Source organism: Dipodomys spectabilis, unplaced genomic scaffold (assembly GCF_019054845.1).
Source record: "Dipodomys spectabilis isolate Male_0828 unplaced genomic scaffold, ASM1905484v1 ptg000422l, whole genome shotgun sequence".
NCBI classification, from domain to species: domain Eukaryota; kingdom Metazoa; phylum Chordata; class Mammalia; order Rodentia; family Heteromyidae; genus Dipodomys; species Dipodomys spectabilis.
Window position 1 is genome coordinate 5889328 of NW_024871099.1, and position 271187 is coordinate 6160514.

General features: G+C 53.5%; 17 protein-coding genes and 1 pseudogene across 26 annotated transcripts in view; 7 read left to right on the forward strand and 11 right to left on the reverse strand.

The window, feature by feature from the left end:
* Positions 1-598: 598 nt before the first annotated feature.
* Positions 599-58339, forward strand: Actn4 (actinin alpha 4). Of its 2 annotated transcripts, none has more exons than XM_042668136.1 (21): positions 599-861; positions 39165-39279; positions 39465-39584; positions 42442-42528; positions 43021-43108; positions 44989-45067; positions 45645-45726; positions 47430-47515; positions 49398-49490; positions 49952-50182; positions 50531-50678; positions 52547-52697; positions 53951-54059; positions 54179-54319; positions 54403-54585; positions 54679-54813; positions 55141-55320; positions 55784-55930; positions 56311-56391; positions 57069-57227; positions 57313-58339. In XM_042668136.1, exons 1-21 carry the CDS (start codon positions 697-699, stop codon positions 57469-57471), a joined length of 2739 nt encoding a protein of 912 aa, XP_042524070.1. In that variant the 5' UTR covers positions 599-696; the 3' UTR covers positions 57472-58339. The 2 variants fall into 2 exon arrangements, with proteins under 2 accessions (XP_042524070.1, XP_042524069.1); XM_042668135.1 differs by lacking the exon at positions 47430-47515 and adding an exon at positions 46431-46516 and having other exon boundaries at positions 600-861.
* On the reverse strand, positions 58039-78729 carry Capn12 (calpain 12). Its single transcript, XM_042667778.1, has 23 exons — positions 78723-78729; positions 78442-78504; positions 70314-70360; positions 67676-67745; positions 67409-67527; positions 67089-67222; positions 66344-66512; positions 63587-63661; positions 63344-63429; positions 63194-63268; positions 62693-62856; positions 62368-62603; positions 61789-61800; positions 61428-61636; positions 61165-61207; positions 61002-61061; positions 60605-60662; positions 60000-60070; positions 59846-59908; positions 59378-59456; positions 58788-58904; positions 58645-58703; positions 58039-58574 (listed from the first exon to the last, which is right to left on the reverse strand). The coding sequence occupies exons 1-23, from the start codon at positions 78727-78729 to the stop codon at positions 58548-58550; spliced, it is 2043 nt and encodes a 680-aa protein (XP_042523712.1). The 3' UTR covers positions 58039-58547.
* A 25-nt stretch (positions 78730-78754) lies between these two features.
* On the forward strand, positions 78755-84792 carry LOC122097558 (delta(3,5)-Delta(2,4)-dienoyl-CoA isomerase, mitochondrial-like). The gene is made up of 8 exons (XM_042668137.1): positions 78755-78840; positions 79213-79417; positions 79570-79658; positions 82482-82606; positions 82881-82945; positions 84070-84141; positions 84354-84450; positions 84694-84792. The coding sequence occupies exons 1-8, from the start codon at positions 78789-78791 to the stop codon at positions 84706-84708; spliced, it is 720 nt and encodes a 239-aa protein (XP_042524071.1). The 5' UTR covers positions 78755-78788; the 3' UTR covers positions 84709-84792.
* Positions 84793-88470: 3678 nt separating this feature from the next.
* Lgals7 (galectin 7) lies at positions 88471-91266 on the reverse strand. Its single transcript, XM_042668164.1, has 4 exons — positions 91189-91266; positions 90480-90568; positions 89649-89850; positions 88471-88629 (listed from the first exon to the last, which is right to left on the reverse strand). Exons 1-4 carry the CDS (start codon positions 91195-91197, stop codon positions 88516-88518), a joined length of 414 nt encoding a protein of 137 aa, XP_042524098.1. The 5' UTR covers positions 91198-91266; the 3' UTR covers positions 88471-88515.
* Positions 91267-98837: 7571 nt separating this feature from the next.
* On the reverse strand, positions 98838-107458 carry Lgals4 (galectin 4). The gene is made up of 10 exons (XM_042668161.1): positions 107392-107458; positions 107025-107113; positions 105585-105789; positions 103044-103202; positions 100349-100375; positions 100170-100220; positions 100017-100046; positions 99765-99853; positions 99178-99343; positions 98838-99032 (listed from the first exon to the last, which is right to left on the reverse strand). Exons 1-10 carry the CDS (start codon positions 107434-107436, stop codon positions 98886-98888), a joined length of 1008 nt encoding a protein of 335 aa, XP_042524095.1. The 5' UTR covers positions 107437-107458; the 3' UTR covers positions 98838-98885.
* Positions 107459-108773: 1315 nt separating this feature from the next.
* Positions 108774-124764, reverse strand: LOC122097406 (delta(3,5)-Delta(2,4)-dienoyl-CoA isomerase, mitochondrial-like). The gene is made up of 11 exons (XM_042667872.1): positions 124745-124764; positions 114465-114506; positions 113887-114091; positions 113646-113734; positions 111063-111187; positions 110935-110983; positions 110694-110758; positions 109869-109939; positions 109703-109774; positions 109284-109434; positions 108774-109042 (listed from the first exon to the last, which is right to left on the reverse strand). The coding sequence occupies exons 2-11, from the start codon at positions 114502-114504 to the stop codon at positions 108938-108940; spliced, it is 972 nt and encodes a 323-aa protein (XP_042523806.1). The 5' UTR covers positions 114505-114506; positions 124745-124764; the 3' UTR covers positions 108774-108937.
* Positions 116747-130014, reverse strand: Hnrnpl (heterogeneous nuclear ribonucleoprotein L). 3 transcript variants are annotated; one of them, XM_042667864.1, is made up of 13 exons: positions 127589-127863; positions 125908-126026; positions 125260-125497; positions 125061-125146; positions 124486-124582; positions 124320-124392; positions 121068-121139; positions 120676-120956; positions 118843-118964; positions 118475-118676; positions 117701-117758; positions 117505-117600; positions 116747-117114 (listed from the first exon to the last, which is right to left on the reverse strand). In XM_042667864.1, the coding sequence occupies exons 1-13, from the start codon at positions 127844-127846 to the stop codon at positions 117056-117058; spliced, it is 1761 nt and encodes a 586-aa protein (XP_042523798.1). In that variant the 5' UTR covers positions 127847-127863; the 3' UTR covers positions 116747-117055. The 3 variants fall into 3 exon arrangements, with proteins under 3 accessions (XP_042523798.1, XP_042523799.1, XP_042523797.1); XM_042667865.1 differs by lacking the exon at positions 127589-127863 and adding an exon at positions 129930-130014 and having other exon boundaries at positions 120676-121139; XM_042667863.1 differs by having other exon boundaries at positions 120676-121139; positions 127589-127865.
* A 3813-nt stretch (positions 130015-133827) lies between these two features.
* Rinl (Ras and Rab interactor like) lies at positions 133828-144705 on the reverse strand. Of its 3 annotated transcripts, none has more exons than XM_042667867.1 (12): positions 144659-144705; positions 143520-143609; positions 143236-143395; positions 139109-139211; positions 138242-138314; positions 138096-138160; positions 136478-136627; positions 135976-136380; positions 135412-135750; positions 135057-135188; positions 134004-134167; positions 133828-133921 (listed from the first exon to the last, which is right to left on the reverse strand). In XM_042667867.1, exons 2-12 carry the CDS (start codon positions 143570-143572, stop codon positions 133859-133861), a joined length of 1707 nt encoding a protein of 568 aa, XP_042523801.1. In that variant the 5' UTR covers positions 143573-143609; positions 144659-144705; the 3' UTR covers positions 133828-133858. The 3 variants fall into 3 exon arrangements, with proteins under 3 accessions (XP_042523801.1, XP_042523800.1, XP_042523802.1); XM_042667866.1 differs by having other exon boundaries at positions 133833-133921; positions 133998-134167; XM_042667868.1 differs by lacking the exon at positions 136478-136627 and having other exon boundaries at positions 133833-133921; positions 133998-134167.
* A 189-nt stretch (positions 144706-144894) lies between these two features.
* Sirt2 (sirtuin 2) lies at positions 144895-159401 on the reverse strand. Of its 2 annotated transcripts, XM_042667870.1 has the most exons (16): positions 159305-159401; positions 158469-158515; positions 154771-154819; positions 154427-154540; positions 151621-151662; positions 151379-151485; positions 151243-151299; positions 150817-150885; positions 149662-149791; positions 147141-147200; positions 146815-146870; positions 146637-146713; positions 146496-146547; positions 145836-145906; positions 145699-145765; positions 144895-145531 (listed from the first exon to the last, which is right to left on the reverse strand). In XM_042667870.1, exons 1-16 carry the CDS (start codon positions 159318-159320, stop codon positions 145379-145381), a joined length of 1167 nt encoding a protein of 388 aa, XP_042523804.1. In that variant the 5' UTR covers positions 159321-159401; the 3' UTR covers positions 144895-145378. The 2 variants fall into 2 exon arrangements, with proteins under 2 accessions (XP_042523804.1, XP_042523805.1); XM_042667871.1 differs by lacking the exon at positions 158469-158515 and having other exon boundaries at positions 159305-159393.
* Positions 159402-159699: 298 nt separating this feature from the next.
* Nfkbib (NFKB inhibitor beta) lies at positions 159700-165672 on the forward strand. Its single transcript, XM_042667903.1, has 6 exons — positions 159700-159964; positions 161853-161958; positions 162044-162335; positions 163419-163507; positions 163585-163851; positions 165522-165672. Exons 1-6 carry the CDS (start codon positions 159786-159788, stop codon positions 165621-165623), a joined length of 1035 nt encoding a protein of 344 aa, XP_042523837.1. The 5' UTR covers positions 159700-159785; the 3' UTR covers positions 165624-165672.
* A 179-nt stretch (positions 165673-165851) lies between these two features.
* Positions 165852-168014, reverse strand: Ccer2 (coiled-coil glutamate rich protein 2). Its single transcript, XM_042667779.1, has 5 exons — positions 167957-168014; positions 167765-167805; positions 167351-167426; positions 166571-167055; positions 165852-166052 (listed from the first exon to the last, which is right to left on the reverse strand). Exons 1-5 carry the CDS (start codon positions 168012-168014, stop codon positions 165963-165965), a joined length of 750 nt encoding a protein of 249 aa, XP_042523713.1. The 3' UTR covers positions 165852-165962.
* A 1504-nt stretch (positions 168015-169518) lies between these two features.
* On the reverse strand, positions 169519-176431 carry Sars2 (seryl-tRNA synthetase 2, mitochondrial). Its single transcript, XM_042667906.1, has 16 exons — positions 176134-176431; positions 175287-175382; positions 174642-174671; positions 173960-174100; positions 173816-173870; positions 173234-173297; positions 172912-173017; positions 172269-172316; positions 171896-172004; positions 171609-171654; positions 171440-171527; positions 171242-171351; positions 170432-170525; positions 170234-170326; positions 170060-170125; positions 169519-169922 (listed from the first exon to the last, which is right to left on the reverse strand). The coding sequence occupies exons 1-16, from the start codon at positions 176398-176400 to the stop codon at positions 169779-169781; spliced, it is 1557 nt and encodes a 518-aa protein (XP_042523840.1). The 5' UTR covers positions 176401-176431; the 3' UTR covers positions 169519-169778.
* A 185-nt stretch (positions 176432-176616) lies between these two features.
* On the forward strand, positions 176617-178658 carry Mrps12 (mitochondrial ribosomal protein S12). Of its 2 annotated transcripts, XM_042667949.1 has the most exons (3): positions 176617-176674; positions 176881-176948; positions 178045-178658. In XM_042667949.1, exons 2-3 carry the CDS (start codon positions 176900-176902, stop codon positions 178413-178415), a joined length of 420 nt encoding a protein of 139 aa, XP_042523883.1. In that variant the 5' UTR covers positions 176617-176674; positions 176881-176899; the 3' UTR covers positions 178416-178658. The 2 variants fall into 2 exon arrangements, with proteins under 2 accessions (XP_042523883.1, XP_042523882.1); XM_042667948.1 differs by lacking the exon at positions 176617-176674 and having other exon boundaries at positions 176681-176948.
* A 1078-nt stretch (positions 178659-179736) lies between these two features.
* LOC122097463 (F-box only protein 17) lies at positions 179737-191864 on the reverse strand. Its single transcript, XM_042667968.1, has 6 exons — positions 191670-191864; positions 184377-184753; positions 183774-183885; positions 182897-182992; positions 181674-181809; positions 179737-180586 (listed from the first exon to the last, which is right to left on the reverse strand). Exons 2-6 carry the CDS (start codon positions 184732-184734, stop codon positions 180443-180445), a joined length of 846 nt encoding a protein of 281 aa, XP_042523902.1. The 5' UTR covers positions 184735-184753; positions 191670-191864; the 3' UTR covers positions 179737-180442.
* A 6517-nt stretch (positions 191865-198381) lies between these two features.
* Positions 198382-200863, reverse strand: LOC122097351 (annotated as a pseudogene).
* Positions 200864-214019: 13156 nt separating this feature from the next.
* Positions 214020-227684, forward strand: Acp7 (acid phosphatase 7, tartrate resistant (putative)). Its single transcript, XM_042668203.1, has 12 exons — positions 214020-214140; positions 221003-221203; positions 222241-222423; positions 222949-223072; positions 223815-223877; positions 223957-224071; positions 224164-224271; positions 224606-224663; positions 224772-224839; positions 224926-224997; positions 225523-225660; positions 227619-227684. Exons 1-12 carry the CDS (start codon positions 214020-214022, stop codon positions 227682-227684), a joined length of 1317 nt encoding a protein of 438 aa, XP_042524137.1.
* Positions 227685-234898: 7214 nt separating this feature from the next.
* Pak4 (p21 (RAC1) activated kinase 4) lies at positions 234899-263262 on the forward strand. 3 transcript variants are annotated; one of them, XM_042668171.1, is made up of 9 exons: positions 234899-235027; positions 256585-256825; positions 258392-258850; positions 259020-259451; positions 260197-260330; positions 260491-260617; positions 261173-261298; positions 262040-262174; positions 262377-263262. In XM_042668171.1, the coding sequence occupies exons 2-9, from the start codon at positions 256622-256624 to the stop codon at positions 262530-262532; spliced, it is 1773 nt and encodes a 590-aa protein (XP_042524105.1). In that variant the 5' UTR covers positions 234899-235027; positions 256585-256621; the 3' UTR covers positions 262533-263262. The 3 variants fall into 3 exon arrangements, with proteins under 3 accessions (XP_042524105.1, XP_042524107.1, XP_042524106.1); XM_042668172.1 differs by lacking the exon at positions 234899-235027 and adding an exon at positions 255341-255393; XM_042668173.1 differs by lacking the exon at positions 258392-258850.
* Positions 263263-269566: 6304 nt separating this feature from the next.
* The window catches only part of Nccrp1 (NCCRP1, F-box associated domain containing), a 4254-nt gene continuing 2633 nt past the window's right edge, over positions 269567-271187 (forward strand). Inside the window, exons 1-3 of the mRNA XM_042667781.1 lie at positions 269567-269909; positions 270808-270870; positions 270950-271001. Coding sequence (XP_042523715.1) covers positions 269567-269909; positions 270808-270870; positions 270950-271001 — 458 coding nt within the window. The remainder of the gene's footprint in view (positions 269910-270807; positions 270871-270949; positions 271002-271187) is intronic.

Genomic DNA, 271187 nt, shown 5'->3' on the forward strand with positions numbered 1-271187 from the left:
TTATTGGCGAGAGCCTTCAGCACCCGGCCCTGAGCACTTTTTGATCGAGGCTGGAGCTCTACCACTTGAGCCACAAGTCTACTTCTGGCTTTTTTGGTGGTTAATCAATGAGCTTTTTTTGCCGGGGTAGGCTTTGAACCTCTAGGATTACAGGCGTGAGCTACAAGCACCTGGCTGGGTCTGTCTTTAGTGTTAATGCATATAGTATGGTTTGGTATACAGTAGGCATTCAATAAACACTTGTTAAATGGGAATGCATTCCACGCAGGGCAGGTTAAGGCCGGAAAGTGAGCCCCACCTTATGAATCATTCAGCTCTCTGGCCCCGCCCACACGCGATGACGTGCAGGTTCTTGCTGGAGAAGAGGCGCGGCTCCTATTGGAGTAGGGCGGGGTCGGGGAGTGGGGGGGGGGAGCGGGGTTTAAAAAAAAAAAAAAAAGAGCAACATGAGTTTTGCGCCGGCGCAGAAGTCCACTGGGCGGTCTCAGTCTGTCAGGTGCGCGGGCGTGTGCGTGCGCGCGCGCGGGCGGGTCGCGGCGGCGCAGTGCGCAGGCGCGGCGAGGGTAGTGCGCAGGCGCGAGCGGAGGGCGGGCTGTAGCAGCTGAAGAGACGGCTGCGGCGGAGTCTCGGAGCACAGGGGCGGGAGCTGCGGCCGGGAGTAGAGCGCCTGGTGGTCGAGCAAGAGGCGTCGGCGGAATGGTGGACTACCACGCGGCGAACCAGGCGTACCAGTACGGCCCCAGCAGCGGCAGCGGCAATGGGGCTGGCGGCGGGGGCAGCATGGGCGACTATATGGCCCAGGAGGACGACTGGGACCGGGACCTGCTGCTGGACCCGGCCTGGGAGAAGCAGCAGCGCAAGGTGCGCGGCCCGCGGGCCGGACGGGGGTGGGGCGGGCCGGGGAGGAGGGCTGCGGATCCTCGCATGAAGGGGTGTGTGTGTGTGTGGGGGGAAATCCTTGATGGGAATTAGGGGGTTCTGGGGACAGGGAAGGAATTTGGAGTCCCGAAAAGAGATTGCAAGAGCTCGAGGAAGGAATTGGGAATCTGAAGGAATTAAATAAATAAATGCAAACAAAAACTGGCGCCCTGGTAGCGAATGTGAGAATCGTGAAAGAGAACCCAGGAAGCCTTAGTGGGTGAAGGAACAGGAGGGGCTGGGCGGGGAGTTATGGGGAATCGAGGAGGTGAATTTTTTTTTTTTTTTTTTTTTTTTTGGTGGAGGGAGTTGGCGCTAAAATGGAATTGAGTCCGAGGGACGGTATTGCAGGGTCTTGAGGATGGGGTGGGAGAAACAAGATCTAGGAAAAGGTAGAGTTCGGGGTTCTGGGGAACCCCGAGTATGGAATGCAGAGCGTCTGGAGAAGATTGGAATTGGGGGAAGCTTTAAGTTGGGAGGGGGTTTGTAAAGCTGGAAGTTTAAATAGAGGTGTGTGTGTGGGGCTGGGGGGGGGGACCCCAGTGTAGAGAGAACAGGCTCAAGGAAAGAGTGGAGAGAAGTTACGGATCTGTAAGAGGTTTGGGAAGGGGGAGAGAATTGTTGGGGTGCCCTGTTGTAAAGGGAAGAGGAGATAGGAAGATAAAGGGAATGAGCAATACATGGGTGGAGAAGCAAAGCATGGTACGGAGGGTGTTGGTGGGGGGGGGAGGGTATTTTAGAAAATGGTGGGAGGTAGAAATGGCTCCATAAAGGGCTTGGAGAGGAGCCTAGGGAAATGTAGTGTGGAAAGGGCTAGAAGGTGGGAGGGAGGACTAGCTGGAATGGCGGGTAATGGGAGGAGGGCTAGTTTGGAAAAGTGAAAATTTCGTTAGAAAGGGCAGGTGTGGCTCATACCTGTTTAACCCTAGTTACTCTGGAAGCTGAAATCTGAGGCTTGTGGTTCAAAGCCAGTCCAGGCAGGAAAGTCCTAGATACTCTGATTTCCTGATTAACCAGCAAAAAAGCTGTGGCTCAAGTGATAGAACGCTAACTTTGAGCAAAAAAAGCTCAGAGACAGCACCCAGGCCCTGTGTTCAAGCCCAAAGGATGGCAGAAAGTGGGGGAGGGATAAATAGACAGAAGGAGGGTGTTAAGTTTGGGGGAGGAAGAGATAGGAGCTCAGGAAGGATTGTGTCTTTGGGTGGTGGTGGGCCAGCCAAGCAGGTGAAGAGGTTTTAAAATGGAGCATACTTTGGGGTGTGAAGGCAATGTAGGGGGCCCTCCTCAGTTGCAGAAGTGAGGTCAGAAGTGGAGCTGGAGGCCAGGAGAGGTGTTGAGGCCTTGGGAGTGATGGTTACCCAGCTTGGTTGGAATGGGAGGGAGGGGGAGGGTGTGGAGTGGGCGGGGGGGGGGGGGCTGATGAAGTGCATGTGGAAGGTGGGAGGTACTTGAAGTTTGAAGTGTTTCTGAAGATCAAGATTTTCTTTCCACATTTGTTACCGATCCTTGGCTCTGTGGTTTCTCGTGGCAGAGCTGTCATCTGTACTATGGGGGGAATGAGAGGCCTTCCATTGGTAATTCTACCAAGGGGCTTTGTGGGAGACGACTCAGGATGGAGTGTGTTCGGTGGAGATTTCTCAGACTCATGTGTTGGGGCCGAAGGGCTGAGTTGGTTGTTGAGGGCTGAGCAAAGGGCAGCCTCTTCCTGAGGGGAGGGGAAGGTGGGAGGAGCTGCTGTACCAGGGCAGCTGAGGTGGGGCTGGCATAACCTTGGCTAGATTACCAACGTCAGCTCGTTGTCCTCATCAGTCATGATGGAGTGGAGGGAGGGGAGCAGTAGTTCCCTGAGCTGGGGGGGTTTGTCTTACTAGCCCGACCACCATGTTGACAGCAGGCATACAACACAAGTGATCTGGAGTCCCAACCATAATTGATTGCCTGTGGCAGTACCAGATTGGAAAAGGGGAAAAGTTGCCAAGAGACCTGGAAAGTTGGGGGGGACCGAAGATGACGGCAGTTTTGAGATAGTCTTGGATCTGTCTTCTCCATCTGTATGTAGGTGCTTGGGAAAAGGAGCTAGCTGCGTCTTTTTTTCTTTCTTTTCCTTCATGTGGTATGAATAAAGGATCTTTCTTGCCCTCCTGCCCACGTGCCTCCTCCTGCTCTTCCTTTGCCTCCCTTCTGAGTCAGGGTGTGTGCCCTTGGTGGTTGGAGTCTTTCTTGCCCACAGGGTGGGGCTGGGCCCTTTCAGGCCCCAGGCAGAAACGCCTGGCCTGTGGGGGGTGGGGAGGGGTGTCATCCTTCCACCCATTGCCAGCCCCCTCCCTCCAGGGCCCGCCTAGGTAGAGGGAATACCAGCTGCTTTAGATGCTCTGGCCAGGTTCTCCTGCAAATATTTACACTTATCTGTTCTCTAGGGGAGAGGATCACTTTACCCTCCCACCCTGGGGGTCCCCGGGGTCCTCTGAATAAGAACAAGAGATGGGAGTAAATACAGCAGTGTATATCCTAAGAACCAGACTCACCCTCCCCATCCAGTCCGCCTGGCATTTTCAGTGTTTCATTGTCACTTCAGCGAATGACAGATTGCCTGTCTTGTCTCAGCGAGGCCAGTTCACGGGGCACCTGGAGAGTGACAGTCCTGTGAATGTCCTGTCCACATGTAATTCACGTAGTCCAAAAACCTGTGTCCACTACAGTGGAAGCAGGTCATGACCCAGATCAGAGGGAGGGGCTTCTTCCCTTTGACCTGGCACCCCTTTGCCCTAACTGGGAGCTCCGGACTTGAGGCATTGTCTAGTAAGTTAGGTAGCACAACAGTTTATTTGAGGAGGAAGGCCTTGGCTGTTGGAGGGGTGGGGGTGAGGGGAATAGAGAAGGACTGGTCTGGTCTTTGAGCAAATTCTTCTTTATAATTTTGAACTGGGACCTTGCTCTGTTTCCAGGCTAGCCTTGAACTTGTGGGACTTGAGGATCTTTCCACCCCATGAGTAGCCGAGACTATAGACATGGCAAATCCTGAACAACTGTAGGGTTTTGTTTGTTTGTTTTGTCCATCATGAGGCTTGAACTCTGGGCCTGGACGCTGTCCCTCAGCTCAAGGCAAGCACTGTACCACTTGAGCCACAGCACCACTTCCAGTTTTCTGAGTGGTTTATTGGAGATGAGAGTCTCATGGACTTTTCCTGCCTGGGCTGGCTTTGAACTGTGATCCCCAGATCTCAGCCTCCTGAGTAACTATGATTACAGATGTGAGCCTCTGGTGTCCGGCTCTGAATAACTGTAGTTTATTGGTCATTTTCCCAGTTTCTAAAAGAGGCCTGGGCAACCTTGTCCCTCCCTACCCCTGTGACACTTAACCTAAAATGTGTGTCACCGCCAGCTCACCCTCACCGCTGGCAGTGGCTCGAGGAGACGCCTGGGTTGGCTTGCTTGCTAAGTCCCAGAACATTCTTGTTTGCTAGGCCTGGGCTTAGACCCTGACCTTTGGCTCAGACTTATTGTGAGTTAATCATTTGAAAGTTCTGATGGTGTTTTGCTTTTCTCCATGAAGGTTTCTTCCCCTTCTCATTTTTCTTCCCCTCCCCCCCCCCACTTTTTTTTAAGTTTTATTGAAGGCTGATGATAGAAGCTTCAAAGTAGCCATCTGTTATTTTGCTCCATTACTCTAATTGCTTGCCTCTTAGGATCTGGCTAAAACTAACAGTTCCTTAGCAGTTTTCAGAAATGAATAATGTACTTTCCAAAAAAACAAAACAAAGCAAAACAACCCCCCCAAAACTTGGAGTTATCCTCTAGAAGTAGAACAATAAAACTAAATCATTTGGGGCACTGGTGAATGGCTCACACCTGTAATCCAATCCTAGCTACTCAGGAGGTTGAGATCTGACAATCTGAGTTTGAAGCCAGCCTGGGCTAGGAAGTCCATGAGACTCTTTATCTCCAGCAATAGCGTTCTGCGCTCTCCCCTCTCTTCTGCCAGAAAATGTGTCTCAACACCTCACTTTTTTTTTCCTGGTCGGTTGTGGGACTTGAACTCTGGGCCTGGGTGCTGTCCCTCAGCTCTTCAGCTCAAGGCTAGCACTCTACCACTTGAGCTACAGTGCCACTTCCGGCTTTTTTTTTTTCTGCTCATGTGGTGCTGAGGAATCGAACCCAGGGCTGCATGCATGCAAGGCAAGCGCTCTACCACTGAGCCACCTTCCCAGCCCCCCTCACTTTTTTAATGACTGAAGAAGTAGCAGTGATCTGGGTGTTGTGGTGCACACCTGTAGTTCTGGAGACTGAGGCAGAAGGGTGGTAAGTTCAAGGCCAGCTGGGGCTACATAGCAAGACATAGTCAATCAGAGGTCCTGGATCCTGGCCTGGGAGCACAGGGGCTGTTCACTGAGCTGCCTGAGAGTTGAGAGCTGGCTGTGGCGAGGTGGCACCTGCCACTCCACTAATCCTAGGTGGTACCAGGCATGGGACTGGAATTACCTTTGGCCTTTTAGAAACACCTTCCCTGCTTCCGTCTTCCCAGACCCGCTGAGAGGCTCCTTTGGCTCACGGGAGCTGACTCACCCTCCAGTTGGACTTGTGGTAAAGGCTTTCATTTAATGGAAGCCAATTGCTTGGCCTCAAAGCGCTGCCTGTGAGGAAAAGTGGGGTGGAGGACCATTCAAGAGAGCTGAGCTGGGCAGGCAGCAAGATCCCCAGTCACCGGCCAGCCTGGACTCCCTAGTAGAGGAGACCTTGTCTCCAAGAAGAAGAAGAAAGAAAAACTACAAGTGAGGGTCATATGGAGGCGAGGGGCAGCCAGCCGGGGCTGCCCAGTGAAAACATTGCAGCAGGCTTAGACTATCAGCCTGTGCTCTGAATCAGGTGGGGGAAGGGCTGGGCAGAGCCGGATGCCCGTGTCAGCCGCTGGGTGTGTGTGGGTGCTACTGTTTCAGCACACTGGAGTCAAGGCAGACTTTGGCCAGACAGCATCAGTGTCCTTTCGCAGTCATTCAGTGTGTGGTACAAGTTATCTGGTGCGGTGAGCAGATGACAGCAAGGAGCCAGGGCCAAAGAGGAGTTGATGTAGGAAGGGCCAAGGCTGAGGTGCTAGGCTTTTGCCATGTCGCTTAATAGTGTGGATCTTAAAAGTTGTCCGTGTGTAGGTGTGTCAGTCCTTGGGCTTGAACTTAGGAACTGGGCGCTGTCTCTGAGCTTCGTAGCTCAAGGCTAGTGCTCTACTACTTGAGCCATACCTCCACTACTGGCTTTTTCGTAGCCGGACTTTCCTACCCTAGTTGGCTTCAAACTGTGATCCTCAGCTCTCAGTCTCCTGAGTAGCTAGGATGACGATGTGTGAGCCGCCTGCACCCAGCTAGGGTTGTCATTTAAGAAATCATCCCTTGTCCTAGCCTTTGAAAGGGAGAAAGGAAGGGAAGGAGGAATTAGAGAACTACTCGTACATATCACTGTGTTGGTCTCCCCTGGATTTAGAGTGTTCTCGGCCAGGGTCACCCCACTCTATCCCTTCCCTGCCACTATGTCTTTAGTGCACAGAATAACAAGAACACTCCTGTTACCTGGTATAAGACGCTTTTTTGTTTTTCCATGGAAATAAGAGTCAAGTGATAGAGGCAATTCAATGGCCAGGGTAACTGAAACACTGGCCTATTAAAGGGGAGACGGAAGTGTGTGAGCCCTACAAGCGTGAAAGAAGCATTTATTTCACAGGTGGCTCAAGAGCTCAAGATTACACTCTTTTAAGACAAGTTTAAACTTTGAAACATCAAAGAAGAGTTATAAAGAAACTTAGTTTTACAGTGTAGTCAGTGCAGGCGCCAGAATTTGTTATAAAGTGTCTGAAAGTGGCACAAGTATCACTCACTTTCCCTGGAGGAGGTTTATGAGTTACATTTTAGTTCCTAGCACAGATAGGCAGGGAGGGTAAGGTTCAGTGAATCAAGGAGCAGCAGACCCTAGACTTCAAATTCCAACCTCCATTTCAAGAATGGCCCTGTGGAGGGAAGCACAGTGCTGGCTGGCTGGGAAGGGGAGGGCTCTTCCTGAGGGGCATTTTGCATACGTTTACTGTTTACCAGGCCTTGGTGTCTGTCTCTTACTTAAACCAGTGCTTGGTGGGAGGCAACTGTCTCCCAGGATTATAAAAAAAATTCCAGCCAGACACTACTAGCCTTGTGCCTGTCATCCTAGCTACTCAGGAGGCTGAGATCTGAGGATCACAGTTCAAAACCAGCCTGCGCAGGAAAATCAATATAACTCTCCAATTAACCACTAAAATGCCGGAAGTGGAGCTGGTGGCTCAAATGATGGACACTACCCTTAAGCAGAAAAGCTCAGGGACCATTCCCAGGCCCTGAGTTCAAGCCCCAGGACTGTCATATTCTTTCTCTTCCCTCCCCCCCACCAGCTGAGACATTTATCTTGGTGTTGTGCCTTTTATGGGTTGTGGTTGTTTTTTTTTTTTCACATCTCCCTCCTTCCTGTAAACAGGCATGGACTTGGAATGCCCATGGAAAATTGCTGTAACTTGCGTGCCTTTCATTTAGTGTGAACCACAGTTTTACTCTGGAAGAGGCCCAGTCCTTTTTCTTAGGTGTGATTTATTGCAGTGTTATCTAAAAACCAGTGGCTTGAATCTGGTCATGATTTTTGCTCTTTGGCACCTGTTGCCGGCTAGCTCCTGTGTTCCCTGAGATTGGCTCCCCCCTTTTCTCCAGTCCCTTTCCCCTAAGAGTTGGGAACCCATCCTAGGTCTCAAGGAAGTACAGTGATTCCCTGAAATATTTCTCACCTCACTTTTACTTTGTTGCATGTAATATTTATAATAGTTATCATTAAGTCAGTTTGAATTTGTTGCCTTAAGTTTTTTGTGTCGGTATTCAACTCTTAAGACTCACATATGCTGGGCATGCTTGAGCTGTATCTCCCCCCCCCCCTCTTTTGTGCTGGACCTAGGGCTTGAGTGCTGCCCCTGAGTTGTTTTTTTTTCCCCCCTCAAGGCTAGTGTTCTACCACTTGAGCCACTTCTGGCTTTTTTGGTGGCTAATTGGAGATGAGAGTCTCACAGACTTTACTGCCCTGGGTGACTTTGAACATGAGCCACTGGAGTCCATCTTTTTTCTGTTGCTGTTTTGTTGTTGTTGTTTTTGAGATGAGGGTCTCACTAACTTTGCTGGGGTTAACCTTGAGCTCTGAATCACAGTGCTGGGTTTATAGGCAAGCTTACCTTAGAATTTTGAAGAGAGCTTGATGTGGTACTTGGAAGACTCAGTTTCCTCAGCTGTAAATAGAAAGGAAACTTCAAAAAATACATAGAGAATGAAACAACCTTCTTAGGTTCTGGCTAAATCCTGTTCCTGCAGTTTCTGGTCTGAGGCCTGATCTCTTGGCGGGGGAGGTGCAAAGGTACTAAGGACCCCCTACCAAGTAGAGACCTTCTCTTTGAAGTTCTTGGATTTCAAAGGTTTAATGTAAGGTGGGGATAATTCTTGGAAAAAGTTTGTTCTCCTGGGGTGGGCCAGGCAATAATATATGTTGAAACCCAGAGCTTTCTGCTCATGATTGGACGATTTATTTATTTTCTGTTGTGGGGCTTGAACTCAGGGCCTGGACACTGTCCCTGAGTCTCTTTGTGCTCAAGGCTATAGCACTCTACCACTTGAACCACAGCGCCACTTCCGTTTTTTGATGAGTGGTTTATTGGAGATGAGTCTCTCGAGGCTTTTACTGCCTGGGTTGGCTTCAAACCATGATCCTCAGATCTCAGCCTCCTGAGTAGCTAGGATTATAGGCATGAACCACCACTGCCCAGTGTTTTGTTTTTTAAGAAACCAGACCAGGGGCTGGGAAGGTGGCTCAGTGGTAGAGCGCTTGCCTTGCATGCTGGAAGCCCTGGGTTCTATTCCTCAGCACCACATAAGCAAAAAGAAAAAAGCCGGAAATGGCGCTGTGGCTCAAGTGGTAGAGCGCTAGCCTTGAGCTGAAGAGCTGAGGGACAGCGCCCAGACCCAGAGTTCAGACCCCACGACCGGACCAAAAAAAAAAAACCAGACCAACCTGTAAATACAAGAATTGTGGACCCTGCACTACTGGCTCACTGAATCCCTAGCAACTCAAGAGGCTGAGATCTGTGGATCCTGATTGGAAGCCAGCAAGCTCCCCTTTTATTTGCCCCCCTCCTATTTCCAATTAACTACCAAAAAGTGCCAAAAGCAGAGGTGTGACTTAAGTAGTAGAATATTAGCCTTGAGCAAAAAACTGCCCAGGACCAGCACAAAACTGTGTGTGTGTGTGTGTGTGTGTGTGTGTGTGTGTGTGTGTGTGTGTGTGTGTGTGTGTGTGTGTGTGTGTGTGTGTGTGTGTGTGTGTGTGTGTGAATAGATACATAGAACAGAGTCGTAGGGTGGCACTGTAGACAGGGCAGCAGTGTTAGAAAGGCTGTGATTGCTCTGAGGAACTGGGTGAGGCAAGCCTGGGAAATAAATACCCTTGTGCCCAGCTTTCTGGGAGTGAATGGGGCTGCTGGGGACACAGCAGCACAATGGCATTGTGTCTTCGGCTCTAGGCAGGAATAAAGACAACATTGTGGTTTGTTTTATGCTTTTGAAAGTTTTCCCCCAAAGGTGTGGGGCTGAGTGACGCTGGTCACTGGCTTTCTAGTGGGTTTTCTTTTCATCTCCTCCTCCCCCCCTCCCTTGCCCGTCCTGCCCCCCTTGCTGATGGCTTCTGGAGAGGGTGGAGGCCATCATCTAGATGGATGGGAGGCCAGGGAACACCTTTCATCTTATAATCTCCAAGTGTTCAAGATAAAGTTTTCATAGCTTACTCCGGACTAGTAATGACTAATGTTAAGAATGTCTTATTTAGCAGCCCTTCAGAGGGCACAGCAGGAATGAAAGTCTCTCTCTGAGTCTGTTTTGTCTGTCTGTCTCTGTGTGTGTATGTCTGTCTCTCGCTCTCTGATGGTGGAGGAAGCCAACTTGAGGCTAGAAGGATCACATGGACGGAAGCTTGCAAATGATTCAGCATCCAGCCATGCTGGATGTTGCTTTTGGGAGTGCCTGTGTGCGCATGTGTGTGCAAGGAGCTGCGTGTGGGTCTGTGGTTCATGGTGGGAACGAAGGCCCTGATTACCAAAGGCGTCAGGCAGTGCTGGAAGCTGACTTCAGCCAGGGCCCTCAGGGTTCAAATGCTGGTGGTCTGGTCTGTCTAAATCGGATATGGAAAAGGTGTTGAGCTGCTGTCACCATAGAAATCCAATCCCCAGCTTACTATTTGAGGGAGTGGCACTGTACCCAGGGGCAGTGCCAATGTGGGCTGTTGGGCCCCTGGGCAGAAAACAAGTCTGCCAGCGCACTCTCACAAGAAAATGCCTACATGTATAGTGGCCAGGCTGCTTTATTGGTAAAGGACATGCGATTGAAGCAGCTGGTGGCTTTGTGGCCTGTCCAGGGCCTTTGTCCTCCAGAGACTGGGAGCTGGAATCTCAGCTATGTGGGGTTTTTTGTTGGTTGTTTTTTTCTTTTTTGGTTTTTTTCCCTTTGTGGTGCTGGGGATTGAACTCCAGGCTTCATGCATGCTAAGCCGGTGTTCTACCCCTGAGCCATATCCCCCAGCCGTTATGCCATGTTTTCCTAGCAGGGCAAAATGTGTCTGCATTCCTCGCTGTTCTCACAAACACACACAAATTAAAAAGAACTCTAAAGTTTCCAGCAAATCCCAAGAGCAAATACATTTTTTTTTAAAAGTGCATCCTTCCAGCTTTGTTAGTAAGCAAGCCTTTTCCTTCCTTCTACGCCCCCTTCTGGGTTAAGATCACGTGAGAAAAATGGTTCCCGTCATATTGTCTGAAACTACAAAATGCTTCCACAACACACTGCAGGGCTATGCCCGACTCAGCTTGTGTTTGGAAGAGCCAGGTTTTCTTTGTTGTGTTGTTGTTTTCTCACTTTAAGACTTCTGTGATCTTCCAATTCTAGCCAAGGAAGTAAACTCAGTTTCAAATTCAAAATGTCTGGAACCGCCGACTTGCTAGGCTGGTTCTTGGGCTGTCTGGTGAATGGACCCTCCTTACAGGCTGTCCGCGGGCCAGTCAAGATTCAGGTCTTCAAGTCTTGGAAGGGAGCCAGACAGTAAACATCACTGGGGTTGTGAGGCAGTTACTTGAGCCATGTGTTGCCAGGACTGTGGTTGGATTTGACTTTCAGTAAAACAGAAAGGCCTGTATCAAGATGTGTTTTTCAGAGATGTTGGCTTTGGTCCCCTGAGCACTCTGTCCCCTGCTGGGGTGAAAGGAAACACCTAGACCATCAAAGGAAGGGTCTTCCCTTTGTAACTTAATTTTTTATGTGTGCTTTGATCCTGGGGCTTGAATTCAGGGCCTGGGTACTGCCCCTAAGTTCCTTTTCTCAAGGCTAGCACTCTACCACTTGGAGCTACAGCACCACATTTGGTTTTCTGGTGGTTAATTGGAGGTAAGAGTCTCACAGACTTTTCTGCCCAGGCCGGCTTTGAACTGCAATTCTTAGATCTCAGCCATCTGAGTATATGTGATTACAGGCGTGAGCCACTAGCTGCTGGCTCCCTGGGTTTTGTTTTGTTTTGTTTTTGCCCAAGGGTAGCACTCTTCCATTTGAGCCATAGCTCCACTTCTGGCTTTTTTTTTTTTAGTGCTTTTTATTTTTTAAATAATTTCAAGTGAGTGCATAGTTTCACAGTATTGTGGGATAGTGATACTTAAAGTCACAAACACATTTTAACCTTCACAAGACAAATTGTCTTTTTAGTGCTTTTTAAATGCTTTATTGGAGATAAGTGTCTCTTGGACTTACCTGCCTGGCTTTGAAACATGATCCTCAGATCTCAGCCTCTTGAGTGGGAAGGATTATAGACCTGAGCAACTAGGGCCCCTGACCCCTTTGTAACTTTCATGGCTCGGTGATGAGGGACCACATAGGAAGAAGAGAATTAGGTCTGTTGAAAACTGTGAACCATTTTAGGGGTCCTCTTTCTTTTTTTAATTTTTATTTTATTTTATTTTTTTTAATTTTTGGGTCCGGTCGTGGGGCCTGAACTCTGGGCCTGGGCGCTGTCCCTCAGCTCTTCAGTTCAAGGCTAGTGCTCTACCACTTGAGCAACAGTGCTACTTCCAGCTTTTTTCTTTTTGCTTATGTGGTGCTGAGGAATCGAACCCAGGGCCTCATGAATGCAAGGCAAAGCGCTCTACCACTAAGCCACCTTCCCAGCCCTAGGGGTCCTCTTTCTTACCTCCCCTCTCCCCATAGGAACTCCCGCTTCCCACTCCACTCCAAAAGGGAATAAGAATAGGCCATAAAAATAGAAGTCTCCAAGTGCACCAAGTTCTCTATAAGCAGCCACCTAGCTTTGAGAAAGTTCTGGGACTCTTTAGTAAACAAGCCCAGAACAACCCTGGCCAAATACGGCCTGCTCCAGGGCCTTAGGGTTAGTGTAGGAGACAGCTTTCTTGCCTAAAAATAAATGTGTGTTCCTATCAAACATTCCAGGCATAGTTAAAACTTGAGGCAACCGAGGAGCCGAGGAGGTCTGTGGGTGCAGTCACGTGGGAGGGCAAGGGTCCTGGGGAACCACAATTGAGGAACCATGCACCAAGTGTCCTGTTTTCACAGGTTGGTGGGGAGACAGGTAGTAAGCTGCAAACCAGCTAGGGGACTTTAACCTCAGGCAGGGTTGGGTGCTGCAGAGTAATGAACAACAACTAGGTGGTGCAAGAAGAAGTTAGAAATAGACCATGGATCAAGAACTTGGGAGGCTTAGGAGGATTGCCGGTTCCAGGTCAGCCTGGGGAGCTACATAAGAAGACCTTGTCTGAAAACAGAACAACAAAAAAAATTCTGTTTCTCTTAAACCATGTAACCAAAAAGACAAAGAAATGTGCCATGGCCGTTGAAGCTGCAGGCCTAAGTAACAGAGCCAGACTTGGGCAGTGGGGAGGAGGAGGACGGGGATGGTTAGGAGCAGGGAAATGGATCTTGGAACTTTTCTGAATGTGTCCAGGTGAGGAATCTCAGAGTTCATTTCCTGACCTCTGACAGGCTCTGGAGTCCTTCCTCCCCGCCCTCTATCCCATCCCCCCCCCCCCCCCCCAGTCCTGATCAGAACTGACTTCTAAAGTGGGAACCCATCACTGCAGAGCATAAGCCAGACAAAAAGCCTCAATTATCTCTGTGATCGTGGCCGCAACAGGCACCTGTGTTTGATTAAAGCCTCAGTCATTCTTGAATCTGGAGTTTTATGGTACTGTGCTCATAAGGTTTTGTAGTGCGACTCTGGAAGCTGGCTTTTACCACGGGAACCAGCTCCAGTGCCTCCCCTGTCTTCCTGATCCCTCCAGAGGCCATTTCTACCTGGTCAGATGCCACCTTGCTTCCAAAGCATCTTTTATTTTTTTAAGTATTGGTTGAGTCTCCCACTTTGAAGCCTGATTTCTACACTGGCCTCTTCTCTGTCCTGGCCCTATCCACCCCTCTCTTTCAGGCCATTCTGCATTTACTCCTTGTCCCTTCGGTCAGGTGGGGGCTAGGACAGTTGGTGCTGGTTCTGCAAATCACACAGACATGCGGCTGTATTCAGTCTGAGGCACTGGGCTTTCTTGTGCCCCACTGGAAGCCAATCCCAGAACGGGTAAATTCATTGAGCCAGGGTTTCCTACTTGGAGTGAGCTTGTCAGACTAGTTGTGTGGCTTTGCTCAGGGAGGGAGGAGCTGAGACAGAGAGCTTGGGGCTATCAATAAGCACACATCACACACAGCCCGGCAAGTTATATCCTGGAAACTATGGCTGGGATCTCCCTGCCCTCCCCCTCACAGATCCGTGGCAGACATCTTCCCTGTCAACAGAATATAAAGCAGTGACGGAGGCCCGGGTGTCTGCAATGGCACAGTCAGCCCCACCCTCCTGCTTCCCCTGGAAAGGAGATGGCGCGCAGTCTCCATGCTCCTGGCAGTCTGCCATGTGAACTTGCTATTTTTTCCCCCTTCTTTTTGTGCTAGTAGTGGGGTTTGAATTCAGAGCCTAGGTGCTGTCCCTGAGAGTTTTTTCCCCCCCCCAAAGCTGGTGCTCTACCACTTGAGTCACAGCTGCATTTCTAACTCTTCAGTGGTTCATTGGAATTAAGATTCTCATAGACTTTCCTGTTCCTTCTGGCTTTGAACTGTGATCCTCAGATCCCAGCCTCCTGAGTAGCTAGAATAACAGGCATGAGCCACTGGCACTGGGCTTGCTAAATCTCTTAAGTGGCTGTATGGGGGGACAGATGAGTGTGTACGTGTCCCCTCACACATAAAAATAAAACTTCCTTTTTATAAAAATCTATTCCGAGTAGACAGAAAGGATGTGGGAAATGGAAAATGTGTCGGATTATATGGAGTCCTAGCTCACGTCTGAGATCCAGCGGTAAGTTTCCATGGTGGGTAGCTTAGTATGCATTTATGCAGAGCTGAACCCGCTCCAAGTGGTTGCTGCAGTGAACAGGCTTTCTTGTGTGTGGGGGGAGTCGCCTCCTGTCACACTGGAAAAGTTGCCCCTTGGGTAGCAGAATGGAGTGAGCGTGGACCAGAGTGGGCCTGCATTTTACAGCCAGCCAGCTAGCTTCTGGTGTAACATGATGAGTTGGGGCTTTGCGGGCCCTGGAATCCAGCGCTCAGGTAGAAACATGACCGCCAGGGCCAGACAACAGCCCTCACTGGGCCCCTGGGCACACCGAGCGAGCTCCGTGCCGAGCCTTTGGGGTATGAGAAACCGGAGCCCCGGCCCCTGCTCTCCTGGAGCTCACTGGGTAGTACTCAAAGCCACAGGAGACTCAAGAGTGCACAGCCCTCTCGCTGTGTCCCGGGACAGGCAAGGGGTACATCAGGCCAGGTGGGGTCAGTCATGGACACGTTCATAAAAGAGGTGAGTGTGCTCTGCCCTAGTTGCCTGCAGGTTTCGGGGGCGGGGGGCAGATGTTAGGAGGCGCCCCCCCCCCATGTGTGACCACACAACACAACCACCCTTCCCTAGCCAGCGGTTTGGGGGCAGCTTTGGGTCTGAGGGGTGAGGTACCTTGCTTGTTCTAGCTTAGAGAGGCTTCTGGGTCCCAGTCCATCTAGGTGCAGAGCCGGTGGCCGGATGACCAGGGTAGGTGTGTACCTCCTGCCTGCTGAGACCCCCCTCCTCAGGAGAAGCACCCTGTTTTTGGGTTGGGAGGGGTGGGTGGATCTGCATGCTGCCTTGCAGTACAGATGATCCCTCAGCCTGGGAACCACTATCCTGTCCTGAGATCACAGAGGTCCGTGGGGCGACAGGAGGCTGGCTGGGTTGGGTGCCATCCCCAGATGAGGATCTGCACGCCTGCCATGCCTAGCTTTTAGGTGCTATGCTTTACATAAAAAGCCCTAGAGCAGGCCTGTGGGCTTGTGGAGCCTAGAATTCCCATCCCAGGCAATACTGTACTCTGCTTTTAAAAAAATAAAACAACAGAAACACCTCATTCGGGAAGCTTATGGACAAATGTGGTGACTCAAATACTGCCGTGCCCAGAACTGACGGCGTACAGTCGCTGTCTGCTTTCGATGTGGGCGAAGGCGCTTTCATTGGTACCTGATGTTGGATGTAGCTCAGCGCAAGAAAATGACGTGGGTCACACCATCCAGTAAAACTTGTTCTCCATCCTTTAGACTGCCTGGGTCTGTGGTTAGCTGTGGAAAGGCTGAGTGGTAGGTATCGCCTGAGCTGGGGCTAGTCTCTCTAGCCTGGTACCCATGGGGAGAGAGGGCAGAAGATGCCTGCAGCACCACTTTCTTTTGCTCTTTCTACCTGTGGAGCCCTCTAGACAGGGCCTGCCTCCCTTGAAAAGGCAGACAAGTTAGGGAGGTAGAGAACCTGGGGCTCTTCACCTTTAGTTGAGGAATATAGTACTTTACCCTTCTCTGGGGAGAATATTTCCTAAGGTAGAATTAGCAGGATTTTCAGGGGCCCATGACCTGGCCATATTGGTACACATGTATAATCCCTGCACTCAAGAGACTGAGGAAGGAGGATCCACTGGTTTGAGATCGTCCTGGACTGCCTAGCAAGACCTTGTCTGGGGATGAAAAAAGTGTCTTGTGTGCTTCCAGGTCTGGAGGTGTCACCTGCTCAGCTGGTAGGTTAGCCGATAGCACCCCACCTCCTCACCAGAGACAGGAGGCAGCTCAGGTGACAACAAGATCCCGGCTGTCTCCTAGCCTGGATAGGCTACATTGGCTCAGGAGGCAGCTTTGAGAGCAGTGAGCCCACGGGAGAGGGCTTGTGGCCCCCCCACACCTGCAGTGAACAGTGTTGGGGGGGGGAATCAGAGCTGGACTCCACCCCACCCCTCCTTAACCTGCATCCTGCCTTGCCCTGCCCTGCCCTGCCCTGCTCTGGGCCGGTCACAGGGGCTGCAGCTTCTCTGGCCTCCTTGGAAAAAGGGCATCACTCTGCCTCCCAGGACGATTCCGAGGATTAAACAGGATAGAGTGTGTGAAGCACTTGGCACAGCGCCTGGCACATTGTAAGTGCTCAGTAATTATTTTAGCAGCTCTCCTCCCCTAGCCAGGTGGGGGCCGCAGCTCCAGCCTCCTCTTCAAAGGGCTTGAAAGTGCTGCCCAAATGTGCAGCACAGTGGAAAACCCAAACATCTATCCTCTTTCCTGAACTCCCCCCACCCCCCCCCCCCCCCCGAACTCTGGAGCTTAGCCCCAGCCAGCAACTTCAAAGAAGCATCCTCCATCCAGTGGCAACCGACACTGGCTGCTAGTGACGCGGCCTGGCCCTCCCAGCCTGCCGGCCTCTGCGTCCATCTGGGCCTCATTATCTGGGAGGTGGCTTCCAGCTTCAGAGTTTCGAGCCCTGAACAGATCTGTGTCTGGATGAGCCATAGGCAGTGCCAGGAAGACTCTTACATGAGCAATTGAACTTCCTAAGTTTTCTGTCAGCTGAGGGGCTCTTTCCCCCAGGTCTCCTCTTTTCCCAGTCCCTCCCCCCAAAAAAATCAAAACCCTATCAACTCAAGTTAGAAACAACCCACAGCCTGTTACACACTATGGAAATAGTAAGGGCTTCCCACTGATCACCCCAAAATAACAGTCCAGAAAGCCTAGTGAAGGGTGCCAAGAGGCCCACAGGAGCACATGGGACTTTCTGGAAGGCCTAGAGGAGCAGAGCCCCCGCTCCAGGAGGCCTTCCCTGCCCTGAGAAGCTTCTCCTGCCGGCTGCTCCATCCTCTTTCCTCCCGCCCCACCCCCCCTTCCCAGGGTCACTTCCTGATGCCATTCCACAACTTAGCCCCTATCCCCCCTAAAAGCAATCAAATCCACAACCTAATAAGGCAAAAGAATGAGGAGAATGTCCGCCTCCCAGCCTCTCCCCTAACAGGCCCGGGCCCACAGCAAATTTGGAAAATGTTACAGCAGAGTGACAACTAACTGACTGACTGGAGGGGGGGGGGGGGCACTGGTGTGGCCATTTTCAGGAGCTCCCATTGTCGGCAGGACCCTGGGGGAGGCCACCCGGCTCGGCTCCTGCTTTCCAAAGCAGGGGAGGGAAAAGTATATGGAAAGTCACTGCCTGAGTCAGCTGCACCTCCAGGGGTAGGTTCGCAGCCCAGAGAACACAGAGTACCAACCAGCAAAGCTTTTGCAGAGTGATCGGCCTCTGTGTGGCCCTGCGCCTGACGCAGTACAGGGATGTGCAGATCCAAATGGGGTTAAATTATCCCCGAGTGTTAATTAAAACTTGTCAACACTTAGAGTGCTGCCCTGATCCTGAAACCTGTCACCCCCTCCTACACCATGATCGTAAGCAAGTCAGCCCTCAGAAGGCATTTGTGATGGGCTGGGGAGAGGAAGGGCCTTGTCTCTGGTGTGAGCCCAGGGGGGAGTTGGAGGGGTCCAGGACCTGGCCCATTTTGTTTTGGAAGGTCAGACTTCAGCATTAGCCTGGGTGCTGGGGGAGGTCGTGAGGGGGGAGAGAAAGAACCAGCCTAGAGATGTGCCAGGGCTTTCAAATTGCTAATTATCAGCAGGCATGAGGTCATCTGTAAATATATCTAATTCTTTAGCTTGTAATTAAGGTGCTCATTAAAAGTGCAGGGGAATTTTTTTTTTTTTTTAAGGGAAAAACACAAAAAGCCTTTGTTTCAACCTGACAGGATGGCTCAGAACCAGCAGGATTGGAGGCACTGGGCTGGTTTCCTGTCTTAAGAGCCTTTGCAGGAAACACTGTGAACAATATTGGTGACCCTGCCAAGGAGACAAACCTGGGGTGATGTCATTGTTTGTGGCCACTTGCCTGGGGTGGGGGGGAGGAGGCTGCTCGGTGGGCTTAAAAAATGTTGTATATTTGGCTATCTTTCCAAGAAGCAAGTCAAGTCGAGAGTGGGAGAGAAGTCTTCAGGGAAGATCTCGGAGATACTCTTAGCTGAGTTCTAAGCTTTACAAAAATAAAATAAAAATCCTGACTCTTCTTGCTCCTCAGAATGCTGCTTTTTTAGGGCAGGCCTTTCCTGAGCCATTCTCACAGGGTGCTCTGCGGAACTGGCTGTTAAGAGTGTGCCAAGAGTTACTTAGGCCCTAGGTAAGCGCATACTCACCCTTAGGAAGTGTGGAACCTGACAGCCAGGATGAGTTTTTGATGTATCTGCTGCTTACACACATACACACACACACACATTTTGGAGAATACCCCAGTGCCAGTGAGCCTGGCATCTATTAGAAGTTGTTAATCTCGCATGTGCCTCCAGGAACTGTCTGGACTATCTCTAAGGGAGAAAAAAAAAAGGACAAGCTTTATATCTATGTCATTTTTCCACTGGCTTGGAAGTCTTTTAACAGTGAGGCATAAACACAGTCTTAAAATGAAAGCAACAAAAATAAACTCAAAACAGCCCTGTGTGGAGACATTAATGCAAACGATGCAAGCTGGCTTGCTATTTCTGTGGCGGAAGGCAGTTCTAAGAAGAGCCAGGCTTGCTTAAGACAAGCTGGGTCTTTGAGGCGTCTGTGCCTCAGATTCCTAATGAACCCCCCCTCCCCAGTCTCTCACCCCCCAGAGAATACTCCGAAGGCAAAGCAGAGTCGTCTCCAATTGCAGTCTCCCTCCCAGCACCCCTCCTAACATCCCTATGGCTTTGGGAGGAAGTTTGGAGACTGAACCAGAGGGCCATGCACATTTCCCGTCGCTCACATCCGGTCATCTGTTAACCCCCCTATCCCTCTACAACTGACATTTAACCTGACACAGTCTTGGAAGAAAGGCAAAAAAGAAAAGTAGTCAACTTCCCCTGTCCTCACAGCGGTTCCATGCTGACAGGAGAGGGGCTATGAATTCAGTGTGGGGGGAGCCCACATCTATTAAAATAGGTGATGCTAGAGACAGATTTCTTGGGTTTGAGAAGGGTCTTCCATCATGGTGTGTATTGTAGTGGGGGAGCTCATATATTCAAGGACCTCCAGATTGTGAGTTCCAGGCCAGCCCAGGCTATATAAGGAGAGCCTGCCTCTGAAATAAAAATACTAAAATAAGTGAAAGGCCCAGTGGAGTTGTGGCTGCTTGGCTCTTGGTGTGTACTTCCATGGGATGGGGGAGGGATCCCCTGGGCTGAAGAGGCCCCCTGTTTATTTGGCTTGGGACCTGCACTTGGAAAGGAACAACAGATGGATCCAGTGAGAAGGATACTGGGAGGAAGCCCCAGATTTCAGGTGTCCCACCTCAGAGGGACAGGATTTGGAGTGGATGGTTCAGGGACCTATCCCAAGGTTGCCGCTTTTACTTAGACTGCACGGGTGGGCAGCTGGTGGAGACCCTGGCAGGTGAGGTGGCAGCCGCCCTTGGGTGGCTTAGCTGACTCTGCAACTGGAGGCATGCGTCTGTGGTGGCTGCCAGGAAGTGTTGCACCCAATGCTCAGCAAGTTGGTGAGGTTAACACCATTTTTGACAGGCTGGTGCCAGTGCCAGGGGCTGACGCCATCATGGCCATAGCCCTGGGGTATAAAGTTCTTGGGGGACCACTTTGGAAATGGATGCTTGGAATACTGCTTGCTAGCACCACAAAAGGGGTAGACTCTGCAGGCAGTTTGAAGCTAGGGTTGGGGGAAGGAGAGAGAAGCAGTTGCAGCCAGCCGAGACTTTCAGCTCTTGGTCTTCAACGGATGGAAATCTTTAGGACTTTTCTGGTCTTCGTGGAAATAACTGTTCACTCTCAGCTCCAGTGGAGGAAGTGTTGGCAGCAAATGTGGGCTGCTCCTCGGGCCTACTGAGCTGGCAGAGCTGGTGTTCCTAGCCGTTTCCCAAAGTGCACCTTCCTTTTTCTTACCTTTGTCCCAGCCCTACAACTTGGATTCAGTGCCACCATTAGGAAAAAGTGTCTCTTGGGTCCTGTAGGAAATGGGACTGGAGGATCACCCAGCCTCCTCCCTGAGAATCCAGGCTCTCTGCAGGAGGCCAGCAGTATGGCCTAGTGGAGTATTGAGGCTAGAAGTTGAGTCGCTGCAACTCTGACCTCAGTTCTCTTTCAGTGACAGTGAGGAGGGGATGGATGGGTCTTGTCACTCCAGGAAATGGCCGGTTCTTCATTTTCCAGAAAGTTAGAAATCCAGTTGTTTGTTTTGTTTTGTTTGTCAGTCCTGGGGCCAGAACTCTGGGCCTGGGCGCTGTCCCTCAGCTCTTCAGCTCAAGGCTAGCGCTCTACCACTTGAGCCACAGTGCCACTTCCCCAGGGCCTCACGCATGTAAGGCAAGCACTCTACCACTAAGCCACCTTCCCAGCCCAGAAATCCAGTTTTATGGGAGAGTAAACTGAACTAAAGCAAACAACAACAAACCCTACTGGCCATACAACATAGGACCTGTTTGGTGCCAAGAGCTCCCCAGCTGGCCTCTGATCTTCTCATGGTGTTCGCCCTGCCTCTGCCTTTTCTTCAGCTTCTTCTTTGCTCTTAACTGAATTGCTGCTGTGTGTCCCTCTTACTGGGAGGAAATCCATTTTTTCTTTTCCTCCTTGGTTGAAATGAATGGTAGGAAAGTGGGTCTGCCTCCCCTTACCTTAGATAATTGATTTGGTTGCTCAGGATGTCTCTCTCCATCTCTATATTTTTAGGATCTGGCAGCTCCATGTTTCTGTGGATAGAAATAGTGGAAAGTTTTTTTTTATTGTTGTTGTTTTTAGAGGCCTAAAGCCACATTTCATTCGAAGGCAGCTATTCTGTACAACAATAACCTAGTGGACAGTGTCAGCCGTCAGAGTAAACTTCCACTCCACCACCTGCATCCGAGTGTCAGATGTGCAGAAATACCTCTTTATGACTGGCTGCTTAAATTTGACTTCTGGAAAATGTTGGTAACTCAGGATTTGTGAAAAGAGACCAGTGCCAAGATTCAGATAGTACCAAAAGTTCAAACACACCTCTTCTTTGGGATCAGAAGGTTGATAGATTTCAGGAGAATAGGATACAAGTAGTGAAGTAATGAATTTGTTGACTTGAGGGTGGGGAGTAGACACATCCTTGAGAAATTCTTTTTCTCCTAAGTGCTAATTGGGTCCCCCTCTAATTGTACCAGTGCCCTACCACCATCTTATCAAGCTATGCTGGGAGCTGTTTGGGAAATGCCAGGAAACCCCATAAAGGCATCGCCCTCTAAACTTTTAACTTTTTTGGACTCTTGTTGCCTTTGCACTGGCTTGAGTATTTCCTGCCTTGATTGTTTTCTCAAGCTGGCCTTGAGTTCTTCAGTGCTTTTTGTGTGCCTAGAAATAGCTGGAGGGAAAATGGTTGCAATGCTTTGCATTGCTCCTTGCTTTCTGTGGACACAAACTCCAGGTCAGGTGGTGGGGGGAGAGGGAAGCTGGGCAGAGGCAGGCCCGTCACATCCTTCTGCCATGCTGCACAATCAGGATGAGAGTGACACTAGCTAGTTCTCATCAGGGTAGAGATCAAAGTGCTTGGAGTGGGCTGCCAGCTGTGCGGAATATTCGATAGTGTTTGCCACGCTAGACTTTTTCTTTTTTCTTTCCGCTTTCCTTTTCTTAAAGCCAGTATTGGGGCTTAAACTCGGGCCCTGGGCACTGTCCCTGAGCTCTTTTGCCAAGGACCTGGTCATTCAGCAAGAAAATGAGTCCGTAAGGCGGAATGCTATGGTCTGAAGTGGCCTGGGTGAAGTGAGATGGGGGAGAAAGAGCTGACTGGAAGAAAAGGACTGTACTGCGGGGTGTGGTCGTCAGCTGGGGCGTGGGGCTGCAGCCAGCAGGTGCCTCTCACTCATGACAGGTTGTAGGCACAAGAACACACACCACCACATGTGGCTTTTGAGGTAGGACAGATCCCTCAACAGCTCATGAGAGTGGGTCGCACTTCATTCCTGTCCTTTAGCCCCACACCGGCATGGCATTTGTTTCTTTAGTTTTGGTCTTTTGAGTCAGGATCTTGAACTGTACCTAGCTCAGTGTGGCATTTGTATCCAGCTTTACAGAAGGAGCTAGCTGAAGTTCAGAGAGACTGCCCACCTTGCCCTAGGCCACTCAGCCTATAACCAACCGGACCAAAGAATCCACTTGAATGGTCCTCTTTACTTATTGGCTATTTCTTCCATGTCAGGACAGCAGCTGGCCTGCCTTTCCTCTCACTTCATAACTTCTGGAGTTGGCACTCAGGGCTTCCTGATGAAGATCCTTGGGATTCAGGCCTGTGATGGCCTGAGGATGGGTGCGGCAAGAGGAACGAGTCTGCTGTAGCTCTGCCTGGGTAGCCCTCCACGTGCGCCAGCCCTGGCACATTGCCCCCTCACCTCGGCGTCTTCGAGGGGAGATGTGCATTTGGCTGAATGACATGTCTGGGAACTTGTCTAAGCAGAGGTGGGAAGTTGAGAGTTGCTCTGGGGCCAGACCTCCTGGGTTCGGCCTGCCTATATATGGCTTGATCTCAGGGACCAGGTGATGGCAGTGGGAGTTGTTTTCTATATTGCTGGGGGAGATGCTCAGCCACATTCCTTTGTAGACAAGCACAAACTAGATATTTCTGAAATTGAAGGTTGAAACCAGCCAAAGAATTAATCCTGGTCTGAGAGCACATGGTGATCGTGTAGGCAGCCAGGCTTGGGTGCAGCTTCCCCAGCCTTGTTGCTTTTTAATAAGCTTCCAAATACCTCTGTGTTCTCAGTGGCTGGCCAGAGGCCTCAGCCATCTAAAGGGTGCCTGGTGCAAGTGCGCACACTTTGATGAGGTGATAGGAAGAGGTTTCCTGGCGGGGGGTCAGCTGGGGAGACCTAGATGATCTTTGCCTCACCATGGGGTGGGGTGGGGTAGAGTGGGGGGGAATAGAAGATGGGGCAGTGATCCCCACTGTGCATATGCTAGGTCAGAGACCCAAAGCAGAACCAGAATGTTGTGGTGGTGGTGGTGGTGTTTGTCTATCATGGGGCTTGAACTCTAGGCCTGGGCGCTGTCCCTTAGCTTTTCAGCTCAAGGCTAGCGCTCTACCACTTGAGCCATAGCACTACTTCCAGCCTTTTCTGAATGGCTGCCAGCCCTGCTTTCCTTCCCTCTGTGTCATGGATCTGGCTTCTCGGGAACCCAGGAACGAAGCTGGTAAGAGCCAGGTTTTCTTCCCTGCCCGGCTCTTGCTCTGTGCTGCCTAAAGGACCAGGGAGCCTCAGTTTCCAAACAAGGCCAAAAACATACCCCCTCAGCCTGGCCAAGACCTGGAGATGGAGTCATTATTAGGTGTCTTGTGTGTTTATACAGATAGACAGACAGACAGACACACACACACACACACACACACACACACGTATGCACATATGCTTTTTGTGGCGGTACTGTGGTTTGAACCCCTCACTTTGCTATGCTGACTGCTAACAATGGAGCCACATCCCAGGCTCTCATTACAGGCTGTAGAGATCCCGCAAGAGGTGTCATCAGAGTAGAAATTCTTTGGGAATTGGGGCTTGGAGCTTGGTGCTGAGGCCATAGAGGCCATAGAGACAGATAGTGCTGGATGAAAAATCCCTGAGTGCCAGCCAATGTCACTGCCCAATAGTAAATGTCAAACATTGAAGGAGTCCTGGAGAAAGTAAGGTTCCCTGAAAGCAGCAGCCATGGCCTACTCATCACCCACCCCACCCCCATCATCTCCAACACAGCAATGGATGGAGCCCCTGGCTGAGGACATGATTCGAGGTGGTAGGTGGTACAGGAAAGCCAAGGCGGGAGAGGCAGGCATCCTACACCACAGCATCCTTTGTGCTGGCTTAGAACTCTCTGAGGGACAGCGGGTCCCACACCTGAGCTTGTGCCTTGTGCCCATTCTGCCTGTCCTGTAGAACATCCCATATGGTAGCCTCCAGGGCCGGATGCAGGAGGTATAAACCAGCCACAGACAGGCCGGAAGGCCCCAGGTGTAGCTTTTCATCTCAGGAAGCCCTGAGGTCTCATTATCCCTTTGCAAGAGCATGACCCGGGGCTGGGGACAGGCTCTTTGGTCCCTGCTCCCTCTCATCTCCCAGGGCTGAGTAGCATCTAGTGAAGGCCCGGACAGTGATCCTCCGGGACCTGCCCCATAGCCTCTGCTCCTTCACCCACAGCCACTGTGCCTCTCTACCCACCTCAGTCTCCACTCTGTTACTCGCCTGCCACCTTCACTGAGGCTTTGCCTGATAACTCCAGCATCCTCTGCTCCCCCTCCCCCATGAGACTGAGGGCCACAAGAATGAGAGCAATGACTTTGTCTACTGCCGGGTCCTTAGCAGCTGAGACAAAGTCTGACAAATACAGGTGCTCTGGGAATAAACATGTATGCTATTTAGTAGATAGACGAGGAGACAGCCCATCAGATGGCACAGATCCGCTGCTCGCTGTCCGTCCACCCCGCTGAATGGTAAGGTTATAGAGACCGATACCCACATTCTGTCCCAAGAAAGAGGGCACTGTGTGTCCAGGACGGGCCGGCATGGCTGCCAGCTGTCCTGCCGAGTCCCACAGCCATGCCTGCCAGTTGGGAGACATAGGACGCTTTGCAAGGTCGCTGTCACCTGGAGAAGTTGGGGACACTGGCGTTAGAGCTAAGAATTCAAGCCATTTGTGTGACTGAGCTGGGGTGAGGGGGGGGGTGAGGGGACGTCTAGACAGCCGGAACCACCTCCATGAGCTACACCAGAGAAGAGACCACCACGAGAAAGAAGTGGCCAAGATGCAAGTGACCTTTTTTCTTTTTTTACCCTCCTCTCTCCCTTTTTTTTTAAACGTTTCCCTTTTTATCCAGAATTGCTACCTCCAGAAAAAATTAACTTACCTAGTGAAAGAGACAATAAAGCGTTTTGTTTCTGGGGATAGCTTAAAAACTTTCAAACATAGCCCTGTGGTTTGGCTGAGTGACTGCCTTCCTGAAACCTGGCCTGCCCGGTGTTGCGGTGCAGCCCACTGGGCTCCGGTTGTTGAGCTGGGCCTGGAAAACATGCAGTACCAGGAAAGGAAGAGCCCTGCCTGCTGTTTGGGAACCATTGTTATTTATGGGGCAGTGGCATGGAAAATCTTAAGAGAAAGATAGAGGCTGCACAGTGCAGCCATGCAGAATCTGATAGCTCCTTGGCTTTCTCCAGGCCATGGGGACCCTGAGTGACATGGCTGGCCACCCTTTCCCTTCCCCGCCGTCTGGCTCAGTCTGGGACTTTGTCTCTCATGTCCCTCCACACCTCCTGTACTGTCCATGGCCATAGATCCCAGGGAGCCAGCCTTTCTGTTCCCTGGAGTCCTTGCCCCTGGAACTTTCTGTGTTGGGAAGACAAAACCTGAGACTGTTCCTCCTTTTAAATGCAGCCTTGTTCCCCAGGAGAGGAGGGAAGAAAGAGATGGCTTGTTCTGTGAGCAAGTGGGTGTGCTCCCATACACCTTTGAAAGGGCTCCAGCCCTGCCCCAGTGGGGCGGCCAGAGGGAAATACAGGGAGCTCGGAATTTGAGGGGAATTTGAGGCCTGGAGTGTAGGGTGGGAAAGTCCAGCTTTCACCTGGAGCAATGGTGTCTTTTCTCTTGTGGAGGAAAAAAAAAGTGGTGCTGTGTGGCCCCCAAGCTGGGTTATATCCTGGTACTTAAAAAAACCATTAAAGCCAACCTGGAGCTGGTGGCTCACGCCTGTCATTCTAGCTGCTCAAGAGGCTGAGATCTGAGGATCATGGTTCAAAGGCAGGAAAGTCTGTGAGACTCTCATCTCCAGTGAACCACCAGAAAACCAGAAGTGGTGCTGTGGTAGAGCACTAGCCTTGAGCAAAAAGAGCTCAGGGACAGCGCCTGAGTTTAAGACCCACAACTGACCCTTCCCCCCCCCAAATAAAAGCCTTTGCTTGGGGGGGGGGGTCCTTCTCTCTTCTGGCCACTCTCCTGTGTGGGAGAGTGTGTGCCAGCTACCTCTTCCCTAGCCTCTGCAGGAGCGAGATACCAGCAGAGTTTTGTGAGGTGTTTGTGAAAATGGAGGTGCTCTTCATGCCACCCCCACCCCCACACTGTGTGCATGTGGATATTTCTCAAATTGATGAGACTCTGCTGTGTGTGTGTGTGTGTGTGTGTGTGTGTGCGCGCGTGTGTGCAGGGGCCAGAATCCTTGAGAAACTGTTGACATATCCTCTAACACTTTCTACAGCATCCTTTCTTCCCGGCCAGAAATGGCTCTGGTCCTGACCCACTCCCCTCCCCTCTTGTCATTGGCAGCCCTGTCCCTCATGAGACATGGGAGAACTGGGCAGCTCTCTCCCAGCGTCCCTAGCACCGGTACCGAGTGGCCCAGTGCAGCAGATGTTCTCATGTTGGACTGCAGATTTCTTTTTCACACGCCAGCCACTACACTGGATTCTGGCTTGTCCAAACCCAGCAATCTCACAGCCCTCTTTGCAGGTTTTCTCCACCCCCAGGCTCGACATTGCTCTTTCCACATTCAGAAACTATGGAAGCACTGAGTCTGCTTTCTTGCTCTCAGACGTCTCAGGCTCCTAGCCTCCTCCTGCTCTTTGTGCAGGGCAGCTCCAGCGTTGCCTCTTCGCGCCATCTGTGCCACCCCCCACCACGACCTCCTACCTACCTGGCCTGGCTCCAGTCTCCTAGTCGTCTGGGCTCCATGAACACTATCTTCCTGAGACGCCTATCTAACCAGGTCACCCCATCCCACCCCCACACTGCCCAGAGAATACATTCTGAGCTCACGATGGGGTGATGTCTGACTCCCGCTGACACCATCCCTGCCACTGCCTCTGGGGCCCCCTAACATTTCCTTGCCCTTTTATGGGGTTTGCCCTGGGTGTGTTGGGAATTGATGGATGACCCTCTTCCCAGGCCACCACCTATCAGAACAGCACTCCCCTTTCAAGGCCCAGATCAGGTATCAGCTGACCTCAGATCGCCCTGCCCGCCATGGCCTCCACCAGGGCAGAGCTGCTGCTTCTCCCTGGAGCCAGGTGTTCATTCGAGTCAGCCTGCCGTTCTCCTTCGGGTGGTCACTTGCTGGTTCTGGACAAGATGGTGCTGTTGGAGGACAGCTCCTAGCCAGGGGCTTGTCCTGTTGTGCTGTAGTCCAGCTGCTCCTCTAGACCCGCCTTCCCCTCGCAGCCCCCCAATAGCATCCGCATATCCTGGGAGTATTCTGGCATTGGTCTCGGGACATTTGGCATCTGTCCCCCCCCCCCTTTTTTTTTTTTTTTGGGTCCAGTTGTGGGGTCTGAACTCTGGGCCTGGGCACTGTCCCTCAGCTCTTCAGCTCAAGGCTAGCGCTCTACCACTTGAGCCACAGCACCACTTCCAGCTTTTTTCTTTTTGCTTATGTGGTGCTGAGGAGTCGAACCCAGGGCCTCATGCATGCAAGGCAAGCGCTCTACCACTGAGCCACTTTCCCAGCCCGGCATCTGTCCTTTTTATCTTCCCTTTTCTGCTCTCAGAACAGCAGGCCTTGGCCACAGCTGGAACTGCAGCATGTGTGGGATGCACCCCCCCCACACACACACTGCCTGTCACCCACAGAGCAGAGTGGTGCCAGGATTTGAACTCAGGGCCTCAAGCTTGGCAGGCTGGCACTCTACCACTTGAACCTTGCTTTACCTTGCTTCTAGTCCCAGAACCTTTTTCTCCTAAGTAGAAGGGCCTCTTCCTGCTTATTCAGGCCAGATGTCACCTCCACCAAGAGGCCTTCCCAGACTTCCCCCCCTTTCCACAGTGTCTCCGTTTTAACTTTGCCATCTCGAATTGCTTTGTATTCAGAATTCTGTGTTGTCTCCTCCTGTAGACTGCAGGCTTCCTGAGGACTGGTACTTGTTGATTTAATCCCAGTGCTCAAACCAGGTAGCATGTGGTAGATTCTCTTACCTGGCCGAGGCTTAGAGTGTTCGGGCTGGCGGGGGGGGGGGGGGGGGGGGGGATTAGGCTGGTGCGATCAGCTGTATGTGGCCAAAGTTGAGGGGCCAGGCTGGGGTGTCTGTGGGGAATCCTTTGAGGCCCAATCCATTTCTTTGGTCCTCATGTAGTATTTTTTGCTATTCCTAGGGCTTGAACTCTGGTCCTGGGCTCTCTACCACTTGAACCATAGCTTCACTTCCAACTTTTTGCTGGTTAATTGGAGATGAGTCTCATGGACTCCTGGGCTGGCCGTAAACCACAGTCCTCAGATCTCAGCCTCCTCTGTGTAAGCTAGGGTTACAGGGGTGAGCCATAGGTGCCCAGCTTGTTCTTAAGATAGGGTCTCTCACCTAAAGCTCAGAATCCTCCTCTCCCAGCAGCCTCCTGAGTGCTAGGATTTCTAAGGCCACGTAAGCCTTGTACTCAGATCTACCCATCCATTTCACCCCTGCTGGTAAAGAAAGGTCTGTGCCTCCAGGGGCGGGCCTCTCCTTTTGCCACTCCTTTGGGAGAAAGCCGGTGGTGGAGGCTCCTAGAACCCAGACAGGCCTAGTGTTCAGCTGTAGCCTCCAATTGAGTTCCTCCAGCCCTACCTTGAGCCAGGCCTCCCTTGCCGCTCTTCCCTGACTACCACCCCTTCCCCCTTTTCTAAAAAGTCGTTGAGCTACACCTTTATGAGTCACTGGCCAGTCATAAATTGCTATTTCCTAGACTTTCAGAGCAGTTTTATCGGGCGTCTCCTGTGCAACCTGGGAATGGATTGATATGGGGTCAGTTAACACGTCCTGTTGAAATCTGTCACTGTGCCCATATAAGGCAAACTCCTTGGGTTACTTTTTACCTTGGCAGAATCACAGGAATGTCAAGGTAGCCGGGCCTGCCGCCTCAGCATAGCTCTGATTCTCACCTGGTCACCTGACTCACCCTTCTCCCATGACTCACCCCAGCCTGCAGCGCTGGAGCTGGCCTCTGGGACAGAGTCCAGCCGCTGTGAAGGGCCTCCTTGGGGGGAAGCTGACAGTGGGCCCCAGAAATGTGAAGACAGCCTTAGGTAGAAGCAAGACTAGTTAAGAGACCTTGAGGGCGCCAGCCCTGCCCTTAGCCATGTGACACGGCCACTGTCAGCCTGCACCGCCATTTAGTCCTCAATATGTAGTAAAGAACTTGTCCCAGTGGCTTGGACATCCAATCATTAAAAGCGCCTCAGCTATGTTTGGGAGATGCCCCCCTCCCTCAGCAACCTTGATGGGGCGGGTTGGGATGGCACCCGGAGGCCCCCCCCACTTCTTCTTCCTCCTTTGTACTCAGGACACTGCGTCCTTCCTGGGAGCCCACATCTGAAGGTGTTTTGCCCCCCCATGTGTGGCAAACCACTCCCCATTGTTCTAAGGTAGCATGTGTTCCGCCCCTTTAGCCTCTGACCTCATACAGTTCCTGGAGACAGGTCACCCGGAGCCTGCAGCCTGGCCAGGCCCGGCCCCGTGTCAGCCCCAGGAAGGCATGTAGGTGCGGCAAGCCTGGGTGAGAGTTCCCTGTTGCCAGGGCAAACGGTTTCACCATCTTTAATGGAGCAATTATGAGTCAGAGGTTTCAGTCTCTCCTTCGCGGTTCCTCCCAATCCTGTAATTACTCTGGGCTATAGAATCTTATTTTGGTTTTTCTTTTTTTAAGTTCTCCCAAAACACTGTTGCTATTGTCCACCTCTATTATTTACCCAACGGGTCTGAGATGGAACGATTTTCTTTTTTTTTTTTTTTTTAAGATACCAAGCTTAGAGTCTTTTCTTCACCCACCCCATCCTGGGGCCAGGGAGTAGGCCAACACCTACTCAATTGAGGCCCAGGGTGAGACCCGAGAACTTCACACCAGTCCTAGCCTCTTGCCAAACTCCAAACTCTTCAGCCTGGAATTTCTGGTCAGAGGTCCCTCCCAGATGGCTGGGCTCCTAAAGCCTCCTGCTGTATTATTCCCTGGGTGCTGGCTCTGGGCCCCCCTGGGCTGTACGCAGGGGGGTACACTTTGAGCCAGGAAATCAGTTATGTAGATACATGCCCTCCATTCTTAGTAGCTGCCCTTGCTAAGCAAGCTGCTCGTCTGTATGTACTGCCCCTAGCCGGATCCACACCCCATGTCACCACCCCACACACCCCTTGTCTGCTTTCTCTCACCTGGCTGGGTGAACTGTTGACTCAAAGCCTCAGAAAAGGAAGAAATCCTAAGGAGGAGTTTCAGGAAGCAGAGGGCAAAAGGGTAGTGTCTGGTCTATGGATGGCCCTTGGAGACTTGGGAGTGGGGGGGGGGGCGGGGGACGGCAGGAGGCAGAGCAAGACAAATGCGTAGAAGCGGTACCCGCCAGCCCCTCTGTGCCCCAGACTTCCTCACCCCCCCCCCTCCCCAAATGCCTGATTTCTTATGTATGGTTGAGGCTGAACAAGTGTCTACATGGACTGGTCCAGTTGAAAGCATTCATTCTGGGCCTTTTCCACCTGTGAGGGCTCCAAGCTACACAGTCTCAAGGTCAGAATTGCCCAATCGAAGTTAAACCAGAAGACCTTTCATCTCCACCCCCACCAGGAAACCTGAGCTCAGCTCTACTCTGGGAAATAAATGGGGTTTTTGTAGTTGCGCACTCCCTGTTCTCCAGGTGGAGGACCCAGGGTGCCAATTGTTTCCCAGCGGAGTGGAGAGGCCCCAGCCCCGGCTGCTGCCCTCATTTTAAAATTGTCTTTTGGGAGTGGAAGTTTCCTCTTTTGAGAGTAGCTATCAAGGTAGACCTCACCCTTCCATCTCCTCTTCCTGCTAGGAAGCTGTTGGAAGGCTGAGCAGCTCTACCCTGTTGGCACTGCTTGCCTTTAATTCAGAGCTGTCTTCAGTGCCAGCAGACATGGTATAGGAAGGCAGGCCCTTCTCTTTGGGTTGCTTGGTTGGGTTCTCTTGGTTGTGGGATGGCTCTTTTAGAAAAGCCTAAGTGAGGAGACAGGCTCAGGTGGGAAATCAGAGTAGGCCACTTGCTCCTGTCTGCCAGATCCCAGGACAAACAGCTGGAAATGTACATCGTCATGACCTTGAATTAGGCCCTGGCTAATTCAATTAAATGAGACTGCAGAAACAAATAAATTAGACTTACTCAAAATCAAAAACTTTTTTCATCAAAGAGCCCTTGAAGTCTGGTTTGGTATTGGGTAGTTTTGGGTTTGGGTGGGGTTTTCTTTTCCCCCCTTGATATCAAGAGTGAAACCCCAGGCCTTGCCCCTCATGCTCTGCAGGCGCTCTGCCATTGATCTGCGTCCCCAGACCAAAGGACAGTATTAGCGTGAGATGGCACCCTACACAGAACATTTGCTAATAGCATTTCTGATAAGGGTCTAGTGCTGAGAATATAAGACATCTTGCACAATTTAGCAATAAAAAGATAAGAATCCCAGTTTTTAAAAAAATGGGATGGGGGCTGGGAAGGTGGCTCAGTGGTAGAGCGCTTGCCTTGCATGCCTGAGGCCCTGGGTTCAATTCCTCAGCACCACATAAGCAGAAAAAAAAAGCCGGAAGTGGCACTGTGGCTCAAGTGGTAGAGCGCTAGCCTTGAGCTGAAGAGCTCAGGGACAGCGCCCAGGCCCAGAGTTCAAGCCCCATGACCGACACCCAAAAAAAAGAGCCAGGCACCAGTGGCTCATGCCTATAATCTCAGCTACTCAGGAGGCTGAGATCTGAGGATTGTGGTTCAAAGCCAGCGGGGCAGGAGAGTCCATGAAACCCTTATCTCCAATTAACTATCAGAAAACTGGAGTGGTGCTGTTGCTCAGTGGTAAAGCACTGTCCTTGAGGGAAAAAACTTGGGGACAGCACCCAGGCCCTGAATTCAAGCCCTACAACCAACAATACAACAACAACAAAAAAGTACTTTTGACATGACTCAACACAATGAACCTTGAAACTGGGCTAAGGGAAAAAAGCTAGATGAGTACTATATTTGCACAGGCACTAGGCAAATCCACAGAGAGGAAGTGGAAGTACAGAGTGACTGCTGAGACTTAAGGTGATGGAAAAGACCTGGAACTGGGGGATCCTCCTGCCCCAGCCTCCAGGTGCCTTTGCCAATGCTACCACCAAGCTATGCCCTCTTTCTCTGAAGGATCTTTGGAATCAAGAAGAATCAGACCGTGAATTGTAATGGCTTTCACTATTTGCGTTTTATTTATTTCCTTTATTCATTTGCTAGTTGGGAGGCTTGGGGACAGCTGCTTTATATCAGCTGCCAAAGTGCAGAAAGAACTTAGCAGCTGCTAGAGGGGCCGGCTGCACACATACACGTACACACGCCACACACGCATGCAACCACTGTGCTCTGTGACATGGTATGGAGGCTTCTCTGTTACGTGTGGAACACAACATGTCTCCTATCACCCTTTTCCAAGCTAGAAAGCAAGAGACCAGAGTGAGGTTTGTGGTAGACTCAGCCCTGGCCAGTGACTGTGCCACACTTTCCCCTCTGGGCTGATCAGCAAACAAGATATATGGGCGCCACCTCTGCCTTGCCTTGCTGCGCCTACCCCAGAGTCTGTTGCCGGAGGCCTGCTGGGGGCTGGGAGCTGGGGGCTGGGGCTCGGGCTCTTCACCACAACCATAGACCCAGAGCAGTTTCCCCCCAGCTTGCTTTACAGAATGTCACTGGTCGCGGGGTTTTTGTGGCCAACTGGAAATGAGCAGTGTCACTCTAAGTGGGAACATCTTGGGGACATAAGATGCCCAAGCCCGATTCCATTTCTTCTAGGGTATCCTCAGTGTCCACTACACTTGGGCTGTTCCCACTCCTGGGCTCTGGGCAGGTGAGCAGGGCCCCCTCTCGTGGACCTTATGTGACAAGTGCAAGGGGTAAGGGCAGAGTTGAGTGACAGCCTTGGTGGAAGTGACAAAGAAGGGCTCCTGGGAAGATGCATTTGGAGGGAATCGTAAAGAGCGAGGCGCTGGTGGCTCATGCCTGTAATCCTAGCTACTAAGGAGGCTGAGATCTGAGTATCACAGTTCAAAGCCAGCCCAGGCAGGAAAGTCCTGGAGACTTTGATCTCCAATAGACCACTCAGAAAGCCGGAAGTGGCGCAGTGACTCAAGTGGCAGAGCACTAGCCTTGAGCTGAAGAGCTGGGGGACAGCGCCCAGGCCCAGAGTTCAAGCCCCATGACCGACAGTGAATGAATGAATATAAACAGGCAGCTGGCACGCTGTGGCTTCACAAGGGACTGGCCAGGCTATGCGGAGCTGCTTTCTGGATGGCCACGCAGGGCCTCTGGAATGTTCACGACTGCGCTCCATGGTGTTTATACCGCTCCTACAACTGGAAAGTCAGCGCCTTCTCATGTAGACCCAGAAAACTCCGAATAAGGCAACTTCAGCCCCAGACATGTTTCCCTGTAATGTTTTCACTTGGGGCTGTCTCATCATGGGGCAGGTACACGCAGCATGCAGGTGCAGAGTGAGTGACCCGGGTCCTGTGTGACCGCCGTGGCCATAACATGAGCGGCTCCCCTGCCCCTCAGCCTGGTTCATCTCCTTCGGCATCTGATCCTTTGGCAATTGGTCTTCTAAAAAGTACTCACAGGTCCAGCCTCAGACTGTTCCAAAGGCCCCGTGGGCCCCGGGTAACCTACATTCCAGAAGGCCAAGGGGCCAGGGCCTTGAAAGCGCCTTTAAGAGTTGGTGGTGAGGTCCAGGGCCCCAGGAGCAGTGTCTGCTTTCAGGAACTGAAAAGATGCCCCACCAGGGCTGGCCTTGCCCGAGGCCTGGCAGTGGCCTGGCAGATGGATGATAAGAAGGGTGGCAAGAAATAAATAGCTGCTCCTGCCCCGTGTGCAAGCCCTGGGCGCGATTCTTGGGGACCCGTGGAGGCAGGAGCTATGGGCAGCGGCCGGGGCCACCGCAGGCCAGGTGGGAATTCAGGAGGCGGCATGGCGGCCGCCCCCTCTGAGCAGCCAGAATCCGAGCGGAGCCACAGACCCAACACGGTATTTCAGAGATGGGTTTAAGACTCCCGACCCCACGGAGACTTGCCCAGCCTCCCTGGTTTCCTGGGGGAGCTAGATGTGAGATGTGGCCACGTGCAGTCAGCCCTGGGCTGGCGGTAGGTGGTGGTGTCTTGCTAAGCGGGTGGCCTGTAGGCATGGGGGTGGGGGGAGTGGGGTGTGGCGGGAGGGGCCCACAGCTGCTCCTCCCATCTTGTCCAGGAGTCAGTCTGGGGGAAGCGCCTGCCAGGCAGTTTGAAGCCCAAATTGACTTTGGTAAGAGGGGGCCCCCTCCTACCCCCCTCTACTTCCTCCCCCACCCCATCCAGGCCTAGTGGATCCCAGCTTTCAGTGACCTCGGCGCCCCCCCCCCCCATTTCCCCTTCCAGCCACGGCTGGCCTACATGCCGCCCAGTTAGCCACCTCCACCACCCCGCTTTCCTCCTCGGCCAGGGCCCTCTTGAGTTGGGGGAGGGCCTAGCCAGCCCAGCCATGAATGGCTCATTAAAGCCCACTGTGACCACATTCCTGACTGCTTAGGTCACCTCCCAGACAATATCCATCATTCATTCACCCGGCTGCCCCACATCCTGGCGGCTGGGAGGGGTCCCTGTGACACAGGAAGGACTTTATGACCAGTGGTGCCCTGCCCCACCTCTCTCTCAACACCCAGTGACAAAGTAGAAACAGCTCCAGCTGGGGCCCAGCACCAGCCCACCGCACCGCGAGGGTGCCAGCCCCTCTCTGCACCCTCCCCCCAGTACCCAGAGAAGCCAGCAGATAGCCCTCTATAGGACAGGCTTTGAGGTGCTTTCCAAAACACCCTGCCTGCCTGCACGCACAGGGCCAGGGCTGAGTGAAGCCCCCTTCCAGGGGCGGCCTCGGGGTGCGGGCCTCCTTGGCTGACCCAACCTGACATCGTGGAGTGCCCCCACCTGGGTTCCTGTTTATTAGCACAGTCTTAAGCACGTTGCCTCTGGTTCTGCTCTGGCCAGTGGCAGCCCAGAGCAAGAGGTGGTACGGAGTGCATGGGCTTGGCTGTGGGCATGCATGGAGCACCTTAGGTGACACAAGCGAAGGCAGGAAGGGGGGCTCTGACTCAGGTACCGAGGTGGCCTCTGCGCACTTCCTGTTACTAGCCGGAAGTCTCTGTGGTTCTCCCCCTCCCTCCTGTTCATCATCACTTACTGACCTTTGCCCCTTGGACTCTCCCCAGCCTCCCTCTTCTACATTCTTCCTTCCTGCAGCACGTGCAGTACCATAGCTCCCGTGTTCTTGTCCTGATAAGAGCTTGAGAATGAAGTCTGCAGGCAAACTTCCCCACCCCAGGATCAGATTGACCTCTGCTGCTGCTCCCCACTCTCTCCCCCCTCTCTTTTTTCCCCTATGAGGCAGGAGACAGATGAAGCCAGATGCCCGCGTTGCTTGGCTGTGTGAATCTAGCTCTATAAATCTAGGTGTCCACCCAGCCCTGGGGGTGCTCCACCAATGCCATGGCCACCTGGCTCACACAGATGGAGAATTGTGCCCATAGAAGAGGCATGGTGGGCCCACGAGGCTGCAGCTATAGAAAGCATGACATGAGCTACCCACACATCCTCTGCTAACCAGGAGAGAGGAAGGAGCTGAGCCCACTGTTATTTTTGTAGCCAAGTAGCACACGCTATGCATTTTTAATGTCCCTTCTGAGCCCCAGCTCCTCCTCCCCAGTATCACTGTGGGGAGCAATGGCGTCCTCAGTGGCTCTTGGCCAGGCAAGTCTCTTGGGCACAGGCTGTCTGTACCCAGAGCTTTTAGGGTCCTCACCTTCTAGGAGGTAAAGAGGCAGCAGGCCAGAGGTCTTCGTTCTGCCTGAGAACCAGGCTTCTAGGAAGACAGATGCTCTGTCTAGGAAGACAGATGCTCATGGTACAGCCATTGCTTACTTAAAAAGAGACCCTTCTCTGCCATGTATAACACCACACCAGCCCAGTGCTGATGGTGCACATGCACCTGTTTGTTTAATCTCTTAAGAGGAGAGTACATCCATTCACTCATCAACCAGGAAGCCACAGTTCTTTGCTTGCCAAGGTGGTTATTATATAAGGCAGCTCGCCTCCATGGCCACTTGGAGGCAGGTCTGTGCCACCTCTGAGCCAAGAGCTCTGGTTCACCGCCTAGAGGAGGAGAGCAGGGTGGAGTGTATTGGAGGGCAGGTAGAGCAGCAGCCCCTGTGAGAACAGGTGGCCTGGGCCTGTGGTGGTAAAGTTTGCTCAGTGTCTCCAAAGGTTGGACTGGGGACCATCTGCCCTTTGAGTTTCCCCCCTTTTTCCGCCATGTCTCATCTGCAGGAGGGCTGAGGGCCTTTGCAGAAAACCAGATTCTGTCCTTCCACAGCGAGGCAGGGTGTGTGATTCATCTGGCCCACACTTTATGCCAGGGACTGTGACAGATGCTCTAGATGCATTTCCTCCACTGGAATCATTAGAGCATCTGCCGGAGGTAACTTCTGATAAATCTGCCTGGCAGGGAAGGAAACTGGTTGAAGGGAAAAGTGAAGTCAAAGTCATTTGATGGGGCTCAGGTTAGATGAAGAGTTGGTGTGCAACCTCAGTCTGTAGGTAGTGCCAGCTGTCCCTGCAGGCTCAATGCCACCTGGTGGGCTGGAGAGTTGACTGGCCACTTTGTTGTCCAACAGAGGTCTAGCATCCCCACCTGCTTGGTGCCTGGCTTTGTCTGCTGCTACCCTCTTTTGTTGTAGAGTGTGTGTGTGTGTGTGTGTGTGTGTGTGTGTGTGTGTGTGTGTGTGTGTGTGTGTTGTGGGTCTTGAACTCTGGCCTTGGGCGCTGTCCCTGAGCTCTTCAGCTCAAGGCAAGCATTCTACCACTTAAGCCACAGCACCACTTCAGTTTTCTGGTGATTTATTGGAGATAAGAGTCTCACTGACTTTTCTGCCCGGGCCAGCTTTGAACTGTGATCCTCAGATCCAGCCTCCTGAGTAGCTAGGATTACAAGCGTGAGCCACCAACGCACACCATATATATGTATGTGTGTGTGTGTGTGTATAAATTTTTTTTTGTATGTATATCGGGACATAGCTTCTGTGCTCAAGACTACCACTCTACCACTTGAGCCACAGTTCTAATTCTGGCTTTTGAGAGAAGTTGCACAGATTTCTCGGCCTGGGCTGGTTCAGATTACCCTCAGATCTCAGCCTCCTGAGTAAGCCAGGAGTTGGAGCCATGCCTCCTGCCTGTGCCTGCCCTAGAGGCCTGCTGTGCCCTGGGCATGTGAGGGACACGGGCAGGGCAGCCAGGGTATGAGGCATGTACTCTGAGGGGTGGCAGGACTTGAGACCAGAGCAGGCTTGGCATGTGAGCTTCACAGATATAAGCACCTGGAATCCTTGTAATAGCCTTGACCCAGTGCTTCTGCCTGGCTACATTCCAGAAGAGGAAACTGATGTTAGTATGGGTGGAAGCAAAGGACCTGGGGCTGGGAGGGTGAATGGATGGATCCGTGGGTCTCTTCCTAATGAGAACATGCCCTGTGGGGAGACAGAAGGGACAGCTGGTGGAGACCAAGTAGGGGATCTGTGGCTCGGACTGCAGAACAAGATCGGATCTGTTGGGAGTCAGAACTGGGTGGAAGCTGAGTCTGGAAGTTATGTGGTGTGGTAGAGTTGTACTCTGGGCCACAAGTTGGGTTTTGTTTTTGCACTCTGTAGACCAGGCTGGCCTCGAAACTTGTGCTCTTCCTGTCTCAGCCTCCTGACTGCCGGGATTAGGGCGTGCATGATCGTGCCCAGCTGGGCATGTGTTTTGAGGGGTAGGTTTAGCTGGTTAGGTATCCTAGCTGAGCAGCAGCAACTGGAGAAGGGTCTCTTGTCTTCCAGGCAGCTGCGGGGCGGGGCACAGGGGTCTGCTGCCTTTTCTTGCCCTCTCTGGTTTGGAGGGAATTCCCTTGCTGGTCCGCCCTGTGGGGTGGCGTATTAATGAGGTGCTGTCATTGTCCCAGAGGCGCCTGGTGTTGGCTCTGAATGAGCAGACCCGATGACACTTGTCAAAACACATGGTGCTTGGCCAGAGGCTCCTTAGAAGCCCCTGGTGTCCCACGTGGGCTCCGCCTGCACCCTGGGCATGGAATGTGCTCTTGCCTGTTCCTGGCGGCCTGCCCACTTCAGCGGTGGCCCCTGCAGATGGAGGAAGAAGATGGAAGGGGCGGGCAGGGGGGCGGGGCACAGAGACTCCCAGGAGAAGCCCGTGCTTGGGTTTTTCCCAGCAGGCGTCTGGGCAAGTGGGCATTAACTGATGGGAGCCTCTGTGTACGCTGACGTCTTCTAGTATGCCCCAGCTGCGGGGCTGAGTGGCACGCACTCGGGTGTCCTGCCATGGGCGTTGGGACTCCAGCTGCGTGCTGAGGACCGTCCATACAGGGAAAGGCCCCAGGAAATTTGCCAGTAGTACCTGCTGCTCGCCTTCAGCATCCTGAGGGGTAGCGGAGCCCAAGACAGAGGAGGCCTGGGAAGCCAGCTCTGTGGGGATGGGTACAGGGCTGGCCCAGGCCTGTGTTTCCAGGCCACGGGGCCTCCTCCTGCTTGGCCAGTGACACCAGACGCTGGCACTTCATCCATGTGTGTATGGATTGTGGAAAGCCCAGAGGATCAGGTTCAAATCCACCACCCCTAAGGATCCCGGTCTGTTCACCACCCTGACCTCATTGCCCTCAGATCTCTCTGCCTGGCCCACCATAAGGGTCAGGCACAGTTAGTGAGGGCGGCGCCAGGCTCACAGTGGCTGCTGTGGCCCGCAGTGAGGGCTGTGGTAGGTACCCCTGCAGCTAGCTGACCTCAGCCTGCCACACTTTCCTCTCCAGACCTTCACAGCCTGGTGCAACTCCCACCTGCGGAAGGCGGGCACACAGATCGAGAACATCGACGAGGACTTCCGAGATGGGCTCAAGCTCATGCTGCTCCTGGAGGTCATCTCAGGTGAGGACCCGCCCAGGCCTGCCCTGCCTTGTATGGCCCATTCAGCCCTCTTGCTGCTGGGGAGATGCCCAGGGTGTGCGCCCTTCACAGCGGCAGTAGCCTCAGCCTGGGGGTAGGGCCTGGATATGGAGATCGGGACACACGCTAAAGCTCCTGTCTCCCTCTCCTCTCCATGTGCATCTCAGGGGAGCGGTTACCCAAGCCAGAGCGAGGCAAGATGAGAGTGCACAAGATCAACAACGTGAACAAAGCGCTGGACTTCATCGCCAGCAAGGGGGTCAAACTGGTCTCCATTGGGGCTGAAGGTGAGCCGATGCCTCAGCAGGGCTTCCTCTGTTCTCCAAACCCATCCACCATGATTACTACCCTTGAGAAGACACTGAGCCCACTCCGAAAAATGTAGGCCGAACTACCTGGGGCTTACACCTGCCATCCTAGCTACTCCTAAAGGCTGAGCTATAGAGGCTATGGTTTTGAAGCCAGCCCAGACAGAAAAATCGATGCAACTCCATCATCAACCCCTCACACACACCCAAAAAAATACTGGCCAGAGGCTAAACTGGAAGTTTGGTTCAGGTGGTTCAAGCACCAGTCAAGCAAGCCCAGTAAGTATGAGGCCCTAGATTCAAACCCTGGTACCACAAAAACAAAAACTCTAGGTGGAGCTAGAACTCCACCTAGATAGAACACGTAGATGGTACAGACCTGTGATCTCAGCTCTTTGAAGGCTGTGCATTCATGCCTGGCCTGTGCTGCATAGTAAGATACTGCTTCAAAAATCAAAACAGAGGGGGCTAGGAAGGTGGCTCAGTGGTAGAGTGCTTGCTTTGCATGCTTGAGGCCCTGGGTTCAATTCCTCAGCACCACATAAGCAAAAAGAAAAAAGTAGGAAGTGGTGCTGTGGCTCAAGTGGTAGAGTGCTAGCCTTGAGCAAAAGAAGCTCAGGGACAGTGCCCAGGCCCTGAGTTCAAGCCCCAGAACTGGGGGGAAAAAAATCAAAGCAGAAAAAAGGAAACATGCTAACCATGAGTATAGTCCCAGTCTAGGAGGTACTATCATGGGGGCTGGAAGAAAAAGGCTTTGACTTGTCCTCCTCATACTGTGCTGGACTCTTGTGTACACCAAGGGCCCCTGTGCTGTTCTCCTGCCTCTTGGTGGGCTGGAGGGGGACCACAGCCCCCAGCAGGGCTTAGGGGACAGGACACGTAAAGCTTCAGGTCAGCACTGGGACTTTGCCTGGGGCGCACAGGCCCCGGATGGCTCCAAATCCTTGATCCTGAGTGGACACTCAAGGTCCTCCAGCCCTGAGCTCTCCTCAGAGCCCTGGTTGAATTCTCAGGCGCTTTTGGCAGGGCGAGGCCTGATGGAGCCCAGAAGCGCGGGCAGCTGGCTCGCTGCTCTGCTCATTAGTCAGCATAGAGTTTTTGCCCTGACATCCGTGTTGTCCCCACTTTTAGAAAAACAAAGAAAACTAATTGCTGCTAATGACAGGGCCCCAAGAATTGGGCCAGGACTGAGTTCCAAGGCCTTGCCCCAGCCCGGGACCTCTCCGAGGAGGAGTGCCAAGCCTCGCAGCCCCGGTCGAGGTGCCTGGTGTTTGAACAGTCAGGCCCAGAGGTTTCCTGTCCCTGCCCGCGTCCCTCCTCTGGGCTCTGTTCCAGCCTTCTGCTTCTCACAGCCACGTTTGTTTTGTCCAGTGCTAGTCTGTAAATATGAAAGGGTCAGAGGACAGACCCAGGGCAGGCCCAGCTTCATTAGAGAAAAACTCAAGTCCGAAAATGTTCCCCGTTCATGCCTAAATTGATTCCGTCCCAATCCCTGAGCCCGCCAGGCCCTGGCACAAAGCTGGCGCATGGCAGCCTGACCACAGCTCCCTGCCCTTCTGCACGCCCTGACAGAGATGAGGGTACAGCTACCAAGAGTGCTGAGAGCCACCTTCTTCTCCTCCTCCTCCTCCTCTCCCGCCTGTGCCTGGGGTTGTGGTATGGAGCAAGAATCAGGGGGCTGTGCTCAGGTCTGGGGCCCTGGATCTTGGGACAGGACCAGGGCAGATCTGGGTCCCCCCGTGCCCCTGGGCTGCAGGCTGAGACTACTTCCAAACCAAGCCTGACCTTGAGCTCCGTTCTCTAATGTCAGGGAACCTAGAACTCGTCTTTTCACCCGACCGCTCTGGTCATCTTCCACACTTTCCTCCAATGTCCTTGGTTGGGGTGCTCATCTCAGGGCAGCCTGCCATCGGAGGACCTGGATAGGGTAGCAGATTGATTCTGAGGAAGCTGAGACTCGAAAAGAAGGCTCAGCCATTGGAGGGAAGGAGGCAAGCTACCCTTTGTGGGTAGAAGTAAAGGTCTCAAAGTAAGGAAGATCCTGGCTTAGCCAGGCTTATTGCCTGCATGTCTGTAATCCCAGTGCTTCATGGGAGTTTGAGGCATCCGAGTTCAGGCCAGCCTGGACCACAGAGCAATACTTTATCCAAAAGAAAGCTGGAAGTAGTTGTCCATGCCTTTAATTCTAGCTGCTCAGGAGGCTGAGATACGAGGATCGAGGTTTGAAACTAGCCTGAGCAGACAAATTCAAGACTCTGAACTCCTGTTAGCCAGCAGAAAGCCAAAAATGGAGGATTGGTTCAAGTTATAGAGGGCAAGACCTTAAGTTCAAGCCCCAGTGCTGGTACATAGCGCACAAAAAAGAACAAATAGCCTGCTTTGCCCAGAGGCTGCAGCGAAACGATGGAAGGAGGTTGGCAGGGCCAGATCACCTGGGGCAGGTCTCAGGCCTCGGAAGCCTTTAATGGGGGGGGGGGGTGCTGTGTAGCTGTGGTGAGCCGTGGGAAGGCCGCAGGGGCAGAGGGTAAGTGTCAGGAGGAAGTGGCAGATCTCCAAACTGCAGGGTGGCCTGCACACTGACCGGTCAGAGACAAGAGGCCATCTTTACCCAGAAGGTGGCACTGCTCACACTGGAGCAGAACCGCGCCCCAGCGGCGGTGCCACCACAAACAAAGGTGAGCTGAAGGCCAGCTGGTCGCGGGCCTGCGGGTGTGTGGCAAGCACTTGGCAGCCCATCAGGCGGGTCCGCAGGTGCGGCCCCAGGCTGCGATCGGGACTGCAGAGCCTTGGCATGGCTGACCGCCTTCCCTTCCAACTCCCTTCCCCACGTGTGCAGAGATTGTGGACGGCAACGCAAAGATGACCCTGGGCATGATCTGGACCATCATCCTTCGCTTCGCCATTCAGGACATCTCTGTGGAAGGTGAGACTCACGCGCCCGCGGCCTTCTGCTCTCAGCCGCATTTCTTCTCTTTCTTGGGGCTGCCTGATCAGTGGCCCCTCACGCCAGCGGCCCACCTCTCCCGCAGCCATTTCTGGCCGCTGGGTGGAGGAGGCAGTCTGGTGGTCCACCCAAAGCCCCTTGAGCTGCCAGCTGCCAGTTTACGGACCCTTCAATCCGCTCATGAAGCACCCTGGGCTGCTCGTTCTGTGCTCAGGGGCTCCTAGGACCCACGTCTGCAAGGAGGCGAGGCCAGGACTCGTGTCCAGGGCTCTGTTGCCAGTGCAGTGGTGGCTAATGGCGGGCTCTGTGGTCAGCTCCTGACCTGCCGCTTCCTCCGGTGGCCTTGGGGCTGGGCCTATGTGTTACGTTGTGTCGTTGGGAGATGCAGCCCCTTCTCCCTGGGCTTAGCACAGGCCAAGTTCTACAGTTTGTGGTCGAGCCAGCCTCACCGGCCTTGTGTGTGCATTGCAGAGACCTCGGCCAAGGAGGGGCTCCTGCTGTGGTGCCAGAGGAAGACGGCCCCGTACAAGAACGTCAACGTGCAGAACTTCCACATCAGGTAGCGACACCCCCCACTGCGTTCCCGCCCGTCTCTGCTCTTTCTCCCAGCCCTCCATGAGTCCCTTGCCTTAGCAGCCTTTATATGGTGTCGGGCCCACACTTGTCAAGATGAGCAGGACTCGTCCAGCCATGAGACCTGCTTCCTTCCAGGACACACAGGACACACCTCATGAGATCTGCAGATCTCTCGATCCCTGCCGTATGCTCGGACTCCGCAGGGCCCACGCTGAATGCTCAAGACCTTTACCTTAGGAGCCTCCCCAGTCCCCTTGGGTTGATTGCTAGCGTCCTACCACTTGAGCCACAGCGTCACTTGCCGCTTTTTTCTGCTTATGTGGTGCTGAGGAATCAAACCCAGGACCTCATGCATGTGAGGCAAGCACTCCACCACTGAGGCACTTTCCCAGCCCCAGCTTCAAGAAACTTACCTCTTCGCTGTTTTATGGTATTAGATTGAACTCGGGGCCTCCTGGGCAAAGCACTCTACCACCTGAGTCATTCCCCCATTCCCTTTGCTTTAAGTTTTTCAGCTAGGATGGGAGCTTTGGACCAGAGTGGGGCTGCAATCCTCCCACTTCTACCTCCTGAATAGTTGGGATTACAGGCACACACCACTGTGTCCAGCTTATGTTTGAAATCCGATTTCTCTAACTTTTGCCCGGATTGGCCTTAGACTGATCCTTTATCTGCCTCTTGAGTCGCTGAGCTGCCACTCCTGGCTCAGTCTTTTATTGTTTGTGTTGTTTGAGTAGCCACTGGTGCAAGTATGTATACCTGAGCCATCGTAAGGTTTGAGCTCCGGGCCTTGTACTTACTGGGCAAGCAGTCTACTACTTGGCCCTGTGGGCTGTCCCGAGCCTCTCTCTTCAGATGGTAAGGAAACATTTGCAGATGCTGAGGAAGGGAAGGCTTTCAGGTGCCCTTTGCTGGGGTGGGTGTAGTGCAGGAGTGACAGACAGTGCCCTTCATCATCCGGGTCTCTGGGTCAGGAGGCGTGGTGAGGGTGGGTATCTGCACCGCGCTCTGTGTCTCTTTCCTGCCGCAGTGGCTCATCTCATTTGAATTTTTTTTTTTTCCCCTTTTGGTGCCTGTCCTGGGTGCATGAACTCAGGGCCTGGGTACTGCCTTTCATCTTTTGAGCTCAAAGCTCGCGCTCTACCACTTGAGCCACAGCTCCGCTTCAGGCTTTTTGCTAGTTAATTGGAGATGAGAGTCTTATAGACTTTTCCTGTTCTGGCTGGTTTTGAACCATAATCCTCAGATCTCAGCCTCCTGAGTAGCCACTGGTGCCTGGCCACTCATTTGCTTGTTTATTGAGTCTGGGGCCCTGTGGACTGCCTGCTGCTTCCACGAGGTGGGGGGTTGCAGCCCCTCCCTACCCCCGATCCCGCTGTAAGGAGTTTGCCTACAGAGCTGCCATGCACAGCTGACAGAACAGAGCTGGGTGGGAACCAACTAAGCCAGCGCCTCAGGTCAGCGGGGCCTTTGTCCCTCCCTGCAGCTCACGAGGAAGGTGTGACATGGTGGGGCCATTTTCTTCCTGACACCCTCCGGCCGCACCACATCCGGAACCCTTTATAGCCTAAGGACTGGCCCTCGGGTGCGGTCAGCGAGGCCCTGGCGTCACCGGGCAGGCCATGTGCGTCCAGCAGCCTCACAGCACCGGGGCTGTCACAGCCTCGGTCTCGATGCTTACTCATAGCGGCCCTGCGGAGTAGCTAACTGCCCCCATTTTGCAGTCCTGGACATTGAGGCAGCCAGGGATTATGGGAGCTGGCCCCAGGCTAGGTGGCATCAGCTGATCCAGCAGTGCCTGCCACCTGCCACGTGCTGAACTCTCCATAAATGGTCCTCGTCACCTGTGCCTTTCCTCTCCAGCTGGAAGGATGGCCTGGCCTTCAACGCCCTCATCCACCGGCACAGACCCGAGCTTATCGAATACGACAAGCTGAGAAAGGTACACGTCTCCACGCCCCCCCCCCCCCCCCCCCCGCCTTCACCCCAGTGTCTACTGCCTGCCCTCTTGGAGCTCCTGGCCTTGTAGCAAAGGCAGGGGACTGTGTCTAAAGTGATCAGTTACCTTAGGTCAGGCATCTTGTCCAGGCCACAGTGGGGTGGTGCCCCTGGACTGGCGTGGTCAGAAAGGGCCCTGGCAGGGGTGGCGAGAGTGCGCCTGGCCCCGTGGGAGGGGGATGTGGCTCTGGCTGGAAGTTGATGGGAATAGTGGGGAGCCCACGAGGGAACTGGCTCTGGTCTCCACGGTGGAATGAGAGTGCTGCCGGGGTTCCAGGGCAAGGGGGTTCCTCTGAAGTCTGTGGGTGACTAGAAATTCTGCATTTTCTTGAGAAGAAAAGGTCCATGGCTTGCCCTACTCGGGGTAGCAATTGCCCTCCTCCCGGCACCCCCCTCCCCTTCCTGCCCAGTGCACACATGGTGGCTGAGAATTCCTAAGAATGTGTCCCAGGCCAGCCCTGTGCCCTCTGCCCCCTGCGTCCTGCTGATGGAGTTCTTCTCTTTCCCCATCCGCCTCCCAGGACGACCCAGTCACCAACCTGAACAATGCCTTTGAAGTGGCCGAGAAGTACCTGGACATCCCTAAGATGCTGGATGCGGAGGGTGAGTCCATCTCTTCCATTGCATCACACGCGTCGCCTGAGGGCCTCCTCGTCTCTTCCGCCTGGCTTTGGGCAAGGGCGCGTGGACCGGCCTGAGATCAGGGGTCACTGCAAGGAGCCAACAGAGCCACCAAGATGAGCCGCGTGGCCTGGGTGCACAGGACAGGCAGGCAGGCCTGTCATCCTGGGAGCCGTGGCGGGGGACCACCCAAGCCCACACTGGCCAGATGCAGTCGGGGATGGAGTCGGGCATGGACGGGAGTGCCTGAAGGATCAGTTCTCTGGGATGTGTGGCCCGGGCGGGCTGGCTCCCAGCTCTCGCCACCCTGCCTGCCAGAGTGGAATGTTGTGTTTTTTTCCTTTTCTGGATTTGCTCCATTTCCCAGCCAGCACCCCTTCCTTCCCCCCCCCCCCCCCCCCCAAAGCCATGACCTGTGGCTCTGGCCTCCTGTGGCCTCGGGAGTTCACAACACAGAGCCCCTGGAGGCCATGCTCAGCGAAAGGAAGCGGCCATTCCCACAGCCCCTGCTGTCGGAGACCGGCGGGGGGGGTGGGGGGGAGTGCAGGGGAGGAAAAGAGGAAGGGAGGGGCAGCCGAGCCCCTGCCACACAGGTGCCACCGAGGTCCTTCCCCCGAGGCCTGGCCGAGCCTGCGCCCGCCCCACCCCCCTGCTCGGGCGGTTTAACCCTTGTTGTTCACTTGCAGACATCGTGAACACGGCCCGGCCCGACGAGAAGGCCATAATGACCTATGTGTCCAGCTTCTACCATGCCTTTTCGGGAGCGCAGAAGGTACCGGGCACGGAGGCAGGCCCTCCTCGCCGCCACTGCCCCATGCCGCCGCTGCGCTCGCCTCCCAGCTCACCTCATTTCTCTTGCAGACGGCAGTGGCTCTCTCTGACTGGAAGCCACTCCCACTCACTCCTGGGCAGAGCACTGGTCACCTCCGCAGCCCGTGCCCACAGAGCCCCTACTCAGTAGTGCCAGGCTGTGGGCCAGGGAGTGGGCACATGGTTAGGCCCAAGGCAGGCAAGCTCATGGCTAATCCCGTGGAGTAACAAAGCAGTGGAGGACAGGGGAGGTTGCCAGATGAAGATTAGGGCAAGTGCAAAGACCCTGAGGTAGGAATACGCTCGGCTTCAGAATCAGTAGAGGGTAAGGACGCAGGCAGCTCACTGGCCGGGAAGTAAACAGATGGCGTCACACCCAGAGGGCCTCAATACCTTCAGATTTGGGGGAGGGGGGGGAGTCTGGAGTTGATAATTGTTTGAGGCAGTCGTACTATGTAGGTAGTGCAGGTTTCCTTAAACTTAGAGTTCTCCTGCCTCAGTCACCTGAGTGCTGGGATTACAGGTGTGAGCTCCATGCCTGGCATTATTATGGGGTTCTCTCTGAAGGTGGGAGATACACATGAAGTGATCCTACTTAGATTTTCGGTCCTCACTTTGAGTCTGACTCCCCTAGCCCATGTACAGAGGCAAACCCAGGCCTGATAGACGAGGAGGCCCCTCGCTCACAACCTCGTCCCTCGTTCGCTGCAGGTGGGCAGGGAAGGTCGCGGCCGCCCAGGCTTGAGCTGGGGCTGGCTTCCAGTCCCGAGCAAGCGCTATCCTCCTGCATGAGCCTCGGGCCCGCCGCCCGCCCGCCATCCTGCGTCTTTCACTCTCTCTTGCCTCTCTCTCTTTCTCTCTCTCTCTCTGCACAGATATTGTGGGCACTCTGAGGCCAGATGAGAAGGCCATCATGACTTACGTGTCCTGCTTCTACCACGCTTTCTCGGGGGCCCAGAAGGTGAGCTGGGGCAGCGGACCCCACACTGCTGTGCCTTGCGCACTTGCCCGCTGTCACCTGGCATCACACCATCTGTCTGTCTGGCTGTCTGTCAGTCCGTCCATCCCTCCCTCCCTCCCTGTGCGCTCACAGTCCTGGTTCTCTTCTGAGAGTAGAGCTGCCTAGTGAAGCAGGGGTGTGCCCCAGGGTCTGCATGTGACAGCCCTGCCCCTCTGGGGAGCCCCCCCCCCATATCTGTGTGGAGGCCCCCCCCTGCTGGCCAGATTTCCTGTTGGACAGTGGGTGGAGGAAGCATTGAATCTGTGAGCCCAGCAGGGCTCCTTAGCCCCCTTGGAGAAAGGAAAGGAAATTCAAGTTCTTAAAATTATACTGTGGCCAGCCAGTCACCCCGTGTGGTCACTCTACATGGCCTGGCTTGGCCTGCTCTGCTGTCTCTTGGGGTGTGACCAGGCCCTGGGGTGGTGGAGGGGGGTAGGGTCCTATCAGCCCCTGGTTCAGAATTGTTCTCCAGTCGTGGGGCTGCCAGCAGAGGGCGCTGTCCAGCCAGGCCAGGGGCTGTCTGGTTCTGGGCCACATCACCACTTCACCATGTCATTAGCTGGTGGCTAATGAGTTTTGCTTAAAGAACAGGCAGGGAGCAGGGAAGACCTGTGTCCATGCAGGGAGGAAGGCTGAGTGGAGACTGGCTCTTGGGAGGTTCCTTGCCACAACCCCTGACTAGCAGCGAGGCCATGTTATGTTGCGCTCACTCCCTTCAGGCCCCTTCTCACACTGATTGCTTTCCTGCCTGAAATGCCCCCTTTGCTTGGGCTGAACTTGGGAATGGAGGCCTCTAGGACCTCCATAGGGGATTTGTGGGAGCAGGAAAGCCCAGGTCAGAGTGTGGGAAGATTTTTGAAGTGGCTGGGCCCGGCAAGCTTGTTGCTGGCCATCCTGCAGGAAGCTCAGGGCCCCTCGGGGAGCAGAGTGCTATGACTTTGCCTCGGAGGGCAGCCTTGCTCTGTCCATTCCTCAGTGACTTCAGAGGGGGCTTTTTGTTTCTGGTGGAGTGAACCCCAAGTTTCTGCCCTTAGCTGGTTTCTAGTTGTTAAAGGAACCACTCTGAGCTCTGATCCAGAGGCCTGTGGCTTTTAGTATACACACAGATCTGGGGGCGTCTGTGCAGTTGGGGGTCAGGAGCTGACCCCTGGGATGCCCCCGCCTCCGCATCCTGCCTGCCTCACGGCCCCGCGTGTGGCCTGCAGCATGGTGCCGCCTGCGCCTCGGCCGCGGGGCCTCCCTCCCCGCTTGCCCCCGTGTGGTGCGTGGACGGTGGCGGGCAGTGCCAGCTCCCGAGCCTCTGGTTTTCCTCTCCGTCGCTGTAGACCCTCCTCACTATTTCTGTTCCTGTTCTGTTGCCGTTCCAACTCCTCTGGGACCCTTTCTGTGCTTCCTAAAAGGTACCTGGTCTCCTGTGTGACCCTCCACACCTCACCCTCCTGCAGGCTGCACCCCTGTAGTTGTGGACAGGGCCGCCTCTCCCGCCTCTCCCACTTGCCCCTCCCCCCAGTCCTGAGGGCGCAGACCCGCCTGTGAGGGCTGAGGAAGGGGGCTGAGCGCGCTCAGGGCACCAGCACCCCTTCTGCCTCCCTCCCCACCCCCTCCAGCTGCCTTTCCACCCAGGACATGGGACTGACCACCTCACCTAGCCGTGAGAGGTCTCCCCATCTTTCCTCTGTGCCCAGCTCTGTTCACGGGCTGCTCAGCCATCTTGCAGCTGCACTTCCTCTCCGTCCCCTCCTTGGGGAGTTGGTGTGGGCTATGGACTGTGCTTTCGAGGGGCGTGCTGGTCAGGAGGGAGGGGCTCCAGCCCCAGGCAGCCCTGACTTTGCCCCTGCTCCAGGCTGAGACCGCCGCCAACCGGATCTGCAAGGTGCTGGCTGTCAACCAGGAGAACGAGCACCTGATGGAAGACTACGAGCGGCTGGCCAGCGACGTGAGTGCTGCCCCCCCCCCCTCACCCACAGCCACCCCGGAGTTGGACCCAGTCCCTGGGTGGCCTGTCATGTTTGGCTTCAGAAGGCAGAGGGTCAGACTGGCAGTCACCATACCAGTGGGCTCTGGGTCACACACTGGAGATAGGACGATCGTTTCCCCTTGTGAACCACCAGCTCCTAGGCTAAGACTTGGTGAATCCCAGACATTTTGTGGCGTGCTGTGGGCCTGTCCCGGTGTCACTCATAGTCCCTGAGCCTCTGGGTTCTTGAACAGCCAAACCTCGAGGAGCCAACAGCCCCAAGTCATGTGACTGCCTGAGGAGTGGGGTGGGGGACATATCTCCAGAAGTCTATGGGATCCCAATGGGGTAGGGAGCAGGGTGCCCTTGGGCAGTGGGCAGCCCTAGCAGTGCACTGAGCACCGGTGCCAACGCCGCCCTGGCTTCTCGGGTGCCCACAGCTGCTGGAATGGATCCGCCGCACCATCCCCTGGCTGGAGGACCGCGTGCCCCAGAAGACCATCCAGGAGATGCAGCAGAAGCTGGAGGACTTCCGTGACTACCGGCGCGTGCACAAGCCGCCCAAGGTGCAGGAGAAGTGCCAGCTGGAGATCAACTTCAACACGCTGCAGACCAAGCTGCGCCTCAGCAACCGGCCGGCCTTCATGCCCTCCGAGGGCAGAATGGTGTCGGTGAGCGCTCCCCAGGGCTGGGGGCCGGGCAGCACCCATCCAGTGGTGGGGCTGGGTGCTCACAGCACGGTGATCATGAGGCCCCACGGCCTGCGAGGCCGGGCCTTCCTCTCCCCCACTCCCTCCACACACAAGGACACCCAGAGCTTATCTTGGCTTGTGTGGCCGTTGGAGTTTGGGCCCCTCGCTTACCAGGAAGGAGCTGTGTGACCTGGATAAGGGTCCCTAACACCGGGAGCCTCCTCTGCGCCATCTCTCCATCCGCTTAGTGTCAGGACTCTGTGGCGCTGCACAGGCCTCCTGCCGGCTGCCTCCCCTGAGAGCCCCGTGTGCCTCTCCACCCCCCAGGACATCAACAATGGCTGGCAGCACCTGGAACAGGCCGAGAAGGGCTACGAGGAATGGCTCCTGAACGAGATCCGCAGGCTGGAGCGGCTCGACCACCTGGCAGAGAAGTTCCGGCAGAAGGCCTCAATCCACGAAGCCTGGACTGATGGTGCGCCCCTCCTGCCCGCTCCGCGCCCGGCCCTGCCCAGCCAGGAGCGCCACCGATGCCTGGCTCCTCCCAGCCAGCCCCGGGCAGCCAGGCGAACTGGGGGCCTGCTCTGCCCAATGGCCCAATGTGCTCAAGCCTCAGAGGCCACTGGCAGCAGGGCTTTCCTAGGACACAGCCCATCCCTTCTGTGTGGCCTCTCTGAGGACAGCTCCCATCCTTAGTGGCTGTCTGCCTCCAGCGCCCTACCTGCAGGTGGCGCTCTCCGGCCACCTGCTTGTCCTGAAAGGGTAGCATTGCCTGAGGAAGCTAGCGCCATCTCCAGGCGGATGTGGCTTAGCGGAGGCCTGGGTTCAAACCCTGAGCTGGCTGCGTGCGTGACTCCTCCTTGTGCTTGCGGCAGCCTCCCCCCCCGCCTCCTGCCACCGCTTCCCAGCTGACAGCGCTTCCTTGCCTACTCCCTGTGACCCCCACCCCCCAAACCCCCTCACGTGGACAGGCCGCCCCACCCCTGCCCAGGGGAAGTGGGCAACGGCACAGGCCCAGGTGGCGCCCACATCACCTGATTCCCTGGCTCTACCCAGAGCAGCCCTCAGCTGTGGGAAAACAGGGCCAGGCAAGGGCCTGTGCCAGGACGTGTGTTGGCAGTGGTGCCATCTTGGGGAGCAGGCTGGCCTTTAGTTACTTCACTTGACATCGCTCCCGGAGGTCCCTGGCCAGGGAGCGTCAGGTGGCAGATTTTTGCCTTTTTTCCTCAGAGCCCTGGGGCACATAAGGGCATGATTGTGCCCGTGCCCATCTCAGACTAAGATGAACCTTCTGTCCTTTCCCACTCCCTTAGGGAGTTGCCCCCTGGGGAAGCTCTGTGCCCAGGCCCCATGAGGCCCCAGGAAGACACTTCCAGAAGGCAGCCAGACAGCTGCTGAGTCTAGGGCCCTGACCTGCCACAATCCAGAGCCCCTGGGTGGTCTCCCTGCTCCAGCAGGGTCCTGGGTTCTAGAGCAGTCCTGGATCACTCGTCCTGAAGGTGGCTAAGTTAAGGAGGGTACTGGTTCCGTGCCCACCTTCCTTAAACACCCCGGTGACAGCCCAGTGCCACATGGACACCATTGCCCGCCTCGTCTTAGGGACGGGGGACTGGGGCTCTGGGCACAGCTGAGGAAGATCAGAGGCCCTTGAGGAGCTTGAGTCCTGCTGGCCATCAGCCTGGCATTCCCTTGTTCCCTGCAGGGCAGCGGGAGCTTTTGTTCTGGTGTGTAATTAGCATGGCTCCAGGACTAATGACAGTGTGTGTGCCTTCAAAGGGCCCGGCCTGCCCCACCCACAGCTCAGAGAAAGCCCAGGGACTACATGGCGCTGCTGCCCACCGTGCTGGGAACAGACGTCCACTGCCGCCCCTCTCCTGGCCCTCTGGGGCCGCCCTGCCTCCATCACAGCCCCCCAGAAACCTGTGTCTTAACTTTCTTGCCACAGTGCCAAAGTCCAGTTCTGATGGCCTACTGATAAAGCACGCTGTTTAGAAGCAGGAGCTGAGTTCAGGCTTGCCAACTCCAATGTGTCTTCTAGCCCCATTCAAAACAGTTGGTCCAGACCAGCCCAGGCAGGCAAGGCTGGGAGACTCAACATGAAGTACCAAAAAGCTGGAAGTGGAGCTGTGACTCAAGTGGTAGAGCAGCACTGGACTTGAGCAGGAAAGGACAGCATCCAGGCCCTGAGTTCAAGTCCTAGGACCAGTACACACACCCATAGTTGGGCTTAGAGATTTCCTGGAGGGAAAGAAGGAAGGTTCCAGAATTGTTTAGGATGCCCCTGGTTGGACAGCCCCATGAGTGCTGTGCTGTTGTCCAAGTGCCCTCTGCCCCTCTCCCCAGGGAAGGAGGCGATGCTGAAGCACCGCGACTACGAGACGGCCACTCTGTCTGACATCAAAGCTCTCATCCGCAAGCACGAGGCATTCGAGAGCGACCTGGCTGCACACCAGGACCGTGTGGAGCAGATCGCCGCCATCGCCCAGGAGCTCAAGTGCGTGTGGGCATGGGGCCCTTCCCTTTACCTCCCGCCAGACCCCCTGGCTCCCCCACACCTCATGGCCAACCCCTCTCAGCCCCCTGTGGAGGAGCTGCTTCGCTTCTACAGCGACACAGGCCACCCTTTGTTCTGCTGGCCCTTCCCCGGGCAGATAAACTTGGGCACAGTTAGTACACGGCGCCCTGGAGCCATGAATGGGGCCTCAGTCCTGCAGCAGCCCGTGGCAGGGAGGGCCCAAGGCAAAGGATGCCCCGGCCATTACTTCATGGAAAATGCACCAGCCTCCCAAAAATAGCCATCCGCTCCAAAATAGGATCCTTGGCTGGAGCTGCCCTTTCCACAGACATGCCCAGTGTTCTGCCCTCTGCAAGGCAAGGGCAGGGCCAGCTTCCGTCTGCAGATGCCCCCCCCCCCCCAGGCTGTGGGCATTAGGACTGGGTGCACTAGATCCCACTATAGACTCCATGGGACACTTGCTGGGGGTGGGGGGCTGCACAGGAGAGCATGGTACAGGTGCCCAAGACTACAAGGATATGAGACTGGCAGGATGCCCCCCACACACACACACCTAGGGGAGCCCCTGGAATTTGGGCCAGCCAGCCACATGAAACCCACTCACGTGAAGCTAAAGCCGGCTCTGGGCGCTTGCCTGGAAGGAAGGTTGTTGAGGTGTCACATGCACCTCTGGGATGAGCCTGCTGGGCTCATTTAATCCCCACAACAACCTGTGTCACATGGGGAAACTGAGGCATGGAGAGACCACAGGCCTGGTGAAAGATGACCCAGTTAGAGTAGAAGCTGGGTGTGAAAGCATTTTCCTCCCAGTCCCTGCCTGCTCCGCTCCTCTGCCCTGTCCCATCCACTGGTCTGGCTGCTCGCCCTCTCCGCCCTGCAGCCACTCCCTCCCAAACCTGCAAGGCTCAGAGCCTGCTGCACCAGGCTTCCAGAAGAGACACCCTCATGGGCAGGAGGGCCCAAGCCTCATTTACTGTTATTTCCAATATAGTAGTAAAGTAGTGCAGGCATAGCATCCTGGTCTCAGAATTAAAAAAAAGAGGAGGATCCTAGAGTAGCACCCTGGGCTGCAGGCCTGGGCACGTGCTGCCCCCGCTAGGCCTTCTGCTCTGAGTCTTGAGTAGACCTGCCACAAACGTCCCCTTTAGGCTGGGTGCTACCAAGCCTGGGACCCCCCCCCCCCCAGGGTGTTGGGTGCCACCAGGGCTCACTGCTGTCCATCTGTCCTGCAGCGAGCTGGATTACTATGACTCCCACAACGTCAATGCCCGCTGCCAGAAGATCTGCGACCAGTGGGACGCCCTGGGCTCCCTCACCCACAGTCGCAGAGAAGCGTTGGAGGTGAGGGGGGAGGGGCAGGGCGACGCCCAGACCCAGGAGCTTCTCCCAGGGGCTGGGTAACTCCTCAGCACCTTGGCCTCTCCCCACTGGCAAGCTGATCTGCCTTCCCGCCTTCTCAGAAAACAGAGAAGCAGTTAGAGACCATTGACCAGCTGCACCTGGAGTATGCCAAGCGGGCCGCCCCCTTCAACAACTGGATGGAGAGCGCCATGGAGGACCTGCAGGACATGTTCATTGTCCACACCATTGAGGAGATCGAGGTCTGCCCCCCTTCCCCCCTGCCCCACGCCAGATCCCTGGGGAGCCAGACCGCCCCTTCATGCCCGCTCTTCTTCCCCACCAGGGCCTCATTTCGGCCCATGACCAGTTCAAATCCACCCTGCCGGATGCTGACCGCGAGCGGGAAGCCATCCTTGCCATCCACAAGGAGGCGCAGAGGATCGCTGAGAGCAACCACATCAAGCTGTCAGGCAGCAACCCCTACACCACCGTCACCCCCCAGATCATCAACTCCAAGTGGGAAAAGGTGAGTCGGGCCCCCACCCCCACCCGAGGCAACGCTGGGCCCAGCCGTGTGGGGAAGGGGCCCATCTTCACGCCCCCTGCTGGTGTCTCCCAGGTGCAGCAGCTGGTGCCCAAGCGGGACCACGCGCTCCTGGAAGAGCAGAGTAAGCAGCAGTCCAACGAGCACCTGCGCCGCCAGTTTGCCAGCCAGGCCAACGTGGTGGGGCCCTGGATCCAGACCAAGATGGAGGTGAGGGCCCAGCAGACTGGTGTGCGTGAGATTGGCTGTGCCAGGCAGAAAGCTGCTGGGGGCTTGGTGGACTCAAATGGTCCTCCAGGGTGCTGTGCCGGGACTGTCACGGCTGCCGTGGGAGGGTTTACAGCAGGTGCTGGAGAGCGCTCTGTGCGCCAGGCCTCATAGGCCTCCATCTCCTCGTCTGTCTGTCCACTCCGGACACGGCCCCACTACGGCTGCTCTTGCTCAGGTTGGCGGGGCTCAGTGACGGCACAGGCCTTGCACGTCAGCACCCCACGGGGCCGCCCCTCCCCAGCCCATGTGTGCCTCCCCTCCCCACAGGAGATTGGCCGCATCTCCATCGAGATGAACGGGACGCTGGAGGACCAGCTGAGCCACCTGAAGCAGTACGAGCGCAGCATCGTGGACTACAAGCCCAACCTAGACCTGCTCGAGCAGCAGCACCAGCTCATCCAGGAGGCCCTCATCTTCGACAACAAGCACACCAACTACACAATGGAGGTGCACAGCCTGCCCCGCCCTGGCACCCTGGAAAACATTCTAGACTATGTGCACATTTGTAAAATGCTCACTCCCCCCGCCACCCCCAGCCTTGCAGGGCAATCGCCATGACTACGCCCACCTTGGGCTACGTGTCTCTGGGGACCCAGAAGGGCCACATTTCTCACCCTGGGGTGGGAGCCAGGGACTCTGCAGCGGGTCCTGTTGGTAGCTGGATCTAAGCTGCGCCACAGACCGCCAGCCTGGCCTGCCCCCTAGAGAGCCATTGTTGAGCAGGCCGCGCATGTGCACAGAGCGCCTACATGAATCTTGGCCGCTCATGCACACTGGTTGGCAGGGGCAGCCGGGTGCCGCAGTCCATCCCATGGATTAGGGGTGTAGGATAGCAAGGAGCTGTAGCCCTACACACACTGTGGGCACCCCATGGCAGCCTCAGCCCATGGCCACGCCTGTTCCTCCACAGCACATCCGTGTGGGCTGGGAGCAGCTGCTCACCACCATTGCCCGCACCATCAATGAGGTGGAGAACCAGATCCTCACCCGCGACGCCAAGGGCATCAGCCAGGAGCAGATGCAGGAGTTCCGGGCCTCCTTCAACCACTTCGACAAGGTGAGCCGCCCTCCTCTTTCCTGCCCTGCCCTCCCTCCGTGTTGTCTCTGTCCTCCCTCCCTGTTCCGGCCGTGTGTGTAGTCTCGTGTTAGGGTCTGGGTGCAGCTATAGAGACCCTAAACAACATTGTGACCCCTGCTCTGCTGGCCCCTCGTCCCGAGTCCCCAGGCCTCCGTCCTCAGTGCCTCCACCCTGTGTACCAGACACAGGCAGGACTAGGGTCCACACCAGCTCCTGGCCACCACCCCGTGTCTGTGATCGCCTCTAATTCTGTGTTTCCCTCCCCCGTGTCCTCCGCCCTCTGCATGCGGCCCGGCCCCTTCCCCACTCCACGGCCTGGTGGCATCGCCCCGCACACCTGCCTTCGATGGCCCCGGCAGGACCATGGTGGGGCTCTGGGGCCCGAGGAGTTCAAGGCCTGCCTCATCAGCCTGGGCTACGACGTGGAGAACGACCGGCAGGTACGCGCACGGGTCCCTGGACGTGGCATTAACCGCTCTTCTTTCTCTCCTCTCCTCCCGGCCATCCTGCCCATCTCGCCGGCTCTCGCCTCCTCCCTGCCCTCCTGTCTCTCACCTGTCCCCTTACCTCATCTCTCCCGGGGCCTCCCGTGTCCCTGCTCTGCACTGTCCTGTCTCCCCGCTGCGCGCACGGGGCGCCCCTCTGCCTCCTCTGCTATGGCTGCGTCCATCCGGGAGCAGAAGCAGACAGGCAGCATGGACTCCGATGACTTCAGGGCTCTGCTTATCTCCACAGGATACAGCCTGGTATGCAGCTCCCGCCCGCCTCCGCCTCCGCCCCACTCGCCTCCCTCCCGCCCCTCACCTCCTCCTCCTCCACTCTCCAGGGCCCACTTCCTCCTCCTCCTGTCCTCCCCCGGGACGCTCCTGCCTGCCTTGCCAACTCCTCTTCCTGCAAGCCTCGGGGCAGTGCCCCCCTCTCCATCTTTTCTCTCTCTCCCCCGCCCACCAGAGCTGACTCAAGTCTGGGGGCAGTGCACCCCAACTTCCCATCTCCTGAGACTGGCGGGGGTGTGGCAGGCGGACCACTCAGCCCTATTCTGCCACTTGCGTTCCCGAGAGCAAGCCACTGGCACTGCCCGGCTAAGCCCCATCTGCCTGCCCGCCCCGCCCCGCAGGGTGACGCCGAGTTCAACCGCATCATGAGCGTGGTGGACCCCAACCACAGCGGCCTCGTGACCTTCCAAGCCTTCATCGACTTCATGTCACGGGAGACCACCGACACGGACACGGCTGACCAGGTCATCGCCTCCTTCAAGGTCCTGGCAGGGGACAAGGTAAGCAAGAGCCCACCGAGGCATTGGGACTGGGTAGGCCAGGTCGGCGCAGGGGTGTCGTGACTCCGTCCTGCCTGTACTCCAGAACTTCATCACAGCCGAGGAGCTGCGGAGAGAGCTGCCCCCCGACCAGGCCGAGTACTGCATCGCCCGCATGGCGCCCTACCAGGGCCCCGATGCTGTGCCCGGCGCCCTGGACTACAAGTCCTTCTCTACGGCCCTCTATGGCGAGAGCGACCTGTGAGGGCTCCTGACTCCCGGACCAAAGCCCCTCGGCCTCCCGGCGGGGCTGGGGGTACCCTGCCCCACCCCGACTCTTGTATCTATGCAAAGCCCTCTCTGTCGGTCCCTGGGGGCAGTGGGCAGAGAGGAGCTGGCAGGCTCTCTCCTCTCTCTGGCAGTCGGCCAGGGGCTCCCCCCCACACCTGGAAGGGGGACGGAGGCCGGGGTCAGCACCTCTGGTCTGGTAAATACGTACATTTTTTTAAATCTTACGTGGAGGGGACAGAGGCTCCATGCCTCCCACACCCAGGCCAAAGCCCCACGTGCCTTGTCCAGGAACCGCCCCGCAAGGTCCAGCAGAGGGCGCTGCTGCTCCGCTGAACCAGACCCCGCCAGCTCCCTCTCCCTTCCCCGGCGGGACTCCATGGTGAGTGCCAGGCGCCCAGGACCCTGCCATCACCCCTTACTTGTCTGGACTCGAGGTCTCAATTGTTTTTTTTTCTAAGGACCAAAACCAACAAAATCATACAAAAAAAAAAAAAATGAAGAAAAAAAAACCTATTAAAAAAAACCCTTCAGAGAATTCCTATTTACTTTATTAACTTACGGATTTATTATATAAATATATATTCACCTAGCAACGTATCTTCGCCTCTCTTGCTCTCTAATGAAGACATAGCTGATTGGCTGCCCGCCCGCACTCATCTTCCTCAGTGTCTGTGCTGGGCAGGGTCTGGGGGGACCTCCGGGGTGGAGGGGGCTGCTGGCCTGGCTGCCTGCTAGTTGATGGTTTTGCCCTCCTCTCCCCTCTTGAGTTTATTCTGATTTTCTTGGTTTCTGGATAAACCACTCTTCTGGGGACAGGATAATAAAACATGTAATATTTTTAAGGTGGATTCCTAGCGTCCTCTTTCTGTGACGTCCATGCAAGGCCCAGGTCCCTGCGCCCCTCAAGGGTGTGGTCTCAGCAGAGTGGGGGCTCTCACGTAGGTGGCAACAGGAGGTGGGGGGGCGCAGGATGATGTGGAGGTGGCCCTAGACGATAGGTGATGGGCAGGTGCATGCGTGCTCAGCTGCAGTGCTGGGTTGAGGGCGCCCTTAGGAGAAGGAGGCCACCTCCGACCACTGGGGAGAAAGTGGGGCGTGAGCTCCGGCCAGCGCCCGCCCCAGCCACCCAGCCCACCGCCCAGCTCACCTGTCTGTGGGTCAGGCACACGACCCCTTCGCCCCCAGCTAGGTGCTGGCTGCAGTGTCCTGTGCAGAGAGGAGCAGGGTAGCTGCTGGCCCTCAGCCGAGGGTGCCCCCCCTGCACCCCTCCACATCGGGATGGGCACTCACGGAAGATGCACGTGAGCTGGGCCGCGCAGGACACGAAGCGCTCCAAGTCCACCCGCAGGCGGCTGTCCCGGTAGCGGCTGGTGAGGGCCTGGGTCAGCTGGTTGTTCAAGTGGAAGCCTGGGGGCCACCGCCCTGTGAGCCCCACGCCAGCAAGGTACCCCCCCCATCTGTGTAGGGGCCCTTGAACACGGTCTGCACCTGTTCCCTCCTGCTGGTTGGGGGCCATCCTGTTGAGTGCCAGCAACCCTGTCTCCAAAGCTGCCGGACTCTCCCTCCCCACGGCTCCGCCTGGACACGTCGCTGCCGCCACCCCATGTTGCAGCAGCAGCTCACCTCTGCCATCGTGTCCATGGACTCCCAAAAGCCCCAAGCCCTGCGCCCCTCAAACTCAAGGCTGGGACGCAGCACCCGGAGGAAAGGCGCCTGAGGATTCCACCAACACTCACCAGAATCCAGAACGTTCTACTGAATAAGCCTGAGCCTCAAGGCAGCAGCTCCCAATGCTCCTTCCTGGAGCCCCTCCCTCCCTCCCCTTCCCAGTCCTCTGCGCCCCTTCACCCTCTCTCCATCCTCCTGGCCGCCGGGCACACCTGCAGCGTTCAGCGCCAGCCTCAGCTCATAGGAGTTCATGGTTCCTGATGCGTCCTCATCGAACTTGTCAAATGTGCCCTGTGTGGGGAGACAAGGGTCAGCCCCTTGGCCCTGCAGGGGTGCTCGCTACCCTGAGTGGGAACCTCAGGGCCAGCTCCCCTTCCTCCAAGTGGGGATTATGGGCCACAGCACCTCTGCTTGCTCTTCCCTGGCCAAATGGCCATCTGACCACCACATAAAGCCTCAATGTGGCCGCTTACTGCTGTTTCTAGAACTTTCCTTTGTTTCCTCCTTCCATGGTTCTAAGTATCCTTTGTAGCCAAGGAAAAAGATCCCCTCGGAGGGAGGTGATATGCTTCAGGTCCTCCACCCAGACCCAGAGGCTGTGGGATCAATTCTTGAGGGGCCTGATGACCTAAAGGGGGTCTTGGTCCAGAAAACAGTTCAGGCGAGTCACCCCTCCTTACCTGCCACAACAGGAGGTGGCCCCAGAGCTCCTGGAAGTGGTGCAGAGACAGGTGGCCGCCGCGCTGTGCACAGGGACATCTGGTTAGGAACGAGGCTCACGGAAGAGGAGACCCCACATCCTTATTCCTCCTTTCCAGCACTGCCTCCACGTACCCCAAAACACTGCAGCAGCTGCTCACAGGTCCTCAGCCCGATCTCTCCCTGGGTCCTCGTGTTGGCCCTGCCTACAAGAAAACACCCAAGCCCAGCACTGGCTCACACTTGTCATCCTAGCTGCTCAGGAGGCTGAGATCTGAGGATCACAGTTCAAAGCTAGCCTGGGCAGGACAGTGAGAGTTTGGTCTCCAATTAATCACCAAAAAGCCAGAGGTGAAACATGGCTCAAATGGTAGTGATAGTAAAAGCTAAGAACCAGGTCCTGAGTTCAAGCCCCAGTCATGACGTACACGTGAGCACACAGGCTTGTGTGCATATGCACCATGCATGCATACAACACATGAAAACACCCAGCACTTGCTCCTTGGAGGCTGCACACCACTGGAAGAACTTTGCAGGCCAGACTCACTGGGGGGGCCTTTAATAGGCATCGAGCTGGGATCAAGCCAACCTGGAGGGAGGAGTTTCCCAAGCCTGTGCCCACAACAGCTATCCACCCTGCCTCCCAGAACAAAGGCTGCTGAGAAAGCCCACCACAGGCCACATGCAGGGAGATGCCACTGAGCCCAGGCTCCATGGCCATCAGCGCCCACCCGACTCACCAGGCTCAAGGGCAATGCTTAGTAAGGTGTGCAGCTGATAAGCATCCAATTCCTCCTCCTGGAAGAGAGAGCAGCTGGTGAGACCCTGTGCAGGCCAGAGCTGGGGACCTGGCTCTCAGGGTTCACTTGGGTCAGGGCAGTTAATGGGGGAGGTGCGGGCTGCAGGAGCCCATGGATGGCAGCTTCCAGATAAAGCCACTTTGGAAACAGCCTGGAAAGGAAGAAAGGGGCACCAAGGCAGGGAACAGCACCGAGGCAGGGAACAGCTGCAGTCCAAGAAAAGCAACTAAGGGCGTGTAAGCATGGAGGCTGAGGAAGGGAGCACCAACCAAGAGGGCTGGGCTCTGGGGTCAGGACAGACACACACAGACACACACACACAGCATTCTTTTCTCACCCCTCCAGCCAACTCCAGAAACAGCTGCACCAGCTCCAGCTCCAGGGGCTCATAGGGGACCTGCGCAAGTGAGGAAAGTTGAGTCCTGACCCAAAGCCCTATCTGGCCCTGACCTCCGGGCCGGTGCACCCGCTTGCTGCCCCCTCCCAGAGCAGCCCCGCACCGTCAGGGCCTCCAGGTCCGCGCTGATGACGTCATCGATCTCCCTGCAAATACAGACCAGACTTGGAGCCGGCGTCGGCCAGGAGCCGAGGGGCCCTGGGGGCGGGGCCCAGATCGGGCGGCGCCAGGGGCTAAGGCTACCCTGTGGAGTGTAGAGCCGGGGGTGGGGGTGACCGGAGGTGGGGTCTGGGGCGAGGTGGAGGTGGGCTCTTGCACACTTGCACGCACACACACCCCCCACCCCGTCCGGGGTCCCGGGCTCACACCGCCGTGTGGCCACGCTCGGAGAAGATGCGCAGCGTGAAGTCGGCCTCCTCGCCGGCGCGGGCGGCGCTGGGCACCACCAAGTAGTGTCCGGGCGGCAGGCGGCAGCGGCGGCTCACGTCGCGGCGGGCGCAGAACACCGAGCGGTCGGCGCGCAGCAGGGTGGGCAGGAGCGCGCGGCTGCGCGGCGAGTCCCAGGCGCCCAGCAGCTGCGGGCGGGCGGCGGCAGCGGCATGGCCTCCACGCGCCCGGCGCCCCGCTCCGGCCCGCCGCCCCCCGCGCCCCCCCACACCGCCTTCGGGGCAGGGGCACCGCGCCCCGCCCGGGGCCGAGCCCGGCCTGGGCCCCGTCTGATACCCACCTCCTCTGGAATCTGCAAGACAGAAGAGGCAGGGCGCGTCAGGGGCGGGCAGGTGCCGCCGCTCAGAGCCCCTGCTCTCCCTCAGCAATAAGCGTCTCCGTTTCTTTTCTTTGGTACGGGTCCTGGGGCTTGAACTCAGGGCCTGGGCTCTATCGCTGAGCTCTTTGGCTCAAGACTAGCTAGCGCTCTACCACAGCGCCACTTGCAGTTTCCTGGTGGTTTATTGGAGATGAGAGTCTCAGGGACTTTAGTGCTCGGGCTGGCTTCGAACCGCCATCCTCAGGTCTCAGCCTCTTGAGTAGCTAGGATGCCAGGGTGAGTCAGTGTCTAACGGTCTTCCTGACCATCACCGTCCCCTGTCCCGTCCCGTCCCCCCCCCACCCCCCTGCCCCCAGTGGCTGGCCTAGGACCCTCTGACCGGCCTTCTCCTCCCCATCTGTGCCCTCAGTCCCTTTGCCGCCTGTTTGGTCACCTCTCCACCCAGCCTTTTATCTGTCCCCATCTCTCGTGCCCTTCAGCTGACCTTGACCTCCCGTCCCCCTGCCTCCTCTGCTCTCTGACCCGAACCCCAGGCTCTACCTGGAACACGTGGAATCCCACAGTGAGGTAAGTGAGACCCTTGGCCCGCAGACGCCGCCGGTTGCGCTGGATGAGTGACAGGAGGACGGTGCACTTGGGCATGCGGCCCCCCCTGGCTGGGCCCCGTGCCCCTGCTGCCCCCCAGCCTCCCCAGGGCCCCTCCTCATCGTCATCATCTTCCTCCTCATCCGGCTCCAGCAGCGTCAGCCGGAACTGAGGATTGGTCCAGAAGGTTTCTGATGGAGGAGAAGGACATGGGGTCCACAGCCCATGGTAGCCCGCAGCCCACCTCACCCCTCACCCCTCAGGGGCCCCCAGGGCTCACCAGCACCAGGCTGGCTCCCGCCAGAGTTGAAGCCACGCACCCAGCGGCCCTGGAAAGTGTGGATGTGCCAGCCACCCCCCGCTGGACTGGGCCCCAGCACCTCCGGGCTCAGCGAGCAGATCTGCACCGTGTTGAAGTGACTCAGGAAGTCCTGCAGCTCCATCCTGCAAGGGACAGTCAGCCCACGTGCCCCTCAACCCAGATCCCCCAGCCTCTGGGTCCCCAAATGGGTTCTAGGCCCCACAGCTGTGAAAAGCCACAGAACCCCACTCCCCAATGTCCAAGCCCTGAGCTCAAGCCTAGTACTGCACACACACACACACACATGAAAGACAAGAACGGAGGGAGGGAGGGAGGGAACTGACCTGCAAGTTACAAGTTACAGCTGGTATAGCTTCTCCCCAATACGCTTCACCCCACAAATTTTTGCCAGCAACCCTCTTCTCCAGGCATCCTGGCCTTGCTGCGCCCCCGGAGGCGGATGGGCCCCTGGGAACTCACCAGAACTCACCATCCTCCTTCTTCACCATCAGGGCATCTCGCCACTCGGTGGGGATGGCGTCCCAGCGTGGGCAGCTGGGGAGATGGACGTGAGGGCCAGGCAGGGGGGGACCCAGCCCCCAGCCCCCACCCCCCAGGGGCCCAGCTCACCTGTCACTCCAGGCCCCAGTCCACTCCACACGGCCCCAAGGATTCCGCAGCCGCAGGAGCCTCACTTTGGTGAAGCCCAGAGACACCTGAAGACAGCATGGTTGGGGGGGGGGGGGAGCAGTGGAGGTAGGGCGGTCAGCAGGGGGCACCTGGAGACTCACACACACGCACACACACACACGCACACGCACACACACACACACACACACACACGCACACACGGGGTCCTCCCAGGGAGCTCACCTTGTGTGTGCCTGTGACTGAGTATGCGTGTCCCTTTACCAGCCCCTCTTCCGTGCGGATCTCGCCCCGATCACTCTGGGTAGAGACAGCAGGGTGAGACGCGGTAGACAGCAGCCACTCTTCCCAGCCCCCCAACCTTGGGCCACTGAAGCAGGAGTCAATCATCAAGCACAGGCAGGCAAGAAAGTCTGTGAGATTCTCATCTCCAAGGAACCAGCAAAAAAACCTGAAATAGAACTGTGGCTCAAGTGGTAGAGGACCATTCTGAGTGAAAAAGCTAAGGGACAGTGCTCACGCCCTAAGTTCAAGCACCAGGATGGACACAAAGAAAAACTGTGAATCCGTGTTTGTTTGGTTCACAGCTCTCTCTCACACACACACACACACAGCCCTTCCAGCTTTCCTGTCATGCGTGGCATAGTCTTCGCTTGGCCCTCGGAATAAAAGCAGCACCTTCTCCCCACCCCCACCCCCACACACTCTGTCCCAGGCCCCTCATTTTCTCTGCACGGAGGGCTGGGGCCTCCTCATCCTGTCATTCAGATGCCCGTCAGACAGGGGTGGGGCACCTAATCCAAGAAGGCCCCTCATGCTATCCTGTCACTTAGTTTTCTTTCTGGAGACTGTAATTTTACTTTTGCCAATCTTGGGGCTTGAACTCAGGGCCTGAACACTACTACCCCTGAGCCTCTTTGTACTCAAGGCTAATGCTCTACTACTTGAGCAACAACGACACTGGCTTTTCCTGAGTAGTTTATTGGAGATAAGAGTCTCACAGACTTTCCTTCCCAGGCTGGCTTCCAGCTGTGATCCTCAGATCTCAGCCCCCTGAGTAGCTAGGATTATAGGCCTGAGTCTCTAGCATCCAGCTTTCTGGCAAATTTATCATCCTATGAAATGATCCATGACTATTTTCTGCCTAGCTTCTCACCAGGCCTCTCTGTGATCTAATGTGTGCTGTGCACACAGTGGGCATTTGTACAATGACAGTGCCCCCTGGTGGCTATATCTATGCACAACAGTTTTCCCTGTAACCTAAAACACAAAAGCTCAGGAAAAATGCCCAGGCTCTGAGTTCAAACCCCAGGATGGACAGACAGATGCACACAACCCATCTAGGGGGGTTGGAGGCATGACTCAGTTGGTAGAGCATCAGTTAATGAGCAAATCCTAAGGTACTGAGTCCAAGTCCCAGTCTCACAACAATAACAACAACAACAAAACTATCTGAAAAAATAACCTAAAGCAAAAGGACTAGAGAGGTGTGGTTCTAGTCGTAGAGCTCCTGCCCAGAATCTCAAGACACTGAATTCAATGTCCAGTACCATCAGAAGAAGATTTAAAAAGAATAGAGTCAGGTTGGGAAAGTGGCTTAGTGGTAGAGTACTTGCCTAGCATGCATGAAGCCCTCAGTTCAATACCTCAATACCACATAAGCAGAAAAAGCCAGAAGTGGTGCTGTGGTAAAGTACTAGCCTTGAGCAAAAGAGGCTAAGGGAAGGTGCCTAGGCTTTGAGTTCAAGCCCCAGGACTGGTAGAAAAAAAGAAAAAGAAAAAAGAATAGAGTCATAGAGATAAAGATACAGATTAAAAGGACAGGCAGAGAGATTTTTTTTTTTTTGGTCAGTTGTCGGGCTTGAACTCTGGACCTGGGTGCTGTCATTCAGCTCTTCAGTTCAAGTCTAGTGCTCTACCACTTGAGCTACAGCGACACTTCCAGTTTTCTGAGTGGTTTATTGGAGGTAAGAGTCTCACAGACTTTCCTGCTAGAGCTGGCTTTGAACTGCGATCCTCAGATCTCAGCCTCCTGAGTAGCTAGGATTATAGGCATGAGCCATGAGAGATTTTTTTTAATTAAGTAAGCAGGTAGATAAGTGGATGAGTTAAAGACCAACTTAATGAGTGAGTCATTGATTTTATGACAAGGTCACAGGCAGGCAAAGCCCATGGGAATCAGTGGGGCACTGACTGAAAATCCCAAAACGGGTGCTTTTTTTTACTTGAACTCAGCCTCATGCTCTCATTCAGCTTTCTCTGCCTACAGTTTATGCTCTACCAATTAAATCATATCTCAAATCTAGCTTTTCTTTTTTCCTAGCTGACAGAGCAGAAATACCTTAAAAGACTCTTATTGACCAGGGCATCAGTGGCTTACGCTTGTAATCCTAGCTACGCAAGAGGCTGAGATCTGAGGATCAAGGTTCAAAGCCAGCCTGGGCAGAAAAGTCCATAAGATTCTTATTTCTAATTAACCACCAGAAAACTCTGACGCTGTGGCTCAAGTGGTAGAGCGCTCGCCTTGAGCTGAAGAGCTGAGGGACAGCGCCCAGACCCAGAATTCAAGCCCCATGACTGAAGAGAAAAAAAAAAAAGAAAAAGACTTCTGGCTTCAAATTGTGATCCCTATATCTCAGCCTCTGAGCAGCTAGTATTACAGACGTGACCCCCAGCGCCTACCTATGATCTTTTGTCCCTTGGGTGGTGGAACAGCCCTGCAGCTGTGGGAGCCCCTTGTATCCGTGAAGGGGAGAGCTTGCCCCGGAGTGAGGCTCATCCAGAACTAGACTAGCATAAACACTTTTGCAACACCTGGATCCAGCTGGGTCTGAAGCTTGTCTTAAAAACAAATAAATTCCTTCTAGCTTACTAATTTGATTTGTGAGAGGGCAGCAGGCAGCAGGAGACGCTGGTGGAAGGACACGGGAAGCTCCCACCCCACGCTGACTGTGGCCGGTCACAGTGGGGTCCGGCTCTCACCAGGGCAGTGGCGCCCACGAGGGACTCCTTGGCCAGTGCGTGGCGAAGGGCGGGGAAGAGGCCCGGCGTGTTTTGCCTCAGGTAGAGCACCTCGCCCACGCCCCCCGTGAAGTCCACAAAGGCCTCGTTCATGTGGCCGCCTCGCATGGTCTCGTAGGAGCCGTGGAGCCTGTGGGGATATGGGGGAGGGGTGTGAGGCGTGGGGGAGCGAGGCGTGGGGGAGCTGGGCGCCTCTATCCCTGCAAAGGACACAATCAAGGAGGGGGTGGTTGAGAGAGGGGTGCTAGAAGGCCCCGGAATCTGGACCTGTGGTGCCTGGAGCCTCCAGGACTGCACATTTTGGGGGAACTTGGGGAGCTCTTGGGGAGCTTGCTGTAGAGGTGACTTCTAGGGAGCTTGTCAGGCATTCCAGAGCCCCATGATGGGGAAGGACAGATTGGGGGTCCCAGGGATACTAGGATTTTAGGGTGGCTATGGACATGTCAGTGGGTCAGGAGAGATGCTGAGCTTACAGGTTTCCCAGGAGAGAAAGCTTCGACCTCGGTGACGGGTATGTGGGCTTTGGGGGGATCCTTGGGAATAATTATGGGTAATTGGTAGGGTTGTGGGAAGGCGCCACAGGGGCGTGTGGACAGTCTGGAGGGTTTGCAGGGTGCACTGTGGTTTTAGGGCTCGTGGGGTGGTGACTCAGCTTGAGGGTCCTTGGTGAGGTGCCTGGAAGAACTCAGAAGTCAGGGGTCCTCACTTGGCGTAGGCTTTCTCCAGGAGGGGTGCCCAGAACTCGTTCCTCTGCTCCGAGTGCACGAACATCAGCTTGCCCTCCTGGACCGGCAGCTTGTCATCCACCACAACATCCACCCAGCGGCCAAACTGCCAGAGCTGGCGGGAGAGAGGCTTGGCTGCCACCCCAGCCCACCCTGGAGCCCGACTTCTGACCTCAACCCTGCTTACCCAGTCCTTGAGTTCTAGAATGAGTACCACAAGGGGACAGTGTCCATTACGAAATCTATGGCACCCTGCCACCAGAGGGGAAACTGAGGTACAGAGAGACAAATTAAACTCTACCCGGAAGTGGAAGACGCCTGCGTAGCCATCTTGGAAGCTCTGTCCTGGGGGGACCACCCGGTACAGGAGTCGGGGGTACAGTGTGAGTGAGGCAGCGGCAGCCAGAAACCAGCAATTTCCTGGAAGACAGGCTCAGTGAGGGGGGGGCGGAGGCACACAGGGGGAGGGAGAGGAAGAATGGGGGGAGGGAAGGAGAGCCAGGACTTCCATCAGGGCTACCATCCCCACATGGATATTTGGGGGCTCAGACCGCCCCGGGCTTCTCACCTAGTCTCCCCTGGCACACATCTGTCCTGCTCATGTCTTCACAGATGAACTGAGGCTTCTCACAAAACTCCTGGGCAGGAAGGGGTCCAGTCAGAAAAGCCAAGGCAAGCCGGGCACCTCAGATCACACCTAGGCACTCAGGAGATCTGAGGATCGCGGTTCAAAGCCAGCCCAGACAGGAAAGTCTGTGAAACTGTTCTCTTCAATGAACCACCAGAAAACTGGAAGTGGCACCCTGGCTAACAGTGGTAGAACACTAGCCTGGAGCAGAAAAGCTCACCCCAGGTCCTGAGTTCAAGCCCCACAATGGACAAAGCAAACAAACGGCAAGAGCAACTAGGAACTCAGGTGCCCCCCAGTGCTACCACATCAGCGAATGGGGCCTCCAACCCCCGAAACCTGTGGAGCTCCTGCAGTCTAGTCCAGACTACTGTCTGTAGGTCAGGCCCTGCCTCCTCCCTCAGACCCAGAAGCCCAGGCCCCAGCCCTCCTCCCTCAGACCCAGAAGCCCAGGCCCCAGCCCTCCTCCCTCAGACTCAGGGGCCCAGGCCCCAGTCCTTTCTCTCCCTCAGAACCAGTCTCCTCTCTCGGCCTAAGGAGTACAGTACCCAGCCTTCCTCCATTAGACCCAGCCTCCTCCCTCCGGCCCAGCCCCACTTTACATGGGGTCTCTTCCACTCCACCCCTTTGGCCTTCTCCGAGTCTGGCCCCAGGGTGTCATAGCCAAGGGCATCTGGGCCGGCAGGGAAACAGGGGTCGCGGAAGAGGATCCCCGATTCCAGACAGGCTGCTCGGATAGCCTGGTAGTTCTGGCCCCGAAAGAGCTGTGGGCCCCCGGCCCCAGCGCTGGAGCCGTCATCCACCAGCTGGATGGTGACCCGCCTGCCGCTGCCTGCCATCGGACACTCGGGCTCCGGAGGGCCCCGGGCCCTTTAACCTCCTGAGTCATGAGGCGGGGCCTGCGCCCTCAGAGCCCCGTTGGGGGTCTTTAGGAGCCGCCCTTGTTAATATTAATTGACGGTTTGGGGTGCCAGGGAGCAAGGACGCCTCATCAGTGGTTTCCTCCCTGGGGCGTGGAGCCTTCAGTTGTGGCCAGGGTGGCAGCTTAATGGGCTTGACCAGCAGCAGGAGGGAAGGTGGGCAGAGCTGAGGGGAGACTGGCCAAGAAGGAGGTCAACCTGGGGATGTGTTTCTGCTTGTTGCTGGGGGATGGGGAGGGAGGCGCAGCTATCTGTTTTTCTCTGCACTTCTCTTCGGTTGGCCTCTGCTGCCAGCATTTCTCCTCTGACCTCTCCATTTTCTCTAAGCCATGATTACCCCTTGACCACCGAGCCAGCACCCCTCTTCTGCTCAGGCTCACACTGCTAAGCCCCTGGGATATTCGCAGGGTCCCTCAGGCAGGGCTGATTGGGCCAGCAGCCCAGGGCTCACCTGAGCCCACATAGCCCAGTCTTATACAGGGGCACCTCAGGGTCTGAAGGCAGAAGGCTTGATCCCAAGAGGACCCTGGAGCCCTTAGAAGAACGGCACTCAGCTGTGCCTCAAACCTTCTGGCAGACAGCCTCTAATTCCCGGCTGCCTGGCCACCAAAAGGAATCACAAAACAGGATGCCTTAGGCCAGGCTCAGTGACACATGCTTGTAATCCCAGCTACTCTACCCCAAAGTCTGAAGTAGGAGGATGGAGCAAAAATGGGAGACCCCATCTGAAAACGAAACTATAACAGAAAGGGCTGGACCCCGTGGCTCAGGTGATAGATCGCCTGCCTAGCAAGCACAAAGCCTCGAGTTCAAACCCCAGTACTGCCAAAAGCAGCCTCCAAATAATTCCTATGCATTTGGCCCAACCTACCCCACACCTCTCCCACCAGGGTCAGAAAGACGGCCGGCAGCAGGCACCAGGATTAGAAACATAGCACATGGGTTCAAGCCCAGCTCTGCTACTTATGTCGCTGGACAAAGTCACTCCACCTCTCTGGGACTCAATTTTTCATTCCTACAGTGGGGGGTGAATATGGGCTCTACTTACAGAGGAGCTGTGGTGAGCGTGAGTGTGAGTGTGAGTATGTGTGTGTGCTCGGAGTGGGGGTTAGACACCATGATGATAAATTAGCTGAAAAACATCCGATCAGGGATTAACAATCTACACAATTTAGAGGTGCAGGATCAGCTGATAAAACCTTCCAGACAATGAACTGGAGGCAGGGGGGCGACCGAAGAATGAGGAAATAAGGACAGAGTGCTCAAGCTTTGGTACCACAACCATGTAGAGAAGAGAAGGAAAAAAAGGCTCACCAAGGCTGGGAATGTGGCTGAGTGGTAGAGCGCTTGCCTAACATACATGAAGCTCTGGGTTCCATTCCTCAGTACCACATACACAGAAAAAGCCAGGAGTGGCACTGTGGTTCAAGTGGTAGAGTGCTAGCCCTGAGCACAGGCCCTGAGTTCAAGCCCCAGGACAAGCAAAAAAGAAAAAAAAAAAAAAGAAAGAAAGAAAGAAAAGAAAAAGACTCCTCAGCAAGGACTTCAATTCTCACTATTTATCCAGAGGCCAAAGTGGCAATGAAGACAGCAACCAAGATGGCTGAGATGGGCTCAGGTTCACATGTTTCGTTTTGCCACAGGAAGGCAAAACTTACCTTCTGCGCAGAAGGAAACACCAGCAAGCATCGGCATAATTTCTTGTCTCATAAACTTCCATATTGCTGATAGCTCATGCCTGAGATCCCAGTTGCTCAAGAGACTGAACTCTGAGCACAGTAGCTGAAATCAAGCCCAGGCAGAAAATCCATGAGACTCTTTTCTCCACAATTAACCTCCCCCCCACCCCCACCCCCCAAAAAAAGAAGTGGAGGTGTGATTCTAGCCTTCAATGGAAAAAGCAAGAGAGCATGAGGCCTTGATTTCAAACCCCAGTACTGGAGCACACACACACACAAACACACACACACACAGGATTTTCCTATTACTTTACTTACATTCCTGCCTTGTGGGAATTCTTGTTATTCACTTGGGAAATGAAGGATTACCTATGTCTTTTTAGCACTTGGATTCACAAAAAGGTGACAATGAGCCTGAGGGTCCATGCCCCAGGCTGACTCTGGCTGCTTTCCAGTGCCTTCCTCAGCCGCCTCTGTCATCTCTCTACCAACTTTCTTTTCTCTCACTATGTAGGCTGGGCTGGGCTGGAGGAATTCATGATCCTCTGGCCTGCATCTCCCCAGTGCCACGAGAGAGGGTTCTTCTCCTCTGTCTTCCCACCCCTGCAGTTACATACAGCTGACTCCTCTTTACTCCAATCACCACCCACATGGGTGACACCTTGCAGTGACCAGGAGTGACCACTCTTGTGATGAGTGGATCCTGAGGCCTTGGGGAAGGGGGGCTGGTTGCTAGATGTCCCCTATCACTGAGCGGGGTCCTGCTGGCTGGCTAAAAGGCAGGCTCCTACTATACCATTTTTGTTGTTTTGTTGTTTTTTGCCAGTCCTGGGGCTTGAACTCAGAGTCTGGGCACTGTCCCTGAGCTTCTTTTGCTCAAGGCTAGCACTCTACCACTTGAGCCACAGCACCACTTCTGGCATTTTCTGTGTATGTGGTACTGAGGAATTGAACCCAGGTCTTCATGCATGCTAGGTAATCACTCTACCACTAAGCCACATTCCCAGCCATCCACAGCTGTTTTGTTGTTGTTATTGTCCATGGTGGGGCTTGTACTCATGGCCTGGGCACTGTCCTGAGCTCTTTTGCTCAAGGCTAGTGCTCTACTGCTTTGAGCCACAGCTCCACTTCCAGTTTTCTGGTGGTTAATTGGAGGAAAAGAGTATCACAAGCTGGCTTTGAACTGTGATCCTCAGATGGCAGCCTTGGAGTAGCTAGGATTACAGGTGTGAGCCACAGGCACCAACTCCACAAGTGTTCTCTATCACAACCGCTTCACACCCAGGGGCCCTGCCATGCCTCTCCAGAAAAACTGTACGGATGATACAGAAATCCACATCTGCCTGGGGTGCTTTTCTGTTTGTGGGGCTGCAGATGAAGTCAGGGCTTGGAACAGGTGTAGGTTGCTTTAAGAGCCCAACTGTTTATCAGGAATCAGCCCCTTCTGTAGGCTTAAACAATCCATTGACTCAAGTTTTCTAGACTCTCTGGTAAAGCTAGCCAGGCCTCCTCGGCTAAAGATAGCCATGTGACCAAGGCCTGCCAATCAGAGCCCAGCAGCCATTAGCCAACATGGTGCCCCTCCCTCCCCAGGCCTACAGATCACAAGGTACTAAGCTGTTCTGGGGCAGATGAGACTCCAGAGTGGTCTGTGTCTATCTTGGCCTGTAAATGAGGCCGAACTGATGGGAAGACAGACAGATGAATGAGATTCCCCCTGAGCATGAATCCAGATGTGTTTTATTTACTTATTTTGAGACAGAGCCTCATTATATAGCCTAAGCTGACCTAGAATTTAAGATCCTCTTTCCTGGCCTTCTAGAATCCTCTTTAACCCCAGATAGGCATGCACTATCAGGCTGGGTTCCCAGATGTGCTTGAAACCACACTTGGACATTCAAGGAGCCAAGCAGTGCTGCTGCTCTTCTATTTTTCCATTTTCTCACTAGCAACCAAAGGGATGCCCTCTCCACCCTCCTCTTCAGTTAGCATGATTTTTGCAAAGGTGTCCCAGCCCAAAGGCTGAACACCAGTCCTGTGTAACTGTGACACAATCTGCAGCCAAGGATTTTGTGCCTGTTCATCCCAGTTCCCACACATACCTTCTTACTATTGGCCAGAGCCACCAGAAAGACAGGCACTGGTGGTTCATGCCTGTAATCCTAGCTACTCAGGAGGCTGAGATCTGAGGAACCCGGTTCAAAGCCAGCCTGGGGAAGGAAAGTCTGTGAGACTCTTATCTCCAGTAAACCACCAGAAAATCAGAAGTGGTGTTGTGGCTCAAGTGGTAGAGCACTCCTCTTGAGCTGAAGAGCTCAGGGATAGTGCCCAGGCCCAGAGTTCAGGCCCCACGACCACCAACAACAAAAAGCACCAGAAAGAGACTATGCTTGAGTCAATAAAACAAATCTATGTAAAACACTATCCTTCTGGTGGCTCACATCTGTGATCCTAGCTACTCAGGAGGCTGAGATCTGAGGATCCTATTCCAAAGCCAGTCTGGGCAGACAAATCCAGGAAACTCTTATTTCCAACAACAACAAAAAAGCCAGAAGCAGAGCTGTGGCTCAAGTGGCAGAGTGCCAGCCTTGAGCAAAAAAGCTAGGAGAAAGCATCTAGGTCCTGAGTTCAAGCCCTACTACCAGCACCAAAAAGAAAACGAAAGCCCTCTAAATTCTTCCTTCAGCTCCTGGTACCCCTGTTCTTGGTCCTACGACCCTTATGATGATCCTGGTAAAATTTAATACACACTGTCCAGTCACTCTAATAAATTGGGTCTTAGATCTCCATGTTTCCATAGATCTGAGACCAATTTTTGGGGGGGGAGGTCCGGTCGTGGGGCCTGAACTCGGCCTGGGCACTGTCCCTCAGCTCTTCAGCTCAAGGCTAGCACTCTACCACTTGAGTCACAGTGCCACTTCTGGCTTTTTTTTTCCTGCTTATGTGGTGCTGAGGAATTGAACCCAGGGCCTTAAGCATACAAGGCGAGCACTCTACCACTGAGCCACCTTCCCAGCCCAGATGAAAGTAATTTTTTGTTTTTGTTTTTTTGGACAGTCCTGGGCTTCTTTTTGCTCAAGGCCGGCACTGTATCTCTTGAGCCACAGCGCCACTTCTGGTTTTTTCTGTGGATGTGGTACTGAGGAATTGAACCCAGGGCTTCAGGCATGCTAAGCAAGCACTCTACCACTAAGCTACATTCCCAGCCCCTGAGACTGATTTTTTAAGGGTTTGTTTTCTATTAGGAAGACAGAGCTGTCTGGCTGCCTCTGCTCTATGATGTCAGCAGGAGGTGCTCTATACCTACATCAAATTGATGCAAGCTACAGAATACAATGCTTAGACTCTGCTGGGCTTGGAGGTACATACATATAATCCCAACTCTTTGAGAGGTGGAGAGACAGAAGGGTCACAAGTTGGAAGCCATCCTTAGCAAAGTTAGTAGGCAACTCCATCTCAAAATCAAAATCAGACTGGGAGCTAGTGGTTCATGCGTATATTCATAGCTAATCAGGAGGTTGGGATCTGAAGATCACACTTCAAAGTCAGCCAGGGCAGGAAAAAAAATCCATGAGAATTTTATCTGCAATTAATCACAAAAAGCTGGAAGTGTAGCTATCGTTCAAGTGCTAGCCTTGAGCAAAAGAACTCAGGGACAGCCGGGTGCCGGTGGCTCACGCCTGTAATCCTAGCTAACTCAGGAGGCTGAGATCTGAGGATCACGGTTCAAAGCCAGCCCAGGCAGGAAAGTCCATGAGACTCTTATCTCCGATAAATCACTAGAAAACTGGAAGTGGCGCTGTGGCTCAGGTGGTAGAGCACTTGCCTTGAGCTGAAGAGCTGAGGGACAGCGCTCAGGCCCAGAGTTCAAGCAACCGACAAAAAAAAAAAAAGAACTCAGGGACAGAGCCTAGGCATGGAGTTCAAGCTCTATTACTAGTATACACATGTGCATGAGCACACACACCCACACCTACACACACCAATAAGACAAAAAGATGGAGGAAGGTGTACAGCTTACCTAGATAGGTACTCTTACCACTCTTGAGCTACATTCCCAACCATGTTTGCCTTTGTTATTTTCTTCAATTACATCTTCTGTGTTTCCCTGGAGACAGCCTAGACCTCCATCCTCCATTTACAATTCCTACATAAGTATGATGACAGGTGTGTGCCAATTTGCCCGGCTATTGGTTGAGATGGGGTCTCATGTGTATGCTTTGGCTAGTCTCAGATCATGTTTGTTCTATCACAGAGTCTCAAGCAGATATGATTACAGGTGTGAGCCCTGTGAAAAATTACCAATGTTCAGAGCAACACTTGTGTATCATATATACAAATTTAGTGTCAGAATTCCTTCACAGAACTTTCATTTGAATTAACTACCCAGTAGTGCAGCTATGTGGCCTATCTCCAATTCTTTTTTTTTGGGGGGGGGGTCAGTCGTGGGGCTTGAACTCTGGGCCTGGGCGCTGTCCTTCAGCTCTTCAGCTCAAGGCAAGCACTCTACCCTTGAGCCACAGCGCCACTTCCGGTTTTCTGAGTGTTTATTGAAGAGTCTCACGGCCTTTCCTGCCCCAGCTGGCTTTGAACCTCGATCCTCAGATCTTAGCCTTAAGAGTAGCTAGGATTACAGGTGTGAGCCACCAGCGCCCAGTTTTACCTCCAATTCTTAGCAGCCATCAATATCTATCTACCAAACAGAACTGAACTTGAATGTGACTAATATTTAGACTAAAGTCATAGCATCAAAATCAGGCTTGAAAGTAAAGCCTGCTCAGAAGTAAGCCAAGCTGAGATCTGGGCAGCTGAGACCAGCCCGAGTAGTAATAGAGGCAGGTACAATATGGACATACAACCTGTTCTGTCGGGCTGTCATAGATGTCCTGAGCTCACCTTTCATAAAAGTTTCCTTTAAGGTGAACCTAACAACACCCTTGGGAGGCCTGGTTTCCTAGAGCTGGCCAAGAGGGTAGGGGGAGGAGGGAAAGGATAGACACAGGATCTTTTATAATGTAGACATTGAGAAGGGTGAGGAAAAATCTCAAATATTCCCCCTGACACTGCATGGTACCAATTTCACCAATACGAGCGCACATTTCTTCTTTCTTTCTTATTTATTTTTTTGCCAGTCCTGGGGCCTGAACTCAGGGCCTGGGCACTGTCCCTGAGCCTCTCTGTGCTCCAGGCTAGCACTCTACCACTTGAGCCACAGCGCCACTTCTGCCTTTTTCTGTTTATGTGGTACTGAGGAATGGAACCCAGGGCTTCATGCATGCTAGGCAAGCACTCTATCGCTAAGCCACATTCCCAGCTCCCCACTGCATTTTTTTGTCAGTTGTGGGGCATGAACTCAGGGCACGGGCACTGTTCCTGAGCTCTTCTGCTCAAGGCTAACGCTCTACCACCTGAGCCACAACCTGATTAATTGGAGCTAGGAGTCTCACAGACTTTCCTACTTGAGGTGGCTTCTAAGATCCTCAGATCTCAGCCTCTTGAACAGCTAGGATTACAGGCATGAGCCACCAGCTTTGAAGTCAAGGCCTAGGTGCTGTCCCCTAGCTTTTTCAGTCAAGGCTGGCTCTCTCCTATTTAAGCCATAGCTCCAATTCCAGCTTTTTTGGTGATTAATTGGAGATAACCACCAAAAAGGGAGTGTGTATGGCTCAAGTGACAAGGTACCTACCTCACATGTGCAAGGGCCTGAGTTCAAACTCCTATACTGGAGAAGAAAAAAAAAAGCCAGGCACTGGTGGCTCACACCTGTAATCCTAGCTACTCAGGAGGCTGAGATGTGGGGATCCCAGTTCAAAGCCAGCCTAGCAGGAAAGTCCATGAGACTCGATTATCTCCAATAGACCACCAGGAAACCCGAAGTGGCCTTGAGCCACTGGACAGTGCCCAGGCCCAGAGTTCAAGCCCCACAACCGACAAACAACAAGGTCTTGCTGGCCTGCAGTCCCATCACCTGGTCTGACCACCCAAGTCCAAGCCCTACTAGATATATAGGAAAAGTTGATGACACACAGCGCAGTCTCCGGAAATTAGTGACTCATTAACCTAGTTTTCCAAAATTGACCATCCATGTCCACATACCCCAATAAAACTTGAGGTCTTGGGGTGTGTAGTTCAGCACTCCCACCTGAACATGCCTGACCTCCCATCTGGAGCGGTTACATTAGCTTTGCTGTCGCTTTGCTTTGCATCCATAAACCTGCTCCTGATTAAGCCACTTCTGTTTGTCTTTAAATTCCTTCTCCTAACTAGGTGTCTCCCCTCTGCAATCCTAGCTACTCAGGAGGCTGAGGTCTTAAGGATCACAATTCAAAGCTAATCCTGGGCAAGAAGGTCTGTGAGATTCTCATCTCCAATTAACTACCAAAAAACAGGAAGTATGGTATCAGCCTTGAGTGATAATGCCCAGGGACAGTGCCCAGAAAACTAAGTGGTGGTAAGAGCTAGGCCAAGTGTGTGAGACACCTGTAATTGCTCAGGAGATAGGCAGAAGGATGTTTGTAGCTCAGGATTTCGAGGTCCCATTTAAAAAAAAAAAAAAGCCAGGGCTGGGAAGGTGGCTCAGTGGTAGAGTGCTTGCCTTGCGTGCCTGAGGCCCTGGGTTCCATTCCTCAGCACCACATAAGCAAAAAGAAAAAAGCTGGAAGTGGCGCTATGACTCAAGTGGTAGAGCGCTAGCCTTGAGCTGAAGAGCTGAGGGACAGTGCCCAGGTCCAGAGTTTGGGCCCCAGGACTGGACCAAAAAAAAAAAAAAAAGCCAGATGCTATGGCTTATACCTTTAATCCTAGCTATCAGGAGGCTGGATCTGAGAATCATGGCTCAAAGGTAGCTCAGGCAAGAAAGTCCAGGAGACTGTTTATCTTGTATTAATCACAGAAAAAGCTGTAAGTGGTGCTGTAGGTTAAGTGGTAGAGTGCTAGCCTTGAGAAAAGGAGTTTAGGGGCAGTACCCAGGTCCAGGTTCAAGGCTGAGGACTGAGGGGCAGCATCCAAGTTCAAGCCCCACAATGGATGAAACAAATAAACAAAGAAAACTGAGATTTTAAGAGATACTCCAAAATGGCCTTATTTCTTCAAAGTAATGCTCCCCCTCTTTTTTTTTTGTCAGTTGTGAGGCTTTAACTCAGGGACTGGGCAGTGTCCCTGAGCTCTTTTTTCAAGGCTACCACTCTACCACTTTGAGCCACAGTGACACTTCCAGTTTTCTGGTGGTTAATTGGAATTACAAGTCTCACTGATTTTCCCACCGGGCTGGCTTTGAGCCAAGATCCTCAGATCTCAGCTTCCTGAGTAGCTAGGATTACAGTCATGCACCACAGGTGCCCAGACTTGGTACCATGTTCTTCTGCCTCTTGCCATATTCTGTGGGCTGCTGTAACTCCGCCACCCAAAACCCAGTATCATTGTCTGGGTGTGCCGTAATTTACTCAACCTGGGACTAAAGGCAATTTCCAGCTCTTCTCTCCTACTGCAAACAACTACTGCAATTTGTACACTAATTCCTTAATGAATACCTAAACCAACTTTTCTGCTGCTAACTGCCCCGCTACCCAAGCCAATTGTCATGGGAGTCAGTAAAGAATGTCAGGCAGAACCTGGAAGAGCCTGCAGAAGAACAAATCCCTGGGACTTAAACAAGCCACACTTGGGAGGAACGGCTGTGTGCTTGAAATCCCACTTGGAGAATTAGCTGTGAAGATGTTAAGCAATGTCTACTAGTCAAATGACATTATTTGACAGCTAGGCCACCATACACCTGGGAGAGTACTGAATTGGGGTTAGTTTTAAACCAAGAAGCTTTACAGAGTGATTATGAGCAGCAGTCACCTGCAGTCTATCAGACTCCCTTGCAGCTTGGGTTTCCTTCTGGGCATCCTTGGAGTCCAGGGTCTACATCCGGGTACTACGATATCTTTACATCAGCCATGTAAAGAACAGAGGTCTAGCCCAAGCTGCGACCTTCCTGGAGTCGGTTTCTCGACTTGGGGTGCTGTGGGGAGTTGGCACAGTCCTGAGGCTGGCGACCAGCACCTCCTCGCAGCACAGCTCGTCCCTGCTCTTCTTAGTTGAACTTGCGCGAGGATAAACTCACTTAGCAGCAACTGCGCTGTGACCTTCACGTCCTTGCTCAGTCCAGCTGTGAGCACTTTGCCCGCTGTCACGAAACAGCGCAGCGCTGAACTTTATGCGGAATTGGCCCCCTGGCGGTGAGATACGGGCCCAGGCCAGGTGCCCAGTGGGGCAAAGGGTTCCTTCCTGAGCTGCCTTCCGAGCACGCCAGAGAACTCCCAACGCCACTTCCGGTTGCCCTTAGTTAAGATGGCGGGCGCAGAGGCGTCACTGAGGGTTGGGCTGCGGCTTCTAGGCCCTTGCTCAACATGGCGGATTTCGTCCCGCCCCTCGGCTTCCGCCCCTCAGGTTAGTGTGTTGACAGTCCTGATGACCGCAGCGATGGCGGTTTCTCGCGCGCTCCGCGACCTGTGGCTGAGGCGTAAGTCACCCCCTGTCCTCTGGGGGGTCCACCGAGGAGAGGCCTATGCGGAGGCAGCAAAAGGGTCCGTGCGCTGCCTAACGCAGGGGTCTGCAGAGGCTCCCAACCCGAGAGAACTCCCCAACTCCATGAGACTGTGTCTTTGCAATCTGGGGTCCCCGACAGCTCGTCGCCCCCGGGCCTGGCTCAGCCCACCGTCCACGGTCTCAAGTATTCTCAGACTCAGCCCACTGCCAAGTGCACCCCAGTCCTCAACCCCAGTCCCCCTCGACCCTGGGCTCTGAGGACTTCGTGTTCTCCAGGCCAGGCTCCCCGAGACACGTGCATCCCCATCCTGGCGTCTCCAGGGCTCTTCTTCCCCTCTGTCCGCAGGACTGGCAGCGCCCACCCAGCTGGGCTTCCACCTCAGCCCTCGCCCCCTGAGCTCCTCCGCACACCAGGCCTCCAAGGCAGCCCCCTCGGAAGCCTCGGACCACAGCTATGAGTCCCTGCAGGTGACCTCGGCTGGGACACACGTCCTCCACGTGCAGCTGAACAGGCCTGACAAGAGGAATGCCATGAACAAGGCCTTCTGGAGGTGCGGGCTGCACATCCTGGAGGCCTTCCTGCAGGTGGAGGCGGGGCTGGGGCACCAGGCCTGGCTGGCCTTGGAGGACAGACAGATGGACTTGAGGGTGGGGCAGTCCCACTGCTGTGCTTACTGGCTCTTCCCTCCTTGCTCCTCCACAGGGAGATGGTGGAATGCTTCAACAAGATAGCCAGGGACTCCAACTGCAGGGCTGTGGTGGTCTCGGGTGCAGGAAAAATGTTCACTTCAGGTACCTTCTCCTCCCCAGGCGCTCCTGGTCCTGGTGGTATGGCAGTGCTTCTAATTGAGGATTTTAGGCAGCTCTAACTTATGATTTGAACCTCTTGCTCTTTTGTCACAAGACCTCATTTCAAGCATCCAATCGGGCTGTGGTGTGGCTCAGACAGAGCACTGGCCTCGCATGCTAGAGGACCTGAGTCATCCCCAGCATCCTCTCCCCAGAGGGCCAATCGAGAAATGAGTGCAGAACACACTATCTGAGCCCTTGAACCAGACAGTTGAACCAGACTGTTGGCCTCTCAGAGTCCAGAGCAGGGTCAGCCAAGTGTGTCACCATAGCGGGGCCTTGCCCACGTAGTCAGCAGGCACATGCTAGTCTCTGGGTGTCTGTGGCCCTATGCTCTGCTCTCCAGAGGGTGTCATCGACCATCAAAGTCCCTCAGTGTTCTGACTTCAGATACTGTAGGTTTTCTTCTCACATATCCATTTGCAGCTAGCACAGTGGCTGGCACCTTTAATACCAGCCACTCCAGAGGCACAGATGGAGAGGATTGTCGATTGAGGCCAACCTTATCAAAAAGTTACGGAGACATCTCCCACCTCCACCCCTATGTCAACTGATAGCAGGACATGGTGGCTCACACCTGTCATGCAGCTACTCAGAAGGTATAAAAAGGATTGAGGCAACAATCATTAAACAAACAGAAGGGAGGACCTAGCTAGGCCAGGGCCTCTCAGTGGCAGACAACAGACACAAGAAGCAATCCCAAGCCAGGAGTCACTGGCTCATGCCTATAATCCTAGCTACTCAGAAGGCTGAGACCTGAAGATCATGGTTTGAAGCCAGCTTTGGCAGGAAAGTCTGTGAGACTCTTGTCTGCAATAAGTTACCAAAAAAGAGAGAAGTGGAGGGCTGGGAAGGTGGCTCAGTGGTAGAGCACTTGCCTTGCATGCCAGAGGCCCTGGGTTTGATTCCTTAGCACCACATAAGCAAAAAGAAAAAAGCCGGAAGTGGTGCTGTGGCTTAAGTGGTAGAGCGCTAGCCTTGAGCTGAAGAGCTGAGGGACAGCGCCCAGGCCCAGAGTTCAGGCACCATGACCGACAAAAAAAAAAAAGACAGAAGTGGAGCTGCGGCTCAAAGTGGTAGAATGTTAGCCTTAAGTTAAAAAAGCTCAGGGACAGTGGCTAGGCCCTGAGTTCAAGCTCCCACATGGGGGAAAAAAGCAATCCCTATGAAAATGCCTCCATTTCTATGTGACCTCCATTTTTAGCACCTAACAATTATGGCCCTTAAGATCTGTATTCTGTAACATGAGCCCAAGGACCATAGAGAAGACAGGCAGCTTCTCCCAGTGACCCTATGAAGAGATGAAATTACAGATAAAAGAAAAACATGAAGTTGGGCATTGTAGCACACAACTGTAATCCCAATTATTCAGGAGGAAGAGGCAGGCAAATCCTCCTTTTCCCTCCCTGACCCTGGCCTTCATCTCTATCATGCTCACTCTATTCTAGCTCTGCAGACCATCTTGTCAGGGGCATTCCAATCCAACCACTGGGCCTTTGCACTGGCTGTTCCCATCATCTGTTCACCACAGTCTAGATATATTCATGTCCCTTCCCTTCATCTCCTTCAGGTCTCTCACTGAGGTCATTAGACAAAGCAACAGCCTCCCTGCTGACTCCCAACACAGATATATGTCATGCTTTTCATATAGTTGAGATGGAGTCTCAAGGAGATGTATTGTAGGCTAGCCTCCAACTCCGATCCTCCTGCCTCCACCAAGTGCTGGGATTACAGCCCTGTGTCACATTGTTCCAGTCTAATTTTACGTGTGTGTGTGTGTGTGTGTGTGTGTGTGTGTGTGTGTGTGTGTGTGTGTGTGTGTGTGGCTGGTCCTGGGCTTAAACTCACGATCTAATCTGGTTTATCTTTCTTGCCTATGGCAGCATGGAGCCTGGACCTCTTTGGCCATCAGATAGTCATAGTTGCACGCTGGAACTCAGGGTTGTGTACATCCTGGGCAGATTCTCTACCACTGAGCCACACTATAGCTGGGACAGTCATGAACAGCAGTCCAGGCCTCGAATCTGAGCATTCAGGAGCCAGAGGTGGAGGGTCAGGAGTTCCAGGCCAGCCAGGGCTACCTAGCGAACTCTGTTTCCAAAACAAAACAAAGACTGCATACCAGTGACTCACAGGCTGAGATCTGAGAATCATGCTTCAAAGCCAGCCCGACACTAAAGTCGGTCAGACTCTTATCTCCAATGAACTACCAGAAAACCAGAAGTAAATCTATGGCTCAAAGTGATAGTGCTAGCCTTGAGCAAAAGAGCTTAGGGACAGTGCCCACGCCCTGAGTATAAGCCCTATAAAACAAAGCATGAAAGAAAAACAGGAAAGCTGGGCACCAGTAGCTCACTCCTGTAATCCTAGCTACTTGGGAGGCTGACAGCTGAGGATCATGGTTCAAAGATAGCCTGGGCAGGAAAGTCTGAGAGAGACTCTTCTCTTCAATAAACTACTCAGAAAACGGTGGAAGTGGCCCTGTGGCTCAAGTGGTAAAGCACTAGCCTTGAGCAAAAAACAGCCGGGGACAATGCCTAGGCCCAGAGTTCAAGCCCCAGGACTGGCAAAAAAGAAAAGAAAACCAGAGGAAGAAAAGTCAGAAGAAGGAAGATAGAGGTGCAAGTTCACTCCATCCCAAACCCCAATATCAGGAGACAACTTGCTGTGGCTAGTGACCATGGGACCATTTTGGATCTGAGGCCTGGCTAGGTTCTGGAGTGCTGGAAGACTATGTGAGTGCCTCCTCCCCCCTTTCCTAGCCAGGAATCGACCTCATGGATATGGCTTCAGAACTGCTGCAGCCCGAGGGAGACGACGTGGCCCGCATCAGCTGGTACCTCCATGACCTCATCACCCAGTACCAGAAGACCTTCAGCGTCATTGAGAAGGTGACTCTGGGCACAGCAGGGCAGCAGCTCCTCTGCCCACTGCCCTCAGCCCTGACCCCAGCCCTGCCTTCCCTTCCAGTGCCCCAAACCTGTGATCGCTGCCATCCACGGCGGGTGCATTGGTGGAGGAGGGGGTGCTGAGGCCTCCCCTCCCTCAGCCAGGGCTTCCACTCTCAGCTCTCTGCTGCTGAGCCTGGGGCCCTGCATGCGGCCATGACTGGGGAGCAGGGCCAGGCTCTTTCCCTCTGCATTGTCCCTGGCCTCTTCCTTCCAGGTGTGGACCTCGTCACTGCCTGTGACATCCGCTACTGTGCCCAGGATGCTTTCTTCCAGGTCAAGGTGAGTCTCCCTGAGCTCCTGCCTTCCGGGACCCCCACAGTGCTAACTAGAGAGTGGCACACCTGTCAGAGCAGGGACCATGTGTGTGGAGAGAGCAAGCCCTGAGGGCTTCACGGCAGAGGAGTCAGAGTGACCCTTCCATAGCTCAGGAGACAGGTAAGGTAGCACACAGCTGTCATCCTGGCACTTGGGAGGTGGAGGCAGAAAGACTGGAGTTCTAGGTTAATCTGGACCACATGCAGGACCTTGCCTCTCCAAACCAAGAGCTGGGGATTTGGCTTGGTAGACTGCTTATCTGGCACATGGAGGATCTTGTTCCTGGCTCTAGTACCATGGAGAACATCTCCTGGCAGGCATCTAGGGAAGTGAGGCGTGATTGGGGGGAGGTGGCACAGACAGTGTGGCTGTCAAGCCACGCTGGAGACCCAGAGACACAGGATGAAGCCAGCTGCAGGTGGGATCTGGAGGGAGAGAGGGAGAGGAGGGGAGGGAAAGGGAAGGAGTGCCTCCTGAGAGGTGAGGCCGCCATGAAGAACCCACTGTAAAGAACCAGGAAGTTGCTGGGTGCTCATGCCTGTCATCATAGATACTCAGGAGGTTGAAATACGAGGATCAAGGTTCAAAACCAGCCTGGGCAGGAAAGTCCATAAGTCTCTTATCTACAATTAACCACCAGAAAACCAGGAGTGGTGCTGTGACTTGAAGTGGTAGAGTGCTAGCCTTGAGCAAAAAAGAGCTCAAGGATAGCACCCAGGCCCGGAGTTCAAGCCTCAGGACTAACAAAAATAAGAACCAGTAGGTCTCCTAGGGAGGAACTATCTAGGGTTAGCATTGTAGGGGAGTAGGAGGTGTTTGGGGGTGAGGGTACAGAACTGGTGGGAAGTGGGGAACAGCTCTGGAGAATGGCACCAAGTCCTGGCCTTGAGTGTTGGAAAGCAAATGATGACAGTCCCACTGCACACTAAGAGGTGAACATAGGCCTGGCCCCTGATTTTGGGGCGCTGCAGCGGCTGCCCAAAGTCATTGGGCATTAGAGGTGAGTGGGGGGCGGAGGGGAGGACTGTGGGGTCTCCCCCACCCCAGACCACAGGGAGTCCTGATGCGCCCTCCCTCCATTCCCACAGCCTGGTCAACGAGCTGGCCTTCACTGCCCGAAAGATGATGGCGAACGAGGCGCTGAGCAGTGGACTGGTCAGGTAGTGGGGGCTGAGGACGGGGACAGGGCCACGGATGGGGGCGGAGGGCAACCAGGGGTTCGCGGGGACCTTCTGTCCCCTCTCCAGGTCACGGGCGGTGCCTTCTTGGGAGTGGCTGTGGCTGGCAGCTGGTGGTGAGGGGTCAGCACCTGGAAGATAGGTCCTCTCCTGGGCTCTGCCAGGCTTCCTATTCCTTTTATCCCCTCCTGAAGCCGCGTGTTCGTGGACAAGGAGGCCGTGCTGGACGCAGCCTTCGCGCTGGCGGCTGAGGTGTCGAGCAAGAGCCCAGTGGCCGTTCAGAGCACCAAGGTCAATCTGCTCTACTCGCGGTGGACATGGCGCTGGACTATCACCACGCTTCCTGCAGGATCTCTGCCAATCACTGCTCACGCTGCATGGCCTCCACCAATCACCACACTCCCAGTCCCGGCACGGCCTCCACCAATCACCTCACATCCTGCTACTCTTGCATCCAATAGGGACTCGTGGGTAGGGGGCCTGCACCTCGCTCTCGGATTGGTGCCCACTAGCATCGCCCCGCCCCCTCCGCAGGCCTCTGGAACATGAGCATGCTGCAGACCCAGGACATCGTGAAGTCGGTGCAGGCGGCCATGGAAAAGAAGGACCTGAAGAGCATCACCTTCTCCAAACTCTGAGCACCAAGCCCGGCCTGCTCCGGGATCTGCCTGCCCACCTCTCTGCTGACCTCCTCCTCTGTAGTAGGAAGATTCAAGACAGACCTCTAGAGCCTTCTCAGTGCTCTCAAGCCTTATAACTTTATGATGATCATTTCTTCCACCCAGGTTTTTTTTCTCTTTTCTGAGAACAATTAAAAAGCAAAAAATGTTCTGGAGAGAACTTGGCCCATTACTGGAGGGGAGGGAGACCTCGAGTCCCGGGGGACTCCCAGAAGGCAGCTGTGAAGTTGGGGATAAGGTTCTTTTGCTCTTCTGAAACAAGTTGTCATTTTGTAGCCTAGGCTGCCCTGAGTCATTTGATCCTCCCGTCTTAAGTCACCCTTGTGGTCAAGGGGAAAGATCTGAATGGTCAAAGATGATCACACAGGGTCAACAGGAAAGGTGGGAGAGATAGATCAGAGGTTACATGAACATTCTGAAACTTGATTGTCACGTGGTCCTTCTGGCTATATTCAGAGTCACCAATAGATGTTATTTTTATCTTCACTTTTTTTTTTTGGTCAGTTGTGGGGCTTGAACTCTGGGCCTGGGCACTGTTCCTCATCTCTTCAGCTCAGGGCTAGTGCTCTACCGCTGAGCCACAACATCACTTCTGGTTTTCTGGTGGTTTATTGGAGATAAGAATCTCACCAACTTTCCTATCCAGGCTGGCTTTGAACCTCGAGCCTCAGATCTTAGCCTTCTGAGTAGCTAGGATTACAGGTGTGAGCTGCTGGCACCCAGCTTATCTTTACTTTTTGTTATGCTGAAGAGCAACTGCAGGATTTCAAACATACTTCCAGAAACAGTTTAATACAAATTTTGGTGTTTAGACCGAGATTTTAACTAAGGGCCTGATGGTATGAACTAACAATCCAGTCCAGGTTTTTTTGGTCATTGATTACAGATGGAATCTATTGAACTATTGAACTTTTCTCAAACCTCTATCCTCCTCCTCTAAGCTTCCTGTAGTAGCTACTCTGTCTCTGTGTGTGTGTGTGTGTAATATACATTATAAAATCTACTATGTATATTTGCATTTCCCTACTGAATTGCTAAGTCACTCACATGCTTCTTTATCACTCATAAATACCTGTGTAATTTCTGCTCTGGGAGCACTCCACACCCACATAGTATATGGGGGGAAGATGGGAAGTTTCCATGCCACATGGCATGAGGCCCCACCTATATTCCCAGATATATACACTGTGACAGATTATTTCCTATCAATCATGGGGCTTGAACTCAGGGTCTGGGTCTGTTCCTGAGCTCTTTTGCTCAAGGCTGGCACTCTATCACTATGAGATACAGCTCCACTTCTGGTTTTCTGGTGGTTGTGGAGACTAGAGTCTCAAGGACTTTCCCACCCGGCTGGCTTTGAACTTTGATCCATAGATCTTAGCCTTCTGAGTAGCTAGGATTGCAGTTGTGAGTTGCCAACACCTGACTTCTAAGAATGTCTTTACAAACACCCTGGAAAAAGCTTGGCTCTGGCAACTCACTCCTGTAATGCTAGCTACTCAGAAGCTCAAATCTGAGGATTGAGGTTCGAAGTCAGCCAGGGCAGTAAAGTCCCTGAGACTATTATCTTCAATAAACTCAGAAAAAGGGGAAGAAAATGAAGTTGTGGTTCAATTGGTAGAGTGCTAGCCTTGGGCAAAACAAGCTCAGGGACAATGCCCAGACCAGAGTTCAAGCCCCGGGATGGGCAAAAGAAAACAACAGGGCTGGGGATGTGCCTTAGTGGTAGAGTGCTTGTCTAACATGCATGAAGCCCTGGGTTTGATTCCTCAGAACCACATAAACAGAAAAAGCTGGAAGTGACGCTGGGGCTCAAGTGGTAGAGCACAGAGAGGCAAAGTGCTGAGGCCCTGATTTCAAACCCCAGGAGTGGCAAAAACAAAAACCTGGACAGCTACAAGGCCAGTGCCTCAAGCCTGTAATTCTAGCTACTCAGGAGGCTGAAATCTGAGGACTGCAGTTCAAAATCAGTGGAGTAGGAAAGTCAGTGGAATCTTATCTTCAATTAATCACCATAAAAGACAGGAATGGAGCTGTGGCTCAAAGTAGTAGAGTGCTAGCCTTGAGCACAAATACTCAGGGATAATGCTCAGCCCTGAGTTCATGCATTAGAACTGGCACAAAAATAAACACCTAGAAAGTTACTGTAAGTACTTGACACTGCAAAACACCAGCTTCTTCGCCAGGGCTTGCAGACTTTCTCAGAGCTCCATGAAATAGGTGTCCCATCCTAACCACCACTTCTACTAAGGGAAGGGACAAGCAGGGGGGCACAGGGGCCCAAAACTAACAAATCAGAAAAGGCGGGAGTTGCTGGGCGCCAGTGATTCACACCTGCAATCCTAGCTACTGGGGAGACTGAGATCTGAGGATCAAGGTTCAAAGCCAGCCTGGGCAGGAAAGTCAGTGAGATTCTTTTTTTTTGGTCAGTCATGGGTCTGAACTCTGAGCCTGGGTGTTGTCCCTCAGCTCTTCAACTCAAGGCTAGCACTCTTCCACTTGAGCCACAGCACCACTTCTGTTTTTTTCTGCGTATGTAGTGCTGAGGAATCAAACCCAGGTCCTCATGCATGCAAGGCAAGCACTCTACCACTGAGCCACCTTCCCAGCCCCTGTGAGATTCTTATCTCCACTTAACCACCAGAAAATGGGAAGTGACGCTGTGGCTCAAGTGGTAGAGCCTTAAGCTGAAGAGCTAAGGGACAGCGCCCAGGCCCAGAGTTCAAGCCCCACAACCAACCAAAAAATGAAAAAAAGAAAAGGTAAGAGCCCAGTCATGGCTCACCTAGTCACCAAGGATGTTTTCTTGGCCATGATGGTCAAAGTGGATACATGGACAATGGTCGCCAGGGAGGACATCATCCTGTGGTTTGGAGCCTGGGCAGAAACCAGGCTCACCCCTTCATGGGTTGGGCAGTGGGGGACTCCAGGAAGACTCTCCAAATGCAACCTGACCCTATGGTAGCACAGGAGCAGAATCTCTACCCCCCGTGGTGATGCCCAAGGCCACTGCCCTTAGTCACCCCAGGCAGTGGGGCTGTGCTGCAGAGCGCCTTCATCACTATGAAGGGTTGGGGGAAGTGCTGGGTGTTCCTAAGAATCCAGGGGACAGCTGCCTGTTGCACAATGCACACCCCGTTGATGGCATCTTTCAAAGCTACCCGTCTGCCCCGGGGCTGTGCATGCAAAGACCTGTCCGCATGGCGGGGTGCAGTTCCAGGAGATGACGCCCCATCCCAAGTCAACTCACCCAATCCACCCCTTCTTGGGGCTAGGGAGAAAGAAAAAAAAAGGGGGGTGGGGAGCTGAAGTAGGTGGGAGGGGCAGAGAGCTTTGAGATGTTTATTTTCGCTCCCAGCTCAAGTTTGAGGTGTCCAGTGATCAGGATCACACGGACTCAGTTTCCCTTGTTCAAATACACATATTAGTCGCCATTGACCTAGACACTCCCGCCCCACTCCCACCGGATGACAATCCCTGGGATCTGAGGACCAAACCTGCCCATCAAGGGACACAAGTTTGAATCGGGCGGCAGCCCCTGAGTGTCTGTCCTCAGCTCCCTGGTCCTCAGGTGCCCTCCTTCCATACAAAGGCCATGCGGACGCAGTCAGGCACCAAGGCTACACTTTATTGGGCTCCCCGCCCCCCCTCCCTGAACCCCGCCCGCGGCTCGGGCTCAGAAGATCCTCACGGAATCCAGCAGCACGTCGCCGCTCACTTCTACTGCGCGCACGCGCGTTAGCGGCATCCGGTGGCGGAAGTTATGGTAGGGGGTGTCCCCTACCACGGCCTGCGGGGCAAAAGTCACAGTCAGAGACCCTCACCCCCACCCCGGGGGCTACAGTAGGTCCAGCCAGAGCCCATCCAAGGGGATGCAGCTTGGGGAGCTGCGTGTCCGGCTGCGCCCCGGGGGCTCCCCGCTGCAGACATGGGGCACAGGCCCATTTCTGGGGTCAAATGACTTGAGAGTGGGACAGAACCTGAGCAGAAGTGTTTGGGGGGTTGCTGATTCGTGGGGCGCTGGGTCCTGAGTTGGAACGGTGGGGTGGGAGGAAAGGGGGAGAAAAGTTTCTTAGAAAGAGTTGGGAATGGTTGCTACATTGGGGAGTCCGTGGTCACTATTGAAACTCTAATTTAAAGTGATGATTGTGGCTGGGCGCTGGTGGCTCACGCCTGTCACCTCAGTGTACTGAGGAGGCTGAGGTGCGAGGAACAGGGTTCGAAGCCAGCCTGGGCAAGAAAGTCCATGAGATTGTGATCTCCAATGAACCAGCAAAGAGCCGGGACTGGAGCTGTGGCTCAAGTGATAGAGCTTCAGGGACAGGCCCTGAGTTCAAACCCAAGTACTAGCACAAAAATGAATAAAGTGGGGACGGTCTCAGCCACCCTGGCCCGCCAGGATGAGGTCCTGGGCTCTCACTGCCACTCCACGCCGTCCTCACCCCTCCTGATCTCGGGCACTAAGGACAGAGAGGAAGGCGGGCGGGAGGCTGCGGCCCACCCCACCAGGGCACCCCACCCCGGATCCTGCCCCGCCCTACTGCCCCTCTAGTGGGGTGGAGGTGCGCACAGGCCAGGGGATGGTCCACGGACGCCCCGGCCGGCGGACCTAACCATTGCACCGCGTGCTCCACCCTGCTCACAGCATCAAACCACGCCCACAGCACCCTGCCACGCCCACAGCTCTACACGCAACACCCACGCCCCGCCCCGCGATCGATGCCCCGCCCATCGCATATCGCCCCGCCCACCGCGCCACGCCCAGCGTTCAGCGTCCCGCCCTGCAGGGCCCCAGGGCCCCAGCCACACCTTGAAGCCGTCCTCCGCGGTGATGAGCAGCACCTCGAAGGGCTGGCCCCGCTGGAAGGGGACGCCTGCGCCGCGCTCCTCCGTGCCCCATTTGCCCTGCTCCATGCTGTTGAAGACCACTTCCGACGTGTCCAGCCGCGGGTTGAAATGCAGGGCGGCGTCGGCGCCCTGGTCCTCGCTGCACAGCAGGTTCACGTGGAACCTGCGGAGGGAGAGAGGATCGAGACTCGGTCATCACCACTGGGAGGACTCAGGCCAAGCACCCAAGGACCCAAGACTCTCTGTTCAGAGCCTGGGGACTTGGCAACTCACAGGGCCCAGCGTGAGGGAGTCGGGTAGGGTGGACAAGGGCAGGGAATCACAGATTGGAGGCCCTAACGATGATGGGGACTCTGAGCACAGATCTACCCAGAACAGCCTGCGTGTTCGTGGCCATGGTATAAGTTCCCCAGGCCTGACAGGGCCTCAGAGCACCAGGGGCAGTACAAGGGATCCCAAATCCCCACAAGCCCCCCCCCCCACGAAGAAAACATACACTAACTGGCAGGTCCTAGAGCTCGAGGCCCACTTAGGGCTATACAAAGGTGGCCCTCGAACCCCAGATTATTTAGGGAGACCTCAGAACTCCATACAGGATGTCATGAGGAAATTAGTGAACATATCTGATTTCATAGCAGTTTTCATAAAGGTTCCAAAACTCTGATGTGCAGAGAAGGTTCCAGGCCTTCCATCTCTGGGCTGTCATGGAGGATCCCCTAAACCTGAAGATCACCCTCTCACCCAGTACTTTTGCCCTGGTTACTTGGGGGCCCAGAGGGAGGGTTTTCTTACCTGCTGGCCTTGTCAGGAACAATGCCTCGAATCCTCATCACAGTGCCTGTACGGAGGCCATCAGGCAGGGAGGTCTTGTGGGGGACCGTCTGCAAGATTCAGGGTAGAGGAAGTATGTGAACAGGGGAAACACAGGGAGAGCTGGCAGGTAGGTGAGCCTCTCTAAAAAGAGCTCCAGTCCAGCGCCGGTGGCTCACACCCGTAATCCTAGCTACTCAGGAGGCTGAGTTCTGAGGAATGTGAGTCAAAGCCTGCCAGGCAGGCAACTCTGTGAGACTCTTATCTCCAATAAACCACTCAGAAAATAGGAAGTGGCGCTGTGGCTCCAGTGGTAGAGCGCTCACCTTGAACTGAAGAGCTCAGGGACAGCACCCAGGCCCAGAGTTCAAGCCCCATAACCAACCAAATAAAAGGAGCTCCAGAAGGTAGAGACAAGTGACCCCAGAATAGGAGAGATCCAGAAAGGCACCAGGAATGGGGACAGAAAGACAAGAGAAACTGGCAGTAAAAATGTGAGGTGAGATGCAGCAGAGGAGAGAGATGGAGACCTTGGCGAAGTCTGGGTGACACTAAGTCCACCCTTGGGCAATTCTCCGCAGGCCCAGGCCCCCACTTTCTCCCTGGAGCAGGACTTCCAAGCCAGGCCCAGCCCCCACACCTGCACAGGCCGTGGGGGCTGAGCTTGACCCTGGGCTCCTAAAGCACTCACCGAGCTCATGGCTGGCACAGTGGGAAGGCAGCACTGTGGCAGTGAACCCCGCAGGGACCTTAAATAGAGGCAAGATAGGGCTGGCCTTGGTGACTCACCCCTGCCTTCCACCCACCGCCCACAGCTGGCACAGACCCTGGCCCTGGGGCACAACTGGCAAGGCTGGGCCTGGCCCTCCTCCCCCTCCTCCTCCTGCCCTCCTCCCATGCTCCCTGGGGTCCCAGACACATTGCCCCTTACCCAGGCCAGGACCCCACAGAAGGCTGCCCCTGGGTCCCCAGCCAGCCTGGCACATGAGACTCCCAGACACCCATCCACTGGTCCTCACAGGTCCCGCTGGGCTCAGCCTCAGCCTCAGCCTCCTGCCCAGGGCTGAGGACAGCACTGACAGCCCTGGTCACCACTGCCCTCTGCTCACAGACTCAGGAAGCACCATCCACAAACTGCCTCCCATGGACACCATTTGGCCTGGCTGGGCCAGGGCTGGATCCCAGGCCCCAGCTGTGCCAGGAAGGTGGGAGGTGAGGGCTCAGTGACCCCGGGGGTGATGGGGACTCAGGGACAGCTGCCCTTCCCCAGGTCCTGGCTGGTTGGCTCCAGGCATGCATGCTCTAGCAGACATGGTAGGGAGCAGCAGGAGGGGCACACACAGGCCTGGGGCGGGGCGGGAAGCAGTTGGTCCTAGGTGCAACCTGCACAGCTGTGCTGCCCTGCTTCCTGCCCGCTCAGCTCCACATGCCTGTCCTCCCTCTGCTGTCCTCCCTCCCTCCCTGCCTCAGTCCCTGGACCACCCCCCACCATCCTGCCAGCTGCCCCCATGTTCCTGCTCAGTGATGATGGCGTACAAAGGGACATGGGTTAGGGTGTCCTAGACACCCAGACTAGGAACGGGACACAGGGAACTCTGCCCCAGCCTTCATCTCCTCTTCTTTGCCTCCCAGACTCCACAAGAAGAACCAAGGAGAGGGGAAATCAGGGAGAAGGATGAAAGAAGTTTCTGGAAGCAGGCACAGGAAAGGGGGCAAGTTGAGCAATTCCCCCCCACTCCCACCAAAGACACACACACACACACACACACACACACACACACACACACACACACACACACAGACACACAGACACACACACACACACACACAGAGAAGATTTCCCATCCCCCACCCCTCTCCTGTGCTCCCGCCCCACCCAGCAGGTGGCAAAGAGCCTGGGGCAGCTGCAGGCTGGGAGTGGAAAGTTGGGGTGGAGTCAGGAGACTTAGAGCAGGATCCATCTCTCTTCTCCCTAATTCTAGGCCTCCTAGTCCATCCCCTCCTTCCCCACCTTGCTCCCAGGTCTCCCAAGGGGAGGTTCAACTCAGAGGAGAAGAGCTCTAAACAGGAGCCTGGATCACTGCGTTGCTTTGGGGGTTGTAAGACCCCTCTGTTTTGGCAAGTTGAACACTGGGGTTCAGAGAGGGTAGTCTCTGAGCCAAGGCCACACAGCAAGCAGGAAAGACGCCAGATCCTGAGAGTGATCTGGAGCTAATCTACTTAGGGCATCCCAAAACTAAATAGAAAAACTTTTCTCTTCCAATAGCAACAGTTGGGCTGGGCTATGGTCAGGAATAGTGGATCTCATTCCTCTATCACTTCCCTCTGGGAAGTCAGATTCTCCTAGCCTGTTTGTTTGTTTTGATGTGAATCCTGTCTCTGTGTTGTTTCCCATGACTTCTCTCTCGTTTCTTCACCCAGTCTGGATATAAGTTCATGCAGTTTCCCTGCACGTCTGAACTTGCCTGTCTTTGAAGAGTGACCCCAAGTTTGTTATCAGTTCATAAATCTCATTTCTTGGAACTGAGATTCCCTGAATAAGTCTCCTTGATTGATTCTCTTTGGTCACTATGGTAAATCTTGGATTTTTTTTTTTTGGCCGGTTGTGGGGCTTGAACTCTGGGCCTGGGCACTGTCCCTCAGCTCTTCAGCTCAAGGCGAGCGCTCTACCACTTGAGCCACAGCGGCACTTCCAGTCTTGTGGTGATTGATTAGAGATAAGAGTTTCATGGACTTTCCTGCCCAGGCTGGCTCTGAACCATGATCCTCAGATCTCAGCCTCCTGAGTAGCTAAGATTATAGGTGTGAGACACCAGTTCCTGGCAAAAAAAAAAAAAAAAAGATATATATTTTTAAATCATCAGGTTTTCTCCAACTTTATTAGCCATTTCAAATGTTACAATTCTGTTTTATAGGAATATAGTAAGCCTGTGGCACACACATGTAATCCTAGCTACTCAGGAGACTGAGATCTTGAGGATCTATTTCAAAGCCAGAGCAAGCAGGAAAGTCTGCCAGATTTTTTTTTTTTTGGGGGGGGGGGGTCCGGTCGTGGGGCCTGAACTCTGGGCCTGGACACTGTCCTTCAGCTCTTCAGCTCAAGGCTAGCGCTCTACCACTTGAGCCACAGCGCCACTTCCGGCTTTTTTTTTCTGCTGATGTGGTGCTGAGGAATCGAACCGAGGGCCTCATGCATGCTAGGCAAGCGCTCTACCGCTGAGCTACCTTCCTAGCCCCCTCTGCCAGATTTTTTTTTTAATCTCCAATAAAAAGTATAGGGGGAAAAGACTGGAAATGGAGTTGTGGCTCAAGTGGTAGAGTGCTAGTCTTGAGCACAAAAGGTCCAGAATAGTGTCCAGACACTAGACCACTAAACCACCTTCCCAGCCCAGTCCATGAGATTCTTATCTCCAGTGAACTGCCAAAAAGCCAAAAGTGGGCTAGGAAGGTGGCTTAATGGTAGGGTGCTCGTCAAGCATACATGAAGCCCTGGGTTCAATTCGTTAGTACCACATAAACAGAAAGAGCCAGAAGTGGCACTGTGGCTTAAGTGGTAGAGTGCTAGCCTTGAGCAGAAGAAGCTCAGGGACAGTGCCCAGGCCTGAGGTCAAGCCCCAGGACTGGCAGGAAAAACCAAAAGCTAAAGGTGGAGCTGTGACTCAAGTGGTAGAGTGCCAGCCTTGAGCAAAAAAACTAAGTACTAGTACCCAGGCCCTGAATTCAAGCTCCAGGACTAGTATTCTCTCTCTCTCTCTCTCTCTCTCTCTCTCTCTCTCTCTCTCTCTCTCTCTCTCTCGTTCTGATCTAAGCCCACGAGTTAAACTTGGAGCAGAGCAAAAGCTTGGCCTTCCCACCTGCAGTCTCCCTGGAAGAAGAACAGGACTGATGAATAACATCTTCCTGACAAGAGCCCACAACCAGCCCCCAGGAGCAGCAGAGGCTTGCAGAACAGAACACCCCCAAATATGGATATGGGCCTATGCTGATGAGGCTGCACCCTGGAGGCCAGGAAGTTATCTCCTGGAAATCAGATTGCTAGCCACCCTCCAGTGACAGGACACCCCGAAGTGATGCCGTGATAACGGCCAAGAACTGGAACCCAGATAATCATCTGCAAGACTCTGCTCAATTATACAGATCACGTTGATCTTACAGATCACGTTGATCTTTTGTTTGTTTGTTTGTTTGGTGTGCCTGTACTAAAGCTTGAGTTCAGGGCCTGGGCAATGTCTCTGAGCTTTTGTGCTTAAGGCTGCTGCTTTACCACTTGAGCCACACCTCTACTTCCAGTGTTTTGGTGGTTGGTTGGAGATAAGCGTCCCATTGACTTTGCTGACTGGCCTGGCTTTGAACTGCAATACTCAGATCTTGGCTAAGCAGCTAAGATTACAGGCCTGAGCCATCAATGCCCACCTGGCATCTTCCTTCCTTCCTTCCTTCCTTCCTTCCTTCCTTCCTTCCTTCCTTCCTTCCTTCCGTCCTTCCTTCCTTCTTCCCTCCCTCCTTCTCTCTCTCTCTCTCCCTCCTTCTCTCTGTCTCTCTCTCTCTCTCCTTTTCTTTCTTTCTTTCCTTCTTTCTTGTCCTAGGGCTTGAACTCAGGGCCTGGGCATTGTAATCGGAGCTTCTTTAATTCAAATTTAGCACTCATCACTTGAGCCACAGCTCCACTTCCTGCCTCTTGGTGGTTAATTGGAGATAAGAGTCCCATAGACTTTCCTGCCTGGGCTGGCTTTGAACCACAATCCTCAGACCTCAGCTTCCTGAGTAATTAGGATTATAGGTCTGAGCTACCCTGTTCCCAGTTTGCATCTTTTTGCTCTGAGCCATTATCTCCCGCATCTCCCCTTGGATTCCTGGAACCACAGGGCTGACGGAAATGACATCTTCTGATAAGGGTCCAACGTGGCAGGCAGTGGCCAGGCTTGTTTTCTGATGACCAGGCCAACCGCCTGGCCACACCTTGACCAGAACTGCTTAACAATGCATACTTCTCAAACCCTGCCCCAATTCTTCCGCAGTTTTTCCTCTATTGAAACCTAAACTTCATGGTGTCAGTGCCCTAAAGATGGGTTGAAGGACCTACTCTTCCTCTTCCTGAAGCAACCTTACCCTGATTAATCATCTTTTTGTTGTTGTTGTTGTTGCTCATGGGTCTTGAACTCTGGGCCTGGGCGCTGTTCCTCAGCTCTTCTGATCAAGGTGAGCACCACTTGAGCCATAGTGCCACTTCCGGATTTCTGGTGGTTAGCTGGAGATAAGAGTCTCACGGACTTTCCTTCCCGGCTGGCTTTGAACCGAAATCCTCAGATCTCAGCCTTTTTAGTAGCTAAGATTACAGGCTTGAGCCCCCAGCCACCAGCAAAGGATGAATTCTTTAGTTGACATGTTGAGCAAGTAGTTGAACCTAATATGTTGGAATGTCCAGGGACTGTCCTCAACTAGGACTCTGGTTAGATCCAGAGTGCTGGTATTATAGGTATGTACTACCATACCAGCTCAGTTCTATTGATAAAACATTCAATAAAAAAGATCCTTAATGGTTGAAGCTGTGATCCTTTATTGTATTGTGGCTTTGTGTGAAAGACCATCAGTCTCTGAACCTCCATTTTCTCCTCTGTAGAATGAGGTGCAATCCCCAAAAGAAATACAACCACCTTACCTCCTGTTCAGAGCTCTTCTCCTCTGAGTTGAACCTCCCCTTGGGAGACCTGGGAGCAAGGTGGGGAAGGAAGGGATGGGCTAGGAGGCCTAGAATTAGGGAGAAGAGAGATAGATCCTGCTCTAAGTCTCCTGACTCCACCCCAACTTTCCACTCCCAGCCTGCAGCTGCCCCAGGCTCTTTGCCACCTGCTGGGTGGGGCGGGAGCACAGGAGAGGGGTGGGGGATGGGAAATCTTCTCCTGTGTGTGTGTGTGTGTGTGTGTGTGTGTGTGTCTGTGTGTGTGTGTGTGTCTGTGTGTGTCTGTGTGTGTCTGTGTGTCTGTGTGTGTGTGTGTCTGTGTGTGTGTGTGTGTGTCTGTGTGTGTGTCTTTGGTGGGAGTGGGGGGGAATTGCTCAACTTGCCCCCTTTCCTGTGCCTGCTTCCAGAAACTTCTTTCATCCTTCTTCCTGATTTCCCCTCTCCTTGGTTCTTCTTGTGGAGTCCGGGAGGCAAAGAAGAGGAGATGGAGGCTGGGGCAGAGTTCCCTGTGTCCCGTTCCTAGTCTGGGTGTTTAGGACACCCTAACCCATGTCCCTTTGTACGCCATCATCACTGAGCAGGAACATGGGGGCAGCTGGCAGGATGGTGGGGGGTGGTCCAGGGACTGAGGCAGGGAGGGAGGGAGGACAGCAGAGGGAGGACAGGCATGTGGAGCTGAGCGGGCAGGAAGCAGGGCAGCACAGCTGTGCAGGTTGCACCTAGGACCAACTGCTTCCCGCCCCGCCCCAGGCCTGTGTGTGCCCCTCCTGCTGCTCCCTACCATGTCTGCTAGAGCATGCATGCCTGGAGCCAACCAGCCAGGACCTGGGGAAGGGCAGCTGTCCCTGAGTCCCCATCACCCCCGGGGTCACTGAGCCCTCACCTCCCCCTTCCTGGCACAGCTGGGGCCTGGGATCCAGCCCTGGCCCAGCCAGGCCAAATGGTGTCCATGGGAGGCAGTTTGTGGATGGTGCTTCCTGAGTCTGTGAGCAGAGGGCAGTGGTGACCAGGGCTGTCAGTGCTGTCCTCAGCCCTGGGCAGGAGGCTGAGGCTGAGCCTAGCGGGACCTGTGAGGACCAGTGGATGGGTGTCTGGGAGTCTCATGTGCCAGGCTGGCTGGGGACCCAGGGGAGGCCTTCTGTGGGGCCCTAGCCTGAGTGAGGGGCAATGTGTCTGGGACCCCAGGGAGCATGGGAGGAGGGCAGGAGGAGGAGGGGGAGGAGGGTCAGGCCCAGCCTTGCCAGTTGTGCCCCAGGGTCAGGGTCTGTGCCAGCTGTGGGCGGTGGGTGGAAGGCAGGGGTGAGTCACCTAGGCCAGCTGGGTCCCTGCCCCTCCCATCTGCTTTACCACTTTTTTCTTTTGTTCTGGTCCCCAAATTGGGGAGTTTGTCATGGCAGATGTAGGGGTGGAGACTGGATCTGGGGCTCATTGTGATGTCCCCCTGTTTGCAATCTTGAGGTTTTCTACCTTGGGGCACAGCTGGCCATCAGTGGCTCATGCCTGTCATCCTAGCTATGAGGAGGCTGAGATCTGAGGATGGATGTTTGAAGTCAGCTTGGGGAAGGAAAATTGATGAGACTCTGGGCTCTAATTAATCAGCAAATCCTGGAAGTGGAGCTGAGCTTCAAGAGGTAGAATGTCAGCCTTGAGTGGAAAAAAAAAAGAAGCCACATTTGGGTACCAAAAAGTCTGTCCTGGCACCAAAATAAAAGTTTTTGTCTTTTGTTTTTGCCAGACCTGGGGCTTAAACTCAGAGCCTGGATACTGTCCCTGAGCTTCTTTTGCTCAAGGCTAGCACTCTACCACTTGAGCCACAGCACTACTTTTGGCTTTTTCTGTATATGTGGTACTGAAGAATTGAACCCAGGGCTTCATGCATACTAGGCAAGCACTCTATCATGAAGCCACATTCCCAGCCCCCCAAAATAAAAGTTAAAAATTATATTTATAACTAGAGATGAGATTGTCTGCTTGGTCTGGCATTGAACCTCAATTCTCAGATCTCAGCCTCCTAAGTAGTGAGAATTACAGGTGTGAGCCATCAGTGTCTGGCTTTGTTTTGCGGGGGCAGAGAGGGTAGGGATAGGGTCTTGCTTTTTCCCTGAGATGGCCTGCAATTCATTATGTAGGAAGAGGACTGGGTTCAAGTCTAGGTTGGTCTTGAACTTTTTGTGTGTGTGCTGTTCCTGGGACTTGAACTAAAGACCTTGTCTTTCCATTTGGGTTTTTCACTCAAGGCTAATACTCTACCACTTGGACCACAGCTCCACTTCTGGCTTTTTGGTGGTTAAGTGGAGATGAGAATCTCTAGAACTTTTTTGCCTGGACTGGCTTTAAACCCAATTTCATTCTTAGATTTCAGCCTCCTAAATGGCTAGGATTACAGGTGTGGGCCACAGGCACCCCCAGCCAAATCCTAAATTTTTAATCCTTCTTCCTCAGTCTGGCTGGTGCAGGGATTACAGGCATGGACCAGTAATACAGGATTGTAAGTAGATTTACTGTGATGGACAGATAGCTGGCTGGAAGAATGATGGAATATGAATGACCCCTGAGGAAGGAAGGAATATTGAGGGAGGAGAATGGACACACACACACACACACACACACACACACACACACAGAGATGCCCTCAGACATTTTATTAGGGCCCAGAAACATGTCCTGGGGATCTTTCTGTTTTCCCAGGAGTTGTGCCCAGGAATGATTTAGATCTGGACATAAGACAAGGTGACATCACCTTGAACTTCCACCATGTCCACCCTCTGGAAGGAGGTGAACCTATGCGAGAAGTCGAAGAGGTGCTGTCCATTGGCATAAACCTTGAAGCGATCCAGGCCGCAGCGAATGGACAGCTGTGGGAGGGAGTGGAGGAGGGGTGAGCCTGCTGGACAGGGCTGGGGGAGGGGAGGGCCCACTGGACAGAGGTGGGGGAGGGGAGGGCCCACTGGACAAGGGCTCTTGCAAGAGCAGGAAGAAGGGCAGGGATTCCGGACTCACATCAAAGAACTGGCCAGCACCAAAGGGGTTGTAGGAAAGCTTCCTCTCCTCAGAGCCCCAGGAGCCATTGAGGAAGCTGTTGCGGACCACAGCATTCTCGCCCAAGCGGGGGTTAATGTGCAGGGCCAGGTCCCCAGAAGAGCTCACCTTCAGGTTGATGGCAAAGCTGAAACCAAGGGGAGAGTCCAGTGGGAATCCAGCACCTGCAGCCCGGGAAGGATTGCTGGGGTCTGGACCCCTGGGTCTGAGGGAGAAGGTCTGGGGTCTGGACCCCTGGGTCTGAGGGAGAAGGTCTGGGGTCTGGACCCCTGGGTCTGAGGGAGAAGGCCTGGGGTCTGGACCCCTGGGTCTGAGGGAGGAGGACTGGGTTTGAGTCTGCAGGAGACCTGGGGTCTGGATTCCTGAGTCCTAGGCAGGAGGTCTTGGTTTGGATGTTTAGCTCTGAGGGAGGTGGACTTGGTTTGAACCCTGGGTCTGAGGAAGGAGATCTTCAGCCTGGACTCCTAGAGGAGGCTGGGACCTGGATCCCTGGGTCTGAGGGAGGAGGGCTAGAAATTTCCCTCTGTCTAGGTTCTGTGCTGACATACCTCTTGCTATGAGGAGGTACGTAGCCTTTGATGATGATGGTTTTTCGTGCCGTAAGTCCCCCCTGCAGTCTCCCCGTGTAAGGCACAGGCTATGGAAGAGAATAAGGAGCCATTGATCCCTGGACACAAATCCAACCAGTCTCCACCCTCACTCCTGCCCAGCCTGCCCCCCACATCTCTACTCCCACCACCCTGCAGAGTCTTACCAGCTCCCCAAACTACTACCGCCCCACCCCCTTCAGGATGCCATACCGGGTTGAAGGTTGGGGGTCCCTGCATGATCTGCGGAGTGGTGAAAAGAGGAATCATTCAATAATTGATCACAAATCGTTGGCCTCAGCTCCCCCATTCTCCCCAATTTTAGACTAGCTCCCCCCAAAATGGCCACCCAATTGTGCCACTTACAGGTAAACTGCTCATTGGTGGGGGACCATATCCGGGACCAAATCCAGAACCCTACAGAGATGGGCAGAAAAAAAGCAGGGGTGGTGAAGGGTTCTAGGGGGAGGTCCTCTAAGCCCTCCATGACCCCTTGGACCACTGATCCCCCAACTTAGGGACATTCCTCATCCTCAAGTACTTACTGGATAAGCTGGTATGGTCACAGGTCTCTGTGGGCACAGAGAGAGAACATGGACATGAGTGAAACGCCCCCAAATTCAGGACCGGAAGGTGTGGTGGAAGCTCTGCCCCAGATGCCACCCTGATTCTTGGAAGGGACCCTGACTTTTTTTTTTTTTGGTCCGGTCGTGGGGCCTGAACTCTGGGTCTGGGCACTGTCCCTCAGCTCTTCAGCTCAAGGCTAGCGTTCTACCACTTGAGCCACAGCCCCACTTCCAGCTTTTTTCTTTTTGCTTATGTGGTGCTGAGGAATTGAACCCAGGGCCTCAGGCATGCAAGACAAGCGCTCTACCACTGAGCCACCTTCCCAGCCCCAAAAGGCAGATTCTTTTTTTTTTTTTTTGTCTTTTCTTTTTTGGTACTGGGGATCGAACCCAGGACATTGCACTTGCTAGGCAAGCGCTTTTGCCACTGAGCTACATCCCAGCCCGACCCTGACTTCTTTAAGGATCACCAGTGCCTGTGAGCCCCAAGCTTTTAGGACAAAGCCTAGTATGTTCTTTTCTTTGTTCCCTCTTTCTGATCTTCTGGTCCCTCATTCTTCCCCTCTGTCCCATCAGAAGTGCACCTAGCCCATGTTGGGACTACTCCTGTAGTCCCAGTCACTCAGTAAATTGAGATCTTTTTTGTTTTTGTTTTTTGCCAGCCCTGGAGATGAACTCAGGGCCTGGACACTGTCCCTGAGCTTCTTTTTGCTCAAGGCTAACACTCTACCACTTGAGCCACAGCACCATTTCCAGCCTTTTTCCGTTTATATGGTACTGAGGCTTCATGCATACTAGGCAAGCACTCTACCACTAAGCCAGATTCCCAGCCCAGTAAGCTGAGATCTGAGGATCAAGGTGTAAAGCCAGCCCAGGCAGGAAAATTGACCTCTGAGCTTACACGTTCTTTTTTTTTTTTGGTCGGTCGTGGGGCCTGAACTCTGAGCCTAGGCGCTGTCCCTCAGCTCTTCAGCTCAAGACTAGTGCTCTACCACTTGAGCCACAGCGCCAGTTCCGGCTTTTTTCTTTTTGCTCATGTGGTGCTGAGGAATTGAACCCAGGGCCTCACGCATGCAAGGCAAGCGCTCTACCACTGAGCCACCTTCCCAGCCCCTGAGCTTACATGTTCTGATATCCATGTGTGTACTTATTCAACTGTGGACAAATAAGCAAAGTTTTTTGGGTTTTTTTTTGCTGGTCCTGGGGCTTGAACTCTGAGTGCTATCCCTGAGCTGCTGCTGCTGCTGCTGCTGCTGCTGCTTCTTCCTCCTCCTTCTCTTCCTCCTCCTCCTCCTCCTCCTCCTCCTCCTCCTCCTCCTCCTCCTCCTCCTCCTCCTTCTCCTCCTCCTCCTCTTCTTCTTCTTCTTCTTCTTCTGTCATGGGGCTTGAACTCTGGGCTTGGGCACTATCCCTCAGCTCTTCAGCTCAAGGCAAGTGCTCTACCGCTTGAGCCACAGCACCATTTCTGGTTTTCTAGTGGTTTATTGGAGATAAGAGTCCCACAGACTTTCCTGCTCAGGCTGGCTCCATACTGCTGCTGGTGGCAGGAGCCACCAACGCCAGGCTTAAGCATATACTTTGAACTTTGCCACTCTGTTCATTTGTACAATGCTGAGGGTGGAATCCCAGGCCTTTTGCCTGCTCTACCACTCTATACCGCTGCTCTACCACACCCCCAAGGCTTCTGGACATGGTGATATTGGAGTGTCTAAGTTGGAGGCTCTTTGTTGTCTCTGTACCTGGGGTACAGTTTCAAGACCACTGGAGTTCACTGTGGCTCAGCTGTCAGATGACTCTGCCATCTACACTACCTGATGGGTGGGGTCCCCAGTGTACCTTGCCAGCCTCTGATACCGAGGATTGGCTTCTCCACTAGGGCTCTTAAAGGCGTGTCCTGACAATTCACTGTGACATTGTGTCCCTAGTGACTAAGGTCATTTCGTAATATGCTCTTCACAATTCCGTGTGTGTGTGTGTGTGTGTGTGTGTGTGTGTGTGTGTGTATCTGTGTGGGTGTACTGGGACTTGAACTCAGGGCTTGGGCACCATCCCTTAGCTCTTTGTGCTCAAGGTTAGTGCTCTACTAGTTGAGCCACAGCTCTACTTTCAGGCTTTTCTGGGTAGTTTATTGGAGATGAGAGTTTTATGGATTTTCCTGCCTGGGCTGGCTTCAAACCACCATCCTCAGATCTGAGCCTTCTGAGTAGCTAGGATGATAGGCATGAGCCACTCTCAGATCCCTGTGTCCCTGAGCTTTTTTTGCTCAAGGATCGTGTTCTATCACTTGAACCACAGCACCACTTCTGGCCTTTTCTGAAGAGTTCACTGGAGATAAGAATCTCACAGATTTTCTTGTCAGGACTGGCTTCAAATCACAATCCTCAGATCTGAGCCTCCTGAGTAGCTAGGATGATATCACCAGTACCCTGCTGTTCAGGAATTTTTTACTACTTACCTTCAGTTCTCACTCAGATTGCACACCTCCTGTGCCTCAGGCTCCATCTGCCTCTCCCCAACTCACCCCTAACTCTCCCCACCCTGCTCCTGACTTCTGGGGCTATGACTAATTTGAGGATATGTCTGTCTTCCAGGTGAACCCCTTTAGCCACCATGGGGCTCCTTGGGAAGCCCCCAGAAAGACAATGGCACAGAGTAGGCATGGGCAATGGATGACAGGGTGGATGGATTGAGGAAGGGTGGGAACAGCACATACCTGCCCTCCAAGGAAGTTGATGGACTGGAGCTCCAAATCCCCATCCACCTGCAGGTGGGTGACCATCTGCAGGGGCAGCCGGTGCCTGTACTCGTAGAAGGGTGTCCCATTGACCACTACCTGCAGGGCAGAGGCAAAGTGTGGAGAGTCAGTGCCAACATCCCAGGGAAGGGAGACGTGCTCTTTTGTTTTGTTTTTGTGTCCTGGGGCTTGAACTCAGGTCCTGAGCACTATCTCTGAGTATTTGTGCCCAAGGCTAGCACTCTACCACTTTGAGCCACAGCTCCACTTCTGGTTTTCTGGTGGTTCATTAGAGATAAGAGTCTCACACACTTTCCCACCCAGACTGGTTCTGAACTGTGATCCTCAGATCTCAGCCTCCTGAGTAGCTAGGATGACAGGTGTGATCCACAGTGTCCAGCTTTGAGCCTTCCCCTCCCTGCATTTGTGAGCTGAGGGAAGGGCCTGGGGAGGATGAGAAACTGCCAGGCATATGAGAGTGTAAAGCTCAGCCTTGTGTCCCCAGCATGACTGTGCCACCAGGCCTCCAGTGATAGTGATGAGACTTGGGCACTTGTGACTCTGAAGTCAGGCATGGTGACCTTGAAACTACCATCTTGGTAATGGGGAGGTGAAGCAGGAGAATGGAAAGTTCAAGGTCAGCCTGGGCTATATAGCCAGACCTTGTCTCATTAAAACAAAGAAAACAAAGCAAACTGGGCAGTGGTGGTGCATGCCTGTCATTCTAGCTATTCAGGAGGCTGAGATCTGAGGATCACAATTCAAAGCCAGCCCTGGGCAGAAAAGTCTGTGAGACTCTTATCTCCAATTAACCAGCAAAAAGCTGAAAGTGGACAAATGGCTCAAGTCGTAAGAGCATTAGCCTTGAGTCAAAAAGTTAAGGGACAGCACAGGTCCTGAGTTCAAGCCCCAGGAGTGGTGGAGAAAAATAAACAACAATTAATTAATTAATGGAGATATTTATGGATGCAATGATGTTTGTGTGAGATTTGTTTTTTTTTTTTTTTTGTCGGTCGTGGGGCTTGAACTCTGGGCCTGGGCGCTGTCCCTCAGCTCTTCAGCTCAAGGCGAGCGCTCTACCACTTGAGCTACAGCGCCACTTCTGGTTTTCTGGTGGTTTATTGGAGATAGGAGTCTCACGGTCTCTCCTGCCCGGGCTGGCTTTGAACCATGATCCTCAGATCTCAGCCTCCTGAGTAGCTAGGATTACAGGCTTGAGCCACCAGAGCCCGGCTGAGATTTGTTTTTGTTTTTTTTTTTTGGTCCTGGGACTTGAACTCAGGGCCTGGGCACTGTCCCAAAGCTCTTTAGTTCAAGGCCAGCCCTCTATCAAGCCACCGCACCACTTCCAGTTTTCTAGTGGTTTATTGGAGGTAAGAGTCTCATGGACTTTCCTGCCTGGGCTGGCTTTGAACCATGATTCTCAGATCTCAGCCTCCTGAGTAGCTAGGATTACAGGCATGAGCCACCAGTGCCCAGCTAAGATCTGCTTTTAGATAACATGAGAGAGGTGTGTGTGGGAGAGATGAAGGGGAGGAATCTTGAGGGCCCCCAAATCTCAGTATGTGGGAGACCCTAGTTCTTCATGCTTCCCTTGTGTGTCCAGAGTTCTGATAGCACACAGCAAAATTCCACATTTTCTCAGTACCCTCAGGGATGGCATGATTATATGCATCACATGAATTAGACACCTCAGGAGACAGATGGAGGATCCAGGTTGGAAGCTAACCCCAGGCAGGAAAGTCCTTGAGATTCTTATTTCCAATGAACCAGCAAAAAGCCAGAAGTGGAGTGTGGTACAAGTTGGTAGAGCGTTGGCCTTGCTTGAAAAAGTCAAGAGACAATGCCTAGGCCCTCAGTTCAAGTTCCAGTACCAATTCACAAGCACACACACAAAAAGAAAAGAAAAGCCAGGTACTGGTGGCTCACACCTGTCATCCTAGCTACCCAGAAAGCTGAGATCTAAGGATCACGGTTCAAAGCCTGCTTGGGGGAGGGGGGGGGGCAGGACAGTCTATGAGATTCTCTCTTTTTTTTTTTTTTTGGTCCAGTCGTGGGGCCTGAACTCTGGGCCTGGGCGCTGTCCCTCAGCTCTTCATCTCAAGGCTAGCGCTCTACCACTTGAGCCACAGCGCCACTTCTGGATTTTCTGCTTATGTGGTGCTGAGGAATTGAACCCAGGGTCTCATGCATGCTAGGCAAACACTCTACCACTGAGCCACCTTCCCAGCCCCGTATGAGACTCTTGTCCAATGAACGACCAGAAAACTGGAAGTGGAGCTGTGGTTCAACGTGGTAGAGTGCTAGCCTGGAAGAAAAAGACCTCCAGGACATTGCCTAGATCCCGAGTTCAAACCCATGGCTGACAAAAAATAAAGAAAAGAAAGGAAGGGAGGGAGGGAAGAGGGAGGGAGGGAGGGAAGGCTGGAAGTAAAGACAGAGGGCACAGAGGAAGAAAGAGGGGAGTCCCAAGGGACAGACCTTGTAGTGTTCATCCAGCACCATGAACACCAGCTCGAAGTGGGTGCCCTTGCTAAAGGGCATGCTCCTTTTCTTCTCCTCGTTGCCCCATTGGCCAGCCTGCTTCGTGTTGAACACCACCTTGTCCCAGCCATCGAAGCGGGGGTTGAAGTGGAAGGCAATATCAGCCCCCGAGTCCTGCCCCACCATGAAGTTCACCTGGAATCTGATGGACATAAAGGGCTGGTTCCTGGGGGGTCACCTCCCCCTGCCTCAGCCTGCCCCATAGTTTCCTGACCTGGACTTTCGTGCCCTGTGTGGAGGGGAGGTGCTGGCCCAGTACTGTTTTGTATTCTTTTGCACATTGAATCCTAACAATTGTCTCATTTACAGTTGGAAAACAGAAGCACAGAGAAGAACAGTAGTCCTCTGAATCTGGGTGACAGAGCTGGGGATTTGGACACAGCACTTGCATCAATCTAGATTCATGTTTTCAAAGCTCTCACTTCCAAGTTAGGTGCTGGTGACTCATGCCTGTAATCCCAGCTACTAGGGAAGCTGAGATCTAAAGAATGTCCATTAGACGCGTATCTCCAATTAACCAGCAAAAAAAAAAAGCTGGATATCTGCTAGTTGTGGGTGGTTCATGACTGTAATCCTAGCTACTCAGGAGGCTGAGATCTGAGGACAGGAGTTCAAAGCTAGCCGAGTAGGAGAGTCCCTGAGACTCTTATATCCAATTAACTACTGAAAAGCTGGAAGTGGAGATGTAGCTCAAGTGGTAGAGCACTATCTTTGAGCAGAAAACCTCAGAGACAGCACCCAAGTCCTGAGTTCAAGGCTCAAGGATCAGCACAAATAAATTTCTTTTAGAAAGCCGGAAGTGAATCTGTGGCTCAAGTGGTAGAGCACCAGCATTGCACCAATGCAAGTGCATAAGGCCTTTGAGTTCAAACCCCAGTACCAGCACAAAACCACAATAGCAGGAAAAAAATCTCATTTCACGTCCAACATCCTCTGTCTTTCTAGCTCTGTCTCTTTTCTCTTGAGATAGTGTCTCACTATGTAGCATAGGCTGGCTTGAAACTCTCAATCCTCCAGCATCAGCCTCCTGAGTGCTGGAATTACAAGCATGCATCACTATACCTGTAATCTCTTGGGTGAGCCCTCCAGGCCCCTGAAGTCTCAAAGCATACACCTGCACACAGCTGATCTGACTACCAAGCTGCCTGGTACCTCCCCCCCTTCCCCATTAACCCTTCTTCCATCTTTTCCTTCCTGGACTCTTAGGCCTTGCAGGCCACCATCACACAAAGCCTAAGGGTAGCATGAGGATGGCCAAGTTCCAGTGCATTCTACACATCCATCCCACCAGCCCTGGTAACCAGGAAGGAAAAAGGTGGCATCATGCAAATGGCCTGTGGTGCCCTGGCTGGCCCCGGTCCTCTGAGAGAGTCTCACCGTTTCATGTTCTCTTTTGCTACTCCCTGGATATACACGGACATGCCAGCGCTGAGCCCACCTGGGATGGGCTGGTTGTAGGGCAGCGTCTGTAGAGAGGGATATCAAGGGACCTCAGAGACAGCTTGCCTGCTACAACCCCTCTCCCTCTTTGAGAAGCCCCTCCCACCCCACCCCAGTGTCCCCCTAAACAAGGGAGAGGAAGCATGAGGATGAGATGGGGACCCAAAATGGCCTGAATACCACTGTGGGTGGAAATCAAACCTTAGCCTCAGTTCAGGGTGAATCAGGCCTGAGGAAGTCTTGGGATACTTCTCCCACACACCAAGGGTGAATGTGGGGTGAATTGGTGGGGAGGGGGGCTTACCGGGTTGTAGGTGGGCTGGTAGCCCGGTGCCGGGACAAAGGCCATCTCAAGAGGCTAGGCTGGTGGCTGCTCCTAGGAGGAGTGTTGTTGCAGGAATGGGAAGCAGTGAACTGTGGCTGCTGACCCTTATAGCACAGTGAAGGGAGTGGCTGGTAGGGAAGGGGTCACCAGGTCCCTAGGTTGGAATCCTGAGGGTGCACCTCACTTCCTAGCCCTTACTGCCACATTGGGGCCTCATGCAAAGAGGGCCAATGATGGACTTTGGCCTTGCCAGAGCCTTATCAGAGACCATAAAGCCCTGCCCGAAGTCTGTTGGCAGAGGGAGGGGACAGCAGGTGGGCAGGGCGGGGCTGCAGGAGTGACTGCACAGGTGGGTAATGGAAGGAAATAAGAGCTGGAGACACAGCAAAGTACCCACATTCACCTCCAGCTCTCACATTATGACCTAGGGACAGGGGTTTAGAGCACATGGGTGGCTGGAGTGAAAAGATCTGGGTTCTTTTTTTTTTTTTTTTCCAGTCGTGGGGCTTGAACTCTGGGCCTGGGCACTGTCCCTCAGCACTTCAGCTCCAGGCTAACACTCTACCTCTTGAGCCACAACGCCACTTCCAGTTTTCTGGTGGTTCATTGGAGATAAGAGTCTCACGGAGGGTCTGGGAAGGTATCTCAGCGGTAGAGTGCATGCCTTGTAAGCATGAGGCCCTGGGTTCGATTCCTCAGCACCACATAAACAGAAAAAGCCGGAAGTGGCATTGTGGCTCCAATGGTAGAGCGCTAGCCTTGAGCTGAAGAGCTGAGGGACAGCGCCCAGACCCAGAGTTCAGGCCTCATGACCAGCAAAAAAAAAAAAAAAAGAGTCTCACGGAGACTTTCCTGCCTGGACTGGCTTTGAACATCAATCCTCAGATCTCAGCCTCCTAAATAGCTAGGATGACAGGCGTGAGCCACTGGCACCTGGCTGCCTCTGCTACTTTCTACCTGGGTATGCCCAGCAGACTCCAGCACTGGACTGACTACAAATAGGACAGGTGCCAGGTGGGTTGGGCACTGTCAGTCCAAGAATAGGGGGAGCAAGGATGGCCTTCCACACCCAGAAGGATGCCAGCCAAGGACTCCACCTCTTAAGACTTCCTGCTCTTCCTAAACAGTCTTCAATTGGTCAGATCTCATCATTGGCTGTGTATGGTGGTTCATCTCTGTAATCTCAGCACTCAGGAGGCTAAGGCAAGGGGATCTTGAGTTCCAGGCTACCTTATGTTATATATAATGAGACCTTGTCTCAGAAGAGCAAAAGAACCTCTATCCTCAATTTCACAGCTGCCTTCCTGGGAGACCCCTGGGCCTCCAACTCCCCCCCCCCCCACTCCAGTAATGAAGCCAGGTTCTCTCCAGAACTTTATTGTTCTTAGTGAAGATAAGGGCCTGGGTAGAAATGAGGGTTATAAAGATAAGGCTTGAGAGTGCTCAGAAGGCACTAGAGGCCTGTCCTGAATCCTCCCATTATAGAGGAGGAGGCAGGCACTGGGTCTGGAGACGGGCTTGGTGCTCAGAGTTTGGAGAAGGTGATGCTCTTCAGGTCCTTCTTCTCCATGGCCGCCTGCACCGACTTCACGATGTCCTGGGTCTGCAGCATGCTCATGTTCCAGGAGGCCTGCAGAAGGGGAAGGTGACACTTAGTGAACACCAATCTGAGGGTGAGGCATTCACCAGCCCGCCCCTGAGCCCCAATTGGCCAGGCAGGGACGCCGTGATTGGAGGAGGGCTGGGCGGGGGCGGGGTAAGGAACAGGGAGTGCATTGATTGGTGGAGCAGCACCAGGAGTGGGAAGTGAGGTGATTGGTGGAGGCCTCGTGGGGCTAGGAGCACAGCGATTGGCTGAAGCCGAAGCTCACCACGTAGTCCAGCGCCATGTCCACCGGGTGATCCCGCGAGTAGAGCAGGTTGACCTTGGTGCTCTGAACGGCCACTGGGCTCTTGCTCGACACCTCAGCCGCCAGCGCGAAGGCTGCATCCAGCATGGCCTCCTTGTCCGAGAACACGCGGCTTCGAGAGGAATCAGAAGGGCAGGTGAGGCTCTCAGTGTGGACCCCCATCCCACCAGGCGTGGACTTTCCCCTCCCTCCCCTGCCACACTCGCAGGGAGACGCCCTTGATCTCGGATGGGAAGAGAGGGACTCGCCCCCCCCCTCCCCCCCCCCCGCCATGGCATGGCTGCACACCCCCATGCTCCGCCCCTGCCCTCCTTGTCCTCAGCCCCCGCCCCCAGCTCCATCCTTGGTCCTTGCCTTCTTCCGTCCTCAGCCCCCATTACCTGACCAGGCCACTGCTCAGCGCCTCGTCTGCCATCATCTTGCGGGCGGTGAAGGCCAGCTCGTTGACCAGGCTGTGGAAACGGAGGGCACATCAGGCTATCCTGTAGCCTGGGGCGGGGGCGGGGGGGGGGGACCCCACAGTCCTCCCCTCCGCCCCCCTCTCACCTCTGATTCCCAATGACTTTGGGCAGCCGCTGCAGCGTCCCCACATCAGCGGCCAGGCCTATGTCCACCTCCTGGTGAGCAGTGGGATTGTCATTATTTGCTCCCAACACAAGCTCAAGGCCAGAACTGAAGAGCCGTCCGTCCCCCCAACACGCCATTTCTGCACCCCCTAAATACCTCCAACTCCTCTAAAATGTTGACCCCAGCCTGTTCCTGGAGCCTCCTTTTCCCAGGAGACCTCCTGGTTCTTTACAGTGAGCTCTTCAGGTTGACCCCACTTTTCGGGAGACACTGCTTTCCCTCTCCCTCCCTCCCCTCTTCTCTCTCTCCTTCACTCCTTCCTGGTCCCACCCTGCACCTGGCTTCCTCCTGTCTCTCTGGGCCTCCAGTGTGGCCTGTGCCCCCTGCCCCCTGTCACTCCTCACCTCCCTGAACGCTTGCCAGATTTTCTCCATGGCAGTCTCACACACACACCCCCTCCAAGGTGCTGAGGACAGACTTCAGGGTCCTGCACATGCTAGCCAAGTGCTCTACCACTAAACCAAATCCCCAGCTCTTGGTTTGGAGAGGCAAGGTCCTGCCATGTGGTCCAGATTAACCTAGAACTCCAGTCTTTCTGCCTCCACCTCCCAAGTGCCAGGATGACAGCTGTGTGCTACCCTGCCTGTCTCCTGAGCCTCACTTTGGAAGGGTCACTCTGACTCCTCTGCTGTGAAGCCCTCAGGGCTTGCTCCCTCCACACACATGGTCCCTGCTCTGACAGGTGTGCCACTCTCTAGTCAGCACTGTGGGGGTCCCGGAAGGCAGGAGCTCAGGGAGACTCACCTTGACCTGGAAGAAAGCATCCTGGGCACAGTAGCGGATGTCACAGGCAGTGACGAGGTCCACACCTGGAAGGAAGAGGCCAGGGACAATGCAGAGGGAAAGAGCCTGGCCCTGCTCCCCAGTCATGGCCGCATGCAGGGCCCCAGGCTCAGCAGCAGAGAGCTGAGAGTGGAGGCCCTGGCTGAGGGAGGGGAGGCCTCAGCCCTACCCCTGCCCAGGGGAGTGGGGGAGACACACTCACCTCCACCAATGCACCCGCCGTGGATGGCAGCGATCACAGGTTTGGGGCACTGGAAGGGAAGGCAGGGCTGGGGTCAGGGCTGAGGGCAGTGGGCAGAGGAGCTGCTGCCCTGCTGTGCCCAGAGTCACCTTCTCAATGACGCTGAAGGTCTTCTGGTACTGGGTGATGAGGTCACGGAGGTACCAGCTGATGCGGGCCACGTCGTCTCCCTCGGGCTGCAGCAGTTCTGAAGCCATATCCATGAGGTCGATTCCTGGCCAGGAGTGAGGGGGGGTTAGGGAAGAGGAGGTGCTCACATAGCCTCCCAGCACCCCCACACCCCGCCAGGACTCAGATCCAAGCAAAATGATTGTACCAGCCACAGCAGAAAACAACTTGCTTAGAGATTAGGGAGACATGGCATGGAGAGATAAAGAGGACTGCTCCTACTGAGCCTTTGCTCTGTCTTCACAGAATCTTGGCAGGTCCTACAAGTGGTTTCAGTTCACCCGCAGGGAAACTGAGGCATGGAGAGGTTATACACTGGCCTGAGGTCACACAGGTGGTCTAGGAAGCAGGTGAGGGCAGAGACACTGAGTCTGCAAAGTTGTTTCCTGAGATGGGCATTCTGGATATGGAGCAAATGCTGTGCCTCTAACTTCCAGATAATCACGATAATCATGAATCTGACTTTTCTTCTGTTTTTCTTTCTTGCTTAATTATGTGGTTTTGTTTTATTGTCAGTTGTGGGGCTTGAACTCAGGGCCTGAACGCTGTCCCTCAGCTCTTCAGCTCAAGGCAAGCGCTCTACCACTTGGGCCACAGCGTCACTTCCATTTTTCTGGTGGTTAATTGAAGATGAGTCTCACGGACTTTCCTGCCCAGGCTGGCTTTGAACCATGATCTTCAGATCTCAGCCTCCTGAGTAGCTAGGATTAAAGGCGGCATGAGCCACCAGCACCTGGCTCAGTTATGTTTTTATCTTTCGAGACAGGGTTCACTAGGGTTCAGGCCTAGAACTCTTGACCCTCTACCTCTGGCTCCTGAGTGCTCAGATTCAAGGCCTGGACTGCTCTGTTTGACTGGAGTGTGGCTCAGTGGTGGAGAAGCTGCCCAGTGTGGGCAAGACCTTGAGTTCCAGCCAGGTCCTGGAGGTCCTGGCTCCACACTGCTCTACACTAGAAAGCTGAGCCATAGTAGAGGTCTCTGTTTAAGCCAGGACCAATACACACACACACACACACACATACACACACACACACACACACACACACATTTTGACTAGAGCAATGTGACATAGGCCTGTAATCCCAGCCCTAGAGGGAGGCGGAGGCAGGAGGAGGATCCAGAGTTAGAGGCTACCCTAGGTTACATCTCTCTGAGTCCCCATTTCAACAACAAGAAAAGCATAATATCGTGCCTGTGTGTGAGAGTCAGCGGGGAGGCTGTTGCCCTGTCTAATGTCCTCAGTGAGAGACCTGAAGGACATGAAGGGAGCATGGACTCATCAGGATTGAGAATGGAAAATGCCAGAAACAGCCAGTGCAAAGGCCCTGTGGTTGGAATGCTCCTGGCCTGGGTAAGCAGCCTCACAGAAAGGCCTACAGGGCTGGACCTATAAGGCAGACATGAAAGTCAGGTCAGGGAGGGGATGGAAGGAGATCATGTGTATCTCTTCTCTCCTCTTCATCCTTTCCTTGACCCCTAACATGTCACTGCCAGCTTAAGAAGTCTCTCCCACTCTGAGCCAGTCCTGATCCACAGGCTTCGCTGTCTGTGGAGGCAGGTTCAGAAGACAGCTGGTTTGTGCAAGTGACAGGTGGGTATGCCAGACTCCCTGCGCCACCTTGACTGGGCCTGAATCTGGACCAGGGGTAGCTTCTCTACACCAGGCTATTGAAACACTCCAGGGAGCAACTGGGCTGCAGGATGGAGGAGTTGCATCTGGGCAGCACGAGACAGGGTCCAGGCATGCAATGACTTCACAGAGCATCCATTAGCAAGTCCTCTGTTCAGCACGACCGGGGTAGCCTGCCCCAGCATGCTGGCAGCTCTTGGCACCCACAACAAGTCTAAGAAACCCTGGTGACTCATTGGCCTGGTTCCCAGGACCAGCCTCATGGGCAACTTCCTAAGCCTACCCTGGCTGGCTTTTCTGGTTCTCCTTGAACACCCACAATTGCAACTCCCTGAAACGCAGAGCCCCAGTGCGCAGGCCCCACAGTCAGATGAGATCGGTGCAGAAAACCGGCCCCAGCTTGTTCTCCTGGGAACCTCTAAATTTCATCCTTAATCAGATCGTTGCTATTGTCTCACAGCCACAAAACAAACCGTTTGTCTAGATTAAGGTGGGTGCTGAATACTGACGTCACACAAGTATCACCTCCTTCCATTCACCCCACAGCATCCTGCTGAGCAGGTGTTCAGCTTCTCTCCATTCTCTTCACATCAGGGCCCCACAAGGTAGGGGGACAAGGACAGGTACAGAGATGGGGTCTGCCTGAGCCCTCAGCCTTCATGCCTTTTCCTTTTTCCTGGAGTGCTGGGGATGGAACCGCGGGCCACAGCTATTAGGCAAGTATTTTCCACTAAGCACTGAGTTTTACCCAGCAAGCCTTTGATTTGGATGCTTGAACAAGAGGTTCAAATCACAAGTTAGAGCTGCCTAAAATCCTCAATTAGAAGCACTGCCATACCACCAGGACCAGGAGCGCCTGGGGAGGAGAAGGTACCTGAAGTGAACATTTTTCCTGCACCCGAGACCACCACAGCCCTGCAGTTGGAGTCCCTGGCTATCTTGTTGAAGCATTCCACCATCTCCCTGTGGAGGAGCAAGGAGGGAAGAGCCAGTAAGCACAGCAGTGGGACTGCCCCACCCTCAAGTCCATCTGTCTGTCCTCCAAGGCCAGCCAGGCCTAGTACCCCAGCCCCGCCTCCACCTGCAGGAAGGCCTCCAGGATGTGCAGCCCACACCTCCAGAAGGCCTTGTTCATGGCATTCCTCTTGTCAGGCCTGTTCAGCTGCACGTGGAGGACGTGTGTCCCAGCCGAGGTCACCTGCAGGGACTCATAGCTGTGGTCCGAGGCTTCCGAGGGGGCTGCCTTGGAGGCCTGGTGTGCGGAGGAGCTCAGGGGGCGAGGGCTGAGGTGGAAGCCCAGCTGGGTGGGCGCTGCCAGTCCTGCGGACAGAGGGGAAGAAGAGCCCTGGAGACGCCAGGATGGGGATGCACGTGTCTCGGGGAGCCTGGCCTGGAGAACACGAAGTCCTCAGAGCCCAGGGTCGAGGGGGACTGGGGTTTGAGGACTGGGGTGCACTTGGCAGTGGGCTGAGTCTGAGAATACTTGAGACCGTGGACGGTGGGCTGAGCCAGGCCCGGGGGCGACGAGCTGTCGGGGACCCCAGATTGCAAAGACACAGTCTCATGGAGTTGGGGAGTTCTCTCGGGTTGGGAGCCTCTGCAGACCCCTGCGTTAGGCAGCGCACGGACCCTTTTGCTGCCTCCGCATAGGCCTCTCCTCGGTGGACCCCCCAGAGGACAGGGGGTGACTTACGCCTCAGCCACAGGTCGCGGAGTGCGCGAGAAACCGCCATCGCTGCGGTCATCAGGACTGTCAACACACTAACCTGAGGGGCGGAAGCCGAGGGGCGGGACGAAATCCGCCATGTTGGGCAAGGGCCTAGAAGCCGCAGCCCAACCCTCAGTGACGCCTCTGCGCCCGCCATCTTAACTAAGGGCAACCGGAAGTGGCGTTGGGAGTTCTCTGGCGTGCTCGGAAGGCAGCTCAGGAAGGAACCCTTTGCCCCACTGGGCACCTGGCCTGGGCCCGTATCTCACCGCCAGGGGGCCAATTCCGCATAAAGTTCAGCGCTGCGCTGTTTCGTGACAGCGGGCAAAGTGCTCACAGCTGGACTGAGCAAGGACGTGAAGGTCACAGCGCAGTTGCTGCTAAGTGAGTTTATCCTCGCGCAAGTTCAACTAAGAAGAGCAGGGACGAGCTGTGCTGCGAGGAGGTGCTGGTCGCCAGCCTCAGGACTGTGCCAACTCCCCACAGCATTCCAGTGCCTAGTTCAAGGCTGCTGGTTGCAGGAGGCGTTGTGTGTGTGTGTGTGTGTGTGTGTGTGTGTGTGTGTGTGTGTGTGTGTGTGTGTGTGTGTGTGTGTGTGTGTGTGTGTGTGTGTGTGTGTGTGTGTGTGTGTGTGTGTGTGTCGCTTAAGAGTACGGCCCAAGGGGCTGGGAAGATGGCTCAGTGGTAGAGTGCTTGTCTTGCATGCATGAGGCCCTGGGTTCGATTCCTCAGCACCATATAAGCAGAAAAAACCTGAAGTGTAGCTCTAGCTCAAGTGGTAGAGCACTAGCCTTGAGCTGACGGTGCTGAGGGACAGCACCCAGGCCAAGTCCAGGTAGAGCACTAGCCTTGAGCTGACGGTGCTGAGGGACAGCACCCAGGCCAAGTCCAGGCCCCACGACCCAAAAATAAATAAAAAATAAATTAGGAACTCTGCTATGGGACCACTCTCTGCTTTTTTGAATACTAAGTTCAGGAAGTGAATGCTTTTGGAAGAAAGTATTACCCAAGAGCAGAAGAAACCTTTTTTTTTTTTTTTTCTGTCATGGGCCTTCAACTCTGGGTCTGGGTGCTATCCCTGGGCTCTTCAGCTCAAGGTAAGCATGCTATCACTTGAGCTATAGCACCATTTTCTGTTTTCTGGTGGTTTTATTGGAGGTAAATCTCATGGATTTTCCTGCCTGGGCTGGCTTTGAACAATCCTCAGATCTCAAGCCATCTGAGTAGCTAGGTCTACAGGCATAAATCACTGGGTGAAAGCTTCAACAAGGGGAACACAGCTTGCTTTAATGAATGAATGGCTCTTTTGAAGACAGAACCAGCCACTCGTAAGAAATTATCCATGCCACAGAAAACTGTAGGGTTAAGCCAGCAGCCAGGGAAAAATTGGGGAGCCAAGTAATGTTTAGTGGGACCCTTCTAGCAGGATGTCTTATGTATCCAGATGTGGAAGGACTAAATAAGAGCCCAGAAGGAAACTTCATCTGGTAGATGGGATGTCAAAGTGGCTTAGATATTTGCATTAAGGAGTGTGTGCATTGCAATGTTTGCCGTAGAAGAGCTGGAAATGGCCTTCAGTCTTGAGTTAAGTAAATCATGACACTCAGCTAATGATAGGGTGGGGAGGAAGCAGCAATAGGGCAGCAGTTAGTGAATGGGAGAAGGAAAAACATGGTACAGGAAATTTTTCCTGGAATCTTCCAACTTTAAATGAAATGTAGGGTTTTGTTTTTTTTTTGCCAGTCATGGTGCCTGAACTCTGGGCCTGAGCACTGTCCCTCAGCTCTTCAGCTCAAGGCTAGTGCTCTACCACTTGAGCCGCAGCGCCACTTCCAGCTTTTTCTGCTTATGGTGCTGAGGAATCGAACCCAGGGCCTCATGCATATGAGACAAGTGCTCTACCACTGAGCCACCTTCCCAGCCCCAGAAATGGTTTTTAGGACTCATTTTATGGTGTCTCTTGAAAATTCCCTGAACTTTTTTTGGATAATGCCTGAACATCCTGGGCTACAGGTTTTTCTTCTACATACATGGCCCAGCTCTTAATTACCACTTGAAGTGACTCTAGACAAGTCAGCTTGCCTGCAGAGCCCTCTAAGAACACCTCCAGTCCTGTGGGATTTTCCTAAAAGGCCTCCTACATTCCTAGCATGGCTCCCATGTGCTATGGTCCCTGCTTGCAGGGCTGCGCCTGTGTGCTGGCCTGCCTGCATACTGCAGGGATTGACAGAAAGCAGTTACAACCAGAAATTCCAGTAAATCCTCCATTTATTTTCCAAACAATTTTATTGAAATGTGCCAAGAGTACATGGGCAGCACAAATGAACAGAAAAAAAAAAAATCACATGGACAATAATTTTTAAAAAGTGAAGGTTAATCTTGGGAGACATCAGTTCCCCTCTCCCTCCCCCTCCAGACTTCCAGCAATTCCATTATGGTTAAGCTTCTACTAACCTAGCATTTAAAAAAGGAATACAGGAACTTTTGCAAAAACGAAACAAAACCAAACAAAAACCCAAGGGCATAAAGGGAAAAGAAAGGCTTTCTTGCTCAGGTGGTTCTTCGTGGGCATCTAATTAGGAGGCGTGCTGAGCGGTGGAGAAGCACAACTTCAGGGTGTACGGGTATGGGCCATCTGTGGACAAGAGGGCAGAGGTGTGGTCAGCCCTTCTGGAGGCTCCAGCCTGGACCCCCATTCTGCACCTGCTCTTGCCAGGACAGCCCTGCGCCTCTTCCCTTCCATGGAGGAGCCCGCTCCTAGACACTCCTGGGGCCAAGGCTGACAGAGTGGCAGCTCCCAGAAGGGGACACCTAAACAAGTCCCAAACCGAGAGCAGGCAGCCAGGCTGGCCTCCCAGGAGAAACATCATCAGACAGCTCTCCTGGCGACCAGCTTGCCTGCCTGCTCCTGCGACAGAAAGGAAATCTCTCGGGTCCTATCCTGAGGGCAAAGACGGCCTTGGACTGAAGCCAGCCAACCAGGCTGGCCACCAGGGGGGTGACTGCAGGACACACAGATACTCACTCGGGTTTTTCATCTGGTAATGGTTCAGGAAGCCCAGAGTCTCCAGGGCATCACTCTTGGATTCCCACTCGAGCAGCCCAGAAGAGCTGCGCTCACCTGAGTAGATAGGAAGGATACACAAGGTGTGAGGCTGAACAGCAGGGACCAGGCGGCTGCCTCTGGTCACTAAGAACAGGAGAACAGGGCAGTGACTCACTTTTGCCTGAGAATACTTTCACAGAAGTTGGCCGCTTCACTCCCAGCTCATCGCATATCTGCAGCAGAAATAGATGAAGGAATTCAGAAACAAGCACCACTGCACAAGGAGAAATCAGGCAGGCCTGGCCTGCATGGTCAAATGCTGGCTTTAATCACATGCTAGAAAGTTTCCACATGGCATCAGGTTAAGAACAGGGATTGGGCTGGGAAGGTGGCTCAGTGGTAGAGCGCTTGCCTTGCATGCATGAGACTCTGGGTTCGATTCCTCAGCACCACATAAGCAAAAAAGAAAAAAGCCGGAAGTGGTGCTGTGGCTCAAGTGGTAGAGTGCTAGCCTTGAGCTGAAGAGCTGAGGGACAGCGCCCAGACCCAGAGTTCAGGCCCCACAACCAGACACCCCCCCCCTCCTAAAAAAAAAAAAAAAAAAGAACAGGGATCATATGATCCACACCAACCTTCCATCCTTAGCAACCCCACATATATGTGATAGGAAGTGTGTGCTCAACTTCAGGGCAAATCAGAGGGGGGAGCCAGGAAAGCACACCCCTGCCTGTCCCTCCCAACTGCCTACTTCCCAGACTGCACTGGTTCCTAAGCTTCTATAGCCAAGAACCCAACCCTGTACTGATGTTCAACTTCACTGTGGCTCTCAACCTGACTCCAGTGTAAAGACCCTGGTATCCCTGGTCTCTGTCCCCCAGTACCCAACTGGGAAGGGGGTCCAAGATGTACCTTAGTTACTAAACACAATGAGACCCACTGGCATACCCACCTCAAAGAAGTTCTCCTCGGTCACCTCCAGGGGGGCGTTGAAGAAGTGTAGCACGTTGCTAGGGTGCTGGATTCGGTTCTTGGCTGCCTGCTCTGGGGTGGAGAAGCGATTGTTTCTTGACTCACTAAAGTCTTTGTAACTGGATGACCCATCTTCTAGCCCATAGGACTGGCCGGGCATAATGGCTGGCTGCTTGGAGACACTGTGGAAAGTAAGGGGCACCTTGATCAGATCCCAGGTTGTCCCCAAGGCTTGGAGGACAAGAGAACCATCCCACTATTCCAGCCTGGGTATCTCTAGCCATACCCACACGCCGCCCCTCTCCAGAGCTGCCTCCAACCCTCCCTTGCCCACAGCACAGCACCCACCAGACGTTCATCTTCTGCCCAAACATGAAGTTGTTGTTGAGGTGAGTTATAGCCCGGTCCACAGCGTAGCCATCAGCCATCTCCACCATGGCGGCCCCCGGCTTGCTTTTCATGAATTTTACCTGGGGAATGCAGCTGCCCTCAGCACCACTGCCCAGCTGCCAGGCTGTTCCTGCTCTGGCTCTGGGCTGCACCTTCTCCCATCAACATGGAATCAGAACCACCCCAAAGACCTGCGGGCCCAGGCTTTCGCACAATCTTACTGTACCCCAATGTGATGGCCAGGCCCTCACTCTCACTTAGCCCTAAGGCAATAGCTCTGTACCTGTCATACAAACGTCCACCAGACCTGAGTGCACCTCTGAGCACTGTGTTAAGAAAATGACCCGAGTTTCTATGTGTATGTAAAGTGCCTTTAACAGAGCTTTGCTCATGTAGATACATTCCACAAGTACTGCAAGACCAGAGAGAGATGGAAGCAGAACCCCACCCAGCCAGTGGGAACCAAATGTCCCATAAGGAACACAGAAGGCTACACTGAGCGCCCCCCTCCCCCACTACTCACGCCTATACACCCATGCCTCTGCTAACCTGGAGCCAGAGATCAGGACTGAGATTCGTTCAAAGCTGAGAAGGGGATTCCATTTCAACAAATCAGCTTGGGAGGGGGAAGAGCAAGGTGATATCTACACTGATAATCCCAGCTTTATAAAAAGTGGATCATGATCTGAGACAGAAGAAAGAATAAGCAGCTCTATCTGACCAGGCATTGGTGGCTCACACCTGTAATCCTATCTATTCAGGAGGCCGAGATCTGAAGACCACGGTTCAAAGCTAGCCCGGGCAAGAAAGTCCATGAGAGGGCTGGGAAGGTGGCTCAGTGGTAGAGCGCTTGCCTTGCATGCATGAAGCCCTGGGTTCGATTCCTCAGCACCACATAAGCAAAAAAAAAAAAAAAAGCCAGAAGTGGCGCTATGGCTCAAGGGGTAGAGTGCTAGCCTTGAGCTGAAGAGCTGAGGGACAGCGCCCAGGCCCAGAGTTCAGGCCCCACGACTGGACCCAAAAAAAAAAAAAAAAGAAAGTCCATGAGACTCTTATCTCCAACTAACCAACAGAAAACCGTAAGTGGCACAATGGCTCAAAGAGGTAGAGAGCTCATCCTGAGCTGAAGCTAGGGACAATGCCCAGGCCCAGAGTTCAAGGCCCACAACTAATATATACATACGTACGTACATACGTGCACGCGCGCGCACACACACATGTACGTATGGAAGTATGGCTCAATGGTTCAAAAGGTAGATCCCACATGCCTACAAGCACAAGTCCCTAAGTTAATACCCCAGCACCTCCAAAAGGAAAGGAGAAAAGATGCCCATGACTGCCTGGAGCTTCCTTATACAACAGTCTCTCTAAGAAGACTGTTTCTGGTCTGGGAAGGTGGCTCAGTGGTAGAGTGCTTGCCTTGCATACATGAGGCCCTAGGTTCAATTCCTCAGCACCACATAAGCAGAAAAAAAAAGCCGGAAGTGGTGTTGTGGCTCAAGTAGTAGAACACTAGCCTTGAGCTGAAGAGCTGAGGGACGGCACCCAGGCTGAGTTCAGGCCCCATGACCAACAAAAAACAATAACAACAACAACAAAAAAAACTGTTTCTATGCCCTATGAGGACTTTTAACTCATGTAGTGCTAAGTCTTCATATTTGAAACTGTAGTTCACAAAATGATCAACCGCTCACTGGGGACCCACCCCTACCTGTTTGTCTGTAGCCGGCTCTCCTGCCTCCCCCCTGCCTGCCTCCCTGTGTGGACAGCCCCAACCCAGCGGCAGCTCACCTTCTCCACATTGCCATACAAGCAGAAGACATTGAAGACTCGATCACAGTTCATCTTAGATTGGTCCAAGCCATAGACCATGAGCACAGGGCTGTCGGCGTGGGGGCCATACTCGGGTGGTGGGGGAGGGGGTGGGGGGTGCCCATACTGGGGGCCGTAGCGACTTGGGCCCCGACGGTGACCCCCCACAGGTGGGCCCATCCTTCTCCCTTCGTAGTGAGGTGGGGGGGGCCCGTAGCCCTCATCATGGTAATGGCTGTGGTACCCACCGTGGGGCCCTCCTGGGGGGTGGGAAGGAAAGAGAGGGAGGGCGGGTGAGAATTTGCGCGGTGGGCGGCGGGCAGGGGCACAGGCGCCGCGGGAGTCCACGGAGGGGAACCCCCTGCCCTCACCATATTCTGCGGGGTGATCTCCCAGGAGAGGGGGCTGCCTCTGGCGTTTGTTGGGGTTACTGCCAGGGTCACCTGTGGACACAGAGAAGAGTTAGGGGTGATCGTGAGGAAGAGCCCCTCCCTCCTGACTGCGGAGGCCATGGCGGTCACTCACTCCCGGAGCGGTTGCAGACTTTCTTACAAGCAAGTGAGGGCTGTGGGGATGGGGCCCCCTCACACCTGCGGGGGTGGGCGTGAAGCCCAGGCTCCTCTCCTGAGCCCACGCCTGCGAAAGCCAGCTTCCATGTGGGCAGAGGGCGCCCAGCAGCAGCCGGCCTCTGGAGACTGGCAATCTGCCACTGAGCGGACCTGCCACGTCAGTTCCCGGTGTAGGGAGAGGAGGTTCAGAGCAGAGACTTAAGCCAAGACAGGCAGATAACAGGGTCAAGGGCGGCCTCCAAAGCTCTGGATTGGGAGCTCTATCTACCCCCTACTCAGGGCCCAGACGGTTCCCCCTCCCCACCCCCAGTCCCATCCAGCCTGAGACAGGAGGAGGATGAGCAGGCTACAGCGGTCAGTGAGGACAGCGATCACATGAGGCACCAGAGTTCTCAAACCCAACAATGGCGCGGCGCCCCCACCCCAGCCCCCCGCCAGCTCAGGAGGCAGACGTGGGGACACACATTACAGACAGCGGCTTCCAAATTCCTCACAACAACCCTATGAGGTAGGTAGCAAGTACCGTGCGTTCAGCCCATTGTACAGAGAGGAAAACTTGAGAAGTTACCTTTTAACTGAGCAGTTAAAAGACACTTTGACCCAACGTCAGAAAGCAAAGTCAGCAGCTGGGCCAGGACTTAAACCCAGGTCTGGCTGACTCGAAAACCCAGGGCTCACAACCTCAGCCCTTGCTTGGGTTGGTTTTTCACCAATCTGTCATTACAAAGATGGAAAAGGGCTACTTACAGCAGAAGTACAGAGTACAATGTCCATTTGTCACAAAAAAGCAAATCTTATTTTCTCTTACCATTGGACGCTTCAACAGTGAGTTAGCACAGTTCTGAAAGATGGCGTCCCATCAAACATACACTGCGACCCTGCACACATGGTTTTACAGTCATAAATACAAGTTACAGTATACATCCGCTACATTTTTTTTTTTTAAGAATTGCTTTAAAAGTCAATGCTGTGATTAAATCAAAATTGATTGGCTCACAGATGTTCTGTCCTCGGAAGATGGGAAGATGTCAGAAAGTGCAAATAAAGGTGTATGCAGTGGGTTGTGTCCCTCCGTGTTGTCACCTCCTCACGTGTGTGCTGCAGTGCGGTGGTGCTTCTGGCTGTGTAGGCTCCGTGTGCGTGTCTCCTGGTATGAAGTGTGCCAGTGGCCCCACCAGGCGCGCACTTTTGGCCTTGGGAGCGCGCCGGGTTGCCCGCCAGCAGGTAACTGTGTGCCTCTGAGCTGTTTTGGCTGTCTGGTTTTTTTAGATCTGTTTTTAGTTTTTGTTGTTGCTGTTGTGGTTTAAGGTTTTTGTTTCTGATCTCCAGTTGGTGCAGATTGTGTTGGCAGCCGGTGACTGCAGAAAAAATAAAAATAGCAAAAGGCCCTCCCCAAACCAAAGGACTTAAAAAACAAACCCACGTGGCGAGGAATGGAGAGGATCCTATTGTCTTGGAGGCCCATGGAATCTACTGCAGTCTATGAATCGTTCTCCGAAAACAGCACCGCTGGCTGGCTGGCTGGGAGAGCTGTTCTGTGTTTCCTACTTCTGTGTACATTCTCGGGCTCGAGTCTGCTTGGATTTTGACTTTAATGTTTAGTAAAAAGCAGTGTCTGCTGCCATGTTGCGTCTCTTTCTTTGTCTCTGTCTGCCTCTGTCTCTGTGCTTGGAGCTGTTCGTTGGAGCGCGGTGTGGTGTTCTTGATGTAGTGAGCTCAAGGCTGCGGCTGTTTCTGGGGTCGTGGTGCGGCTGCGTGTCCTGCTGTCCAGGAAGCGCTAGTGGTTTTCTACCCTGTGTGTTGGTGAGCGTGTGCAGAGGCAGAGCCGCTGAAGTCTGGTTCCTGAGGGCGGCGAAGCACTGCCCTCACTCCAGGTTACCTCACCAGCCCTTGTTTGGGGGCCCCAGCGTTGGGGCAGCCAAAGCTGAGAGGCATGAAAACCAATGCACAGCCAGCCCCTGCCACTAGCCCCTGCCGCTCTGCACATCTTCTACTTATGTTCCTTGGAGAAGAAATGGTTGCTTGCCGTGTTTCTGTTAGCAGTCATGTAATGCCATTGCCCGCTCTGGTACATTCACTTGATCAATTTGCCTCTGGCCTCTGCAGGGAGCGAGCCAGGCCCACAGGGCTCCACTTTGAGGGTCCTGGGACAGAGTCTAGCCCACCCTGCCCACTGCTTCCCAGCTTCAAAGGCGAGCAAGCCAGGTCTGCCCAGCCTGAGGGCCTCTGGCCTCCCAGAGCCTCTGCGATGTCAACGACCAGCCTCCTCCCCCAGCCCCTGGCCTAGTCGACGTATCAGACCGAGGGATGGGCAGTCTTGCTGATTTTCAGAGGAGTTGCCGCTGCTTTTTTAAAACCAACCTCCCCCTCGTCCACCATTCCTGACAGACACTAGGGAAGGGCTGTCCATTGGGCTCCTGCAGAGACGCTGAATATCCTCTACAGATTAGGTGAGACATGGCCACGTGGCCCAGTCCCAGCACCTGCCTCTACCAGGCCAGCCTGCTCTAAGATCCCAGTAGCCCTCATCACCTCCCTCCACCAGCAGAAAGTGAGGTCTATTTCTGGCCCAATGGGGATGAAGAGCCAGTGGCCTGGCCCTGACCAGAGGCCATTTAAAGGTCCCAATGGTTAATACCTGCAATCCTAGCTACTCAGGAGGCTGAGATCTGAGGATCATGGTTTGAAGCCAGTCCAGGCAAAACAATGAGACTCTAATTTTCAATTAACCACTAAAAAGCCAGAAGAGCCACAGCAAAACCCAGTTGGGAGCTGCTACTGATTTCTAAGCCCAGGCCGCGCCTTGTCTTCAGCGAGACCTCTTCCCACCCTACCCAGGCCTCAGCCTCACTCTGGACACTCAGCAACTTCGCAGGTCCCCAAGCTGCAGGACGCACAGAGGTCCCTCATTCACCCACTTTTTCTAGGAACTGACCCAAGATCCTCCCGGGTCCACAGGAGTCCAATGGCATTACATAACCCACAGTTATGAGGTGCGCTAGTCAGGTGAAGGCGAGGCGCTTGTGTTTAAAACAAAGTGGCCAACAGGATTACCTTGTCCACTGAGGTTGGGGTTTGTGTAGTCCCAAGTATCCTGATCGTTCTTGAACACGTTCAAGCGTGTTGGCTGCAAGACAAGGCACAGCTTGAGATCAGCCATTCATCAACGTCTCACGGTGAGGCCAACTAAGGCAGAAGGGCAGTCAGTCCCCAGACTTACCTTCGCATATTCGATCTTGAGAGTGCAACAGCCAGAATAGATGTCAGCCCCATTGAGGGAGGCCTTAGCCCGCTGAGCACTCTGCACAGAGTCGAATGTAAACCAAGTTAAGGACTATCCATCCCACCATAGTTCTTTGGGGAGGGATTCAAGGTGCCTCCAAAAGGATTATAAGAACATCCCAGACTGTGGCACATGTGGCTTTGGGGGCACAGGCTGGTGATCTGCATTCCCACCCCAGCCACCAGCTGAGTTGCACCAACAACCTTCTTAGCCACCACCCCAAGACAAGCTACCTTCTTCAAGTCCAGTTGTCTCAGATGCCATTCTGGGTAAAACCTGGAAACCAGCCAGCTCCACCCCTGCATGGCAACAGGATGGCACCTCCTTGGAGAACTGCCCAGACCCCCTTTCACACTCTTTTCCCAGAACCTCTCCTTATGCCATCTTCACAACTATACACAATGCACACCTGCTGCCCTATGCCCATTTCTGCACCATTTCTTGCTTGCTCCAAGAAATGTCCACTGCTCTGGGAGCCTCGCCCCAAGAACATATTCCCCAGTAAAGGATATTCCACCATAGCCTGGACTCCATTCTTCCGGAAGATAACAATTCGCTGGACTGGGCCACAAGGATTACAGATAGTGTAAAGAACATCCTGTAGAAGGAAAGACAGGCAAGATGAGGGGGCCTCAGAAGGTCAGCCTGGCTTGAGGAAGGATAAGGGAAGAAAGCTCAGAGGAGCCTCTAGGAGTGCCCAGTAGCACTCACCGTGGTTATGGAATAGATGGGATTCAGGATGGTAAATAAAAGAACGCTGTTAACGCTCCGGGAATCATCTGAGTCCCCAGGGCGGGAAATCTTCTGGCTTGTAGAGTAATTGACAAAAGCTGGATGACCAGCAATGTAGATCTGGTTGTCAGCTGCGTAGTTCACTGCATTGCAAGCCCCCAACACGTCTTCAAATTCCACCAGTGCTTGTCTCTTCTTAGGCATCACCACCACATAGCTGACAGAGAGAACATAGGCTCAATCCCCTCTCAGATATAAGGGAATGCCCCTTGTTTCTGGTGCAAAGCCTCCTCCCCAGACTCTGAATTCCTCTCATGTCCTCCCAGATGTCTCCTACAGACCCTTGGGCTCACCTATCACAGCTCTAATCTGTTCTTTCTGGGAGAGGCAGTTTTGCTCACTTTTGTACTCCCCATATTTAGTACATGCCATATACTTAACAAGTATTTGCTATAAGAATGAAACCTAACTATGAGACAAAGGAATACAGAACCAAAGTTCAATGACCATGTGTAGGAGCCAAAGGAAGGCCTGCAGACCCAAATAGCCTAACTTCCAACCACAATCCAGTGCCACATAAAAATGCCCAAGTTGACTTTTGGGGATCCAATCCCTCTAAGCCAGTACCTGATGGGTCCAAATTCCTGCAAGGCCTCCACAAGGTCAGCTTCAACCACACCGTCAATCAGGCCCCTGATGTGGACAACTGGGGAGGCAGGGGTTTTGTGGGGGTCATCGTAGTTCTCCTGAGAAAGGAAAGCAACAAGATCTCATGTCCTGCTTCATAAGATGCCAGCCAGTAGCCTCAAATATTGGAGGAGGGCAGTCAAGTCACCACAGGGGTGACCCAGGAGGATGCAGAGGGCAGAGAGGGCCAGCCAATCAAGCAATTCCACCCAAAAGGCTTCTTTCTGCAAAGGCAAAATGGAGTATCAAAGTGTAGGTGTCTCTTATATTCCATCAAGGTAACATGGGCAAGAGTGACATAGAAAGGGAAACATGCGAAAGAAGGGACCACACATGCATTATGTATATGCCCCAACTTCCTTGCCTTTTCTCTGCTTGAGCAAGCCAACACCCTCCATTTAGGCAAGGCTCCCCTCTGATCACCCCCAAGGATAATCAGGTCAAAACAACATGTACCTCAGAAACTACGGCAGACAGGTGATCTCCCATCATTACTATTACTAGTTTTTAAACATACGCAAATCTTTCAGAAACACAAACTCCAAAACATACCACTTAGAGACAAGACAGCTCCTTCTCAGGGGTAGTATCTTTCCACCCACAGACAGAAACCTCAGGGACTCAGGAAGAAAATAACTTTTTCCTCCATCTCTTCTGGACTCTGGGGGCCTCCTGTTTAAGAAGCAGTGGGAGTGGGAAGGAACCCACTGGATTCTATTTCAGGAATGAGCCACACAAACCACGGAAGAATGCTAATTACCAGCTCTGCAATTCAGCTTCCAAAACCCGAATTCTAACCCTAGCCCTCTTGCCCCTTTAGCGACATGACTTAAAATTTACCTAACCTCTGTGTCCTATTCCGTAAGTCAGAAATCCTAACACCTCCCCTGAAACCTCAGATAGGATTCACTTAAGCTGTCATTTAACCACATGGCCAAGTTCTTCTAATAAGTGAATCCGCAATCAGGAAACTCTCATACCGGGAAATCCTAAGCAATGGCCTGATGGCCTCAACCCTTGTCTCAATTCCCAAACAGCAAAATCGTTTTCCCCGTTGCAAGGCCCACGGAAACAGGGATGTATGGATTTGTGGGGAGTAGGAGGGGGAAAGGAGGAGGGTGGATATCTCAGCGAAATTAGTATCTTTTATGAAATCGAGACTTGACACTATGGAGATTAAATTGCAACTCAACAGAAATCCCAAATTTGCAAGGCCACCCTCTTAACTCGTTCCGGCTCACGCGGTGACCTTCCCCAACCATGGGCCCACGAGGCCAGACCAGAGGACCGCGCCTGCGCACGCGGTCAACGCCAAAGAAAATGATAAAGGGGGGTGGGGGAGGCCCGGCCCCCAAGTCAGCCCGCTGCGCCTGCGCAATGAGATTCCAGCAGCGCGAACCGTTTCCTCCGCCCCCTCCACCCCCAGCTCAGGATTGCGCGCATGCGCAGGCGCCTGTCCTCGCGCAAACCCGGCCGTTTGCCCAACGCCTGCCCCTCCCCCAACCCCGTCCAAGGCGCGAGGCCTAGGCGCGTGCGCAGAGGCCCCCTAAAAAAAGATAAATACCAAAGTACGAGATTTTTCTTTTTCCTCCCTCCCCAGCACCTACAGCTCTGGCCTTACCCCGCCGCCGCCGCCCGCTCCCCCAGCTCCACCGCCACCACCGCCTCCGTGCTGGTCACCGGCGTTTTCAGTCTTAAGCCGTTTAGGGGCTCGGCCGCCCTCACTGCCGCCGCCGTAGTAGCGGCCTCCGCCGCCTCCGCCACCCGCCGCCGCCATCTTCACCATCGCTCCCGACCGTCTCAGCTGCTCGTCCGGCTGCTGCCTCTGCTCCAACCGCCGACGCCGCTTCTCCGCCCGGGGCAGCAGCCTCCGCGACATGGCGGCGCAGAACCCGCCTCCCCCCGCCTCTCATTGGGGGAGGGACACGCCCGTCACTCGCCGCCCCCACCCGATAGGGGGAGCCACTAACCCTGCCGTGGGGGGAGGGGAAGCCTCTGCACGCCTTGCGCGCCTATTGGATGCTGCTCATGCCCTTCTGCGCAAGGGCCCGCCCTCGTTTGTCTGACACACTTCTTATAGGTGAGCGCTTCCTGCCAGTCATTTGACCAATCCCGGGTCTTAAAATAAACTCCAATTTGATAGGTCACATTTCTGCCCTTGCCCAGCCTCCCTAGGAGCATCTAATAGAACCGGCGCTCCCAAAATCCCGCCAGGCTCCGCCTTCTTCCCACTTTCGTTGGTTTTCTCGCTAATCCGTCAAATTGGAAGTCTTCAGTCCCCCAGTCAGAACACTACCTTCCCGCGCCACTTCGCGACGAGACAAGAAAGGCCTTCCCTTCTCTCTCTTTCCGCAGTGGTCACCGCAGACGCCCATCTTCTGCGTCACCTCCGGGTTGTCCAATGGAGAGTGGAAAGAGTATCCACTCTCCAGAGGGTGGGACTAATGATGGCCTCTAATTGGGTAAAAGGAACCGACGGCGCCCTTTGGAATGGGATCGGTGGGAGGACGCATGCTCCAATCCCTTTTTTTTTTTTTTTAAGGGTCCTCCGGAGGCGGGACAAACATACAAGAGCAGATTGCTCCCTCTCCCCCGGGAAGGGGCGGGGGGATCCATCGCGTCATCGAGTGCTGGCGGTTCGCATCGCCGGAAGTCTACACTAAGACTGGTCACTTTCCGGAGCAGCTGTGTCCCCCCCATCCGAGTACCCCGTACTTCACCTCCAAGTTTTCCAAGGCCGGAAGCTCTCCACCACCACCACACCCACCCACAAATCCGACCCTTGCCATTCGTGTCTGCCGACTGTCTTCCAACCCTGTGCACCCTACCTCAACCTTTCAGCTACAATAAATCATTTCAGTATATTTTAGAGCTAACTTTCCTTAACCGTGAGGAGTCACTTCCCAGGTCCCCTACCGATCCAGATCCCTGGGCTAGTCCTCTCCCCGCGCCCGAAACTCAGGCCTGCGTTCCTGGCGTGCCCGCCCTAGCCTCCGTGGGTCATCACGGACCCCACGTGGACAGGGGAGCGGAGGGCAGGACCCCAGGAATGCTTCGCAGGGGGGCGGAATCTCTCAGACAGTCCAGCCCTGCCCTACTAGGGGCGGGGATAAGAGGTCCCGACCCCAGATCTAGTCCTTGGGAGCTGCCTGGGCGGGGCGGGGTGGAGAGGATAACGCAGAAGGTCTGCCTGGTTTGCTCCAAGGCCCTGGGTTCCATCCCATCCCAAGGAACTCACAAAGAAAAACATAAAAAGGCAAGAAAGCCGTCTCGAACCGTGGGAAAGGCGGAGGACACCCCTGAAGGGTGATCAACGACCTTTCCCACGGGGTGAACTCGGAATTCCCGTAGTGGGGGGTCCACCCAGCAACTAAGTTTGGAATGGAGCGAACAAGCCCAGCGCCGATCAGGGACTGGGGAAAGGTCGGGGGGGGGGGGGGGGGGGGGGTGGAGAGAAAAGTTTTGCAGAAGTGTCTGCTGGGAACCCGAAAGAACACACCCACTGAACGCAGGGGCTTCTATCCCGCCCCCACTTCCACCCCAAAAGCCGACATACAGCGGGAAGCGGAGGGGGGGGGAGAAAAGGAGCGATGAGGCTCGGCCTTGCGTCACGTGACGCGATCCGGGGGCGGGGCCCCGGGTCCTGACGTCAGCGGAATGCGGTGGGGGGAGGGGAGGAGGAAAGGGGGCCCCTCCCCTCCCCGCCCCCGCGCCCAGCCCGGACGCCCCTCGCGCCGGCGCGCGCGGACGGAGCGCGGCGGGACCCGCCCGGCGCCGCACGCAGCAGCAGGCCGCACCCCTCCACCGCGCGCGCCCCCGCCGGTGGCCGTCCGCGCCCCGCGCCCGCCGCCCCCCCCCCCCCCCGCCGCCGGCGCCCGTCCTGGGGGGGGCCCTCTCTGGAGACACCCACCCCTTGGCGCCCCTCCCCATCCCACTTCCCCACTCCCCTCCCCGTCCCTTACCAGCTCGGCGGCGAGCCTGGCCGGGCGTCCGGGATCCGAAAGAACAGACACTGGGAAGTTTTGGGGGAGGGAGGGGCGGGCCTTAAAGGGACCACGACCTCTTTTCAGCCCCGAGGGTGGGGGGTGGAGGAACGAACGGAATCAGACAGCTAGGGGGTGGGGGGCGGGGTGGAGGGGGAGGCCACACGGCCGGTAAAGAACGGGAAGAGCGTGTAAGCCTCTGCGTTTAGGGGCTCTGCATCCTCTTCCCCTGGGCTCCCCCCCCCAACCTCCCACCCCTGGCCTGCAGAAAGTTGTACATATGTTTGGGGTTCTGGCGTCCTTCTCCCTTGGGTCGCCAAGTGCTGTGTATGGGTTGAAGTATGTGGGGTTTTTATTTTGGAGGGGGGGTGTATACGTTGTACTGTTGGGGAATTGGGTTCAAGATAGACAAGTCATAAAAGGGGGGGAGGCACGGAAATGGAGGGACAGAGGGTGAACAAATGCACCGGACACTGGAAAATACACTCAACCATTGTGGGCGGGGGGTGGGAGGAAAAAACTGGAAGAGAACAAGGGAAGGGGTGCTCATCCAAAAGGAAATAGACTCTTTTCCTGACTTACCGACCTGTAACCGGTCTGTACGTCACCTTTAGAATAATAAAAAACCAAAGCTATGCAGGTGACCAGCCCAGGATGCCACCGCTTGGTAAGGGGCAGGGCGGGGTTTGTCTGCAGTCAGAACTGATTCAGCACATCCGGGACTGGGCAGGGCCTGCGTTGGTCAAGGGGCTGCAGCTTAGAATGGGGGTGCAGCTATGAAGCCCTTAGCCAGCCTCTGATAACTCATTAGCGGAGATCAGTAGCGTTCCAGGACAGTCATGAGAGGTCCCCTCCCCTGGGGGGGGGGGCAATTCACAGAGTGGAAAGGACAGCTGGGAATTCTTACAGCAGAGCAGCCTGTAAAAGAGCCGGTTGCACTGGTCCTTATCATCTTAGGAGGCATTAGCTGACTCACCCCTTCGCCTCCATTGCCCAGCTAAACATTTTGCTACTTTTCATCTGATCGTTTAGTTCAAATGTTACCTCCTGACGAGCCTAACTACTTTACCTCCTTACAGTTTTAAATCCTGGGCTCTTTAGAAGCTGGTGCTAAGCAGAGTCCTGTCAACAATGGTTTGCCTAAGTCACTGGGGCCCAATAAAATGATCTTTCCAGGATCATTTTGTTGACCCAGAAAACATGGGTGTGTAAAAGTAATGGAACATGTCTGTAGGGGTTACCTGGAAATGAAGCAACTTGAGCACCAAAGTGGATGAATTATTACCTGATAAAATTAGAACCCATAAGCTGATGCTTTTTTTGGGGGGGTGCACTGGGTTTTGAAATTAGGGCCTCATACTCTTGCTTAGCCTTTTAACTCAAGGCTGGTACTCACTTCCAGCAACAAGTTCCTCTTTTTATCTTTTTGGAGATAGAATTTCACAGACTTTCCTGCCCAGGCTGACTTCAAACCTAAATCCTTAGATCTCAGCCTCCTAAGTAGGTAAGATTACAGGCTTGAGCCACTTGTGCTCCTATAATTTATTTACTTATTTATTTTTGCCAGTCCTGGGGCTTGAACTCAGGGCCTGAGTGCGTCCCTGAGGAATTGAAACCCGGGCGTCATGCATGCTAGGCAAGCACTTTACCACTAAGCCACAACATTCCCAGCTCCCCTGCAATTTTTTTTTTTTTTTTTTGCCAGTCATGGGGCCTGAACTCTGGATCTGGGCGCTGTCCCTCAGCTCTTCAGCTCAAGGCTAGTGCTCTATCACTGGAGCCACAGCACCACTTCCGGCTTTTTCTGTTTATGTGGTGCTGAGGAATCGAACCCAGGGCCTCATGCTTGCAAGGCATGCACTCTACCGCTGAGCTACCTTCCCATCCCCTCCCCTGCAATTTTTGAAAGTACACATGCTGTGTAATGTTTGCAAAGGAACAGTCCGGTTTTTTGTTTGTTTTTTTTTGGTCAGGGTCATGGGGCCTGAACTCTGGGCCTGGGCACTGTTCCTCAGCTCTTCAGCGTAAAGCTAGCACTCTACCCCTTGAGCCGCAGCACCACTTATGGCCTTTTCTGCTTATATGGTGCTGAGGAATTGAATCCTGGGCCTCATGCATACAAGGCAAGCACTCTATCACTGAGCCACCTTCTGAGCCCCAGGCTTCTCCTTGCAGTTTTTGAACTTAACATTGCATTAGTGGTTAGTTGATTCAAAGCACAGACTGTTTTTACATTCTTTGCTCTAAGATTCCCACTCTCCCAGTAAGCTGCAACATTTAGTAAAAATGACAGTTTTTTTTTTTCTTTTGACCTTGTTGGCAGGCCCAAATCATTTACTATTCTAAGAACCCAAAAGATCATTTTGCTCTGGGGGCTGAGCACAGATAGCTTAAAGAAAGACACTTGTCCTGGAAAAGGAAACATGGTAAAATGACTCTCTGACTGCAGAAATGTTTGCAAAGAAGAAATGATCTTCAAGGACACCTGGCTTAAAAGGAATATGGAGGGGTTGGAGGCGTGACTTAGTTGGTAGAGCATCAGCCAATGATAGGAAGCATCAGGTACTGAGTTTGAGTTCCAGTCTTGGGCCTAAAAAAATTACTAAAATTAAAAAAAAAAGATCTAGTAAAACCCAGCCTGTGATTCAAGGATTTCGTGTCACAGCGACACCCACATTTAACAAAGTGACCAGATCTGGGTTCTATTGATGATGTCAAAAGCTTTATCTCAGCTTTTACAACTCAAGGCCAGCACTCGACCACTTGAACCACTTTCTGCTGGTTCATTGGAAATAAGTCTCATGGATTTGTCTGCCCTGGCTGGCTTTGAATCATAATCCTCAGAACTCAGCCTCTTGAGTATGTAGGATTACAGGTGTGAGCCACTGGTACCTGGTTCTATTTTATATATTAAACTCTTACTTCCCTTCAGCTGCTGTAACAAATGAAAACAATTGGGGAGGGAGGTATTAAAACAGTAGAAATTTATTCTCTCACAATTCAGGAGGCCAGAGATCAGAAATCAGAATCTTGGAACCAGAACAGAAATTAAGAATGTCTACAGTGTCCTGAGCGCCCCCTGGAGGGCTTGAAGAAAATCCTCTACTTGATTCTTCCAATATCTGGTGCCTACAGCATTCCATGGCTTGTGGTCCCACCACTGCAGTCTTCAAAATCAGCATGTTTGAAACCCTCTCTGCTCCATCTTCAGGTCTCTGCTCCATCTTCAGGTGGCCTTAGCTTTATGTTTCCCTCTGCTTCCCTCTATTTTATTTTTTCTAGTTACCTGGGTTGGAACTCAGAGCCTCACCTTGCTTGGCTTTTTTGTTGAAATTCTACCACTTGAGCCAAGCCTCCATTCCAGCATTTTGCTGATTCATTGGAAATAGAGTCTTTCAGACTTTTCTGCTCAGCTTGGCTTTGAACCACATTCCTCTAGATAACAACTTCCTGAATAGGATTACAGGTGTGAGCCACAGGCACCTGCTCTTTTTATTTGTTGAGACAGGATTCTGCTATGTTGTTAGGTTGGACTAAAACTCTGGTGTTCAAGTGATCTTCTTTCCTCTACCTGGGACCTGACAGCTGATACTGCCACTGATTTCTAGCACTGTCCCCTGTGATTACACAGGGATGTGGACATCCTTGGGGACATTCTGATTGTCATAAAAGAGTCCATGGGGGGGGGTGTGGTTTTAGACAGGGGTCTCTGGAAGAATCTCACTAAGGACTGAAACCTGAAGGAGAGGCAGGAAGGTTCACTGTGGATATTAGCAAAGCATAAGCCAGGATGCAGGGCAGCCCATGCAAAGGCCTGAAAGTGGGTTGTTCTTTTTTTTTGAGGGGGGTGGGGACCTGTTCTTCCCAGCAGCCTCCTGCACTTGGTCTACTGTGAGCGTTTTGAGCTGTCAATCATCATTGGTCCCTGGCACAGTCCCCACTGCCCAGGGTTCCTCAAAAGGCAAGTCAGCCTGTGGGGAGAGGTGAGAGGCAGAGTCAGATGGCCAATAGCATCCACCCTCTCTTCTACCTGTACCCCAGACTTACAGTCACCTGAGCCCCAGGCCGATCCTGGTGGTGCAGTGTCCGCCTGCGGTGCCATTGACGCAAGGAAGCATGCACCTCAGAGCTGAGTCCCTGGGGTGCTTGGCCGGCCTCAGGCTGGTAGTGGGCAATGTGGTACAGTGCCCCAAACCACGAGGTCAGGTAGTACCCAGCTGGGGGCGAGAACAGGAGGTCAGCTTCTCTGAGCACCTAAAGTCCCCTCCAGTTGGCCCACCTTCCCTTCTGGGGCTTAGAGAAGCTTTTGAGGGTTTCCCTGTTTTGTGTGGGGAGGGAGGGGGCATCTTGGGGCTTGAACTCAGGGTCTGGGCACTACCCATGAGCCTTTTATTTCATTTTTGCTAAAGGCAAGGACTCTACCATTTAAGCTACAGCTCCACTTCCAGTTTCTTGCTGGTTCATTGGAGATAAGCCTCTCTGGTGGCTCACACCTATCATCCTAGCTACTCAGGAAGCTGAGATCTGAGGATCTGAGTTCAAAGCCAGCTCAGGCAGGAAAGCCCATTAGACTCTTATTTTCAATTAACCACCAGAAAGCCTGAAGCGGTGTTGTGGCTCAAGTGGTAGAGCACTAGCCTTGAGCTGAAGAGCTGAGGGACACCACCCAAGCCCAGAGTTCAAGCTCCATGACTGACAGAAATTCATGGATCTGGGCATCTGTGGCTCACGCCTGTAATCCTAGCTACTCAGAAGGCTGAGATCTGAGGATCATGGTTCAAAGCCATCCTGGGCAGGAAAGGCAGGAAAGGACATGAGACATATATCTTCACTAAACCACTCAGAAAACTAGAAGTGGCGCTGTGGCTCAAGTGGTAGAGCCCTGGCCTTGAGCTGAAGAGCTGAGAGACAGTGCCCAGGCCCAGAGTTCAAGTCTCATAAAACAAAACCACAAACAAAACACCTCATGGACCTTCCTATGTAGGATGGATTCAAACTGCGAACCTGGGATCTCAGCCTCTTGAGTAACAAGGATTAGCAGGTGTCAGCACCAGCGCCTGCCTGGCTCCCTGTTGGGTTTTGGGTTTCTGGGAGGTGGAGGCTCACCCTCTCCCCGCAGCTCATCAGGATCCAAGAGTTCCATCAGGTACTCCACGTCCAGCTGCGTCTCCCCAATGTGGGGACTCCAGATCAGCTCCTCGGTTAGGGCAGGCAGAAAGGCGTCGGCTCCCAGGGGCTCTAGGTGAAACCCAAAGACAGCTTTATTTGGGTGGGGGGGTGGGAGGGGTACCCACCTTCCACCAGATCCTCAAGATCGCACAGACGCCTGCACACACACCCCCCCCTCCCCGACGTGAGCCCAGGAGCTTCTTCTCTGGCTTTCCCGCTCACACCCATCCCAAATCCATAAGCCATTGCACACCCAGGTAACACGCGTCCTCCCCTCCCCCAGTCCTTTTACCTGGGCTCTCCTGCCCGGCCCTCTCCAAGCCCGCGTAGATGTCACCGCACACGGCCAGCAGCAGCGCCACCTTGCGGCGCGGGGCGCACGCGGCGTGCAAGCTGTGCAGGCGGGCGTGGATGTGGTTCCGCAGGGCGCGGGCGGGGCGCGGCCGCTCAAGCCCCGCCCCCGGAGGCCCCGCCCCCTGTGCGCCCGGAGGCCCCGCCCCCGCCCTCAAGGCGATTTGTCTCCGCCGCAGTCTCCGCAGTTCCTGGGCCCGCAAAGTGCGGAGTCGCGTCCACAGGGCGGGTTTGAGGGGAGCCAGCACTGCGCGGCACACGGCTGCTTCCACAGCGGAGCCTTCAGGGAATGAGGAGGGGCAGGTGAGGACAGAGCCATCAAGGTGACACCCCGACCCTCCCTGACAGTCCCTCTCCCCTCCATCACACCTGCAGGCCAGGGGTAGAAGGAAACAGGTGTGCAGTGCTGTCCACGTGGGACAAAGACATATGTGGGACCCGGAGATGTCACACCTGAACCCACCAGGAAAGAGATGGGGTCCTCCCTTGCCATCCTCCCCATTACCAAGGTTCTCCTCCTTCTGGGTCACCCCAGATCCCCTGTTCTCAAAGACAGCTCTGACGTCAGGATCCTTGGCCAAGTACTCCTGGAGGTCAGTCAGGAAGTGGCGTACATCCTGAAGCAACTCAGTGGCTGGGTCTCCAGGCCTGTGGGGCCCGCCCGAAACTGAGGTGAGTCGCTCTTGAAGGCCCTGGTACTGCTTGGCCACATAGCTGCTCCTGACTCTGGCAAGAGCTCGGATGTGAGCAGTGAGAAGGTCATCATCCTCATCATCTCTGTAGACATCGCTGTCCTCCTCTTCCTCCTTCTCCTCCACCAGACTGGCCAGAACTGGGCCACGATGGCACACTTCAGGGCTGAGTGGGCCTTCCACCCAGGAGACCCGGTGGGGGGCTGGCTTCATGGTCTCTACATAGAGGAAGAAGTTGCTGAGATTCCTGGATCCCATCTAACAGCCACAGCCACTCCCTCAAACCTTCAGGGCCCAAGGCTCTGCCCAACTAACTTGGCCCTTGTGTCTGAGCAGTGTTGGTCTCTGGCTCTTGGGAGACCTTCTCCATCTTCCAGGCTCCATGGGTCTCCAGGTAGAGCTGATTTACCACACACAATGTCCTCCGTGACACGTCAAGTCGCACCCCACCAACCAGCAGTGGATCTAGGACCCAGTGCAAGTGAGAATGTATCCCAGGTGTTCAAGAGGCACAGGGAGAATTTGTTCCCAGCTGTCTCTCAGGTCCAGGACTAGATTCTTTTTTTTTTTTGGGTCCAGCAGTGGGGCCTGAACTCTGGGCCTGGGCGCTGTTCCTTCAGCTCTTCAGCTCAAGGCTAGTGCTCTACCACTTGAGCCACAGCGCCACTTCCGGCTTTTTTCTTTTTGCTTATGTGGTGCTGAGGAATCGAACCCAGGGCCTCATGAGTGCAAGGCAAGCGCTCTACCACTGAGCCAACTTCCCAGCCCTCCAGGACTAGATTCTAACTCCTTCTTCATCTAGCACTCTCCACTATTAGGACACAAGGGTCTAGGCTCCTATCTTCTCTTATCAAGTGGCCCCAAAATCTAGGTCCTCAGCTCTCACCTTTAAGCTTTACTCTCCTTCAAATCTAATAATAGGTGAGCACCAATGGCTCATGCTTGTAACTCTAGCTACTCAGGAGGCTGAGATCTGAGGATAACATTTCAAAAGCTATCCCTGGAAGCCGGGCGCTGGTGGCTCACGCCTGTAATCCTAGCTACTCAGGAGGCTGAGATCTGAGGATCGTGGTTCAAAGCCAGCCCGGGCAGGAGAGACCGTGCGACTCTTATCTCCAATAAACCACCAGAAAACCGGAAGTGGCGCTGTAGCTCAAGTGGTAGAGCGCTCGCCTTGAGCTGAAGAGCTGAGGGACAGCGCCCAGGCCCAGAGTTCAAGCCCCACGACCGACAAAAAAAAAAAAAAAAAAAAGCCATCCCTGGGCAGAAAAATCTGTGAGACTCTGATCTTCAATGAACCACAAAAAAAAAAAAAAAAAAAAAAGTTGGAAGTGGAGCCGTTGCTCAATGTGACAGTCTTTTTTTTTTTTTTTTGCCAGTTGTGGGGCCTGAACTCTGGGCTTGGGCGCTGCACCGGCGCCAAGCTTAACATAATAGTCTTGAGTGGAAAAGCTAAGGGAGCTGAGTGCTGGGGGCTCACATCTGTAATCCTAGCTACTCAGGAGGCTGAGATCTGAGGATCGTGGTTCAAAGCCAGCTTAGGCAGGAAAGTCTGTGAGACTTTTTTTTTTTTTTTTTTGGTTGTGGGGCTTGAACTCTGGGCTTGACTGTCCCTCAGCTCTTCAGCTCAAGGCTAGCACTCTACAACTTGAGCTACCACTTCCCTCTGTGAGACTCTTATCTCCAGTGAACCACCAGAAAACCAGAAATGGCGCTGTGGCTCAAGTGGTAGAGCACTTGCCTTGAGCTGAAGAGCACAGGGACAGCGCCCAAACCCAGAGTTCAAGCCCCATGACCAACATAAAAAAAGTTAAGGGACACATCCAGGCCCTGAACTCAAACCCCAGTACTGGTACAAAAGCAAAGCAAAACAAAACAACAATAAACCCTCAAATAATCCCTGTAGACTTCTTTCCTGAGGACCTGGGCTCACCTGGGTGTTTGTGTCCAGGACCCAGAGCTGCAGAAGGCAAGAGCAATGTTCTGGGCAAGATATCCCTGAGAAAAGATAAAAGGGCACAACCATGTGGTTGGGGTGTCTTAGGGTCCCCATGAATGACTTTGATGGGTGGCCTGTACCTGCTGGCTGAGAGGAAGGCCAGGAGATGAGGCAAGTCTGGCATACAGATGTTGGAGGAATCCAGAGACACACCTGGAGTGAGGGAAAGAGGCAAGAAGGGATGAGAAAGAAAACTGAAAGGGTGGCCTAAACCTAAGAAGATTGTAAAATCTCTGCATGGACTGAGACAGGCAGGGGTGCCAAATTTGTGCCTGCTGTATAAAAATGCCAGCTAGGTCGCTGTGCCCGTGGGGATTGCAGGAAGGAAGGGTTGTAGCAGGAAGAGCAGATAAGAGGTTACTGTAGGGCTGGGAAGGTGGCTCAGTGGTAGAGCACTTGTCTTGCATGCCTGAGGCCCTGGGTTCAATTCCTCAGCACCACATAAGCAAAAAGAAAAAAGCCGGAAATGGCGCTGTGGCTCAAGTGGTAGAGCGTTAGCCTTGAGCTGAAGAGCTGAGGGATAGCACCCAGGCCCAGAGTTCAGGCTCCACAACCGGACCCCCCCCCCAAAAAAAAAGAGGTTATTGCAGGGGTCTGAGCAAGAGGGGGAGGCATGCGGGACTGGGTAGATGCAGATCTTTCAGGATTAAAGCTGATCATTGGTGACTGACACCTGTATTCCTAGCTACTCAGGAGTCTTAAGGATTGCAGTCCAAAGCCAGCCCAGGCAGGAAAGTCCCTGAAACGCACATCTCCAATGAATCACCAAAAAACCGGAAGTGACATTGTGGCTTAAAGTGGTAAAGCACTAACCCCAAGCAAAAGAGCTCAGGGACAGCCCCCAGGCCTTGCGATCAAGCCCTAAGACCAACAACAACAGAAAAAGCTCATGATGGGCTTTAGTGATAAATTTGAGGTGCACTGGAAACCTAGGGTGAGTGCCTCACCTCCGGGAAACTTCTGGATTTGGTAGGTGTTAACTTCTCCAGGTGAAGGTCCTGTCCTCAGTACCAGGACCTGGTTGGGATCATGTCCGACGACCAGGAAACTCTATGGGATGGGGTGGAGGCAAGGGTCAGCTGGAGGGAGATGTGAGTGAATATTGGTTATTTTGCCCGTTTCCCTTAGGAAAACCCTCTTCCTACTCTCAGCCCATGTGAGTGGTTTTCATGTCCCCAAGCTCTGAGGGGTGAGGGCACAGGCCCTGACTTAAACAGAATAGAAATGATCTCTTTCCACTGTTTAGCTATGGGCTGGATGTGTGACCAAGCTCAGCCAATGAACATGTTCCATGAGATATATGGGCGCTGTCCCTCAGCTCTTCAGCTCAAGGCCAGACTCTACCACTCGAGCCACAACGCCACTTCAGGTATTCTGGTGGTTTATTGGAGATAAGAGTCTCACAGACTTTTCTGCCTGGGCTGGCTTTGAACTGTGATCTCAGCCTCCTGAGTGGATGGGATTACAGGATTGAGCCACCAGGGCTCAGCTGTTCCATGAGATTTTTGCTAGAGGTTGTTGAATGTCTTCTTCCCTTTCCCTCCTTTCTTTTCTCTTCCCCTTCTCTTTTTTTCTTTTCTTTTTCTTTTTTGGTGCCAGTCCTAGGGCTTGAACTCAGTGCCCATAGCTCTACTTCCAGCTTTTTGCTGAATCATTGGAGTTATTAAGGGTCTCATTGATTTTCATGCCTAAGCTGGCTTCAAACCACAATCATCTTGGGATCTCAGCCTCACCTCCTGAGTAGCTAGGATTACAGGCTTGAACCACTGGCACTGGCTCCTTTCTTCCCTCCTCTCCTCTCCCTGCCCTCCTCTCCTATTTTCTCCCTTCCTTTCTCTTTCCCCTCTCCTCTTCCTCGTCCTCTTTCTTTTCTCCCTCCACTTTCTCCTGAAGATTTAATCCCAGGACCTTGTGGAAGAATATGACCCCTGAGCTCAAGACCCCAAAGGTCTCTTTTTTTCCTTCCTTTCTTCCTTTCTTTCTTTCTTTCTTTCTTTCTTTCTTTCTTTCTTCCTTTCTTTCTTTCTTTCGTCATGGGGCTTGAACTCTGGGCCTGGGCGCTGTCCTTGAGCTCTTCAGCTCAAGGCTAGCGCTCTACCACTTAAGCCACAGCGCCATTTCCATCTTTTTCTGTTTATGTGGTACTGAAGAATTGAACTCAGGGCCTCATGCATGCAAGGCAAGTATTCTACCACTGAGCTGCCTTTCCAGCCCCATCTCTTTTCTCTTTTTCTTTTTTTTTTGCCAGTCCTGGGGCTTGAACTCAGGGCTTGGGCAATGTCCCTGAGCTGCTTTTGTTCAAGGCTAGCACTTTACCACTTGAGCCACAGCACTACTTCTGGCTTTTCCTGTTTATGTGGTACTGAGGAATGGAACCCAGGGCTTCATGCATGCTAGGCAAGCACTCTACCACTGAGCCACCTTCCCAGCCCTCTTTCTTTCTTTCTTTCTTTCGTCGGTTGCGGGGCCTGTACTCTGGGCCTGGGTGCTGTCCCTGAGCTCTTCAGCTCAAGGCTAGCAGTCTACTACTTGAGCCGCAGTACCACTTCTGGCTTTTCCTGGTTATGTGGTGCTGAGGAATGGAACCCAGGGCCTCATGCATGCAAGGCAAGCACTCTACCACTGAGCCACCTTCCCAGCCCCCTCTTTTTCTTTTTATTGTCAGTCCTGGGCTTAAACTCAGGACCTGGGCACTGTTCTTGAGCTCCTTTTGCCTAAGGCTAGTACTCAAACACTTTGAGCCACAGCTCCACTTCCAGTTTTCTAATGGTTAGCTGGCGACAAGAATCTCACAGAGCTGGGTGCTGGTGGCTCACACCTATAATCCTAACTATTCAGGAGGCTGAGATCTGAGGATCATGGTTCAAAGCCAGCCTGGGGGCTGGGAAGGTGGCTCAGTGATTGAGCGCTTGCTTTGCATGCATGAGGCTCTGGGTTCGATTTCTCAGCACCATATAAGCAGAAAAAGCTGGAAGTGGTGGTGTAACTCAAGTGTTAGAGCGCTAGCCTTGAGCTGAAGAGCTGAGGAACAGCACCCAGGCCCAGAGTTCAGGCCCCATGACTGACAAAATAAATAAATAGAAGGATGATTTATATTAAAAAAGAAAGAGAGAGAGAGAATATCACACAAGACTTTTCTGCCTTGTCTGGCTTTGAACCTTGATCCTCTATCTCAGCCCTCTGAGTAGTTAGAATTACAGGCATGAACCACCAGCACCTGGCTTGTGAGACTCTTATCTCCAATGAACCACCAGAAAACTGGAAAGTGGCTCTGTCTCTCAAAGTGGTAAGCATGCTAGCTTTGAGTGAAAAATGCTCAGGGACAGTGCCCAGACCCAGAGTTCAGGCCCCACGACTGGACCCCCCAAAAAAAACAAAATGAAAGAAAGGAAGGAAGGAAGGAAGGAAGGAAGAAAGAAAGGCCAAATGTGTAAGGTCTGCTCCTGGGTGGCGAGAAGACTCCACCCTCCTCGCAGAAAAGTCTCCACCCAGTACCTGCATTACCTAGGCAACTGGTACACCTAGAAGAGGTCACATCTGCATCCTCTGAGGTCACATCTGAATTTGATGTGGCCACACCTTTCTCCGCCCATACCCTAGATAAGGCCTCGCCCAGACACAGACGCTCTCTCTGCTCTTTCCTTCTCAGCAGCTCTTTCCCAACTCTCTTAGCTCTTTTTCCCAGCTCTCTCTTTCCCTGCTCTCTTTCCCAGCTCTCTCTCTTTCCCACCTCTTTCCCAGCTCTTTCCCACCTCTTTTCCCAGCTCTCTGTCTTTCTCAGGTCTTTCCCAGGCCTTTCTCAGCCGCGTGGAGTGCCAACCTGCCCTGGTCCCAGCAGGTCTACTGAATAAACCTACCCCTTACCTGAATACCACGTGCGGGTGCTGTTCTTACTTGACTACCTCTTTTTTTAAAAAAAAAAACCTAACAAAATGAATTTGGAATAAAAATCTTGGGCTGGGAATGTGGCTTAGTGGTAGGTGCTTGTCTAGCATGCACGAAGCCCTGGGTTTGAGCCCCCAGTACTACATAAACAGAAAAAGCTGGAAGTGGTTCTGTGGCTCAAGTGGTAGAGTATTATTAACCTTAAGCAAAAGAAGCTCAGGGACAGGCCCTGAGTTCAAGCCCCAGGCAAATGTAAAATCAAATAAAATAAAATTTTTTCTAGGTGCTGGTAGTTCAGGTCTGTAATCCTGGCTACTGGGTAGGCTGAGAACTGAGGATCAAGATTCAAAGTGAGCACAGGTAGAGAAGTACCTGTGAGACTCTTACCTCCAATTAAATAGAAGTAGATAAATAACTAGAAGTAGAGCTGTGGCTCCAAGTGGTAGAATGCTCAGCTCAGGGACAGTGCCCAGGACCTGAGTTTAAGCCTGATAACCACCAAACAAATAAATAAGTTTAATTAAAAAAGAAATCTTGCTTCCCAGGATCCACTTATACTCAAGAGGTGGAAAAACCAAAAACAAAACTTAGCCGGGCATCGGTAGCTCACGCCTGTAATCCTAGTCAGGAGGCTGAGATCTGAGGATCACAGTTCAAAGCCAGCCCAGACAGGAAAGTCCGTGAGACTATTTCCAACTAACCACCAGAAAACCAGAAGGGGTACTATGGCTCAAGTGGTAGAGCGCTGGCCTTGAGCTGAAGATCTGAGAGACAATGCCCAGGCCCAGAGTTCAGGCCTCACAACTGACAAAACCAACAAACAAAAAACCTAGAGGTACATGGGGGCCTCCCTTTGTCCTGCCTGGTGTGTATTTGTAGGCCCTGGGAAATGCAAGGGAAATGGAAGAATTGCTGGGCAGCTGGCCAGGAGGTCATGGGGCTGCTGCCCAGGCCACTGCCTTTCTGTCTACACCAGCAAGACAAATGGCTCGACATCAAACACTGAAAGACAAATCCAAGAAATTGAATCAAGAGAAATTTCCAAGTTGTCTAAGGTTCAGGACCTTGACTTCTGGGGATTTCTTTTACTTGAATGAATATTTTTAGGGGCATTTCCCAGTTGGTGGTATGTTGTTGATACAAGGTGATATGAGGCTGTGAGCATGGTTCCCGAGTTGTATGTACTCACCCCTGGTGGCCACAGCTGCACAAGGTCCTCAGCTCTCTGGACATCCAGATCTGGGACTTGCCACACCCCCCATCCCCTCTGCAGGTGCAGAAGTGGCACTGGGATGCCCAGGGTCCCCCGAGGGGTCTTGCCTGCTCCATTTGTCTGTAGAGGAAACAGCCTGGGACGTGCAGGGCCCGGATGAGGAATCAGAGTAGACAGGGGCTGGGAAGCCCAGGGACAGAGGCTGGGGGGGGGGGGGGGGGTGGAAGTGGGGTGGCGGGTTTGGGGGCAGGAGCCCTCACCTCTGCCCCCTGGTGGGGCCCTGTCCTCCAGCTGGGCCATCTGGCTCAGCCATCCTCAGGGTACCAGAAGCCAGGGAGACATGGTGTGGCCTGTGGCAAGGAGGAAGGTAAAACGCAAGGCTGCTCATAGGCAGAAAGCCTGGCCAATCAAAATGGGCCTAGAGGCCCCCAGTTTTTCCAAGGGTGGATCTCTACTTGTTGGATGTAAGGACACGAAGATCCAGGAGGTAAGGTTGAGATAAGGCAGGAACCCCATAGCTCCTTACCATGCTTGACATCTTGTTCTTTCTTTCCTTCTTTTTCTTTTTCTTTCTTTCCTTTATCCCTCTCCCTCGCCCTCTCCATTTCCCTCCCCCCCCTTTTTTGGTATTGAACTCAGAGGAGTCTGGGCACTGTTCCTGAGCTTTTTCTGCTCAAGACTAGCACTCTACCACTTGAGCTACAGCTCCACTTCTGGCTTTTTGGACATTCATTAGAAATGAAAAGTTCAAGGACTTTCCTCCTGCAACTAGTGTTGAACCTCAATCCTCAGATCTCAGCCTCCGGAGTAGCTAGGATTACAGGCATGAGCCACTGGTGCCTGGCCATTTATTCATTTTTAACTCTCATCCACCTATCCATCCATAGGATGGATTACCATCCATCCATCCATCCATCATCCATCCATCCATCCATCCATCATCCATCCATCATCCATCCATCCATTCATCCATCCATCCATCCATTCATCCATCCATCCATCCATCATCATTCCCCCATCCAGTATTATTGAACATAGGCCCTGGTGGCAGTGTCCTGGGTGGAGGCTGGAAAACAGAGTGGGCCCCTGTTCTGTGGGATCCCAGCCCACAGCCTCCCTGTGGAAGATTGATAATAAACAGCTAAACAAATCAGCCTGCTGGCCAGCAGTCTGGGAGGGTTGAGAGGGCAGAGGGCAGGGGCAGGTGTGCCATACAGGGGAGAGCAGGAAGGAGGGGGTGGGGAGGAGGAAGATGTCCACCTAAGCCCTTGGGCAGGGGGGGAAGGAGGGGGGACGACGATGGATGGACATGGGTTGTGCCAGGCAAGGCTGAATGGAACAGCTGCCTGTCACCAGAAGCCAGCTGAGTATGCCAGATGCTGGGTCCCTGGGGGCCTACCTGTTCCGGGCAGGGTAGCAGGAAATGAAAGCACTCCCTAGAGAGGAAGCGAGGTGCAAGGGGAAGAGGCGGGGCAGGGGGGGGGAATTTGTACCCAGCCTTCCTGAGGAGGCCCCACCCACTAGTAGGGGGCCTTGCTGGCTCTTCTCCCAGCCTGGAGATAGTCAGGGTCCAGGCCAGCCCCTGCTCAAATGTCTTAGGTACCCACAGAAAGGAAGAGGCCACACATCTTAGGCTTAGTTCTTTCACTTTTTAATTTATCTCCAATAAGCAGTATCTTCTGCCCATCCCCACTTGGCAATTGGGTCCCAAGGGAGAAGGGGGGCCCAGCACCCACTTTGAGAACTGGAGGCAGCCACTGGGGAGCCCTTCAGGCTCAGAGCCCCCCACCCCTGAGAAAACTGGGGTAAATTTGCATTGGTTTACTTGGCTACCAGTCCCTGGGAAGAGTAGAGTGGGGGGATTCTTCAGCCCTCTGTCCTGGAACAGTTAGAAGTTGGGGGGGTCCCCCTGACCCCTGGAAATGGTTAGAGATTAAGGGAGGCTGTTTTTTATGGGGGTGGTTAGCGATTGTGGGTGTTAGAGACTGGCCAGGATAAAGTGGAGACAGCTGGGAACCCCAGTTTTGAGTGGTGGTTAAGAGACTAAGCGTGTGTGCTGAGTCCTGCAGACCTAAGCTGCAGGTTGGAGGGGCTGTGCTGGTTTGGGGGCTGGTGTCCATCACTGGGGCCCCTCCTTCTCTGTGGTCTTGTCCCCATCCTTGGCAGGAAGTGGTGACTTCCTGGGAGAAGTAGGGTTGGGGTTGGAGGTCCCTGACCCCGACTGGGCATCTATGCTGGCATGTTCCCTCCGGACCAGGTCTTCTAGATCCTTCTGTAAGTGGGGGGGGGGGGGGGGGGAGGGAGGATGAGGAGAGATTTCGCAGAGGTCATAGGTCACCACACATTTGGGGACCACAGGACACACAGGCTGGGGTCCTGGGACCTCCAGTGGATGGGCTGGGGCGTGGGGGGCTGGGCTGGGATCACTGGACTCCTCACCTTCCATCCCAGGAGGTCAGCGAGCGCCAGGCAGCCCTGGTCACAGTCACCCAGCCAGGCCACATCCCTGCATTGTGACAGGAGTAAGCTCTGGGGTGACCTCTCCCCTCCTCCTCCCCCAAGCCCCGCCCTCTTACCTGTAGGCTTTCTTGGAGTCAAAATCCATGCCTCCGCCCAGGCCCATCATCATCCCTAGGAAGGGGTCTGTCTGCATGGGAGGTAAGAGGAGGCCAGCTAAGGGTCAGGGCCCTGTCTTGAGTGTACCCTGCTTCCTTTCTTTCTGTGTATAGAGGGGACAACTGGGGAACCCAGACAGGGTGTGTTGCCCACAGTGGATCACTGAGCATTTTCTCTTTCTGGTTTCCCACATAAAAGAGATGGGTTGTATGTATGTGTGTGTGCATGTGTGCATGTGCGTGTGTGTGTGCACTGGTCCTGGGACTTGAACTCAGGGCCTGGATGCTGTCCTTTAAGCATTGCTGCTTGAGACTAGTGGTCTACTACCCGAACCACAGCTTCACTTCCAGCTTTTTGGTAGTTAATTGGAGATAAGAGTCTCATGGACTTTACTTCCCTGGGCTAGCTTTGAACCTCAATCCTCAGATCTCAGGCTCCTGAGCAGCTAGGATGACAGGCATGAGTCACCTCTACCCTTCATCGCAGGTTTGCAGTGGGACAGTCACTTGATCAAAAGGTTCCAGAATGACCAAAGGTGACCTGGACCCCTGATGGGTGGAAGGGATGGGACGCAGGAGGCAGAGGGTTGGCGAGGGCAGCCCCCTCCCCTCCGGACTCACCTGGCCCGTCTTTTCTTTGTTGATGAGCAGGCGTGGGGTGGAGAGCGATGCCCTGGGGTGGGGAGCTGGGGGTCAGGCTTTGTCCTGGCTCCCCGATCCCTAGGCACCCCCCCCCACTTCCAGCTCAGAGCCCCAACCTACTTGCCAATGAGGGAGGCGAAGGGCTGCACCTGCAGGGAGGTGCCCATGATGATGAGAAGATCAGCCTTCATGAAGTCCTGTGGGGAGTGGCCGGTGAGGGCTCAGGAGCCAGGGCCACAGAAGGAGGAAGGGAAGCCTGCCTTGCCCGAGGCACTGCAGGGCTCTGGGGGCCACTTACCGACTGCATGCAGGAGAAGAAGCGTGCTGGGAGGTTCTCACCAAAAAATATGATGTCTGAGGTAGAGACCGACAGACCAATGGACAGACATGGAGACAGTTGGACACAATCAATGGAGAGGTAGAGAGAGGACAGGCGGGAGGGGAGGCAGACCCCAGGCACCGTGGTGGGAGTTGAGGGGCAGTGGGAGCCAGTGGGGAAGACAGAACTCTCCTCTCCCCAGGAGAGTTGAAGAGCAGGATCAGTGGGGGAGGGATGGGGGGGATCCCAACCCTAAACCCCATCCCCACACCACCCCCAGGCCTGTCCCTGGCCGGACAGCTCACCAGGCTTGACCACACTTTGACATTTCTCGCATTTGGGGATTTCTTCTGAGAAGATCTTTTCTGGCAAGGGTGAGGGACAGATGGAAGGTGTGAGGGGCCTGGGGTGGGTGTAGCCATTTCTACCCTTCTCGTACATCAACCCACCATCGAGGAACTCATGGGGTAGGTATCCCTTTTGCTTGGGGAAGACTTCCCCTGTGTGTGTGTGTGCGCATGCGCGCGCACATGCCCACCAATACTGGGACTTGAATTTAGAACCTACACTCTGTCCCTGAGCATTTTTTTGCTCGTCTGGTACTCTACCGCTTGGGCCACAGCTCCACTTCTGGCTTTTTGGTGGTTTATTGGAGGTAAGAATCTCATAGAGGGGCTAGGAAGGTGGCTCAGTGGTAGAGCGCTTGCCTTGCATGCCTGAGGCCCTGGGTTCGATTCCCCAGCACCACATAAGCAAAAAGAAAAAAGCCGGAAGTGGAGCTATGGCTCAAGTGGTAGAGCGCTAGCCTTGAGCTGAAGAGCTGAGGGACAGTGCCCAGGCTGAGTTCAGGCCCCACGACTGGACCCCAAAAAAAAAAAAAGAATCTCATAGAAAGTCATACCCCAGTGGCTCATGGCTGTAATCCTGGCAATTCAGGAGGTTGAGATCTAAGGATCAAGGTTCAAAGTCTTGGAAGGAAAATCCATGAGACTCTGATCTCCAAGGAACTACAAAAAGCCAGAAGTAGAACTGTGGCTCAAATGGTAGAGTGCTAGCCTTGAGCAAAAGAAGCTCAGGGACAGTGTCCAGGCCCTGAGTTCAAGCCCTTGGACCAGCACCAAAAATAAATAAATTAGTTAAATAAAATAAAAGAATCTCATGGACTTTCCTGCCCAAGCTGGCCTCCAACTTAGATCTTCAGATCTCAGGCTCCTGAGTAGCTAGGATTACAGGTGTAAGCCACCGGCCCTGAGCAAGACCTCCCTTCTTTTACAGCTGCCCCTTTATTCTTTGCCACCCCCAGATATCCAGGGGTGGCTTTTGATATGACTGTGAGAAGCCTACAAATGCACAGAGACACCCTGAGAAAGACAGCCCCTGCCAGGCCTCCGGGGTCCCCCCTGCTCACCCTGGGTCAGGAAAGGACACACAGATGATTCTGAGAAGGGACAAAACCTTTGTCCCAGCTGCTTCCCAGCCTTGGGGCTGTGACAGCGCCAGCCTCACTGGGTCTTTAGGACAATGGCCTCCTCCTTTCCATTCAACAAGTGTGCACAGAGCGTCTACTCTGTGCGTGTGAGGACGGCCATGACACACAATGGGGTGTTCTCTGTATGTCACCCCAGCTGTGCGGTGTGCCGCTCAAGGATCCTCAGCCCAGGGTGCTGGCTGGGGGCGGTCGGCGAGGCCCTCCTCCAGAGAACCTCCTATAAATGCCACAGCTGGCCTTGTCTCCAGGGGACACCAGTGGCTTTGTCCAGACACATAAAGAGAGTCAGAGAAGGCTCTTTGCTGGGCAATAGTGGGCTTTGCACCCAGCACCATGGCTGTGGGATCAGGCTCTCGCTGCCATGACACCCGTGGGCACTGGCTGGTTGTTGCTCCTGATGCTCTGTGAACAGGGATGACAACTCTGAGCCCTGCTGCTGGTCTTCATCCCTCACCTGGCCTGTGTCCAGCTCCCTCACCATAGACTTGGCTGGTACTGTTCAAAATGTGACTTCACAACTGAAGTCCATACAAATTCAATCAAACTCCCAATTTATAGCTGGCATCAGTGGCTCATGCCTGTGATCCTAACTGCTCAGGAGGCTGAGCTCTGGAGGATCAGGGTTCAAGGCTAGCCTGAGGAGGTAGTCGTGGTGGGGTGAGAAGTCCTTAAGACTTCAACAAATAAAAGCTGGGGTGAGGCAGTGCATGTCTGTGATCCCAGCTAAGGAGGGGGCTATAGGAAGAAGGATCACAGTCTCAGGCCAGGAAAAATCGCAATCTATTTGAAAAAGGACAGGGGGCATGGCTCAAGTGCTAGAGCATCTGGCGAGCAAGTATGACCCTATGAGCTCAAATCTCAGTATCATCAAAAATCAAAGTTGGAGCTGGGAGCTGGTGGCTTACACCTGTCATCCTAGCTACTCAGGAGGCTGAGAGCTGAGGATCTCGGTTCAAAGCCAGCTCAGGTAGGAAAGTCTGTGAGATTCTGATCTCCAATGAACCACCAGAAAACTGAAAGCGGTACTGTTGGTCAAAGTGGTATAGTTCTAGCCTTAGGCAAAAGACCTCAGGGACAGGGCCCAGGCCAAGCCCCATGACCAACAAACAAAATAAAACAAAAACGAAGCTGGAGTCAGAGCATATAAAAGGACACAGAGCTAGGGGCCTGGCCCTCGAGATGGCTGAGCTTGGCAGGGAGCTGATGGAGATGATAACCAGGCCTCCACTGCCACCTTGCACCTGCCAGCTCCCAAGCTACAGAGTGAGGAGGACACAGGGAGCCCCAACTCTGTGGGACCCAGCCTGCAGGCCTCACGATGACCTCCAGCCCCTCACCTTTCATCCAGCTCAGCCCATACTCCTGCCGGCAGACGGCGTTGACGCAGTGTGATGTATGGAAAGTACCATGGGCCTCCACCAGGTCCTCGGGCTCCAACCCGGCTACTCGCTCCAGGGTGTCAATGTTCTGGAGGGAGAGCGGAGGGAGAATCAGAGAGAGCCACTGTTCTTACGGGCCACAAGAGAGCAGAGGCCTCAAGAAGCAAGAGCAGGGGAGAGAGGACAGAAGGAAAGCAAGTGACAAGTGTCTGGACACATCCTATGGTGTGAAGGGTTGGTTACTGGTAGACGTCTAAAGGCCTGGGCCTCCCAGCCCTCCACCAGGCCCTGAGTTAAAGTCCCAGTACTGAGGGAAATGGCTAATTCTGAGACAGTGGGCTGTCAGACCACCTGACCACTGGACAGGCCCAGGACTGTGGGGGTTTAACTACACATGGCTAGTTCCCCTAACCCCAGATCTTTGTGTATTTAAACCTGCAGCTCATGTCTGTACTGTGAAGTGTATCTTCACTTCCTGCCCCTGTCACTGGCTTTTGTCAGCTCAAGTCACCATTAGGAAATCTGGGTCATGCTCAACCACTGTGTCACACACTGTGAGCACCAATAGGAAATGGGGACCGTCTTAGGGTTCCCATGGCATTCCCCTCAGATTCGGGGTCCTGTCACAATTTGCTTGGGACAAGCTGAGATGATCCCATGGTGAAGCTGTCCAGGTCTCTGTTTTACAGAAATGGAAACCAAGGGGCTGGGAAGGTGGCTCAGTGGTAGAGTGCTTGCCTTGCATGCATGAGGCCCTGGGTTCGATTCCTCAGCACCATATAAGCAAAAAGAAAAAAGCCGGAAGTGGCGCTGTGGCTCAAGTGGTAGAGTGCTAGCCTTGAGCTGAAGAGCTGAGGGACAGCACCCAGGCCCAGAGTTCAGGCCCCGTGACCGGACCCACCCCCCCAAAAAAAAAAAATGAAACCAAGGCCGAGAAGGTGTGGCTCAGTGCAGGCACAGGCATGGGGGGGCGTGGCGGTAGGCAGGGCATGGCCGGGAGGCGTGGCTGTAAGTATGGGGTGTGGCTGCTGGAGGTGTGGCGAGGACCCGAGGTGAGAAGGGGGGTGGGCGTGTCCTGCACGTGGGCATGGCCAGATGCAGGGGGGGGCCTACCTGCGTGTAGCAGCGCAGGAGCTGTCCCTTCTCCTTCAGCAGGCGGATGAAGTAGTGGCAGATGGTCGGCTGTGGGGAGAAAGCCACGTGGGTACTCTCTTGGTCATGCCACCATAACTGTGGCCTGGTGGGGGGGAGGAGGAAGCAGCGCCCCAATACCGGTAAGGGGCAGAGTTGGTTTCATAGCGGGGCAGCGTCTGAGCTCCAAACTGCAGCCTGAGCTCACTTGTGCCTTGTTAACAAGCCTGAGATTGTCAAAAGCTTGACAAATGAGGAAAGTGAGGCTTGCAGGCCATGTTGAACCAGGAAGGAGTGCAGGTGGGGCAACCTGAAGCATGCATTGAATGACTCAGAGTGGGGTTTCCCATTTCTCTTTCTGCCTGCCCTCTCCCTCCCCCCCAACTACCCTGTCTGAAAGCTCCTTACCTTGAACTGCCCTGGATATAGCTCCTTGGTGAGGGCAAAGAAGGGTTCTGGATGTTTCTGTAGAAGACAGTCAGAGGAGGTGAGAGGAGGCCTGGGGCAGGATAACCCCCGACCCCTCCCCTTCTTACAGACGCACCTTGAAGTAGCCAATTTCAAAGATGGCCTCCGGGTAAGGAAGATGGTACTTCTCCAGGTTGGCATACAGGCCCGTGGTTGGAGAACGGAAGTCGGGGATGCCCGCGGCTGGGGGTGTGAAGGGCCAAGAGACAACCCCTCAGTAATGTGGCCCCCATTTGTACCTCCATGACCCTCCCAGCTGGACCCCTGGGAACGGCTTCCCCATTCCTCGGTGTGGCTGCAGGAAAAGGGGACACTTACATGTGGAGATTCCTGCTCCCACCAAACAGATGACCTTGCGACCTGGAGGAAAGGCTGTCGTCACTGGAGGTGGTCTCCCAACCACACAGGGAGAGATTGATCTCCATGTCACACAAGAGGAAGCCAAGGCTCAGATCAGGGGACGCTGGCAACTAGGAGATCCAGCCAAGGGGATCAAGGATGCCAGAAATATCACTTGCAAAGGATGACCCAAGGGATGTACCAGTTCAAGCTCCAGTACTGGCACACACATACCAAAACAAAAAACAAAAAAAAAAAGACAGAGTACTTGGTCCCCTGACCATGTGATCCTGTGGGTCTTCCTCCCACACAAATATTCAGGACCTCATAAGAGATCAGAGTAAGTGTGAAGTACACAGCAGGGCAGAGAGCCCTGTGGTGGCTTCAGCTGCTGCCTCTCATGCAGCCCTGCCACACAGCCCTGGCATCTGCCCCTCCTGCTGATGGACTGACACAAGTGTGCCATTCCAGGACATGGTGCCCTGGGATAACCTGTGCCACTGACGGCAAAGATGAACAAGAGCCTTGGATTCCACTCTGGTGTCACCAGGCCTGGCTAGTGGGAGCATGCGCTCTGAATTCAGGCGACCTGGAACCAAGTCGTGATTCTGCCTCTTCTCTTTATTACTATTATTTTTGGTGGACTTGAACTTGGCCTTGTACTCTCCCTTATCTTTTTCTACTCAAGTCTGACACTGTACCATTTGAGCCACAGCTCCACTGCCACCAACACTTGATTCTAATTCTGCCTCTTTATTTATTTTATTTTGGGTCCAGTCGTGGGGCCTGAACTCTGGGCCTGGGCGCTGTCCCTCAGCTCTTCAGCTCAAGGCTAGCACTCTACCACTCGAGCCACAGCGCCACTTCTGGCTTTTTTCTTTTTGCTTATGTGGTGCTGAGGAATTGCCCAGGGACTCATGCATGCAAGGCAAGCGCTCTGCCACTGAGCCACCTTCCCAGCCCAATTCTGCCTCTTTTAAAGTAGTTGGACAACTCTGTGCCTCAGTTTACTCCTCTGCTCAATCACTCCCATACCGGCCTATTAGCTATTCTGTGAAGATCAAGTTAGAGGACAACTACACTAACTTGCACTGAAAACAGAGCAAGGCCAACACTGAAGGCTCAGTTTATGATCATGATCATCATCATCATCACCATTGTCATCAATCATGTTGTATCAGTGATGAAATCTAGGGCCTTGTACTTGCTAGGTAGGTGCTCTACTGCTTGAGCCATGGCAACTCCCTTTTGTTTATATTTTGCTTTTGAGGCAGCATCTCACTAACTTGACCCAGAGTGGTGTCTCTCTCTCTCTCTCTTTCTCTTTGCTGGTCCTGGGGCTTGAACTCTGGGCCCTGGGAGCTATCCCTAGGTTCCTTTTACTCAAGGCTAGTACTTATCACTTGAGTCACAGTGCCACTTTTGGCTTGTGTGTGTGTGTGTGTGTGTGTGTGTGTGTGTGATTAATTGGAGAGTCTCACAGGCCTTCCTGCCCAGGCTGGCTTTGAACTGCAATCCTCAGATCCCAGCCTCCTGAGTAGATAGGATTACAGGTGTGAGCCACCAGTGCCTGGCCAAAGTAGGCTTAAATTCATCATCCTATGTTTGCAGCTCAGGTAGTTGGGACTACAGGCATGTACCACCGCGCCCAACTAATTGTTGTAGTTTATTATTAATCCCTCCCTCATGGGTACCCTCATGTGCCAAAGACCCAAGATCCAGACATAGAAGGCTCGAAAGAACAAGTACTTTGTTGCCACTGTCTGGGTTCTCCAGTGACATACCAGGCCCAAGACTGGCCACAAGCAGCTGGCTGGCCTGCTGCAGAAGGAGGTTCAGGGCAATGGACCTATGGCCCAGGAGGAGGGAGGTAGAGCAGAAGACATCCTTAACAAAAAGCCCTTTAAGACCCTCAAAGGTCCATTGTCCCTTCAAGGACTGCCCAGGGCTTGATTTCTCAAACTTGAGTGACTCCATTTGCAGCCCAAAATCTAAATCTCATGGTGCCCCAGCCAGCAGACCTCTGCCCACCACAGATAATACAAGTTTCCCATAACCATAGCCCACAGTCCCATGAAGTTCTGGGCATGCTCTAAGCATGCATGTTGTATGTCTGTCTTAAGGTATTCACACTGTCTGTAAGTCCATAAGTTGCTGTGTGTTTATGATACTAAGGTTTATAATCAAGCCAGGGGCTGGTGGCTCACGCTTATAATCATAGCTACTCAGGAGGCTGAGACCTTGAGGATCGCAGTTTAAAGCCAGCCCAGGTTTAAAATCAGAGCTTTGTAGCTGGGCACTGGTGGCTCACACCTGTAATGTTAGCTACTCAGATGGCTGAGATCTGAGGATCATGGTTTAAAGTCAGCCTGGGTAGGAAGGTCCGTGAGACTCTTATCTCCAATTAACCACCAGAAAACCGGAAGTGAAGTTGTAGCACAAGTGGTAGAGTACTAGCCTTGAACAAAAGAAGCTCAGGGATCCCTGAGCTTAGGCCCCTGAGTTCAAACACTAGGGCTGGTATACCCATGTATATACACGTATACACACACACACACACACACACACACACACACACACACACACACACACACACACACACACACACACACACACACTAAGCAGATATATAGGGAACCAGTGAGAGGTAAGGAAAGTTGTAACTGTTGAGAATGCAGATGGAGCCATGCTTAAAGCTGGGGTTTAGCATGGACACACGCCTTAGCTCATTGCTTGTAATCCGGAAGTATAAAGTCCCTTGGGGGCCGAGCAGCGGGGGACTCACAGCGCTCGCTCTGCATGTAGCGAGCCACCCCTTCCAGGGTGAGCTCATCCAGCAGACGCTCCTTCTTGGAGCCCAGGCCCAGGGTCTGGGAGAAGAGATTCCGCAGGAAGTCCACTGAGTGAAAACGACAGAGACACCTGTCAGGTGAGCCATGGGCCTGTGGGTGGCCCAGGGCCCCTGCACCAGTGCTGCGATCTGCTCCCCCCGCCCCCCAAAGGTGCGAATTCTGGTCCAGCCAGGAGCCCCCAGGACCCTGCTCTGGCATAAACACTCCTGATGGCGTTGATAGCATATCCTCAGCCCCCCCCCCCACTCCCACCCCTGTCTCCCAAGAGATTACTCACTCTCTTCCTCTCCACCGGCTGCTCCTCCCTCAGTGTCTGAGTCCGAGTCCTGGAAGGGTGGGGTGGGGTGGCCAAGCCCGAGAAGTGGGGTTAGGGGTGCAAGAAGGGGGGGGGGGTTGGAGTGACTCCAAGCCAGAGAGGCTGGCTCTGGCTGCAAGGGGCTTGAAGGGCAGTAGAGGGCAGCACTTGGGCCAGGATGAGGACTGGACGTGGCTATCTGGGTCCAACCAGGAGCCTACTGCTCCAGGCAGCCCTTGGCCTCAGTGTGCCTCATCTTGGAGAAATGGGCATAAGAGATGCTGGGGGAATGAGCCAGAGTTGGCAAATATGAGGGCCTGGGACCAGTGCCCAGTGGCAGGGGAATGTTGGCTATGGTTCTTACAACCTGCCTAGTGTCCGTGTCCTCCCCCGTCTCCCTGTCCTGTGGAATGGGCCCTGTCACTGGAGTCACCCCATGAATGATGCCCTGTGCTCTCCTGCCTGGAGCCTCTCTGAATGGCAGCTCTCTGGGACTCTCAGCTTTCCAGCTCCATGTCCCCTGGGCCACCAGCCACACCTATTTGCCAGTGGCCTCGGCCTAGCTCCTGGATGCTCCCTCTCTGGCCCCAGACACAGGTCACTTCATCCTAGGTGACCTAGACCTCATCTCACTGTGGTCTCACTGTCTGAGTCTGTCTCTGCCTGCCTTAGTCCCTAGCATAGCCCCTCAGTCCCCTGAGAGTATCTCCTCTCTGCTGTTCCTTCTCCCTCTGTTCCCCACCCTTACCCCATTCCCAGGGCTTCACCTCTTCTAGCCAGTTCTCTCCCTAGGGGTCCTGCCCTAGCCTGCTCCCCGGGTTCCTGGGTTCAGTTTCTACCTCTCATCACTTTACTGCCAAGGGAGATTAAAGGATTGAGGATCTAGGCCAGCTGGGATAAAAGTTGTCCAGACCTTCTCTTAAAACAAGCCAGGCCTGGTGGTATACATCCGTAATCCTTGCTACTCAGGAGGTGGAAGTAGAAAGCTCTTGGTCTGAGGTCAGTCTAGGCAAAGTTAGCAGCGGCCCTATCTGAAAAACAAACTAAAAGAAAAGGGCTGGGGGTGTGACTCAAGTAGTAGAATGCTCCGTAGGCCCTGACTTTGTGTCCCTTCTCTTTGTGGTTTCTCTGGTGCTATCCGTCAATCACAAACATCTCCACGAGGGCAGGGACTTCATCTGTGTTCACCATTGGATGCCCAACCTTAGGAACAGAGCCAATGTATGCCAGCTACAAACTGGAAAGACCAGGGCTGGCCCCAATTCAATGTCCTAGTTAAAAGCACACAGAGGCCAGGTGTTGGTGGCTCACGCTTGTAATCCTAGCTACTTAGGAGGTTGAGATCTGAGGATCACAATTCAAAGCCAACCCAGGCAGGAAAGTCTGTACGACTTTTTATCTCCAATAAACTAAAAAAGCCAGAAGTAGAGCAGAATGCTAGTCTTGAGCAAATGAAGCTCAGGTTAGAGTGCCCAGACCCTCAGTTCAAGCCCAAGATTGGCACCAAAAGAAAAAAAAAAAAAGCCAGAGAAAGAGAAAGAATATGGTCTTAATATAAGGCTAGTAGAGAACTTGACATATACATTAAAGCTTTGACTTTTTTTTTTTTTTGGTCATGGGACTTGAACTCAGGACCTGGGTGCTGTCCCTGAACTTTTGTGTTCAAGGTTAGGGCTCTACCAATTTGAGCCACAGCATCACTTCCTGAAGTTTTAATTTTAATATTACTCTCCAGCTAGACTTATTTACAAAGACAGGGGAAAAAATGGCCCCAAATTCTCTATGTCCAGCTTTTTCTGATGACAGAAATGTCCCATTGCAAGGAAAAATCCAGCTAAGCACTCTTAACAATTCAATACGGATCACTCGAGAACTTTTCTCTGCATAAAAACACATGTGATTAAAAAAAAAACAAAAACAGAAATGGGTAGTGCTTGCATTGTACCCTGTACAATATGTCACTTTTTTTTTTTTTTTTGTGGTACTGGAGATCAAATACAAGGCCTTGCACTTACTTGCTAGACAGATGCTCTAACCCCTGGAACTATGTCCCCCACCCCTTTGGATTGCAGTTTGTTTTTCAGATAGGGTATCATGCTTTTGCCTGGGCTGGTCTTGGACCCTAGCTATTGCTTCCTGGCTATCTAACCCAGCTAGAGTTTCAAGCTAGAAATGGGATCACAGATAACCATTTTGCCTGGGTTGGCCTCGAACTGCCTATCTCTGCCTCCTTCTCTGAAGCAACTACATAGTATGGCATTGTACAAGCACACAGTTCATTTAACCTATCTGCTGACAGCCATTTGGGCTGTTTCCAGTGTCCCTCTATTACAGACAATGCTACAGTTTATCAGCTGCTTCTCTTAGGGACTGAGGGTCTCTCTCTCTTTTTTAAACCCAGGAAACCTTCTCTGCTAGCAGGGATGCTTTAGGAGGCAGACAGTGACAAGAGGCTGTGACATCCTTAGCATGGCTTTGCTGTGCATTGTGGGGGGTATTGCTACCCCAGCTTCCACACTGCCTCCACTTGAAGAGGGATGGGCAGGCTGGTATTCTCGGGGTTGCAGACAGTAAGGCACTGTAAGTGACTTGTAGGGAATCTGTCCAGCCCATGGCATAGAGCCAGCTTCAGGGAGAGCTGTGAGAGTCTGTCTATCTCTTCCTGCAGTATCTCTAGGACCCTGTGCCTCCAGCCCTGAGCTTATGCCTATGGTCCTAGCTACTCAGGAGGCTGAGATCTGAGGATCACAGTTCCAAGCTAGCCCAGGCAGGAAAGTCCATGAGACTCTTATCTCCAATTAACCACCAGAAAACCAGAAGTGGTGCTGTGGCTCAAGTGGTAGAGCACTAGCCTTGAGCTGAAGAGCTGCGGGACAGTGCCCAGGCCAAGTTCAAGCCCCACAATGGACCAAAAACCAAAACAAAACCAAATGACAACAGGCCTGACCCTTCACAGGGATGCATTAATGAGATGTCACACTCTTCCCCATGCTCCCCATGTCTCCAACCTCCATTTTCAGACTTCCCTGCCTCTTCTATTTTTAACCACTACTCCTGTCCCCAGTACCAGCACTAGCAGAGTCTGTGGCTGGAGTAAAGAGCCAATAAACGCTAACTATACCTACACCATCTCCAGTCACCCTGCTAGTCAACACATACATTACATTCTTTTCTGTCACCAGGCCTTTGCATAAGCTGGACCCTCCATGTGCAACATCATGTCTTACCCTGTCTGCAACCATTCCCCAGGTCAATTCACTGATTACACTATAACTATATCTTAGCCAGTAGGGTTCCTCCTATAAGAAGGGCCTGACCCATAAAGCTTGCTCCCATAGAGCTCCAAGCTACTTTTATAATCATCTTGTCAGATTATTTGCTTGTCACCTACCCCTGAGATCTGTTAGTTCAGGAACCAGATTGGATCCCTGTCTCCTTCCAGTCCCAATCAAAAGAGGTTCAAAAGGGATTAGGGTTAGGGTAGGCAGCATCAAGTCTGTCTTTGACAGTCTTCCAAAGCCCTCAGGCCCAAGGAGGCTGCACCAGGTGGGGTTAAGGATTAGGGTAATGAGCTGAGGGCCCTAGGGGTAACTCTCCCCTCTGCCACCTCCCCTCCATGCAGTGTGAAATATGGGAGCAAGTCCAGCTCTGTCCTTCCCTCCACCCATTCCCCATCTCACCTGGGCCTCCTGCACCTTCCCTGCCTGGGTCTCCAGAGGGTCAGAGGCTGGGGAGGAGGGGAGCAGACTTGGTTATAGTGGGGGGAATGGTTAAGGGGTTCAAAGTGGTGGGGCAGTGGGCAAGAAGACCCATCAATCTAGTTATACTGGGGTGAAGGATGTTGGTAAAAATTAAGTAGGAGGGAGGGGAAGGGGGAAATGTAAAGTTGGAGTACAGGACTGGCTGGAGAGGCAGAGGAGATTGAGGAGGAGAGGGAGGAGAAAGTCGGGTTGTCAAAGCTGAAGGAAGACTTGGGAGTTGGGAAGGATTCAGTAGTGTGTGTGGCGGAAAGGTGAGGTTTGCAAGGCAGAGTGAAGTGTGTGTGTGTGGGGGGGGGCGGTTCCTAGGGCTGAGAGGAGGTGTGAGAGGAGGTGCAGTGGGGGTGACAGCTTAAGACAGGTATTGGAATTAGAGAGAAGAGACATCACCGGGCCGGGGGCGGGAGGGACGGGGAGTGTAGTACCCCACTGATGCTCAGGACACCATGTATCCTTAGCAACTGGGACCACGCCAACTTAGGTCCTTAGTAACCAGGGACCTCAGCCACCAAGGAGCGGGAAATACACGATCATACATTAGTCACTTAGCAAACGGACCTTGGTTTTGAAACCCACCAACCTAGTAATTGGGACCCTTTAGCGAGAGCGCCCCGAATTCCACCCACTCCGTGCGGCCCCCACCCCCCCATCTCGCGTCCCACCGAATCTGCAGCCCCCACTACGCCGGACCCCGGGGCCTGCACCCCGCAGCTAGGCCCCGGCGCGGCCCGATCCTCCCACCCAGACCCCCAACTCACGGTCCGGTTCGGCCATGGGCGCCCGGCACGGGGCCCTCGGGGCTGTCACCGACTGCTCGGTCCCGTGACGGCACCGGAAACCAGAGAGGCATGGGAGGGCGGGTGGAGTGGGGGAGGAGAGGGGAGGAGGGAAGCAGGGAACTACAACTCCCAGTAATCTTCACGACTTCGCTTAGCTCAAGGCATCTCACGAGAGGGACTACGAATCCCAGAAGGCCAGGCGGCCACAGCCATTTTGGTAAAGGGCATTCGGAAAATGTGGGAACAACTAGATTGCGCTAGTTCATCCAAACACTGTGATTGGTTCTTGTGCAGCACGGGGGCGGGGAATAAGCAAGGCATACAGCTCTGATTGGATAAACTAGGGGGGCGTGACTCTTTCTTCGGGAATTCCCAGCAGGGCGGAAGCTCCGGAGTTAAGGCAGAGCCCAGCCACTGACGGGCAGGTGGGGACCCCCACCGAGGTGGTAGTGGGGGGGCCATGGCTGGGGTCGCGTGCTTGGGAAAAGCTGCGGATGCGGATGAATGGTGTGACAGCGGCCTGGGTTCTCTGGGTCCCGACGCAGCGGCTCCTGGAGGACCAGGGCTGGGTGCCGAGCTGGGCCCGGGGCTATCGTGGGCGCCCCTCGTCTTTGGCTACGTCACTGAGGATGGGGACACGTGAGTGATCCTTAGACTGATCCAGGGGATTCCTGGGATCCGACGGTTGATTTTCCCATCCTGGTCCCTTTGGCCTCCTGACCTTTTCATTCCTAAATCTAACTTCCCATCCTTAACCCATCTAAGTTCTAAATGGTAGGAAAACTATAGACTCCTATCTTCTCCATCCCAAACCTGTGATTTCTGCCCTTTCTTTCCTTGAACTTGGATTTCTAGATCCTGGAATCCACATCCTCCAAAACTTCTTTGAACCTCCTGATCCCAATCCCCAGATCTTTGTAAGAACTCTGCCCGCCCGCGCCGCGCCGCCCCCGCCCCCTCCCGCCGCGCTCCTCCTACCTCCCTCTCCCCCTCCCCCCTTCCCCTCCCCCCCGCCCGGTCCCCCCCTCCCCCAGCTCCATCCTCTGGACCATACAAATACCATCTTGGGTTCGACTGATTTATAAGTTCCAGGCTTTGATTTTCAGAATCAGAATTTTCAGTACTTGACCCAACACTGATCTTGACATCTTAAATTCAGAGAGAACTTAATTACCTGAGAGTGGTGGAGATTCATTTGTTACTGCAATACTTGTGTGGCACTGCCAGGTTCCAGGCCCTATTTTAGGTGCTAAGTGGTGAGGGATGGAAGGAAACAAATCTGGATCCTCAGATCTCAGCCTCCTGAGTAATTGGGATTACAGTCATGAAACACTGCCCTGGTTTGTGTCTTAAGGTCATTGATGTAGGCATTTCCTTCATTTCTGATATGTGTTTAAACTTCCCTTCTGAACACTGCTTCAGCAAAAATATGTCTTCTGATACGTTTTTATTTTCATTTAATTAAGTAGTATACTTTTTTAAAAAAAAACTCAGATTTGACCAAGAAGTTATATAGAAATCTGTTACTTGATTGTCACATGTTTGGAAACTTTCTGTTGCTGATTTTTAATCTAATATCATTGTGGGAAGAGAAGATAGTTTGTATGTTTTTTTTTTTTTTTGGTCTCTCCTGGGGCCTGAACTCTGGGCCTGGGCACTGTCCCTGAACTCTTCAGCTCAAGGCTAGTACTCTACCACTTGAGCCACAGCGCCACTTCCAGCTTCTTCTGAGTATGTGGTGCTGAGAAGTCGAACCCAGGGCCTCATGCATGCAAGGAAAGTACTCTACCACTGAGCCACCTTCCCAGCCCAGTTTGTATGATTTGAATTCCTCAATTTTCTTTCTTCCTTTTTTCTTTTTTTTTCAGTATTTAGAATGGAACCTAGGGCCACTCAATTGCTAGGCAAGCACTCTACTACTGAGCTACTTAGCCCCCAACTCCTTTAAATTATATAGAGGAGTAGACCTATGGCTCAAGTGGTAGAGCACCAGCCAGAGGAGCCAGAGGCACTGAGTTCAAGCCCCAGTCCCCCCCCTCCTCTCTCTCTCACACACACACACACACACACACACGAAGTATAATTCTGTGTTTGTGCTTGTAGTTCTCAGGTTTTGCTTGTTGTAATTTGAAGGTCAATTATTAGAGCCACAGATATTTCACATTGTTACATTTTTGTTTTTGAAACAGAGTCTTGCTATGTACCCAGACTGGTCTTCAACTTGTCCTCCCACAGCCTCCAACTGCAGGATTTACAAGCGTATGCCACAATGCCTACTAAATTTGCCTTTGAATTTGAAATTTGTTTGTGATACTGGGATTTGAACTCAGTCTTATGCTTGCTAGACAGGTGGCTCTACCACTTTTTTCCTTTAGTAAGAAAAGTTCTTTTTTTTTTTTTTTTTTTGCCGGGCTGAGTCTAGACCAAGATTCTCCTATTTACACCTCCCACGTGGCTGGGATGACAGGTGTCCACCACCACACTGGATCTTCATGTGTGTTGACTTCTGTCCCATCTCTACCCCTAGGGCATTGCACTTAGCCGTGATCCATCAGCACGAGCCCTTCCTGGATTTCCTCCTAGGCTTTGCCGCTGGTACTGAGTATCTAGACCTGCAGAATGATCTCGGCCAGGTGAGCCCTCAGGAATTGTTGGTGTAAGGGCTCAGGGGTCCCAGGTTTTCAATGTGACCTTGAGCCCTGCCCTGCTTTCCTGCAGACCGCCCTGCATCTGGCAGCCATCCTGGGAGAGGTGTCCACCGTGGAAAAGCTGTACACAGCGGGTGCCAGCTTGCTGGTGGCAGAGCGTGGGGGCCACACGGCACTGCATCTGGCCTGCCGTGTGCGGGCACACGCCTGCGCATGCGCACTGCTCCAGCCCCGCCCCCGGGACCATACCCCTGACCCCAGCCCCACCCCCGAGCCCGAGTATCCCGAACCCTCAAGAGAGAAGGAAGAGGAGCAAAGAGAGGAAGACTGGAAATTGCAGCTGGAGACTGAAAACTATGAGGGTGAGCGGACCAGGCAGGGTGGGCATGGGTTCAGGGCCTGGGTTCAAAGGCATGGGTTCTGGCCCCATGGGCAGACCTCAGGTATGGAAAATTAGGTATATGGAGTCCAGTACACCCCAGACCTGCCATCCCCCAGACCCACAGCTATCAGGATCTAGTTCCCCAACCTACAAAGTGTGGCCCACCTCTAAGCCACAGGCTCAGCTGGGGAGAAATTGAGGGCTTTCAAAACTAAGGCTTCATAAAACTGGCATCTAGGTACACAGCCCTGGAGGGCAGCTGGAGGACCTGCCTCATCTGAGACTTGTATAAAAGGTGCTGTCTTAAGAAGTAGAGCTGTGGCTCAAGTGGTAGAATGCTAAATCTTGAGCACAAAAGCTCAAGGCTAGCACCCAAGTCCTGAGTTCAAGCCCCAGGGGGGGGGGCATAAAAAAAGTCAACCTTCCTGCTTTAGGGGCTGGGAGGATGGCTCAGTGGCAGAGTGCTTGCCTTGCATGTCTGAGGCCCTGGGTTCGATTCCTCAGCACCACAAAAACAGAAAAGGCTAGAAGTGGCACTGTGGCTCAAGTGGTAGAACACTAGTCTTGATCTGAAGAGGCTAAAGCACAGCGCCCAGGCCTAGAGTTCAAGTCCCACAACCAACCAAAACAAAACAAAAGGTGCTGTCTTAACTGTGATCCCAGCATCTGAGTCTGTAAGCACCCACCTGTAAGCCCAGCTTCCCCAGGTCCAGGCCTTCCACAGATACACTGAGATCACCTGCAACCCGGTGTTCAGAGACAACCTTGAAACCCTGGTCACCATCTTTGTGTGAAGTCAGACCAGAGCCTCTGGTCCCCAGATCCAAGGCTGCCATCTAAAGACCCCCAGCTCTTCATCCATAGTCCCTCCAGGCACCCCAACACTCAGCCCCCTCAGACACCTTACCTACAACTTAGCCAGTCAGGACCCAGATGTATTTTGACATATCAGAATTCAGGAGCCAGACCCCAAACCTGGTCACCCTCAGGGGCCCCGGGATCATGGTGCTGGGGGCCTGGGTCCCTCACCCTTCCCTCTTGACACCTGTCACTCTGTCCCCAGGCCATACTCCACTCCATGTGGCCATCATCCACAAAGATGCAGAAATGGTCCGACTGCTCTGGCATGCTGGGGCTGATCTCAACAAACCGGTGAGCCACTTGAGGGGGGCAGGTGTGTGTGGGGTGTCCCCTCCCGTGCCTGCTGACCTCTTGGCCGCACCCCACAGGAGCCCACATGCGGCCGGAGCCCCCTACACTTAGCAGTAGAGGCACAAGCTGCTGATGTACTGGAACTTCTCCTGAGGGCAGGGGCCGACCCCGCTGCCCGAATGTATGGGGGCCGCACCCCATTGGGAAGTGCCCTGCTCCGGCCCAATGCCAGCCTCGCCAGCCTGCTCCGTGCTCACGGAGCCCCTGAGCCTGAGGATGAGGATGACAAGCCTGGATCCAGCAGCAGTAGTGACGACAGTGACAGTGACAGCAAAGATGAAGGCGTGAGTCAGTAGGGAAACTGCAGTGACTGACTAGGGGTCTGGCTGAACCAGCAGCCAGAAAGGGAGGAGATGATAGGGACTCCCTTGAGCCTGACCTAGCATGTCTGCTATTAATGAACTCAGGTGGGACCCTGTGTCAGTCAGAAGCTCACACCTGTAATCCTAGCTCCTTAGGAGGCTAACATCTGTAGGACTCAGATTTGAGACTAGCCTGGTTAGAAAAGTCTTTGAGGCCAGCCACTGGTGGCTCTCACCTGTAATCCTAGCTAGTCAAGAGGCTGAGATCTGAGGATCGAGGTTTGAAGCCAGCCCGAGCAGACAAGGCCCTATGAGACTCTTATCTCCAATTAACTGCTGAAAAACCAGAAGTGGTGCTGTGGCTCAAGTGGTAGAGCACTAGCCTTGAGCACACAGAAGCTCAGGGACAGTGCCCAGGCCCTGAGTTAAAGCTCCCCCCCCCCACCAAAAAAAAGGATGAACAGCAATAAGCCTGGCTGAAAACGTGGCTCAAGTGGTAGAGAGCCACTTGATGGAGTGTGAGGTCCTGAGTTCAAACTCCAGTGCTGCCAAAAAAAAAGTTAAAAACTCGGGGCTGGGAAGGTGGCTCAACGGTAGAGTGCTTGCATTGCAAGCACAAGGCCCTGGGTTCAATTCCTCAGCACCCCATAAGCAGAAGCTGGAAATGGTGCCATGGCTCAAGTGGTAGAGCGCTCTCCTTGAGCTGAAATGCTGAGGGACAGCGCCCAGGCCCAGAATTCAGGCCCACAACTGACAAATAAAAACAACAACAACAACAAACAGCCACACAGTGGCGTGAGCAGCAGTCAGGAGAGACCTGGGCAGCAGTGGCGAGAAGCAGCAAGACCTTGGTCACCAAAACCATGGTTGAAAAGTTAAGGCAGTGCAGGAGGAGACTGGGCGGAGGTGGTAGAAAGATTTTAGTGGTGGGGGCAGTGAACACAGGCTGTATGGCTGGCGGTGGGCTGAGTGGTCTTGGCAGCAGGATTTGGAGAGGTGGGGCTGTGGGCAGGGATCTTGGGTGGCAGCCACTGGCAGACACCTCGGGGAAGGGTGAGGATGGACGCAGGTGTGGGGTGCTGCCCTGGGCACCCCAGGTGGCATTGAATGTTCTGAGTCATGAGGGTAAAGAATGTGGGTAGAGGCAGAGGGGAGATGCTGCTTGCTGGGGAGTTGGAGGCATGACCTCAAAACTGGGACTTTTTATATGTGTGCTGGCCTGGGCTTAAACTCTTGTCCCTGGGCACTATCCTTGAGTTTTTTGTTTTTTTTTTTTCTCAAGGTTAACTCTTTACCACTTGAACCACAGCTCCACTTCTGGCTTTATGCTGATTCATTGGAAGTAAGAGTCTTAAGGATTTTCCTGCCTGGGCTGGCTTTGAATGGTGATCCTCAGATCTCAGCCTCCTGAGAAGCTAGGATTCCAGATGCTCATCTCCAATTAACCACCAGAAAACCAGAAGTGGCGCTGTGGCTCAAGTGGTAGAGTGCAAAGAGCTGAGGGACAGCACCCAGGTCCAGAGCAGGCTGGAGGAGGAAGGGACCTGGGGCTTTGAGACAAGACCCCAGAAGTTAGAGGTGACTTGGGTAACTTGGGTCATGGGCATGGTGGCAGCCACCTGAGCCCCTGTGCCACCCCCTTCTGTCCCCAGGACGAATACGACGACATTGTGGTTCACAGAGGCCAGACTCCAAACTCGTCACCTCCTACCCCAGCATCCAGACCTTTTCCCGAAGACCCTGACCCCGCCTGATTTCCATGTTAATAGAATTTCTCATTTAATAAAGCCTCAGTTCTGATGAGCAGAGCCCTCTCTTTGCTCCTGGGTCCCCAAAGCCAAGGGCATAGTCCGGCCATGGTGGTTTGCTATTTCTTTATTCTCTCAGAGGGTAGGCTGGGGGGTGGGTGGAAAGGTATTGGGGGATCCTGAGCCCCCCCCACCAACTCAATTCTAAGGTATACCTTCCTCTTTACCCTGCAGGTCAGGGTGAGTGGGTGTCGGGTAAAGTGTGTGGGGGTGGGGTGGGGAGCTGGTATCAACAGTCCTGAAGCAGAGGGGTACGTGAGTGGGGGGGGACGCATGGGGCCGGGGTCAGCCCTCCCTCCTCAGCTCTTCCCCTAGCATGGCTGTGGCCTTCTTCAGTTCGTCCCGCACGCGTTCCAGCCGCTCCTCCTCCCGCTCCTGGCATCAGAAATGGGTGGCCAATGGCGGTGATCATGGCACTAGCAACTGACCCCCCCATGAGGACACCTTAGTTTCCACAACCCAGCCATGGTGCCTCTATCTAGTCTCCCAAACAGAATGGCGGCCCCCTTGTCACATAGTGGCAATGGTGGCCAACTGGGGTACTTGATATTCATGGTGACCCTAATCCCAGAGGGAAGTCCCCATGGCCAGGCAGCGTCCTCATTTGGATGCTGCTGCTGCTGTGTGCGTATGTGTATGTATGAGCTGGCCCTGGCTTGAGCCACAGCTTCGCTTCTGGCTTTTTGCTAATAGGAGATTGAGTCTTATGGACTTTCCTGCCTGGGCTGGCTTTGAACCATGATCCTCAGAGCTCAGCCTCCTGAGTAGCTGGGGTGACAGGCGTGAGCCACCATGGGTGCTCGGCTATCCGGATGCAGTCATGGCGGATCCTGCTGTGTGGGAGCTTTGGGTTCAGTTCCCCACTGAACATCAGGTGGCCCCACCCCACTCACCTCCTGTTCTGAGGCCTCTTCCTCCTCCTCTTCCTCCTGGTGGTGATGAAGGTGGGGGGTGTCCTCAGGCCTCTCCCCCTCACCCCTCTGACCCTGCTGCCACAAGCTGTGGTCGCCGCCTTGCATCTTCGTGCTCTTCTCTGCCTGGAACTGGGCAGACTGCTCATGGCTGGCTTTCTCTGCCACCCGCTTTTGGGGGCCCCCAGCACCCTCCAGCCGCTGCTTCCACAGCTCTTCAAAGGTCTCCCCAGGCTGTCTCTTCTTTTCCTCCTCTTCTTTCTCCTGATGGAGCCGGCCATGCTGTTCATGGAGTATCTCTTCCTGGACTTCAGATTTGTGTGTCCTCTCTGCCGCCTCCTCTTCCTCATCCCTCACCTCCTGGTCCGACTTGATCTTCCCAGTCTCCTCCTCTTCCTCCTTCAAGTCCCCACTCACCCCTTTCTCCTCTTGGGACCCACAGCCATGGGGCTCCTTCTCGCATATCTCTGGCAGAAAGAGACAATAATCTATGCAGGAAAGAGACCAGGAAGGGATGGATCGGGGTCGTGTCTCATGGCGGCCCTCCAGAGCTGGGAGAGGAAGGAGGGACTGACAGGGCTAGGATCACCCTTCTGCCACCAAAATGGAAGCTATGGCCAGGCAGTCAGGCAACAGACAGGACAGTGCCATCCAGGGCACAGGGCTGTGGATGGGGCAGGAGGGCAGGTTGGGGGGGCGTCATAGCAGGCAAAGCCCTGGGTGGGGTGGGCTGGAATTGTGGGAGAGTGCCAGCCTGCTTACCTTTGTAGAGAAGAGCCGTGCATGGCCCCCTGTGCACCCAGCCCAGGCTCAGGACCTCTGCCAGACAGCGGGCCAGCTGGGGACAAGAAATAAAGGGTCAGAGAAGAATTGAGGGGAGCCGGCTGCTGGTGGCTCACGCCTGTCATCCTAGCTACTCAGGAGGCTGAGATCTGAGGATTGTGGTTCAAAGCTAGCCCGGGCAGGAAAGGCAGTGAGACCCTTTATATCCAATAAACCACCAGAAAACCCAAGTGGCATTGTGGCTCAATAGTAGAGTACTAACCTTGAGCCGAAGAGCTCAGGGACAGTGCCCAGGCCCAGAGTCAAGCCAAATAAAAAAGAATTGAGGGGAGATAGGGAGAGGGTGCTAGAGGAGATAGGGTGAGACAGATAAGGGGGTACACTCACTCTCACCTCCCTTTTGGAGGGACTGCTGGCCAGGGGAGCCGTGGTAGCTGTGGAGAAAACAGACGGGTGCTGTCCTCAGTACTGATCAGAGTTCCTGGAGTCCTGGGTCCCCGTGGAACACCCCCTGTTGGGTGAACCCCCTCCAGGCCCGAACCCCTGCTCTGCATACTGGCATCTAGGCCTCTCCCCACCACTCACCAGTCCCCAGCAGCAACAGTGGCAGCAGCAACAAAAAGTGGGATGTGGGGTGCGGCATGGTGGGGAGCTGGGCCCCCTGATCCTGGGCTGGGCTGACTTACCAGCACCTTTATAACCCTCACAGTGGCCCACAGGGGAGCAGTGACAGCTGTGTGGCGGCCTGAGATGCTTAATTATTCATGAGGACCGGGCTCTGCACGCATCCCCTCAGGGGCTTCCTGCCAGGGGCTGAGGAATGAGCAAGTGCCCTTTCCCAGACAGGACCTGGGTTCAAGTCTAACAGGGTGCCATTCCCCATGCCCCGCCCACAGCTCTCTCCTTAGGCCTGTTTCCTTACCTGAAGAGGCTGTGCAAACTGACCTCCTCAATGAGTCCTGGCTAGGCGTTCCAGTCCTGCTACCCGCACAGCCTGGAGCATTTCCCTACTTTGTTTTTTTGGTGCTGGTGCTAGTACTTGAACTCAGGACCGGGCACTGTCCCTTAGCTTTTTCACTTAAGGCTGGTGCTCTACCACTTGAGCCACAACTCCATTTCCAGCTTTTTGCTGCTTCATGGGAGATAAAGAGTTTCATGGACTTTCCTGCCTGGAACTGGCATTGAACCAGGATTCTCAAATCTCAGCATCCTAAGACGTTAGGATTATAGGCATGAGCCACGGGCGTCTGCCTCTAAAGTCTCTTAAGATGCTTTCTGCACTAACGAAATGGGTTTGATGAAGATGCAGTCGTGCAGGAATGGTGCTGGGAGTGGTCAGCACTGCCAACTGCACAGGGCTGAGCACCATTACAATAACTTGTTTTGGGACAAGTTCTCACTGTGTAATCCAGGCTGGTTTTGGACTTAATTCTCCTGCCTCAGCTGGGATTACAGGCATGTCCTACCATACCAGCTCTAGTAAAAATTCAACACTGACAAGCGCACTTCTGAGTCTGCAGCCACACCAGTGAATGCACTGGCTAAAACCAGTCCTCTTGGGGTACACACTGGATAAGGAAGAGGGTGCAGGCAACAAACACATGTTACACAAGGGAATGACTATAGTGAATCCAACAGAACAGACATAGATGTCGTGACTTTGTCCTTTACTTTGAGATGTAGTCACCAGAGGGCCTGGCCAGGTAGTTTCAGGTCTTCCCAGGGAGACCAACTGGGTGGCTCCTGCAACTATCTCAATGGGAAAAGTGGTGGACAGGACCAGTACAGGGAACGGGGGAGGAGAGCATGATGGGAAGGTTCTGGAATATTCTTTTTTTTTTTTTTTTCTGGTCCTGAGGCTTGAATTCAGGGCCTGGGCACTGTCCCTGAGCTCCTTTTGCTCAAGGCTAGTACTTTACCACTTTGACCCGTGGCGCTACTTCTGGTTTTCTGGTGGTTCCTTGGAACTAAGTCTCACAGACTTCCCTGCCTGGGCTGGCTTTGAACCACAATCCTCAGATCTCATAGCCTCCCAAGTAGCTAGGATTACAGACATGAGCTACCAGTGCCTGGCCATGGTCACTGATTTTTGGACTCCAGGCAGTCAGGCAGTGTACTTCCTGTGCTCCCAGATAGATTCACAGGCCTTTGTTTTGACCATTTATTAGGGGACCTTCAACTTCCCACCCCTGGATATCCTGCCTCCTTGTGCAGGCTGGGCTGCAGTGCTCAGCGCTGCTGTCTGGTTCTGAGGGCTGAGGAAGAAGAGGAGGAAGGAAGATCTTGAAGTCCAGGCACTCAAGATGCTGAGGTTGGAATGGGCTCAGGGATGCAGGTCCCCAGGTATCCTGGCCTCTGGAGTCCCAGGAATTGGTGACAAGCCCCACTGGCTGGGCTCAGCCAGTCCTCAGCTGGACGCCGGCTGGCCGGGGAGCCGGGGCTTCTGGGGCTGATTGGGGCCGATGTACAGGAGTGGTGCGTGCGTGGGGGCTGTAATCCGATCGCTGCCCACATAGGGCTGGAGGGCAGGGGGCACGAGGACCGACCCGTCCTGGGGACAGAACAGGCCTCATGACCATGCTGACTTGGCCCCAGCCCCTCTCCCCTCCACTGTCTGATCCCCCTCCCTCCCCACCTCCCACCCTCCCTCCCCCCCCCCCCCCCCGCCTGCCCCCACCAAGTCCACACCTTTTGCTGGTTGTTCTCTAGGAGGGCAATAAGGAGTCGGGGAACAGCACAGGCCGTGGCATTCACCTGGAAGTGGGGCACACTCAGGATGCACAGGACCTTGTGGTGGTCTTGGGAGGGCAGGGTGGGGGGGTGGGGGTGGGGAGGAAGGGGCAGAGAGGGCCTGAGCCTCACCGTGTGGGCGAACTGTAGCTCTCCAGCCTCGGTCTGGAACATGATATGCAGCCGGCGACTTTGGAAATCCGTGCAGTTGGAGGCGCTGGTGACCTGGAGGGATGGGGTGGGGGGCAGTGGAGAGGCTCAGCCATGGGGGGGGAGGGTATGGGGTGTCTCCCTCCCCTCCCCCCGCCCCGGGGGGGGGGTGGAGCTCACCTCTCCAAAGCAGTCTCGGCCTGGCATCCAAGCCTCAATATCAAACTTCCGGTAGGCAGGAAGGCCCAGTTCCTGGGTGGGCATGTCCAAGACCCTATGTCAGGGACAGGGCGTGGCCAATGTTAGGCAGTGGAGAAGGAAGAGGATGTGATGGAAGAGAGGAGGCCAAAACAAGAGGGAAGTATTAGTAAAAGGGAGGGAATTATTAACAATAGGATAGCAGGCCCTGTGTGGTAGCTCCTGTCTATAAACCTGGCTAAGTGGGAGGTGGAGGAAGTAGGATCAGTCTGTAGCCAGCCAGGGCAAGAGTGTGAGATTTCCCCCCTTTCCTCCCCCAGTAATGGGGTTTGAACTCAGGGCCTGGGTGCTGTCCCTGAGCTTGTTCAAGCTAGCACTCTACCACTTGAGCCACAGCGCCACTTCCGAGTCTCATGGACTTTCCTGCCTGGGCTGGCTTTGAACCATGATCCTCAGATCTCAGCCTCCTGAGTAGCTAGGATGACAGGCATGAGCCTGTGCCCCACAAATGCATGGAATTCTATCTGTAAACAAAACAAAAAAAACCCCACTACAGCCAAAAGTCTTGGGGCTGTGACTCAAGGGGTAGCACAAGGCTCTGAGTTCAAATCCCAATACTACTCTCCCCACTGCCCCTCCCAGCCAATGCAAAAGTGGTAGAGGTGGGACTGGGGCCAGGGGAAGGCGGCACAGGGGAGAGGAGGCAGAGGAGAAGGCACTGGTGGGAGGGGAGAAGAGGCACTCGCTGGGGTGCACAGGCCGCCCACTGTGCCATTCCCTGCTTCTCCGCACCGGAAGTGCAGGCCCAGCTCAGTCAGCAGTTCCACCTGCAGGGCCAGGAACTCATCAAGCAGCTGCGAGCTCTGCTCCAGCCCGGGGCCTGTCACCCCAAACATCTCCACCTGGGCCAAGGGTAAAGACACACAATCAGGAAGTCCCGGATGGTGAGGTGACCCCCGACTTGCCCCCTTCTGGTTGGGTTTCACTCACTTTGGTGAAATGGTGGACCCGGTACAGCCCCCAGGGCTCCTTCCCTGTGTCTGTCTCGGCCCGGTAGCAGGTACTGGAGCATGCCATCCTGCAGGGGACCAGGTGAGGTCGGTTAGAGAGGACAGAGAGGGCACAGGATGGGACCAGGCCTTAAGACACTGGGTATCACCTGATTGGCAGGTCCCTGAAGGCCACGGCGTGGTCCATGAAGTAGCCTGGGAGGAGGAAGGGAGGGGATGAGGGTCAGCCAGGGCTGCCTCACTTTACCAAAAGCTTTGGTCCCTGCTAGACGTGACCGGGCGCCAGACATGTCACGTGACTTGTGCAGTTAACAACCCACACACTGGTGCTGGCAGGCCCCGGAGTGGTTGTGCTGTGTCCCAGGCAGGAAGCCGCCCCCTCTCTTCCACCTGTCTCCCTCCACAATGCCACCTGCTCCTTACTCCGGGTGCTCACCTGCCAGACCCACCTCTGCCGTCCCGGCCAGGTTGAGGTCTGGGAAGCGCGCGGGGTCGATGTTGTAGATTTGAGAGGGGTTGGCATTGGGGGTCATCCCGCAGCCTTCCTGGGGGGAACCACAGAGGTTGGCCGCGGGGGGGGGGGGGGGCGCCAGGGCGGGGGGAGATAGGTAAACTCGGCGGGTCCCATTTTGTACGGGCAACCCTAGTTCTCCCTTACAAGTATCTGGAATTTCCCACCCTCCCAGCCCTGCCACTTACAGCTTGGGGCCCTCCACTTGGCCCCAAGATATCTCCTTAGGGGAACAAACTGGTCCCTCTCCTGGCAGGGGAACCCCAAAACAGAACTTGCCACCCAAAGCCTCACTCACAAACACGGCTCCCCGCAGGAGGTCTGGCACCGTCATGGGAATGAAGCCCTGTGGGGGTTGGGGGGTGGGTGAGGGGGGGCAGGGCAGGACCCCCCAACTTTCATCCCAAAGGAGAGTGGGCAAAGCCTGAGCCATGGTCCAGGTCCTGGGGTCTTCGCTGCTGTGTGTTACTGACTCTCCTAGCTCCAGTTCCTTCGTTCACCCCATCCCACACAGGGTGTCAGGACGTGTTGCTCCCTTGCTTGAGGCCTCCCATGGCTCCCTAGTGTCCTCTGGCAATGTCCGTCTACTGGCCAGCACCCATGCCTAGCCAGCTGACTCCCTGTTCCAATGGGCACCACATGTGTCCCAGTCCTGTCTCCTGTGGCAGGCTCAGAGGGGCAGGGTTACAAGTGTAGGCTCTGAGGTAGGTCCACTTAAAGTCTCTTTTCCGGGCCTCAGGTTCCCCATCTGGAAAGTGGGCAGAGTAATAACCCATTTCATAAAGCTGGCACCTTTGAATTAAACATGTCCTCAGTAGAGGAAGACTCGGGTAGGAAAGTGTGATGAAAGTGGGAGTTGCCCTCCTGTCCCTTCCTGGAGCCCTCTGAGCTTGGTGGCAATGCCTCCCCCTTCCAGGCAGCCCTCCTCTCCTGCCCCATACCCGGCGCACGAGCTTGCTGAGAGTGAAGCTGACCAGCCCATGCTGCAGGAGGGCCCCAGCGCCTCGCAGGTAGTAGGAGCGATGGCCCGACACGTGGGACAGGCGCCTGGAAGCACACAGGGCACAAACGGTGCTTATGGGTGATGGATGACAGGAGGACTCCTGCACGGAGGGGGAGGGGAGGGGGAGAGAGGCCCAGCTGCCAGGCAGGGGTGGGGCTGGCATCAAACATTCATGCCGGCTGGGGGTGCCTCTGGCTGCCAGCTGCTAGGGCGGGGATGGCGTGTAGGAGGGTGGGAGGGAGAACAAGAGGCAGACTCACCTTTGGCGGATGATGTTAAGTTTCTCGCCAATTTCCAGGTGGCCCCGGGGTCGGAAGGAGAAAGCTGGGGGTAGGTAAAGAACAAAGGGGGTAAGAGGGGAAGAGAGACACAAAGAAAGAGCCAGGAAGAGGATTAGACACCGTGGGGAGGAGACAGCCATAAAGAAACAGCAGGAAGAGAAAGGAAGGGAAAAGATAAGGAGGGAAAGGAAGAAAGAGACAGAGAAAGAGGGGGGAAGAGGATGGAGGCAGAGATGGGAATGAGGGAAAAAAATAAAGAAGTTATCAGAGCCAGGGGCCGGTGGCTCACAACTGGAGCCTAACTACTCAGGAGGTTGAGATCTGAGGATCACAGTTTGAAGCCAGACGGGGAAGGAAGTCAGTTGCACTCTTATTTCCAATGAACAAGCAAAAGGCTGGAAGTGGAGCTATGGCTCAAGTGGTACAGCAAAAAGCTCAGGGATAGTGCCCAGGCCCTGAGTTCAAGCCCAAGTACTGGCACATATGCACACAGGCACGAGACAATCCAAATCTGGTGAGGCAGCTCCAGCTGTGCCCCCGCTGTCTGCTGGTGTGGCCCACCTGGTTTGTCTCCGACCACACGGAGCACTCGGGCATGGCTCTCATCCCCGACGGGCTGCAGGCAAGACAGGGGCATCACAGAGAGGTGGTGGCGGACAGTCCCCTCTCCTTTCCCCTTCCTCCCTGGCCGCCCAGTGCTCTCACCACATCTGGGTGAGTCTGGTTGGGCAGCTTCAAGGCCTGCAGGTAGAACTGCTCTTCCAGCTGGGTCTCTCTGGGGTAGAGGAGTGAGAGCTGCATCCGGATTTCCCGGCCCTGTGTCCTCAGACCTAAGTACTGGGGGTCCTGGAGCAGGATGTAGGAGTCAGCCCAGAGCAGCGTCATGAGTCCCTCAGCCAGCCTGACCTCCTAATGGAAAGCCACCCACAGGCTCCTCCTTTGGTCCAGAACCCTAGGATTTCCTTTCTAGGGACCTCCAGTCCACCTGGGGCAGGTTCAAGCTTGGCCAGCTGGGGCAATCCATGGATCTTCCCCTCTATGAAAACCCCTACCCCCACCCCCGAGCCCCTGGGCACAGCTGACCACTCAAGGATTTACCCCAGGACTCTGGCTATCAAAAGCTATCAGGAAAGTGTGACCCTGCCTTCCCTTTCCACAAGGGGAGAAAGCTGGGGGCTAAACATGACAGGGAACTGGATCCAAGCATTGGGCCAGGACCTGGATCCAACTGTACCTAAAGCCAGTTTTGGTTTCATGAACTAAGAAAGCCTGGTTTTTCTTTCCCCTTAAATTTGAGTTGTACTTTGAGTCATTTAGGGTGGAAAGAATCATGACCAATTCTCCCTGCCCTCGTCAGCTGGGGACAAGATACCAACTCTCTGAGTACCTTCTGCACTTGGCTGCTGTTGTTGTTTACCTGGTTGGAAAGAAAAAGGAGGAGAGAGTCAGGATGATAAACTGAGGATGGGGAGGAGCAAAGGGAAGGGCAAAGGGCAAATGGGGTCAGGAGATCTGAATCTCCTAGTACTATGAATGTGGTAGTCAGCCTTCCATCTACCACATCGTGCCTCAGTTTCTCTGCTGGGCAAGCTAGGAGGCCAGGTAACCTAAAAAGAGTAACATTCACAGTGTGTGTTCAGTGCTACCTCCATGCTGAGAGAGGGGCTCTTGCATCATATCATTTCTTTTTTTTCTTTGTCAGTCTTGGGGCTTGAACTGGGGGCCAGGGTGTTGTCCCTGAGCTTTTTTTGCTCAAGGTGAGCGCTCTACCACATTGAGCTACAGCGCCACTTGTGGTTTTCTAGTGGTTTATTGGAGGTAAGAGTCTCACAGATTTTCCTGCCAGGGCTGGCTCCAAAAAGTGATCCTCAGATCTCAGCTTCCTGAGTAGCTAGGATTACAGGCATGAGCCACCGGTGGCCAGCTTCTTCTCACTTTTTTTTAAATTTATGATCCTCCTTCTTAGGTCTCCCCGTGTCACTGGGGATGACAGGCAAACACTACCACACCTAGCCTTTAGCACTGAGCTCACCAGCAGGCTCCGCACAGCCTCAGCCACAGCCTCCTTCTCTGCCTCCAGTCTCCGGATCTGCTTCTGCAGCTGCTGCAGCTCTTGCCATGTGGAAATCTATATGTACAAAGGAGGGAAAAGTAAGAACAGGTGGAGTTGCTCCTGCTGGCCCCTGGATGGGTCCCTGGACTTTCCAGCCCCCAATCCTCAAATCTTAAGTCTCCTGAACAGCTAGAATTACAGGGGTGGACCAACGGTGCCCGGCCTTGCTCCCCAATTTTCTTTGCCGTCTTAGGATGAGCCTGGCAAATCTTTGAGATTTGTGGTCTTCGGGTGTGTCTGGAGCTTGGAGGGCTCCTGGTACCTGATAAGTTCCCAGAGCACCCAGCATACATTATGAAAGATGCAAAAATGGGTGTTTAAGATACACAACACAGGGCTGGGAATGCGGCTTCGTGGAAGAGTGCTGGCCTGGCATGCATGAAGCCCTGGGTTCGATTCCTCAGCACCACATACACAGAAAAACCTTGAAGTGGCGCTGTGGCTCAAGTGGTAGAGTGCTAGCCTTGAGCACAGAGAGGCTCAGGGACAGTGCCCAGGCCCTGAGTTCAAGTCCCAGGACTGGCAAAAAAGAAAAGAAAAAGGAAAGAATGAAAAATGATACACAAGACACCTAGGAGGCCTTTAACGGACCACTGGCACATAAACGGGTGCCATGCACTTAAGAAAACTAGGAAAACTTGGGGAAAAACACTAAAACTCTTCCGAATACTTTTCTCTCCCTGGACCCCTGGCCCCAAGCCAGTGTGCGAGGGGCAAACTCCGTTGGATCAACTTCAGCGTCTCCGCCTGGCGCATGCGCACTCACGATCGCGGGTAGGTCGGCCGGTCGCAGCTCCCCCTTGCGGAGCTCCAGTAAGCGCGCCGCCTCTTCTGGGCATGCGCACAGAGGCTCCATGTCCAGGTGAGGCAGAGCGCTGTACCCCTCGCGCGCGTGCTCGTACAAGAGGTTCCGTTGCCGTTTCTCCGTAGCAAAACTTCTCTTTGGATTCGGAATGCACATGCAACTTCCCCCGGGCCGGAACTCTCGACGAACTAAGAGAAGCCATAAACGCCGAGCCATGGACGCAGCCATCTTGCATCGGGAATTCAGTCACACACTTTTATCCCGCCCACGCTTCCTTTAGACCAATTGCAAAGCAGCCTGGGTTTTTTGGAGGGATGAACCAATCCGATCACGGAAAAGAGACAAGTTGTCCGAAATAGACTCTTTTGCTGCCCAATGGTTGACTGCGTCCCGCCTCATCAGTGACGCAGATAAAGAAATAGCCAATCCGTATCCAGAGAACTCCCGGAAGGGACCTGACACAGGAATCAGCGTGTCTGTAGATCCTGCTGGGGTGGTAGAGGTCGGTGGGGCTTCCCTCCGGCTCCCGCGTTTCTTTTACTTCCTTCCTGGGGGCAGGGACAGTCGGGACCTGTGTACCCCAGAGCATCGATTGAGGCTTGCAATTAGACTCCTACAAGAAAGTTCCTTAGCTTTCACCAGAAATCTGAGAGTGGGACGGGGAGGATTTGACCTCTCTTCCTTTCTGAGTTTGTTGTCCCCTAACAGAGACGCCCCAGGTAGCGGGATGTCCTGGCCTGGTCTTCTCCGTGGTCTCCACACGTCCCTAACTCATGGTAAGTGGGTTTGGGCTGCCGAAACGATTCGGTACCTTCACTGAGTATGAGATACCTCCCTGGCTGAGATTTCCCCAAGCAAAGGTGTTTTAGTCACCCATTCGAGTGGTATTTTCCATCTATGTGCCAGGCACTTCTGGAGTAGCTTGACTTCTTTCACTTAACTTAGATATCAGATATTTCTCCTGGACTGAGCAATAGTGGTGCATGGCTGTAATCACAGCTATTAGGGGAAGGCAAAAAAAGGCCAACCTTGGCTAAGTTAACACTGTCTCAAAAACAATACAAATAGGGTCTGGGAAGGTGGCTCAGTGGTAGAGTGCTTGCCTTGCATGCATGAGGCCCTGGTTTCGATTCCCCAGCACCACATAAACAAAAAGAAGAAAAGCCGGAAGCGGCGCTTTGGCTCAAGTGGTAGAGCTTTAGCCTTGAACTGAAGAGCTGAGGGACAGCACCCAGGCCCAGAGTTCAGGCCCCACAACCGGACCCCCCAAAAAAAAAAGAGCTGGAGCATGACTCAAAGGGCTAGAGGGTCTGCCTAACAATGAAGAGATCTTGGGTTTGATCCCCAATCCCTTGGAGAGGGGAGGGGTCTGTTTCTGTGTGTGCACGCGTGAACGCTGGAGCGCATGTGTGCAGACTAGTGGTAAGTCTTGGACTCTACCACTTGAGCCACAGCTCCAGGTTTTTGCTGGCTAACTAGAGATAAGAATTTCAGGGACTGGGCTGGGAAGGTGGCTCAGTGGTAGAGCGCTTGCCTTGCATGCTCGAGGCCCTGGGTTCGATTCCTCAGCACCACATAAGCAAAAAGAAAAAAGCTGGAAGTGGTGCTGTAACTCAAGTGGTAGCGCGCTAGCCCTGAGCTGAAGAGCTGAGGGACAGCGCCCAGGCCCAGAGTTCAGGCCCCACGACTGGAACCAAAAAAAAAAAAAAAAGAATTTCAGGGACTTTCCTGCCTGGGCTGGGTTGGAACAGTGATCCTCAGATCCCAGGCTTCTGATGACTGGCATGAGCCATTGTCACATAGCCACTGCAAATGCTCTTATTTGTGCCTGGAATAATCACCTTGTTCTGCCCTTCCATTGTGTCTCTCCAGGCCTGGTCCTGGTTCCCCGGTTCTGGGTCACACGCTGCATGGCTACCCTGAACCAGATGCACCGTCTGGGGCCCCCTAAGAGGCCACCTCAGCGACTTGGCCCCACAGAGGGACGGCCACAGGTGAAAGGTGTGGTTTTGCGCACTTTCATCCGCAAGCCCAAGAAACCCAATTCAGCCAACCGCAAGTGCTGTCGAGTCCGACTCAGCACTGGCCAAGAGGCTGTCTGCTTCATCCCCGGGGAGGGCCACACCCTGCAGGAACACCAGGTGGTCCTGGTGGAAGGTGGCCGCACCCAGGACCTGCCGGGAGTCAAGCTCAAAGTGGTGCGGGGCAAGTACGACTGTGGCCATGTGCAGAAGAAGAAGTAATGCGGGCAACGTGTTGGTTTGCGTGACCAATCTTACTCATGGGTTCATACTCCATTGGTGATTCATTATCAGGACTGGCATTAGCCTGCTGAGACTCTGGGGGTGAATTGGAAAAGAAGCCCCCACTTCCAACAGCCACAGCTTCTGTGTTGAGGGCATGGACAATTTCTTTTTCTGCGACAGGCCACTGTTCTGCCAGCATCTGAGCCCAGGGTCTAATAAACATGTCACCAGAACTGTCAATTCCCTGTGCAGTATTCTTGTGACCTCTGCTGTTTCTTCCAAAAAAGTTCCACTGGCAGTGGCTGTAGGGTTTGGTGAAAAGTATTTCCCTGCCTTGTGGCCTGGACCCATCCCACAGGTGAAGGGCGGGGCCAAATAAAGCCCCACCCCAAAGCCATGGCCATCTGGAAAATTGTAACTAACCTAGAGGGGGTTATTGAAAGGATGGGGGGGGGGGTGTCTGATTTATGCCTGAGGGCTTTGCATGTATGTTTTTTGTTTGGTGTGTATTGGTCCTGGGGCTTGAACTTAGAGCCTGGGGGTGCTATCTCTGAACTTTTCCTCCCAAGGCTCTGCCACTTAAGCCACAGCTCTACCTCTGTCTTTTTAGTGGTTAATTGGAGGTAAAAGTCTCACACTTTCTTGCCTGGGGCTGACTTGGAACCATGATCCTCAGATCTCAAGCCTCTTGAATAGTGAGGCTTACAGACCTGAGCCACAGGCACCCAGTGTCTGGTGAGGCAGGGTTTTTAGTTGTAACCCAAGGTGATCTTGAACTTCATATCTTCCTGTCTCAGCCTCTGGAGTGCAGAGATTATGGGTATATACCATCATGGCTGGCCCTGTTCATGGCTATTATCACACACAACTAGGTTCAAGTCTCAGCTCTGCTCCCCTGATTGCCTTATAATTGGGCTGTATGCTTCCCCTTGTGAGCTGGTTTCTCCCCAGGAAAATAGCTTCCATAGTAATCCTGGCCTCTTGTAATCCTGGACTTGACCACATTGTAAGAAACTGTAGGAGTTGTGCATCTGGCACTGAGTTCTGCTGCCCACTGTGGTCCTCTGCTTACTGGCTGGTGACCTGGGGGAGGAGGGGAGTCTGGATGACATGGTACAGGAAGACCCCTAAGGACTGGCCTTGCAGTCCCTTTGTGTATCATAGCCATCATTGTGTTTGGGGAGCTTGCCTCCATCTCTCCCAGATCAGCATGAAGCCTGACTTCCTGATTGTAAACTTGAGAACTATCTGGTCTTGGAGGACAATCACCTGGGCTGGAGGCAAAGCACACTAATTACAGATAAAAGCTGGCCGTTGCTTCATATTTAGCACCAATTTTATTAAGCTAGTTGCTTGGCCATGCCCAGCTGGGCAGAAAGGAGGGGAGGGGAGCTTCCCCTAACAGCACACCTTGCTCTGGGAGGATGGGATACAGGGCAAAAAAGAGATGGTATTATTTCCTGGCAGGAGGTGAGGGAGAATCTGGTCTCTGAGACACAGTACCAATCTGGCCAAGGAGGAGGTACTGGGGCAGTGAATGCAGACATTGCCCAGAGGTGGCCAGGTACTAGACCCCACAGCTAAATCCCAAAGACTTTGCACTATGTAATCCAACTTGGCCTCAAAGCTCCCAGATCCTCCTACCTAGCCTCAAGTGCTGGGCCTCCAGGCATGCATCACCAGGCCCAGCTAGCCTTGATTTCTTGCCTCAACTTACCCCCACTGACCCCTAGGAAACAACTTCCAGGCCCAGGAATCAAAGAAATGTCCCAGTCATATGACTTTCCTTCCTCTGGGAAGAGGAGGAAGCTACCCATTGCTGGTTGGTCCTTGTTTGTCACACAACACGAAGGTCACCATGCTGAAGCAGCAGCAAATGGGGTACATGGGACCCCCATTTTCCCTGTAGAATGTCATGTTCTGGGCGTACCCCATTTTCCCTGTAGAATGTCATGTTCTGGGCTGTAAAGCCATGCTTGATTCTGAAGATGGCCCATCAGGGTGGGACAGTGGGTCCCAAAAGGCTAAGACAAACGGATCCTGACCCTGACACTGGAATGGGTCACTAGGGTTCCATAATGCCCCACCCAGGAGCGTGTGTCTCTGCCGTACTGCTCGAAAGACACGTAGCGGATGCCCTTGCCAAAGTTGGTAAAGACGTGAGAGACCTGTGGGAGAGGGAGAACCTGTGAAATTCTCTTCATTGTAACAGAGATCAGCAGCAAAAGCCCCTTTATTTCCCCTGTGGTTGCATAACAGGTGGTGATGAGAAAGTTGTAAGGTTTTGTTATTTGGGCAGTGCAAGTATTTGAACTCAAGGCCTTGCACTTCCTAGGCAGATTCTTTATCACTTGAACCATGACCCTCCCTCCCCCAGCCCTTGCTTATTTACATTTTTTTTTTTTTTTTTGGCAGTTGTGGGGCTTAAACTCTGGGCCTGGGCACTGTCCCTGAGCTCTTCAGCTCAAGGCTAGTGCTCTACCATTTGAGCCACAGCGCCACTTCTGATTTTCTGGTGGTTTATTGGAGATAAAAGTCTCAAGGACTTTCTTGCCTGGGTTGGCTTTGAACTGTGATCATCAGATCTCAGCCTCCTGAGTAGCTAGGATTACAGGCATGAGCCACCAGTGCCTGGCAAGGATTTTACTTTTGCCTAGAACAGCTTCAGACTATGATCTTCCTTCCTCCACACTCAAGTAGCTGGAATTATAGACAGGAGCCATCATGCCCAGCCCCACATGATACTGTGGCCTTTTTGTTTTTTAAATGGGATCTTTTGGATGCTGTATCTGTGTTTTGGGGGTAGTGAGCGAAGGAGAGCAAGAGTGGAAACAAGAAGCCATGGAAAAGTTTATCTCAAGTAGTCATGACAACAACAAGCTTGGGAGCCAGCCTGGACTTGGATGGAGCCCTGTGCACCTAAGTGTGACCTTAGTCATTTGCTGCCCTCTGTTTCTTCAACTTAAGAATGGAGATAGGCTTTAGTTTACCAATGCATTCCAACACTTTTAGCAGTGTTCTGCATACACAGCAGTTAATAAATGTTAAACACCTGGGTTGTTTTAGTAAAACAATGAATCTGTCATGCAATTAAAGACTGGATAATCAGCAGAGCTATTACTACAGATATCCAGCACTGATGAGAGCCAGGCTCTGGGCCCGGAGGAAAGGTGACAGGATGGGAGGGGGCCTGAGGAGCGGGTCAGGGATGAGCAAGCGGGCCAGGGATAAGCAAGCAAGGCTCTCCAGACCCACCTGTCTGCAGCTCCTCTCAGTCCACTGGAGGACGGGGTTGGGTGAGGCCGAGAACTTGACCACTTCGTTTTCATACATGTCCAGGAGGCGGACGCGAAGTCGGTAGATGCAGCCGCAGTTCTCTCGGGCACCCCACCTGCCAGGCGGCAGTGAGCCTGGGTGCCCCTGCCACCCAGCCAGCTTTCTGGGTTGGGAGGAGGTAGGCTGAGGGTTGGGCTTTTCTGAATGAGAATGAAGGCCCTACCTAACTATATTTGGTGAGTTCTAAGTACCTCTGAGGTGCAGACCTTGGTCCTAGGAGGTGGGGCAGAGTGGGGAGATAAGCCTGGGAAGCTTGATTAGGGGACAGCTCCTGCTGTGGGGCAGAGCTGTCTCTCAGGGGAGGAATCTGGGGGCACTGGATGGCTATGTCTGGGCTCGTGGCTGTGGCGCTATGGGGTGGGGCCACGCCCAAGGGAGGAGCCTGACAGGCATGGGATTGCTAGACCCTTGAGTGGCTATGGTGCTCTGGGTGAGGCCGCCCTCAGGGGAGGAGCCTTGTAGACATTGGATGACTAGATTAAGGGGCGTGACTTTGGGTGGAGCCACACCCAGCGGAGAGGCCTCAGACATTGGATGGCTGCCAGGGGGCGTGGCTATAGCATGGGGGGGCACACCCAGGGGAGGAGCCTCACAGATTCTTGACCACTAACTCAGGGGACAGTCCATAAGGCCCTCTCGAGCAGGACCTCATACTCATGGAGTGGGGTAGGGAAGCTTGGTGATCTGCAGAAGTAACCACAGTTCAAGGAAAAAAATGCTTTGGGGATGCTCCTGCAGGCACTGGAAGAAGGGAGCTTGTTGGAAGCTCATCCTAAGCTCTGAAGCCACTCCTCCACACCAGCTGTGCCCCTTGGAGCGTCAATTTTCAGGGCATAGTGGTTTTGACCTTTTAGAAGTCTTGGAATCCTCAAGCCTTCACAGTCTCTGCTGAGCCTAGGTAATAACTATCAAGACAGTGAGTAGCCCTGTGGACAATGGGAGAGGGGGGACACTTTGCCTGCTGGGAAGGGGTGAAGAGGAGTGTGGGGTGGGGCTCTGGGGTTACCAAGGTTCCTCCCCTCCCTGGCTGGGCACTCACCAGCACTTCCCCCATAAAAGGTGCTCAGTATTAGTTCAGTACCAAGATGCTGGTAGGGGCTGGAGCCGAGCCCCCACAGCAACGCACTGCTGTTGCTTCTCACCAGTCAGCCACGCAGATTTCGATTTGGGCGCTATCCAGCAGCTCCTGCCATACCCCTTCCATCACTAGGTCTACAAGCTGCCTCTTGAAACACCATCTGGGAAGAGAGCTGTGCTTAATCCAGGTATTCATTCACCGCCAAAAATCACCTCCTCCAGAAGCCTTCCCTGATCACTCAGTCTAAAGGAGCCACTCAGGACTTGCTGTGTAGGACAAGAACACGGTGCATCTCCCCTTGGCTTCTTGGATCCCCTTTCCTATCCCTGCTCTCACTCCTAGAGGCCGACTTCCATGTTTACCTGCCTCTGATGTATGTGGGGACCCAGATGTGAATACAGATAGAGGAGGACACAGTGAGCAGAGAGTTTAGAAAGCTTCCAAAGCACAGGCATGGCCTAAATGACCTGGTCTCCCTTCCCTCTGTTTCCTGATAGGTCAGCCAATGGCAAACTCTGGTAGAGATGAGAGGGAGGAAAGAGAGGAAAATCTATGTATTAATTTTCTTCTTGGTCTGTTCCAAGGGATTGCTGTATCCCTCAAAATAAAAGGACACAGGATTGGGGACTTCATCAAATTAAAAAGCTTCTGCATAGCAAAATTAAACAAAAAATTGCCAGGGGCCAGAAGCATGAGTCAAGTAGTTCAGCACTCTGAGTTCAATTGACAGTACCAGAGAGGAAAGGAAAAAAACCACAGAAATAAGCTGTCAATCTTCCCTTGTACCTCTGGCATACAACGGTGCCAAGATCCAGATGTCTGACAGACCCTCGACAAGTATTTGCTGAATAACGGAGGAAGGTGAAAGGAAGGGAGGTAAAAGCAAATATTTGAACCCAAAAGTAGGACCCTTACCCCAGGCATGAGGATAGGACACTCACTCGAAGGAAGTCACAAAGCAGGTCTGAGAAGGAGCCCCTGGTACGAGTGTCAGGTTCTTTTCCACGGCCCAGCCATTCCCACCGTGCTCCACCTCCCAGCCTCTGAAGCCCTCTGAAAACACAAGAAGCTTGAAGATAAGACAAACGCCGCCTGCCAAACTCCCTCAACAGCGCTCCCCATCTGCCTCACCCACAGGCTTCTCCCCAATCCTCCTCCAGGCTTCCTAGCATCCTGTGTACCTGATAACCGAGACCAGATCCTGGACCCAGTAGTTCCATCCGGCCCCAGGCTCCACCCCCTGCAGTGCCCCGCCCACTCTGCTTGCTCACCCATTGGCTCCTCCCACTGGTTCTCTCTCTAGGGCTGGCCACGCCTACTCATTCAACCTGATCTCCCATCTTTCTAGGAGTCCGCTACGCTCACACATACAGCTTGCACCCCTGGCCCTTCCCATTGCTTATCTCTACAGGGATGGACACGCCCACTCCACTAGGCTGAGCCCCCGACTCCTCCTATTGGTCACATCGCTCCAAGAGTTGACCACGCCCATCCACCGCCCCTCATCGCCCTCCCCAGCCCCGCCCCCCCTCCCCAGGCTCCACCCTCGCCGCAGGAATTGAAGATGAGGTTGCGGCCCAGCGGCGCGCGCAGGCAGAAGCGCGCCAGGGCGCCGAGCGGGAACTCCTCCAGGTCCTCGCCGTGGGACGGGCAGCGCTGGGCCAGGGCGTAGAACGCGCGGCCCTCGGCGCTGCGGTCTCGAGCAAGCTGCAGCAGCCACACGGAGGGGCCGTCCACCACATCGCGCCAGGCTCGGCACACCAGGCGGCAGCGGGTCACCAGGGCGCGAGGCGGCACGTGGCTCAGCACCTGCACCAGCAGCTCTGGGGGCAGCGAGTCCAGGGCCACCGGCGGCTCCATGGACGGCCGCTGCTGCCGCCGCAGCGAGGGCCCGGCGCCCATCGTCCCGGCCGCCGGGGTCCTGCAGAATGGAGAAGGGTGGGCGGGTCAGCGCGGGCTGCCCATGGTCACTTGGCCTTCCAGCAGGTTCTCGGGCCACCGGACGGGGTGCTGTGGTCGCTAGAGACACGGACCTGACTCCCATCATCTGGCCGTGAGCAGTGGTTGAGAGAGAGGGGAGAGAGCGATCGATCTTCTGCTTCTCCCCTTCTACTGGCAAAAGCCTCCTCTCCAATGTCTCTCTGTCCCCAGCAAGCCAATCAGTTTCTATCTGAGCACTTTACTGACCATGAACATCTGAAGATTGGTAAGAAGCAACTTAAAAGATACTTTTACTGGCCTCACGGCTATTATCCTACTTAGGAGGCTGGATGTGAGAATGGAAGAAAAGTCCATGAGAGTCTTATATGTATCTCCAATTACCCACCAAAAAAGCTGGAAATGGAGCTGTGGCTCAAGTGGTAATGCCAGCCTTGAGAGAAAAAGCTCAGGGACAGTGCACAGCCCCGAGCTCATGCTCCAGAACCTGAACAATAAATACATAAATATAAACATACGTACAAACATACACCCTTTAGTGACTAGCTACCACAAAGCATACTGAGATACTCATCCCATCTTAATTCTCCGAGGCAGAACAATCAAGTAAGAAAAGCATGGAGCTGGTCCCACTGGGCCTGTCTGGACCAATAAGATGTGCACATGTGGACTGGGAATGTGGCTCAGTGGTAGAGTACTTGTCTTGTATGCATGAGGCCCTGGGTTCCATTCCTCAGACCACATAAGCAGAAAAAGCTGGAAGTGGTGCTGTGGCTCAAGTGGTAGAACACTAGCCTTGCTGAAGAGCTGAGGGACAGTGCCCAGACCCAGAGTTCAGGCCCCACAACGGACAAAAAAATAGATGTGCACATGTACAATGAGTACAATGAGATGTGTACAATGAGTTATAATCTCTCAAGACATGGACATTACCTTTCCTCCAAAAGCTTCTCCGCTTCCTAGTCAGCCCAAGGCAACCACTGATTTGCTTTCTGCTCCTATAAATTCAATATCCTTAAACAGTCTCAGCTGGGTGTCAGTGGGCATGCCTATAATCCTAGCTACTCAGGAGGCTGAGATCTGAGGATCACAGTTTGAAGCCAACCCTGGCAGGAAAGTCTGTGAGACTCTTTTTTTTGGGGGGGGGAGGGGTGTCCGTTGTGGTCCCTGAACTCTGGGCTTGGGCACTATCCCTCAGCTCTTCAGCTCAAGGCTAGCACTCTACCACTTGAGCCACAGTGCCACTTCTGGCTTTTTTTTTTTGCTTATGTGGTGCTGAGGAATGGAACCCAGGGCCTCATGCATGCAAGGCAAGCACTCTACCACTGAGCCACCTTCCCAGCCCCTCTGTGAGACTCTTATCTCTAATTAACCACCAAAAAAGACAGAAGTGGAGGAGTGGCTTTAGTGGCTGGATACCAGCTTTGAGTGAAAAAGCTAGGAGACAGCTCACAGGCCCTGAGTTCAAGCCCCAGGAACAGAACAAGGAGAAAAAAAAAAAAGAGGGGGGGGTAGGGGTGCTGGGAATGTGACTTAGTGGTAGAGTGCTTGCCTTGCATGCATGAAGCATGAAGCCCTGGGTTCAATTCCCCAGTACCACATAAACCAAAAGCTGGAAGTGGAGCTGTAGCTCAAGTGGTAGAGTGCTAGCTTTGAGCAAAAGAAGCTCAGAAGTTCAGGGACAGTGCCCAGGCCCTGAGTTCAAATTCCAGGACTGGCAAAAACAACTAACAACAATAATAACAAAATCTAACCAAGCTCTTGCTATACATCTCAGGCTGGTTTTGAGCTCCTGATCCTCTTGTCTCAGTCTCCCCCTCAGTGCTGAGATTACAAGTATGATTCACTATGCTTGGCTCTAAGTGTAATTATTAGAGTTGTGCAAGTCATCACTTTATAACTTCACTGTTAAAAAAAAAAAAAAAAAAGCCCTGGAAATTGGAGTAGGGCCCTTTAAGTGTTTTTCCTCTGCAAGCTGTCGCAGTACTATTTTTATACAGTAGAGGGAGCCAGAGGCAGGGACTGGGTTTCTGGGCAGTTGTTTCCCCAGCCTAGATCCAACCATAATCCAAACTGCTTCAGGCTGAGGTTTCTGTAGCATGGACAAGTTTCTCCAGCACCTGGCTTCTGCAATAAGTAGCAGGCGGCAGCAGCACATCACAGCTGCAACATTTTTCCTGACCTCCTCTTAGAGAGCAGGCTTCTAGCATATTCCATCACGTGGTTTCCTTGGTCCTTTGGTGCAGTTGCCTAAGCCTTCTCTAGCAAAGTCAGGATCTCAGCCTGATTCTGTCCTTTGCAATCTCAGAACAAGGAACGGTGTAATTGCTTTTTCTTTTGGGGTTTATGTTTTCTAGATTGGCCCCAAACTCTTTGCTCCTGTCTTGATCTCCCAAGTAGCCAAGACTGCAGGCAGCTGCCACCACACTCAGCATTATACCTGATGCGCTCATTATTTTGTAGCAGCCAGTCCCTTTCCTCAAATCCTCTTAAATTAGTTACTTTATTTCAACATTCTAATTTCAGATGACTGTATGCTTTCAGTTTCCTGATTGGGCCCTGAATGACAAACTAGAGCATGTATTTTCCCAACCTCACTTCCTTCCTTCTGCATAATGTCTGCGTGATTCATCCGCATTGTTAGATGTATCTTTCAGAAGTTCATTCCTTTCTTTTTTTCCTTGCTGAGTAGTATTCCATCCAACAGCTAAATTACAATGTGTTCATTCACTTCTCATGATGAGTATTCGGTTTGTTCCCAGTTTGGAGCTATTATGAATAAAGAATTATGATCGGTCTTGTACAAATGTGTATGTGGACATAGGTCTACATTTCTCTTGAGTGAGCATATAGGAGTGGAATTCTTGGGTCACAGGAAATGGCCCACAGTTTTTATCCTGGTCAATCCAGTTGTGTTCCAACAGGAATGAATGAGAGTCATGCTTGGCATTGACAATCTTTCAAGGATTGTACACAGAAGCCGGGTGCCAGTGGTTTACATCTGTAATGCTAGCTGATCAGGAGGCTGAGATCTGAGGATCACTAACTCAAAGCCAGCCCAGGTGGGAAAGTCCGTGAGACTCTCTTACTGCCAATTGACCAGGAAAAGGCCAGAAGTGAAACTGTGGCTCAAATGACAGAAGGCCAACCTTGAAAAAGTTAAGGGACAAAATGGGCATCGGTGGCTCATGCCTGTAATCTTAGCTACTCAGGAGGGTGAGATCTGAGGATTGCAGTTCAAAGCTAGCCCGGGCAGGAAAGTCCATGAAACTCTTACCTCCAATAAACCACCATAAAACTGGAAGTGGTGCTGTAGCTCAAATGGTAGAGCTCTAGCTTTGAGCTGAAGAAGTGAGGGACAGTGCCTAGGCCCAGAGTTCAAGCCCCATAAACAAACAAACAAACAAAAAAAGTTAAGGGACAGTGCCCAGTTCCTAGGTTCAAGCACCAGGACTAACACAAATAAACAGAAAAACCCTAGGAGTGGGGCACCAGTAGTTTATGCCTGTAACCATAGCATTGTTTCTCAAAGCCAGCCCCAGCAAGAAAGTCTGTGAGACTCTAATCTCCAATGAAGGACCAGAAAACCGGAAGTGGTGCTGCACCTCAAAGTGGTAGAGTACTAGCCTTCAGCGAAAAAGTTAGGGGCAAGCACCAGGTCCTGAGTTCAAGCTCCACCACTGACAAAAAAAAAAAAAAAGCCTAGTACTAAGAGAGAGAGGTGGGAGGGGAGAGAGAGATTATGGACATGTAGCAACTCCAGTATTCACAGTGTTGGTAAAATTTGGTGAGGGCCCATGGCAAACCTTAACTGTCTTTAGGAGCCCATGGCTATGATTAGCAGCAGCTCTGGCTCATGTGGGGCCTCCATTTGGGTGCCAGGAAACCCTGAAGTATGAGAAGAATGTGGGGAGGGGAGAAGGCCAGATAAAGCAGTGTAGGAACAAAAGCTGTTCCTAAGGCACCCATGGAAGCCATATAAATAATTTGAAAAAACAAAAACATGGGCTGGAAATGGGGCTGAGTGGTAGAGTGCTTTCCTAGCACGCATGAAGTTCGATTCCTCAGTACCACATACACAGTAAAAGCCGGAAGTGGCGCTGTGGCTCAAGTGTTAGAGCACTAGCCTTGAGCACAAAGAGGCTTAGAGACAGTGCCCAGGCCTTGAGTTCAAGCCCTACAACTAGCAAAAAAGAAAAAGAAAAGAAAGAAAGAAAAAAAAATTCTTACTTTGAAAATTTACCCACGGTAGAGGTAGAGTAGAAAGAAGACCCCAATAACAGGGAATACTCTTAAGGTGATGAAAAGAGTTCCTTCAGGCCTTCACTGGTGATTCATGCCTGTAATCTTAGCTATTCAGAAGGCTGGACTCTGAGGATCGCAGTTCAGAGCCAGCCCAGGCAGAAGTCTTTGAGAGACTCTTATCTCAATGAACCACTCAAAAACCAGAAGTGGTGTTGTAGCTCAAAGTGGTAGAGTGCTAGCCTTGAACACAAAGAAGCTCAGGGACAGCACACAGGCCCTGAGTTCAAGCTCTACAACCAATTACAACCACCAAAAGTCTCACAGACTTCCCTGCTCGGGTTGGCTTTGAACAGTGATCCTTTGATCACAGCTTCGTGAGTAGCTAGTATTACAGGTGTGAGCCTAAGTGCCTGGCTCTCAAGCAACTCATCGTCTTAATTTCTTTTCATTTAAAACATGGTCCCTAAGGGGCTGGGAAGGTGGCTCAGTGGTAGAGCGCTTGCCTTGCATGCCTGAGGCCCTGGGTTCGATTCCTCAGCACCACATAGGCAAAAAGAAAAAAGCCGGAAGTGGTGCTGTGTCTCAAGTGGTAGAGCGCTAGCCTTGAGCTGAAGAGCTTAGGGACAGAGCCCAGGCCCAGAGTTCAGGCCCCAGGACGGACCCAAAAAAAAAAAAAAAAAAAAAAAAAAAAAAAAAAAATATATATATATATATATATATATGGTCCCCAAGCTGGGCGCCCGGCGCCGCTGGCTCACACCTGTAATCCTAGCTACTCAGGAGGCTGACATCTGAGGATCGAGGTTCAAAGCTAGCCCAGGCAGGAAAGTTCGTGAGACTCTTATCTCCAATAAACCGCTAGAAAACTGGAAGTGGTGCTGTGGCTCAAGCAGTAGAGTGCTCGCCTTGAGCTGAAGAGCACAAGAACAGCGCCCAAGCCCAGAGTTCAAGCCTCACAATCGACAAAAACAAAACAAAACAAAACAAAAAACCATGGTCCCTGCCCTTCCCATTTTTTTCTTATAGATATGCATTTAATATATATATTTCTCTCTCCTCTCTCTCTCTCTCTCTCTCTCTCACACAGACACACACACACACACACACACACACACACACACACAGAGCTTTGTGCATGCCAGAAAAGCTCTACCACTGAGCTATGTCCACACCCCTTGTGGGTATTTTTCCATTTATTTATGTATTTATTAATATACACTGGTGGTATGGGCTCACACTCTGGGTCTGATGTTTACTAGACAGGCACTGTACCACTTGAGCCACACCCCTCACCCTTTAGGCTTTAGTTACTTTTCCAAAAGGGTCTCCCACCTCCTCCTCCACAGCTAGGATCACAGACTTGCACCACTATATCTGGGGCATTGATTGAGAAGGAGGTCTCCCTAACTTTTTGCCCAGTGTGGCCTCAATCTCTACCTCCAGAGTAAATGGGATAGCTGGGATTACAGGCATGTACCACCCTGCCTTCCCAGCTAAGAGGTTTTATATTATTTTTAATCATGGGGGGGTCAAGGCAGGCTCATCTCTACTGATTTAACAACCACATGATTGGATAATAATATGTTGTTTATATACTTAGGAGTTTTATTCATTTTTTATTTAATTATTTTTGTCAGTCGTGGGGCCTGAACTCAGCCTGGGTGCTGTCCCTCAGCTCTTCAGCTCAAGGCTAGCACTCTACAACTTGAGCCACAGTACAACTTGTGGCTTTTTCTGCTTATATAGTGCTGAGGAATTGAACCCCTGGCCTCATGCATGCAAGGCAAGCACTCTACCACTGAGCCATCTTCCCAGCCCCAAGGGTTTTATTTTTAAAGTATATCCTTAAGCCAGTGGGTTCTGGTGACTCATACCTGTCATTCTAGCAACTCAGGAGGCTGAGATCTGGGAATTGTGGTTCTAAGCCAGCCCAGGCAAGAAAGTCCTTGAGAGTCTTATCTTCAATTAACCACCAAAAAGCTGTTAGTGGAGCTGTGGTTAAGTTGTAGAGTGCCAGCCTTGAGAGAAAAAGCTCAGGGACAGAGCCCAGGCCCTGAGGTCAAGGCCAGCACCAGCACGCACATGCACATGCACACACACGCGCGCGCGCGCGCGCGCGCGCGCACACACACACACACACACACACACACGTTTATTTTTAGTTTTTCAAATTCCAGATCTGACGTGGAAGGAACAAGCCGGAAAACATTTTAAAACATTTTCCTGAATGTTACAATGGTGACTTTGAAAAACAGAATTTAAATGGAGAGTTGTGGCCACAGTTGTTAAACCCAGATGAGGCCCCCCACCCCACCCTCCACACACACTCCCGCCCTTCTTCCTTTCCTCCCTCCCTCTTTCCCTCTTGGGAGGGAAGATTTTTGCAACTTGCCTGCCAGAAGAAATACACAAAGCAGCTCCGGGTTGAACACGTGTTGTTTGGGGCATTTGGATTTGTGTGTTTTGGGGTTCCCTCCCACACACACATACACCCCAGGACCTGGAAAAGGGGGCCGGTGGCTTTAGAAAACACGTTTTGCTTTTAGCAAAGCCCTTTGAATGACACTTGAGGTTTTCCAAAGGGCTTTAGAGAGCTCTGGGTTGTGGAAGGACCTGGGAAGGGGTGCTGGGGTACCCGGGGACTCGAGGCTCACCTGGAGGCCTGCTCGGAGGTGGTGGCGGATTCAGATCCTTTCCCCCAATGGTACTCTGAGGGGGGCAATCGCAGGGCTCCCCGGAATCGGCCCGGGCCCCAGGGAGCCCCGAGATCCGGGATTGGTGGGGGACTCCGAGTATCCGGGCCTCTCTCGGGGACTTGGCGGCTTCAGGACCGCGCTAGGGGGGGTGGAGGCTGCGGGACGCGGTGGGAGGGTGGAGGCCTGGCAGGCTCCGGGCGGGCGGCGGTGGGCGTGTTGTGGGCGTGGTCTCCAAGCGCCACGCCCACTTCCCCATCCTTCGCGTTCTTCCTGCGGCTCCCACCACCCTGGGGCACAGGCTTGGCCACCACCTCTGGTGAGGCCCACCTTCCCCTAACGTCCCTCCCCTTGCCCTGGGCCGGTCCCCCGCCCCCCTACACCTCCCTCCCTCAAGTCTCTCTTTGTCACCTCCAAATTGACTAACTTCAATCAGTGGCTCAGCTGTGAGTCCTCCCTAGGTCTGCTTTGAAAGAATTGTATAAAGGGCCCTGCTAGTACTGGGATTTGAACTCAGGGCCTGGGCACTGTCCCTGCGTTATTTTTGTTGTTGTTGAAGTTGTTCAAGGCTGGTGCTCTGCCACTTGAGCCACAGCTCTGCTTCTGTTTTTTTGTTTTGTTTCGGGTTTTTTGTTTTGTTTTTGCTGGTTAATTGGAAGGTAACGATCTCACACAGTTTCCTGTTCTGGCTGGCTTTGAACCCTAGAGGTCCTCAGATCTCAAGCTCCCCCTGAGTAGCTGGGATTACAGGTGTGAGCCACTTGGCTCCCTGACTAATAATAGTAATCATTTTTCTTTTAAAACTACCTGGGACAACATTGTACTCTATTCTTTCAGGTTCTGCTTCTAAGTATTAATTCTATTAATAAACCTAGGAAATTTCAGCAGCTACTTTCAGGGGATTCTTTGATTAATGTTCAGCCAACTCCAGTTTCAACAGCTTTAAGTCTCACTTCGCGGCTTAATTAATTAAACTCCCTGAAATGTTCTGCTTTCACAAAATTGAAACTTCAATTTTCTTCCGGAAGCGCCTCAGAAATTTCTCCCAAGCAAAAACCAGCCTAAGCACTTAACGTTTACGATAAATTAAACCACTCACAGTCTTTTAAACATTTACTCAGTGAAAACCTCTTTTATTCATGTTTCAAGTCCAAAGTAATGAATGACTCAATTACACAATTTATATTGGAAGATGTTCATTTATAGAACTCATTTGTAACATTGTCCATGATAGATCCTTAGTCTTTTTTTTTTTTTTTTTGCTGGTCGTGGAGCTTGAACTCTGGGCCTAAGCACTGTTCTGACCTCTTCAGCTCAAGGCTAGCGCTACCACTTGAGCCATAGCACCCACTTCCAGCTTTTTCAGTGTATGTGGTGCTGAGGAATGGAACCCAGGGCCTCATGCATGCAAGGCAAGCACTCTACCACTGAGCCACCTTCCCAGCCCCAGATCCTCTTAATCTTAAAGTGACTTTAATACCAATGATTCCTGATTGTTCTTTTATTTTTTCCCCTTTGCTTCAGGGATTGAATTGCACTTGAACCACACTCCCAGCCCTTGTTTCTCAGATAGGCTCTCATCTTTTTATGGCCTGGGCCATCTTCAGACAGAGATCCTCCTACTGCTGCCGCTGGTTGAGTAGAGATACTCAACCAGTCCCACTCACAGACTTTCCTGCCCAGGCTGGCTTTGAACTGTGATCCTCAGATCTTAGCCTCTGATTTCCTAGGATAGCAGGCTTGGCTGGCTTAAGGGAGCAATATCATTTTTTTTGGGGGGGGGGGGGTCCGGTCGTGGGGCCTGAACTCTGGGCCTGGGCACTGTCCCTCAGCTCTTCAGCTCAAAGCTAGCACTCTACCACTTGAGCCACAGCGCCACTTCCAGCTTTTTTCTTTTTGCTTATGTGGTGCTGAGGAATTGAACCCAGGGCCTCATGGAATGCAAGGCAAGCGCTCTACCACTGAGCCACCTTCCCAGCCCTGGAGCAATATCATTAACAAGAGTAATAGTACTCGGAAGATGAGGATATTTGTGACTAGGGATTTGGGGTTAGGAAGGAAACCTAATCCCAAACCTCTAGTTATGAAAAACATTTTAATTATGAAACAAAACCAAGCAACCCTGCTGAACCCTTTTTTCAGTAGTACAAACATGGGACCTGGAATGGCATGGGCTGGTCTGTCCCTTACACTCTTTTTTTTTTTTTTTGTCAGTCATGGGACTTGAACTCGGCCTGGGCGCTGTCCCTCAGTTCTTCAGCTCAAGGCAGACTCTCTACTACTTGAGCCACATTACCACTTCTGATTTTCTGGTGGCTTTTATTGGAGAGATAAGAGTCTCATGGACTTTCCTGCCTAGGCTGGCTTTGAACCACGATTCTCAGATCTCAGCCTCCTGAGTAGCTAGGATTACAGGCATGAGCCACCGGCGCCCGGCTGTCCCTTACATTCTTTCTGTATTCCATCTCCAGGCTAGAGCCAAATCCCCTGAGGACTATCAAATGTCACCCAGAGTGCTCCTGCCTACTTCATTCCAAGTCCCCTAGCCAGGCTAGCATGAGCAGGGACAGCAACAACAATTCTTTGAGGGTTTTGGGGGGATGGTAATGGTCCTGCCCTAATCCACTGCCAGACTGATTTAAAAAAAAATTATGTTTCCATTGCTAGCTATGAAATCCAAGGCCTAAGTATGTACTAGGCATGAGCTCAGTCCCCTCCCAGGAAGGGCAGGAAGATCGGATGTCAAGCTCCCAAGATGGCTGGAGGGAGACAGAGCAAGGCCTGCCTGCCCATCCATACATCAGCCCCAGGGAGTAGCAGCTGCCACCTATAGTACATGGGGAGGGCAGGTCTTGCAGGTAAATGAGCTCTAACTCAGCCCTCCTTCCATAGCTAGAGGGTAGATTGGGCTGCACAAATTCTATCCAGGAGCCGGGCGCTGGTGGCTCACGCCTGTAATCCTAGCTACTCAGGAGGCTGAGATCTGAGGATCGAGGTTCAAAGCCAGCCCGGGCAGGAAAGACCGTGAGACTCCTATCTCCAATAAACCACCAGAAAACCGGAAGTGGCGCTGTAGCTCAAGTGGTAGAGCGCTCGCCTTGAGCTGAAGAGCTGAGGGACAGCGCCCAGGCCCAGAGTTCAAGCCCCATGACCGACAAAAAAAAAAAAAAAAACAAATTCCAACCAGGAACATGGATAATATATTCCTTAGGGGCTAGGAATGTGTCTCAGTGGTAGAGTGCTTGCCTAGCATGCATAAAGCCCTGGGTTTGATTCCTCAGTACCACATACACAGAAAAAGCCGGAAGTGGTGCTGTGGCTCAAGTGGTAGAGTGCTAGCCTTGAGCAAAAGAAACTCAGGGATTGTGTCCAGCCCCTGAGTTCAAGCCCTAGGACTAGCAAATATATTCCTTAGCTGGGTGCTGGTGGCTCACGCCTGTAATCCTAGCTTCTCAGGAAGCTGAGATCTGATGATCACAGTTCAAAGCCAGCTCAGGCAGGAAAGTCCATGAGACCCTTATCTCCAATTAACCACCAGAAAACTGGAAGTGGCTATGTGGGTCAATGTGGTAGAGTGCTTGCCTTGAGCTGAAGAGCTCAGGAACAGCACCCAGGCCAGAGTTCAAGCACCATTACTCTCTCTCTATATATATACATATATTTTTTACATATAATATGATATATATATGATATATATATATATATTATATATATATATATATATATATATATATATATATATATATATATTACTTAGCTGGGCGCCTGGTGTCCTCACCTGTAATCCAAGCTACTCTGGATTCTGAGATCTGAGAATCACGATTCAAAGCCAGCATGGGTAAATGTATTCCCTAGTTGGGCAATGGTGCTCCTGGCCTATAATCCTAGCTAGTCAGGAAGCTGAGAATTAGGATTTAAATCCAGCCTGGGTAGAAAAATCCATAAGTCTTCATAAAGCTCTCTCTCTTTTTTTTTTGTTAGTCATGGGGTTTGAACCCAGGGCCCGGGTGCTATCTCAGAGCTCTTTTGCTCAAGTCTAGCTCTCTATCACTTAGAGCCACAGTGCCACTTGTTTTTTTTGTTTTTTTTTTGGGGGTCCGGTCGTGGGGCCTGAACTCTGGGCCTGGGCGCTGTCCCTCAGCTCTTCAGCTCAAGGCTAGTGCTCTACCACTTGAGCCACAGCGCCACTTCCGGCTTTTTTTCTTTTTGCTTATGTGGTGCTAAGGAATTGAACCCAGGGCCTCTGGCATGCAAGGCATGCGCTCTACCACTGAGCCACCTTCCCAGCCCAGTACCACTTGTTTTTGAGTGGCTAATTGGAGATGAGACTCATGGGGACTTTTCTTCCCTGGGCTGGCTTTGAACCATGATCCTCAGATCTCAGGCTCCTCACTAGCTAGGATTACAGGCATGAGCCACCTGCGCCTGACTTATCCATGAGACTCTTAACTCCAATTAACCACCTCCCCCCCAAAAAAAGCAGGAAGTGGAGGCATGGCTCAAGTGGGAGAGCACCAACCTTGCATGAAAAAAACAAGCAAAAACACAAAGCCTTAAGTTTAAGATCCAGTAATGGTGCACATGTCAACATGCGCGCGCATGTGCGTGCACACACACACGCACACACTCAAAGGTCTGAAGCAGTTTTGGCAAAATATTCAGTTTAGCTGGGAAATTGGCTCAGTGGTAGAGCGCTTGCCTTGCATGCCTGAGGCCCTGGGTCCGATTTCTCAGCACCACATAAGCAAAAAGAAAAAAGCTGGAAGTGGCGCTGTGGCTCAAGTGGTAGAGTGCTAGCCTTGAGCTGAAGAGCTGAGGGACAGCGCCCAGGCCCAGAGTTCAGGCCCCACGACCAGACCCAAAAATAAATAAAAATAAAAATGAAATAAACAAGAATCAGTGTTTCTTAAGGATGGGGGTGTGGCTCCAGGTACCATCCTATTTTTTTTTTCCAATGTCCACGTGGATAATTTTATCTTCACATCTCTAGTTGGTCCTCAGGAGCAGGACTTGATCCCAGCTCTGAAGCTGAGGATCAGATCAGAAATTTCCCCCAGGAGCAACAGCTGATAGAAAAATATCCAGAATGTGCCAGGCACTGGTGGCTAATGACTGTCATGCTAGCTACTCAGGAGGCTGAGATCTGAGGATCATGGTTTGAAGCTAGCCTAGGCAGGAAAGTCTATGAGACTCTTACATCCAATAAACTACTCAGAAAAAAGCCAGAAGTGATACTGTAGCTCAAGTGGTAAAGTGCTAGCCTTGAGCAAAAAAGAAGCTCAGGGACAGCACCCAGGCCCTGAGTTCAAGCCCCAGGACTGGGGGGAAAAATTAATAAAAATGGCTGCTGCTGTTTGTAAACCCCTAAATTTTGGAAGGAATCTGAGATCACCACCACATTCCTTTCTCCAATTCCTTTTCACTCCATCAGAGACTTACCTGGTGGTAGATATTGCTGTTATACCATTCAGTGGGCTTGGGCAAAACAAAGGATTTGTCTGTAATAATCCGGTGGGCGTTTAGAAGCTTGAAAAGGAGTTGGAACATACAATTACTGTGTATTGAGCTCCTCACCTGTGGGAAGAGGAAGCCTGAGCTCAACACTTGTCTTTTGAGGTATCTGCCCTTTTCCTGAATGTCTTCCTACAAGAGCTTTCTGAGAGGGATCTCTAGACCCTTGGAATCCCATCTGACAGTGTACATCACTGATTGGTTCCCCACATGTTTTGTGTTATTTCATAAATAACTAAATTTTTAAAAACTAAGACATTTTATTAGGGCCAGGCACAGTGGCCCATGCCTGTAATCACAGCTTCTAAGGACATGGGAAAGATGTTAAATTGAGGCCTTTGTGGGGAAAAAGTTATCAGATTCTCAAGGTACAGGCAGAAGGACTGCAGCCTCAATCTGGTCCCAGGCAAAAATTCAAGATCCTATCTGAAAAATAAAAGAAATGAGAGCGCTGTGTGTGTGTGTGTGTGTGTGTGTTTGTGCACACGCACATGTGTGTGCATGTGTGTGTGGTTAAAGTGGTAGGCACCAGCCTAACAAGGGCAAGGTCTTGAGTTCAAGCTCTATCACTGAAAAAAAAAAAAAAGAATATAGATCTCAGCCTCCTAAGTAGCTAGGATTAGAGGTGTCAACCATCAGTGCCCAACTTTATTATTGTTTTGAGACAGAGGCTCATTATGCAGCCCAAGCCTGTTTGTCAACTCACAATCCTCTTGCCTTACCCTCCTAAATGCTAGAATTATATACACAACAGAGCTCAGCAAAGCTTGACCTAATACCAGGTTCAGCATATCACCTCTCCTTTCTGAATCTCTTTTCTATGAGGTCCAGAACCATTGAAGAAACTGAATTATGTACTCCCAGGGGATGTGCTTGACTTGTAACAAGTGCTCACAACTACACCTTTGCAGGTGCCAAAGGCCACCAGGCTGCAGAGGCGAGACTTGAACTTGAGCGGTTTGACTCCAGCAGGAAAGTTCTTAGCCAATCCTGTGTATTGCCACCTAAGGCAGGAAGCATGTAATCAGACAAGACTAAGTTGGGCCCAAGGCCAGTGTGGTGGACTTGAGCTCTAACAGATTTCTTAGGAGATGAGTAAAGGGCTTGAGGTGTGTCTCCTGGTAATCACGATGGCTTCCGTCCTGACCTTCAGTTTCTCTCTTCAAAGGGTTGCAGGACTGCCAACGCTCACCACTCTGCCACTCTCAGGTAGTTCTGGCCATAAACACCCTCCTTCCTCCTCTGGGTCCAGGATCTGCCTCTTGAGGAGGTAGGAGGGTTTGTGGCTGGCTCTTCTGAACCCAGGACTTGGCCCTTGGAGAGTGCGGGGGAGCGGGGCGGGGGTGGGGGGGGGGTGGGGGTGGGGTGGGAGGGCTTCACCTGAAGGAGATCATGAAGCAGGTTTGGGAAGGAGCCCTAGGCATAGCTATGATGTTTTCCTCCACCAACCAGCCATCTCCCTTATGCAGATCTAGCCATATCTGGAGGCCTTCTGTTAAATGAAAAGCTACTGGTTCGCTCTGGGGGGTCCACGCAAAAGATCCTAGTAAATTCACTCTGCCCAACCGACCAGTTCCTTTGAGGGTCTCTGCCCAAGCCAGCCCAACAGCTTCAGTGAGGTCCCAGCCCTCCACCCAGAACGTGAGCCCTGCCCACAGCCTCTCCTATTGGCTCCCTACAGTCCCACCTATAGCCACACACACTTAATTCCTTGTGGTTGTCCCTAAACCCTCCACAGGCTTCCTTCTAGCCCCTCCTAAACCCCAGTTCCTCTAGGCCTCATCCTGGCCCCTTTCACCCATAACTTGAATGCGTGCCCACATTGGCTTTTTTTTTTGTCGGTCATGAGCTCTGGGCCTGGGCACTATTCCTCAGCTCTTCAGCTATCAGCTACCACATTGCCCCTTCCGGTTTTCTGAGTGGTTTATTGGAGATAAGACTTTCACGGACTTTCCTGCCCTGGCTGGCTTTGAACTGCGATCCTCATTTCTCAGCCTCCTGAGTAGCTAGGATTATAGGCGTGAGCCACCGACGCCCGACCACATTGGCTTTTTGTAACCCCATCCCCTGAACCCCACCCACTTACTCCATTGCACCTCTGCCCCAACCGATCCCAATAGCTTTTTATTTTTTTTGTCTGTCCTGGGGCTTGAACTCTGGGCCTGGGCGCTGTCTCTGGGCTCTTCAGCTCAAGGCCAGAGCTCTACCACTTGAGCCACAGCACCACTTTACTGCCCGAGCTGGCTTTGAACCGCAGTCCTCAGATCTCAGCCTCCTGAGCAGCTAGAATTACAATCTCCCCGGCACCAACAGCTTTCTTTTCATCTCTTTCTACGACTCCACCCACCGGGTCTCCTCAGATTCAGCAGCTAGCCCCTACCTCAAGCTCCTGCAGGCCCCGCCCATAGCTCCTCCCATGTTATTCCTCGCCCCTATAGCTACAACCCCTGCCTCTCAGCTCTTTCCCTAGCCCCTCCCACCAGCTCCCTTTTGCCACACCCACACCTTTCCTGGAGGCCCTACCTCTAGCCCCGCCCACCAGCTTCTGTCTATCACTCCCCTAACCTTCCCTTCGGCACCTTTAACCACGCCCCCTTAACGCCCCATCCACCGCTCCTGCAGGCCCCGCCTCCAACTCCAACCGTCGTTCCCCTCTTTAATCCTCGCCCCTGTAGCTGCTCTCCTAGGCTTCTTTTAGCTACATCTCTTCAATACCCCACCCACCGACCCTCTGACACCTTGGTCTTGGTCCCTGCTACAGGCTCCACAAATCGTGCCCCTTTAATAACCCACCCCACCCAAGGCCACGCCCACACTCTTCCTTCAACTCCGTCCACTCACCACCCCACCCACCGGCTCCTGGAGCCACACCCCTGATCACGCCCCTAATTTATTCAAACCACGCCCCTCCACAGTCCTATCCCTTCCGAGGATCTGCCCATAACCACACCCACGTTTTAACCACCCCCACAAACCACGCCACCCACCAGCTCGCTGGCGCCCCGCCCCAGGCGCACCCAACCACGCCCCCTAGACAAGCCACCCTCCAATGGCATAAGATTACGCCAAAGGGGCGGGTCTCTTTAATCACGCTCCTTCAACACCCCACCCACCGGCTCCCTGGTGCCCCGCCCACAGGCTCAGCGCCCTTGGCTCCCGCAGCCCCACCTTGGCCGCACGAGTTGCGGTTGAGGTTCTGCTGAGTGGGTTGCAGCTGGCAGAAGCGGCCTAGAGGACCGGGCCTGGCGTCGCGGGCGGGGCGCAGGCGGCTGCGGACGAGCGGCCGCAAGGCGCGACGGGTGGCGCTGGGGTCTGGGGCCAAGATAGCAGCCAGAGCGCCTGGCCGTCCACCAGGGCGCGCCAGTCTCGGCACACCAGGTGGCATCTAGCCATCAGCGTTTTGGGGGGGGACACGTGGCAGGAGCAGCTCTGGGGGAAACTGGCTCAGTCTGAACGTCTTTTTGGAGTTGGGGTCCGGCGTGGGATTCCGAGTGGCCCGACCACAGTAGGCAGAGATGTCCATGGTGGGCGCGCCTAGACGCCGACTGGGGCTGCAGGTCAGCAAGGATCAAGGCTTCAGGGAACCTGAGAGCCTGCCGGCCACTCGAACCCCGAAGCTGTCAGCTGTCTCCGCACCTCTCCATCACCGGTCTGTCCTCAGATCGGCACCCCCAGCCCACCTTCAGCTCCATACCTGGCAGACCTCCCCAAGTCCTACCCCCAGACCCCGGGCGTGTTTCTAGGGTGTCCACTGTCCTAGCCTCTTCCAGGTCTCCACTCCCCTTACTGTCCAGCCCCTCACCCTGGTTCCCTTCTTCTCCTCTCCACACCCCACCTCCTCTTTCTGTCTTGGGATATCCAGCCCAACCTGACACCACTTGATGACTCAGGGTCCAGGGTGAGTTCCCCTTGGTCCACACCAGCCGACCCCTGGGAGTGTTCCACATTCTGTTTAAGAAGCCTGGTGCCCAGCAACCACAGTTATTTTGATTAGGCATCCCAGTGGAAGGCCTCCCGGTTAACTCATTTAAACTTTCATCTTGGGCCGGGAGCCAGTGGCTGACACCGGTCATTTTAGCTACTCATGAGACTGAGATCTGAGGATCATCATTTTAAATCAACCCAGGCAGGAAAAGTCCATGAGATTCTTATCTCCAATGAACCACCAACAAGCCTTAAATAGAGGTGTGTGGTAGAGAGCTCTAGCCTTGAGGGAAGAGATCCCTGATTCGGCGATCTTTCTTCCTCAGCCTCCTGAGTGCTAGAAATGGAACCAGAATTTTAGATGCCAGATCCAAACTCCTGGGGTTTCCATGTGGCAGATCTAGCACTTGCCTGGATGCAAATAAATACATAATAATGATGAAGGGCAGAGAAAGATTTCTTACATGGCATGGGAAGACAGCACTTCAGTACATCTTCAGCCATCTTTGGGGTACAGAAACAAGCTTTAGATTTAAATAGACAAAGAATTAGAGCAGAGGATGAAAGGATGAAACAGACTCAGTCACTGACTGGTAGCTGGGCTGATTCTCCTGGGACTATTTTGGTTTAACAACTTTTTTGTGTGGGGGGGAGTGGGGGAGGTAGGTCGTGGGGCCTGCACTCGGCCTGGGCGCTGTCCCTCAGCTCTTCAGCTCAAGGCTAGCACTCTACCACTTGAGCCACAGCGCCACTTCCCACTTATTTTGCTTATGTGGTGCTGCGGAATTGAATCTAGGGCCTCATACATGCAAGGCAAGCACTCTACCACTGAGCCACCTTCTCAGCCCCGGTTTAACAACATTTTGATGGCTAATCATCATTTGTGAGATATTAAGAGATAGGAATCAGCTGGCCACTGGTGGCTTATGCCTATCATCCTAGCTAATCAAAAGCCTGAGATCTGAAGATTGTGGTTTGAAGCCAGCCTGGGCAGGAAACTCCATGTGACTTATCTCCAATTAAGCACCTAAAAACCAGAAGTGGTGCTGGTGGCTCAAGGTGGTGGGAGGTCAGCCTTGAGAAAAAGAACTCAGGGGTAGTGACCACGTGTGAGTTCAAGCCCCATAACTGATGAGAGGGAGAGAGAGAGAGAGATCTTATTCTCTCAGGGTTTAGAGGTGAGGAATAAGAATACCTGTCTGGGTAGATTCCCTGTGATGAAATGGGTAGCTTTATGAAACAATAGACGAGAAGACAAACACAGCTGCACAGCCCACCTCTTGATGTGCCAACTTAAGCTGCTGTCGGCAAAACCAACACTGGATATGCCCTCTGCCTGACCTTGGACATCCAGAACCTGTGAGCCAAATTAAACTACTTATCTTTATCAAATTATCCAGCCTCCAGTATTTCCTCATAGTAACAGAAAACAGACACATTCTCTAGTTAAAAAAAACCAGAGGCCTGGGAATGTGTAGTGGTAGAGTGGGAATGCTTAGTGGTAGAGTGCTTGCCTAGCATGTATGAAGCCCTAGGTTCCATTCCTCAGTTCCATATAAACAGAAAAAGCAAGAAGTAAGGCTATGGCTCGAGTGGTAGAGTATTAGTCTTGAGCAAAAGAAGCTCAGGGACAGTGCTCAGGCCTTGAGTTCAAGCTCCAGAACTGGCAAAGAAGAAGCAGGAGGAGGAAGAGGAGGAGGGCAGCAGCAGTGGCGGCGACCAGAAAAGGGAGCTCTGGGGACTTGGCTAAAAAATTAGAGCATCTGCCAGGCACCGGTGGCTCACACCTGTAATCCTAGCTAATCAGGAGACTGAGATCTGAGGATCAAGGTTCAAAGCCAGCCCAGGCAGGAAAGTCCGTGAAACTCTTATCTCCAATAAACCAGCAGAAAATAGGAAGTGGCTCAAGTGGTAGAGTGCTAACCTTGAGCTGAAGAGCTGAGGGACAGCGTTCAGGCCCAGAGTTCAAGCCCCATGACTGACAAAAAAGAAAGAAAAAAGAAATAGAGTATCTGATTAATAAGGCAAGGTTGTGGTTTTAAACTTCAGTACTGCCTGAAGGGTGGAGGAGAAAGAAAAGAAAGCCAGAAAAGGGCTTTAGGAAGTGCCAGCTGGTTTTTGTTTTATTTATTTATTTGTGTGTGCCAGTACTAGGGCTTGCACTCAGGGTCTGGAAATTGCCCCTTAGCTTTTTTTTTTTTTTTGGTCCGGTCGTGGGGCCTGAACTCTGGACCTGGTAGCTGTCTCTCAGCACTTCAACTCAAGGCTAGCGCTCTACCACTTGAGCCACAGCGCCACGTCCGGCTTTTTCTTTTTGCTTATGTGGTGCTGAGGAATTGGACCCAGGGCCTTAGGCATGCAAGGCAAGCACTCTACCACTGAGCCACCTTCCCAGCCCGCCCCCCCCTTAGCTTTTTTTGCACAAGGCTGGTGCTCTCCACCTGAGCCACAACTCTACCTCCAGCTTTTGGTGGTTTATTAGAGAAAAGAGGCTCACAGATTTTCTTGCCAGGACTGGCTTTAAACCTCAATCTTCAGATATCAGTTTCCTGAGTAGCAAGATGACAGACATGAACCACTCAGCCTGAAACACATTATAAAATTTGTTGACACAAGCATGGAGCCGGTAATGATGAATGAAGATTTGGAATCATGGGTAAGAAGAGGTATTTAGGTACCTAGTTAGAGTGATACTCATGATATTCTGGAGTGGCCAGAGTCTACCCTTTCATTTCTGTGTCATCCAAGCTATCATTTCTGGCTGATTAAGTATCCCTCAGCCCTGTAGCAGTGCTGTTAGTCAAATTTCTTATCTGTTCATCTCTGCTGCCATTGTTTGTGCCAGTGTCCTTGTTTCTTCCAACATTGCTCCTCCACTGTGCCAGCACAAGTGACAGCTTTCGATGGCTTCTCTAGGCTTACTTGATGACTATCACAAATATTTGACCAATATCCAGCACCAGTGGCTCACACCTGTCATCCTAGCTACTCAGAAGACTGAGATCAGAGAATCACAGTTCCAAGTCAGCCTGAGCAGGAAAGTCCATGAGACTCTTTTTTTTTTTTTTTTGCTGATATTTCTTTTCTTTTCTTTTCTTTTTTTGCCAGTCATGGTGTCTGAACTCTGCGCCTGGGCACTGTCCCTCAGCTCTTCAGCCCAAGGCTAGTGCTCTACCACTTGAGCCACAGCACCACTTCCAGCTTTTTCTGCTTATGTGGTGCTGAGGAATCGAACCCAGGGCCTCATGCATGCAAAGCAAGCGCTCTACCACTGAGCCACCTTCCCTCCATGAGACTCTTATCTCCAATGAACCAGCAGAAATATGGAAGTAGAGTTGTGGCTCAAAGTGGTAGAACACCAGCCCTGAGTGAAAAAGCTCAGGGACAGCACTCAGACCCTGAGTTCAGGCCCTAGGCCTGGCACACATTCAAAAAAGAATTTTTTTTTTTTTTAGGTCTGAGAGCAGCACTCTAATTTGGTACCTACTACTTTCACTCACTGGCTGGTGCTCTACCAACTGAGCCATGCCTCCAGCCCCAAGAACTTGGTTATTATGACCGAAGCCCAGGCATGAACTCCATTTTACACAAAAACAGTTTGTAACTTTCTTAATTTATTTACTGAGTAAAACAAGGGAAGTTTGTTCACTGGTCACCATTTTGGTATTTGAGTAACAAAGACAATGACACTTATGTCTGACTCCATTATGGCAAATTCAGTTAACATTCTGGAAGATTCTTACCATCTCCCTCTCCCACCTCTGCCCCACTCAGATTCCTAAAGCCTATTGTAATGTCTCCTAGCTTAATGAGGCCTGAGACTTGGCTTTATTTTTCTAGAAATGACTTTCCTGTGATTCTTCGTAGCTGACGGTAGAGTTCAAAGCTTGCTCAGCATGTACAGGCCCTGGCTCTGTGCCCCAACATCACACTAAGTTGTTTTAGTTTCCCTTTATTGCAATAAGGGGTATTGTCCTGATTTAACACAAATCTGTATGTGAGTGGGTTATATTATCCATCAATTTCATTTCAGGGTGATAAAAGAAGCATGTGCAAATATTCATTAGGACACAAATCAAAAGTCAAGACAGAGCCAGATGCCAGCATCTCCTACCTGTCATCCTAGCTACTCAGAAGCCTGAGAGCCGAAGATTGTGGTTCAAACCCAACCTGGGCAGGGACAGTGCCCAGACTCTGAGTTCAAGCCCCCAAACTGGCACACACTCACACACAAACCCACATAAAACTAACCATAAGTCTGTTGCAAAGATAAACATTCTCTTTTCATATAACCCAGTAATTATAATTATTGATATTTACTTTAAGAATTGAACACTTAGCCAGGTGCTGGTGGCTCATGCCTATCAGCCTAGCTCTACCCAGGAGACTGAGATCTGAGGATCATGGTTTGAAGCCAGCCTGAGCAGGAAAGTCAATGAGACTCTTATCTCCAATAAACTACTCAGAAAAAGCCCAAAGTGGTGCTGTGGCTCAAGTGGTAGAGTGCTAACCTTGATCACAAAGGGGCTTAGGGACACTGCCTGAGTTCAAGCCCCACAACTGGCAAAAAAAAAAAAAAAAGAACTAGACATTTAAGGACACAAGCAAATAAAAACCTATACATTCAGGGCTGGGAAGGTGGCTCAGTGGTAGAGTGCTTGCCCCGCATGCATGAGTCCTTGGGTTCGATTCCTCAGCACCAAGTAAACAGAAAAAGTCAGAAGTGGCTCTGTGGTTCAAGTAGTAGAGCATTAGTCTTGAGCTAAAGCACTCAGGGACAGTGCCCACGCCTAGAGTTCAAGCCACACGACCGACAAAAAAAAAAAAACAATAAAACAAACCAAAAAAACCCTATCCATTAACATTTTGAATAAGTTTATTCCTAATTGTCAAATCTTGGAAGCAGCCAGGTGTAATGGTGCACACCTGTAATCTGAGGATCTCAGTTTGAAGCCAGCCTGGGCAGGAAAATGTGAGACTCTTTTTTTTTTTTTTGGTCGGTCGTGGGACCTGAACTCTGGGCCTGGGCGCTGTCCCTCAGCTCTTCAGCTCAAGGTTAACACTCTACCAATTGAGCTACAGCGCCACTTTCGGCTTTTTCTGCTTATGTGGTGCTGAGGAATTGAACCCAGGGCCTCATGCATGCAAGGCAAGCACTCTACCACTGAGCCACCTTCCCAGCCCCCATTTTATGTTTTTTATAGAGATCCATTCGTTAATAGTTTAAAGAATGAACTGCCTAACTTGTAAAGTGTTAAAATTCTATTTTAGGGAAAAAAAAAAAGCCAGAAGTGGAGCTGTAGCTCAAAATGGTAGAACACTAGCCTTGAGCAGAAAAACCTCAGGGAGGGTACCCAGGCCTAGAGTTCAAGCCCCAGGACTGACAAAAACAAAAAACAAAACTGTATGGGGTGGCAGGGATCCCCAGCTCTGTTCCTGGCAGTGCGATCTCAGAGTAAGTGAGCTTCCTTCTTTGAGCCTCAGTTTCCTCATCTGGAAAATGGGGGTATGAGGAGACTGCCTCATGGTGCATGACACATGTTGAGAGGCCAGCTGCCTGCACCCATGACTGTGACAATGAGCCACAGATGAGCGGCACGGGGGCTGTCCCAGCATCTTCTTGCAGTTGAGACCTTTGAGTCACTGTCCCTTCCCTGATGCAATCCACGCAGGGTGGCACGTGCCCTGGGCACGCCCCTTCGACGTGGCAGTTTACACGTCTGCTGGTGCATGACGGCACATGCAGTCAGGATGCAATCACAAGGCTGCTTCCCTCCGGTCAGTCTCAAATTTGTGCCCTCCTCTACCCCCACCCCTGGCCAGGTGTTCTAGCTACTGAGGATTGCAGTTCTAGGCCAGCCAGAGCAGAAATGTTCCATAAGACTCAGTAAACATGGAAAGAAGCTGAATGCAGTGGTACAGGCTTGGGAGCCCAGCAATGACAGAATAGGGAAACACAGGCAGAAAGCAAAGACACGAATCCTAGAAATCATCAGCAAAAAGCAGAGTGGTTCAGTCTATGCAACTATAAATGCCCTGAGTTCAAATCCCTAGTAGGACAAAGAGACCGAGGGGTACTTGGGCATGCACAATATCCATTGGGGAGGATATTCCACTGGAAAACATCTATTTATTAAAATATCATTTAGCTACTTGTGTGCGCACCAGTAGCCAGCTTGAACTCAAGGCCTCGTGCTGGCTAGGCCAGGATTCTACCAGTTGAGTGATGCTTCCAGTCCCCTCTTCTTTTCTTCATTAGTTATTTTCCATATAGGGTCTCACTTTATGCCAGATCTGGACTGTGATCCCCGTATTTGTGCATCCCCCAAGTCTCTGGAGATAACAAGCATGTCCACCACATCTAGCCATTGTGCTTCTCCTGGTGCTGGAACAATGGGAGCCCTGTTATACCTAGCCAGTAGTTGAGATGAGTCTTGAGAGAATTTTCTTGTCTGGGATGGCCTCAAGCCATGATACCCCTGATCGTGGCTTCAAAATGACAAGCTTGAGCCACCATGCCAGGCTGATTACATAAGATCTTTGGTGCATAACTGCAGGTATTATGTCCTGAGTTCTTGGCGCCACACCCTGTCTTACACATGCTGTACCTTTCCAAGCACTCCTAGGTCAGCTCTGACACCCCTATTGTCCACACCAGGACACTTGGGGGCGGGGGGAAACACTTGCCAAGGTCACTAGGGCAAGAAGAGATAAAACAGGATTCAAGCCTTAAGGTTATCATCAGTACCCTGGGCCTTAAAATCTCCTCAGCTCTGCCTACCTTCTGATTTTTCTGAGTTGGGACAATATTCCTTTCCTACTAGGAAACAGATTTAACAAGGGAAAGACTGCTTAAGAATGTGACTCATAGCCAGACATCAGTGGCTTACCCCTGTCATCCTAGCTACTCAGGAGGCTGAGATCTGAGGATCGTGGCTTGAAGCCATCCCAGGCAGGAAAGTCCATGAGACTCATCTTCAGTTAATCACAGAAAAAGCAGGAAATGGTGCTGTGGCTAAAGTGGTAGAGCACTAGCCTTGAGCAACAGAAACTTAGGGACAGTGCCCAGGCCCAGAGTTCAAGCTCCAGGAGTGACAAAAAGAAAAAGAATGCGGCTTATGAATCTTTATTAGCTGGGTACATTACTCTGAGAAAAATCAAATCCTTGCCTCACACCATACAGAACGCAAAATGAGAAAGCAACTAGAAAGAAACTAAGACAGTATCTTTCTGGAGGTACAGAACGATTTCTCTCTCTCTCTCTCTCTCTCTCTCTCTCTCTCTCTCTCTCCCCTCCATTTCTAGCCCAGTCACTAAAAGTTGGAGGAAATTTTTAAAAATCCAATTGAAATTCAAAGCCAGCCCAGGCAGGAAAGCCCATGAGACTCTTATTTCCAATAAACCACCAGAAAACGGGAAGTGACATTGTGGCTCAAGTGCTAGAGCACTCGCCTTGAGCTGAAGAGCTGAAGGACAGAGCCCAGGCCCAGAGTTCAAGCCCCATGACCAACAACAACAACAACAAAAACAAAAATCAGGCCAGCAGGAGGCCAGTGGCTCACATCTGTAATTGTAGCGACTCAAGAGACTGAGATCTGAGGACTGGGGTTCAAAGCCACCCAGGGCAGGAAAGTCTGTGAGACTTTTATCTCCAATGAACCACCAAAACACCATAAGTGAGGCTGTGGCTCAAGAAGTAGAGTTCCAGCTTTGAACACAAAAAGTGCCCAGATGGTACCCAGGCCCTGAGTTCAACCTAGGACAGGCCCCAGAAGGACACCACAGGAAAAGGCCTATATGCAAATGAGCTGATAGATTTTACTCCTCAGGGAAATGCAAATTCAAATTACAATGAGCTATTGTCACATATGCACCAGAGTGAAGGAAAAACCAACTGCTTGTGCAGGCTCAGTGCTGGTGAGGAGCTGGAAACTTGCCAACTTGGCTGGTGGAAGGGGAAATCACCACAGCTGTCTTGGAAAACTCTTTGGTGATATCTACTAAAGACAAATACATAGCTGAGTGTGGTGGCTCACACCTGTCATCCTGTTGACTCAGGAATTGGAGATCAGGAGAATTGAGATTCCGGGATAGCCTGGGCAAACAATTCTTTTTTTTTTTTTTGGTCCAGTCGTGGGGTCTGAACTCTGGGTTTGGGCGCTGTCCCTCAGCTCTTCAGCTCAAGGCTAACGCTCTACCTCTTGAGCCACAGCACTACTTCCGGCTTTTTTCTTTTTGCTTATGTGGTGCTGAGGAATCGAACCCAGGACCTCAGGCATGCAAGACAAGTGCTCTACTACTGAGCCACCTTCCCAACCCATGGGCAAAACAATTCTTGAGACTTCATTTCAACCAATGAAAAGCTGGGTTTGGAGCTCAGTCAGTTATGGTGGGAAGCCTAAAATAGGCAGATGGTGGTCTAGATGCAAATATTGGCTGAAAGCAAGACCCCATCTCAAAAACTAACCAGTACAAGCTGGGTGCTAGTGGCTCAGGCCTATAATCCCAGTTACTCAGGAGGAGTAGGATCTAAAGATAAAGGTTTGAAGCCAGCCCAGACAGGAAAGTTGGTGAGACTCTTATCTCCAATTAACCACTAAAAAGCCAGAAGTGGAGTTGTGGCTCAAGTGGCAGAGCACCAGCCTTGACTGAAAAAGCTAAGGGACAATACCCAGGCTCTGAGTTCAAGTCCTAAAGCCAGCACACAGGTGCATACGCATGTGTACATAGACAAGCATACACATACACACACACACACACATACACACACACACACACACACACACACACACACACTGCATACGTGTAACTCAATAGCATTGGTTTCTTTTGTATTTATGTACTTATTTATTTATTTATGTTGTGTGTGTGTGTGTGTGTGTGTGTGTGTGTGTATGCTGGTCCTGGGGCTTGAACTCAGGGTCTGGGCACTGTCCCTGAGTTTTATGCACTGTACCACTTTGAGTTACACCACCATTTCCAGCTTTTTAGTGGTTAATTGGAGATAAGAGCCTCACAGGCGGCTGGGAAGGTGGCTCAGTGGTAGAGCACTTGCCTTGCATGCTTGAGGCCCTGGGTTCGATTCCTCAGCACCACATAAGCAAAAAGAAAAAAGCCAGAAGTGGCGCTGTGGCTCAAGTGGTAGAGCGCTAGCCTTGAGCTGAAGAGCTGAGGGACAGTGCCCAGGCCCAGAGTTCAGGCCCCACGACCGGACCCAAAAAAAGAAAAAAAAGAGCCTCACAGACTTATCTGTTTGGGCTGGCTTTGAACTATGATCCTCAGCTCTCAGCCTTCTGAGTGGCTAGTAGGACAGGCATGAGCCACTGGCACCTGGCTATGTATATTTATTTTATTTTATTTTTTATTTTTTTATTTGTTTTTGGGGGTCCAGTCATGGGGCCTGAACTCTGGGCCTAGGCACTGTCCCTCAGCTCTTCAGCTCAAGGCTAGCGCTCTACCACTTGAGCCACAGCGCCACTTCTGGCTTTTTTCTTTTTTCTTATGTGGTGCTGAGGAATCGAACCCAGGGCCTCATGCATGCAAGGCAAGCGCTCTAACACTGAGCCACCTTCCCAACTCCTGTATATTTATTTTATGTGTGCAAAAACAGAATCTAGGGAAGCTCTTCCCCCAACCTGCCAATGGCTCAGAACCCTCTGGAACCCCAGAACTTGACTGCTGCTTTTCTCTGGGTGTGTGGGTGGGAAGGGGGGAGGTTAGTTGATTGTTTTTTTCTGTTGGCTTGGGGCTTGAACTGAGTACCTGAAAGCTATCCCTGAGCTCTTTTGCTCCAAACTAGCACTCTACCACGTTGAACCACAACTCCACTTCCAGTTTTCCAGTGGTTCATTGGAGATAAAAGTCTGCCTGGGCTGGCTTCAAACCATTATCCTCAGATCTCAGCCTCCTGAGTAGCTAGGACAACAAACATGAGCACCAGTGCCTGGCTTGTTGTGTGTGTGTGTGTGTGTGTGTGTGTGTGTGTGTGTGTGTGTGTGTGTGTGTGTGTGTGTGTTGTGGGGTTTGAACTCTGGGCCTAGGTGCTGTCCCTCAGCTCTTCAGCTCAAGGTGAGCACTCTACCACTTGAGCCACGGCACCACTTCCAGTTTTCTGGTGGTCTACTGGAGATAAGTCTCACGGCCTTGCCTGCCTGGGCTGGCTTTGAACTGTGATCCTAAGATCTCAGCCTCCTGAGTGGCTAGGATTACAGGCATAAGCCACCAGTGCCCGGCTCTGTGTGTGTGTGTGTGTGTGGCTAGGATTATAGGCATAAGCCACCAGTGCCTGGCTCTATGTGTGTGTGTGTGTGTGTGTGTGAGATTCGTAGGGCCTGAACTCTGGGCCTAGGCACTGTCCCTCAGCTCCTCAGCTCAAGGCTAGCACTCTACCACTTGAGCCATAGTGCCACTTCTGGCTTTTTCTGCTTATGTGGGGCTGAGGAATCGAACCCAGGGCCTCATGCATGCAAGCAAGCACTCTACCACTGAGCCACCTTCCCAGCTCTGTGTGTGTGTGTGTGTGTGTGTGTGTGTTTGTGTGTGTGTTTTAAGGGAGATTTCTTCACATACACAAAGCCTCAAACTCAAGATCCTCTTCCCTCAGCCTTCCTGAGTTCTGAGATTACAGAAGTGTACTACTATACATTGCTATTTTTTGTTTTTGTGTTTTGCTTTAAATAGAGACCCTGGAAGATGGGGGGGGGGGGAATCCAAACCTGACAAAAACTTCATTTTAGTCCCTCCCACTCCAAGTGAGGTTGGGATGGATGGGGAGGAGGTCTCTGAAATTAGTGTCTTCAACAAGCAGAATCCCATACTCTGAACTTACAAAGGCGCATCAGGGAAACTTGATGCTCAGAGTGTCCCATAACATGTGTGTGTGTGTGTGTGTGTGTGTGAGAGAGAGAGAGAGAGAGAGAGAGAGGAGCTACCTCCACTTAAAAATAGCTCATCGAGATTTGGCAACCATTTCCCCCATTTGCTCCTTCATTAGAACCCCCACCCCAGGCCTAGGCAGAGTTCTGAACTAACGATCAAAAAAAATCCCAGCAGAGTTAGGTGCTGGTGTGCATCCTCAGGGGGCTGAGATCTGAGGATTGCCGTTCAAAGCCAGCCCAGGCAGGAAAGTCTGTGAGACTCTTATCTCCAACGAGCCACAAAGAAAAAAAAAAAAGCCAGAAGTGGAGCTGTGGCTAGAACACTAGCCTTGATAACAAAAGTTCAGAGACAGCACCCAGGCTCTGAGTTCAAGCCCCAGAAGTGGCACCCCTCCAAAAAAAAAATAAAACTAAAAAATATCCCAGCAGATCAGTACCTGGTCTTGTTCCAGGAGAGGCTTGTCCTCCATTACAAAATATCATTCCTCAACTGCTTGTCTCATTGTCCTGGAAGCCCATGGGGTATGAACTATCATCGCCTCCTTTTTTTTTGGTTTGTTTTTAAACAGGTGAGAAAACAGAAGTGGAAAGAAATTGAGAACCTGCCTAGGGCACTGATTCCAAAGCCTCTTTGTCTGGGGAAGTTTGTTTGAAAGATGCCGGGTGGGGGGAACTCAGCTGGGGAGAGTTTGTTGGTTGGAAGGAATGAGGGAAGATGCTAAGGCTGGGACTTCCCCTCCCAGCTGCACACCTGGGTACCTGGGATGAGGGTGTCGGTGGCCTTGAGGGGGCCTCTCCCACTGGGAGTGGGGAATAAACATGGCCTTACCTGTTCTGGCGTTCATCTGTGGTCCAGCTCAGAGACGGTGACAGCGAGAGCCTCTCATGCCTTTCTGGGTCCCCCAGTCCTTGTGCCCCACCCTGGGGGAGGCAGGTGGTGGGCGTAGGGTGACAGGGACCGGATTGACCTGTGGGACCCGGGGCCCAAGCTATCGGGGAACCTGTCACCCCAAAGAAGCCTGCTTTTCCGGGGTTGGGACAGCCTGTGGGCGGAGGGAGCCTTGGGTTCTTCCAACGCATAAATACTGAGGTGACATTGGTGGCACAAACCAGCGTGTATGTGTGTGTGTGTATGTGTGTGTGAACAGGGTGAGTCCAGGTCCCAGGGGTTCTCCTGGCCACAGCTCCTGGATTTTGGGGAGCTAGGAAGGAAGTGGGGGGGATGGTTCCAGCCTGGAACCATCCAGTGAAACTCTCAGGGGAGAGGGGGATAAGCCTGCATCCCCCGAAGAAGAGGGAGGGATAGGGAGAAATAGGGGTGCCCATGCAGGTGCAGAATGGGGTGCCAGGGAGGGCGGAGGTAGGCCAGGATTAGAGTGACTTCAGGCAGGTTGCAATTCTGAGATCTGGGAGTACAATGTGAGGTGATGGTGATCCAGACCTAATGAGGGGTGCTGGGGATCATCCCCCAGGGCATGACCAATGTCATGTGGGGAAGCAAAGAATGTGGGGAAGCAAACAGCAAGAGACTGAGGCTGGAAAGCTGAGGGCGGAGGTTTCCCAAGAGAACCACCTCCATCCCCCCCTCCCCTGCCTCAGCCCTCTATCTTCCCAAATGTCTTTGGTAGGAAGTAAGCCAGGCTGCCATGATGGGATGGGAAGTTCGAATCCCAGCCCAATCACAGGCTAGCTGTACCCCTAAGCCACCTGGTGACACAGTTTCTCACCCATGACTGATGCTGATGCCAGTCATCGGGCCCCGCCTCCTCCTAGGAATGTGGAGAGACTCCTGCAGTTAATGTATGCGAGGCACAGGGCAGGCCGCAGCCTCCAGCTGGCTGTCCATCTTGACTCGCTTCTCTTAGCCCTCCAGACCATCCTGCTCGCCCCCCCCCCCCCCACCCAGCCGGACAGACCACCCGACAGCCTGACAGATCCTGGACTCCCATCCTTCTTCACCTTCCTTGCTGGTCTCTGAAAGTCCCCTGACCTGGCAGCCATGTGCCCACGTTTTGGCCGCTGGGTCTGTTGCTGTCTGCTTCTCCTTGCAACCAGGAAAGTCCAAGGGACCCCAGGAGACCCCAGTGCCATGCCAGAACAAATCCATCTGTCTTATCCAGGTAAGTGGCTGGGACTTCTCCTGAAACTTCTCCCAGAATCCTCCACAGAGGGCTGAGCCTCCCACTGGGGTCCACCTCTTTGAGATTCCCCCCAAGCAGTCCTATGGGAGATGCCGGATTGGAAGTGCTCTGTGGCTTTCCCCACTCATCCCGTCACACGTGTGAGTGCACAGGGCTCTGAGGACAAGGGCTGAGGGAGGACTCTCAACCCTCGGATCCAGCCTGGGTGCATTTGAAGTCCAAGAAACAGGACTCAGTTTCCTCCTCCTCCAAACAATGGGTTCACTCCTGTGGGGTCACAATACTGAGCTTGGTGTGGGTAGTGGTGATTCTTGTCTGACTTGTTCTTGGTGGTAGTGGTGGTCATGGGGCTTGAACTCAGAGCTTGGGCACTGTCCCTGGGCTTTTTTTGCTCAAGGTTAGTGTTCTACCACTTGAGCCACAGCCCACTTCCAGTTTTCTGGTGGTTCATTGGAGGTAAGGGTCTTACAGACTTTCCTGACTGGGTTGGCTTTGAACCCCAATTCTTAGATCTCAATCTCCTGAGTAGCTAGGATTATGGGCCTAAGTCACTGGTGCCCGGTTCAGAACTCTTTATGCTATAGACTGGGAATGTGGCTTAGTGGTAGAGTGCTTGCCTAACATGCTGGGTTCGATTTCTCAGTACCATATACACAGAAAAAGCCGGAAGTGGTGCCATGGTTTAAGTGGTAGGGTGCTAGCCTTGAGCAAAAGAAGCTCAAAAGGGACAGTGCCCAGGTCTGAGTTCAAGCTCCAGGACTGGCAAAGAAAGAAAGGAAGGAAGGAAGGAAGAAAGAAACCTTTGTGCCACTGAAAACTGAACCCCAAAGGGCTGTAGTTTATACAAGTTATATCTGTTGATATTTTCCATATTAAAAATGAAAGCTGACAACTGGAACTTAGTGGGGGAAACACCTGTGTCGTATTGGTGACTCCCTGAGTTACATCCCCAGCACAGCACCCCAAATGCTTCCAACACCCAGACATTTATAGTATTTATTTATTAAGTCATTTCCTTCTTATGCCAGTATTGGGACTTGACCTCAGGGCTTGGGCCTGGTCCTTTAGCTTTCTTACTTAAGGTTGATGCTCTACCACTTGAGTCACAACACCACATGTGGCCTTTGGGTAGTTAATTGTAGATAAGAGTCTCATGAGAACTGGGAATGTAGCTTAGTGGTAGAGCACTTGCCTAGCATGCATGAAGCCCTGGGTTTGATTCTTCAGTACCATAGAAACAGAAAAGGCTGGAAGTGGCGCTATGGCTCATGTGGTAGAGTGCTAGCCTTGAGCACAGAAAGGCTCAAGGGCAGAGCCCACATCTCTGAGTTCAAGCCCCAGGACTGGCAAAAAAAAAAAAAAGTCTCATGGACTTTCCAGCTGGGGCTAGCTTTGAACCACGATCCTCAGATCTCAGCCTCCTGAGTAGCTGGATTACAGGTGTGAGCCTGTAATGGCCAGCTACCTTGACATTTTATTTTTTTTGGTCAGTGGTGGGGCTTGAACTCAGGACCTGGACACTGTCCCTGATATTTTTTTTTTGCTCAAGGCTAGCACTCTACCACTTTGAGTCACAGGATCACTTCCAGTTTTCTGGTGGTTAATTGGAGAACACACTCTCATGGACTTGCTTGCTTGGGCTGGCTATGAACTGTGATCCTTAGATATTAGCCTCCTGAGTAGCTAGGATGACAGGCGTGAGCTACCAATGCCCAGACTGACTTTTTCTTCTTTTGCTGCTGATCCTAGAATTTGAACTCAGGGCCTGAGCTTTTGTGCTCAAAGCTAGGCTCTACCACTTTGAGCTACAGGGTCATTTTGGCTTTTTGATGGTTCATTGGAAATAAGAGTCTCATGAACTTTCCTGCCAGGGGCTGGCTTTGAGATTCTCAGAATTCAGTCCCCTGAGTAACTTAAGATTACAGGCGGGACCCACTGACATTCAGTTTCCCTTGATGTCTTTTAAGAAGGTAGTTTCTTAGCTCAGTGTGATAGTGCCTGCCTGTAATGCTAGCTACTGAGTAAGCAGATAGTAGGAGGACTGAAACCCCATCTCAATCCATTAGAAAAACAAAACAAAACTGGGCTTGGTGTCATGAGTGCCAGTCATCCCAGCTACTCATAAAACATCAATAGAGAGATCGAGAGCCAAGTTAGTCTGGGCATAAAGTTGAGACTATTCAACAAATAATGAAAGTAGAAAAGTTGAGGGCTCAAGTAGTAGAATACCTGCTTAGCAAGCTCAGGGTCCTGGGTTCAAACCACAGTACCACCAAAACCCAAAGAAAGAAAGAAAAAAAGAGGAAGGGAAGTAGGGAGGGATATATGAGGGCTGGCATTTGTTGGCCAAGTAGCCTACCTCTTCCTGGTGCTCCTGTGAAACCCACTGACTGCCAGCTGGCTTTGTATTTGTGTCAGTCCTGGGGCTTGAACTCAGAGCCTGGGTGCTGTCCCTGAGCTTTGGTGTTCAAGGTTAGAGCTTTACCACTTGAGCCACAGCTCTAGTTCTAGTTAGTTGGTGGATAATTGGAGATAAGCATTTCATAGACTAGGGCTGGGAAGGTGGCTCAGTGGTAGAGTGCTTGCCTTGCATGCCTGAGGCCCTGGGTTCGATTCCTCAGCACCACATAAGCAAAAAGCCGGAAGTGGCGCTGTGGCTCAAGTGGTAGAGCGCTAGCCTTGAGCTGAAGAGCTGAGGGACAGCGCCCAAGCCCAGAGTTCAAGCCCCATGGCCAACCAAAAAAAAAAAAAGAGTTTCATAGACTTTGTTGCCTGGGCTACCTTTGAACTACAATCCTCAGATCTCAGCCCCCAAAGAAGCTAGCCAATTGGCTCAATTGTCTTTTTTAGATGACTCAATAATAAACTAGCAGCAATTATATTCTTTCTACAAGCTTTAGGTGAGTAATTCACTTAATCTCAAGCCCACCTGATGCTATAAGTACTGTGGTTACTTCATTTTACAAGTGTAAACTGAATCAGAAGTGGTGGTGCATGAAAGTCAGGACCAGGAATTAAATTTATTTTAAAATGATTACTATAAAGGTGATGTACAGAGGGGTTACAGTTACATACATCAGGTAAAGAGGACACTTCTTTTTCTTTTGTTTTTGTTTTTGGGTTTTGTTTTGTTTTGGTTTGGTTGTGCGGTTTGAACTCAGGACCTGTGCACTATCCCTGTGCTTTTTATTTTTTTGGCTCAAGGTTAGTGGTCTACCACTTTGAGCCACAGCTCCACTTCCGATTTTTCTGGTGGTTAATTGAAGAGTCTCATGGACTTTTCTGCCCAGGCTGGCTTTGAACTGCGATCCTCAGATCTCAATGTCTTAAGTAGCTAGGATTATAGATGTGAGTCTATCCCAAGAATAGATTTCTTTTTGGACAATGTTCCCCCTTCTCCCACACTCTCCCAGTTTTTCCCTACCATCACCATCCATAAATAGGACCTGGAAATTAAGTGAAATGAGAAACGCTTAATTTTATACTAATTTTCTTTCTTTTCCATCTTTTTGTAGTGTCTCCAGGGATTTTTGTTTTGCACCTGGATCTCACTGTGTAGCACAGACAGACCTTGAAGTCCAGATCCATTGCTTTTAGTTGCCCTGAGTGATGGGATTACAGGTGTGAACCACCACACTTGGGTTTTGCTTTCATTGTTTATCTTTTTTTTGGGGGGGGGGTTCGGTCGTGGGGCCTGAACTCTGGGCTTGGGCGCTGTCCCTCAGCTCTTCAGCTTAAGGCTAGCTCTCTACCACTTGAGCCACAGCGCCACTTCCGGCTGTTTTTCTTTTTGTTTATGTGGTGCTGAGGAATTGAACCCAGGGCCTCATGCATGCAAGGCAAGCGCTCTACCACTGAGCCACCTTCCCAGCCCCTCATTCTTTATCTTTTATGAGTTTTTTTTTTTCTTTTTTTCTTTGTCAGTTGTGGCGCTTGAACTCAGAGCCTGGTCACTGTCCATGAGCTCTTTTGCTCAAGACTAGTGCTCTACCACCTTGAACCACAGCTCCACTTCCAGTTTTCCAGTGGATCATTGGAAATAAGAGTCTCACAGACTCAGCCTCAGCTGGCTTCCAACAATGATTCCCAGATCTCAGCTTCCTGAGTAGCTAGGATGACAGGTGTGAACTAGGCACCCAGCTTCTTATGAGTTTATTTTCAAATATTTCTTTTTTTAAATTTAGTTTTAGTTTTTAAAAATTTTTTGGGGGGGTCTGGTTGTGGGGCCTGAACTCTGGGCCTGGGCGCTGTCCCTCAGCTCTTCAGCTCAAGGCTAGCATTCTGCCACTTGAGCCACAGCGCCACTTCTGGCTTTTTTTTTTTTTTTTCTGCTTATGTGGTTCTGAGGAATCGAACCCAGGGCCTCATGCATGCAAGGCAAGCGCTCTACCACTGAGCCACCTTCTCAGCCCCGTTTTTTGTTTTCTTAAACATCCTTCATCTTGAGTTTGTGGGGCATGTCATAATTAGAAATAAGTCTGTGTTTGGGCAAAACTGTCAGATGTGTTCCTGTGTCCTTCTCTGTGTGTGATATCAGAGGGTCGACAATACTACTCAGTTGGTGCTGCTCCTGAGGCTAATGACTGTTGCTAATTGGTGGAAGGAGAGTCCTGCTGAGTGTTGATTGGTTGGTGAAAGTGAGGCCTGCTGAACATTGATTGGCTAGTGGAGAGGCCTGCTGGATGTTGACTGGTTGGTAAGGGAGAGGCCTGCTGCATGTTGATTGGTCAGTGGAGAGGCCTGCTGGACGTTGATTGGTTGGCCAGGAAGAAGCCTGTTGGGTTTCTCCACTGAAATTATTGTTTCCTCTGCAGTTAATAGTTGGGAGGCCTTGCTCAACACAGTACAAATCCTGTTTTTCCACAAATGTTTACCCTCTAATTTTACCATCCATCAATGGAGCTTGCCTGTGATAATTATTAGTGTAGTGTTTGCCTAGTTGTGATTTTCTAATTTTCTCCTTCCCTCTTTTGGTCTAATTGAAATGTCAGGGTAAGGAAGCTCTCCCTCATCTGCTCTTTGTTTATCCAATCTTCTGTTACGTCACAGACTTGTGTGAGTCTCTTTAAGTACACAGGTCAAAGCTCAATACTATCATTGCTTACTCTGTGGCTCATTCTTTCCCAGACTGGGTTTCTTGGAATTTCTTCAAATTGGTTTCCTTGCTCGGTCAACAAGTCCTTCACATTTTGTAAGCCTTTTCTCACTTTATGAACTTTTAGATTAGTTCCCACTCTAACACTGGAATTACTGACTATCCCTGTATAGTAGTGTAAGCCTGTAAATCCAGCTTCTCCAGAGGCAGATGTAGGAAGATCACGGTCCAAGGCTGGCCTGGGCAAAGCGAATCCCAGACTTTAACTAAACAAACTACCACAAAACAAAAAAGGGTAAGGGTGTGGCTCAAGAAGTAGAGCAGAGCTGGGCGCCAGTGGCCCACGCCTGTAATCCAAGATATTCAGGAAACTGAGATATGAGGAGCCCAGTTCGAAGCCAGCCCAGGCAGGAAAGTCTGTGAGACTCTTATCTCCAATAAACTACCAGAAATCAGAAGGGGAGCTGTGGCTCAAGTGGTAAAATGTTTGTCTAGAGTTGAAGAGCTGAGGGACAGCACCCAGGCCCTGAATTCAAGCCCCATGACCAACCGAAGAAGAAGGAGAAGGAGAAGGAGAAGGAGAAGGAGAAGGAGAAGGAGAAGGAGAAGAAGAAGAAGAAGAAGAAGAAGAAGAAGAAGAAGAAGAAGAAGAAGAAGAAGAAGAAGAAGAAGAAGAAGAAGAGCACTTGTTTAGCAAGCATGAGATCTTGAGTTCAAATTACAATATTCCCCACTCCCCACCAATCTTTATTTTCTTTCTTATGTCTACTGTACCTGCTTTTGGGACAATAAAGCCACTGGACAGACTGAGTTTAGAAGCCCGTAGGCCTGATGGCCCTGATCCAAATTCCTGCCCAGCAACCATCACCTGAGCTGTCTCCTTTAGGGAGGGCATGTTCCATAATTTGCACCTGGCTCCACAGCTTCCTGTCAGCTGATCTGGCCCCCAGTCTCTATGTATTAACTAGCTGGATATCTGTGTTAGTGTGATAAAGTGATCCTGAGATCCTGTGGTTGGCACGGGTCACATTCAGTGAGGCAGGCTGTGAATAATGATGTCCACTGGTACAATCAGACTGACTGACTGTTCAAGCGTCTCACTACAGTCGTCTCCCATCATCTGCCAAGTACTGTTCCTCTGGAGAAATTCCCCAACCTCAAGGTCCTCAAGTTCTCCTGGCCTCCAATCTAAGGATTGTAGTACACACACACACACACACACACACACACACACACACACACACACACACACACACAGAAAAGAAAGCTGATTATGTGTTTTGTTTTTTGTTTTTGTTTATTGTCAGTTGTGGGTCTTGAACTCTGAATCTGAGCGCTATCCTTGAGTAATTCAGCTTAAGAATAGTGCTCTACCATTTTGAGACACTTCTGGTTTTCTGGTGATTAATTGGAGATAAGAGTATCGTGGACTTTTCTGCCCAGGCTGGCTTTGAACTCTGATCCTCAGATCTCAGCCTCCTGAATAGCTAGGATTATAGGCATGAGCCACCAGCACCTGGCTGATTATGTATTTCTCATTCATGGAAGCTTCTTAACAACCCGATAAGGGGGAAGAACATTGAGACTCCGTTTTACAGATGGGGAAACTGAGGCTCAGAGAGGCAAAGTGATTCACCCAAGCAAAGCACAGCTTAGAATGGTGGTACTGGGGTTGATCTTGGACCCCTAACTTTCCAGGTCATCCCTCCTTACCCCCAACCCCCTCTCTTGTGCCTTGTCCTCCAGGTGTGCCTGGCTCCATGACGGTTACCTGGACCACGTGGGTGCCCACGCGCTCCGAGGTGCAGTTTGGCATGCAGCTGTCAGGGCCGCTGCCACTGCGGGCCCAAGGCACTGCCAGGGCCTTTGTGGATGGCGGCATCCTGCGGCGGAAGCTGTACATGCACCGCGTCACACTGCGGAAGCTACTGCCTGGGGTCCAGTACGGTGAGGGGCCGGAGGCAGGGGGAGGGGCATTGTGTTCAGGCCAGGTTTCTCACTCACCTGTGCATCTGTCCATCCATCCACATATCCATCTCTCTTCCCTCTCTTCCCACCTGTCTATGTGTCTGCCTGTATATATATATAATATATATATATATGTATACATATATATATGTGTCTGTCCATTTATCCACTGTCCATCTGCCCATCTGTCCACCTGTCCATCTGTGCATCTATCCATCTCTCTGCCTACCTGTCCATCTGTCTTCCCATCTGTCTGTCTGTCCATCTGTCTGTCTTCCCATCTGTCCACCTGTCCTCCATCTATCTTCCCATCTGTCTGTCCATCTTTCCATCTGTTCATCTAAGTGGTGCTGTGGCTCAAGTAGTAGAGCGCTAGTCTTGAGCACAAAGAGGCTCAGAGACAGTGCCCAAGCCCTGAGTTCAAGCCCTACAACCTACAAAACAAAACAACAACAACAACAAAAAAAAACTCACACACAAAGATAAAGCTGGGCACTGATGGCTCAGGCCTGTAATTCTAGCTACTCAGGAGCCTGAGATCTGAGGATCACAGTTCCAAGTTAGCCCAGGAAGGAAAGTTCCTGTGAGACTCCAATAAAAAACCACTCAGAAAAAGCCAGAAGTGGTGCTGTGTCTCAAGTGGTAGAGTGCTAGCCTTGAGCACAAAGAGGCTCAGGGACAGAACCCTGGTCCTGAGTTCAAGCCCCAGGACCAGAAAAAAAAACAAACAAAAACCATCTGTCCACCTGTCCATCTATCTTTCCATCTGTCCATCTTTTCACCTGCCCATCTGTCCAAATATCCATCTAGCTTCTTGTCTATCTGTCCACCTGTCCATCTGTCTATCTTCCCGTTTATCTGTCCATCTGCCTACCTGTCCCCCTGTCTCCTGTCCCTCTGCCTACCTCCCTTTGAGACCCAGGGCCGGGCAGCTCCGGTCTCCTCTTCCTCAGGTGGGTGGGGACAAGGAGCTATCCTAGGGCTCTAGATAACCACCACCTTTCCCTTTACCTCAGTTTACCGCTGCGGCAGTGCCCAGGGTTGGAGCCGTCGGTTTCGCTTCAGGGCCTTGAAGAATGGAGTTCATTGGAGCCCACGCCTGGCTGTGTTTGGGGACCTGGGTGCTGACAACCCGAAGGCCCTGCCCCGGCTGCGCAGAGACACCCAGCAGGGCATGTTTGATGCCATCCTGCACGTGGGTGAGACTGCGCACGGGCAGGGGTGCTGAGAGGCGGGGAGGGGCTCAGCACCAGGATGGTGCCCAGGAGGGCTTGGGGAGTACCTTAGGAACAAGGAATAACCCAGGTTAAAATCCCAACTCCAACCCCACCACGGTGAGAATGGCTCTCCTCCTCCTTACCATCACAGATGAGCCTACTTCAGAATTCATAGGTCTCTGGGGATGCTAATATGAGCTGAGCTTGGTGGCACATGCCTGCAATCCCAGCACTCAGGAGGCAGAGACAGGAGGATTGCGAGTTAGAGGCCAGTGTATACTTCATATAAAGAACTCTCAAATATAGAGAAAAATAAAAGCTAGGCCTGGTGGCTAATGTCTATAATAGCTTCTTGGAAGGTAGAGATCAGAAGATCAAGGTTCAAGGCCACTCTGGGCCTAAAAGCTCACGAGACTTCATCTCAATCAGTGGCTGAGGGCAGTGGGGCAGGCCTGTCAGACCAAAGGCGAGCTTGCTTCACTTTCTCCTTGTCCCTCTTCCCCGCAGGGGACTTTGCCTATGACATGGACCAGGACAATGCCCGCGTTGGGGACAGATTCATGCGACTCATTGAACCGGTGGCCGCCAGCCTGCCGTACATGACCTGTCCTGGAAATCACGAACAACGCTAGTGAGGACCTGGGGCTGCAGGGGAGTGCAGGGGCCAGATAGGTAACTCTGGCATGTCCTTGATAGCATCTCCCCTTAGTCTCTCATGCTGCAGGGTCTCATTTGTGACATCAAGAAGAGGGAATGAGGGGCTGGGAAGGTGGCTCAGTGGTAGAGCACTTGCCTTGCATGCTCGAGGCCCTGGGTTCGATTCCCTCAGCACCACATAAGAAAAAAGCCGGAAGTGGCGCTGTGGCTCAAGTGGTAGGGTGCTAGCCTTGTGCTGAAGAGCTGAGGGACAGCGCCCAGGCCCAGAGTTTAGGCCCCATGACCAGACCCCCCCCCCAAAAAAAAAAAAAGAAGAAGAGGGAATGATGCTGGGTGCTGATGGCTCATGCCTGTAGCTCATGCCTGTAATCCTACCTACTCATGAGGCCGAGCTCTAGGATCAGGGTTCAAAGCCAGCCCAGGCAGGAAAGTCTATGAGACTCTTCAATTAATCACCAGAAAACTGGAAGTGGCAATGTGGCTCAAGTGGTAGAGCACTAGCCTGGAGCTGAAGAGCTCAGGGACAGCGCCCAGGCCCAGAGTTCAAGCCCCACGACTGACAATAATAATAATAATAATAGTAATAATAATAATAATGAGGGAAGGAGGGAAGGAGGGAAAACGCTGGTACCTAGAATAGTGTGGCTATAGGAAGATGGGATTCTACATCTGGAAAATTACCCCTTCACCCTTTTACTGCCTTTTTCCCCCTCCAGCAATTTCTCTAACTACAAGGCTCGCTTTAATATGCCAGGGGACAATGAAGGCTTGTGGTACAGGTAACTTGGGAATGCTGGGGGATTGAGCTTGCTCCCCAGAGGTAACCCCGTTTCTAACCCTACCCTGTGTCCCGTGTAGTTGGGATATAGGTCCGGCCCATATCATTTCCTTCTCCACCGAGGTCTATTTTTTTCTCAATTACGGCCGACACCTGGTTCAGAAGCAATACCGCTGGTTGGAGAGCGACCTCCAGGTAGGCTGAGTGGGGGTCCCCTTGGGCCCATCAGGGCTATACCCCGACCCCCGCTGCTCTGGCACCTCCTTATCAGTGGTGCTTCCTTCTAGAAAGCCAACAAGAACCGAGCGGCTCGGCCTTGGATCATCACCATGGGCCACCGGCCCATGTACTGCTCCAATGCGGACCTTGATGACTGCACACGGCACGAGAGCACGGTGAGGGGGAGGGAGACACAGCACAGGGGTGCAGGGGGAGGGCGCTAAAGAAAGAGGGGGTTACCGGGCACCTGGGGCTCACACCTGTCATCCTAGCTATTCAGGAGTCTGGGATCTAGAGAATCGCAGTTCACAGCCAGCCTGAGCAGGAAAGTCCATGAGACCCTTATCTCCAATGAACCACCAGAAAACCGAAAGTGGCGCTGTGGCTCAAGTGGTAGAGCGCTCGCCTTGAGCTGAAGAGCTGGGGGACAGTGCCCAGGCCCAGAGTTCAAGCTCCAGAAAAAAGAAAGGAATTAGGGGTGATCCCTCACCCCCTTGCTTGTCTTACTAGGTCCGCAAAGGTCTCCGGGGCAAACAATATGGACTGGAGGATCTGTTCTACAAATATGGTGAGTTCAGTTTTGGGGGCCTACCCAAGACCCTGTCCTGTCTTCCCATTGGCTGTCCCCCACCATGACCCAACCAGGAGCCCTGACACCCCATTTGCTCTGTGTCAGGAGTGGATCTTGAGCTGTGGGCGCATGAACACTCTTATGAGCGTCTATGGCCTATTTACAACTACAAGGTGAGGCCGGTTGAGTGGGGGAGGGGGCTGAGGGGTCTAGCCACGCCCCATGGGTGGTCACATGTCAAGCTCTCCCCCTCTTCTAGGTATTTAATGGCAGCAAGGAGGCGCCCTATACCAACCCTCGGGGGCCTGTCCACATCATCACTGGGTCTGCGGTGAGTTGGCGTAGGCAGGCAGCCTGGGTGGGTGGGGTCTCACTGGGTGCTGGGCACTGGGGCTAAGGCTTGGTACCCCCTTGTGCCCCCAGAAGACAGATCCAGAAAGAGAATTCTCTCCCAGGAAGCTGGAAGCCACTGTACAAATAAATGGCAGGATCTGGAGCTTTCCCCCACCTGGAAATTTTAATACTTCCCTGTGCTTTTTCCTTCTTTTTGTTGCTGTCAGTTGCTGGGCTTCAACTCACGTCCTGAGTGCTGTCCTTGAGCTTTTTAGCTCAAGACTAGCACCCTGCTACTTTGAGCCACAGCTCCACTTCCAGTTCTCTGGTGGTTCATTGAAGATAAGACTCTCATGGGATTTCCTGCCCAGGCTGACTTTGAACCGTGATCCTCAGATCTCAGCCTCCTGAGTAGCTAGGATGACAAGTTGAGCCATCTGTGCCTAGAAACTTTTGGTCTTTCTTGTGGATATCAGTGTTCCTCACTTTCCCAGCCCCAGGTCTGATTGGTTTTCCTCCACAGGGCTGTGAGGAGCGTCTTACCCCCTTCTCCATCTTCCCGAGGCCCTGGAGCGCAGTGCGGGTGAAGGAGTATGGGTACACGCGCATGTCCATTCTCAACGGCACCCATTTGCATATCCAGCAAGTGTCTGACGACCAGGTGAGTTACTAGTGGGTCTGGGGCACCTGACCAATCAGCTCAGCTGGGTTAAACCTTGGACTTAGCTGGGCACTGGTGGCTGAAGCCTGTAATCCCTACTACTCAGAAAGATGAGATCTGAGGATTGTGGTTCCAATTGGGCAAGATAGTCGGCGAGGCTCTGTTCTCCAATGAACCAGAAAAAAAGCTGGAAGTGGGCCAGGTGCCAGTGGCTCATGCCTGTAATCCTAGCTCTCAGGAGGCTGAGATCTGAGGGTCATGGTTCAAAGTCAACTCAGGCAAGAAAGTATTCCGTGAGACTCTCGTCTCCAATTAACCACCAGAAAACTGGAAGTGGAGCTGAGGCTCAAGTGTTAGAGCACTAACCTTGAGCAAAATAGCTCAGGGACAGTGCCCAGGCCCAGAGTTCAAGCCCCAGAACTGACACACACACACACACATACACACACAGAGAGCTGGAAGTGGGGCTGGGAAGGTGGCTCAGTGGTAGAGTGCTTGCCTTGCATGCATGAAACCCTGGGTTCGATTCCTCAGCACCACATATGCAGAAAAGGCAGGGAGTGGTGTTGTGGCTCAAGTGGTAGAGCACTAACCTTGAGCTGAAGAGCTGAGGGACAGCACCTAGGCCCAGAGTTCAGGCCCCACGACCAACCAAAAAAAAAGTTGGAAGTGGAGCTGTGATGCAAATGGCAGAGCACCAGCTGTGAGTGAATAATCTTTCTTTTGGGGGGGAAGGGGGAGTCCAGTCATGGGGTCTGAACTCTGGGCCTGGGCGCTGTCCCTCAGCTCTTCAGCTCAAGGCTAGTGTTCTACCACTTGAGCCACAGTGCCACTTCCGGCTTTTTTCTTTTTGCTTATGTGGTGCTGAGGAATCGAACCCAGGGCCTCATGCATGCAAGGCAAGTGCTCTACCACTGAGCCACCTTCCCAGCCCTTGAGTGGATAATCTTAAGGATAGCACCCAGACCCTGAGTTCAAGCCCAGAACACACACACACACACACACACACACACACACGAAGCAAAACTGTGTTTTGGACTTGCTGGGCATGATAGTGAACACCTATAATCTCAGCTATAGAGAAGGCAGAGACAGAAAATCTGTAGCAAGGGGCTGGGAAGGTGGCTCAGTGGTAGAGCGTTTGCCTTGCATGCATGAGGCCCTGGGTTCCATTCCTCAGCACCACATAAGCAAAAAGAAAAAAGCCGGAAGTGGCACTGTGGCTCAAGTGGTAGAGCGCTAGCCTTGAGCTGAAGAGCTGAGGGACAGCGCCCAGGCCCAGAGTTCAGGTCCCACAACCAGACCCAAAAACAAACAAAAAGAAAAAAAAAATCTGTAGCAAAAGAGCAAGATCCAGCCAGGCATTGCAACTCATACCTGTCATCCTAGCTACACAGGAGGTTGAGATCTGAGAATTGTAGTTCAAAACCACAGTCTGTAATACTTTATTTATTTACTGGTCCTGGTGCTTAACCTGACGGCCTGGGCACTGCCCCTAAGCCTCTTTGTGCTCAAGGCTAGCACTCTACCACTTGAGCCACAGCCCCACTTCTGGCTTTTTCTGAGTAGTTTATTGGAGGTAAGAATCTTATGTATGGACTTTGCTACTTGGGCTGGCTTTGAACCATGATCCTCAGATCTCAGCCTCCTGAGTAGCTAGGATTACAGGCGTGAGCCACCAGTGTCCGACTTATCCAGGAGACTTTTATCTCCAGTGAACTGCCAGAAAACTGGAAGTGGAGCTATGGCTCAAAGTGGTAGAGCATTAGCCTTGAGCAGACAAACCTCAGGGACAGCACCCAGGCGCAGAGTTCAAACCCCATGACCAACCAAAAAAGAAAAAGAAAATAAAAGAAAAAGAAGCAGCAGTCATAGAATATGAACCCCTTCACTGGCCCCAGCATCAGGGTTTTTCAGCTTTCTTTCTCTTTTCTCCTGTGTTATTTTGTGTCTTGCAGGACGGGAAGATAGTGGATGATTTCTGGCTAGTGCGCCCCCTCCAGGGCCGGCGGATGTACCTCTAAAACATGAAGGCCGGCTGGGCTCATCCGAAACTCTAGGCCTGGGCCCCATGGGCCAGGTGGGGAGCCAGGCACCCCCTTCCTTGTCCTCCAGAGGCCTATGGATGCGGGGCTTGAGGGAGCTGGAGACGTGGGAACCCTGACTGGTTGTAGAGGGAGGGCAGGAAGGTGGGCACGAGACCCCAGGGAACCCCAGGCTCCTGCATGGCACCAGTCAGGACCCGGTGCCAGGGCCTCAAGAATAAAGAGGCTTCCAGCTGCGGCCTGGTGAACTTACCCTTCTGATGGTCCTGACTGGCCCTGGCTCAGTGCCTGCCTGGCCTGAAGACCCCCAGCCCCAACCTCAGCACAGGCATGGCTGCAATGACCACCACTGGCCAGCAGAGAGCGCTGGCTGCTCTCTGGGCCCATCTGATCCAATCCAGATTGTCCCTTTGTGCCTCAGTTTCCCAGATGGCTCTGTCCTCTCCAGGAAGAGGGGCCTGTAAAACAATGCCACCCTCCCCAGATGGCACAAGCTGAGAGCCAAGAGCTCATGGGACATGCACATTTACCACGTTCCAGACCCTTGTTCTTGACATAATAACCAAGAATATGAAGGAAATACAGTAAGGAAATCTCAAGGGGGAGAAAAGCTCAGAAGAGGACAAGAAAGGGGACAACTCTCCTACAATTTCCTCCCTCCCTCCTTCCCACCCTCGTCTCAGAGAGGGTCTCTGTGCCCAGAGTCATTTTTTGTGCGAGTCCTGACTTTTGAACTCAAGGCCTGGGCTCTATCCTTGAGCTTTTGTTTTGTTTTGCTCAAGGCCAGCGCTGTACCACTTGAACCATAGCTCCACTTCTGGCCTTTTAGTGCTTTATTGGAGCTAAGAGTCTCATGGACTTTCCTGCTGGGGCTGGCTTGGAACTGTGATCCTCAGATCTCAGCTTCCTGAGTAGCGGAGATTACAGGCGTGAGCAGCAGCATGTGGCTGTCAGAGACATTCTGCTCAACACTAACCAGGCTGGCTTGGGATGCTTGAGCGGCCCCTCCTCCCAGCACACCCAGTGACGGATCCTTGCCCCACTCCATGGTCAAGGTCAGGAGGGCGGGGCCCTCCTGCCTGCCACATGTCCTGCTGGCCACGCAGTGTGGGAGCTAGTGATGACTCAGCCCACGTCGTGCCCTCTGGGAGCTTGCAGGCAGGCAGGGAAACCTGTCACCCAGGCCAGGTGACAAACAATGCCATGAAGGGTGGTTCCAGATTGTGAGGTCACAAGCCAGAGAAGAACTGCAAGCCTTGATGGTCAGAGACTAAGTGGGTGTACCACAAGGGTGGACATATTCTAGCCCCAGCTGAGGGGAGGTGGTGGCCATGCTGGTCAGTATCGATGCAAATGGGTTCTAGTCCCCACTCTGCCATTTCTGGTGTGATTGTGGAGAAGTCACCAGCCCTATGTGACCCTCAGTCTCTTCTTCTGTAACACAGGGACTGTCATGTTTTGTCTGAGGATTAAATGAGATATAAAGGCCTTAGTACTGTCTCTGACTCTTCTTTCTCTCGTGCCCCGTATCCAGTTAGCTTTATTTATTTAGTGCTAGTATTGGGGCTTGAACGTAAAGCCTGGATGTTTTGTTTTGTTTTGCTCAAAGTTGGCACTCCATCACGAGCCACAGCACTCCACTTCTGCCTTTTATTATGGTTCGTTGGAGAATAAGAGTCTCACAGACTTTCTTTGTTTCTTTCTTTCCTTTCTATTTTTTTTTTTTTTGTTGTTGTTGTTGTTGTTGGTTGTGGGGCTTGAACTCTGGGCTTGGGCGCTATCCCTCAGCTCTTCAGCTCAAGGTGAGTGCTCTACCACTTGAGCCACAACGCCACTTCCATTTTTTCTGGTGGCTTATTGGAGATAAGAGTCTCACAGACATTCCTGCCTGGACTGGCTTTGAACTGTGATCCTCAGATCTCAGCCTCCTGACTAGCTAGGATTACAGGTTTGAGCCACTGGCGCCCAGCTGCACAGACTTTCTTACCTGCACTGGCTTTTTGAACCTCGATCCTCAGATTTCAGCCTCCTGAGTAGCTAGGATTACAAGTGTGAACCACCGGCAACCAGTTCATTGACATTTATTTATTTATTTAGGGATCTTGGCCATCGGGTTTTGCTATGTGGTCCAGGCTGAGCTGGAACTTAACAATTCTCCTGCCTCTGTCTCTGAGTGCTGGGGTTATAAGCAGGTACCATCTCTCCCAGCTTGAGTTGAACCTTTGATATGCATCTGGAATCTCTGTTCACATGGACACTTACATTGGGTCATACTGCTCAGGAGGCTGTGACAGTGAAAGGTTAAAGTTTGAGGCAGTGACCACCACTTGTTGCTTGTTTCTGTCTAGCAAAGCAACACGTGGTGGTAATCAAAACACCTGGTTGATTGTGTGCCTATATAAGACCTGCAAATCCTTAGCTCGGGGCTTTCCTCCTAGGCTCCGCTGTGTCGGAGTGCAGGACGAGGCCTGAGCTGTAGCCCGTTTAAATAAAACACCTATAGAGTCTGACTCTCGGTGGTCTTCTTGAGGGGGTTCCTGCAACCTTGGCATAACAACAGGAAGATCTCGAGTTGAGATCTCCCAACTGATCCGTCCTGAGCTACATAGTCAGCCCCTGTCTAATTTATTTATCCATTATCTCCAGAATAGAAACTTCACAGCTGGAGAGGTAGAGATAGGAGGTTTGGCAGTTCAAGGCCAACCCGAACAAAAGTTAGTGGGAGAGACCCTATGTCAAAAATAAGCCAGCACCGTGGTATATACCTGTCATTTCAGGGAGGCAGAAGTAGGAGGAATCAGTCTACTAGATCAGAGACCCTATCTGAAAAGTACCTAAAGCATAAGGGGTCAGGTGCTGGTAGTTCCTGCCTGTAATCCTAGCTATTCAGGAGGCTGAGATATGAGGATCACAGTGTGAAGCCAGTGTGAGCAGGAAAGTCTGTGAGACTCCAATCAACCAGCAAAAAGTTGGAAATGAGGGCACGGTTCAAGTGGTTGGGCACCATCCTTCAGGGAAAAAGGCTGAGTGAGAGCCGGGCACTGGTGTCTCACGCCTGTAATCCTAGCTATTCAGGAGCCTGAGATCTGAGGATCGCAGTTCAAAGCCAGCCTGGGTAGGAACATCCATGAGACTCTTATTTCCAATTAAAAACTAGAAAACCAGAGGTGGCGCTGTGGCTCAAGTGGTAGAGCAAGCACTAGCTTTGAGCTGAAGAGCTCAGGAACAGCACCCAGGCCCAGAGTTCAAGCCCCACGACCAACAAAAAATGTGTGTAGCCCTGGACTGACATTAAAAAAAAAAAGAAAAAAAAAAGGGAAACGTGAGGAAAAAAGAATGTGAGTTCCACAGGCCACAGGATCTTGCAGATGCTGTTTCCCATGCAGATCCAGGCTCTGGTACACAGTATCTGCTCAGGAACCACAGGCTGGCTGAGGGAAGAAATGAGACTGGCAGGTGCAATGACAAGCCCAGGGCACCATGGGAGATCATGTCCAGTAGAGCAAGCACCAATGGTGTGGGTGAGTCAGGTGGTACCCAGCCCTAGCAAGCTCCTCCCCTAGCCACTGGGAAGTTGGCATGTGGGCTGATTTGCCCCACCTGTCCTCCTGACTCGGCTAGAAGTTGGAGTTGACAGCGCCTGACACCCTGAAGCCTCTGGGCTGGGTCCTGGGGCTTGAACTCAGGGCCTGGGTGCTGTCTCTGAGCTTTTGTGCTCAAGGCTAGTTCAAGGCTAAGTGCTTTAGCACTTGGAGCCATAAGGCCACTTCTGGTTTTCTGATGCGTCATTGGAGATAAGAGTCTCACAGACTTGTCCTGCCCAAGCTGACTTCCAACCATGACCCTCAGATCTCAGTCTCTTGAGTAGTTAGCATGACAGGCGTGGCACCTGGCAAGATGAAAGTTTTATCATAGGATACAAAAGATTTTGTGACTTGGTTTTCCTATCCCCGTCAAAATTAACATGGATATAAAATCACCATTTTTTGTCAGTCGTGGGCTTGAGCTCTGGGCTTGGGCACTGTCCCTCAGCTCTTCAGCTCAAGGCTAGTGCTCTACCACTTGAGCCACAGTGCCACTTCCGGTTTTCTAGTAGCTTATTGGAGATCAGAGTCTCACAGACTTTCCTGCCTGGGCTGGCTTTGAACCATGATCCTCAGGTTTCAGCCTCCTGAGTAGCTAGGAGGTGTGAGCCACCAGTACCTGGAATCATTTTGTTGTTGTTGCTGTTGTTGGTTGTGGGGCCTGAACTCAGGGTCTGGGCGCTGTCCCTCGGCTCTTTAGCTCAGGGCTAGCACTCTACCACCTGAACCACAGCACTACTTCCGGCTTTTTTCTGCTTATGTGGTGCTAAGGAATCAAACCCAGAGCCTCATGCATGCAAGGCAAGCGCAGTACTGCTGAGCCACCTTCCTCTCCCTATCATTTCTTTTTAACTTAAAAAAAAATCAACTTTAAAGCCAAGTACTATGGGCTCACGCCTGCAATCCTAGGTACACAGGAGGCTGAGATCCAGAAGATTGCAGTTCAAGGCCAGCCCAGACAGAAATATCCTTGAGACTCCATCTCCAAAAACAGCCAGGGTGGGACATGTGGTTCAAGTGGTAGAGCACCAGCTAATTCAAATGCAAAGTCCAGAGTTCAAACCCTATTACAGGAAGAAGAAGATCAGTGTTTAATGCTGTTGTGGAGCCTGTTGAGGTCCTGTAATGTGCACTTCTGGACACAGGGAGGCAGCAGAGGGCTACTAGTGGGAGCAATGCCACATATAGCTGAGTTTGCACCAAGCCTGTGGGGACAAGCAGCAGCCTCGGTTTCCCCCAGGGTAAAACAGGATTGGATAATCACAGCCCCTGATGTTAAAATCAAACAGCTCAGCCAGGAGCTGTTTGATTTTAATAGTTCATGCCTGTTTTAATAGTTCATACCTAGCTATTCAGGAGACTGAGATCTGAGGCAGTTCACAGCCTGGGCAGGAAAGTCCATGACACTCTTTTATTCATTTATTTTTTTGTAGGTCATGAGGCTTGAACTCGGGGCCTGGGCACTGTCCCTGAGCTCTTTTGTTCAAGGCTAGTGTTCTACCCCTTTGAGCCACAACACCACTTCCAGTTTTCCAGTGCTTCTTTGGACATAAGAGTCACAGACTTTCTTGCCCAGGCTGGCTTTTAACCATGATCCTCATAGCTTAGCCTCCTTAATAGCTAGAATTGCAGGAGTGAGCCACAGCACCTAGCTTCCATAAAACTCTTTTTTTTTTTTTTTTTTGTTAGTCATGGGGCTTGAACTCTGGGCCTGGGCACTTTCCCTGGGCTCTTCAGGTCAAGGCAAATGCTCTACCGCTTGAGCCACAGCGCCACTTCTGGTTTTATGGTGGTTTATTGGAGATAAGAGTCTCATGGACTTTCCTGCCTGGGCTGGCTTTGAACTGTGATTCACAGATCTCAGCCTCCTGAGTAGCTAGGATTACAGGTGTGAGCCACGGCGCCTGCTTCCATGAAACTCTTATCTCCAATGAACCACCAAAAAGCCAGAAGTGGAGCTGTGGCTCAAGTGGTAGAGCACTAGCCTTGAACACAAAAGCTCAGGGATAGCACCTAGGCCCTGCTGAATTCAAGTCCCAGGAGGAACACACACACACACACACACACACACACACACACTCATATTCCCTCTAACCCACCCAACAACTCCATTTGTGTAATCTATTCCAATGAAATAATTAGAAATGTGCCCAAATATTTAGCTGCTTGGATTTCTTTTGAGGAAAATTATGCATGCCAAAATATTTATTATAGTGTAGATAGTCAACAAGAGAGATTCATTAAGCAAATTACAATTCATTTAAGCAGTCCTTAAAATATAATATTCTTACAGAATATTTAATAACATGGAAATGGAAAACTACTGGGTGATAAGTATAATCTTGATTTGAAAAAGACAATTTGCCATAGAGATGTGTATTTCTGATCCTGCTCAAGGAACAGAGGTAGAAGGATTGTGCATGGTGGTGCATGCCTGTGATCCCAGCTACTCAGGAGGCCTAAGGAGGATTGCAGTCTGAGGCTCGCCTTGATAAAATAGTAAAATGCTATTTAGAAAGAAAGGAAGGAGAAAGGAAGGAAGGAAGGAAAGAGAGAAAAGAAAAACAAGAAGGAAAGAAAGAGGAAGGAAGGAAAGAAAGAAAAAGAAAGAAGGAACGAAAGAGAAAGGAAGAAAAGAGAGAAGGAACGAAAGAAAAAGGAAGGAAGGAAGAAAGACAGAAAAAGAAAGAAAGAAAGGAAGGAAGGAAGGAAGGGGCTGGGAATGTGGCTTCGTGGTAGAGTGCTTGCCTAGCATGAATGAAGCCTTGGGTTCCATTCCTCAGTACCACAGAAAAAGCCAGAAGTGGTGCTGTGGCTCAAGTGGTAGCTTGCTAGCCTTGAGCAAAAGAAGCTCAGGGACAGTGCCCAGGCCCTGAGTTCAAGCCCTATGTCTGGCAAAAACAAAAGACACCAGAAAGGACGGGAGGTGTGGTTTGAGTGGTAGAATGCCTGTCTAGTTAGCATGAGGCCATGAGTTCAAATCCAGTACTTCCAGCCAGAAAGAACAGCCAAGGGGAAGACTTAAGGAGAGTGAGTTTCATTATTTTTCCAAGAAGACTTGAAAGAAGGTTAGAACCCGGAAAGTCGAGATCTTAGATGTCCAACTTTACTAGCTGCGTTTTCCAAGTTTTTGATACTAACTTTTAAAGACACATTAAAAAGAGTAAGATCCAATGAGATTAGGCTCCCACTGAGCGTTGTTCAAACGTGATTACCTGCTTCCTGCGATCACACACCAGCTAGTACCCCTCGGAACCCTGGGTTCCTTTATCTGTAAAATGGGTATTAACACAAGAAGACTGTGGTGGGTTAAACAGGTGACAGAGGGGCAGATTACCGAAAGCAATCACTTCCTCTTTAAAGAATCCGCAGCGCCCAGAAGTCAGCCTCCCGCACCTTTTCCAAATTTCCCAATCTCTGCTCAGCATTTTTTGTGTGAAGCGCACCGATTGGACAATCTCCACCAATCAGAAGCTGGATCATGCACAAGCAGGCCTTAGCTCCACCCTCACGTAGGCCCAACCCACGGCCCGTACCAGCGCCGTTGCTATGGGAACTGGGGGGGCGGTGAAGTGGGAGGGGTGGGGGGGGAGAGGAAAGCCCCGGATGTTCGTTGGAGATTCAACATGGCGGCGGCAGCGTCCGCGGTGGCGGCGGCTGGAGAGAGCTGAGGGCAGTGCGAGGGCGCCGAGTTCGGGTTCGAGCAGCCAGGCCGCCAGCGACTACGGCTCCGAGCCGGTAGGCTAGGCGGTTTTTCGGGGTGTTTCGGGGGAGAGCTGGGAGTGGAAGTGGGCGATGTTTTACGCGCCAGGGGGGCGGGGCCGGGGTCAAAGGTCACTCTCCGAGAGTGGGGTCGCGCGTTGCGGGGAGGGTGGAGGGAAATCCAAGCCGAGGGGAGGGGGTTCAGAGGTCAAGGGGGTGTGGCGAAGGCCCGTGCGGAAAGTTTGCAACTGAGTGGGGGCGCTTCGAGGTGATGGGATGGAAGCTCCAGGAAAAAGGGGGGGCCTCCGAGTGAATGACTTCTTCAGAGTTTGCACTCAACTGGGGTTAGAGGTCACTGTCAGGAAGACCGCGGGGTCCGAGGTTAATAAAGGCAGAGGGGATTGAATGGGTTTTAGGGGGGCTGAGGTGGTCTTTTAAAAAGGGGGCTTCCAGATGGGCGTGGTTTAGAGGGTCCAAAGGTGAAAAAAATCTGGCCTGGGGACAGGTGTCTTAAAAGTCCTAGTGACTGCGGCCCACTCGGTGCTGCCTGGGTGCTGGATTTCTATCCCCGTAGTCCTTTACCTGCCCCGGGAGTCTCAGTAGCTTGCCATTTTACTTGTTTGTGTATTTGTCTGTTGTTTATGCCTGAGCTCCTTTGCCCAAGGCTAGCCCTCTGCCCCTTGAGCCACAGCCCTACTTCCGGGTTTTCTGGTGGTTCATTGGAGGTGAGAGTCTCATGGACTTTTTCCTTCCAGGGCTGGCTTTGAATTGTGATCCTCAGATCTCAGCCTCCTGAGTAGCTAGGATTACTGACAGGAGCCAGCTGGGCCCAACTTACCCCTGCCATTTATGACAATGGGCTGAGCCTGGTCTGGGGCCTGGACAGCTGAGAGGGAAACCACCATGAATCCGGGGGTAGTTCATGTTTAACAAAGCCTGGTGCTGTGTGGGATATCCCTTGTACCTACCTATATTGATCTTTGTAAATGGAAGGAACTAACCCACTTTCTGGATGGAAAGGGCAAGGCGTAAACTGGTAGGGTGGTGTGCCTAGCTGCCTTATGGTCCTTTTCTCAGATGGCCTCTGTTCTTGGAAGCAGCCGAGGTCTGGGCCACTCCCTGGGCAAGAACTCGAGAGCGAGCGTCTGTTTGACCTCCTGGAAGGGTGTGATCTGGGAGGGGAAGTTTCTCTGACTTGTAGGAGTTGAGTGTTGGTGGGTGGCCCTGAGTCCCATACACTCCAATGCAGCGAAGTTGGATGCTCTCTGTTCTTAAAAAAACATTGAGCCTGTGCTCTCTCCCTGTGGTCCTCAATAGCTCCCACCTGCCGCTCCCAGGGTGGATTTCTCAACTTTTCCCATCTTTGCTTAGGCCTCCCTCTAGGGTTTTGACCTTCCTGTCCCGGCGGTTTGGAATCTTGCCTTGCACAGTCTCCTCCTTCCTCCACTGCCAGCGCTAGAGTCCCCCAGCCCTCCTGCCTAGCTCACTGAGAACTCTGTCCCTCTGTGCTGGGGAGTTGGGGGTGCATGTGTGTTAGGGTGCATCTTTGCACCTTCTCTCCGAGAGTGTGGGTACTCCTGTAAATTCCTGACTGCAGGATGCTGTGTGTGTGTGAGGGAGAGAGAGAGAGAGGAGAGCACTGTTGGGCATTATGTTGGTGGGGGGGGGAGGGCACACAAGTCTTCCCCTAGCCAGTGACCCCAGCCACATCTGTCCCAGAGGTGATGGGGGCTGGAGGGTGCCCACATTGTGCCTGGTCCCACTCAGGTTTGAGTCCCTGGAAGAAGTTCTAAAGGCTGTGGTGGGAGGGGTGTCCAGGCAGAGGGGAGGTGAGTGGAGACAGGGAGGGTATTGGGGACTGGCAGCAGTCTGTATCCTGGGAATCGCCCCCCCTCCTCCCCACAGTCTACACTTGCTGCCTGAGGCCCCCTGGCTAAGTGGGCATGAAGGCATTGGTCATCCCTAGATCTGCCAGAGGGTGCAGAGGTAGAGTGCTTGGCTAAGGCCCAGCCCGCTGTGGGTGCTGCCACCTACCTCCCCCTTTTCTGCCGCAACCCCACCCCCATCCTGGCAGGGTCAGGCAACCTGGGAGGGTGCCCAGCTCCACGCCTTCCTGTGCCAGCTTGACACAGCTCCGAGGGAACTGACTGGCTTTGCCTCAGGAGACCCAGGCTCGGCTGCCTGCCTTGTGCCCATCAGCTTCAGGGCCTCAGCTGGCGATTTATTGGCCAGTTCTATTCCTTCTGTACAGTTTGAGCTGTGAAGAAAGTCCTAGAGCATGCAGTGGGACATGGATCAGCTCAGGTGTGGGACCAGGGTGCTGGGCATAGCCTGGGGCCCTTCCTGAGGCAGTGGGGGGAGGGCTCCACTCCGCCATCCCCTCCCCACACCCACTGCTGCTTCCCTTCGTGGAGCAATGGTGTCACTGTCCCTGTGTCCTTCTGGGCTTTGGACTTGAGCTCAGGGCCTGGGTGCTGTCCCCGAGTTGCTTTTGCTCAAGACTGGTGCTCTGCCACTTTGAGCCACAGCTCTACTTTTGGCTTTTTGGTGGAGATAGTCTTATGATTTTCCTGCCTGGGTTGGCTTTGAACCAGGATTCTCAAATCTAAGCCTCTTGAGTAGCTAGGGTGACAAAGTGTGAGCCACCAGCTCCCAGCTGAGGATTTGTTCTTGGGTCTTGCAGGAATCACTCATTAACCTTTTGGGGACCAGTTAGGTCCGCCCCTTGGGGCTTTCACGAGTGTGTTTCCCTGTGTATGGGGCCAGAGTCTGGCTTGGGGGTCCTCCTTGCAGAAGAAATGTTGGACCTGGGCCTTTCCCACATGCTGCTAATCTCTTCCAAGCGGTCATGCCCACATGGCCATGTGACGTGCCTTGGTCAGTGTGTGGTTTAGGGATCGCCTCACCAGGCCAGCAGGAGGCTACTTTCACATGACTGCTTTAGTTGGAGACTCCCACCAAGACCCGCGCAGAGGCAGGATTCAAACCCCAGTCACCCTTTATTGTAGCTGTCCTCCCATGGGCCTTGACAGACCAGTGTCTCTTCCTGTCCCTAGCCTCTTACTCAAAGATCTGTTTTTTAAAAGCTCCCTGGAGGCCTGCTGGACATGGGGAATCTCTGTGTGTCTCCACGTGTGTCACTTGGTTCCTCAGCCACCCCTCCCCTACCCCCCTGACCTGCACCTCCTGGCCAGCTTGACTTCCTGGCCAGACGCTCTTGGTCACAGGGGTGTCCCCAGCAGCTGTTTGTCCCATCTCCTGAGCCCCAGATGCTTCCAGCAGGAAGCCATCCCCTTCCAAGCTCTGGCTGGCCAGGCAGGGAAATGAGGGACCCTTCCCGCCCCAGCCACACATCCGGGGCCAGGGGTTATTGTCTGCCGCTGGCTTGGCCCACTGGAAGGTCAGCCAGGGAAGTCCCCTAGGTCCCAGGGGAGCCAGTCATCCTGCCACAGAAGACAGGAGCCACACGCTCAAGCCACACGCATGGCCCCTCCGGGACCATCGGGTCCTGCGCTGCCTGGCTGCGCCCTTCCCCAGCTTCCCCCCCACCCTCTTCCACCAGGGACTTTTCTCAGCCTTCTCCCCAGCCTGGAACCCCAAAGAAAAGCTAGCTCTGCAGTAAGCTCTTGGGGATCACTGAACCTAGGGACCCCCGTGACCTTCGGGCCCAGGCTGCACACGTGGGATGAAACATCAGGGTGTCTGTGGATTGTGGGTCGGAACCAGCTGCTGCTGACCTCATTTCTCTTCCTGTGCTTCCTCTGAACAAGGCACATGTGACTGCACATGAGGGGACTGCCCGGTCCCCTCCATCTCTTCTTTCTGTCCTGCAAGCCCACCCGTCCCTTCTGTCCCCAGGCCAGCAGAGTCTCCTCTTGCACCCTCCCACCCAGCCTTGTCTGTGGCCCTTCGTAGTTTTATCCCAAAGTTCTGGGAACTCACCTGCTGTGGTGCACCTTGGGGTGAGCATGTGTACCTGCCGCCCCCTCCTGTGCCGGCCTTGTTGAGGAGCAGGGTTGGGGTGTGGGGGTGTGGGCCCAGGGTCTATGCACCCTGTTCCCACCTGATCGTGCAGAGGTCGTTGTGTGTGGGGGGGTGCTGCCCATGCCTGAGGTTTTCCTTTCAACTCTACAACAAGCCAATGACCACTCAGAGACGATTAAGCCTGGCCCTCCTTGCTTTGTCTAGAGCTTCTAACCAGCCTCATATAATGGGGGGGGAGGGGGGAGGGCGTGACCCCAGGCAGGTCACCACCCCTGTCTGCCTTGGTGTCCTCATCTATAAAATAGTGACAATGACAGCACTTCCTTGCTGGTGTGGTAGATCACTCCTGTAATCCTGGCACAGGGGAAGCTGGAGCACAAGGATCATGAGTTCTAGGCCAGCTTGGGCTATATAGTGAGAGTGAGACCCTGTGTGACCAAGAGAAGAGTAACAGTGCTTTCTCACAGCGTGGTTTGGAGGACATAAGTGTAATTTCTTTCTTTCTTTCTTTTTTTTTTTTTTTTGTCAGTCGAGGGGCTTGAACTCTGGGCCTGGGTGCAGTCCTTGCGCTCTTCAGCTTAAGGTGAGCGCTCTACCACTTGAGCCACTGTGCCACTTCTGGTTTCCTAGTGGTTATTGGAGGTAAGAGTCTCATGGACTTTTCTTCCTGGGCTGACTTGGAACTGTGATCCTCAGATCTTAGCCTCCTGAGTAGCTAGGATTGCAGGCATGAGCCACTGGGTGCCTGGCCATAAATGTAATTTCAAAATAAAGCATGAAACACCGTTTCTCTGCTAGTTTGAGGACCTACTGTTACTTGGGATACTGTTTTTTTTTTTTGTTTTTTTTTATTGTTGTTTGTTTGTTTTTCTGCCAGTCCTGGGGCTTGGACTCAGGGTCTGAGCACTGTCCCTGAGCTGCTTTTGCTCAAGGCTAGCACTCTGCCACTTGAGCCACAGTGCTACTTGGGGCTTTTTTCTGAGGACTGGAACCCAGGGCTTCATGCATGCTAGGCAAGCACTACCACTGAGCCACATTCCCAGCCCCTGGGGACTGTTGACAGGTGGGGTTCTAGGTGCCTTCTGCAAATCAGCCCAGTGCCCTTCCTGCCAACCCCAGGACCCAGAGATTCCCATTATCTCCTGTTTATAGGGCAGGAAATAGACCTGGGAGACCCACCCAGGTCACCGGGCCAGCGTACCGGCCCTCAAACCCAGGAGCTCTATCTCCTGGAGGCTGCGGCCCCTCCCTTTGCTGCTCCCCTGGCTAAGAAGGGGTAGCTTTCCCTCCCCTTCTAGTGTGGCCTCATTCCAGGCAGCTGCAGCAGAGCTTTGGGGACACCTGGGGGGTGGGGACAGGCCCAGTCCCTGCATCCCCAAGCTCCTGATAAAGCGCCATTGTATGCCTTCCCCCTTCCGGCTTCCTGCCCCAGCCCGGTATTGCCTCTCCCACATCGTGGAAAGCGGCCTGCCATCCTGGCCAGGATCACTGCCAGGGCCTGCCCTGCACGCACCCACATCCATGAGAGGAGGAGGCTGCTGCCCCCACGCATCCCCAGTAACCACGGCGGCCGGGCCCCATCACCTACGCCACATTCAGAATCTTACGGCTTTTTTTTTTTTTTTTTTGATGGTGGGGGTCGTGGGGCTTGAACTCAGACCTGAGTAACTCTACCACTTTGAGCTCCACATCTGGTTTTCTGGGGGTTCGTTGGAGATAAGAGTCTCATGGACTTTCCTGCCTGCGCTGGCTTTGAACCATGATCCTCTGATGTCAGCCTCCTGAGTAGCTAGGATGACAGGTGTGAGCCACCAGCGCCTGGCCCCACAGCTTTGTAAAAACATTTGGCGAGCACCTGTTGGAGTGGCAGCCCACTCTGTGGTCTTGGTAACCATTGTATCCCTGTTTTGTCACCAGATTGCATCCTGGAATTGCCCAGTGCCCCTTGGTCGCTTGCACACGTGAGATGGGGAGCTCAGGGGCACTGCCCACATGAGGAATGGGGGTACGAAGCCTGGCGCCAGAGTCTCCATGAGACTCTTTTTTTTATTTTTGGGGTCCGGTCGTGGGGCCTGAACTCTGGGCCTGGGTGCTGTCCCTCAGCTCTTCAGCTCAAGGCTAGCGCTCTACCACTTGAGCCACAACGCCACTTCCGGCTTTTTTCTTTTTGCTTATGTGGTGCTGAGGAATCGAACCCGGGGTCTCAGGCATGCAAGGCAAGTGCTCTACCACTGAGCCACTTCCCAGTCCCTTCATGAGACTCTTTTATCTCCAGTTAACCACCAGAAAACTGGAAGTGGCACTGTGGCTCAAATTGTGGAGCACTCACTGTGAGCTGAAGAGCTGAGGGACATCACCCAGGCCTAGAGTTCAAGCCTCACAACTGACAAAAAAAGAAAAGAAAAAGCAATGGGGGCAGGAAAGACCACTGGCCTAGTGGAGGAGGAGGGGGCACTGAGGCCAAGGCAGCTGCCTCCCATAGTGAATTGAAGAAAGACTGGGGTGTATATTGAGGTCCTGATGGTCACCTGGGCTGCAGGGACCTGGGGAGGCCCTTGGGGCGCTCTGTTCCCTTCCCCATCCTGGCGCCTGCCATGTAAATATAAATGAGATTGGTTATTTTTTTCCAACACACAGATGCCAACCTGTTGTGACCTAGGGAGTTGCTCGGAGGCAGAGGCCTGCCGTGACCTTGGCGTGGGGTAGCCTGTTTTCTGGACACACGATCCTCTTTAGCTGGATGAATAGAGAACTAATTGAGGGTGTGCGTGTGCCAGCCCTGTGCCCTGTGCCGTGTGCTGTGTCCCCCTCGATCCTCCCCAGCCCGGGCCACAGCCCAGTCCTTCCTGGAGCCCAGGGAAGTCACACCCCCTGACCCACTTCCCTGTCCTGTCCTGGTGCATTCTGTCGCATGCCCAGAGGCCTTTCTTTCTGCCTATCCTGGGGCTTGAACTCAGGATCTAGGCACTGTCCCTGAGCTCTTTTGCTCAAGGCGAGCACTCTACTACTTTAAGTCACTGTGCCACTTCCGGTTTTCTGGTAGTTCATTAGAGATAAGCATGCCACGGACTTTCCTGCCCCAGCTGGCTTTGAACCTTGATCCTCAAATCTCAGCTGAGTAGCTAGGATTGCAGCATGAGCCATGCATGAGGGCCTCTCTTGGTGTTAGTCTTCAATTCCCCATGGGCCTGTGCCTCTGGAGGGGTGCAACCACTTGGTGATTTGTCTCTCCCCATCTTGTTTTGTTTTTGTTTTTTTGGTCTGGTCATGGGGCCTGAACTCTGGGCCTGGGCGCTGTCCCTCACCTCTTCAGCTCAAGGCTAGCACCCTACCACTTGAGCCACAGCGCCACTTCCGGCTTTTTTCTTTTTTCTTATGTGGTGCTGAGGAATGGAACCCAGGGCCTCAGGCATGCAAGGCAAGTGCTCTACCACTGAGCCACTTTCCCAGCCCCTCTCTCCCCATCTTAAAGTGGCTTTCCATGCTCAGGGGTTGATTTTAAGACAGCCAGAGTTGTCACTCATTTCCTTAGGTTCTGCTTCTCCAGGTTGGCCTTGTTTTTTTTTTTTTTTTTTTGGGTCCGGTCGTGGAGCCTGAACTCTGGGCCTGGGCGCTGTCCCTCAGCTCTTCAACTCAAGGCTAGTGCTCTACCACTTGAGCCACAGCGCCACTTCCGGCTTTTTTGTTCCTTTTTGCTTATGTGGTGCTGAGGAATCGAACCCAGGGCCTCAGGCATGCAAGGCAAGCACTCTACCACTGAGCCACCTTCCCAGCCCCGTTGGCCTTGTTTTTAATGTGTACAAGGCAGATGGCTCCACAATTGGCTGGGGCCCCGTCATCTAGGCACTTACTGGCCCTCCTACCCTGCCCTGTGGTCCCCTGAGTGCCCTCCCCATAGCCCAGCAGAGGGGTCTGTGTCTGCCTTCATTCCTTCCCTCCTGTCATCTTGCTTGGCCTTCAGCATTCTTGGCCGTTCTTCTGAATTAGCTGAGCACCTTGTTGCTGTCTGTGTGCATCTCATTCTCTCGCTCTCTCTTTCTCTCTTTCTGAGGACCCCAGTCAGTGAAGGTGGTGTATTTCTGTTTATTTGTATTTTCTCCAGAGTTTCTAAGAAAAGTGGCTCCCAGCCGGGCACCAATAGCTCCTGCCTGTAATCTTAGTTACTCAGGAGGCTCAGATCTGAGGATCAAGGTTCAAAGCCAGCTCGGACAGGAAAGTCTGTGAGACTGTAGCTCCAATGAACCACCAAAAAGCCAGAAGTGGGGGTATGGCGCAAGTGGTAGAGCATTAGCTTTGAGTGAAAAGGCTAAAGGACAGCACCCAGACCCTGAATTCAAGCCCCAGTACTAGCACAGAGAGAGAGAGAGACAGAACAACAGAGGGAGAAAAAGAGGGAGAGCGCTTGCATTGGCAGCCTAAAGTCTTGCCCACCTCCTGCTGGGTTTGTTTGGGGCAGGTCTGAGGCAGCAGGGGACTCCACCCTCCACTCCCCAGTTTTGGCCTGGTGGGGTGAGGACCTCTTCATTCCCTGCTACTTCCAGGCGCTGCCTGGGCTCCAGCACAGAGGGTGGGCGGGCTGCTGCCCAGAGAGGAGGCTGTAATTTTCCTGCAATTTCAAGGGCTAATTAAAGGTTTTCCTTGACTAATCAGCTTACGGTTTAATTATCAGGGACCAAGCTCAGGGGTGCGGGAAGCGGCTCTGCTGGGGTCTCCCTGCCATGTGGCAGGGAGGAATCCACCAGCTCATGGGGGGAGCTAGGATTGGGGGATCCCCATTTCACATCTTTGGTGCTGAGTATGCCCCCCCCCCAGGCTAGGGCCTGTCTTTGGGGGCCCTGAGGGCCAAGAGCTGCTGCATTGGTGAGGGGAGGTGAGAAGGGGGGCCTGAGCCCGGCTGTGGGGGTTGGCTATCTGGGCCCTGGCTGGACCCCTTGGGCTTCTGGGAGTTTACAGGGGTCAGGGGGAGATGACCAGGGCTGGCCGTGCCAGGCTGAGCTTCATTCCTTACATTCTTTGCAGGCCCCAGACTCCAGTGGCCCAAGGTGGGGGAGGGTAGGCCTTGTGGACAGCGCCTTGCCCCTCCCCCCCCCAGGCCTCTGGCCTGGATCTGAGGTCACCTGTCACCATCTTGGATGGCCTGGGCTCTCCCACTGCACCTCCCTGGCATAAGCATCCAGCTTTCTGTGTTAGGGAGGGGCTCACAGAAGTGGAGGAGATGGCTTGTGGTGCCAGCCAGGTAGCAGCCTAGCCCCCTCCACAGGCCCCAGAGCCCAGTCACTCAGTGCTGGTCTTCACTTCCGGTTCCATGGGGAGAACAGTCCCTGCTGGCTACTACTTGAAGACCAGAAGGGCTGTGCTGAAGACAGGGACACCGTGCAGCCTCCAGGGGAGCCGGTTGATAGCCTGAAGATAGCTGCTTCCCCTCCCTGGCAACAGCTCCAGTCCAGCTTCCTGTCTGACCCCAGGCCAGGCCCTGAGCCCAAGAATTGTGAGAGTCAGCCATGTTGCTGTGGTGGCATCACGAGGCCCCCTGCTACTGCCATAGCCACCCGGATGCCTGGAGAGGTGGCCCGTGCTCAGAGCTGCTAGCTGGGGTCCCCAGGGCCAACCACCCCAAGTTCTGGACTCCAATGAGCTTTACCCAGACTCAAAAGAATGTCCTCTCATGCCTGTAATCCTAGCTACTCAAGAGGCTGATCTGAGGATCACAACCAGCCTGACAGGAAAGTCTATGAGACTCTTATCTCCAATAAACCACCAGAAAGCCGGAGGTGACTCTGTGGCTCAAGTTGTAGAGCTCTTACCTTGAGCTGAAGAGCTCAGGGACAGTGCCAGGCTCAGAGTTCAAGCCCATGGCTGACCAAAAAAAAAAAAAAAGAATGGCCTCCTACCTCCCCAAGTCACCCACTTAGAAGGAACAAGCAGTTGTGACCACAACCCCCTCAGCCCTGATCATCACAAAACAAGTCCTAAACACCATATGTTTTATTTATTTAGGCCTGAACCAGGACTTGAACTCAGGGCCTCACAGTTTCTCTCTGCTTGCTTGCTCACCTCTGGTGCTCTACCACTGGAACCAGGCCTCCATGCCAACATTTTGCTGGTTCTTTAGGAGGCAGAGTTTCATGGGCTTTCTTGGCCTGGGCTGGTTTGGAACTGTGATTCTCAAGATGTCTGTCTCCTGAGTAGCTGGGATTACAGTCATGAGCCAATGGCACCAGACCCAGATTATCTTAAATCCCCTTTTTTTTTTTTTTTTTTTTTTTTTGTTGGTTGTGGGGCCTGAACTCTGGGGTCTGGGTGCTTTCCCCCAGCTCTTCAGCTATAGACCAGCACTCTACCACTTGAGCCACAGCCCCACTTCCGGCTTTTTCTGATTATGTGGTGCTGAGGAATGGAACCCAGGGCCTCATGCATGCAAGGCAAGCGCTCTACCACTGAGCCACCTTCCCAACCCCAAATCCCCTTTTCATGATCAGATTTGGTTGGAAGGCCTGGGTTTTTTGTCCTGGGCAGTCTCCTGCTCCTGTGTACCATGGTGCTGTTTCTGGGGACTGGGACTAGGTCAGAGCCCCGATGATGCAGGCTCAGTTGAGATGAGGTGGGAGGGGGGTGTCTTGACTGGGCGGCTCTGTTTGCCTAGTATGTGGCCTGTTGTCTGTGCAGCTGTCTGATGGACAGGGAGAATAATAGTTGTTAAGTTAAAGACCCAGAGTAGATTAAAAAGCTGAAGCCACTCCCTGTGGGGCTGGCGCCTGGATGCCGCAGGAGGGCCCCAACCGAACTGCCCAGCCGAGAGCCTGAGTGGTGTGGTGGGTGGGCAACTTTCCAGCCCCTTCTCTCCCCTCCCCTTCCCCCCCTCCCCTCTCCTCCATCCTCCAGGGCATGATAGTGACCTGGGTCCTTGGACTGCCCTGATCTGTGCTCCTGTAGCTCCTGTGTCTCCCCCTCTCCCCCTGCAGCCCCAGCCCCCCAGTGCTCCTTGAGACCCTGCTGCCACCCTGGTCATTAGCTGGGACCCACACAGGAGGGGTGGATTGGGGCAGGGGCAGGGGGCCCTCCTCCCCCCTCTGCCCTGCCCTGCCAGCCTCCACAGAGAGGTGACTGTCCAAGATGCCACTCAGTTCTGTCACCAAGTCCATGGGCCTGCTCATGTGGCAGCCCCACCCCAGCCCTGTAGGCCTCAGTTTCTCTGTTTTGGAAACTGGCTGGCTGAGGGTTATTTCTTCCATGTAAGGCACTCAAAAGGGGAAACGTGGGGCTTCTCAGTAATAATGTTCAGTGGCCTGCCGCCCCCCCCTTGTGGGCCCTACATCCCACCACCCCCTGTCAAGCTGAGGCCCTCTCCTCACAGAACGCCTCCTCCCGTGATGGAGGCAGAGAAGTCCAGGAGCAGGGAGAGGCCCTGGCCCTACCTGGGGAATCAGGGAAGGCTTCCTGGAGGAGGAGCCTCAGGCTGAGGCCTGAGAGTGGATCCAAGGTAGTTGGGAGTTTGCTCCAGGGAGAAGGAATGGAATGACAGGCTCAAGGACTCAAAAGTTGGGAATGGGTGTGGCGTTTTAATAAAGGATCAGAATTTTGAGTAAACTTGCAACTTTCACACTAACTGCACATCCTCTTGTGGGAAGTGTGTGAGCTCAGGCTGCGGGGGGGGGGGGGGGGGGGGGGGCACCTCCTTCACCCAGTTTCACCCAGTGGTAACTTTGTACAAAGCTGGGGGGGGCAGGATGCCAACCTTGATCAGGGAGACAAAGCTCCATCTGAGCTTCCTCTCCACGCCCAGCCACTTGCTGTCCGCGCCCCACCGTCCAGTTCTGCGCCCTGACCACTGCGTGACGTGAGCAGACACAGTGGGGGAAATAGACTCAGGGTGGAGATGGCTTAGCGGTAAGCGGGCGCCCTCTCCCGTGGCCTTGCTGTGGACCTATGATGGCTCCAGCTGTTCAGAGGTTTCGCGCGTTAGCTCCTCTCCATCTTTTCCGCACTCTCTCTGCGATCTGCGCCTGCGATCTGCGCCTGCGCCCTGCGTGAGCCACTCCCACCTCCCCCTTCCTAACTGGGTTGTTACCCAGTACAGCTCTGAGGCTCTACTGGGCCTTCTTCGGCCATGCGCCTTGTGGCATTTCTTCGGCCATGCGCCTTGTGGCATTTCTTCCCCTCGGTAGCTCTTCATCCTCTTCGGTGGACTTGTGCACACAGACCTTTTCACTTTAATGAGGTTATCTTTTTTTTTTTTTTTTTTTCCCTAGAACCAGGATTTGAACTCTGGGCCTTCTTGCCAGGAAGGTGTTCTGTCATTTGAGCTATGCCTCCAGCCCTTTTTTGATTTCATTATTTTTCAGATAAATTCTCATATTTTTGCCCAGAGCCCATTTTGGACTATAAACTTCCTACCTACACTTTCCGTATTGCTGGAATTACAGGTGGTACCATCACACTAGTTTCTTGGTTGAGATGAGGTCTCCCCAAACCTCCCGATCTTTGCCTCCCAAGCAGATGTAAGTTTTCCTTTTATGGATTGTGCTTTTGGTGTCAAGTTGAACCCTGTGGCTTAGATTTTGAAGATAATTTCCTGTGTGTTTTGTTTCTCTAAAAGTTGTATGGATTTACATTTAAGTCCAGGATCAGTTGTGGGCTAGTTTGTGCCAAATGTAGGGTTTAGATCAAGGATCATTTGAGTTTGGTCTTGCATATGGGTTTTTCCTTGTCCTAGCAACTTGCTTTACATATTGACTTTCTTCCCCTGACTTCCCTCTGTTGCTCTGTCAAGAATCCATGTGTGGGGCTGGGAAGGTGGCTCAGTGGTAGAGTGCTTGCCTTGCATGCATGAGGCCCTGGGTTTAATTCCTCAGTACCACATAAGCAGAAAAAAGCCAGAAATGGTGCCGTGGCTCAAGTGATAGAGCACTAGCCTTGAGCTGAAGAGCTGAGGGACAGCACCCAAGCCCAGGTCTCATGACTGACTGAAAAAAAAAAAAAAGAATCCGTGTGTGCCCTGTCAGGCATCAGCGGCTTAGGCCTGTCATCCTAACTACTCAGGAGGCTAAGATCTGAGGATCACAGTTCAAAGCCAGCTTGGTCAGGAAAGCCCATAAGACTCTTAGATCCAGTTAAGAGATTAGAGCGTTAGCCTTGAGCAAAAAGCTAAGGGACTGTGCCCAGGCCTGAGTTCAAGCTTCAGCACCAGCACAAAAACAAGGAATCAGTGCCATGAGATGTCACTTGGCATTTATTAGGATGGTTACTGTCAAAGACAAAATATAGTCAGGTGCCGTCCTGCACTCCTGTAACTCCAGCTATACAGGAAGCATAAATAGGAAGATCGTGGTCCAAGTTCTGCCCAGGCCAAAGAGGAAACTATCTGAAAAGTAATCTAGAAACAAAAAGAACTAGAAGCATGGCTCAAGTGTAGAGTGCTTGCCTAGCAAGTGCGAGGCCTTGAGTTCAAATCTCAGTAGCACCAGAAAATAAAGGAAAGATCAAACACAGAATTTAATCGTGGCCAGGAGCTCTAGCCTAGGTGTGCTCCCAAAGCAGAAACAGGCATTTGCACCCCAGTTCATGGAGGGTCCTTTACAGCCAGAAGTGGGCAGACCCAGTGATCAGTAGATGAACAGAGAAACAGCATACTCAATGGCATGTTATTGGGCCCTAAAAAGGGATGACACTTAAAGACGCTGTCATCGTTGGTAGTGAGACAAGCCAGAAGCTTCCTCAGCCTGGGCCCAGCTCACCACTGGCCCTGTACGCTGCCGGTCCATGGCTGTGGGGGCAGAGGGAGGGGGGCAGTGGGGACTCTGGCTGGGGGCTGCAGTTGAGGACTTCAGCTGACGCACAAGCTCAGATTAGTGCACAAAGGTCCTCCTGACCCAGCAGAAAGAGGTCCCCGGAGGGGGCCTGTGGGGGCCTTCTGAGCACCAGCGGCTACCCGGCTGACTAAGTGAGAATGCGCTCCATCCGATCGCAGCCTCCATAGAGAAGCCTAGGCCCCAGTCAGATGGAAGATGTCCCACCTTGTTCTCTGGGTCTAGGGCCCTGGCACATGACTGGGAGGAGCTGTGGGTCAGATCAGGGTGCATAGAAGAGTCACGAGACTACACGCACACACGCATGCTCTCAAATTAGGACTTGATACAGTTAAAGCATCACCTGACACAGCGTATCACAGAGTGATCATTGCAGTGGAAAGCCCATGTACCTGTACATGAGGAACAGAGGCCCATCTCTTCCTTCACCCCCAAAGCTCCTGCCCCCTCCCTTGCCTTTCCCTGTACCCCCAAAGCTCCTGGCTCCTTGCCCGCTTCTTGTTTTGCCACCTCTGGATGTATCTCTGACAGCCTTCTGTCCCTTTCCTGGCTTGGCACACTTTACCTAAACATTCCTAGGCTGCGTTGGGTTACCACATTGTTTTCCCCACCCCCGCCATTTGAGGCTGAGTCTAGCTCTGAAGGCCGCAGCAGGCCTGAAACTCCTGCCTGGGCCTCCCGCGGAGTGCTGAGACTACAGGAGTGCAGCGCCACGCCGGGCTCTTAGCATCGTTCCTTCCAGGAACCATCCTCAATGGAGGAATATTTGTCTTGTTTCCAGTCTGTTGCCGTTCACAGTTCACCATGCTACCTGGAAAGAGCCTTCCAGGCCTCCCCCTCCCCCCACGCAGCTCACTGATGTTTGTACCCCGGAAAGCACTTTCCAGGTCCCAAGTGTGTCTCCCAATCCCCTGGATGCCGCTGGCCCTGTGAGAGAGCCAGGGGATGCATGCCAGGTCTCAGAACAGAGACCCCTCACACCTTGTAGGGGAGGCTCCAGGAATGGGGGGCAGCACAAGTGTGGGGGGGTCATCCTGTTTACCCTTTGGCCTGAATTAAGGAAAGGACAAATGAATCAATTGCCCCCCCCTTCCTGGGACCAGCAGGGAAGTCCAATCCTAACCCATCCCCTCAGCCCAAACCGGCCCAGCTGGTTTGGGGAGGCCTCCCGGCCTGGCTGCTGCCTGGCACCCCGCCCTGCAGGGCAGGACTGGCCAGAGTTCTGCTCCGGGTCCTTGGCCCGGCGCCTGTTCTGGGAGTAGCAGAGCAGGAGAAAGGGGAGGACGGGGCTCTCCTCCTGGGCCCAGCTACTCATCGGGACTGGGTGATGGCCCAGTAAAGGCCTAGTGAATGGGGGGAGTGGGGGCTGGCCCAGAGGAGACCAGCCTGGGCTCCTGAGCAGGTGCCCGAGGTGGAGCATTCTCAGCCCATGTATGCACATGCGCAAGCGAACACACACACACACGCGAACACACACACACACACACACACACGCGCGCACGCACGCCTGCTGGGGAGGTGGGATCTGGGGAGGTGGGATCTGGCGGGGGGGCGGGGGGCGGGGGAGGCCCGGCTGTCCTTTCTCCTGCTCCTAATGGCCATCCTCAAACTCAGAGCCCTGCCTGGGAATCTCAGCCCCTCGCTTCCCTGTAGCGCCCTGGGCACGTCACACAGGCTCCCTAGCTTCCCTGTGCCTCCGTTTCTCCTGTGTTCTCCTGTGTAGGGCGTCGGTGAGGCCTGGGCCTGCCCTCCCTCAGCAGGTCAGTTCCCTGTGAGCAGCAGGCGCCCCTCCCCACCTCCTGCCTCCCCTTGTGTCTCACCCAGCACTTGCTGGCACCCTAGCCTGGGAGGGGCCGGACTGCCGCCACTCTGCTACCCGCCCCCTCCCACATCTGAGAGTGCCCCCCCCCCCCGCCACACCTAGAGGACCCCACAGCCCGTCCCAGGGGGTGAGGGGCCATAGCTGTGGCCACGCGGCTGTCTCCAGCTTGCCCTGCCTCCCGCCCTCTGTGCCCCGCCCTCCACTGCCCAGGGGTGGTGCCTGGGCAAGGGCTGGGCTCACCGCTGCAAGGCAGGCTGGGTGCAGAGCCAGCAGCCTCCTGGGAAGGGCCCTGGGTCCCCAGGCCCTGCCCTCCCAGCTGGGGACAGCTGTCCCCCGCTGCCCTTGGAGGGCGGCCTAGGCAGTGGAAGAGGATGGTGGAGGTGAGCAGGGGAGGAGCGGAGAGGACGGGCCAGCGGGAGCCAGGGGATGGGCCACCCCTTTTCTGGGGCCTGGCCAGTGTGAGGGCAGACCCCAGAGCCCCTGGGCACTCCCGTTCCTGGGGTCTGCTGTACCCTGGCCTTCTGACAGGCTGAGGCTCCCTGCGCTACTCCCGGCAGCCCTCATATCAACTGGCCATGGGCCTGCAGCCTAGCCTGCATTTCCTTCGCCCTTTTATTTTGACTTTTTAAATTTATGTTTATATATATGTCTATAATATAGATAGATGTACATTTTTTTTCTTGTCAGTCATGGGGCTTGAACTCAGGGCCTGGGCACCGTCCCTGAGCTTTTACTCAAGGCTAGCACTCTCCCACTTGAGCCACAATTCCATAGTCATGGCCTGTGACTATCTGGGGAGGTCTCATTCTCAGCCCGTGGGCCAGTCGCCCAGCATCCACGGGGAGGTGAAGCCGGTCCCCGGTGTGTGACTTCTTGGAGATTGTGGCCCGCGTGTACCCATGAAGCCGGGAAGCTCCCTCTGGACTTTGCAGTGCTCCTGCCCACACCTCCCAGCAAGCTGGGCTCCAGCCTTTGGCCACCAGCCTCCAATGCCAGCCTCCTGTGGGGACTGTGGGAGGAGGCAGCAGGCTGCTGCGGGTGGAGGGAGGCTGGGTTGCCATGGACTCGAGCCTGGGCTGGGGCCCGGGCTGGCTGAATATGGCCAGGTGGAGGAGACACTGTATCCTCCCTCAGCCACACTCCCCCTCCGCCCCCAGCCTGAGACCATGGCTGCCTAGCCTGGAGAAAGTGAGACCCTCTGAAGGGCTGCCTGGGCGAACTCCCACATGTGTGTTCATTCCTTCATGCATTCATTCATTCACCTTGCCAGCAGCAGTGGTGACTGGCAGTGAGCCTGTAGAGAGGCCCAGGCCCCCACCACGCTGAGTTGTTCCATTGCTCCTCCAAACATCCCTGCGAGGCAGGGACTGCTGGTACCCACAGCTCATGGGTGGAACCCTGCAGCTCAGAGAGGTTGATCGGCTTGTTAAGGCCCCACAGCTGGGGATGGCAAAGCTGGCACCGAGGCGTGGGCTGCCCTGAGCCCCTGCGAGGCCTCGGCCCTGGGCAGCAGCCAGGCTGCAGGAAGGCTGCACGGACACTGGGGGCAGTGGGCACTTGGCTGTTGAAGAGGTAGGGAGAAGAAGGTAGGATTTGGGGTGGGGGCATTTGGGTACCCTAGAGCCTTCCCCATAGTGGGCACCTCCTGGCTTCCCTGGCTCTCCCCATGCCCGCTGCTGCTTCCCATTGAGCCCAGACTGCCTCCCCAGGGGTCTCACTGGTGACTGTCACCTGCCCCCCTGCTCCTCTGTGAGCGCCCTGCAGGGCCGGGTGTCAGCCAGCCATGTGAGCCAGGCAGCCCCCGCCGCCCTGTTTTCACCCCTCCAAGGGTGCCTGGAGGGGTCCTGAGGGGGCTCAGGAAAGTGGGAGTGCTCAGGTAGGCAGTGGGGTGCCTGCTGTGGGCTGCAAAGGCAAGCTAGGCTACCCTGTGTGGTCAGAGCCCAGCCCTGGAGAGGGGGGGCAGACTGACACCAGTGAGGGTAAGCGGGGACCAATGGCAGTGGCCTTGAGTGCAGGCAGGGGATGCCGAGCACTTGGGCATGGGGTGCACCAGGCCCTCCATGCCTTCCTCAGAGCCCGGGGGAGAGGGCCGCACATGCGCACACGTGTGCACACACACACTCTCCTCATCCTTCCCCGGGCTGACTCCTTGGGTCACCTGGGAGGGGGGTGAGGGAGTAGTGTCATGAAGTTCAGAGGGGAGAATGTGTGGGTTCAGGAGCAGGTGACTCGGCCATTAGAATTCAAATTTTTTTGGCACTACTGGGTGCTTTTTGAACTAGGGGTCTCTCACTTGCTCAGCTGGTGCTCTTTTACTTGACACACAAGCTCCTCTTCCTCATCTGTCCCTGCTTGAGTCCCCTGGCCACTCTGCCTCTAGGTCCCCTCTTCCAGGGGTGTCTGAGGTGTCCTGAGCAGGAGCAGCAGGTAGAGACTGATCATCCTCAGGGGATCAAGTGCTCCTGGGGCTGAGCAGTGCTATAGGTTTTGGGGTCCAGCAGAGAGCACAAGAGGCAAGCATCCCTGGTTTGTGGGGCTGACCCTCCAGGGCAGAGGCGGACGCCCCTTGTGGCATCTATACCCCAGTGTGAGCAGTATGATCGAGCCCAGGAGGCCTGAGGTGGGAGGAGCTAGAGGCTAGGGGAGAGAGGATGGGCAGATCCCATCCCACAGGCCCTCTGGGCCTCCAGGATGAGTTTTGGAGTACAGGAGAGAGGCTAAGAACTTCACCTGTAAAGTTTGCTGGACACCTCCAGGACCGGCTCCACATGACCTTCATGAGTGGCCGCATCTGTGAGATGGTTCAGGTGACTGGTGCCTCAGGGGGTGCAGGGGGCCTCTGAGCTCCAGGTGGACACTGGTTGGGTCAGGAGGCCTCTCCCACTCTCGGTGGTGGCCAGGACAGTGTTGGCACTGGAGCTGCGTCAGGGAGCCTGGTCACCGCAAGGACTGGTTCTCAAATGTTCTGGGATGGACCATCTTGCCAAGGGCCTGCAGAAAAGTTGGTTAAGCAGCTCTAGATCAGGAATTGATGTCCATGGCAGCCAGCCAAGCCAGATAGGAGGGGACAGGGACATGGTCTGGGTGGAAGGAACAGGCAGGGATCAGGGCCAGCCTTAGAGAAAAGAGTAATATAGACAGAACCCCCCCCCCACACACACACCTCAGGCCACCGTCCTCAGACAGGCAGGTAAGAGTGCCCAGCATCCAGTCCTGCCAGCCTCTCACTGGCTCAGCATCAGGTGCCATGATCGGGCCAGCACATACTGCTCTTCACCAAGCCTGCAGGACCTGGACCTGCTGGTCGGTGACATGGCTCCCAGTGGCTGGCCCCTTCCTCTTAGGGCTGGAGCACAGAGCAAGCAGGATGCCAGACAGAACGTTGGGGGGTGGGGGCACCCAAGGGACGTGCAGTCCCTGCCAGCTGCTGGTGTCATCGTGATGGTCACTGAGTGCGGTGTCTGGTGGCCCTGGGCCTGGCCTGTAGTGCCTTATTCTGTGTGACTCCGGCTACAGCCATCCCTGTCTTTACCAGAGGGGAAACTGAGGCACGGACTTGCTTGGTCAGGCCATGTGTTGAGCTCTCTGGTATGGGTGGCATTGGGCCATTCCAGGAGGGATACAGCCACATAGCCCCCTCCCCTCGGCTCCCTCCCCTCCCCCACTGCCTGACAGCAAGGCTCTGAGCTGGCCTAGAACTGGGTGGGGCTCTGCCTGGTCACTATAAACATGGCCAGTTCCTCTGTTTGTCCTGCCCTCCGTGCGGTGCCCAGAGGAAAGGGGTGGCCCAGGCAAATATCCGTAGGTGTGCCCCTCTTCTGCTTCCCCTGCTTAGGGGTGATGGGGGAGACTGCACAGCAGGGGAGGAGAAGGGGGAAACAGCCAATCACTTGTATCCCTTCCCTCCCCTCCCACTTGCCCTCCCCTCCAGGGCTATGAGTGGTTCCTGCCCCTGCCAGTTGCATTAGGGCTTTGGGGAGGAGGCGCTGAGAGCCTGTGCCAAGAGTTCAAGGTGAGGGCAGGCCGGACACAGAAGGCCGGGAGGTCACACAGCACATGGGCACACGGGGCTCGTAAGCAAGACCACACAGAGGAAAGTAATGAGGAGCCCGGGGCAGATGAGGACTGCAGGAATGGCTGTCTGAGACCCCAAAGCAGAAGCTAAGATGCCTCAGCCCACATCCAGTGACCCAGGCAAGCAGAGAAGCAGGTGGGGAGAGCCCTGGGCAGGCGGCTCCGGCCTCCTGGGGCCCGTTGAGATAGGCTGGGTGCCCGCGCCCACCCACCTCCTACTGAACTGCAGCTGCCAAACCAGTTCCCAGGCTGGCGTCCTGCCCCGTCCCTGATCCTGCTTCCAGGCTGGGTACTCCCCTCCCCTCCTGAGCTACTTCCTCTGGAAGGTCATCCAGGAGAGCCCACTGAAGCTGAGCCTGTGCCCAGCACTGTGCCAGACACTGGGGAAACCCTCTGGGAAGGAGACAGAGGTCCCCACTGGTGTCCCTGTCCCAACATGCCTTGCCCTCAGCAGCCATCTCCAAGGATGTCCCTGCAGGTCACTGACCTCCCTGGGGACAGATCTGCCTGCCCCTCCTGTGGGCCCCCAGAGGTCAGAGCCTGTGCAGGTCATCGCCTCGGCCCTGGCACCAGCCAGCAGGTGGCCACACACAGAGGCCTGATGGAGAGTTACAGACGTGCACAGTCTCGTCCCTTTTCACAGATGACTGAGCCGCAGCCCTGACAGGCGACGCCACCCGTGCGAGGGCGCTTATAGCCCGCCAGCCTCCAATCAGGTGTGTGAGACAGGAGGTGCGGAGCGGCCTGCCAGGGTTGGGCGTTTGTTTAATTCAGTTTGTGGACCCTAGTAAGGAGTCAGTGTTTTCTAGCAAAGCCGTTTGAAACCCGTGTTTACAGAGCAGGGCACCGAAGGGTCTGCGGGGCAGCGTGCCCTCGGACCTCCTTTCACTGCCCCTTACTTCCCTTGTGCCCCAGGCCACAGCAGATGCAGGGGACACCCCACTCCCAGGCCATCATTTCTAGGACTCCCTGTGGGTGCCACCGTCAGCTTCCCCTGCAGCCCTTTGCCTCTTACCCCACTTAACCCTGAGCATTGCCACGAGCTGGGCTGGCTTGTGCCCCACTGCAGACCCAGAGCCTAAAAATTGGGGTATGTGTAAGCCAGGTGCCCGGTGGCTCACACCTGTCATCCTAGCTACTCAGGAGGCTGAGATCTGAGGATCGTAGTTCAGAGCCAGCCCTGGCAGGAAAGTCTGTGAGACTCCTCTATCTTCAATAAAACACCAGAAAAAGCCAGAAGTGGCTCTGTGGCTCAAGTGGTAGAGCGCTTGCCTTGAGCGAGGACCCAGGCCCAGAGTTCAAGCTCCATGACCGACAAAAAAAATTAGGGAGTGTGGCCTTGCGGACTGCTCATGGCCAGTTCACTAGCCTTTGGTGGAGGAGTAAACAAACACAGGGTTGGCATCCCCAGCCTATATCAGTTCTAGGCAACAGTGTGGGTGAGGGATAGCTGCCTGGCAAGATCACCCCTTTTCTGAGTGCTCAGTGTGCCAGGTCTGGCTTGTGCCAACACCAGCGAAGCAGGCTCTGAGAATGGCAGAGGGCTGGGGACTTCCATCAGAGGATTGAAGGAGGGTGTAAGGAAGGAGTCGTGGGGAGCTCTGAGGGAGGGAGTTCCAGGCAAAATCCCTGGTATACAAGCTGATCGGATGTGAGGCAGGGGTGGGGACAGGGGCTGTGTGGGGTCTTGGACCTAAGGGCTCTGAGTCTCATCCCCTGGCTTCCCTGCCTGGGAGGACCCAGAGCCTGGTCTCAGAGGCCAGGGAGGAGGCTGCTGCCCCCTAGTGGTCCAGCTGGGAAGCTGCAGGGTGGGGGGGCCGACCAGGGTCAGCACAGGGACAGCTGGGTGTGTTTGGGCCACTCTCCACCCAGCACTGACCCTACCCCTGTGGTGATTCCTTCCACAGGCCCAGGCCGGCAGGAGCCCCAGCTCTGGCAGGCACCATGTTTGGGAAGAGGAAGAAGCGGGTGGAAATCTCAGCACCATCCAACTTCGAGCATCGCGTGCACACAGGCTTCGACCAGCACGAGCAGAAGTTCACGGGGCTGCCCCGCCAGTGGCAGAGCCTGATTGAGGAGTCAGCCCGGCGGCCCAAGCCCCTCATCGACCCTGCCTGCATCACCTCCATCCAGCCTGGAGCCCCCAAGGTACGCAACAATGCCCAAGCAGATCCTCCCTTCCCCCCGCCCCAGAGCCCAGCCCTCCCGTACCTGACCCTCCTCCCCAACATCCATCTGCCTCTTGGGAAATTGTGAGAGTTACTGTAGTCCTGGTGCCCAGATGTGGCCTCCAGCCAGGCAGGCTCCCGGGGCCAGATGCCTGCTGGGAGGGCAGCCAGGTTCGTCCCCAGTGGGTAGAGCAGCCAGGCCTACTGGTCAGCAGGCTCAGTGCCCAGGCAGGCCTGCGGCTGATTCATTCTCCTGCTGCCAGCCCAGGGTCAGCCAGGTAACCATAGCCAGTGCCCAGTGTCAGCCTGTACCCCCACCACAGGGTGCTCTGAGTCCCGTGGCCTCTGGACCATCCTTAAAAGCAAGCCTTCATGTCCAGCTGGATAATTTATGCCCAGCAATGGGTGCTGGGTATCAGGACCCACACTCCCCAGGGTGCTCCATGCTTGGTCCTCAGGTCCCTGGCAGCAGGTTGTGCTGTGTCTCCTCAAGTCTAGCCCCACCCTGCTCCCCCAGGAGGAAGGGCTCTGTCAGAGGACACATCAAGGGACCTCTTGGGTAGGCTCTAGCCTGAGGCCCTAGGCGTATGGCCAGGACTCTCCTTGTGTTCTCGTAGCCCGCTTGACCCCAGTCCTAATGCCACAGCCTGCACCGGGGGCCATCTGTCTGGCTTTCTTGGGCTGTCTTGGCAAGGCCAGCCTTCCAGGAAAGGCAGGGGCAGCCAGGCCTGTGAGTGGCTGGGGTGAGGCCAGGTTCTCTGCGCCTCTCCCTGTATGCCAGCCTCTGCTGGAGGGGCTGAGAGGTAGCAGGACAGGACTAGAGGGAAGACCAAGGCCCTCAATGGACAGACGCACATGCTCTGTTAGAAGGATGGAGCAGCTGCTTCCCCTACCCCTGCCCAGTCTGGGACAGATCCCAGGTGCTTTCCCACCCGAGCCATGCCCCCAGAGCTGGTTGCTGACACTTAGCCCCAGGATGGGGGCTGGTCAGGCAGGGTGTACCCAGAGTATCCAGGAAGCCGTCTTTGTCTTCTTCTTGGGACCAAGACACCTCTCACTCTCTGTACCCCACTCTCAGCCTCCAGAGGAGCAGGGATTGTGGTTTTGGGGTTAACGATCTTGGCAGCCTGCAAGGGAAGAGTACTGAGCCCAGCCCGACCTAGCGGCCTGTAATTTGTGGCTCTCTAGGGCTGATTACAGACTGCGCTGGCCTCTCCCTCCCTCCTCCTTCCCTCCTTCCCACAGGCCTGATTCTCCCCAGTCTGGGGAGCTAGGGAAAGATGGGGTGCACCTCAAGGATGCCACCCAGGCTGCTGAGCCTGCTCCTTCAGCTCCTACAGCTGCAGCTGAGTTCTGGGGCGCTACAGGGCCCCTGGTCCCTCCCCGCCCCCCTCCATCCACCCCACCATTCACCCACAGCATTGCTTCATTCCGTCTCTGTCTTGTCTCTGTGTGTGTGTGTATGTGTTGTTCTGTCTCCATGCCGGATGCACGTCCTGTGCCCCCTCCTTGCCCGGCCCCCACCCCGCATTGCCCCGGCCCCCAGACCATCGTGCGAGGCAGCAAAGGTGCCAAGGATGGGGCCCTCACACTGCTGCTGGACGAGTTTGAGAACATGTCGGTGACACGCTCCAACTCACTGCGGAGAGACAGCCCGCCACCCCCTGCCCGTGCCCGCCAGCAGAATGGGGTGCCAGAAGAGCAAGGGCCCCCAGCCAGGGGCGCCCCAGAGAAGGCTGGAGGCCGAGGCCGGGCCACAGGGCGCAGTGAGGCGGGTGGCGGCAGTGGTGACAGGCGGAGGGGGGGCCCGGAGAAGAGGCCCAAGTCTTCCAGGGAAAGCCCAACAGGACCCCAGGAGTCCTCCCGGGACAAACGCCCCCTCTCTGGGCCCGACGTCAGCACCCCCCAACCTGCAGGTCTGGCCGGTGGGGCGAAGCTGGCAGCTGGCAGGCCCTTTAACACATACCCACGGGCCGACACGGACCACCCACCCCGGGGTGCCCAGGTAACCTGACCCCACCCCAAGATGCCCTGGCTCCCTGTCTGTTCCCTGTGCCCCCCACCAGCCCTGCCCAGCCCTGTCATTTGCTCATCCTGACCACCCATGTGTCTGTCCCTCAGCCCCAGAGGACCTGTCCTACCCGCCACTCACAACTGCCTCTCTTCTGTTTCAGGGGGAGCCACACACCATGGCCCCTAATGGGCCATCTGTGGGGGGTCTGGCTGCCCCTCAGTCTTCCCGGCCTCCCACCCGAGCCCATGGTGCCCCCAGCCCTGGCATGCTGGGCCCCCATGCCTCTGAGCCCCAGCTGGCCCCTCCAGCCCGCACCCTTGCTGCTCCTGCTGCACCCCCCGCCCCTGGACCCCCTGGACCCCGCTCCCCACAGCGGGAGCCCCAGCGAGTGTCTCACGAGCAGTTCCGGGCTGCTCTGCAGCTGGTGGTGGACCCGGGGGACCCGCGCTCCTACCTGGACAACTTCATCAAGATCGGCGAGGGCTCCACGGGCATCGTGTGCATTGCTACCGTGCGCAGCTCGGGCAAGCTGGTGGCCGTCAAGAAGATGGACCTGCGCAAGCAGCAGCGGCGGGAGCTGCTCTTCAATGAGGTACGTGGGGCGCCTTTCCCGAGCCCAGCCCGGCCTCCCCAAACCCCAGTCCCACCTTGGCCCCATCCAAAACCAGATCCTCATCTCTTGTCTCCTGCACCTCCATCGGGCCCACCCACTCCCCTGCAGCTCCTGGCTCGGGTCCACTCTTGGCGTCCCTGGCCATTTCCCACACACAGCGAAGAATTTTAGGGCTCTTCTCCATCCCGCCCCTTCCAAGCTCTGGGTTCTGTCCAACTTCCGGCTCTGGCCCCCAGAGGTATGGCTGTGAGGTCTCCCTTTTCCGATGATGGAGGCTGGGCAAGGCCAGCTCCTGCTTCCTGTCCTCCACACAGCCCCCACTTGCCCCAGCCCGGTCCCTGGAAGCCCAGTGACCCTGTAGTCCCCAGGCCTTTCCCTTCTAGTCCTTGTACCCAGCATTCTTGTACTCAGCATTCTGACTGTGTGTGCACGCATGAACACACGCACACGCACATGTGCACATAACCTTTAACCACTCCTCCTACTTGTCTCCTCTGGGCCCCGACCCTTTTCTCCCTCCCTTAGACACCACCAGAGACCTGCCAGGACTGGCCAGGATGAGAGAGGAAAGCATGGGGGTGTGAGGGGTGAAGGGCACACCCCCCAGAATGGAGGCGTCACCTTCAAGCTGGCTGCTGGCTTTTGGCAGCAGTGGGGAGCAAGGCCCAGACCCAGGAAGGGGGGCCAAGTGAAGGCCATGGCTGACCCCTCCCTCCCCATCCAGGTGGTGATCATGCGAGACCACCGGCACGAGAATGTGGTGGAAATGTACAACAGCTACCTGGTGGGGGATGAGCTCTGGGTGGTAATGGAGTTCCTGGAAGGAGGCGCCCTCACAGACATCGTCACCCACACCAGGTACGCATGCGTGTGCTCTCCTGGCCGCGCCCCACCCCGTGGAGGCAGGTCTGTGTGGCTGCCATTGACTTCCTAGGCCTCAGTTTCCCACCTGAGGCGGGGCTGTGCCTGTTCAGCCCCGGGCAGGACCCCGTCTGCCCAATCCCTCCCTCACGTGCAGGATGAATGAGGAGCAGATCGCCGCCGTGTGCCTGGCCGTGCTGCAGGCCCTGTCTGTGCTGCATGCCCAGGGTGTCATCCATCGGGACATCAAGAGTGACTCCATCCTGCTGACCCACGACGGCAGGGTGAGCAGGCGGGCACTGGCTGGGTGGGTGAGCACTGAGTCCAGGTTCAGTCCAGGGTCTCAGGTCCAGGTCAATAGGGCCCAGACTATCCCTGGACACTGAGGGGACAGGCTTGGGCCCACAGCCACAAGCTGGCCAGCCGAGCAGCCAGGATGGGGTCATGGCTGAACTGAGGTGCCTGGAACACACACACACACACACACACACACACACACACACACCAACACTCACACACACACCAACACTCACACACACACCGGGTCAGGGCTGTGTGACTCTCAGACCTGTGAGCAGAATGTATTTCTCTGAGGAGACCTGTGAAATGAAAGCACCCTAGCACATGGGCCCTCCAAGCTAGGCCCATCTCTATCCTCACCCAGGCTCCGGGAGCAGCCCCCACACTGCCCACCTGTCAGATTCGACAGCCCAGCTCTGATCTCTGGGCAACACAATGGAGTCATCCTGGCCAAGGCCAAGCTGGCAGATAGGTGGACACCCCTGCTTGGCCTTGCCCAGACCAATGCCCCTGACCTCCCACCTCTCCCCGGGTCCCAGGTGAAGCTGTCAGATTTTGGGTTCTGCGCCCAGGTGAGCAAGGAGGTGCCACGGAGGAAGTCACTGGTTGGCACACCTTACTGGATGGCCCCGGAGCTCATCTCCCGCCTTCCCTACGGGCCAGAGGTGAGCCCAGCGGTGGCCTAGCTGTCCTGCTGGCAGTGGGAGCAGCTGGCATGGGGAAGGGGCCAGTCTCAAGGAAAGGAGGTAGGGCGCATGCGTGTGTTCCTGTCTTCATCTCTCCATTCATTCCGGATTGAATACTAGCTTGAAGAAAACTGTGAAAGCTCGTTACAACAAAACTAAAGGAGCCAGCACTCGTGACTCACACCTGTAATCATAGCTACACAGGAGGCTGAGACCTGGAAGACCATGGTTCAAAGCCAGCCCACGCAGAAAAGTCCATAAGGGGAAAAAACAAAATAACACCAAAATATGAAGTGCTGAGTCCTTAAGCTGTGAAGAGGTTTGGGGGACCGGGCTTCAGACAGCCCTGTCTGTGCACACTGGTTTCCTCAGTGTCACCTTGGCCCCTTGTGGCCCCACAGCCAACCCCTGGCAGCAGGGGACATCTCCCAGCCTGTGACCTCCACTGGCATTCTAGATACTTTGGCTAAAACCCCAAGGCTGGTCCTGATTGGCTCAACATAGGTCATCTACACCTTTCCCAATTTCTGATTGGGCAGCCTAGGTCATAGCCCGCCTATGGGAGGGGTTTCACCAGAGGAAGCCTGGGCCTGGTTAGCTAGGGATTCTGGAGCATGCAAGATCTGGCTGGCTGGGCATCCTCAACCATATTGTAGGCCCCAGCCTCACGGAGGCCTGGCCGCCTGAAGCCCAGCCCAGCCATGCTTCTCCCCACTCCAGGTGGACATCTGGTCACTGGGGGTAATGGTAATTGAGATGGTAGATGGGGAGCCCCCCTACTTCAATGAGCCACCCCTCAAAGCCATGAAGATGATCCGGGACAACCTGCCACCCCGACTGAAGAACCTGCACAAGGTGGGCCGCCTGGCGAGGAGGGACATGTGGCACATGACACCCCTGACCCAGAGGCTGGAGGTCACAGGCCCTCCTGGTGGGAAGGGGGTCTTCCAGGGCCTGGCTGCTGCCCACTCACTACCCTGGGGCCTTCAGGTGGGTGGTGGGGTCCACCAGAGCCAGTACCTAGCACCCCACCCCCTGAGCCAGTCTCCTCCCTCAGGTGTCACCATCCCTGAAGGGCTTCCTGGACCGCCTGCTGGTGCGTGACCCGGCACAGCGGGCCACGGCAGCCGAGCTGCTGAAGCACCCGTTCCTGACCAAGGCGGGCCCGCCCGCCAGCATCGTGCCCCTCATGCGCCAGCACCGCGCCAGATGAGCCCAACGCGGCCTGAACCAAAGAGCCTGTGGGCTGCCCTGCGCCCACCACGCGGCCCTGCCTGCAGAGGCTGCCCGCCAGACACCGTGGGCACACGCTGCCCTCCACGCTGGGCCTCGAAGAACCCCACTACTGAACCCAGGTTTTGATTCTGGGGCCTCAGATGACACGAGTGTCTTGTGGGAGCAAGCGAGGCTCCCGGAACCCCGGCCTCCAGGACGAGGCCCTCCTGGTGCTCTGTCCAGGGAGGAGACGGCCACCCAGCACTGGAAACCCGCAGCGGGGACCCTGGGCAGAGAGACCACCAGAAGAGAGGGTGTTCTGTGTGTGTGTGTGTGTGTGTGTGTGTGTGTGTGTGTGTGTGTGTGTGTGTGTGTACGCGCGTGCGTGTGTGTCCTCACACACTGAAAGTCTAGCAACTCTGTCCTCAGCCTGCAAGTGGCAATCTCAGACCTTACCAGTTCCCAGCCCCCTCCCCCTGAGCCATTGTGGGGGGTCAATCATGAATGTCTGAAGAGTGGCCTTTCCCCAGAGCCCTGCACCCCCTTTTCTCTGTCACTGAAGAGGGGCAGTGAGGCCTCTGCAGAAGTGACTTCCGCGCCGGACGCCTCCGTTTTCTAGAAGTCTATTTATATTGTCATTTTATAACACTAGCCCTGGCTCCTGACCGGGGCCAGGCGACGCCGGTCCCGTGGCAGCTGGGAGGCCCGTCCCTGCCCCGCACCGCACCGCCCCCTCCCCTCCCCCGTTAGTTTTACAATTAAAACATTTTCTTGTTTGGGTGTGTGCTGTGTAGACACCTCTGCCCGGCCATCTTGGGGGGAGATTGGGGGACTAGAATCTAGTAGCGCAGATTTCTGTGGCAGTCCAGCCCTGTGAGCTGACTGTCAGCCCCTGCCCAGCCCTGTGCTGGCAGCCCCGGCCTGTCCCCCCCGGGCCCTGCCCGGGCCTGGCCATAGACCCCAAGACCCCCAAGCCATCAGGAGCTCTCAGCCTTCTTAATACAGAGGTTCTTTTTTTTTGTTTTTTTGGTCGTGGGGTTTGAACTCATCCTGGGCACTGTCTCTGTGCTCTTCAGCTCAAGGCGGGCGCTCTACCACTTGAGCCACTGTGCCACTTCTGGTTTTCTGGTGGTTTATTGGAGATGAGAATATCATGGGCTTTTCTGCCCAGGCTGGCTTTGATCCATGATCCTCAGATCTCAGCCTCTTTAGTAGCTAGGATGACAGGCATGAGCCACTAGCGCCCAGCTAATACAGAGGTTCTTGTTCCTCAGCATTCCTGGGGGTATAAATGGATGGTCACCTCACCAATGGAGACACAAGAGGCCACTAACCCTTGGCAGGACTCTTGACTAATATGGCGGCCCAGTCCCTCCACCTTGCATACAAAGCCTCCCCCCAAACCTTCCAGATTAGCAGCTGGGGGCACTGCAAAAAGTGGCCTTCCAGGCTTTTGGGCTGGCAGAGCTGGGGAGCACAGCCTGGAGTGGGGACACCCCACACACCCCAGAAATGAACATGAAGTCAGCCAGGCAAGTGTGCTGTTGGTGATGGGGTTCGAGGCACAGCAGTGGATCCAGTCAGACCAGGTTCACAAACCCGGGGCTGACTCACAGCCTGGGTGGCACTCAGCAATTTGCATTTCCTGTTTTAAAAACTGTTTTGATGGTACTGAGGTTTGAACTGAGTTTTGTGCTTGCCGTGCGGACTCTTTCCCACTTGAGCCATTGTCTCCCCCACCCCCAGCTGCAGTTTATTCCATTTGTTTGTGGTTGTTGTGGGTGTTTTTGTTTTTTGCCAGTCCTGGGCTTGAACTCAGGGCCTGGGCACTGCCCCTGAGCTTCATTTGCTCAAGGCTAGCACTCTACCACTTGAGCCACAGCGCCACTTCTGGTTTTTTTCTGTTTATGTGGTCATCAAACCCAGGGCTTCATGCATGCTAGCAAGCACTCTACACTAGGCCACATTCCCAGCCCCTGTTGTGTTTTTGAGACTGCCCATACCATACTGGCCTCCAACTCTCTCAGTCCTCTTGCCTCAGTTTCCCAAACGCTGAGATTGCAGCAGAATGGGGCCCTGCAGCATGCTGGCTCACGGGGTGACTATTGGTGTCTCAGCAGAGTGGGCAGGTTGGACGCCCTTTCTGGTCTGCCAGGCATAGGGCTGGCCTGGCCCTCCCGGCCCAGCAAGCAGAGCCACCGTCCCATCAGCTCTGAGCTGGGGACAATCAGTAAACAAATCCACTGAAGGCCCTGCCCGGGTGAGCCAGAAGATGACCAAGGAAGCCTCTCTGAGTAGTCACAGGCCACCAGGAGCACACGAAGCAAGGGCTGGGTGTGGCCGTGCAGAGCTGTGGAGCGGAATGTTCTGAGCTGTGAGGACCCAGGCTGCCTTCTATACATCGATGAGGAGCCATCACCAGACTGTAGGACTAGATTCTCCTGCCCCCCCCCTCCCCCAAGGCTTATCCCTGTCTCCTGAGGGGACCCCTATCTGGAATGGGTTGAATAGTGTCCTGCTTCCCCCCACCAAAAAAAAAGGTGTGACCAATCCCTAGTTCCTGGGACCCAGAAATACTACTACATCTGGCAAAAGCTTGCGAGCTGGACATAAGATCACCCTGTACTAATGACCTGGATGGAGCTTCCACACTCCAGGACAGTGTGGTAGCACACTCCTGTCATTGTAGCTACTCGGAGGCTACAGGTAGAAGGATCAAGGATAAAGGCTAGACATCTGGCAAAGGTGTGAGACTCAGTCTGAAAAAACTAAAGCAAGGGGCTGGGAAGGTGGCTCAGTGGTAGAGCACTTGCCTTGCATGCCTGAGGCCCTGAGTTCGATTCCTCAGCACCACATAAGCAAAAAGAAAAAAGCCGGAAGTGGTGCTGTGGCTCAAGTGGTAGAGTGCTAGCCTTGAGCTGAAGAGCTGAGGGACAGTGCCCAGGCCCAGAGTTCAAGCCCCAGGACCGGACCCAAAAAAAAAATAAAGCCGTACGTTGGTGGCTCCCACCTGTAATCCTAGCTACTCGGGAGGCTGAGATATGAGGATCACGGTTCAAAGTCAGCCTAAGCAGGAAAGTCTATGAGACTCCTATTTCCAATGAACCACCAGAAAATCAAAGTGGTGCTGTGGCTCAAAGTGGTAGAGCACTGGACGCAAGTGAAAAAGCTCACGGACAAGTGAAAAAGCTCACGGACAGTGCATGGGCCCTGAGTTCAAGCCCCATGACCAAAAAAACAAAAACACTAAAGCATAAAGTGTTGGAGATGTGGTTGGTTCAAGTGGTAGAGCACCTACCTAGCCAAGTGTCCCGAGTTCAAATCTCAGAACCAATCAAACAACAAAAATTAAGAGACTGGGGTCCCAAAAGTGCCTTCAGTAGCCAACCCCCAGGGATCAGAAGACTTCTCACTAGGCTCCGCCTCTTAAAGGTCCCACCACCACTTCCCAACAGTGCCAAACTGGGGACCACACACACCTTTAATCCTTGGGTCTCCAGGGAGCATTCCAAACCTAGAATGTAAGCTTGTTGGGAAGGGGTGGTGTGGGTTCTAGCTTCTGCCCTGCAGAGCTGGGGCCTTTGCCCATGTTCACTTGGAAACCAGTTTGCAATGTTGTATTGTAATTCACTTTCCAGCTATACCCTTGGGGCTTGAACTCTAGGGCTGGGTGCTGTCCCTCAGCTCTTTAGCTCAAGGCTAATAAAGCTCTACCACTTGAGCTACAGCAACACTTCAGTTTTCTGGTGGATTTTTTTTTTTTTGGTCGGTTGTAGGGCTTGCTAGGAACTCTCTCATTGATCCACATCTCCAGCCCTTTTATATACTACTTTGTTTTTTGTTTTGTTTTTGTTTTTGCCAGTCCTGAGGCTTGAACTCAGAGTCTGGGCTCTGTCCCTGAGTTTCTTTGTGTTCAAGGCTAGTGCTCTACCACTTGAGCCTCAGCACCACTTCCGGCTTTTTCTGAGTAGTTTATTGGTGATAAGAATCTCATGGACTGAGAATGGGCTGGGGGCCCGGAGGGTGTGGAGGATAAAAAAAAAAAGAATCTTATGGACTTTCCTGCCTAGGCTGGCTTCGAACCTTGATCCTCAGATCTCAGCCTCCTGAGTAACTGGGATTACAAGCATGAGCCATTGGCATCCAGCTATATGCTACTTGAGATAGTCTCACTTCCTGCCTGGGCCTGTATCTGGACTATGATCCTCCTATTTTTTCATTTCATACCATAGCTGGAGTAATCAGACACCATTCTACCCAGCATCTGACCACTGTACTGGAGTCTCAGAGACTTCTGCCTGGGCTGGCCTAGAACCACGATCTTCCTTCTTCCAGGAAGCTAGATTGGCGCTCAGGGATTCCTCCGGTTTACTTAGAAGTTTTGAGTTTTGTTTCCTTGTTTTTTCTCCTAAGTTCTGGGGTTTATCCTGGTCTCATGATCCAAACATGGCCCAAGGTCTGGGAGCCACTGCATGGGAGGAGATCTGTACCTCAGGTGGGGACAATGTCTCCAGCAAAAGCCCTGAGACAAGACTGGGTGTGTAGCTCAGTGGTAGAGTACTGGCCTAGTATGCATGAGACACTGGGTTTGACCCCACTCCACCCAGCACCAAAACGTCTCTCCTTGTTTTTAACCCAGTAGTGGTGGCACAAGCCTGTAATTCCAGCACCATAGACAGGAAGATGCCGAGTGGAAGCCAGCCTGAGCCACAGAACAACACTGTCTTAAAAAAAAAAAAAAAAAAAAAGCTGGGCGCCAGTGGCTCACACCTGTAATCCTAGCTACTCAGGAGGTTGAGATCTGAGGATCGTTGGTTCAAGGCCAGCCCGGCAGGAAAGTCTGTGAGACTCTTACCTCCAATAAACCACTTAGAAAACGAAGTGGCTCTGTGGCTCAAGTGAAAGAGCACTCACCTTGAGCTGAAGCGCTCAGGAACAGCGCCCAGTCCCATAACCGAACAAAGGGGGGGAAAAAAAGCCAGGCACCTATAGCTCACACCTGTAATCCCAGCTACTCAGGAGGCTGAGGTCTGAGGATCATAGTTCAAAGCCAGCTCAGGCAGGCAAGTGTGGAATATTTTTATCCGCAATGAACCACCAGAAAGCCAGAAGTGGAGCTGTGGCTCAAAGTGGTACAGCACCAGCCTTGAGCAGGCATTGATTAGTTTGTCCTTCCCAGAAATCCCAGCCTCTGGGCCCTTCCCCTGGTGTTTTCCCACATCAGGGCAGATCAGGTCATCTCTCGTGCCTCAGTTTCCTGGTCCCATCCAGACACAGGAAGACAATCAACCAATGTTAACCATGTGTGTCTGCAGAAGTGTTTGGCTGCCAGGCTGTGCAATGTCAAGGGAGTTCCTGGACCTCTCTGTACTCGCTTTCCTGACCTGCAATATGGGCACAACAACAGCGTTGGACCTGGCACACAGGCAGCCCTCAATTACATGGCGTCATCACTGGGGTAGCAGCCCAGTTCCCCCCAGTGTCTGACAGCACGGGGCTTGGTGCCCTGGAGTGGGGAATGTGGGACAGGAAGTAGCCGTGGAACTGTGGGTACCAAGAAACCTGATGTGACCTCTACCTGTACACTGCCAATCATTTGCTCCTGTTTGTGCTGATCCTGGGGTTTGAACTCAGGGCCTGGGCACAGTTCCTGAGCTATTTTTTTTGTTCAAGGCTCTGTTTATCTTTTTTTTTTTGGGGGGGAAGGGGTGGTACCGAGGGAGTGTGTTGACGGGCTCACTATGTCACCCAAGCTGTCTTGGAACCCATGTCTCAGCCTTCTCTGCATGCTGGGATTACAGGCGTGTACCGCCTAGCCCGGCCAGCTCCTCCCTCTTTGTTGAGAGGATGAAGTAACCTGGGAGTGCTTGTGGGTTCTGCTCTGGGTCCTCTCTCTGCAACTCTGGGCCTACCTGGGCAAGGTGTGGGATGTGACCAACCAAAAGCATCTGGCTCTACAGGTTTCCCTACCCCCCACCCCAAGCACCCAGCCTCCACCATCCCCCCATCCCTCCCTCCCATCTGTGACCTGAGGGAGGAGGCAGGAAGGGGTGCAAACACCCAGAAAACCCCAGCTGGAGGCTGCTTGCTTCCAGGCGGCCCCCGGGGTCCTCCACCTCCCTGCCCAGCTCGCCTTCCCGGCCTTGCTTTGCTCTTTGCAACTTGCTTTCAAGCACAGACAGTCCCCAGGTGAGGGAGGGGGCTGAAGAGGGGGAGAAAGGAGGGTCTTCATGAACCAAAACCCCATCCCTGCCCTGACGTAACTCCTCACGCTGTCCAGGTCAGTCCTAGGCCCCTGTCCACAGCTGGCCTTGGGGGAAACTGGGACAGGCAGTGTGGAGGCTGGGGAAGGCTGGGGACTGTACCCCCGGGTCCGAGGGAGGAGGCTGGGGACTGGACCCCCTGGGTCTGAGGAAGGAGGCTGGGCCTGGATCCCTGGGTCTGAGGAAGGAGGCTGGGCCTGGATCCTGGGTCTAAGGGAGGAGGCTGGGCCTGGATCCCCGGGTCTGAGGGAGGAGGCTGGGCCTGGATCCCTGGGTCTGAGGGAGGAGGCTGGGGACTGGACCCCCGGGTCTGAGGGAGGAGGCTGGGGGCTGGACCCCCCCGGGTCTGAGGGAGGAGGCTGGGCCTGGACCCCCTGGGTCTGAGGAAGGAGGCTGGGCCTGGATCCCTGGGTCTGAGGGAGGAGGCTGGGGACTGGACCCCCGGGTCTGAGGGAGGAGGCTGGGGGCTGGACCCCCCCCCGGGTCTGAGGGAGGAGGCTGGGGACTGGACCCCCGGGTCTGAGGGAGGAGGCTGGGGGCTGGACCCCCCCGGGTCTGAGGGAGGAGGCTGGGGGCTGGACTCGTATTCCCAGGGAGGAAATCTGGGGGAAGTTTGCTCCAGTCAGAGGGAGGAGGACCCCGGGGGCCCAGATCCTCGCCCCAACACGCCCTCTATTAAGTGCGGGCTGGGCCGCCCCGCCCCCTCCCGCCCCAGTTAACCCGGAGCCCGCGGGAGCCCCGGGACTCAGAGGCTGGACCCGGAGGACAGATGGAGAAGGCGCGCGAGCTGGACGACGTGCGGGGCGCTGGGCCGGCGGCGGCGGCGGCGGGGCCCGACAGCTCCCCGGAGCCGCCGCCCGCGCCCCGGCCCCCGCCGCCGCCCGCGCCCCGGCCCCCGCCGCCGCCGCCCTCGCCGCCGCCGCCCGCCAGCCCCGAGGCCCCCGGGCCCCCGCGGCCCGAGCCGCCGTCCGAGGCCAGCGCCCGGCAGCTGCTGCTGGAGGAGTGGGGGCCGCCGGGCGGGAGCCTCGAGCTGCCCGCCGGCCTCACCTGGACGCTGCTGCTCCTGCGCCGCCCGCTCTACCGCAACCTGCTGCGCTCGCCCAACCCCGAAGGTGCGGGCCCGCGCCCCCGCCTCCCCCCGGCCGGTCCCCGGGCTCTCCCCCGCCTCCTCCCGGCCGATCCCCGGCCGATCCCCGCCTCTCCCCGGCCTCTCCCCGGGCTCTTGGGGTCCCCTCTGTACCTGCTTTTCTGGCCTCTGTGACCCCGATCTCTCCCATTTACCTGGGTCCTGTGCTCTCTCTGTCTCTCTGTCTCTGTCTGTCTGTCTGTCTGCCTCTCCATCTCTGTCTTTGTCTCTCTGTCTCTCTCTGTCTCTGTCTCTCTCTCTCTGTCTCTGTCTGTCTCTGTCTCTGTCTCTGTCTCTCTGTCTCTGTCTCTCTGTCTCTGTCTGTCTCTGTTTCTGTCTCTGTCTCTGTCTCTGTCTGTCTCTGTTTCTCTGTCTCTGTCTCTCTGTCTCTGTCTCTCTGTCTCTGTCTCTCTGTCTCTGTCTCTGTCTCTGTCTCTCTCTGTCTCTGTGTGTGTGTGTGTGTGTGTGTGTGTCTTTCTCTCTCCTCCCCCCTCGAACTCAGAGCTTGGGCACTGTCCCTTAGGCTACAGCTCTGCCCCTTGAGCCACACAGCTCCCCTTCCAGCTTTTCCCTGAGTTCATTGGAGATAAACAGGTTCAAAGTCTTTCCTCCCTGCGTTGGCTTTGACCTGTGATCCTCAGATCTCAGCCTCCTGAGTGGGAGCTGGGATGACGGGGTGAGACCGCACAGCACCCCTGCCTTCCCCCACACATTCTCTGTCCCCTCGCCCGCCCCAACCCTCACTCCTTCATCCCTGTGGACTCGTTCCTCAGGCCTCTGATTTCAGCCTCTCCCCCCCACAGCCTGGGGTAAGAGGAAGGGAAGAGGGAGGGGATGGGAGGGGAAGGGGGAGCCTAAGGCTGTGAGCAACGCTGTGGTTTCAGGTATTAACATTTACCAGCCAGCTCCTCCTACTGGCCCCACCCAGCAACCACTGGAGGCCCTGGGTAAGTGCTGGGGCTGTATTGGGGGGGGGGTGCATTATTCTTAGGGGACAATGACATTCTAACTATCCTCACCTGCCAGGCAATTTCCATGGATGGTACATTGGATCTGAAAAGCTCCAGCACAATCTCAGGTGAGCAGCAAGGCCCTGGTTGTGTGGGAAATATTTATCTTTCTTCCAATTCTAGTCTGCTGTGTGGCTTGGGGAAACAGACTCTCTGGGCCTCTGCCTTCTGCAAAGTTTAGTGAGAAAGAATGATTGCCAAACTGGGAGCATGGGGGGCGGGGGAGGGGTAGAGGAGCACCACCTACTAGGTCC

Coding starts and splice junctions, on each gene's coding strand:
- Actn4 (XM_042668136.1), top strand. CDS start 697: ATGGTGGACTACCACGCGGCGAACCAGGCGTACCAGTACGGCCCCAGC. Junction 42,529..43,020: donor TCAGGACATCTCTGTGGAAG/GTGAGACTCACG, acceptor TGTGCATTGCAG/AGACCTCGGCCAAGGAGGGG. Junction 54,060..54,178: donor GTCGCAGAGAAGCGTTGGAG/GTGAGGGGGGAG, acceptor CCGCCTTCTCAG/AAAACAGAGAAGCAGTTAGA.
- Capn12 (XM_042667778.1), bottom strand. Junction 67,223..67,408: donor CAGGCGTCTTCCACTTCCGG/GTAGAGTTTAAT, acceptor CTCTCCCGCCAG/CTCTGGCAGTTTGGCCGCTG. Junction 58,704..58,787: donor CCAGCTCACGTGCATCTTCC/GTGAGTGCCCAT, acceptor CTCTCTGCACAG/GACACTGCAGCCAGCACCTA.
- LOC122097558 (XM_042668137.1), top strand. CDS start 78,789: ATGACCGCAGCGATGGCGGTTTCTCGCGCGCTCCGCGACCTGTGGCTG. Junction 79,659..82,481: donor AGGAAAAATGTTCACTTCAG/GTACCTTCTCCT, acceptor TTTCCTAGCCAG/GAATCGACCTCATGGATATG. Junction 84,142..84,353: donor CTGAGCAGTGGACTGGTCAG/GTAGTGGGGGCT, acceptor CCCCTCCTGAAG/CCGCGTGTTCGTGGACAAGG.
- Lgals7 (XM_042668164.1), bottom strand. Junction 89,851..90,479: donor GTTCCTGACAAGGCCAGCAG/GTAAGAAAACCC, acceptor CTCCCTCCGCAG/GTTCCACGTGAACCTGCTGT. Junction 88,630..89,648: donor CCGCGGAGGACGGCTTCAAG/GTGTGGCTGGGG, acceptor TTTGCCCCGCAG/GCCGTGGTAGGGGACACCCC.
- Lgals4 (XM_042668161.1), bottom strand. CDS start 107,436: ATGGCCTTTGTCCCGGCACCGGGCTACCAGCCCACCTACAACCCG. Junction 100,047..100,169: donor CACCAATGAGCAGTTTACCT/GTAAGTGGCACA, acceptor ACCACTCCGCAG/ATCATGCAGGGACCCCCAAC. Junction 99,344..99,764: donor GTACCTCCTCATAGCAAGAG/GTATGTCAGCAC, acceptor CCTTGGTTTCAG/CTTTGCCATCAACCTGAAGG.
- LOC122097406 (XM_042667872.1), bottom strand. CDS start 114,504: ATGGCGGTTTCTCGCGCACTCCGCGACCTGTGGCTGAGGC. Junction 110,984..111,062: donor CCTTCAGCGTCATTGAGAAG/GTGACTCTGGGC, acceptor CTTCCCTTCCAG/TGCCCCAAACCTGTGATCGC. Junction 109,775..109,868: donor AAAGTCATTGGGAATCAGAG/GTGAGAGGGGGG, acceptor CCGTTTCCACAG/CCTGGTCAACGAGCTGGCCT.
- Hnrnpl (XM_042667863.1), bottom strand. CDS start 127,846: ATGTCGCGGAGGCTGCTGCCCCGGGCGGAGAAGCGGCGTCGGCGGTTG. Junction 124,393..124,485: donor TCAAGATCGAATATGCGAAG/GTAAGTCTGGGG, acceptor CTTGTCTTGCAG/CCAACACGCTTGAACGTGTT. Junction 118,677..118,842: donor GGGCAGAAGATGAACGTCTG/GTGGGTGCTGTG, acceptor TACTTTCCACAG/TGTCTCCAAGCAGCCAGCCA.
- Rinl (XM_042667866.1), bottom strand. CDS start 143,572: ATGGCTGAGCCAGATGGCCCAGCTGGAGGACAGGGCCCCACCAGGGGG. Junction 138,161..138,241: donor GCCTTCCTCTCAGCCAGCAG/GTACAGGCCACC, acceptor ATCTTTTCTCAG/GGATATCTTGCCCAGAACAT. Junction 136,628..138,095: donor TCCTGGACACAAACACCCAG/GTGAGCCCAGGT, acceptor ACTGGGTCCTAG/ATCCACTGCTGGTTGGTGGG.
- Sirt2 (XM_042667870.1), bottom strand. Junction 154,820..158,468: donor GGAAGGTGCAGGAGGCCCAG/GTGAGATGGGGA, acceptor CCACCCTTCCAG/GACTCGGACTCAGACACTGA. Junction 145,907..146,495: donor ACAAAGAAAAGACGGGCCAG/GTGAGTCCGGAG, acceptor CCTCCCATGCAG/ACAGACCCCTTCCTAGGGAT.
- Nfkbib (XM_042667903.1), top strand. CDS start 159,786: ATGGCTGGGGTCGCGTGCTTGGGAAAAGCTGCGGATGCGGATGAATGG. Junction 159,965..161,852: donor GTCACTGAGGATGGGGACAC/GTGAGTGATCCT, acceptor CTCTACCCCTAG/GGCATTGCACTTAGCCGTGA. Junction 163,852..165,521: donor GTGACAGCAAAGATGAAGGC/GTGAGTCAGTAG, acceptor TTCTGTCCCCAG/GACGAATACGACGACATTGT.
- Ccer2 (XM_042667779.1), bottom strand. CDS start 168,014: ATGCCGCACCCCACATCCCACTTTTTGTTGCTGCTGCCACTGTTGCTG. Junction 167,427..167,764: donor GCAGTCCCTCCAAAAGGGAG/GTGAGAGTGAGT, acceptor TCTTGTCCCCAG/CTGGCCCGCTGTCTGGCAGA. Junction 166,053..166,570: donor AAGAGGCCTCAGAACAGGAG/GTGAGTGGGGTG, acceptor TTCTGATGCCAG/GAGCGGGAGGAGGAGCGGCT.
- Sars2 (XM_042667906.1), bottom strand. CDS start 176,400: ATGGCTGCGTCCATGGCTCGGCGTTTATGGCTTCTCTTAGTTCGTCGA. Junction 172,005..172,268: donor TCCTGCGGGGAGCCGTGTTT/GTGAGTGAGGCT, acceptor GGTTCCCCCCAG/GAAGGCTGCGGGATGACCCC. Junction 171,655..171,895: donor GGCAGAGGTGGGTCTGGCAG/GTGAGCACCCGG, acceptor TCCTCCTCCCAG/GCTACTTCATGGACCACGCC.
- Mrps12 (XM_042667949.1), top strand. CDS start 176,900: ATGTCCTGGCCTGGTCTTCTCCGTGGTCTCCACACGTCCCTAACTCAT. Junction 176,949..178,044: donor CCACACGTCCCTAACTCATG/GTAAGTGGGTTT, acceptor GTGTCTCTCCAG/GCCTGGTCCTGGTTCCCCGG.
- LOC122097463 (XM_042667968.1), bottom strand. CDS start 184,734: ATGGGCGCCGGGCCCTCGCTGCGGCGGCAGCAGCGGCCGTCCATGGAG. Junction 183,886..184,376: donor CTTCAATTCCTGCGGCGAGG/GTGGAGCCTGGG, acceptor TTGTGTTTTCAG/AGGGCTTCAGAGGCTGGGAG. Junction 181,810..182,896: donor GAAATCTGCGTGGCTGACTG/GTGAGAAGCAAC, acceptor GCCGCCTGGCAG/GTGGGGTGCCCGAGAGAACT.
- Acp7 (XM_042668203.1), top strand. CDS start 214,020: ATGTGCCCACGTTTTGGCCGCTGGGTCTGTTGCTGTCTGCTTCTCCTT. Junction 224,664..224,771: donor GGATCTGTTCTACAAATATG/GTGAGTTCAGTT, acceptor GCTCTGTGTCAG/GAGTGGATCTTGAGCTGTGG. Junction 224,998..225,522: donor ACATCATCACTGGGTCTGCG/GTGAGTTGGCGT, acceptor TTTCCTCCACAG/GGCTGTGAGGAGCGTCTTAC.
- Pak4 (XM_042668171.1), top strand. CDS start 256,622: ATGTTTGGGAAGAGGAAGAAGCGGGTGGAAATCTCAGCACCATCCAAC. Junction 260,618..261,172: donor TGCTGACCCACGACGGCAGG/GTGAGCAGGCGG, acceptor CCCGGGTCCCAG/GTGAAGCTGTCAGATTTTGG. Junction 261,299..262,039: donor GCCTTCCCTACGGGCCAGAG/GTGAGCCCAGCG, acceptor TCCCCACTCCAG/GTGGACATCTGGTCACTGGG.